Genomic DNA, 285,729 nt, shown 5'->3' on the forward strand with positions numbered 1-285,729 from the left:
GAGTGAGTGAGTGAGTGAGTGAGTGAATAAACTTTATTGTAGGTCCGGCGAGGACGCGAACCCGTCGCGCACCCGGCTAGTCCCACGTCGGGACCGGCAGGTCTAGCCCACCGGCCCGGTCGCGGGCACGCCGGACGGCCAGGATTTGCTTTTCCAGAGCGGGGCTACGCAAGCAGTCGGGGTCGGAGTGTTTTCTTCCGGACTTGTATATTACCGTGACGTCATATTCTTGCAGTCTGAGGCTCCACCGCGCCAGCCGTCCGGAAGGGTCCTTTAAGTTAGCTAGCCAACACAATGCGTGATGGTCGCTGACGACTTTGAATGGCCTGCTATAGAGGTAAGGGCGGAATTTAGCTGTAGCCCAAATGATGGCGAGGCATTCCTTTTCAGTCGTAGAATAATTGCTTTCCGCTTTTGACAGCGACCGGCTAGCATACGATTTCACCCGTTCAAGTCCTTCTTTCCTCTGGACTAGGGCGGCACGGAGGCCTAGGCTACTGGCGTCAGTGTGGATTTCGGTATCGGCGTTCTCGTCGAAGAGTGCAAGTACCGGCGACGACTGCACGCGTCGTTTAAGTTCTTGAAATGTCTTGGCCTGCGCCGTTTCCCACTTGAACTCGACATCACATTTGGTTAGATGTGTTAGCGGCTCCGCGATGCGTGAAAAGTCCTTGACAAAGCGCCTATAGTAGGCACACATGCCAAGGAATCTGCGCACTGCCTTCTTGTCGGTTGGCTGCGGGAACTTTGCGATGGCGGCTGTCTTCTGTGGGTCGGGGCGTACTCCTGATTTGCTGATGACGTGGCCTAGAAACAAAAGCTCATCGTAAGCGAAGCGGCACTTTTCCGGCTTCAGAGAAAGCCCTGATGACTTGATGGCCTCTAACACTGTCGCAAGCCGCCTATAAGGTGATCGTCGAAATTTCCGGCGAAGACAACGACGTCATTCAAGTAAACAAGACACGTCTGCCACTTCAATCCTGCTAACACCGTGTCCATGACGCGCTGAAACGTTGCAGGCGCCGAGCACAGTCCGAATGGCATGACCTTGAACTCGTAGAGGCCGTCTCGCGTGATGAAGGCGGTCTTTTCGCGATCTCTCTCATCCACTTCTATGTGCCAGTAGCCAAACTTGAGGTCCTTCGAAGAGAAGTATTTAGCGTTGCAGAGCCGATCCAATGTGTCGTCTATTCGTGGAAGGGGGTACACATCCTTCTTCGTGATCTTGTTCAGTCGACGATAATCGACGCAAAAGCGTAGGGTTCCGTCCTTTTTCTTCACCAGGACTACAGGGGAGGCCCACGGGCTTTTCGACGGCTGGATAATGTCGTCGCGCAGCATTTCATTTCGTCGACTTGTTGCCTAATAGCTTCACGTTCTCGCGTCGGAACTCGGTAAGGGCTCTGGCGGAGTGGTCGAGAGCACTCTTCGGTTATTATGCGCTGCTTTGCAACTGGTGTTTGTCGAATCCTCGATGACGTCGAAAAGCAGTCTTTGTATCGTCGGAGAAGACTTCTGATCTGTTGCTGCTTACACATAGGAAGACTTGGATTCACGTCGGTGTCTGGTTCGGGGACTATACTCATCGGGGTAGATGCGGCTGAATCCGAGAGGACAAAGGCATTGCTGGTTTCCACAATTTCCTCGATGTATGCGATTGTCGTGCCCTTGTTGATGTGCTTGAACTGTTGGCTGAAGTTGGTTAGCATAACTTCCACTTGCCCTCCGTGGAGTCGAGCGATTCCTCTTGCGACGCAAATTTCACGGTCGAGCAGTAGATGTTGGCCGCCCTCGATGAGGCCTTCTACGTCAGCGGGTGTTTCGGTGCCGACGGAAATAATAATGCTGGAGCGCGGCGGGATGCTCACTTGATCTTCGAGCACACTCAAGGCGTGGTGACTACGACAGCTCTCCTGCGGTATCGCTTGATCTTGCGACAGCGTTATCGATTTCGACTTCAGGTCGATGACTGCGCCATGTTGATTCAGGAAGTCCATGCCGAGAATGACGTCTCGTGAACAATGTTGGAGAATAACGAAGGTGGCAGGGCAAGTGCGGTCATGAACGGTAATTCTTGCCGTGCAGATCCCAGTCGGCGTAATAAGGTGTCCTCCAGCGGTCCGAATTTGAGGGCCTTCCCATGCAGTCTTAACTTTCCTCAACTGGTCGGCGATGGGTCCACTCATGACGGAGTAATCGGCTCCTGTGTCTACTAAGGCGGTGACTGCGTGGCCATCGAGAAGCACGTCGGGGTCGGTGGTTCTTTGTCGTGCGTTGCAGTTGGGTCTTGGCGTCGGATCACGGCTGCGTCGTGTTCAACTGAAGTTGGAACGTCGCGTCGTCAAGTCGTCTTTCGTCGGTCTAGTCTTGGCTTCCTGATTTCGTCGGGACGGTGGCGTGTCGTTATTATGTCATCTAGATGGTCTCTTCGTCGTCTTCGTCGCCGGCGGAGGATCTTCGTCAGTTCGACGAACAGCAACCGCACCTCCATCGGTTGCTGCTTTTAGTTTTCCGGATATGGGCTGACGGACCGGCCCCGGATTGGGCCAGTGTATGGTCGGCGCTGCGGCGACAGGTAGCGGCCTGGTGACGGCGAGCGGGGAGGTCGGCGTAGCGAAATAGACGTCTCATTTCTTCCGTAAAGATGGCAACGTTCTCGTTTGGTAGCTGCACTCGGGCGTACAGCATAGCTTCGGCCCTTTCCTTGCGCACGACGCTTGTAAAGGTGCGCAGGAAGCCGTTACGGAACAGGTCCCACGCTGTCAAGGTCGACTCCCTGTTCTCAAACCACGTTCTACCGGCGTCTTCTAAGGCGAAGTAGACATGCCGCAGCTTGTCGTCGGCATCCCAGTAGTTGAATGTCGCAATTCGTTCGTAGGTCTCCAGCCAGGATTCCGGGTCTTCAGTCGCTGCTCCGTGGAAGGTCGGTGGGTCCCGAGGTTGTTGTAGGATAACGGGGGACGCTGGGGCAGCCATTGGGGTTGCCTTGACCACGATCTTCTTTGTCGTCTCAGGTAGAAGTCCGTGCTCTGTGGGCAGTCCTTGCAGTCTGCGGCTAGCACGCTAGTCTTGGGCGATGTTGATTTTGTCCTCGGGCTTCGGGCTTGGATCGCGGCTTCGCGGGGGCGTTCGGTACATGAACGCACAAGCACCTCCACCAGATGTCACGTGGTGGTGACGTTCAAAAACACAGCAGCAATACTATGAAAGACAAAACTAACTTTTATTGGGTGAACCTGTGCCCACAAAACAGGCTACACTTAAAGCACAACGATAGCGGCGAACACGGTCGGCGATCGTCGAAAATCTGATCAGCGGGTGAAGCGCGTCGGCTTTTATACAGCAGTCGTCGAACGTTCCAGACTCATCGTTCGGACCCGCGTGCCTTCCACAAAGTTCTACACCATTCGCGTCACGCGGTGAAATCAGATAACACAAGGTTCGGCGACAACAGACAGCCGGGTACAAGCATCGATGACTTTCCAGAAACTTCGGATACATGCAGGCGCGTCCCGCGCTGTGCGATTACATTTGTTAGGCGGCGAAACGTGGTCGCCCGGTAAAGATAAGTACACGTGTCAATACATATATATATATATATATATATATATATATATGTATGTATGTATACACGCGCCATTCCATGCGACATCAAATGGGTAATTTACATTGCATGGAACGCAATTGCAACAAATGAAAGTACATGGGGTCCCACAAGAAATCGTGCGCTTGTCAAGCGTGTCAAAGCCCACAAGTGCGAAGTTTCCGGGAAGGATGTGTGGTTTTCGCACATTTATGGCTCATTAAGTATGGCTCATTAAGCCCCAAATGAAGGAGCAACACAGAAGAGCATAACAGAAAACAGCTTAGAACTGAGCAATCTTAACTGGAAAAAGGCGGAAGTAATTGTTCCAAAATGCACGTCCGCGGGGATAGACGAAATTTCAATCAAGTTAATTAATGAACTTGGCCCAAGAAGCAAGGAAACGCTGATAAAAGCATTGGAGGCAGTCACGACAAATAAGCAAATTCCGCACAGCTGGAAACAGAGTATACTCTGTTTCCAGCAAATTCATTTTATAAAATGAATTTGATTTATAAAGGGAAAGGTGATAAGAAGAATATAAAATCCTTCCGACCAATTACGATAACATCAGTTATATATAGGCTGGCGATGCAGGCGGTGAAATTAAAGATGCAGTCATGGGTAGAAAGTAATAGAATACTCGGAGAAGTTCAGAACGTGTTCAGAAGTGGTAGGCGCTTAGATGAAAAAATTATGGAGTTTTACGTGCCAAAACCACTTTCTGATTATGAGGCACGCCGTAGTGGAGGACTCCGGAAATTTCGACTACCTGGGGTTCTTTAACGTGCACCTAAATCTATATATATATAAGTACACGGGTGTTTTCGCATTTCGCCCAGGCGCTTAGATGATAGCCTGTTCGTGCTTGCCCAGTGCATAGAAATAGCTAGGGCGGAAAATAGACCTCAGTATTTAGCCTTCCTGGACATAAGTGGTGCATACGACAACGTGAACAGGGAACTCCTGTGGAACATATTAAAAGCTGAAGGTATCGGTCATGAGGTGATTGAATTTCTACAGGAAATATATCGAGAAAGTATTGTTGAAATAACATGGGAAGGAATTAAGAGTACGACAACTGTCGAGATTCACAAAGGATTAAGCAAGGTTCTTCTCTATCACCGCTGCTGTTCATGCTTTATATGATAAGCATGGAAAGAAGGTTACAACGAAGCAATCTAGGGTATAATCTGTCGTATCAGATTAGGCGAAAAGATTGTTGAGCAACGACTACCGGGTTTAATGTATGCGGACGATATTGTACTGTTAGCAGATAGCCAGGAAGATTTGCAAACCTTGGGTAATTACTGTGGAGACGAAGGAGACAGGTTAGGTTTCAGTTTTAGTGCAGCTAAGTCCGGTGGGATGTTTTTCAACCATACAACTGATCAGGAGCTTACAATACAAGGCCATGAAATACCCCGAGTGGCTGAATACAAATATCTCGGGGTATGGATAAACAAAGGGCAGATGTACACGGAAAACCACGAACAGTCTCTCATAGTAAAAGGGCGAAGAGATGCCGGGATAATAAAACATAGGGCATTGTGGGGGTACAACAGGTATGAGGTACTGAGAGGTATTTGGAAGGGAGTAATGGTGCCGGGACTTACTTTCGGGAATGCGGTCCTGTGTTTAAGGGCAGAGGATCAGTCGAGACTAGAAGTAAATCAGAGAGCTGTGGGAAGGTTAGCACTAGGTGCCCAGGGGAAAACCACAAAAGAAGCAAAACAGGGAGATATGGGCTGGGCATCGTTCGAAGCACGGGAAGCTCAGAGTAAAATCCTATACGAAAAACGTCTGAGGAAATTGGACGATAACAGCTGGGCAGCTAAGGTATTTAAATACCTAAACAGAAAGAGCGTTGACTCACAAAGGCGGAAAAGAACTAGGAAGCTAACCAGTTAGTATGCCAGACACGATGACGAAGAAAGACAAAGCATTAATCGACGTCCTTGGTGCGGAGGCAGGCCAACTCTCGCCCACATTACGTGGGATTGCCAGAACAGGCCACCCAATATTAATACACCAAAAATAGCCGGCAAACTTTCCGGAAGGGAGCAGTGGGAGACTTGGCTCGCCAGCGAGGATTGGGAGATGCAACTAGCGCTCCTCGACCAAGCACGGCGGACGGCTCAAGCCAGTGGGGCCCTGGACTAGGGGCTCCACCCACTCGCTTTCTGCGTTTTTCTTTTTTCTTTTAAATAAACGTTTTGATATATAAACGACAGGTTAAACACCCGGAAGGCAAAACTCGGATAAATTCAATGGAAAAGAAGCATAGTGTGGAGCTATATCGATACTGGAAACAGGAGATCAGGAAGGAAGCGTTTTATGATAACTCAAGAGGCAGTGCCCTGCTCTTTTAAGCTAGATCAGGATGTCTTAGAACGCGGAGCTATAAAAGGAAATTTGACGAAGAAGAAGACACATGTACTGTGTGTGGTAAATATGTAGAAACAATGGAACACCTCATACTAAAATGTGATGGTATCAAGCCTGATGTCGATGCGGCCACAGTCACCCTTCCTGAGGCCCTAGGGTTCAGAGATAACAATAGTCATGTAAATAAATATGCGGTGTAAATTAGCAAAAGGCGATTGGAGGATTGGTGGCTCAAAAGCAGAGAGGTGACATAAGGTTAAAAGGGTAGGAAGACGTATTTAAAGAAAATCGAGAAATTCAATAACACACAACACGGATAAAAATGAAAATAATAGTCAAAATAAAAATCTGAGCATGGTGGCAACTGTCATCACCCCGTTTCAAAGGGGACGCTCCTACCTTCCATCCATCCATCCATTCGCAGCATCCCTGGTCAATGCAAGAGACCCATTGGTACCCTGAGTTACTAAGCAAGGCAATATCATCAGCGAATCGTAAGTTACTAAAGTATTCTCCATTAACTCTTATCCCCAATTCATCCCAATCCAGGTCTCTGAATGCCTCCTGTAAACACGCAGTGAATAGCATTGGAAAGATCGGGGGGGGGGGGGTCGCATCGGTGGCGCAGCCTCGAACCAAACGCGTTGGGAGATGCTCAGCTCTGCCCTCGAAGACCAACTCTGGGCCGCCAATTAAGCGGGCCGAGGAAGCCGCCAGAGCTCAAGGGCTCATCGCCGACGCCCAGGCGGGGATGTATCGCCCAATCCCCGAATGACTCAAAGGACCTTTTCTCCTTCTTTGTTGCAAAAAAAAAAAACGGAAGAAAGAAGAAACATTCTAAATACACATGACGCCCTGCAGGGCCTTTGTTTGTACTTTCTTCGTGTTCAAGTTTAGCGCGTGGTTATCATCGTGACGTAGCATTCTCGACAGGAAAGTAGCGAGCGCAGCGTTTTTAAGGAAGTAAACGCAACAAAGAGGGATGACGGTTATCGTTGTGAGACAAGATCAGCCCCAGAGAGTGCAAACTTTTTTAAGAGTCTAGTCTGAAGTCCCTCAATTTCTCAAAAGTAGCGCCATTCTTAGATCTTTCCGACACCCCCGCTCACCCTGGCGCCCCAACCTCCTCCGCTCCGCCATTGGCCAATCTGTGTCACGTGGAAGCAGGGGCCGCGCTTTTCTAAATTTTTCTTTCCAGCGCGGAACAGGCATTGCGCTTTTGTGTATTTTTTGCTTTCCAGCGCGCGCCGACCTTCATTGTTGGGCCTGCGCGACGAAAGTACGGCAGGCGGACTGCCGGAGTGCGTTAGCGTAATAGAATGTGTAGGGCCGAGAGCTTAATTGCGATACCCTGCTGCTGCGCCTTCGGTTGCCGCAACAGACACAGCGAGGGCAAAAAGCCTTTTGCTTTGCCATCCGGCGGGCACAACGCAAAAAGAAGTGTGGATTCGCAGGATCAGGCGGGCTGACTTCGAAGAAGTGGCAAAGAACGCACGGCTACTCACAACCTCTTATTTCGAGCCTAGTTCACGCCTTACGCTTCGAAAAAGTGTGTGCTCATGCTCTGCGTGGTTTAAACCGCGTTGTTTGACTTTTTTTTTCGAATGTGCTCTCCTTGTTTCATGTAGTTTCGTCTTGCGATGAAATGCACGCATCTGCAGCTGGCCTGTGACATAAGAGCGACTTTATTCAGGGTGTGTTTTGAGCTCCACCAGAAGTTAACACATTCTCGATGCTTTTGCAAGGCTCAATATGACTTACCATGCAGTCTTTTCGCTTCGAATGTACGCCCGCATGTATTGATTTGGTTTGAGGTGATTAAAGTTTTTAACGTTCCGAAGCGACTAAAGCTAGGGGTCAAGTCGTAGTGGATGGCTCGGGATAACTTTATCTAGCTCGCCTGGGGATGTTTAACGTGCACTTTGATCGTAGAGTCGTACGTGGGCGGGTAAATTCCTTGTTGGCGTTTCACAATACTCGCGCGGGCGCGCTAGCGCTGCTTTAGAAGTTCGCGCCTCGGCGCGATTGCATTTCTTCAATAAATTTTTTTTTACTAGTTGTAACACCTTGTCATTATTTCGTATTATTGACGGCGCTTCCAGGACACCAAAGCGGCAACGGGAACACCAAAGCTAGAACCGGGCTGGATGGGGCCCGCCGAAGCCTGTGCATGCCAAGGATGTATAAGATTGCGGACAGTCAATTTTGTATGCGAACACTCCCTGCGACGCCTGCATTATTGTAATGTCACGTGCTCTTCGAGGCCTCCGTTAGCCATTACATGTGCCCTCCTGGAGCAGTACTTGTAAAAAAAAACAATATGTCGTCACGATTACCAAAGCCTCCCGCAATGGAAAAAAAGGCCCTGTTGCCTCGCATTGCTGACCGCACACAGCCTTTCCGCCTGTGTGCGGTCAGCAATCTCTCACGCGCCGGCCGAACAAAAGTATCCTGCAGGTACGTAAATGAACCTACGAAACCACGTAACTTTCATGCTATCAACACCTGAAACTTTGGTAATTACGCGCGTGTTTGAATACACCGCGTGCATGCGTCGTGTTTCAGCAACACGAACTCTCAACGTCGCGCGCTTTACGCCTTAAATACGCCTTGAATAATGGTCCTTTTCTCTATTTCTTCCGCAATTCCACCAAGAAATTCTAAAGGCCAGTTACCGACTGACGAAGAAAGATCTAGATTGAAAAAACTGCTCCGCAGGGCTCGAACGAACTTTTCTGCGGATTTCCTCCCGCAGCGTGTTAGCCGTTGTCTGCTACGGCAGGCCCACCACCGGCGGCGCCACCATCGAGGCCGCGCCGAGCGGAGGAGGAGGGAAGTGAATGGTGCTACTTTGGGAGATCAAGGGGCTTTAGTCTAGCCAAGGGGTAGTGTCTTCGTATTTGTCTGTAGTCTCCACCAGAAGACCGCTTTTTTTTTCTTAGAAAACCGATGCCACGTGTTAAAACGAAAAGTCTTAGGTTTTAAAACCGAAACCTGTACGCGCCGCATAGACGCGTCGCAAAGAACCAATCGGCATCGTCGCTTCGCAACATGCACGCGCACGGACGCACGCGCTTCGACCGAGCCTGGGCCAACGCATTCCGCGCCGCAATAGCCCTGCTGGTGTTCGAACGCCACTTCAGAGCTGTGTCCACTGTGTCCACCATCGAGGAGCGTTAATATCTTGGTAAGCTGCTCTTTTATTTCACACGACTGTCGTACTGGTAGTTCTGAACTTAGTGTCACACATTACTTCCCCCCTTTTCTTTGGCTTCTGGATTGGATTGGCGCGGCTCGCTACGTGCTTGCGCGCGCTTTTCCGAGCGCAGATTGGTGTGCGCCTGGTTGCTGCACTAGGCTGTTATGCGATCGCTTTTTCGAGCGCAGATTGATGTGAGCCTGGTTTGTGCACTAGGCTTTTGCACGATCGCCTGCTTTTTGCACTGGGCTTTCAAAAGGCGAAGTGAGCGTAAAGAACAACTTCCGCGCTTACTGCGGAAGTGCAGCGCCGCGGGCCTACCGTGTATGGAAGCGCGCAGCAATGCCGGGAAACATTCATACAAAAGCAAAGGGTCAGAAAAGTGCGCTTTATTTTCCATTACTATGTCACAGTGGGTAGCGCCGTGCGATCGCTTCAAATAAACGCAGAAACGAGTCCTTGCAGCGCATGTGCCCATTAATCGATGCCCACCATAGCCATATCAGGTGCGACTCGAGAAGCTGTGGAGTCACCCTGTAGCCGGCGGAGTCGAGGTAGCGCTTCACCTTCTGCCAGTAGCTTTCGATTTTCTGGGTGTGAGCGCCCGTGATTGGGTCTACAAAGTTCATGCTGTGGTTAACAGCCTCCCATTGCAAATTCAGTCTTGCTCCGTTAGCCCCCACCAAGTTCGGGATGCAGTTGTATGGGGCCCATTCATCACTGTGGATGGTGGTTCCCGGTTCAACGTTGGCTGCAATAATGGGGCCTAGCGTCGCCGCGTCTCGTCGGTCGACCTTGAATAGTCGGAGCTCCCCGGTGGTCACGCAGATCATGCCGAATACCCATGGTCCACGATCTGCAATGCCGCCGTAATTTTGGCGGCTCGGCGGAACGTTGTCGCCCGTCATCAGGCGGCCTCGATTGTATTTTCGCTTGCCGCGAAGGAGGCATTCATCAATTTGCACAATCCTCCCGGGGCCACCGAGTGGGGGTCGCGCCAGCAGCTCGTCCCGCACGACCTCACGAGCGTAGTTCCTCCAGTCGGCGATGACATGGTCCGACAGATTAAGCAAGTCGCCGGTCATCTCCTTCATGAGCCACGTGCCTATGTTTTTGCTCACGCAGTACATGAGCCAAATCACTTGCCGCCTGCAGTAAGCGACGCTCACTTCGCCTTCTGAAAGCCCAGTGCAAAAAGCAGGCGATCGTGCAAAAGCCTAGTGCAGAAACCAGGCTCACATCAATCTGCGCTCGAAAAAGCGATCGCATAACAGCCTAGTGCAGAAACCAGGCGCACACCAATCTGCGCTCGGAAAAGCGCGCGCAAGCACGTAGCGAGCCGCGCCAATCCAATCCAGAAGCCAAAGAAAAGGGGGGAAGTAATGTGTGACACTAAGTTCAGAACTACCGTCGTACTTACAATGGTGCAACTCTCCTCCGCTCCATGAAATTCATCTAGGAAGTTCTGGTATTACCGCGAAACTTGATTTTATGGAAGCAATGGCAGTTTTGATGATGTGTTCCTTCCGTGTTCTATCGCCGGTGCCACGCTGAAGTATCGTCCAGGTGATCGCCCTTGCCTTATATTTACATATCTAGGTGGCGTCATTCAGTGAGTATAACTGTTCGCGAATCTCCTCGGGAATGCGTGGTTTCGTGGCGTCTCTGACGTCGTGGTCTTAGTGTGCGTGCGCTGTCCATGCACGCGCACTTTGTTAACGCGTAAACTGTCTGCGAGACGTTTTAGTCGCTATTGGACGTCGCATCAGTGCTCGGAAGTGTTTTATGAGGCATTGCAAGAAGCCTAGCTGGCACTAAATCGTCACCGCGTTTTGAAAAAAAAAAAATATCCCAACATTACCTGGATAGCTTTGCACTGGAACGCGTTTCTAAAGATGGCGTACGCGCTTTTGAGCACGATCTCAAGAGCTTCTTTCTCTATTCTCCCGACCCTTTTGCGTATGCGAGAAAAAAAATATGGAGCCTCAGACAGCGTATTTTCTTTCTTGATGCTGGATTGTGCGCCATCGCGATCGAGCACGATCGGTATTCCATATCTGTCTCGATATGTCCTCCTCGCAAACTCGAGCCATTGCTATCGAGAAATTCGAACGCGCTCGAAAGTGCCGCATATGTGACTGGGGTGGAATTTAAACAGGCGCAACACTTATCGAATGTATGTGTCTGTTACGCGTCTCTACAGCCGTGGTTAACTGCCGACGATATATCAAACTCAAGGAAGCAGGAAAATATTAACAGATAGTAAGTAGTTGAGGAGTGCCGAAAGCGCCAGTGCCAATTAATTCGCGCGCGCAGTTTTTTCTTTTCTTTATTTTTTTTATTGCGATAGTCGTTCGCCTTTCAAAAGCAAGAGCGCACTTTATCGTTGTCGTCTTCTGGCGTTACCAGTCACTTAAAATTTAGATGCATACCTTCTGGGGAAATAAAAAAACAAATGCCATCGGGGCCACCTAAGCACTTATGATGGGGATGTGAATGTGAAAGCATTCATGTCCAATTGAACGCCGCTTAGCGGTCTGTCAAGTTAAGAACTCCTTGCGGTCAAGCAACCGCATTGAGTCGCTTGGCCAACGCCTCCTAGCTTGCCCGACTGCCATAAAGTGTAATAGGGACGCTTGGCGAGTTTTGATTTGGCCTTATAGACCGAGGGCATGCTGAGGCGCAGTTAGAACGCAGGTGATTCGCAACTTTCACAGACGGTGGCACCGTCGTGCAGCAGTGGCGTCGACGTAAAGAACTTGCCGTCGACGTAAAGAACTTGGATCGCGCAACAGCAGGAAGATTTTTTTTTCTCGAGACGGCGGCCTATTCAAGCGGTCCAAGTAAGAATTTGCAGGAAGCACCACATCGTATAAGGGGTCATGGTACCAGTTCAAAGCGGTCGAATTAATAGAATAGCAAGTAGAAAGCACGGTCACTTGTCTTTATAACACCGTCGCGGTAAAACTGAAACCACAGCTCGTGTGGTTTGCTTCGAAGCTGCGAAGTTTGCGTGCAAAGGCCTTCTACAGTCACGGACGTTGACATGCACACAAGATGACCAGCGTTTAGGACTTCTCGCCTTCCAGTAGGCTTCGAATGCTGCGTTCTGCTCGCCCGATGTGAGCCATTACGCAGGCTGACGACTGCTGGCATGTAAATTGAGGAGACATTTGAACTCGACTACGCGAAACATGTCACTGAGCAAGACGACCGTAGCACTTCACCGACTGCTCTAGTTCTTAATCTTTCGGACAGCCATATTGGATTTAAGATGGTGCCCCCTATAGGCCGTGAAAGCTGCGAATAGGCTGCACGGCGAATGAACACGCAGATAACAAAGGCTTCCGAAAGCGAGAGTGACGTGATGTCGCGGCGGTGCCCTCTCACCTGACGCAACACCTGGCGCGCTAATGCGCCAGCAGGTGTTCTCTTGCCCGCTCTGCTCCGCGGAGGTGCGCTCGTGATGTGGTGTCTTAGCCGACAGAAATCTAGGTGCCGTTTTAACGCCACATCGCGTTAAAGGGGGCCCGTGTCACAAAAAATTGGCGTGCAATTGACCTTTGGTGCACTTTCTTCAGACATATCCCAATTTGTAGCAGAAGTTTATGAGTGTCGTCTCGCCAAATTTGCCATCACGTCCTTCGTGCGTGGGCGTTTTGTATTTCCCTTCTCTTTGGCTCCCGTTTGTGTGTATATGGCTGTGTGTTAAATGGATTTATTTATCATTGCAGTGCCCTAAGTACCTATAGTGAGAGAAAAATGACCATATTTACTTGATTATAACGAGCCTTCGATTGTGATGTGCACCTTAAGTTTTCAGACTGACGCTGAATATGCATTGTGCTCTTGATCGTTATGGGCACACAGATTTTCATATGCTAAAGAAAGCACAAACTGTAATACCCTTATATTGTTCTCTCACAATACATTTTCATGGTAAGAGAGAATTATTGTGATTTGTTTCCACTCAAGAAAATAAATTTTATTTCATCTTTGCCACAGGCACCTTTTGTCAAGGCTGTTTGAAGTGGGCTTAAAACTGTTTGAGGTAAGATTTGAGATTTGGACATTACGGATTGCAGTTTTTGTTTGTGCTAGATTTGAACGCACACCTTCTTGCTACTTTTTCTGAAAAAAGTGTGCTTTAAGATGAAGTAAATATAGGGTACTTTGGACAGATCGAATGCTGGTGAACTTTTTATGATGTATGTTGAATTCCTGGTACAGACTACCAGGTACATGTTTTTTATGATGTACAGAATTTTTACTCATCAACTGTGGCAGATACTGTAATTCTATACCTTGAGATAGACTACTTAGAAAAATTACTTTCTCTGAAAAATTACTTGCACGAGAAATCAGAATGAATGATCAGTTAAGCAAACTTCACTAATTAGGTTTTCATCTAATTACTTCAGGACACGTATTTCAATTTAGGAATTGTAGCTAGTGAGTGTTTGCAAAGCGTATCCACTAGGAACAAATTTTTGACCAGTGTCGAGATATAAATTTCCCAAAATATGCAACGAAATACATGAGTGTCCCATTTATTTTTGTGCTTCGATGCATAAGTGGCATTTTCTTCGAGGTAAGTGGGACAGCAGTGCATTTTTACTGCAAGTGCGATGGCGTATCTAAACCAGTGCCACATCCACAGAATTATTTCACAGCGAATATGCCTCGCAATCGCGCTACCATTTGTAAATTGCAATTTGCCGTAATCTAATTCGCTCAAAACTAGTGACGGTTTTTAATTGGTCATTTATGCATCTCAGTGTTTCGTGCAAGTAATGTTCACCTCAAGTAAACGCAGCTCAATAACTAGAAGTATGCTTTTTCCACAGGTGGTTTCTAAAAATTTTGTCTAATTTAAAAATGTGGCATCCTGTATATTTACCCATTGCGAGAAGTACCATACACATACATTTTTTTTTGCTCCTTTTCAAGCCGGCAATAATCTCAAACATTTTTGGCATTTTCATTGTTTATTAGGTTTTTGTACTGTCTCTGTATTGATTTCCCTTTTTTTTTTTTACAATGTTGCCACTATCTTAACTTGCCTTTCCATTTCATTGCAGTGCATTTTTTTTTGTAGTCACGAGACACCTGAGGTATTCACAGAAAATTGAGGAAGTTGCTATGTCTCCGGCATTTTCATTCCACCTTTGGCCCTCCTTTAATATTACAATAAATTACGGCTACTACGCTCTGCATTTTGCTTTCAATTGTTTTCAGACTTGTAATGATAAGAAGAAATGAATGAAAAATCTGTTCATAGCACTATAATTGGCCTTCTGAAAGTTTATAAGTGGTATTTTATTGCTTTATTCGATAATTTCTGGCCACGTAGCAAGAGGATGGTGCTAGATTTCCTTCAACATATGACAAATCATTAGTTAACTATGTACTTTTCTGATGCAACCAGTTCAATACATGCGCCTAATGCAGGAGAAAAGAAAAAAAACTAGAGCGTAGGAATGATGAGACACAAAGATCAATCGACCAGTCATCCAAGTTTATTTGGCACAGGATTGTCATCATCCATCCTATCTAACTATCCATCCTAGCTGTCGCCAAATGCAGCTTGGCTTCTAGGTGTATGGGGCAGTTACAAGGGTTCCTTTGCATGGTCACAAAAATAAGGGGAGGAAGGGGGTCACATGCTGCTGACGCATTTATCGGTCAGCCTGGTATACAATTGTTGCGAGTCACACAGTGACTGTGTCCCCAAAAGCTGGATGAGCAGCGCATCTGTCATTGTTTCTGCTTTTACTCTGCGCTTCTCCAAATACGACACGGTGAGCATGGGCCGGTCATCTGCTGTAGCTTGTCCCGGAACACACCGCACCCTTCTCTCCTCTATTAGTTCCTCTATTATCATATAGCGCTTTTGATGAGGTGATCAATTGCTGCTTTGATCTCCACACCCGCCTGTAAATGAGTGAGATCACTTGGCCACATTCCCTCATTTTCGTATGGGAAGGAACTGTTGTAAACACAGTCTATGCCAAGAAGCAGTGTTCCATTTAGCTTGCACTTTAAGTTAATTGCATTGAAAGTTTGTGTAATTTATGCTTTCTTTTAAATCTGAGAAATTTATGCCTCATAAACTACAATTGTGGCCACTAACTACTAATAAGGCAAAAAAAAAAGAAATAAACAAGAAATACGAGATAAGCTCTTGCAGTACCTCTTTAAGGCTCAGCGACCATGAATAAATTCTTCTGACTGTGATAACTACAGCTGAAAGTAATGAAACTTTTAAGGAATATACTGCCTAGTTGATCATCTCGATGCATATTGTTTTTTGTTGGCATTGGTTGCATGATTGTAAACAATTCTTCCTGCTGCAGTGCACACCTGAAACCTCCTGCCAGCTGCTAAGTCCGCGCAGGATGATGACACTGCTGGGCAGTATGTTGGAGCATCTCAACGATGCCATGAGAGCCGACAAAGGCGTGCCTTTCTCCAGGCTCCAAGGCATCCTATCACAACTTCCACCATCAATCCGGGGCCGGTTCGGTGCAAGAACCGAAACCATACGGTTGGTGGCGAGACATTTTCCCAGCAAGATTGTTGTCGGTTCAGGCAACAGAGTTTACACATCCACACGACCTCTCGCATCTACCAGAAACAGTGGAGCAAAGAGCCGCAGTCCGGCTGACAAGAAACAACTCAACATGACTGATGGACCCATTGAGCTCTGTAATGTCACAGGCGCCATCTCAAAGTTGTTAAAGCTTTATGGTTTTGTCGATTTGGTACATCCACTTCGAGCTAGTGTTTCTTTTGACAAGATATTATTCAAGAAAAATAGGCACCATGACCTAACAAAGTTGGGGCTCAAGCTAGGCAATGTAGTCATATTAGATGCAGTAAAATGTCCACCAAGCCACAGAGCTAAGTATCAGGCCACTCATATAGAACTTCAAAGAAAAATGGCACATACGAGCAGCCCCGCAACGAACCAGGCAGCGTACCAACCAGGTAGTGACGGCATCGGAAGTGGACTTCCTGGCTCAATCCAAGCCGTCAATCCAAGCCCCGCATATATATTATTCGGTGAAGACAATATAGAGTGTTCCTACTTTTCTATTGACAACATTGACAAGTCCCTGCTTCAGCCAGAAAAGAGTTTGAATGACTTGTTTAGCGTCGGGGACAAGGTTCTCTTTGATGCCCAACGAAATCCAAAGCCGACTATCTACGCCAAGTGGTGGGCCACCAGTGTCAACAAAGCGCAAAGTGCTCAACTTTCCCAGGCCAACGACAGCGGAGACGAAGCTTTTCTATCCGACAACGATATTGCTGAGCATCTGCTTGACCCAAAGGAGTTCTCTGCACGAAGGAAACAGTCAATCCAAGCCACGCATTTATATTATTCGATGAAGACATTATAGAGTGTTCCTACTTTTCTATTGATAACATTGACAAGTCCCTGCTTCAGCCAGTAAAGAATTTGAATGACTTATTTAGCGTCGGGGACAATGTTCTCTTTGATGCCCAACCAAATCCTAAGCCAACTAGCTACGGCAAGTGGTTGGCCACCAATGTCAACAAAGCGCAAAGTGCTCATCTTTCCCAGGCCAACGTCTGCGGAGACGAAGCTTTTCTATCCGATAATGATATCGCTGAGCTTCTGCTTGATCCAAAGGAGTTCTCTGCACGAAAGAAACTGTCCGGCATCAAAGGCTCATTCTTCCTAAACTCCAAGATTAGGGGTCTTGTATCCACTTGTGAACCCATTGTCATGGTCCCAGTTCCAGACGCAGTGACGTATTGCAACAGAAGGAAGATCAGGACATTCAGCGAGCTGTTGAAAGACAGTGCTGTCCTAGAAGATTTAGATGCCTTTATAGACGCCATCGAAGCAAAACATGACATATGGTTAGCGACGCTCATGTGGAATGGTGAACTTCCCGTGCACTTCCAGCGGAGACGAAGCTTTTCTATCCCCAACCCAATCAGAAATCACCTCATAGCCCCTACACAATTCTCTCCGCAATGCCGCTTCCGCGCAGAGCCCGGGTCCCTCAGGCACATTGTAGGGGGTTGCAGACCGGCACCATTAAATCCTCCGAACCCTTACCCCACTGACGAGCTTTGTGAGAGAGCCTTGGCCAGCTCCGACCTCGAGAATAGGCAACGGCTCATTGCGAGGTCCCATGACGCGGCCTGAGCTCAAGGCATTCTGGAATGAGGACGCCTCTCCACAGCTGCATTGACCCATTGAAAATGTTCATTCTCTCTCTCTCTCTTTTTATCCGAAAACGACATCGCTGAGCTTCTGCTTGACCCAAAGGAGTTGTCTGCACGAAGGAAACTGTCCGGTATGAAAAGCTCATTCTTCCCAAACTCCAAGATTACGGGTCTTGTATCCACTGTTCAACCCAATGTCATGGTCCTAGTTCCAGACACAGTGACGTATTGCAACAGAAGGAAGATCAGGACATTCAGCGAGTGGCTGAAAGACAGCGCCGTCCTAGAAGATTTAGATGCCTTCATAGACACCATCGAAGCAGAACACGAGATATGGTTAGCGATGCTCATGTGGAATGGTGAACGTCCCGAGCACGTCCCTGCACTTCGCATTCTCAGAGAAAATGACATCATTCGGGTTGACTACATCGTCGGTATGGTTGGAGGGAGGGTGGAGGTTTGCAGCCGCCTTGTGCAGCACGGTGAAAGGCCTTCAAACGCGCACCAAATGAGTCCCTCAGAGTTTGGCCTGCTGCTGAAGGCCAGGGCGGTGCAGCAAGACATCCCTGCAGCACCTGGCAAGCTCTGCGCACTAGCGTAAGTTTTGGAAAGGTTTAATGTTTTGTTCAAACTGCGTTTCTGTCGCCATTTTAAGTTTTCCAGAGTGCACCTAGTCTACTTGCACGAACCTCGACTGAATTCTTGGCACAACACAGCACATTTCATACATAGCAGGTGAATGCGATGAAGGCTAGAGTGAGTTCTCACTGCTCTATTTGCAACTAAAACATAGTGCATCACATATTAAAAAAAATGTATGGTATCTATTAATTGAATGTAACATTAGGCCTCATGCAACATGGGAGGCATCATAAATCGGGACCTCTTTAGCACCGTACTAATGAAGTGGCACGTTTCTGATACCAGTGGCCACAGCCCAAAGCTTTTGCTTAAGCTTGAAACCAGACGTAGTATGATGCATGCTGGAAGCACAAGGGTGCTCTAATAACCTTATGGCCACATGTTGTAGTGATGTGAAATAGGTTATTCCATAGAAAGCATCGCAAAGTAAAAGGTAACTAGTAAAACAAACTGAGTGAAATTCCTATAGCTGGACTACTTGCATGGCAACCTCAGCGTTGCCTGCTCACTGTGAACACAGCATAGTGAACACTAGCATTTCCTCTCTGTCATTAGCATCTGACATGAAAATGCCTAGAGTTGTCTCCACAGGTTGTACCTTGGCCCTTCACACCATGTATAGACAGGTTACATGACTGAATGAACTGCAGTCATCAGAGAGCTTTAGCTGTGTTGGATAATATGGCCTGTGGGGCAGTTCCTCTGGTATGGGTGCCTTAGTACAGGCCGAACGTTTTGGTGTCTTTTTTTAATCTATGTAAACATCCTTGACCGAAATCGTTCTGGGAAATCTGAATCTGTCAGTGAATATGTTCGCTGTTTCTTAAATGAGCTGTGAATCTGAGAGACAGGACCCATTTGAGTTAGACAATGGGCAAGACAGAAATATCTCAATCCAAGTTTGAAAATGAGAGTCTTAATGTTGGGATGACAATTCAGCTTCTTTCTCTAACGCCGAATCGGCCTCGAGGTATCGTCACATTGATTTTTGAAACATGGATAGAGGCTTTGCTTGTGTGGTGTCACGTTTTCGCAGACCCACCTTTCCCTCTTTTTATTAACATTTGATATCGATCAGCACAGCAGGCCCACAAGGCATAGAATTAATTAAATGAAATCATAAAGTTGCACCTTTACATACATATCTGACTACACAACCACAAGCAGCTATCTTCAATGCATATTTTTTTATTTGGGGCATGGCTGTGCACGGTGAACAACAGTCTCACGGCAGTGGACAAGGAGGGCCAAGCAGTGCTCCAAGCTGCAACTTTCCCGACGTCCAGAAATCGGGAAATAGCAGTCTGCCTCGAGAACTCGGTTGCTGCAAATGGCTGTCGGCAGATTCGCTTGGAAAGATAATGGCTGTCAAGTAAGATGGTGTGCTTGGCGTATGTTGCGACTTGTTAGATACCGTGGTGGTACATCAAAAGTATGTATGCTATCTGGGGCTTCATAATTATACAGCACAAAATAATATGAAGGGATGAAAAGAAGCGACAGGACTTTGGGCTGGCTATCGGCTGATTCTTTATTGGAACAAGCATTTTATAGAGATGCCAAGCTTCTTCTCGTACATGCTCATCATAATAACACGCTATCTTGCCACTGTCTAACAAACATGCCTCCATCGATATAAAATGCTCTTTCCAATAAAGAAACATCAGTTGATAATCAGTGCATAGTCCTGTTGCTTCGAGTCTTGCCTTCACCTTCGTATTTTGCACTTTATTAACTATGAATCGATACCAATTATTCCATTCACTAATAATTGTCACTTATCTTGTCCCCAAGCAATAATCCTCATCCATCTTACATGCATTTCCTCTCGTTAAACACTGTGCTTACTATCCTTTCAAGAATGCTATCACTTGTTAATAGGTGCTTGACGTTTGTGATCTGAAAGTCAGGGGCACACATTAAGAATAGCCAAGCAAGGTAGCTGGTGTTTATTGGTTTGGGAGAAGATAAGCCTCAAAAAGCGCTGACTTCGAGAGTGCATGCACTGTTCCACATTTTTTTGGCAGAATTGGAATTATTGTTGAATTCGTTATAAAATTACAAGTTACTACAGTAACATACAGACAGTGTAAGATTGATTGTGAATAATATGAACGGCTTTTATTTTGGATATCCTCATGAGCCCCCTTGTAGTTTGTAATGCACATTACCTCGAATACTTCTCAAAATTAGCTCGGAAGAGGTTATGTGGAATATTCATCCAGGATATAAAGTCTGATGCTTGCGGAACTGTGTGAAAGTGGTTTAATTCATTTGTGCCATCAGCTTTCCTAAGAATTGGGACTAACTTTACCTAGACCATTGCATGGGTACAGATGATAAAAAGCGCCCGTGAAGAATGTTTCGGTTACTGCAAGTTGACGAGAGAAGCCACGATGTTATATGTACGTCTGTGTTTAAGCAGAGACAAAGCAGCTTTTACGACAATAACTCGAGTCGACGGTTACTTTCTCGATGTGCATGGAGATGGAACCCCCTATGCATACCCCGTCACAGGGTCTTTAAGGAATAAAAATGAAATGAAATGATGCCCTCAGCGACTAACTGTGGTAATTAAGCTAAAAAAAAAAGGGTTTTTCACGTTGGTAACATGGCAAGTCAGTAATAAGAACCAAACTTGTAAAACAATTAAACAGCTGAGTTGTCTTTTGATCTGAGGAACTTATGGTGTCAATGGCAAAGGAGCGTACCTCTTTGGCTGTCCTCATGCAGTCGCTAATATTTTTTTATGTTGCGTTTCAGTAACCTTCCCGTCACTACCTTCGGGTCCTGCCACCAGCAATGTAAGTGATATAGGACAGGTCACTTGTGACCTCTGGGCACACTATGTTATTGTACAACATACAGATGGTTTGTAAAACAGGCAGGGGGTGACAGTCAGTACACCAAAATGGGATAAGAGTGTACACTGGAATTTTGACATGTTGGAGATTGCGATGCTAGAAAAACAGTGACAGCATGCAAAATATGGATAACAATTCTGAAAACTAGCGTGCATGATTCCTGAAGTAACATGTGAGAAGAAGGACATTGACATGAAAAAACGTGAATTTAGTTTATGTTGTAGTGCATACTGATGAAAAAAAAATTATTTGAAATAAGGAGGAACAAAAATAAGTGTTCAGTTGTGTTTCTTTATGTTTGTGTTGCTGTTCTTATGCTTGCGTGAGATTCATGAAACCTCACCAACTACCCTAGTTTCAAGTGTCGCTGAAAGTTGACATGGTGTGAGACAATAATGAATGTTTAAAAATGTTTGTTTTGGCACTAAAAAGAATCTAATGGTTAAGAGTGATTACTACCGATTGATTTACTACAAGGCTTTTATGATGCAGCTATTAATTATTTCACAATTGGTTATTATTAATGAAAAAGAAAGTAGAATTTAATTTTCTTGTTATCAGCACAAATTGAAATGGGAAGACCCTGATCACTATGTGTGTTATACATCGCTGCATATAGCTGTAGCCGATCTTTAAGCATGTATGTGCACTTTAAAACACGAGAAAAGTCATTGGTTCTAATAGACTCTTTTGAACCTTGTTTCGGAACATTGCTCCTATTTTTATCGAATATCATTCTTCCCGAGTGTTAGGTACGGTTATTTCAACCGCACAGCAAGATTTGCGTGCTCAAATTGTGTTGGGATGCTATGGTCTAAGCCACGCATGAAAGACACGTGTTCCCTTTTCATCTGCTTTCTGAAGGGGGAGGCTGAGAGCCATGTATGACCACTTGCCGCTATGCTCATACTTTGCTATGGTGTAATAGATGCTAAACAATGAGACAATATTGACATGAGCAATATTGGTAAGAGCAATATTACCGGACCTGTGATATTTTCATACTGTTTCGCATATTTCGTATTGTAACTATGAGAACCATGTTTGGACCGTGCTACAACTATTTTTGGGAGGGGAGGAAGGTTTCTTAAAGCGTGTTTAGACTCTCATTGGTCAGTACCTTAAGCCACGATGGGTACCTAGTGCAGATCGATATGCAGTACATAGGTACAAAACCGTAGTACGTAGTTACAAATGTCACATCCTGCTATGCCAGTGGTTCGGCAGAAAAGTGAACCTCAGTAGTACAGCATGCCAGCATAGCAGAGGTGCGCTGGACTGGTGGGACCACGGAAAGGAGCATCGCAGAGAAAACGTGAACATACACATCTGTCTTCAAAGAAAATGTGCACATCCAATCCCGTGTTTGAACCTAAATGTTGCAAAGCTTGTTCAAGTTGGCGAAGTAGCAGCGGTAGTGAATGACACATGCACAGCCTCAATGCCTGTTGGCTCTTTGCGTCAAAGCATACGTTGATGTGGAGTGCAGCGGTGGCGTAGAGGTAGAACACCCGCCTCGCGTGCAAGAGGTCCGTGGTTCGAATATTGGTGCCAGCAATTTTCCACCGAATTAAAAAAAAAAATCCGCGTGTTGATGAAATTGCACAAACAGGCCTGGAGTGTGGCCTGATCCCGGGGACCAGAACCGGTAACGCACTCCCTCACCAGAGCAGGATTGGCCATCCTGGTGCAGTACTTGGCCACAACCTCCCATATGAACACAACAATCAAACCCCGGCCCTCAGTCCCCAGCAGCTGTGAAGCAACTAACCATGGCGGCGGTCAGACCTGCGACGCAGCAGAGGGTGCTAAGAATCACTGGCTCCGGACAGGCCGCCATTGGAATATGAACCTGGCAACGTGTTTAACGCTAGAACGTTATCTAGTGAGGCGAGTCTAGCAGTGCTATTGGAGGAATTAGAGGGCAGTAAATGGGATATAATAGCGGAGAGAAGAGAACTAGGAGTCGGATTCCTGATTAATAAGAATATAGCTGGTAACATACAGGAATTCTATAGCATTAACGAGAGGGTGGCAGGTCTTGTTGTGAAACTTAATAAGAAGTACAAAATGAAGATTGTACAGGTCTACGCCCCTATATCCAGTCATGATGACCAGGAAGTCGAAAGCTTCTATGAAGACGTGGAATCGGCGATGGGTAGAGTGAAAACTAAATACACTATACCAATGGGCGACTTTAATGCTAAGGTAGGCAAGAAGCAGGCTGGAGACAAGGCAGTGGGGGAATATCGCATAGGCACTAGGAATAGCAGGGGAGAGTTATTACTAGAGTTTTCGGAACAGAACACTATGAGGATAATGAATACCTTCTTCCGCAAGCGGGATAGCCGAAAGTGGACGTGGAGGACCCCGAACGGCGAGACTAGAAATGAAATAGACCTCATACTCTGCGCTAACCGAGGCATCATACAAGATGTGGACGTGCTCAGCAAGGTGCGCTGCAGTGACCACAGGATGATAAGAACTCGAACTAGCCTAGACCTGAGGAGGGAACGGAAGAAACTGGTACATAAGAAGCCGATTAATGAGTTAGCGGTAAGAGGGAAAGTAGAGTATATTGGAGGTTGGAATGCGCAACATTTTGACGAGACACACAGAAGAGACACACACCACAGAGCACTACTTGCAACTATCGTTTTATTCCCTTGTCAGTGGAATAAATACAGGAAGATACTCAGGGGGGAGGGCGGTAGCGACAAAAAAACAAACAAAAAACAAAAATAGTTTTGACAAATATTGCCAGCTACCAATGCCAAGCCGGCTTTGTCATGTGGTCATTTTTGCTGCACTCGACATCACAAAAAAAACCCCGGATATGAAATTTCCGATTAGCGCTTGAGGAAATCTAATGTAAATCTAAATCTAATCTATTACTGTCTGTGGCACAATGTTTGTTCAAGGAAATCGGAAGCAGGGCACCGTTATCTGGGAAGGAGCCTTGCGGTCCAAGCACACGACAAAAAATAGTGGTGATGCCGTACATTCATTCGATCGCGCACCGAGTAAAGAAAATTGGTAAAAGATGCGAGGTAAAAGTGGTGTTTTCAGCACCGGAGAAATTGCTAAACATGTGTGCAAAGGTTAACCCAGGTGTCACACAGAAACGAGGTTGTGAAACACAACATAGAAAGAAGTTCGTCGACTGCACTGAGGGAGTAGTATATTCCATTCCACTTCAGTGCGGCAGAAAGTACATCGGACGATGTTTAAACGAAAGATTAAAGGAACATGATTATAACGTTTCAAGAACTGTCGCCGGACACCTTGGGATACATTGTAGAGATTGCGGATATCGGCCATTATTCAAGAATTGTAAGATTGTGAGCAAAGATGGCAGCCAAATAACGCGGGAGATAATCGAAGCCGCTGAGATTGCGCGTTTGAGTAGTATGTGCGTGAGCATGCCCTCAGTATTCCTTAATACAAAGGAATTAGATTTCCTCAAGCGCTAATCGGAAATTTCGTATCCGGGGTTTTTTTTTGTGATGTCGAGTGCAGCAAAATGATCACATGACAAAGCCGGCTTGGCATTGCTAGATGGCAATATTTGTCAAAACTATTTTTGTTTTTTTGTCGCTGCCGCCCTCCCCCCTGAGTATCTTCCTGTATTTATTCCACTGACAAGGGAATAAAACGATAGTTGCCAGTAGCGCTCTGTGGTGTGTGTCTCTTCTGTGTGTCTCGTCAAAATGTTGCGCATTCCAGCCTCCAATATGCTATACCAACACGCCCAGTCGTCAACCTTGGAAAGTAGAGGAATTCCAGATCAAGCTACAGAACAGGTATTCGGCTTTAACTCAGAAAAAGGACCTTAGTGTTGAAGCAATGAACGACAATCTTGTGGGCATCATTAAGGAGTGTGCAATGTTAGTGGGTGGTAACTCCGTTAGGCAAGATACCAGCAAACTATCGCAGGAGACGAAAGATCTGATCAAGAAACGCCAATGTATAAAAGCCTCTAACCCTACAGCTAGAATAGAACTGGCAGAACTTTCGAAGTTAATCAACAAGCGTAAGACAGCTGACATAAGGAAGTATAATATGGATAGAATACAACATGCTCTCAGGAACAGAGGAAGCCTTAAAACAGTGAAGAAGAAACTAGTAATTGGCAACAATCAGATGTATGCGTTAAGAGACAAAGCCGGCAATATCATTACTAATATGGATGAGATAGTTCAAGTGGCTGAGGAGTTCTATAGAGATTTATACAGTACCAGTGGCACCCACGTCGATAATGGAAGAGAAAATAGTCTAGAGGAATTCGAAATCGCAAAGGTAACGCCGGAAGAAGTAAAGAAAGCCTTGGGAGATATGCAAAGGGGGAAGGCAGCTGGGGAGGATCAGGTAACAGCAGATTTGTTGAAGGATGGTGGACAGATTGTTCTAGAGAAACTGGCCGCCTTGTATACGCAATGCCTCAAGTCCTCGAGCGTACCGGAATCTTGGAAGAACGCTAACATAATCCTAATCCATAAGAAAGGGGACGCCAAAGACTTGAAAAATTATAGACCGATCAGCTTATTGTCCGTTGCCTACAAACTATTTACTAAGGTAATCGCAAATAGAATCAGGAACACCTTAGACTTCTGTCAAGCAAAGGACCAGGCAGGATTCCGTAAAGGCTACTCAACAATAGATCATATTCACACTATCAATCAGGTTATAGAGAAATGTGCGGAATATAACCAACCCTTATATATAGCTTTCATTGATTACGAGAAAGCGTTTGATTCGGTCAAAACCTCAGCAGTCATGGAGGCATTATGGAATCGGGGTGTAGACGTGCCGTATGTAAAAATACCGGAAGATATATATAGCAGCTCCACAGCCACCGTAGTCCTCCATAAAGCAAGCAACAAAATTCCAATAAAGAAAGGCATCAGGCAGGGAGATACGATATCTCCAATGCTATTCACAGCATGTTTGCAGGAGGTATTCAGAGGCCTGGAGTGGGAAGAAATGGGGATAAAAGTTAATGGAGAATACCTTAGTAACTTGCGATTCGCTGATGATATTGCCTTGCTTAGTAACTCAGGGGACCAATTGCAATGCATGCTCACTGACCTGGAGAGGCAAAGCAGAAGAGTGGGTCTAAAAACTAATCTGCAGAAAACTAAAGTAATGTTTAATAGTCTCGGAAGAGAACAGCAATTTACCATAGGCAGCGAGGCACTGAAAGTCGTAAGGGAATACATCTACTTAGGGCAGGTATTGACGGCGGATCCGGATCATGAGACGGAAATAATCAGAAGAATAAGAATGGGCTTGGACGCGTTTGGCAGGCATTCTCAGATCATGAACAGCAGGTTGCCATTATCCCTCAAGAGAAAAGTATATAATAGCTGTGTCTTACCAGTACTCACATACGGGGCAGAAACCTGGAGGCTTACGAAACGGGTTCTACTCAACTTGAGGACGACGCAACGAGCTATGGAAAGAAGAATGATAGGTGTAACGTTAAGGGAAAAGAAAAGAGCAGATTGGGTGAGGGAACAAACTCGAGGTAATGACATCTTAGTTGAAATCAAGAAAAAGAAATGGGCATGAGCAGGGCATGTAATGAGGAGGGAAGATAACCGATGGACATTAAGGGTTACGGACTGGATCCCAAGGGAACGGAAGCATAGCAGGGGCGGCAGAAAGTTAGGTGGGCGGATGAGATTAAGAAGTTTGCAGGGACAGCATGGCCACAATTAGTACATGACTGGGGTTGTTGGAGGAGTATGGGAGAGGCCTTTGCCCTGCAGTGGGCGTAACCAGGCTGATGATGATGATACGTTGATGAGGGTTGCATGCACGGAGGAAAGTGACAAATGTGTAAATTCATTTAAGGCTTCTACGCCCCTTGCGTCACTGTGGCACTTGTCCATTCTGGGGGATTGGTGAAGAATGAGCAACACACCCCATGGCACATATCCAGTGACCCAAGTTGTCTACTTGTCAAGAAAGCACCTGCAGTGTGGAAGAAAGAGGCATATAAAGCTGCCATTTAAAGCTGATTGTTTTTCTTCATGGTTAGTCTTGTTTCATGGTTCCCGTTCCATGTGTGCCAAAATGCAAACGCATGTTTTGCAGGCTACCATAAACGGGAAATCCACTGCAGCTGCCCCCCCCCCTCCCCCCCCTGGAGCCTACAGTCTGCATCTTCTCGGGCGGAAAGGAGTAATGCAAGTCCTTGACTCTTCCGCCATGGTGGAAGCCATGGAGGGGCAGACTATCTGGGAGGTGACGGTCACTGTGGACAGCTTCTACAGGGATGGCAGGACGGTCTTGAGCGAACTCAACCTGGAATCATGCGAAATAGTTCGATGTAGTCAAATTCGATATATAAAATCATGTAAAAAACGCTGTGGTGTCGTCAACATAGTCTAAACGATCCACAAGCAATAGGCCAGTGCCTTCTATTGTGCCGTAGTAGCGGCGCAGAAGGGCCAAATTAAGCAGCTACAGCCTCATTTGAAGTTGGGAGCGCGGCAAAATGAACGCTTGCGGGATCAACCTCGGCAGTGTCTTCATTTGGCCACTTCTTCCACTACAATCTCTACATCCCAAGTGACCTTCTGCTTCTTGCAAAGGAACACTGGGACTGTTTTGTATTCAGTTTCGTTATTCATTAGAGTTCTTTATTCCCCAGGGAGCGCTTCTGTTCTTCGTTACATATATAGTTGTATATATTGAATAAACGGTATTTTACATCGGGACGGCTGGAGCCCGACTTAGACCTTCGAAAGTACCACATTGGCGATGAGGATGTCGTGAACGTACCCCCAGTCCCGCTGCACCATCCGGATCCGCCCACCATGAGTTTCACCGGGCTTGCTCCGCCACCGTTTTTCATTCCGACACCCGGGCGTTCGTCATTGCCATGGGAGCAGTGGGAGCAGATGTTCAACGTGTACTTGCTGGCATCCGGAGCCACCGCATTCAAGCGGGAGCAACGCAAGGCTATTCTTTTGCATTATTTGGGGCAGAGGGCCAGCTTATTCATCAGACCCTACATGCAGGGACCAGCGCCGCAGCACCGGCAGCGCCAAGTGCCGCAGCACTCGCCGATGACAAGTCTGTCGTGGCCCCTCCTGACGAATACGACTCTGCACTCGCCGCATTGCAGCACCAGTTTTCGACGTCGTGCAACGTTATCGTCGAGCGTCATCGCTTTCACCGCCACACCCAAAACACAGGCGAGCCCATTCATGACTTTGTTGCCGCTCTGCAGGTGCTAGAGTCACATTGTTCGTTTGCCTCGCAAGATGATGCTCTGCGGGATCCTTTCGTTGCCGGCCTAGCTTCCAATCGCATACGTGAGTGGTTCCTGCTCGAGAGTTCGACACTTTCATTTGAGAATTTATTTCGAGTTGCACTTCAGTTTGAGCAGGCGGCTAAAGAGGTAAAGGAACTTTGGTCTTCGGTCAAGGCAATTTTATTGCGGCAGCGTCTTAAACCATCGTCGCATTTTTTGCAAAAAAAGCAATTCACAGCCGGCAGCCACCTTTCAGCAGAATTTAACGAGGAGTGTGGGCGGCTCACGTGCGCCGCATCGAAACCGCTCCCTGAACGGAACCGAGAACAGAGTAGCCGCTCCAGTTCGCCACATTGTTTCCGATGCGGCTTGCGGGACCACATCGGCCGCAGTGCCCAGCCCCTGACAAGACTTGTTCGTTTTGTGGTCGCAACGGCCGCTTTCAAAGGTTATGCAACCACAAACGAACTAAAATGCAAGGCCGAGTTAGTGAAGTTTAATTTCATGAAGATGTTTCGTCATCTAGTAGTGCTGAGCAAGTTGTGACTGTGCAACGTTCCACACGTAGCGGAATTCATGTTCAAGTGCAAGTTGCGAATGTCACCTTGACATTCCTTGTCGATTCAGGGTCGTCTGTTTCACTCATGTTGGAGCAAGAATTCAGTCTACATTTTCAGAGCGTTCCGCTCCTGCCTTCTCCGCATGTTACTCTGTTTGACTACTCTCAACGGCCGATTTCCGTGCTAGGTTGTTTCCAGGCAGACGTTCGGTTTAAAGGTCGCACAGCTTCTCTACGTTTTTATGTTGTTCACCGAGGAACTTGTCTGATTGGTCTTGACGGCATTAAAACCTTGAATCTTTGCATTGAGGGTTCTGCTCTCAAGTGCTTATACACGTCCATTGCTCCGCTGCCGACTATCGTTGACTCGCTATCCTGTTCCGTTTCCACACCGTCAAGCGCGCAGCCCCGTGACAAAGATCTTCCGCCAGCCTTAGCACATGAGTTCAGTTCACTTTTCAGTCCCGAGTATGGTCTTGCTAAGGGGTTCACGCATCGCATCAAGACGCAGCAAGGCATGCAGCCTGTAACTTTGAAGTTTCGTCGACTGCCATATTCTCTCCGGTCACCAGTATCAAATGAGGTTCAGAGGTTGCTGAGCCTTGACATCATTGAACGCATCGATGCTTCTGAATGAGTGTCCCCCATTGTTGTTGTTAACAAGAAACATGGTAGCATCAGGATATGTGCAGACCTTCGAGAGCCGAACTAAGCTATTGTTCCAGACAGTTTCCCGTTGCCCCCCATGGAGGAGCTGCTTCACACTTTCGTAGGCGCTACACACTTCTCAAAACTTGACTTCCTCTTACCATGGGGTTCTCTTGCACCCTGACAGCAGGGATCTGACAGCTTTCATCATTCATGATGGCCTTTTCCGTTCTTTAAAATGGAAAATTTTGGTTTTGGTTGGTTTCCGCCCCAGTGGCATTTAAGAAGATGATGGCGACAATCCTTGACCGCTGCCCTGGTGTGTTTCTACATTGATGATGTCATCATTTTTGGTAAGACCTCAGAAGAACACCTTTCAAACTTGAAGACCGTGCTGCAAAAGATCAAGAACGCAGGTCTGAAACTGAACAGCAAATGCCTCTTCAATGTCCTAGAACTTGCATTTCTAGGCCACAAGGTCACCGCACGTTGTATTTCGCCACATCCAGAGAAGGTAGACTCCATAGTTAAGACGTCTGCCAACTGATGTTGGTACCCTTCGTTCATTCCTGGGTCTCGTAGAATATTACTCCAAGTTTGTTCCACACTTGGCACAAGTGGTCGAGCCTATGAGAGTCTTACTTCGTAAAAATGAGCCGTTCGTCTGGTTAGCTGAAGCAGATGGCAGTTTCAGGAGGGTCAAGGAAATGCTTTCGTCGAATACGGTCCTTCCATATGTTTGATCCGCCACTTCCAGTTATTGTCTCAACCGACGCGTCCGACAGTGGGCTGCCGGGAGCAGCCCTGCAGCAACAAAGTGGCCAGGAGCTCTGCACAGTCACTTTTGCATATCGTACACTGTCGCCTGTGGAGAGAAAATATTCAGTCTATGTACAAGAAGCTCTTGCATGTATTTGGGCATGTGAGCGATGGCACACGTACCTTTGGGGTCGCCATTTCACAATTCGAACAGACCACCAGGCACTGGTGTCTTTGCTGTCGTCACAAGGACATGGAAGACGCCCACTGCGAATCGCACGCTGGAGTGCACGATTGCTTTGCTACAATTTCACTGTTAAATACTGCAAGGGGTCCACAAACACTGCAGTAGGTGCACTTTCTCGGCTGCCAGCACCTGCCTCGGAGGCAGAGATTGTTAAGGAGGAACAAATTGTCTCGTTCATTGAGCCAGCCTGCGTGACAAAGGAGAAGTTGAGGCAGGCCGCCCTCGACGACAGTTGCCTGGAAACCATCAAGTCATTCGTGCTGAGTTCCTGGCCGCCAAAGAAGTCCATACCAGAAGAGGGGAAACATTCTACCCCATTCGCGCACTAGATCATCGCGCACTAGACACATTCGGGTTTCACGCACACGAAGGTGCGACTGCGTGAGCGGTTCTGGCGGCCACAAATGGATAAGCAAGTGGAAATGGCAGTAAAAAACTGCCACATTTAACTGGAGGCAGATAAGTCCGTCAACACACCACCAGCACCGTTGCAACCTGTTGAATGGCCTGAGCGACCGTGGCACAGGCTTGGCCTAGACATCGTTGGTCTTTTGGAGCATGCAGCTCACAACTGATTTCCTGTAACGTTTGTTGACTACCATTCTAAATGGCCAGAGGTATATTTTTGCAGCGAAGTGTCCATGAGCACCGTGAAAGACGTTTTAACAAGTGTTTTTGCCCGTGAAGGCTACCCGAAAAGATCGTTTGTGACAATAGAGCTCAGTTCGCTTCGCGTGATTTCATCACTTTTTTGCAAAACAGAAGCATCAGTTTTTCACATTCTTCGGTCTACTACACCCAAGCTAATGGGCAAATAGAATGTTTCAATCGCACATTGAAAAACTTCATTCAAGTCTCCCTCCTCGAAAAACGACCACTCCGGCAAGCTGCGACAGAGTACCTTGCCATTTACCGCTGTACTCCGCACTCCACCACCGGGGTCGCCCCAGCTCTTCTGGTGCCTGATAGAATGCCCCGAACCAGGCTGGATGTCGTGGGTTTCTCAGCTCCAGCATTTGCGGAAGACCCAGCCAAGGAGTTGGCGCGACTACGTCCAAGTTTTCGGCGTCAACAGCAGAGCAACAAGCACTACATGGACAAAAGGAGAGCCGCCAAGAAGACGTAAATAGCTGTAGGCGACGTTGTCCGTGTCAAAAAGCCGTCCGTTCGTATCAAGGGAGACTGTGCCTTTTCTTCACCAACTAGGGTAATCAAGAGGTGGGGAGCAGCCTCTTTCCGACATGGAGACAGCCGTACATGGAATGCCTCCAAGCTTTCCAGGGTTCCGAAGAGGGCCACCTGGGAACCAGGCCAGCCTGTCTCTCTCCAGCCTCTGTCCCCTGGTGTGCTACAGCCGCTTTCCCCCAGGATGGAGGCACGGTCTCCTGGCATACTCTAGCAGCAGTCTACGAGCCCGTCGCCATCATCGCCACTGCAACGTCGAAAGCGGTCGACCCAAGAGAGCCGGCCACTGGCCTGGCTCCAAGACTACTAGACCAACTAGTTGGCCGTCTGACGTATATACATACCCTGTAAATATGTGTAAGTAAGTACAGTGTGCATGCCTTGGGGTTTCCTTATTAATACTTACTAACAACTAATCACTAAAAATTAGGGGGGGAGTATGTTGTATTCAGTTTCATTATTCATTTCAATTCTTTATTTGCCAAGGGGCACTTCTGTTCTTCGTTATATATATATGGTTGTATATGCTGAATGAACGGCTTTTTACATTGGGACGCCTGCAGCCTGACTTCAACCATCGAAAATACCACAGACTGCTTACCCCAAACGTCAGTGTTGCCATAGCCACCGTGCTCCAGAAGCTCTTGCTGCTGCTCTAGGCCTCTGAAAAGTCAGCTAAGTTTTTTCTTCCCATGCCTTTCTCTCAGCACATCATGTTCACAATACAAGCTGACTTTGGAGCATTGGACATTGGACATTTGGACATTGAGAGTTTTGTATTGGGTCTGTGATTGCGAGTGTGAACCGGCAACAGACACACTCAAGCAATCGCGGCACGAGTTTACGCAGTCTTCACCATGCCATCGAAAAGCACAGGAACACGGATGCTTCACTACTCGTTCCTATCTGCTCCCGGCGAGCTGACTGGAGGCGCAAAGAGGGATGGCGCACTGACATGGCTGCATTTCCGACTTCAAAAACGTGACTTCAGGGCCTCTCCTATTTTGCTTGTTTCTTCCATGGGTTCATGCATAGAAATCTGGAACCGCAAGAGTGCCGCCATGGTGCTACGTTGAGGTTGCCAGCTCTCGAGACAATTGCTAGACTTGGCAATAGTGAACAAGGGTGGTTGCTTGAGTTAATTCATGGTAAAAACGACGTACAGCCTGAAGGACGAAGGCTGAGAGTGACGACAAACATTGATTATTTCTCTCCACCTGCTGGTTTCCGCAGAACTCTTACGTCAAACACTTGCCTTTGCTTCGTGTTGTCGACAAATTCGCCTTCGCCCTGCCATCTGCTAGCCGCCTGGTTAGCTCAGATGGTAGAGTGGCTGCCCCGGAAAGGTTGTGGTCCCGGTTTGAGTCCCGGACCAGGAGAAATTTTCTTCAACTCTGAGGCTTTTCTATCGAGGAACCTGTATGGGTTTCCTTTGTAGCAATTGCTATGAACGGGTGGATGCCCGATTTTCCCTTTATTGATTAATTGATTGATTCTTTATCTGTTTATCACATATACATGTAATGGGAGGCGAAGGGAAAAGCCATTCAAGGATGGCTTGAGGGAGTCCTTCGCCCCCACGCTGGCAAAGACAACAGCAGAGGCACACACGTCCTGATCACGTGGTCGTACACTTTTACAAAACCATCATATTAAGCACAACATTGCCATAAACCTTGACAAAACCATAAAATTAAACACATTAGTTACTGTCCTACGTAGGGCATCATGCCTTAACATACTTTACTTCACCTCAGCATCGAATGACTGCACATTTCATAATAATGTACGCTTAGTAATAGTGACATTGAAACAATATAATTAAATAGCAATCGTAAACAGCTCTAGTGGTCAATGTTAGGCTCGAAAGAATGTGTACAAGTCAGATAATGTTGCTTCACGATGTCGATTTGTTTTTTATTAAACGCATTCAGTAGACGTGGAAGTTTGTTTTGGAGCATTTGCCGACCATAGCCAGTGGGACAATATGGAACATTACATATTTCTGTTGTTCTAGTGGCATATGATGCTTCCTTCAAATAGAGATTCATCAAACCCATGAAGATAGAATTATGACAGTCATAGTTAAGGCGATATTCACGCAACAATTTATGCTCATATGTGTCTTGTACTCTAAATATTTTAAATTTTTTAAAGAGCTCCTTTTCTCCACCTGCTGGTTTCCGCAGAACTCTTACGTCAAACACTTGCCTTTGCTTCGTGTTGTCGACAAATTCGCCTTCGCCCTGCCAACTGCTAGCCGCCTGGTTAGCTCAGATGGTAGGGCAGCTGCCCCGGAAAGGCGGTGGTCCCGGGTTCAAGTCCCGGACCAGGACGAATTTTTCTTCAACTCTGAAGCTTTTCTTTCGAGGAACCCGTACGGGTTTCCTTTGTAGCAGTTGCTATGAACGGGTGGATGTCCGATTTTCCCTTTGTTCAGGATGTTATATTGCATGCATTTGGTATGTTTGTTCGTGCCACATCTACTCCTATGCCCCGCCCCCACACGCACACCCACCCGTCTTTATCTTTTCTATATGTGTACATGGATTAACCAGTTGAAGTTGTCAACTTGGCAATCAAAAATAACCGTCTTAAGCATTACCATAATAAACAATTCCACAATGAGATTGTTTACTGTTATTTGTTATTGTGAGACTAAGAACTGTGCATAAAAGCTCATTTTGTGTTTGTCAGAGAAGCATAGGCCTTTTGCAGAAGTGGATATCGCAAGCTTAATCCAGTGTGCTTTACAGAGACAAGGCAGCTGCTACAACTTGAACTGTGGCATTGAGGGCCACACAACACAAACATAAAGGTGAAAAACATAGAGGGAAGCTTGAAAATACGCTCAGTAGTGGTGCAAGGTAACATTGTATGTGCACACTAAATATTAAAAAAAGCAATGCATTAGTGTCCCATTTTCCTTCACGTTTATTACCAACTGCAAATTTATTGAAGTTTATTATCAGTATATGTCAGTTAATGACATCTTAGTTGAAATCAAGAAAAAGAAATGGGCATGGGCAGGACATGTAATGAGGAGGGAAGATATCCGATGGTCATTAAGGGTTACGGACTGGATTCCAAGGGAAGGGAAGCGTAGCAGGGGGCGGCAGAAAGTTAGGTGGGCGGATGAGATTAAGAAGTTTGCAGGGACGGCATGGCCACAATTAGTACATGACCGGGGTTGTTGGAGAAATATGGGAGAGGCCTTTGCCCTGCAGTGGGCGTAACCAGGCTGATGATGATGATGATATGTACAACCAGGAATCTGCCGACACACCCGCAGTCAAGGTGGCTGTTCGAGGTGTGCTGGCTGCCTAAGCGTAAGGAAAAGAACTTGCATGAATGTCAACACCAGTGCCATTGCTACTTGCCTCTGACCTGCACATTCCTCTGCGGCATCTTTGTTGGTGGAGTTTGTGCAGGTGCGCTGACATGGGGAGGTGTAGGAGTCGTCTGAGAGAAAGAGTATCGTTTACATGGAGAAGTGACTGTTTTCATTGCCTCTGGCTTTCCCTCAAATGCTTCCTTGGTGACTTGGGTGACACACCTGCAGTCAAGGCGGCTGTTCGAAGTCTGCTGGCTGCCTAAACCTAAGAAAAAGAAAGAAATTGGTTTAATGTCAATACGAGTGCCATATCATCTTTCCTATTACGTGCTTGTCATTTTAAGTTATATCGAAAAAATAACACCCAGGTATTTGAAGTCATTAACGAGGGACAGGTAACTACCATTAGCACTTTTAAAATATGTAGCATTGTCTTTTTGTTACGAAAGGTCATTGCGACTATTTTAGTTAAATTAATTTTAATTTGTCCCATATGTGGCAGATTAAAATTTTACTTCATTCGCAGAGGAATGAAAAAAACATTATTTACTTGTGTTGATCATTAGCGTTGGTGGCATTGCAGTATAGCACGCAGTCATCAGAGTATAGACACAACTTGACAGCTCTGTTACTGATAGCAGTTACTGCATCGTTAATGTAGATTACAAATAACAGAGGTGCAAGCACCGACCCATGAGGCACACCTGATGCGACTGTGACTGATGAAGACTGCATGCAATTAAAAGTGACAAATTGAGATCCCAATTGTAAGTAGTCGGTGATCCAGTCTAGTCATTCAGTCCCACTGAATATTGCATGACAGCAGTTTACACAAAATTTTTATGGCAGTCCAAATCAAATGCTTTCAAATAATCAATAAAACTGTCGTCCATTTGATCGCAGTTATTCAGTGCAGAAGCTGTTGTGCGTAAATTGAAAAGCTGCGTGACAATGGAAAAACCGTTTTGATAGCCATGCTGGTTTTCGGAAAGGAGAGTGACAGGTTAAATGCTTAAATGTGCTTATGAATGATCAGTTCAAGGAGCTTGCAGGAAGCGCAAATGAGGGAAATTGCTCTGTAATTGGCTATTAGTTCTTCGCCAGATTTAAATGCTGGGATGTCGCAAGTAATTTCCCAAGCTTGGGGAATGGTTGATATTGTCCAGCGATTTGTTTAAAATTACTGTAAGATACAGGGCATTCCATTCTCTTTAAGAACATATTAGGTATGGCATCTGGTCCTACGCTCTTGGTCAATATTTAGCAATTTATTATGAACCTCAGCGTAAGGTAATTCAAGATAGGGCAACCTCGTGTATGGAAGTATAAGTGTAGTGAGGGTAGGAACCATCATCTTGATGAAAGACAATGAAAATATTTCAGCTATGGTGATTAGATTAGTTTAAATCTGATTGCTGATTATGAATGCTACAGAGTCATAGGAAGAGGGTAGTATTGCTTTTGAAAATGTTGATGAGTTTTCTTTCATGAAGTTCGTTAATACATTGTTGTAAAAGTTTTTAGCTTCTGTCGTTTTTGTCTTTCGTTGACACTTGAGCGAGGAAAGGAGTGAATCGCGATTTTCCCAGCAAAGCCTGTTGCACTTGAGGATGCGTTTAATGCATGATGTGAGGTGGTATATGTCACGTGCATACCATGGGGACGTCGGGTAGTGTTAAACATTTTTGACGAATGAACTGCAGCATACAGGTATACATACTATTATAAAACTGTTCTAACAAAGTATCAACATTGCAGGTTTCACTGCTTGCCACGAATCTGCCAAAGGAGGATTCTAACAGCTGAACAACACCACAATCATTAGCATGGTTGAAGTCATAATTAAGTTAAATTTCAGGCTACAGGGTTTGCAGATCATGTTAATTTGTTCCAAGGCACCCTTGTAATCTGATAAATTGTTAACTATGTCATACTCGAAACCGTACCGTAGTAGTTGTTGATGAATAAAAACAAGGTCAAGAAAAGAGTTTACAGTTGGATGTTCAACCACCTGTGTTAAATCAGATGAAACAGCCATATCAATCAAAGAAAAATAAACAGCCTTTAACGACCTGTTGAAGTTAACAAGGCCCAGTCAATACAAGGCGTATTGAAATCACCTGTAGTTATAAATTATAATTATAAAATCTGTTTCTGGCTATGAATTTCGTAATATGGCAAAATAAATTTTCAGAACCAGGCAGTCCATAAACAGTGCCCACTACTGTGGCAATACCAGAAACCTTTATCCGGCGCCAAACAGACTCCGAAGTCTGACTTTCTCGGAGTACTAAAAATTCGATGCCTTCTTTAATAAAGAAAGCTACGCCCCCACCTTTTCCAAGTTTCCTGTTGCTCCTTGCGACCGAATAAGCTGGATAAAAAATTTCGGAATCCGATATGGAGTTGTTTAGCCATGTTTTAGTCACGCAGAAAACTGACAGATTGTGACATTTTACTAGCCAATTGAAATTGTTAAATAAGCTTTGAGCATTTATGTTCAAAAGTGCTCGTTTCTGTTCATTATCGAGTCACTCTGTGTACCTAGAAACTGTGGCGCGAGAAGCCTGAACATTTGTTTTGCAAACATTGTCCCATGTGTAGCGAACGCTGTTGACTATCGGGGATTCGTGCTTCAATCTGGATTTGGCTGCTTGTTTACGAATAGCAACCGAGTGATCCCACAAATTCTTGCGGATTTGCCATACATGTGCAGAAAATTCTTCACTAATATATGTAGCGTTCCTAACTAGAACGGCAGTAGAAAAGACAATGTCAGTGAGACGAGTGTCATCCACCTTTTTATTCTACTTTCTTTGTCCTCACTTGTCCCCTAGCCCAGCTCTTTATCTTCTTTCGTGCATCCAGTGCAGACCGCTTCACTCTTCCAGACTTCTCGATTACAGCTCCTCGGGTAATGCTTGAATATGTTTCCAATAGAGGCGCACTCTATTTGACCCGAGGCTCCAGTGTACCAGACATTCTTTAATATTCCATGCTGGGATTCAGTCCTTATCACTTGAAATGGTTTGCACAATTTTGAACTCGAAGCTACAACGCCTTTCCTTACAAGGACATAGTATCCAGGTTCTATGTCCGGTATCTCACTACTGTACCTGTTATCAAAGTTTCTCTTCATGCGGTGCTTGTAGACCTCCTGTTCTTTGACAGTTTTCCTCACTTCAGCGAGTTCAAGGTTCTCTAGGAGGCCTAGCTCACGATCTGCAGGAAGTATGGGCGCTGCACCCGAAGTGGCAAAATGAGGACTGCAGCCTAAATCAGTGGTGTACGATCTGTTGTGATGTTTCACAGCGGCCTCAAGACAGTACTTCCAGATACCGGCAAAGTCTGGATACATCTTCAGATACTGTTTGACGTCTTGTATGGCACGTTCTGCTAGGCCGTTCACTGTCGGGCGGTATGGAGAAGAATACTTGATCATTATCCCGTGCTCCTGTGCCCACTTTCAAACTTTGCATTCCGGAAAGCCGGCCTGTTGTCGTAGACTAGTGTCTTTGTGTGTTAAAACATTCAGCCTTGAGGAGATCTATTACGCCGTTTGCGTCGTCTTTGCCAGGTTTAGCCGCAATCGTCCTTGTGCACTCATCTATGGAGGGCAAAAAAGCTTGCGTTCGCTTGACTCCTTCCCCTTTGTTTTTGAGCTCCGCGAAGTCCAAACGAATTACTTCGAATGGGACGCTTGAATAATCGGGTTTTATCATACCATCTCTTGATTGATTGAATTTAACTTTGTTCACCTGGCAGAGATGGCATGTGCGGATGTAATGGCTGATGTACTTTTTCATGCCCGGCCATGTGAATCTCATGAGCAATTTCTTATATCTGCGCCAGAAGGCATCATGTCTGCCCGAGCCAGGAGTGTCGTGGTACCGTGAAGAATGCTTGGAACCAGAGTTGGTGGTACGTGATACTTCTCATTGATAAACTGGAGCTCTTCTGTACCATCCCACAGCTTAGTATAATTAATATCCTCTGGATTCTTGCTTGATTTGTGTAAAAGTAATCTTGATAGTGTGTCACCGTCGGTGAGGAGCGGGCCAGGATGGTGCGAAATCGCGAATTCAAATTGTGTCCGATGGTTCACCCATTTAGCAATGCAACCTCTTGGCTGGGCCATGCTCAGAAGTTGAGTCAGTGCTTGATGGTCTGTTAAAAGTATGAATTTAGCACCTTCCAGGTATGTACGAAAGTATTTCACAGCTTTTAAGACGGCCAAAGCTTCCTTTTTTGTGGTAGAGTAATTGATTTCAGTGGGTTTCAGAGTATAGCTATAATACCCTACAACATAGTATTTAGTTTGATCAACTTCTTTTGAGGGTTTCTGGTATAGAACTGCACCGGTAGCATAATGTGATGCATCTGTGTTCAGCTCGAAAGGCAGAGAAAAACCTGGTATTTGTAAGATGGGGTCCGACGATATTAGTTTTACAAGCTCACAATAGACGGTTTCGTACTTCTCGTCGCATTGAAAAGGGACGTCTTCCTTAGTTAAACATCTGAGGCGCTGTGTTCTCTGTGCATAGGCTTTGATAAACGCCCTGAAGTTGCTTCTGGAATGCCCATTGCAGGAAGGCAGCGAAATGCAACAGGAAATGGATGCGAAACGAGCACAACAAGCAAACAAAGACCACCTTTTCGAAACGTGGCAGGCTAAGCTCACCCTCGGGGACCTGGAACACCAATGGCAGCTCGTCGCCAAGGCAAAGGGGGCAGTTAAAGCCAGAGGGTTATTAGACTAAGGAGCTTTCCTACCTCAGGGTGACAGCGGGCCTTGCTCGGGACACTGTTTCAGGCAATAAACCTTTTTCTCTCTCTCTCTCATGCAATTTCTGTATCACACATTGTCACCCCACTTTCAAATTCATGTTACCCAGGTTGTCCAAATCCACAATTTCTGCATAAGATGATGGTGCCATACGAAAGTAGAGTGCGTAAAAAGAGTTACGTTCACTTCGTGATAATGGTGGTATGTAAAATTGAAACAACATGCAAATGAAAGTTCGCACATGTACATGACGAGCACAGTCATGTATGTTTTTTCGTTTCTGAGAGAGAGTGAGTGAAAGAACTTTATTTCGGTTCAGAGATGACGCAGGGAAGACCTCGGGCCTTCTATTCTACTTAGTGTAGTTATTGTGATGTCATACCAACTAGCCTCATACCTCATTCTTCACTTTGTTAAATTTACTGCCTGAATCAGTGGTTCACTGCCCTCCATTAGAGCAAGCCAGAAGGGCAACAGGAAAAGAATGAGGTAGTGAGCAAGCTGAATTGGAAGTGGGAAGGTTTGACTATGAGCACTTCAAAAAAGCTGCAGGCAGCCAGAATTGGCCTGAGGCATACTGGGTAACCATATCAAGCATTTTCCCGACGAGGAGCACTACAACGTCTTCCATTCACCTGGAGATGCAACAGGTAACGGTAATTTGTAAAGCGTCCTTGTCTAAGAAATGACTGGAAAGCCAGCTGATGGCAACACCACTACTAAGTTGCATGTGTGCTTGCACAGGAAAAGCTGTGTAAATGTTCATGGCTGTTTCAATAAATCAGTTGTAAGTCCGGTGACTGTTTGTGTGTGTGCCTTCTTCTGGTCCTGCGTGTTGGTTTTCGCTGGTTTTATTTCACTTTAAACATGAACCAACTGGCCCAGCAATTCACGCTTAGTTCACGTATTCACGTATAGTTTTTTATTTGTTTTGTGTCGTCGAAACGTTTGCCTTTTAATTCCAGTGTGTCTTTCTGACGACCTTCTGTAGCCTGCAGGTGCTTTATCGCAGCTAAGGCTAGTCTCTACAGCAATGTGCAAAGACACGCACACACTATGTCCCCTCCTGTTTACGAAACTTCACACCATCTACAAGATGTAAACACAACACAGCGACATGCTAGCTGCTCTTCATCAGTGACTGAGGGAAAAAGGTTACCTTCATGAGGTCATGCCGTCTATTCTCCATGCTGACTGACGAGGGGTCAATTTCATCTCCTGGAAAGCTGCTTGGAGAACTAGTGGTTAGGACAGATACAACACCCGGTGTATTCATGGCCTGGCAGCGCCTGTCCACAGTATGTCCATTAGATATCATTGCAGTCACTGTGGTGTGACATCGTTTCATACTGTGATCATGACTTTTTCTGGCAACTGACCGATTCTAGTGAAGATCTTGAAAAATCCTTAATGGCTTCGTGCAGGGTAGTGTATAGGCAGTACTAGGAGCTTCAGTGCAGCCAAGCTGCTGAAGGTGAACAAAGACTGGGTAGATATCTAGGTTGACAACCAAGTACTTCAAGTCGGTGCTGAAATGATTCACTGTCTTTGAATGCTGGTCGGATGCACTCATCAGTGATTGATAGACACTTGCCAGGGTATATACGACAACTTTGGTACTTGTGGGTTCCACCGCAGGTTAATTGTTCACTTGAGTTATCGAACAGATGCTTGGGGCGAACATCAATTGCCATTCCCATTGTCCATCTTGAAAGTGACTGTTGCAGAGAGCTTCCAGCGCAGATGTCCGTGCAAATGTTGACACACTAGCTGCCAACTCTGAGTTGGCTGAGGAAGAGACTGTCTTGTTCTAACGTTGAGACATATGTCACACACACCTGATGCAATGGTGCATATCTGTTCTGCTGGCACAAGGATGAAAAATGCCCAAACTTTTTGCACTGTTGACGGTTGATGCCATATGCAGGACAGTTGCATGTAGCATTCACAGTACCGCACTTCGAAAATGGTGAAGTACATGGCTCCTGCGATTAGCTGCGTTGCTCAGCCGTGTTGTATTGATTGCTCTGCCATGTTGAATTTCTGAGGCAGATTAGGTTGCTATGACAGGCTTTGTGGCCATGCAGTTGTTACTATGTTGATAACCACAGTTGTAGTTGTCTCTTAGATTACACAGGTTAATTGCATCCATCACTTGAGGAGGTTCTGTCACCTGCAGGTCCTGAACATGCTTCTTCAAGATCTCGATAGCTCTTCAAGTAGCAACAATATATTCCAATGCCAAGTTCTGCTCACTGAACAAGCATTCACAAAGTGCTGAATCCAGTATGCTAATAAGTCTTTCACCAATGAGGCCACCATAGAGGCAGTCCATGATGCTGATAAGTTGCTGCATGAGCCTTGGAATCGCAGCTCAGACACAAACTCATTGACACACTGCCCCCCCCCCCCCATCCCATTCCATTATGAAGTGGAAGAGGGTGGGCGCTTTCATCACATTCTTGTAGAACATTTACTGTGCATCAGTGTTGTTCAAAATATATGCCACTGTAAGAGTGCGAAGCTTCTCTGCACTATTTGGCAACTTTAGGTAGGTCCTTTGTGCTTGTGGGACCAAAGACAGGAAAAAGAGCAACTTTGCATGCCACATTGGGTTTGGACTTACACTCGCACTGTCCTCCATAGATGAGGTAGGAAGGTCGCCATTGCCCCCATGCGGTCACTGTGTTGCCACTTGGTTTGAAAGGCAGTGGCAGCTGGAGAAAACATTGGAAGCATTGGAAAGATCGGGGGTAAGGGGGGGGGGGGGGGGTCGCATCGGTGGCGCAGCCTCGAACCAAACGCGTTGGGAGATGCCCAGCTCTGCCCTCGAAGACCAACTCTGGTCCGCCAAGCGGGCCGAGGAAGCCGCCAGAGCTCAAGGACTCATCGCCGGCGCCTAGGCGGGGATGTATCGCCCATTACCCGAATGACTCGACGGACCTTTTCTCCTTCTTCGTTGCAAAAAAAAAAGAAGAAAAGAAAAGAAGGAAGAGGGAAACGTTCTAAATACATATGACGCCCTGCAGGGTCTTTGTTTGTACTTTTTTCGTGTTTGTTCAAGTTTAGCGCCTGGTTAACATAGTGACGTGGAATTCTCGACAGGAAAGTAGCGAGCGTAGCGTTTTCAAGGAAGTAAACGCAAGAAAAGATGACGGTTATCGTTTTGAGACAATATTACCCCCAGAGAGTGCAAACTTTTTTAAGAGTCTAGTCAAGTGTTAGTGTCTTCGTATTTGTCTGTAGTCTCCGCCAGAAGACCGCTTTTTTTTTTCGTCTTCAAAAACCCATGGCACTTGTTAAAACGAAAAGTCTTAGGTTTCAAAACCGAAACCTGTACGCGCCGCAAAGAACCAATCGGCATCGTCGCTTCGCAACATGCACGCGCACGGACGCACGCGCTTCGACCGAGCCTGGGCCCACGCATTCAGTGCTGCAATAACCCTATTGGTGTTCGAACGCCGTTTTCGAGCTGTGTCCACCATCGAGGAGCGTTCATATCTTCGTAAGCTGCTCTTTTATTTCACACGACTGTCGTACTTACAATGGTGCAGCTCTCCTCCGCTCCATGAAATTCATCTAGGAAGTTCTGCTATTAACCGCGAAACTTGATTTTATGGAAGCAATGGCAGTTTTGATGATGTGTTCCTTGCGTGTTCCATCGCCGGTGCCACGCTGAAGTATCGTCCAGGTGATCGCCCTTGCCTTATATTTACATATCTAGATGGCGTCATTCAGTGAGTATAACTGTTCGCGAATCTCCTCGGGAATGCGTGGTTTCGTGGCGTCTCTGACGCCGTGGTCTTAGTGTGCGTGCGCTGTCTGTGCACGCGCTCTTTCTTAAGGCGTAAACTGTCTGCGAGACGTCTTAGTCGCTATTGGACGTCGCATCAATGCTCGGAAGTGTTTTATTAGGCATTCCAAGACGCCTAGCTGGCACAAATCGTCACCGCGACTTGAAAAAAGAAAAAAAAAAGATCCCAACATTACCTGGATAGTTTTGCACTGGAACGCGTTTCTAAATATGGCGTACGCGCTTTTGAGAACGATCTCGAGAGCTTCTTTCTCTATTCGCCCGACCCTTTTGCGTATGCGAGAAAAAAATATGGAGCCTCAGACAGTGTATTTTCTTTCTTGATGCTGGATTGTCGATCGCCATTCCATATATCAGTCTCGATATGTCCTCTGCGCAAACTCGAGCCATTGCTATCGAGAAATTCGAACGCGCTCGAAAGTGCCTCGTATGTGACTGGGGTGGAATTTAAACAGACGCAACACTTCTAGAATGTATGTAACTGTTGCGCGTCTCTACAACCGTGGTTAACTGCCGACGATATATCACTCAAGGAAGCAGGAAAATATTAACAGATAGTAATTAGTTTAGGCGTGCCCAAAGCGCCAATGCCTATTAATTCGCGCGCGCATTGTTTTCTTTTGTTTGTTTTTTATTGCGATAGTCGATCGCCTTTCAAAAGCAAATGCGCACTTTATCGTTGTCGTCTTCTGGCGTTACCAGTCACTTAAAATTTAGATGCATACCTTCTGGGGAAATAAAAAAACAAATGCCATCGGGGCCACCTAAGCACTTATGACGGGGATGTGAATGTGAAAGCATTCATGTCCAATTGAACGCCGCTTAGCGGTCTGTCAAGTTAAGAACTCCTTGCGGTCAAGCAACCGCATTGAGTCGCTTGGGCAACGCCTCCTAGCTTGCCCGACTGCCATAAAGTGTAATAGGGACGCTTGGCGAGTTTTGATTTGGCCTTATAGACCGAGGGCATGCCGAGGCGTAGTTAGAACGCAGGCGATTCCCAACTTTCACTTACGGTGGCACCGTCGTGCGGCCAGAAACAAACGATAGATTATACTCACCGCCGGCTGCCGCCTGTTCGCGTAACGTATTGGTGTTGTCTACACTTTTCCTTCACTTTTGGTTGATGCTTTAACGTGTTCAAAGCTCCCGTGGGATCCTGAAGGACACTTGCCATACTCGGAATGAGCAAACATAGAAGTAACCGTATTTGCTGCATGCCGCAATGCAAAAGTTGTGTCGTAGGTGATGGGAGCCTTTACTCATTCCCACTGGCTGCGTCCATGAGGAATAAATTGATTATTAAGCTGCAAATCGGCAAAACAATCACAGAAGTGATGAAGGTTTGCAGTGCGCACTTCATGCCGGAGGACTTTTTTTGGAATACGACAGATGAGTGACGATTCCAAGCACTTGAAATCACCAATAGACGCACCTCTATAAAGACGCAGGCATGGCACTATATTATGTGCAGGGAAAGAAATAATGGGCGATCTTAAATGTGTTGTACGATGATGGATGCTTGCATTCTTGCCTCTCATGCCTTTGCGGCTACGTTGGAGTGCAAACACTCTCCGTGAAGCCTTGTATCTGCTTCAATATTTCTTGTTCTCGCTCATGCGTTCGTGCTCTGCAACGCTGGCTTGACTTTCCACCATTTTCGAACAGAGAGATGAGTTTCTCATTTGTGCATTGAAGCAAAGTGACGCAGGCGTAGAGGGACCTGGAACTCGTACTTGTTGTCGTTTTGAACTTCAATGCCCGGCTGCAACGTGTGCACCAGCGCGCATGGCTGCATTCATGAGGTAACAAATCCTAGTCCAGCAAACGTTAAACTACTGTGCAGTGTTTGAGTAGCGAACCCTCAACTGATTTGCGTGTATATTATTTGATAAAGTTAACTGGAAGAATGAAGCAGGCATTGCTGCGGACCAGTGAATATCGGCTATGTATCGCTTGATCTGTCAATAGGCAAGGCGCGGTAGGACTGACGCAGGTTGTAAAACTACCGCAAGACTGTCGATTGCACAGCACGCATAAAGCGCAATAACTGAATTACAAGGGTGAATGGTTATCGTATTAGCTCACAAAAGCGGTCAGATATGGGTTTTTGTTTGCTTCTTGTGTTCAACATCCAGCTTTGTGAACACAGGCAGGGATAACTAGACAAAAAATTTTTGCTCACAAAGCGCTGCTTTGAGGCTGCTTTTCATGCCGTCGAGGTAAACAACTTGGATCACGCAACACCGGGAGGATTTTTTTTCTTGACACGGCGGCCTATTCAAGCGGTCCAAGTAACAATTTGCAGAGAGCATGAGATATATATATATGGTCATAGTACCCGTTCAAAGCGGTCGAATTAATAGAATAGCAAAGAGAAAGCACGGTCACTTGTCTTTATAACACCGTCGCGGTAAAACTGAAACCACAGCTTGTGTGGTTTGCTTCAAAGCCGCGAAGTTTGCATGCAAAGGCCTTCAACAGTCACGGACGTTGACGGGCACGCTTTTATGCCGCACCACACAAGATGACCAGCGTTTAGGACTTCTCGCCTTCAAGTAGGCTTCGAATGCTGCGTTCTGCTCGCCCCATGTGAGCCATTACGCAGGCTGGCGACTGCAGGCATGTGAACTGAGGAGGCATTTGAACTCGACTACGCGAAACATGTAACTGAGCAAGACGACCGCAGGAATGCACCGACTGCTCTAGTTCTTAATCTTTCGGACACCCATGTTGCATTTAAGGTGGTGCCCCCTATAGGCCGTGAAAGTTGCGAATTGCCTGCACGGGGAATGAAGACGCAGATAACAAAGGCTTCCGAGAGTGAGGGTGACGTGATGTCGCGCCGGTGCCCTCTCCCCTCACGCAACACCCGGCGCGCTAATGCGCCAGCAGGTGTTCCCTTGCCCGCTGTGCTCTGCCGAGGTGCGCTCGTGATGTGGTGTCTTAGCTAATAAAAATTTAGGTGCCGTTTTAATGCGATATCGCTTTAAAGGCCCCGTGTCGCAAGAAATTCAGCGGTGGCGTCGGACGTTGCTTCGAGAAAAATCATTACATACCACAACCAAAATAATTCTATTATGCGTAACCTCAAACACAAGCCCCGTTTCCAGCGTTTCTATTACTCATAGAGCGGGGCGGCCCGCCTGGTTTACTTGCAACAATACCATCCAGATGGCACTTCCCTCCACGCATCTGCAAAAAAGCTGTGGTTGCTGGGAAGCGCGACAAGCAGTCGGGGATCTTTGAATCTTATTGCGTTCCACTCTTTAAGCTGAACCTGAAGCGCACTCCAAATGTTTTCGCTTGTCCAGCTGACAGACGCCGGCTTTTACACTCAATGGGTCATTTAAGGCTTTCGATTCAAAAAGAAAACAGTCATGTATGCATGCATAATATAGTAGGGCAACTATAATTGGAACTCGAATGACTTCTGTAAAATTATCTTGCCTAATCCCCATTGGATTCAGTTAGGATCATAGCAAGTACCTGGTTGAGATGTATTTGTTTGTTAAGTTATTTAGATATAGTTTCCCCGTGTGAAAGCTTCCAACTTCCTGCAGTTGACCTGTGGTGCACTTTCTTCAGACACACCCCAATTCGTAGCAGAAGTTTGTGTGTGTCGTCTTGCCTAATTTGCCATCACGTCCTTCCTGCATGATCGTTTTGTATTTCTCCTCTCGGTGGCTCCCGTATGTGGGTATAGGGCTGTGTGGTAAATGGATTTGTTTACTGTGAATTTGCGTCGATCATCGCAGTGCCCTAAGTATCTACTGTCGAGAGAAAAATTACCATATTTACTTGATTGTAACAAGCCTTCAATTATGATGTGCACCTTGTTTCAGACTGACACTGATTATGCATTGTGCTCTTGATCGTAATGGGCACACATATTTTCATATACTAAAAAAAGCACAAACTGTAATACCCTTATCTTGTTCCCTCACAATATATTTTCATGGTAAGAGAGAATTATAGTGATTTGTTTGCACTAAAAAAAAAATTATTTCATCTTTGCCACAAGGCACCTTTTGTCAAGGCTGTTTGAGGTGGGCTTAACACTATTTGAGGTAAGATTTGAGATTTGGACATTATGCATTGCAGTTTTTTTTTGTGCTAGATTGGAATGCACACCTGCTTGCTAAATTTTCTGAAAAAAGTGTGCTTTAAAATGAAGTAAATAGGGTATTTTGGACAGAACGAATGCTCTTGAACTTTTTATGCTGTACATTGAATTCCTGGTACAGACTACCGGGTATATGTTTTTTATGATTTACAGACTTTTTACTAATCGACCGCGGAAGATAACGTAATTCTATTCCTTGAGGTAGACTACTTAGAGAAATTACTTTCTCTGAAAAATTACTTGCACGAGAAACCAAAGAGTGATCAGTTAAGCAAATGTCAATAATTAGGTTTTTATCTAATTACTTCAGGACACGTATTTCAATTTACGAATTGTAGCTAGTGAGTTTCCAAAGCGTATCCACTAGGAACAAATTTTCGACCAGTGTCAAGATATAAATTCCCCAAAATATGCAACAAAACACATGAGCGTCCCATTCATTTTTGTGCTTCAATGCATAAATGGCATTTTCTTCGAAGTAGGTGGGACAGCAGTGCATTTTTACTGCAAGTGCGATGGCACATGTATCTAAACCAGTGCCATATCCTCATAATTATTTCCTAAGAATTATGCCTTGCAATTGCGGTACCATTCGTAAATTGCTATTTGCCGTAATGTAATTCAAAACTAGTGACTGTTTTTATTTGGTCATTTATGCACCTGAGTGTTTTGTGCAAGTAATGTTCACCTCAAGTAAGGCAGCTCAATAATTAGAAGTATGCTGTTGCCACAGGTGGTTTCTAAAAAGTTTGTCTAATTCAAAAATGTGGCATCCTGTATACTTACCCATTGCGAAAAGTACCATACACATACATTTTTCTCTGTTTCTTTTCAAGCTGGCAATAATCTCAAACATTTTTGGCATTTTCATTGTTTATTACGTTTTTGTACTGTCTCTGTAGTTATTTCCCTTTTTTTTTTTACAATATTGCTACTATCTTAACTTGCCTTTCCATTTCATTGCACTGCATTTCTTTTTTTTGTAGTCACGAGACACCTGAGGTATTCACAGAAAAGTGAGGAAGTTGCTATGTCTCCGGCATTTTCATTCCACCTTTGGCCCTCTTTTAATAATGCAATAAATTGCGGCTACTACGCTCTGCATTTTGCTTTCAATTGTTTTCCACTTGTACCACCGATAAGCAGTGTTCCATTTAGCTTGCACTTTAAGTTAATTGCATTAAAGGTTTGTGTAAATTACGCTTGATTTTAAATGTGAGAAATTTATGCCTCATATACTACAATTGTGGCCACTAACTACTAATAAGGCAAAAAAAAAAGAAATAAACAACAAGAAATACGAGATAAGCTCTTGCAGTACGTCTTCAAGGCTCAGCGACCATGAATAAATTATTCTGACTGTGATAACTACAGCTGAAGGTAATGAAACTTTTAAGCAATATACTGCCTAGTTGATCATCTCGATGCATATTCTTTTTTCTTGGCATTGGTTGCATGATTGTAAACAATTCTTCCTGCTGCAGTGCACACCTGAAACCTCCTGCCAGGTGCTAAATCCACGCAGGATGATGACACTGCTGGGCAACACGTTGGAGCATCTCAACGATGCCATGAGAGCCGACAAAGGCGTGCCTTTCTCCAGGCTCCAAGGCATCCTATCACAACTTCCACCATCAATCTGGGGCCGGTTCGGTGCAAGAACTGAAACCATAGGGTTGGTGGCGAGACATTTTCCCAGCAAGATTGTTGTCAGTTCAGACAACAGATTTTACACATCCACACGACCTCTCGCATCTACCAGAAACAGTGGAGCAAAGAGCCGCAGTCCGGCTGACAAGAAACACCTCAGCATGACTGACGCACCCTTTGAGCTCTGTAATGTCACTGGCACTGTCTCAAAGTTGTTGATGCTTTATGGTTTTGTGGATTTAATGCGTCCACTTCAAGCTAGTGTTTCTTTTGACAAGGTGTTCTTCAAGAAAAATAGGCACCATGACCTAACAAAGTTGGGGCTCAAGCTAGGCAATGTAATCATATTAGATGCAGTAAAATGTCCACCAAGCCACAGAGCTAAGTATCAGGCCACTCATATAGAACTTCAAAGAAAAATGGCACATACGAGCAGCCCCGCAACGAACCAGGCAGCGTACCAACCAGGTAGTGACGGCATCGGAAGTGGACTTCCTGGCTCAATCCAAGCCGTCAATCCAAGCCCCGCATATATATTATTCGGTGAAGACAATATAGAGTGTTCCTACTTTTCTATTGACAACATTGACAAGTCCCTGCTTCAGCCAGAAAAGAGTTTGAATGACTTGTTTAGCGTCGGGGACAAGGTTCTCTTTGATGCCCAACCTCCGAACCCTTACCCCACTGATGAGCTTTGTGAGAGAGCCTTGGCCAGCTCCGACCTCGAGAATCGGCAACGGTTGATTGCGAGGTCCCATGACGCGGCCTGAGCAAAAGGCATTCTGGAATGAGGATGCCTCTCCAAAGCTGCATTCACCCGTTAAAAACGTTCATTCTCTCTCTCTTTCTTTTTCCGACAACGACATCACTGAGCTTCTGCTTCACCCAAAGGAGTTCTCTGCACGAAGGAAACTGTCCGGTATCAAAGGCTCATTCTTCCCAAACTCCAAGATTACGGGTCTTGTATCCACTGTTCAACCTAATGTCATGGTCCTAGTTCCAGACACAGTGACGTATTGCAACAGAAGGAAGATCAGGACATTCAGCGAGTGGTTGAAAGACAGCTTCGTCCTAGAAGATTTAGATGCCTTTATAGACACCATCGAAGCTGAACAGGACATATGGTTAGCGATGCTCATGTGGAATGGTTGACGTCCCGAGCACGTCCCTGCACTTCGAATTCTCAGAGAAAATGACATCATTCGGATTGACTACATTGTCGGTATGGTTGGAGGGAGGGTGGAGGTGTGCAGCCGCCTTGTGCAGCACGGCGAAAGGCCTTCAAACGCGCACCAAATGCGTCCCTCAGAGTTTGGCCTGCTGCTGAAGGCAGGGGCGGCGCAGCGAGACATCCCTGCAGCACCTGGCAAGCTCTGCACACTAGCGTAAGTTTTGGAAAGGTTTAATGTTTTGTTCAAACTGCGTTTCTGTCGCCATTTTAAGTTTTCCAGAGTGAACCTAGTCTACTTGCACAAACCTCGACTGAATTCTTGGCACAACACAGCACATTTTACACATAGCAGGTGAATGCTATGAAGGCTAGAGTGAGTTGTCTCACTGCTCTATTTGCGACTAAAACATGGTGCGTCACATATAAAAGAAAATGTACGGTATCTATTAATTGTATGTAACATTAGGCCTCATGCAACATGGGAGGCATCATAGATCGGAACCTCTTTAGCACCGTACTAATGAAGTGGCACGTTTCTCATACCAGTGGCCGCAGCTCCTCTGGTGTGGGTGCCTTAATACAAGCCTAACGTTTTGGTGTCTTTTTTTAATGTATGTAAACATCCTTGACCGAAATCGGTCTGGGAAATCTGAATCTGTCGGTGAATATGTTCGCTGTTTCTTAAATGAGCTGTGAATCTGAGAGACAGGACCCATTGTGAGTGAGACAATTGGCAAGACAGAAGTATCTCAATGCAAGTTTGAAAATGAGAGTCTTAATGTTGGGATGGCAATTCAGCTTCTTTCTCTAAGGCTGAATCGGACTCGAGGTATCGTCACATTGATTTTTGAAACATGGATAGAGGCTTTGCTTGTGTGGTGTCACCTTTCTGCAAACCCACCTTTCCCTCTTTTTATTAACATCTGATATCGATCAGCACAGCAGGCCCACCAGGTGTAGAATTAATTAAATGAAATCAATAAAGTTGCACCTTTACATACATATCTGACTACACAACCACAAGCAGCTATCTTCAACGCATATTTTTTTATTTGGGGCATGGCTGTGCACGGTGAACAACAGTCTCACGGCAGTGGACAAGGAGGGCCAAGCAGTGCTCCAAGCTGCAACTTTCCCGACGTCCAGAAATCGGGAACTAACAGTCTGCCTCCAGAACCCGGTTGCTCCAAATGGCCGTCGTCAGATTCGCTTGGAAAGATACTGGCTGTCAAGTAAGATGGTGTGCTTGGCATATGTTGTGACTTGTTAGATACCGTGGTGGTACATAAAAAATATGTATGCTATCTGGGCCTTCATAATTATTACAGCCCAAATACGAAGATGAAGGGAAGAAAAGAAGCGACAGGACTTTGCGCTGGCTATCGGCTGATTCTTTATTGGAAGAAGCATTTTATAGAGATGCTAAGCTTCTTCTCAGACATGCTCACCATAAACGCTATCATGCCACTATCTAACAAACATGCCTCCATCGATATAAAATGCTCTTTCCAATAAAGAAACATCAGTTGATAATCAGTGCATAGTCCTGTTGCTTCGAGTCTTCCCTTCACCTTCGTATTTTGCACTTTAATAACTATGAATCGATACCAATTATTCCATTCACTAATAATTGTCACTTATCTTGTCTCCAAGCAATAATCCTCATCCATCTTACATGCATTTCCTCTCGTTAAACACTGTGCTTACTATCCTTTCAAGAATGCTATTGCTTGTTAATAGGCGCTTGACGTTTGTCATCTGAAAGTAAAGGGCACACCTTAAAAATAGCCAAGCAAGGTAGCTGGTGTTTATTGGTTTGGGAGAAGATAAGCCTCAAAAAGCGCTGACTTCGAGAGTGCATGCACTGTTCCACATTTTTTTTGCAGAATTGGAATTATTGTTGAATTCGTTATAAAATTACAAGGTACTACAGTAACATACAGACAGTGTAGGATTGATTGTGAATAATATGAATGGCTTGATTTTGGATATCCTGACGAGCCCCCTTGTAGTTTATGAGGCACATGACCTCGAATACTTCTCAAAATTAGCTTGGAAGAGGTTATGTCGAATATTCATCCCGGATATAAAGTCTGATTCTTGCGGAACTGTGTGAAAGGGGGTTAAGTCATTTGTGCCATCAGCTTTCCTAAGAATTGGGACTAACTTTACCTAGACCATTGCATGGGTACAGATGATAAAAAGCGCCCGTGAAGAATGTTTCGGTTACTGCAAGTTGACGAGAGAAGCCGCGATGTTATATGTATGTCTGTGTTTAAGCAGAGACAAAGCAGCTTTTACGACAATAACTCGAGTCGACGGTTACTTTCTCCATGTGCATGGAGATGGAACCCCCTATGCATACGCCGTCACAGGGTCTTTAAGGAATAAAAATGAAATGAAATCATGCCCTCAGCAACTAAGTGTGGTAATTAAACTAAAAAAGAAAAATCGTTTTTTTATGTTGGTAACATAGCAAGTCAGTAATAAGATCCGAACTTGTAAAGCAATTAAACAGCTGTCTTTTGATCTGAGGAAGTTATGGTGTCCATGGCAAAGGAGCGTACCTCTTTGGCTGTCCTCATGCAGTCACTAATATTTCTTTATGTTGCGTTTCAGTAACCGTCCCGTCACTACCTTCGGGTCCTGCCACCAGCAATGTAAGTGATATAGGACAGGTCACTTGTTACCTCTGGGCACACTATGTTATTTTACAACATACAGATGGTTTGTAAAACAGGCAGGGGGGCACAGTCAGTACACCAAAATGGAATAAGAGTGTACACTGGAATTTTGATATGTTGCAGATTGCGATGCTAGAAAGGCACATTGACAGCATGCAAAATATGGATAACAATTCTGAAAACTAGCGTGCATGATTCCTGAAGTAACGTGTGAGAACAAGGACATGCACACGAAAAAACATGAATTTAGCTTATGTTGTAGTGCATACTGATGAAAAAAATTATTTGAAATAAGGAAATTGTGTTGAAATTGTGTTGGGAAGCTATGGTCTAAGCCCCGCTTGAAAGACACATGTTCCCATTTCATCTGCTTTCCGAAGGGGGAGGCTGAGAGCCATGTATGACCACTTGCCACTATGCTCATACTTTGCTATGGTGTAATAGATGATAAACAATGAGACAATATTGACATGAGCAATATTGTTAAAAGCAATATTACCTGGCGTGTGATATTTTCATACTGTTTCGCATATTTCATATTGTAAGTGTGAGAACCATATTTGGACCGTGCTTCGACTACTTTTGGGAGGGGAGGAAGGGTTCTTAAAGCGTGTTTAGACTCTCATTGGTCAGTACCTTAAGTCACGACTACTGCCTAGTGCAGATCAATATGCAGTACATAGGTACAAAACCATAGTACGTAGTTACAACTCTCACATCCTGCTATGCTAGTGGTTCGGCAGAACAGTCAACCTCATTAGTACAGCATGCCAGCATAGCAGAGGTGAGGTGGACTGGCGGGACCTGGGAAGGGAGCGCCACAGAGAAAACGTGAACATACACATCTGTCTTCAAAGAAAATTTGCACATCCAATCCAGTGTTTGAACCTAAATGTCGCAAAGCTTGTTCAAGTTGGCGATGTAGCAGCGGTAGTGAATGGTACATGCACAGCCTCAATGCCTGTAGCTGTTGACTTTTTGCGTCAAAGCATACGTTGAGAGGGTTGCATGCACGGAGGAATATGACAGATGCGTAAATGCATTTAAGGCTTCTACGCCCCTTGTGTCACTGTGGCACATGTCCGTTCTGGGGGATTGGCGAAGAATGGGCAACACACCCCATGGCACATATCCAGTGACCCAAGTTGTCTACTTGGCAAGAAAGCACCTGCAGTGTCGAAGAAAGAGGCAAAGAAAGCTGCCATTTAACACTGATTGTTTTTCGTCATAGTTAGTCTTGTTTCATGGTTCCTGCACCATGCATGCCAAAATGAAACACGTGTTTTGGAGGCTGCCATAAACGGGAAATCCACTGCAGCTGCCCCCCCCCCCCCCCCCCCCGGAGCCTACAGTGTGCATCTTCTCGGGCAGAAAGGAGTAATTCAAGTCTGACTCTTCGCCCTGGTGGAAGCCAGGGAGGGGCAGACTATCTGGGAGGTGACGGTCACTGTGGACAGCTTCTACAGGGATGGCAGGACGGTCTTGAGCGAAGTCAACCCGGAATCTTGCGAAATAGTTTGATGTAGTCAAATTCGATATATAACATCATGTAAAAAACACGTAAAGGGCTTGTACAAGTCAATCGATGGACTTCATACAAAGTATCTATTTCTTTGGCTGTAAGTACTTCAGCAGTGTAGCCTGCCGCTTGTTGGCAGCTTCGTACTTAACCGTGGTGTCATCAACATAGTCTAAATGATCCACAAGCAATAGGCCGGTGCCTTCTATTGTGCCGTAGTAGCGGCGCAGAAGGGCCAAATTAAGCAGCTACAGCCTCAGCTGAAGTTGGGAGCGGGGGAAATGAACGCTTGCGGGATCAACCTCGACAGTGTCTTCGTTTGGCCGCTACTTCCACTGCAACCTCTACATTCGAAGTGACCTTCTGTTTCTCGCGAAGGAACACTGGGACTGTTTTGTATTCACTTTCGTTATTCATTAGAGTTTTATTCCCCAGGGAGCGCTTCTGTTCTTCGTTATATATATAGTTGTATATGTTGAATAAACGGCATTTTACATTGGGTCGGCTGGAGCCTGACTTTGACCTTCGAAAGTACCACATTGGCCATGAGGATGTCGTGAACATACCCCCAGTCCCACTGCACCATCCGGATCCGCCCACCATGCATTTCACCGGGCTTGCTCCGCCACCGTTTTTCATTCCGACACCCGGGCGCTCGTCATTGCCATGGGAGCAGTGGGAGCAGACGTTCAACGTGTACTTGCTGGCATCCGGAGCCGCCGCATTCAAGCGGGGGCAACGCAAGGCTATTCTTTTGCATTGTTTGGGGGCAGAGGGCCAGCTTATTTATCAGACGCTACATGCAGGGACCAGCGCCGCAGCACCAGCAGCACTCGCCGATGACAAGTCTGTCGTGGCCCCTCCTGACGAATACGACTCTGCACCCGCCGCATTGCAGCACCAGTTTTCGATGTCGTGCAACGTTATCGTCGAGCGTCATCGCTTTCACCGCCGCACCCAAAACACAGGCGAACCCGTTCATGACTTTGTTGCCGCTCTGCAGGTGCTAGAGTCACATTGTTTCGTTTGCCTCGCAAGATGATGCTCTGCGGGATCCTTTCGTTGCCGGCCTAGCTTCCAATCGCGTACGTGAGCGGTTACTGCTCGAAGGTTCCACACTTTCATTCGAGAATTCATTTTGAATTGCACTTCAGTTTGAGCAGGCAGCTGAAGAGCTAAAGGAACTTTATGCTTCGGTCAAGGCAATTTCATTGCGGCAGCGTCGTCAACCATCTTCACATTTTTCGCAAGAAGAGAAATTCACAGCCGGCAGCCACCTTTCAGTAGAATTTGTGGGCGGCTCACGTGCGCCGCATTAGAACCGCCCCTGAACCTGGAACAGAGTAGGCACTCCGGTTCGCCACATTGTTTCCTATGCGGCTTGCGGGACCCCATCAGCCGCAGTGCCCATCGCCTGACAAGACTTGTTCCTTTTGTGGTCGCAAGGGCCACTTTCAAAGGGTATGCAACCGCAAACTAACCCAAATGCAAGGCCGAGTTAGTGATGTTTAATTCCATGAAGATGTTTCGTCACGTATGAGTGCTGAGCACGTTTTGACTGTGCAACGTTCCACGCGTAGCGTAATTCATGTTCAAGTGCAAGTTGCGATTGTCACCTTGACATTCCTTGTCGATTCAGGGTCGTCTGTTTCAATCATGTCGGAGCAAGAATTCAGTCAATATTTTCAGAGTGTTCCGTTCCTGCCTGCTCCGCATGTTACTCTGTTTGACTACTCTGTTTGACTAACAGCCGATTTCCGTGCTAGGTTGCTTCCAGGCAGACGTTCAGTTTAAAGGTCTCACAGCGTCGCTGCGTTTTTATGTCGTTCACCGAGGAACTTGTCTGATCGGTCTTGACGGCATTAAAGCCTTGAATCCTCGCATTGAGGGTTCTGCTCTCAAGTGCTTACACACGTTCGTTGCTCCGCTGCCGACTATCGTTGACTGGCTATCCTGTTCCATTTCCACACCGTCAAGCGCGCAGTCCCGTGACAAAGATCTTCCGCCAGCCTTAGCACATGAGTTCAGTGCACTTTTCAGTCCCGAGTTTGGTCTTGCTAAGGGGTTCACGCATCGCATCAAGCCGCAGCAAGGCGTGCAGCCTGCAACTTTGAAGCTTGGTCGTCTGCCATATTCTCTCCGGTCACCAGTATCAAATGAGGTTGAGGTTGCTGAGCCTTGACATCATGGAACGCATCGATGCTTCTGAATGGGTGTCCCCCATTGTTGTTGTTAACAAGAAAGATGGTAGCATCAGGATATGTGTAGACCTTCGAGAGCCGAACTAAGCTATTGTTCCACACAGTTTCCCGTTGCCCCACACGGAGGAGCTGCTTCACGCTTTGGTAGGCGCTACACACTTCTCAAAACTTGACTTGACTTCCTCTTACCATGAGGTTCTCTTGCACCCTGACAGCAGGGATCTGACAGCTTTCATCATTCATGACGGCCTTTTCCGTTTTTTAAAACGGAAAAGTTGCACGTTGTATTTCGTCACATCCAGAGAAGGTAGACTCCATAGTTAAGACACCAGTGCCAACTGATGTTGGCACCCTTCGTTCATTCCTGGGTCACGTAGAATATTACTCCAAGTTTGTTCCATACTTGGCACAAGTGGTCGAGCCTATGAGAGTCTTACTTTATAAAAATGAGCCGTTCGTCTGGTCAGCCGAAGCAGACGTCAGTTTCAGGAGGGTCAAGGAAATGCTTTCGTCGAGTACAATCCTTCCATATGTTTGATCCGCCACTTCCAGTTATTGTGTCGACCGACGCGTCCGAACTGTGGGCTGGGAGCAGTCTTGCAGCAACTAAGTGGCCAAGAGCTCTGCACAGTCACTTTCGCAGATCGTACATTGTCGCCTGCGGAGAGAAAATATTCAGTCGGCATACAAGAAGCTCTTGCATGTATTTGGGCATGTGAGCGATCGCACACGTACCTTTGGGGTCACCATTTCACAATTCAAACAGACCACCAGGCACTGGTGTCCTTGCTGTCGTCACAAGGACATGGAAGACGCCCACTGCGAATCGCACGCTGGAGTGCACGACTGCTTTGCTACAATTTCACTGTTAAATACTGCAAGGGGTCCACAAACACTGCAGTAGGTGCACTTTCTCGGCTGCCAGCACCTGCCTCGGAGGCAGAGATTGTTAAGGAGGAACAAATTGTCTCGTTCATTGAGCCAGCCTGCGTGACAAAGGAGAAGTTGAGGCAGGCCGCCCTCGACGACAGTTGCCTGGAAACCATCAAGTCATTCGTGCTGAGTTCCTGGCCGCCAAAGAAGTCCATACCAGAAGAGGGGAAACATTCTACCCCATTCGCGCACTAGATCATCGCGCACTAGACACATTCGGGTTTCACGCACACGAAGGTGCGACTGCGTGAGCGGTTCTGGCGGCCACAAATGGATAAGCAAGTGGAAATGGCAGTAAAAAACTGCCACATTTAACTGGAGGCAGATAAGTCCGTCAACACACCACCAGCACCGTTGCAACCTGTTGAATGGCCTGAGCGACCGTGGCACAGGCTTGGCCTAGACATTGTTGGTCTTTTGGAGCATGCAGCTCACAACTGATTTCCTGTAACGTTTGTTGACTACCATTCTAAATGGCCAGAGGTATATTTTTGCAGCGAAGTGTCCATGAGCACCGTGAAAGACGTTTTAACAAGTGTTTTTGCCCGTGAAGGCTACCCGGAAGAGATCGTTTGTGACAATGGACCTCAGTTCGCTTAGCGTGATTTCATCACTTTTTTGCAAAACAGAAGCATCAGTCTTTCACATTCTTCGGTGTACTACCACCAAGCCAATGGGCAAATAGAATGTTTCAATCGCACATTGAAAAACTTCATTCAAGTTGCACTCTTCGAAAGACGACCACTCCAGCAAGCTGCCACAGAATACCTTGCCATTTACCGCAGTACTTCGCACGCTACCTCCGGGGTCGCCCCAACTGTTCTGGTGCATGGTGGAATGCCCCGAACCAGGCTGGATGTCGTGGGTTTCTCAGCTCCAGCATTTGCGGAAGACCCAGCCAAGGAGTTGGCGTGACTTCGTCAAAGGGTTTGGCGTCAACAGCAGAGCAGCAAGCACTACATGGACAAAAGGAGAGCCGCCAAGAAGACGAAGATAGCCGTAGGCTACTTTGTCCGTTTCAAAAAGCCATCTGTTCGTTTCAAGGGAGACTGCGCCTTTTCTTCACCAACTAAGGTGATCAAGAGGAGGGGAGCAGCCTCTTTCTGACATGGAAACGGCCGTACATGGAATGCCTCCAAGCTTTCCAGGGTTCCGGAGAGGGCCACCTGGGAACCAGGCCAGCCTGCCACGCCGCAGCCGCGGTCTCCTGATGCACTGCAGCCTGCTGTGCTACAGCCGCCTTCCCCCAGGATGGAGGCACGGTCTCCTGGCATACTGCAGCAGCAGTCTACGAGCCCGTCGCCATCGTCGCCAGTGCGACGTCCAAAGCGGCCGACCCAAGGGTGCCAGCCACTGGCCTGGCTCCAACACTACCAGACCAACTAATTGGCCGTCTGACGTTGTATGCATACTCTGTAAATATGTGTAAATAGGTACAGTGTGCATGCCTTGGGGTTTCCCTACTAATACTTACTAAGAACTAATCACAAAAATAAGGGGGGGAGTATGTTATATTCAGTTTCGTTATTCATTTCAGTTCTTTATTTGCCAGGGGGCGCTTCTGTTCTTCGTTATATATATATGGTTGTATATGTTGAACAGACGGCTTTTTACATCGGGACGGCTGCAGCCTGACTTCAACCTCCGAAAATACCACAGACTGCTTACCCCAAACGTGAGTGTTGCCATAGCCACCGTGCTCCTGAAGCGCGTGCTGCTGCTCTAGGCCTCTGAAAAGTGAGCCAAGTTTTTTCTTCCCATGCCTTTGTCTCAGCACATCATGTTCGCAATACAAGCATACATTGGACATTTGGACATTCACAGTTTTGTTTTGGTCTGTGTGTGTGAACCGGCAACAGAGACACTCAAGCAATCACAGCACGACTTTACGCAGTCTTCAACATGCAACAGAAAAACACAGGAACACGGCTGCTTCACTACTCGTTTTTATCTGCTCCCGGCGAGCTGATTGGAGGCACAAAGAGGGATGGCACACTGACATGGCTGCATTTACGACTTCAAAAACACGACTTCAGGGCCTCTCCTATTTTGTTAGTTTCCTCCATGGGTTCATGCATAGAAATCTGGAACCGCAAGAGTGCCGCCATGTTGCTACGTTGAGGTTGCCAGCTCCCAAGACGATTGCTAGACTTGGCAATAGTGAACAAGGGTGGTTGCTTGGGTTAATTCATTTAAAAATGACGTACAGCCTGAAGAACGAGGGCTGAGAGTGACAACAAACATTCATTACTTCTCTCCACCTGCGGGTTTCCGCAGAACTATTACATCAAACACTTGCCTTTGCTTTGTGTTGTCGACAAATTCGCCTTCGCCCTGCCATCTGCTAGCCGCCTGGTTAGCTCAGATGGTAGAGCGGCTGCACCGGAAAGGCGGTGGTTCCGGGTTCGAGTCCCGGACCAGGACGAATTTTTCTTCAACTCTCAGGCTTTTCTTTCAAGGAAACCGTGTGGGTTTCCTTTGTAGCAATTGCTACGAACAGATGGATGTCCGATTTTCACTTTGTTCAGGATGTTATATTGCATGCATTTGGTACGTTTGTTCGCGTCGCATCTACTCCTAACCCCCCCCCCCCCCTCCCCATGCTCACACCCACCCTTCTTTTTCTTTTCTATATGTGTGCATATAATCCTTTCCCATGACGGATTAACCAGTTGAAGTTGTCAACTTGTCAATAAAAAATAACTGTCATAAGCATTACCGCAATAAACAACTCCAAAATGAAATTGTTTACTGTTATTTGTTATTGTAGGAATGAGAACTGTGCATAAAACCTAATTTTGTGTTTGTCAGAGAAGCATAGGCCTTTTGCAGAAGTGGATATCGCAAGCTTAATCCAGTGTGCAATACACAGACAAGGCAGCTGCTACAACATGAGCTGTAACATTGAGGGCCACACAACACAAACATAAAGGCGAGAAACATGGAGGGAAGCTTCAAAATACGCTCTGTAGTGGTGCAAAGTAACATTGTATGTGCACACTAAATATTCAAAAAAAGCAATGCATTAGTGTCCCATTTGCCTTCACGTTTATTACCAAGTGCAAGTTTATTTAAGTTTATTATCAGCATATGTACAACCAGGAATCTGCCGACATGCCCGCAGTCAAGGTGGCTGTTCGAGGTGTGCTGGCTGCCTAAGCGTAAGGAAAAGAAGTTCCATGAATGTCAACACCAGTGCCATTGCTACTTGCCTCTGACCTGCAAATTCCTCTGCGGCATCTATGTTGGTGGAGTTTGTGCAGGTGCGCTGGCGTGGTGAGGTGCAGGAGTCATCTGAGAGAAAGAGTATCGTTTATGTGGAGAAGTGACTGTTTTCATTGCCTCTGGCTTTCCCTCAAATGTTTCCGTGGCGACTTGGGTGACACACCTGCAGTCAAGGCGGCTGTTCTAAGTGTGCTGGCTACCTAAACCTAAGAAAAAGAATGAAATTGGTTTAATGTCAATACGAGTGCCATTGCTTCTTTCCTATTACGTGCATGTCATTTGAAGTTATGTGGAAAAAATAACACCCAGGTATTTGAAGTCATTAACGTGGGACAGGTAACTACCATTAGCACTTTAAAAATGTAGCGGTGGCTTTTTGTTACGAAAGGTCATTGCGACTATTTTAGTTAAATTAATTTTAATTTGTCACATATGTGGCAAATTAAAATGTTACTTTATTTGCAGAGCAATGAAAAAACATTATTTAATTGTGTTGATCGTTAGCGTTGGTAACATTGCACTATAGCACGCAGTCATCGGAGTATAGACACAGCTCGACGGCTGTGTTACTGATAACAGTTACTACATCGTTAATGTGCATTACAAATAACAGAGGTCCAGGCACCGAACCATGAGGCACACCTGATGTGACTGTGACTGATGAAGACTGCATGCAATTAAAAGTGACAAAGTGAGATCTTAATTGTAAGTAGTCGGTCATCCAGTCTAGTCATTCAGTCCCACTGAATATTGCATGAAAGCAGTTTACACAAAATTTTTATGGCAGTCCAAGTCAAATGCTTTCAAATAATCAATAAAAATGTCGTCCATTTGATCGCAGTTATTCAGTGTAGAAGCTGTTGTGCGTAAATTGAAAAGCTGCGTGACAATGGAAAAACCGTTTTGATAGCCATGCTGGTTTTCGGAAAGGAGAGTGACAGGTTAAATGCTTTTAAATGTGCTTATGAATGATCTGTTCAAGGAGCTTGCAGCAAGCGCAAATGAGAGAAATTGCTCTGTAATTGACTATTAGTTCATCGCCAGATTTAAATGCTGGGATGTCGCAAGTAATTTCCCAAGCTTGGGGAATGGTTGACATGTCCAGCGATTTGTTTAAAATTACTGTAAGATACAGGGCATTCCATTCTCTTTAAGAACATATTAGGTATGGCATCTGGTCCCACGCTCTTAGTCATGTCAATATTTAGCAATAGATTATGAACCTCAGCGTAAGGTAATTCGAGATAGGGCTACCTCGTTTATGGAACTATAAATGAAGTGAGGGTAGGAACCATCATCTTGATGAGACAGAATGAAAATAGCTCAGCTATGGTGATTAGATTAGTTTAAATCTGATTGCTGATTATGAATGCTACAGAGTCATGGGAAGAGGGAAGTATTGCTTTTGAAAATGTTGATGAGTTTTCTTTCATGAAGTTCGTTAATACATTGTTGTAAAACTTTTTAGCTTCTGTCGTTTTTGTCTTTCGTTGACACTTGAGCGAGGGAAGGAGTGAATCACAATTTTCCCAGCAAAGCCTGTTGCACTTGAGGATGCGTTTAATGCGTGATGTGAGGTGGTATATGTCACGTGCATACCATGGGGACGTCGGGTAGTGTTAAACATTTTTGACGAATGAACTGCAGCATACAGGTATACATACTATTATAAAACTGTTCTAACAAAGTATCAACATTGCAGGTTTCACTGCTTGCCACGAATCTGCCAAAGGAGGATTCTAACAGCTGAACAACACCACGATCATTAGCATGGTTGAAGTCATAATTAAGTTAAATTTCAGGCTACAGGGTTTGCAGATCATGTTAATTTGTTCCAAGGCACCCTTGTAATCTGATAAATTGTTAACTATGTCATACTCGAAACCGTACCGTAGTAGTTGTTGATGAATAAAAACAAGGTCAAGAAAAGAGTTTACAGTTGGATGTTCAACCACCTGTGTTTAATCAGATGAAACAGCCATATCAATCAAAGAAAAATAAACGGCCTCTAACGACCTGTTGAAGTTAACAAGGCCCAGTCAATACAAGGCGTATTGAAATCACCTGTAGTTATAAATTATAATTATAAAATCTGTTTCTGGCTATGAATTTCGTAACATGGCAAAATAAATTTCAGAACCAGGCAGTCCATAAACAGTGCCCAATACTGTGGCAATACCAGAAACCTTTATCCGGCGCCAAACAGACTCCGAAGTCTGACTTTCTCGGAGTACTAAAAATTCGATGCCTTTTTTATTAAAGAAAGCTATGCCCCCACCTTTTCCAAATTTCCTGTTGCTCTTTGAGACCGAATAAGCTGGATAAAAAAATTTCGGAATCCGATATGGAGTTGTTTAGCCATGTTTTAGTCACGCAGATAACTGACAGATTGTGACATTTTACTAGCCGATTGAAATTGTTTAATTAGCTTCGAGCATTTATGTTCAAAAGTGCTCGTTTCTGTTCGATATCGAGTCACTCTGTGTACCTAGAAACTGTGGCACGAGGAGCCTGAACATTTGTTTTGCAAACATTCTCCCATGTGTAGCGAACGCTGTTGACTATCGGGGATTCGTGCTTCAATCTGGATTTGGCTGCTTGGTTACGAATAGCAACCGAGTGATCTCACAAATCCTTGCGGATTTGCCATACATGTGCAGAAAATTCTTCACTAATATATGTAGCGTTCCTAACTAGAACGGCAGTAGAAAAGACAATGTCAGTGAGATGGGTGTTGTCCGCCTTTTTATTCTTTCTTTGTCCTCACTTGTCCCCTAGCCCAGCTCTTTATCTTCTTTCGTGCATCCAGTGCAGACCGCTTCACTCTTCCGGACTTCTCGATTACAGCTCCTGGGGTGATGCTTGAATATGTTTCCAATAGAGGCGCACTCTATTTGACCCGAGGCTCCAGTGAACCAGACATTCTTTAATATTCCATGCTGGGATTCAGTCCTTATCACTTGAAATGGTTTGCACAATTTTGAACTCGAAGCTACAACTCCTTTCCTTACAAGCACATAGTCTCCAGGTTGTATGTCCGGCATCTCACTACTGTACCTGTTATCAAAGTTTCTCTTCATGCGGTGCTTGTAGACCTCCTGTTCTTTGACAGTTTTCCTCACTTCAGCGAGTTCAAGGTTCTCTAGGAGGCCTAGCTCACGATCTGCAGGAAGTATGGGCACTGTACCCGAAGTGGCAAAATGAGGACTACAGCCTAAACCAGTGGTGTACGATCTGTTGTGATGTTTCACAGCGGCCTCAAGACAGTACTTCCAGATACCTGCAAAGTCTGGATACATCTTCAGATACTGTTTGACGTCTTGTATGGCACGTTCTGCTAGGCCGTTCACTGTCGGGTGGTATGGAGAAGAATACTTGATCATTATCCCGTGCTCCTGTGCCCACTTTCAAACTTTGCATTCCGGAAAGCCGGCCTGTTGTCGTAGACTAGTGCCTTTGTGTGTTAAAACATTCAGCCTTGAGGAGATCTATTACGCCGTTTGCGTCGTCTTTGCCAGGTTTAGCCGCAATCGTCCTTGTGCACTCATCTATGGAGGGCAAAATAGCTTGCGTTCGCTTGACTCGTTCCCCTTTAATTTTGAGTTCCGCGAAGTCGAAACGAATTACTTCGAATGGGACGCTTGAATAATCGGGTTTTATCATACCATCTCTCGATAGGTTGAATTTAACTTTGTTCAACTGGCAGAGGTGGCATGTGCGGATGTAATGGCTGATGTACTTTTTCATGCCCGGCCATGTGAATCTCATGAGCAATTTCTTATAAGTGCGCCAGAAGGCATCATGTCCACCCGATCCAGGAGTGTCGTGGTACCGTGAAGAATGCTTGGAACCATAGTTGGTGGTACGTGATACTTCTCATTGATAAACTGGAGCTCTTCTGTACCATCCCACAGCTTAGTACAATTAATTGCCTCTGGATTCTTGCTTGATTTGTGTACAAGTAATCTTGATAGTGTGTCACCGTCGGTGAGGAGCGGGCCAGGACGATGCGAAATCGCGAAATCAAATTGTGTCCGATGGTTCACCCATTTAGCAATGCGACCTCTTGGCTGGGCCATGCTCAGAAGTTGAGTCAGTGCTTGATGGTCTGTTAAAAGTATGAATTTAGCACCTTCCAGGTATGTACGAAAGTATTGCACAGCTTTTAAGACGGCCATAGCTTCCTTTATTGTGGTAGAGTAATTGATTTCAGTGGGTTTCAGAGTATAGCTATAGTACCCTGCAACGTAGTATTTAGTTTGATCAGCTTCTTTTGAGGGTTTCTGGTATAGAACTGCACCAGTAGCTTAATGTGATGCATCTGTGTTAAGCTCGAAAGGCAGAGAAAAACCTGGTATTTGTAAGATGGGGTCCGACGATATTAGTTTTACAAGCTCACAATAGACAGTTTCATACTTCTCGTCGCATTGAAAAGGGACGTCTTTCTGAGTTAAACATCTGAGGCGTTGTGTTCTCTGTGCATAGTCTTTGATAAACGCCCTGAAGTTGCTCCTGGAATGCCCATTGCAGGAAGGCAGCGAAATGCAAGAGGAAATGGATGCGAAACGAGCACAACAAGCAAACAACGACCACCTTTTCGAAACGTGGCAGGCTAAGCTCACCCTCGGGGACCTGGAACACCAATGGCAGCTCGTCGCCAAGGCAAAGGGGGCAGTTAAAGCCAGAGGGTTATTAGACTAAGGAGCTTTCCTACCTCAGGGTGACAGCGGGCCTGGCTCGGGACACTGTTTCAGGCAATAAACCTTTTTCTCTCTCTCTCTTTCTCATGCAATTTCTGTATCACACATTGTCACCCCACTTTCAAATTAATGTTACCCAGGTTGTCCAAATCTACAATTTCTGCATAAGATGATGGTGCCATACGAAAGTAGAGTGCGTAGAAAGAGTTACGTTCACTTTGTGATAATGGTGCTATGTAAAATTGAAACATGCAAATAAAAGATCGCACATGTACATGACGAGCACAGTCATGCATGTTTTTTCGTTTCTAAGAGAGAGTGAGTGAAAGAACTTTATTTCGGTCCAGAGATGACGCAGGGAAGACCTCGGGCCTTCTATTCTACTTATTGTAGTTATTGTGATGTCATACCAACTAGCCTCATACCTCATTCTTCACTTTGTTAAATTTACTGCCTGAATCAGTGGTTCAGTGCCCTCCATTAGAGCAAGCCAGAAGGGCAACAGGAAAAGAATGAGAGGTAGTGAGCAAGCTGAATTGGAAGTGGGAAGGTTTGACTATGAGCACTTCAAAAAAGCTGCAGGCAGCCAGAATTGGCCTGAGGGATACTGGGCAACCATATCAAGCATTTTCGCGACAAGGAACACTAGAACGTCTTCCATTCACCTGGAGATGCAACAGGTAACGGTAATTTGTAAAGCGTGCTAGTCTAAGAAATGACTGGAAAGCCAGCTGATGGCAACACCACTGCCAAGTTGCATGTGAGCTTGCACAGGAAAAGCGGTGTTTAAATGTACATGGCTGTTTCAATAAATGAGTTGTAAGTCCGGTGACTATTTGTGCGTCTGCCTTCTGGTCTTGCGTGTTGGTTTTCGCTGGTTTTATTTCACTTTAAACATGAACCAACTGGCCCAGCAATTCAAGCTTTTGATTTGCCTCTGTCCGTGTATGTCTCTGCATGGAGTCGTATAGTTTTCCATTTGTTTTGTGTTGTCGAAACGTTTGCCTTGTAATTCCAGTGTGTCTTTCTGACGACCTTCTGTAGCCTGCAGGTGCTTTATTGCAGCTAAGGCTAGTCTCTACAGCAATGTGCAAAGACACACACACACTAGGTCTCCTCCTGTTTACGAAACTTCACACCATCTACAAGATGTAAACACAACACAGCGACATGTTAGCTGCTCTTCATCATTGACTGAGGGAAAAAGGTTACCTTCATGAGGTCATGCCGTCTATTCTCCATGCTGACTCACGAGGGGTCAATTTCATCTCCTGGAAAGCTGCTTGGAGAACTAGTGGTTAGGACAAATACAACACCCAGTGTATTCATGGCCTGGCAGCTCCTGTCCACAGTATGTCCATTAGATATCATTGCAGTCACTGTGGTGTGACATCGTTTCATACTGTGATCGTGACTTTTTCTGGCAACTGACCGATTCTAGTGAAGATCTTGAAAAATCCTTAATGGCTTCTTGCAGGGTAGTGTATAGGCAGTACTAGGAGCTTCAGTGCAGCCAAGCTGCTGAAGGTGAACAAAGACTGGGTAGATATCTAGGTTGACAACCAAGTACTTCAAGTCGGTGCTGAAATGATTCACTGTCTTTGGTGGTCGGATGCACTCATCAGTGATTGATAGACACTTGCCAGGGTATATACGAGAACTTTGGTACTTGTGGGTTCCACCGCAGGTTAATTGTTCACTTGAGTTATCGAACAGATGTTTGGGGCGAACATCAATTGCATTCCCATGGTCCATCTTGAAAGTGACTGTTGCAGAGAGCTTCCAGCGCAGATGTCCATGCAAATATAGACACACTAGCTGCCAACTCTGAGTTGGCTGAGGAAGAGACTGTTTTGTTCTAACGTTGAGACATATGTCACACACACCTGATGCAATCGTGCATATCTGTTCTGCTGGCACAAGGATGAAAAATGCCCAAACTTTTTGCACTGTTGACGGTTGATGCCATATGCAGGACAGTTGCATGTAGCATTCACGGTACCGCACTTCGAAAATGGTGAAGTACATGGCTGCTGCGATTAGCTGCGTTGCTCAGCCGTGTTGTATTGATTGCTCTGCCATGTTGAATTTCTGAGGCAGATTAGGTTGCTATGACAGGCTTTGTGGCCATGCAGTTGTTACTATGCTGATAACCACAGTTGTAGTTGTCTTTTAGATTACAAAGGGTAATTGCATCCATCACTTGAGGAGGTTCTGTCACCTGCAGGTCCTGAACATGCTTCTTCAAGATCTCGACAGCTCTGCAAGTAGCAACAATATATTCCAATGCCAAGTTCTGCCCACTGAACAAGCATTCACAAAGTGCTGAATCCAGTATGTCTTTCACCAATGAGGCCACCATAGAGGCAGTCCATGATGCTGATAAAGTTGCTGCATGAGCCTTGGAATCTCAGCTCAGCCACAAACTCATTGACACACTGCCCCCCCACCCCATACCATTATGAAGTGAAAGAGGGTGGGCGCTTTCATCACATTCTTGTAGAACATTTACTGTGCATCAGTGTTCAAAATATATGCCACTGTCAGAGTGAGAAGCTTCTCTGCACTATTTGGCAACTTTAGGTTGGTCCTTTGTGCTTGTGGGACCAAAGACAGGAAAAAGGAGAACAACTTTGCATGCCACATTGGGTTTGGACTTATACTCGCATGGTCCTTCATAGATGAGGTAGGAAGGTCGCCATTGCCCCCATGCGGTCACTGTGTTGCCATTTGGTTTGAAAGGCAGTGGGAGCTGGAGAAAATCTCCTACCATGCTGTGGCTGACGCGTTATGCTGTCGCTTTGGGGGACTGTTTCACTCCTTGTAGCGGGTGCCAGATAGACGGAGACGATCCAAGAGCACGTACCGCACTGTTTTATTTCAATGACAGCGAACTATATATATAGGCTGCTTGCCTATGACGTAACATAAAAATAAGACCCAAATTAGAATATGCATCCCCCATATGGAGCCCACATCAAGCATATCTAATCACCGCATTGGAAGCTGTGCAGAATCGTGCTGCCCGATTCATTCATTCCTCATACTCGTATGACGTCAGTGTTTCATCCTTGAAAGCTACATCCGGACTGCCACCCCTCTCTTTTTGTCGTCTCATTGCTAGCCTCACCCTTTATCACAAATTCTTTTATTCTCCTCTCAATCAAGCACCGTATATCGCCGCCGCTTCACGCATATCTCACCGCACCAGTCATCCCCTTCAAGTTGCCCGCCCACTATCACGTACTACTACGTTTTCAGCTTCATTATTTCTTCGAGCAGCCACGGACTGGAACGGCCTACCCCATGACATCGTCGCCATCGCTTCAACACCTGCTTTTCAAGAACACGTAACAGATCACCTTCAATGTTAAATCACCATCGCTGTTTGTTTTCCTACAAATGTAACCCCACCCCTTATCTAACACCCCCTGAAATGGGGGCCTTTAAGGAATAAAACTGAACTGAACTGAACTGAATTAATCATGTTTGACACGTGTGGCACAGCACTTCACATCACTCCTGATGCCACGTTATGTATATTACTGAGCAAAGCAAGGTGAAGAGTGAATAGATATAGTTGTCCATTGTGTCTAGGTGCCTTTGTTGTCACATGCTATGCCCAGAGTACATCGTCATGCACTTAATTCTTGGGAGAGTGGGATTGTGGTAAGAGGAGATCGGCATTAAATCACGGGAAACGGGACTCTGCGCATTTCACCACCTCTCTCCTTTTCGGTTGAAGAGTTGTAGTCTGATTTTCGGGGTTGAGTTGCCTAATTACTACTTCGAGTCATTTTAAACTTGTCCTTGTGGGCTGTGGCAACAGAGATCCCTAGAAAATCGCTTATTTACGTTCCCGCTTTAAAATTATTTCATTAGATCTTCTGAAATGCCCTCTACATTTATTCCGACATTCCCAATTAAATGTCGCCAAGATTTATAAAAATAATAGTAATGGACTACATTACGCAAAGGCAATCGCTGTGCATTGGTGAGCGTCGTTCATGCTCGTCATGAATATTTTAAAAATTTTGCAAAATGAAGTTACGTTTGTTATCTTGTAATGATGTTACCTCATCGACAATGTCTTAATGGCAGGAATTACCAATCATCATCATCATCATCAGCCTGGTTACGCCCACTGCAGGGCAAAGGCCTCTCCCATACTTCTGCAACAACCCCGGTCATGTACTAATTGTGGCCATGCCGTCCCTGCAAACTTCTTTATCTCATCCGCCCACCTAACTTTCTTCCGCCCCCTGCTACGCTTCCCTTCCCTTGGAATCCAGTCCGTAACCCTTAGTGACGATCGGTTATCTTCCCTCCTCATTACATGTCCTGCCCATGCCCATTTGTTTTTCTTGATTTCAACTAAGATGTCATTAACTTGCGTTTGTTCCCTCACCCAATCTGCCCTTTTCTTATCCCGTTACACCTATCATTCTTCTTTCCATGGCTCGTTGCGTCGTCCTCAATTTGAGTAGAACCCTTTTCGTAAGCCTCCAGGTTTCTGCCCCGTAGGTGAGTACTGGTAAGACACAGGTATTATACACTTTTTTCTTGAGGGATAGTGGCAACCTGCTGTTCATGATCTGAGAATGCCTGCCAAACGCACCCCAGCCCATTCTTATTCTTCTGATTATTTCCGTCTCATGATCCGGATCTGCCGTCACTACCTGCCCTAAGTAGATGTATTCCCTTACGACTTCCAGTGCCTCGCTGCCTATCGGAAATTGCTGTTCTCTACCGAGACTGTTAAACATTACTTTAGTTTTCTGCAGATTAATTTTTAGACCCACTCTTCTGCTTTGCCTCTCCAGGTCATTGAGCATGCATTGCAATTGGTCCCCTGAGTTACTAAGCAAGGCAATGTCATCAGCTAATCGCAAGTTACTAAGGTATTCTCCATTAACTTTTATCCCGGCATTAACTTTTATCGATGGCAGTGTTTAAAGCAGCCTATCGCTCTTGTGGGGTCCTTTCTTCGGACGAAAAGAAAAGAAAGCCCGCGAAATTTCAGAAATATCACGTGACAACGGCTCCACGCGCCATAGAGTTACATTATCAGGTATTTCTTTGTATGCGGAACGCACACATACACATTTTCACTAATTAACTAATATATGCAAAATCAATTTTTAATTACTATCTTGGGGCGCATGTTTTTATTGAAAAATTGAATCCGGGGAGTATAGTGGAAGCCATGTCTGCTTAGGATGTAATTAAAATTTGGCTAATTTAAATAATTTTTGAAAAAACAACGATTACATAGCTTGCATAAACGCACTCTTTGGAATGGCCGCCATTCGCTTAAATTTACGCATAGAGCCCGCGCTCTCCGTTATTTATTTCTTTACAACTTGCCGAAATCAACAATAACTATCGAAGTTGGCCGTACTTAGCATGGAAGCATCGTAACAAAGGGAAAACATGAGGCATTAGTGACAATAACCCAACAAATTATTAATAACCATTCATTGTAATTGACAAATGTGACTTGAACTGGCTAAAAATACAGGAGCGTTAATGTACTATAATTAAATTTTAATATATAAATGATGCACACTTCCTAATAGAATTTCTCATTGACAGTCTGTTTAGTCGAAACAAGTTCTCTGTGTACAAATTCAAAAACACCGATCAAAAAAAAAAGAAAGAAAACGATGATCATCGTCGTCACACGTGCGCGCTTGCTGTATATATATAGTCATTCATAAGAAGCCAACGAACACTGACACCAAGGTCAACATGGGGGAAATTACTTGTGCTACATGCGAAGGTTTCGGGTTCGGTTCCCACCTGCGGCACGTAGTTTTTTCATCCACTTTAATTTCAATTAATTTATCATTTCTTCATTTCATTTATTACGCACAAGTAATTTCCCCTATGTTGTCCTTGGTGTCAGTGTCACTGTCTCCGTTATGTTTGCTTTGTGAGATTATACCGCGTGAAGCTTCGCGAGTAAGTCGACGTCACTCGCCACAGCGAAGCACCCGATTGCGTTGACGGCATCGCTGCCACTATGGGCTCCGCGCTGTCGCACGGGCCACATGCCGTAGCGGCGACAAGACCTGTACCGAGGAGGGCAAGCATCCGCACCACTCTGCCGCGTCGCCTAGCGCCCTTTCGTCGGACGATGAGGACGGGGGCACCTGGCGTGCACTGCCGTACGCTCTCGCCTGCCGCAAGATGAGAGCCAGGTCGCTGCCGTTGCCCACGCTTCTCGGCATGCCGCGGGATTCATGGCGCACCCTCGGCTGGGAGCCGTCGTCGGGCGCCGTGCACAGTTGGCGTGCGGTGCAGGCTTGTCGGAGGCGTCGCCGTAAACTGCGGCACCTTTCGCGCATCCCTTGTGAAAGCACGTCGTCCGTGGGGTATCCAAATCCCGTGTCCGGGCGATTCGTACGCGAAATACGTCTACGAGGGGTCTCACTCGGATACCCAATTAAAGGTACCTAATTAAGGATACGCCCGTGGATGCCCCACCTGAATCACTTTTGCGCGCATAAACATGGGGCGCCGCGGGATATTCCAGTTTCTACGCGAGAGAATGCCTTTTCCGATGCGTTCGAATGCGCACCAACTTATCGCGTCTCGGTGCTCACGTGCTATACTGTATGCGTACGTCATCCGACAACATTGACCTTACGGTTTTCGCTTACGCGAATGGCACTACAGGCACTTCGCGGAGAGTCGAGGATCAGGGCTCCCAGTAGTGGCACGCGGAACTTATGCTTGCGCGTGCGCGCACCAGGCACGTATCGGGCCTTGCCGAGTGGCTTCTGAGCGCGCCCAAAGTTGGCGTGTGCCCCCTCCACACAAAAGCACCCGAACCGAACTTGAATTCTGCACGTGCGGAGTGCCGTTGACGCTGTACAGGGTGTCCCTTGTCATGCACCGGGTCATGTGCGTGGTGTTTCAGCGAACGCTTTCAAGAATCCTTAAAAGTTGCCTGTGGCAGATATCACAATCCTAGTTCATGAGCCGGTCTACTCGAAGCGGCGGACAACACTTGCACAAAAGATTGAGAGGCAAAATCGAATAATTAATGAAAATTTCACGAATGAAATTTTCTTATAATTACATTGTTGCCCAAATTGCAATTTACAAATTCTAGCCGTGGAGTTCGCAAGGCAGATCCAGTTGGAACAAATTTTCAAGGTGACACCAGTTTCGAGATATAAATTCCCGATCTTTGCGGAGAAATGCATTGGCGTTCCCGTTCCAGCCTGGTTGTCTATGTACACTTCAATTACCCCTTGCTTGGTTGCCAACTTTGTTAAACTTTTTCTTTCTTTCTTTCTTTCTTTCTTTATCGATACTGTCCGCCCTTTATTTAGGGCCATTACAGAAGTGGAGAAAAAATAGTAAAACAAGCAATGTCAACACATCTGATTCAGGCAGGGCGTACAATACTTCTGAATACAACGTGCAAAAAAGAAATTGCATTGCATATACATTGTAATAGAGCAAGCAGAAAAAACCAATCAATGTACCTTGAGGCATGTAAAGTAGGAACAACATACACCGATAATAACAAAATCATTAGATCAGATGATTCAGAAAGTCAGATAATTACCGCACCGCGAATAAATAATGGCATGCAAATTACTCAGAAAATTATTTCAAGAGGCAGACTTAACTACGAAATAGGGAAGCATGTTCCACTCTTTTATCGTTCTGGGAAAGAAGCTATATTTAAATGTGTCATTACTGGTTACAGGAGGGGAAATATACATGCTGTGGCGATGTCTAGAAGATTCATTAGTATAAATTTCAAGATAGTTCGTCCTATTAATTTTTATTTCATTATGGATAATAAGGAACAGGAACTTCAGTTTATCACACTTTGTCCTTAATTCTAAATTAGAAAGATTTGCAAGCTGACATAGTTTTGAAAGGGAGTGAAGTCGACCATATTTGTTGAAGATGAACCGAGAAGCTGAATCCTTTCCAGTTTCTTATGGTTTTTCTCTGTAAGGATCCCAGACAATTTTCGCGTACTCAATGATTGGTCTGACCAGTGTTCTGCAGGCCAAGTTTTTTACTTCAGAGGTTTATCAATGTAAATTTCGCTCTAGGCTCTAAAGCGCATTATTCGCCTTCTTACTTACTTCCTCGACGTGCCTATTCCAGCTTAAGTCCACTTCTAAATAATAATCCCAAATATTTGTGCTCCTCTACCTTTTTAAGCTTGTTGCCACGTATACTATAAGGAAATTGCAGGATCTTCCTTTTTCTTCTAATAGACATGCTTACTGATTTAGTTGGGTTTATAACCATTTGCCAGTCAGAACACCATTTCATAATGCTATCAAGGTTGCATTGCAATTTAATTTGGTCACTGGAAGTTTGTATATCATTATAAACAAAGTCGGCTGCGAATAGTCCTATTGAAAGAGAAATATGGTGTGTCAGGTCGTTAATGAAAATAAGAAATAGAAGAGGTCCTAGAACACTTCCCTCAGGTACTCCAGATATCACCGGTTGAAGACTGGACCTATGCTCGTTTACTTGAACGTACAGCTGACGGCACTGTAATTACGAGGTAAACCACTTTGTGAGGTTAGGATTCTTAAACACAGTATTAATTTTGCACAAAAGTTCGGAGTGGGAAACTTTATCGAATGCTTTGGCAAAATCCAAATAAGTGAGGTCCATCTGTCCACGGGAATTTATCGTTTGTGAAGTGTCATGAACCAATTCAACTATTTCAGAGATCGTAAATAGTCCTTTACGGAATCCATGCTGCACTGGGGGTAACAAGTTATACATTTCAAGGTATTTTGACAAGTGTTTGGATATGATATGTTCCAGAAGTTTAGATCATGTACTTGTGAGGGAAATTGGTCGGTGTATGCTAATGTCTGAAGTGTTCCCGGTTTTATGAACTGGTACTATTCTCGCCAGTTTCCATGCGGTAGGGAAAGAACCATTCAATACTGAGGAATGAAATATATTTTTAAGGAACTTAGACACCCATTCAGCATACCTCACTAAGAATTCATTTGGAATATCGTCTGGTCCAGGGCTCTTTTTAGTGTTTATATTGAGCAAATGGTTTAGAACACCTTTCTCAGTTATCTCAATATTCGAAATGGGAGGGCGGCCAGAGGATTCGCATACGCTAGGGACTCCATCATCATCCTTTGTATAAACCGACGAAAAGTATAGATTAAATTGATCAGCCCTTTCAGCGTCATTAATTTTGGGATTAGAACAGTACTGCTTATTGTGCAGATTTACATATCGCCGAAACTTAGCCAGTGCTTCTGAGAGGAAGTTCTTCAATGTTACATTGTAAGATTGGTCTTTCGCCTCCTTAATTAGCCGCTTCAATTCCTGCCTCATTTTTCGAATTGAAGTTTCGTCATCTGTATACTTATTTTGAGAGCATGCTTCCCGTTTTCTTTTGATTTCCCTTTTCCCTGAATGTTTTTTCGGTTCATCCACGGATTTTTCTTTCCGCATTTTTTTTTCTCCTTAGGAACAAATTTATCCATGCAATGAGTTACTGCACTGTAGAAGAAATTCCACAAATCATCAATGCCCACATCCGATTGATACAAGTAGATAAGTGCATCAGAGGAGCTTTCGAGATAGTCTAAGACACTCACATCATCTGCGGATTGAAAATTCCAAACTCTTTTCTATGGGCTACCCTATGAGGGAGATTGAGACATACTGCAAGTAGCTATTGGAATATTGTGGTCTGATATTCCGTCCTCTGCATGGCAATCCGTCAAAAGCCCTACCAACCCATGGGACACTAAAGTAAGATCCAAAATAGTAAGTATTACCACACAGTCTGGTGGGTTCTCCTGCAATTTGCTCTAAATCATAAAAGAACGCCAAGTCCAAAAGAAGCTCGCAACTAGCCACGTCGACCTCCCCGGGTGAGTATGAGCTCCAATTCATTCCCGGTAAGTTGAAGTCGCCCAGAAGAATGATATCGTCTCCTTCTCGAAAATTTCTTTCCATACATTCCCGTAGGCTGTTCATTCCATCAGGTGAAGTATCTGGGGCCCTATATACACCTCCAATGTAAACTGTTCGATCAGCAAGCTTAGTTTTAATCCATACAGCTTCGATACTATCCGATTGTTGAAGGGTAGTATACAATATGCTTTGCTTAACTAATATGGCTACTCCTCCACCTCTTCCTCCTCGACCCCTTCTAAATGCTTTGTAACCAATTGGCACAACTTCGGCGCCTCTGATAATGCTATGTAACCATGTCTCCGTTATAACAATAACGTCAGGTTCATGTTCCAAGACCACAACTTCCAATGCATCGGTTTCGTTTATTATGCGCCGCGCATTTATGTTTATAATCTTAAAGCCATCCTGTTTACCTTGTTGGAGTCAATTGCCAGTTTCAATTACCCTCGAAATTTGGTACCTCAACTTTCTATCCTCATCGCATCCATACAATATATCATTCATTTTCAGTTTATCAAGGACCAGTTTGGCCCTACGACCTTCTTTTATTTCCTCGGCACATGAGTCCCACAGTTTCTTCCTAATTTTCACTACACGTTTGGAGAAATCTTCGCTAATGATTGTCTCTGTATCTTTAAGCTTGGTACAATTGCTCAAAAATCCTTACTTTCTCCCTGAAGTCCGCTAGTCGAAAGATAATTGGGCGCTTTCTACAAGGTGTTTTCTTTCCGAGCCTGTGAATTCTTTCAGTGGGTGAGAAAATGTTCCAAAAGCCAGGGGAACTCATGCTTCAAAGTGTTGTTTTCACTGGCTTTACTTAACGAAAAATAACAAAAACATAGACGTTTCGCCACCTATGCGGGTGGCATCGTCAGTACACAATGGCAACAAATGAGAAATACATCCTATTTACCTATGAAACTGCCGTAAACATCCGGCAGGGGGCCACGGTTAGAATTGCATGAAGATTGATTACGACGGATGAACCATGATTCTGCGAACTTTCTTGGGCCCCATCGGTGTTCCCGTGCTAGTGTGGTTACATTGTAAAAATCGAACATGTGTCCCTTTGATAAACAATGATCAACCAATTCCATCTTGGCACGTGTAGCATGGGTGGCGTCCGTAGCATCTCTTAAATGTTCCTTGATTGGAGTGCGACGTCGCCGCCCCGTCTCGCCAATGTAGCTGGCACCACAGTCCGAGCAGTCGACCTTGTAGACACCACTTTGTTCGTCCGGAGGTGTGCGGTCCTTTGGCTTCGGGAACACGTTTCCCAATGTGTAGGAGGGTTTGAACACAGTTCGAACACCCAAAGGCCGTAAAGCCCTGCGCACTGCTTCTGATACACCGCGGACATACGGAATGCACACAAAGGAAGCTGGCCTTTCAGCCTTGCTCTCGCGGGGTTTTCGCATGCGGCGCTGCGTATCATTGACGAAGTGCTCAGGGTAACTCCGTTTATGCAAAAAGCGGCAACATTCGGTAATTCTTGCTCCCTCAAAGTTTGCGTTGACGAGAGCACATGGCAACGAGACAGGAGCGTATGCACCACGGCATGTTTGTGTTCTATAGGGTGGTGAGAGTCAAAACTCGGCACACTCCCGCTATCGCAAGATTTGCGATACACGGCTGTCTCCACCGAACCTCCGTCGCTCCGTCGTACCAGCACGTCTAGAAAGGCTAGGCTGCCACTATTCTCCGTCTCGCATGTAAATTGAATGGCATGATGGATGGCATTAAGCGCCTCATGCATGGCATGCAGGTTTTTCTTTTCGACAATCACAAAGGGGTCATCTACATAGCGACAGTACATTTTGACATGGAAGGGCAAGGACGTTATCACAGCCGTTTCCACGTGTTGCATTAACAGATCAGCCACGATTACAGAAACAGGACTACCCATCGGGACGCCTTCTATCTGGTGATATATGGTACCGGCAAACGAGAAATATGTTTGCTTCAAGCAGAACCTAAGCAGAATCATGATGTCGTCAACAGTCGGGGAAGTACGGCTTTCTGACGTACAGTCATCCTGCAGGCGTTTCTCAATAATATCCGTAGCCAATGCTGTCGGCCCATTCGTGAACAAGGACACGACATCGTAGGATAGCTTACTTGCACCTTCAGAGTGTCTCTAAACACTTCTTCAGTGACTTTCTCCATCAGTGCTACTTCATTCTCCTGCGCGCCTTCTTGCATGCCTCCAATTCATAAATTATTTCTTCTAGAACTGTTGTCCAAATCGGCCACCTGTCTAACAAGGCTCGTCGCGCTTTCATCCCACCTGTCAAGAAGCGCTTCAACGTTTGTAAGCCTGAGCTGAGTATCGTTAAAGCTTTGTAGTTTCTGTTCAATTGCAAGTCGATTTTGCATTTCAAGCATTCTCGTTTCAGAGCTAGCCTGATTTGTCTGAACCTCAGTGAGTTTCGACAGGATCTCTTTCTGGTTCGGGATTTCATTTGCAAACATCGCTTCCGTTACCGGTCCAGAATTTTCTTCTACATCGCCCGACAACTTAAGCAGCAAAACCACTAATGATATACACTCCGAAAAGTTGCATGATAAAGTGTGTGGGCACGGCAACACTATAAAAGACAAAGGTCGTCACTACGGAAGCAGTATTTTGTCTGACTATCCTGCACAAGGAGCGGTATGTTGGGTGACATAGTCACGGCTGTGTTGCCGTGCCCACTGAAGCTGTCCCTCGGCGAGCTCCAATTTATAGGCAGCAGCAGGTCCTTGTTGGGGGCGGATACCGTGGTCATTGTGATCGACAAAGACGCGCTGAAGGCGGCTTCCACGTGTGGCGTCGGCAGCAGTGCCGTGCAGCTTTCCGTGAACGATGTAGCGTAATCGCTGTCCGGGTTCATGCGCGTCGATGCGATAATGCTGCAGCGAAGCTCCGAGCATCCACCGCCCGACAGGGATGTCATCCCGTTGAAGGCATTGCACGCATGCAAGACCTGCACAAAGAGCGGTATGTCGGGTGACACGTTTGGGTGGGCACGGCTGTGTTGCCGTGCTTATTCAGAAAGCCATTCCTCATTCGTGTCCGCGCTTTTGATGTGCGGCGATATTTGTGCACTTTAGCCGCCCATTTCTTCTCATCCGTGTTCCCGAGTCTTTTTTCAAAACTACTTTGCTCTGCTCTTCTACGACTTCAAAAGAAGCCCAACCCATGTCGCCCTACGTTGCTCCTCTTGTTGCTTCACCGTGGACCCCTATAACGCCAAACGGTCCACGTATGTTCGGTTAACATCCAAACCCGACAAGATGTCTGATTTTAAGCACAGAATCGCATTTTCGAACGTTAGCGCTGGTGCCATTACTACGTTTCCAAGTTCCTGGCATCACTTCTCATTTATTGTAGCCTCAAAGTGCTCTATCTTTCATTATTGCTGCATTCCGCTTTCTCATCATCCTCAAGTTATCTTGGTGGTTGTTCGAGTATATGTCTTCCCTTTGTTTATGTCTATAAGCTTGACTGTGTCTTGCTGTTGAACTGATAACACGTCATTACTCGACTTTTGATTAAAGATAATAATTCCCGATTTCTCGGCTCAAATTAAGGCCTACGTTTGAATCTCAAGTCTCTGTGAATCGCTTGCATTGTCCGCTGTAGTCGAAAAAATACATGTCGCGCAGAGGGCAATGTCGTCCGGTGGTGATACAAGAAAACAATCAATGCATGACGTCACCGAACGCTCGTAATTGATGCAAGCGCACACGGTGTCGCGTGCGCTTTCACCACTTAGAGTATTCCAATGCGCGCCTCTCTCGCCTCTCTCGCTGCGGACGGCGCCAACAGCGCGAAACCGAGCACAGAGCAATAACAAAAGCTAGCGCTGTACAGAATTGATTCACTCTCAGAGTACCATTACTTAATTCCTTGCTGTGGTTTCGTACTTCGCTGTGCCACGGACGGCCAAAGCAACCATGGAAGAGCACGCTGCTGAACAACTGCTCGATGCCCATCTTTTAGAGAGTTTTCGATGGTGAATCTCTGAGACTTCTTAAAAAAAAAAAAGAAAAGAAAAGTACTACTCCGGAGAATTCGTCTGCACCTTAACAACCTCATAACCGTGTTAACTAGACGATGATCCTACAACAACTCGTCGAGCAGCCGAAACAACAAGCGCACAAAGCGTGCCGTGCGCATCGCGCCGCCCAGCGGAAGCGTGAAATCTGAGAATAGCGCGCGAGGAGTGCTTGTGGGCTCAGACGTTCTTGTGGCTTTCTTTACTACTCTTTCGCTGTCTTCATTGCCCGAAATTTCAGAACAGTTTCAGAACAGAACAGTAATTCGAAACGGCCCAAGCGTCTCAACGCTCTGGCTAGCACGCCAGAAATTCATAAGGGCGTTCCGTGCCGATTGCTGATGCATGTGTCCGTTGCGTGATGATCTCAGTGTCGGGCCTCTGTGCTAGAGGCCCCGTGTTCGAATCCTGCCGTCGTGCAGCATTAATAATGTCTATTTAATTATTTATCGCGCGTTATCTTGTTGAAAATTACGAGATTACAAAGTCACGAGGCCGCTTAAAGCCAGAAGGCTATGCACTGCCCATTATCCCCGTGCTGAGTTAACCGCCTCGCCCGCAGCTCCCGTAGACGCTAACGCTGGCGTTCCCGCTGGTAAACTCGACGGCGCGGCCCAGTAACAGGCAACCAGCCGCTGAGATTGTTTGATGGCGCTGCTGTCCCATGCGCACTGTAGGGTGCCTCGAAGGTCCTCCTCGCCAGATGGGAAGAGGTGCGCATGGTGCGTAGTCGCATGGTTCGTTGAAAATAATAGTTAGTGTGTTGAAAATAATAATTTCGGCTCTAGTCTGTGTATTTGACCCCCAGGCAGAATATCTGCCCGCACCAACCACCCCATTCGCCCTTACGTCGTACACAGGGGCGTAGCCAGGGGGGGGGCTTATGGGGCTTCAGCCCCCCCCGAAATTTTTTCGTGCTGTCCATGCACCGCTGACCGAAGCGACCCCCGGCGCTGGAAATCACTCTGAATTTGGTCTAGAGTGTCTTTTTGACGCTCGAAAAGACATTTAACCGCGAAGATTGCGAACTCGGGCTGGATTTCGTGGAAACGCCCATACACCGGCAGTCACATAACGCGAAGCAGTTTCATCCGAGCACAAAGTTTCAAGGGCGCTTTGATGGTGGGCGGGCTCGCCGCGGTATCTCACTGAAGCCACGGAATCTATGGAGCAAATGGATATGAATTGCGAAACTTTATGGGTATAAATCTCATAAGCCCTTGATGTGAAACGTGCATTGACATTTCCGAAGTTGTGCTTTAAATTTTCAATTGCGGAACTTTGTGGGTTTAATGTTGTTATAAACATCTGACGCCAAAGGTCCATTGACTTTTCTAAAGTCTTACATCGGAACATACAACGAGACAAGCCAAATCAACACACTAGCAGACGAGTTGACAAAGCACGCAGCAAGGTCCAATGAGACGATGTGTTGGGGTGGTTCATTTGTGCCGTCATGTCACATAAAAAAATATCAACACTTTTTTAACCTACGCCAGAACATCTATGTCAAGACACTAAAGCCAGCCAAAGTAACTGCGTTCTTACTTATTTTTTCTAATTTGACTTTTTCTCGCCGAGGACACATTGAGCCTCTTCAATTTTTTTTGTATTCAATTCAATTCAATTTTGTATTAAATTTTGTACTCTTCAATTTTCGCATTTGTATATCCCATTGTATCTTTGCATTTCTAATGTATGAGGGCGAGTCAACTGAAAGTGCGCCTACCCTAACCGCGCAATAATGGTTCGGTTCATTATCTGCGAGGCGTGCGCGTAGGAGAACGACATGTCTCATTTACAAAAGTGACACGCAGGTGTGAAGATAAATGTTCTTTAATGCTCTCATAAACTGGGTTGAATATGGTTGCGTCACATAATGGACACTTCAAAAGTTGAACAGCTCGGTGTCGCGAAGTTTTTGACAGCTAAAGGTGTTTCCAAAACAGAAATTAATCGCCGTATGGCTGCCGTTTACGTTGAACACGGCATTTCATTGACCACTGTGAAACGTTGGAGCAAACGGTTTAAAGGACGTTGTAAACACATTCCAAGACCGGGCCAAAACCGTCGTGCATTCAGCCCCCACACAATTTCAAAGGTTCATGAGCTGATGAAACAAGAACGGACGATAAGCATCGATGAACTGGCAGACCGTCTGAACATCAGTCATGGTTCGGTTCACGCCATAATTCATGAGCTTCTCGGTTATCGGCTCTTTGGTGCGCAATGGATCCCCAAGATTTTGATCCATCGAGAGAAGACGGAGAAGTTTCGCGCTGCCTTGACTCATCTGATCGGGTATCACAATGAGGATGACGACTTCTTGTTTCCAATTGTGATCGGGGACGAACCTTGGTGCCACTACTACGAGCCTGAAACATGACGGCAAAGCTTACAGTGGAAACATTCGAATTTACCACGCCCAAAGAACGCAAAGGCCATCATTTCCGCTGGAAAGGTGTTGTTGACTTTTTCGGTCGTCAGGGTCCATTACTGATAGAATTTGCTAAATCTTGAGAGGCTATCAATTGTTTCCGATATTGTGAAACGCCAGAACGGCAGTGTGTCGCAATCAAGAACGAACAACGTGGAAAATTGACGAATGGGGTCATCTTGTTCCACAACAATGCCTGTCCCCACGTCGTTTATGTGGTCAATACAAAACTGGCAAAGTGGGAAACGCTGCAGCATCCGCCATACAGCTCAGACCTGTCACCTTGCGACTTCTACATTTTGGGGCAACCGAAAAAACAGCTCAAGGGAACCAGATACAGACTTTTTGAAACACCAACTAAGGAGTTTTATAAGATGGGAATCACGCGACTCGTTAGTCAGTGGGACAAATGTCTAAATTCTCATGAAGACTACTTTTAAATAAAGTACCCCGTTGTTGGATCACGTTCATTTGACTTGCCCTCGTATATCTTGCAGAATTCCTGCTTTTTATGCATGCCCTCTGTTGCGACTATGATTTCGGTGCAATTACTCACGATACACGACCAGTGACAGCTGCTTCTGCGTAATACATTAAAACAAATTACAGCGTCATTGAGATTTTTCACTGGCCATTCCATATATACAAGAATGTAAGCACGGTTTTTGAATGTCAAAGTTTCATTAACATATTTGTCCCCAACTTGTTCAGTTCATTGCCTTTTAATTTTTCATATCAGTGGCATGCACTGCTTTCCTGGTTTCGAACTGATATAGTTCTAAAGTTCGTGTGATATTTTCCTTACTTAAATAGACAAAAATATGGAAGCATTGATATCAGTTATTTTGGGCAAAATTTTTGGCACATACGAGTACATTCTTTTATGAAAAAATACATATTTTATTGTTTTGACTGTGCGTAGCGTTCAAGAATTCGTTTTCAGCATCTTTGGCAATGACAATGCAGTTATTATTCATGGATTTGTTCCCTTGACAAATTGTTTAAGAGGAAGCTTTAGCTCGGGCCCAATCCAACGCGGCCTATTCAAATACTTGTAAAACGCAGAAACGCTTTTCTTAGATAATCCTGCTAATCGCTATTATTGAAATTCGTTGCATTTGAGAGAGAAAGTTAAATCCTAGTTCTGTTGGAAACACAACTTCGATTTAGGGCCTGAATTTTGTTTAAAATATTTTGAAAAATTCGAAAGTTTAAAAAAATAGAAGCACGACGTTTACAAACTAATAGCTATGCATGAAGAACAGACATTGTGGTTGTGTAAACGGCATCTATTATAACAGTCAAAGCGTACAAGTTTGCGATGTCAATTTGTATCTTACGTGAATTGGTTGCGTTGTGTACAAGGGTTCTGCACAAGCCGTATTTCCACAATACTACATTTTTTTTAGATTCATGTGTAACATATCCATTTTGTCCGCTGTAGATGTACTATTAGATGCAATTCACAGAATTGTGATATCGTTTTTCATTGTTGAGTCACGGAGTTTTAAACTTGATAATATCGTTTTCTGGAAATTTTCGATTTGGCCAATCTTTAATAAATAATTGACCATCTAAATGAAAAATTCGAAACCAGTAGTCACTCGAATTAAACTGTTTCTTTTAAATGGAACAAACCTCCTCAAATTTGGTGAAGTGGTTGCAGGGTAAAACGAATTCCCTTTCTACATGTATTTAAATAGGAGCACCCGAGCTGAAGCTTCCTCGAACAAAATTTCTGGCTACGCCACTGGCCCCATATATATATATATATATATATATATATATATATATATATATATATATATATATATATATATATATATATATATGGGGCCAGTGGCGTAGCCCCCCCCGAACAAAATTTCTGGCTACGCCACTGGTCGTACACACACCTAGAGTTGACCTCCTTAAGTACACGGTCCTCCCAAAAACCACGCTTCAATTTAATAAACTTGATCCGCACGTGTTTTACGACACCAGTTCAGCTGAGACTTTTAAAAGAACGCTGGAATCGTGCTTCCTGTAAGGCAATGTGCTCTTCTTCTGTGTTTTTTTTTCTTTCCCACTCTCTAACAGCCCGAGAAGGGCTTACAGCATTGTAAATAAGTAAAATAAATGTCTTCGTATTTCCCGAACTCTCTGTATTTGCAGGAAAAGTTTAACACGCGATGCGCACGTGGCTGGAAATATTTTATTGCGGCAGCAAATAAGTGGACACTTCTTGCGAATTTCTGCCGTCGCCTTGGGCGTCGACGTTAGCGTGATGTGGCTTCGATAAGCTGAACAGATGCTATGCTATTCAAGTGCCAAAGTTGCTGTGACCAGGTTTTATGAACGTGACAGATGTACTCGTCGGAATTTTGGCAATCGCAAAGCGCAAAGAACAGCAATAAATTGATTTCATTCACAGTGTAGACCTTTTATCCTGCACCATTAAGTGATGCCAAACAATATTTCGGCCCGCAGTGTCAAAGTAAGGTAATTTCGTTGTCACCGGCGCCATTGCTCTTTTCGTATCCCACACGTCACTGGGCACCGACTAATGCGGATAGTTTCCCGTCGGTCTCATCCAGTTTCATCTCGTGCAGCGTCGAGGTGAGACGCCTGCAAGGCTACTGGCGGCCGGCGCTCGTGACGCTTGTGGGCTGCCAGGGCGCTTTTCCTTGTGGCCAGAATTTACCTTGCGTGCTTCATCGAGCCGTGTCCCACCCGCGTATATTTACAACACCGTATACGAGGAGTTCACGCTCCGACGGTAAACCTTGTTATCACTTTCAATGATTCGCTCTTCGGGCAAAACTCCCAAGTTTCTTTTTTCTTTTTGGTGTCTGGCGTTTCTTTACAGTCCATTAATTCACATTTGACAACTGGAAAAACAATTACAACTCCAGTTGGTCGAAATGAATCCGGTCGCCACTATGGCGTGCCTCGATCGTAATCATATTGTGGTTTTGGCACGTAATACCAAGGAATATAAATGAAATCTGGTACATGTACACGTGGTATACATGAAAAGTCATTACAAAAAAGTATGATGACGATAAGACATAGCAACAAAATATATTTAAAGGAGTGTACAACTAAAATGGAAAAGCGGATAGAAGCAAACCCGGGACATTTTCTTTGATGCTCTTTTCTGCACTCGCCTTGGAAACATTACTTAGACAATTTTAAAAGAGGCTGTTGAATCATAATTTGTTGCAGCAAGGTAAAAAAGGTTTTTCATATATTACATTTTCTACATTTCATCAGCAAAAGCAGTTGAAATATAAATCGTTCATATTCTAACGTCGACACGCAGACGTAGTCGCCACGTACAATATCACTATATAATCAACCTGTCCCGCACCATACTTCATGCCATTCCAGATAAAAGGTTTCTGCATCTTTAATGAAATAAAGATAGAGAATACGCCTAAAATGCCACCCAGTGGCACAAAAATACCGCACCCAAAAACGATACCTCAGGAATAGGAGTCTGAAAAGGCCAGGAAAAGGAAAAAAATTTACATGTTCTTGTGCAAAAACAGCAAGTTGTCCAGACTGCCCGGCTTCAAGCAGGTCCTCCTCTCTTGAAGTACGTACCCAGCTGCACTAAAATTTCGTTCGGTACTGGCGCTCGTGGATGGGATGCAAAGCACTGTTTTTTTTTTTGCAAGGATTGAAAGACGTCGGTATTTTCTACACTGGGCTTCCCACCATTCGAGCAGTTTCTCAATGTGCCCACATGAGTCACTGTCCCGAAGGTAACTGTCATGCTCGCCGTCGGCTGACTGATTTTCCGCAGCATCGTGCCACTCCTTAAATTCGTCAAGGAACGTACGCATCGCTGGGGGTCCATTATCCAGTTGGCCTGTGCTCGTTTCTCCTTGTGGAAAACGCAGATGTACTTCAATCAACAATTAGAAAAACAGCTTTCTGGCGCTCAATACGTGCCACATACAAGTGTTTTTCCGAGCGTGAAGCAAGCTCGCGAATACACACAAAATTGCTCGTGACTGGCCGCTCGAGGCACATTGCGTGTATTCGCGGGTGAGCATGTATTTACCTTGATCGTGCGATTTTGACCTATGACGTCATTTAATTTTCGAATATATACATATATATATATATTGTGAGCATTATTCATACGCTTCATATTCTCACCTGTACATACTCATCATCACCGTTTTGGGGCCTGGTGGTGGGGCTCTGTCTCGGGAGAATAAAGAAGAGACTGGCTGCCTAAACCTCGTCTCACAAGTGGTGGAGTGTGCTGTCCGGTCCCTTCGCCCTCTCGCTCCCGGTCTCTCTCCAGCTTCACCTACGCTACATCCCTGGAGCTCCGCTCGGGTCGCCGCCTCTACCAACTGCACTCGACCATGTCGCAAGACCAGCAGACCAGTACCACGACATCCACCTTGCCGACTCCTGCGGGAACCCCTTCTTGGACAGTCACCACCCCTCAGAAGGATCCACCGGTATTTGCTGGGCTTCCAGGTGACGACGTTGAAGACTGGTTGGAGCTATACGAGCGCGTGAGTGACTTTAATCACTGGAACGAATCAGCAAAACTTGCTCACGTCGCCTTCTACCTAACCGGAGTTGCGAAAACATGGTTTTACAATCATGAGCTCGATTTGGTCAACTGGAGCATCTTTAAACACCAGCTACGCCAGATTTTCGCGAACTCGTCTGTCCGCTCCGATATCGCTAAGAAGAAGCTTGCTGAGCGTGTACAGCACTCAGGCGAGTCCTACACTTCGTACATAGAGGACGTCCTCGCCCTCTGCCGCCGCGTGAACACCTCGATGGCAGAGAGTGACCGTGTACGCCACCTGCTCAAGGGTATTGGGACTGCGGCATTCAATGCTCTTGTCGTGCTGAATCCCACTACCGTCGCCGACATCATCAGTACGTGTCAGCGTCTCGATGACCTTCATATGCTCCGCTTACACCCTGACACATCTGATTTCAAGGCGTCCAACGACAGCGAGCTACGTGCTTTGATTCGCTCCATCATCCGCGAAGAACTGCACGCCGAAGCTTCGTCAAACCCTCCTGAGGTCCATCTGACGCCTCCTGGTGGCGGCCTACGCCATATTGTGAGGGAAGAGCTAGCTGCCGTGACCTGCCCGCAAATCACGCGCCCGCAACCTATCCATACGCCAACGTACGCTCAGGTTGCCTCTATAGCGCCACCCCCCCAGCAGCCACCACAACAAGCACCTACACCGCACATGTCCCTGAATCCTATCACTGCAAGACCATCGCCTGTTCCGTCTTATAACGCATGGAGCCCACCTCGACCGGTTTGTTACTACTGCGGCATCCGTGGCCACATTTCCAGGTTTTGCCGACGCCGTCAGCAAGATGAAAGACGTGGCTATGACGGCTTTGAAAGGGATCAGTTTTCTGGCCCTGTACCACGACGTTGGCGTTCTGACTACGCTTATTATCCACCACGTTCCCCATCTCCACAGGACTTCAACCCTGCCAGTTCATCGCGTTTCCCACGTCGTCGCTCTCCATCACCGATGCGGCGCTCTTCTTCCCCTCTACGACCGGCTACTTCGTCCTCCGATCACCGCCCGGAAAACTAAATGGTGCAGCTTCAGGAGGGAAAGCTGCATCTTTTCGACAACGTGAAACGCCTCCGGAGCGCCCGTCAAATGTACTTTTGGTGTTTGTTGAAGGTGTCCGAATCGAAGCCTTGGTTGACACAGGTGCATCGCTGTCCGTTATTAGTGCTGACTTGTGTTCTCGATTGCGAAAAGTGAAGACACCGTATAATGGGCCTCCCCTTCGTTGTGCTAATGCAGTTCTTGTTCAGCCCTCCAGTGTTTGCACTGCGCGCGTTTTCATTGATGGCATCCTCCACCACATTCAGTTCGTCGTGCTGTCTTCGTGCACTTACGCGATGATTTTGGGATGGGACTTCCTGTCCTCCGCCTCAGCCTTAATCTCTTGCCGTCAGCGAACTATTCATATGACAGACACTGACTCTTCGTCCTCTGTCAATGATCACAGCCTGCGTTTTGTCACGTCTACCGACTGTTTCATTCCCGCGGGCACTGAGCATATTCTGACGCTGACTTCCGACACTATTATTAATGGTGATGTGTTCCTTGCACCGAGTGGTTACTGCATTTCTGGTGGGCTTAGCCTTTCTCCTAGCCTAGTACGGTTTCAGGACGGTAGAGCCTCAGTCGCTGTTCATAACCCTACTTCTTCGCCAGTTGTGCTCTCCCAGGGCTCTACTGTGACATGCTTTACTGACACCGAACCTCTTTCGCTGGTACCGCTTCACACCGAATCACCACCTTTGTCTACCACAACTGATTACCACACTGCTGCCGCTGCTTTAACGGCCGCGATAAATCCTGATTTGACCACTGCGCAGAAAGAAGACCTTCTGGCACTCCTGCACAAACACAGAGCCTTATTTGACGTCCACTCCAAGCTCCTGGGGCGCACTTCCGTCGCAGTACATCGCATCGAAACCGAAGGCAGTTCGGTTGTACGCCGCCGCCCGTATCGCGTGTCTTCCGCAGAACGGAAAATCATTGCGGATAACGTTGATGACATGCTCCAAAAAGACATCATTCGGCCATCCTCCAGTTCTTGGTCGTCTCCTGTCGTGCTGGTTCGCAAGAAAGACGGCTCCGTACGATTCTGCGTCGATTATCGAGCCCTTAATAAGATCACGCGCAAAGACGTATATCCGATGCCAAGAATTGACGATGCCATTGACTCCCTCCAGGGTGCAGAATATTTCTCTAGTTTAGACCTCCGATCCGGATACTGGCAAATCCCCATGCACGAAGCGGACAAGGACAAGACAGCCTTTGCAACGCCAGATGGACTTTACGAGTTCAACGTAATGCCATTCGGTTTATGTAATGCCCCTGCAACATTTGAACGCATGATCGATACAGTTTTACGTGGCCTTAAGTGGAAGACCTGTCTGTGCTATTTAGATGACATCGTTATTTTTTCTACAACTTTTAGTCAGCACCTTCAGCGCTTGGACGAAGTTTTCACTTGCATTTCCAACGCTGGACTTCAACTCAACACAAAGAAATGCCATTTTGCCAGAAAGAACATCAAAGTATTGGGCCATCTTATCAGCAAAGATGGCGTTCGACCAGATCCCGAAAAGGTTGCTGCCGTGCATCGCTTCCCTCGCCCTGAAAATCAACAGCAATTAAGAAGTTTCTTAGGCCTGGCATCCTACTTCCGCCGCTTCATCAGTCATTTTGCAGCCATGGCGTCGCCGCTACACAAGTTGCTTACGTCGGGCACTGCTTTCCCTTGGACAGATGAATGCGAACTTTCTTTCCAAGCCCTCAAGCAGGCATTAACCAGCGACCCTGTCCTCTGTCACTTCGATGAGAACGCACCAACTTGCTTGCACACCGACGCTAGTGGCCATGGGATCGGTGCTGTACTTTTACAGCGTGATACCACCTCGCGAGAGAGAGTTGTTGCCTATGCCAGTCGCGCACTAACACCTGCCGAAATGAATTACTCGATCACAGAACAGGAATGTCTCGCAGTAGTTTGGGCGATCCAAAAATTTCGACCATATCTTTACGGACGCCATTTCACGGTCATAACCGACCACCACGCCTTATGCTGGTTGTCGTCAATCAAAAATTTGTCCGGACGACTTGGTCGCTGGGTGGTACGCTTACAAGAGTACGACTTTGACGTTGTCTACAAGTCTGGGAAAAAGCATCAAGATGCCGACGCTCTCTCTCGCTGCCCGCTGCCATTATTAGCTTCGAGTACTTCTCTCCATTGCTCGCCCCTTGATGATGAGACTAAGTCGTCACTCCCGTTATTACCGTTACTACCTCTCTCGGTTACTGACACGTTATCTTCCAATCGCCTCACTCACCTCGCCTCGTGTCAACGTTCTGACCCCTACTGCGACAGCATCATCCAACGCCTGTGCGGAACTACATATGCACCAAATGCCAGATTACGTCGACAACTGCGACTTTTTAAGCTTGACAACGATGTGCTGTACCGCTACATATACAACGCCGACGGACACAGCTGGGTACCTATTCTTCCACGCTCGATGCGCACGCAAGTCCTTGAAGCCTTGCACGACGACCCATCTGCTGGCCATTTGGGATTCCACAAAACATACCACCGCGTTAGGAGCCGTTTCTTTTGGCCAGGCATGTCTACCTTTGTGGCCAAGTACGTCGCTTCTTGCGTTCAGTGTCAACGGCGGAAACGACCGACTTCGCCTCCTGCTGGGCTTTTACAGCCCATCCCATGTCCCGAGACACCGTTTGCTATCGTTGGGATAGACCTAGTCGGCCCTCTGCCCATAACGCCAGCGGGTCATCGATGGGTCGTGACAGCTGTTGACCAGCTCACACGTTACGCAGAGACCGCTCCTCTACGCTCTAGTTCAGCCTCCGACGTCGCCACCTTCTTTCTAGATGCCATTGTGCTGCGCCATGGTGCCCCTCGTGTACTGTTAAGCGACCGCGGCAAGACTTTCATGTCAACAATGCTCGCAGAAGTACTCGGAGCTTGTGGCACAATTCATAAGACGACATCCGCATATCACCCACAAACAAATGGCTTAACCGAGCGATTTCATCGCACACTAATAGATATGATATCCATGTATATCGGGCCAAACCACGACAATTGGGACAAACTTTTACCTTTCGTGACTTTTGCTCACAACACCGCTATCCAACGAACTACGGGATACTCACCTTTCTACCTAGTTTTCGGCCGTTCACCGACATTCACCATCGACGCCGCTTTCTTCAATGCTCCAACTAACACCTCAGACAGTACACCCGAACAGTTCGTTTCGAGACTGGAGGAATGCCGTCAACGTGCTCGCTTCAACACAGAAGTCAGCCAGCAAGATCGCAAGCAACGTTACGACATCTCTCGTCGCGACGTCTCCTTTCGTCCCGGAGAGGAAGTGCTTCTTTGGACGCCCATTCGTGCACCCAGTTTGTGCGAGAAGTTTGAATCCCGCTTTCTTGGACCCTATATTATTAACGAACAAACATCCCCCGTGAACTATCGCGTTACTCCCGTAGACGTTTCTTCCGACCATCGTTGTCGCGGTTCGGAGATCGTTCACGTTTCGCGCCTAAAACGATTCGTTCGGCGTTCCCCTCCTAGCTAAGTCGCGGCCTGGCTGGCCGCTTGCGCGTGCGGGGAAATTAGTGTGAGCATTATTCATACGCTTCATATTCTCACCTGTACATACTCATCATCACCGTTTTGGGGCCTGGTGGTGGGGCTCTGTCTCGGGAGAATAAAGAAGAGACTGGCTGCCTAAACCTCGTCTCACAATATATATATATATATATATATATATATATATGCATGCGAATGCATGAGCAGACAGCATAAACGCACCAGTAAGAATAGATACCCTTCACAGTAGCGCTAAAATGATGTAATGGTATCCAGAGTGGTAACAGTGCAATCGGAAAAGCGGTAACGTGGAAATTCTTTGAAGAGCGGGTTTTCGTATTATTTTGCCCTCCGGAAAACGCTTCAGATGGCCCGGCCCCGGGCTTTCGGGTCGGCCCGGGCCCGTGCAGTGCTCTACGCTGGGGTGTAAGAGTTGGGGTCGGGCATGAAATAAATGGTAGCTAGCCCATGCCGTCGTTCGACTCATCCACGCTGAGGACGTTGTTGAAGGGAGGGACTTGTTCTCATCGAGAACGGGCAATATGGGATTTATTTACAATATCTACATGAAGGGTGGAGAACGTTACATTCCATCAGTCTAGCATAACTGAAAGAGAATGCACACCGAACAGTCGACAACGGCTGCTTAAAAGCACTCTGTTCTCCCTAGATCTCTAGGTGAGGGAAAACTGCCGTTCAACCTAGACCAATGGGAGCGTCCAAAGTCATCGTAGTCGACCCGCATTTGAAAGGGAGGGTTCGCACACTCGCTTCCGCACTTTGGTTTTACTGAACACACCGAGGTGAGATGGTTCTCGTAGACAGGATTGGACCCAAGCAGGCGCCTCTTGATCCCATAGCTGACCTTGCAGTCAGTAGCCGGCGCGTCTGTCCATTGACTGACGACTTATTCTGGGGCCCGTCAGAAAGCACCGCCAAACATCTTTTTCCAGGAGTTCTCTCGTTCCAAGCAAACCGTGAAGGCGACAGCGAATCAACTAACAATGCTCGGCCCGCCGAACGCGGCTAGACGTGCCGGCGCCGTTGGGCTGTTGAGGTCACGCATTGTTGTCTTTACAAAGCGAGTCGTCGCGGCGGCCTGGGAAGGGTTCTGGGGTCGCTTCTCCGAAGATCGCAAGGCCCCGCAGGCCGTTCGTAACAGCTCCTCTATGGCCCGGAAAATCTTGACTGGCCAGTGCTGATAACCGCTGGGCAGGAAGAGAATGACTGATGGCAAGGGGGGATGCCTTGGCTTGCAGCCACCAGCTTTCAAATGATGACACCGCCCCAAAACATCCAAGGACAGGCAATTGCAAAGCGAACCTCTCAACACGGCTTTGCGCCGAGATGACGTATCTTGGATCTCACTTTAAACCCGATAGGCTTCAAAGAAAACATAAGTGCAGAAACAAAAAATGCTGCATTTCGCTACGCCAATTTTTTGAAGCAATTTCGTGCTGAGAAATTGAGCAATCATGGGTGGAGTCCTGCTAAAGGAGAAGGGATCTTTTTGGCTTAACAAAATTTACTATAACGACCATAAAATTTAGGCGGGATCCTTAAACAGAATTCAAATTAGCCTGCTCAAACCATCCGCATTGTTTTGCAACTTTCCCTTATATCTAATGGAGAAATTGTATTCTTGGAGAGTGAGGCTGCATCTGAGCAATCGGCCATTTTTGTGTGACATTTGATTGAGCCTCGTCATAGGATAGTGGTCGGTCTCGAAGATGAACCTAGCTCCGTACAAGTAACACGACAACTTCTGGGCTGCCCAAACTAAACAAGCACATTCCTTCTCTCAAGCGCTGTAGGCTTCCTCTCTTACAGTTAGTTTAAGGCTGGCATAGAGGACAGGATGTTCCTCATTATCGTCGCCGACCTGACTAAGCACCACGCCCATGCCTCTCTGAATTCCTTTGTGTAGACTGGCGCGCGAAGCACAGGACAAGAAACCAATAGCGTTTTCAAACCTTAGAAAGCGTTCTATTTGTTCTTATCCCAGTGCACGTTAGTCGGTGCTCCGTTTCGGAGGGCGTACGTTAAAGGACTTGCCATTTGCGAATAATTCGGAATGTACCGTTGACAGTACCTCCACAAGTCCCAAAAATGAACTAATGTCTGTTTTCGGGCGCGGCTGAGAAAAATCGCCAATCGTAGCTAGTTTCAGCTCGGCCGGCCGTCTCGTTCCCTGACCGACAGCATGGCGCAGACATGTAGCCTGCGGACAGCCAAACCTACACTTTTCCGCCTTCATCGTTAAGCCGGCTTAGGAATCCGTGAGAACATCTGTTTGAGGTGCGATACGTGCTGTTCCCAGCTGTCCGAAAAAAATTGCTACATCATCGAGATATGGCAAGGCGAACTCCTGTATGTCTTTTAGGACAATATCCATTAACTCAGAGAAGCTAAACGGCGCGTTCTTCAGCCCAAAGCTGTGGGCTTCTCTCACCCGTGCTCGCCCCATGCTGGATCGCAATGCCTGGTCATTCGCGTGTACGGTCACGCGAACGGTGGCGCGTTCGAAGGCGGCCACGTGAGACGGTCTCGCAGAAGCATGGGTCGGCGCACGCGCGGCGCGGCACGTCCGCACTGCTTGCTGTCCCGAACAAAAGAGGAAGCGCCTTGTCTTTCGGCGCCCAAGTCGGCACCCAAGCGCCTTGTCTTTCGGCACCCGAGTGTTGCGCCTCAACCACTCCGATCGCCGCGGGTGCCAGGCCACGCGGCGAAGCCGAATTACAGGATACCCGCCGTGCGGGAAAACAACATATCAGGGGACGCGTGAGAGTCGCGCATCCCCACAAAGCTGAGGGCGAGACGGTGAAAAGTGCCTACAAGTGAAATAAATGCGGCATAGCGGCTGGCACTTTCTGAAAGGGGAACTTGCCAGTATCCCAGCACGAGATCTATAGTTGAGATGTATTTAGCATCGCGAACTCTCGATTCGTTCCTCAATGTTGGATATTGGATACAGCTGATCCCTAGTAATGGCATTTAACTTCCTGTAATCAATTCACCGACGAGGGTCCTTGTAAGGGGTTTTTACAAGTAATTGCGGTGACGTGTAGTCACTCTCAGCGGGCTCAATAAGTCCCACCTCTAGCATGCGCTGTATCTCTGCCTCCATAATTTCTCTCTGTCGTAGAGACACCCTGTAAGCCTTTGATCTTACGGGTTCGGTTGATGTCAACTCTATTTCATGCGTTATTAGTTCGGTTCTACCTTGCAGATCACTGAATCTGTCGAGATATTCCCCTAACATCCCTTTTAGCTCATTTAGTGTCTCGGGTCTAAGAGCGTGTGAGCTTACGGAACGTTTTACTACTTCTTCTAGGCTGATTTCAGAGTTGGAGGTCGCCTTATACTCGTTAAACTTGGTACTAGTGTCATCCTGCTCTTTGAGGGTACAGTTAACGACTCCGCTCCGCTCTACGTACGGCTTCATCAAATTGCAGTGGTATATCCTCACCTCCTTCCTGCGACCGGGCAGTTTCAGAGCATAGTTAGTATCTGATAGCTTGTGCAAAATTTTAGCGGGCCCGTCCCAGTGAACTTCAAGTTTGTTCTTTCTTAAAGGTTTGAGTTTCATTACCTGGGTCTCCGGCGTTAAACGTACGACCTGAAGTTTGCTTCTGTGCATGGCCCAGCGGACTCGGGCCTGATCGCCAACCTCTGCGCAGTGAGGCACCGTCACTTCCGTCAGCGGCAGCGCCGTCTACTTCTCAGCCTATATATACGCAACACGCCCAGATCATCGACACTAGCGCCAGCAGTTGCTAGCGTGGGAGCCTCTGGCATGCCTGCTAATAAGCATCTGCTATTCTCTACACAGCTTGGCTTTGGTTTTCATTTTTTCCTAACTCTTGCACATCGCAATTGCTGCCACTATTACAGTTTTTGTCTCGGTGCTTTGTATCCATCATGCCCTCAAATGGTGAACTCGCGAAGCGTCTTGATGGGCTAGAAAGTGTTCTGCAGGGAAAACTGGCTACGGTGGCTCAACAAGTTCTGGCGAGCGTTAAATCGAAGATGGCCACTGAACCAGAAACGTTTGTTGGTAACTTCAAGAAAGACTTGGAGGAATTGCAGGGGAGCCTGGCTTACTGAAATGAAACTGTTGAGGAACTGAAGTCTGAGAATGAGAAACTGAAGTTTACGAACTTGGCACTTACAACTAGAAACGCAGCCTTGGAACAGAAAGTAAGTGCAATACTCACGCAAAAATAATGTTGAACTAAAGGGTGTACCCTGCGCTCAAGGCGAAGACTGTGTGGCGATTCTTCAGGCTGTTGGAAGTAAAATTGACTGCCCGGTATCGAGGAACGACATCGAAATTGCCCATCGAGTGCCATCTGTCTCAAGCACGAAAACTTTAATCGCAAGGTTCACCTCGAGGGCAAAGAAAGCAGAATTCGTAGGCAAGGCGCGTAAGGCGCGTCTACAGACTCGCGACATAGACTTTCATGGAACTGAGTCTAAGCCGATTTACGTCAACGACCATCTGACACAGGAAAACAAAAAGATATTTTTGAAAGCTCTATCTTTGAAAAAAGAAAATCACTGGCAGTTCCTATGGACTGACGGCTGCTTAATCAAGGCAAGGAAGAACACTGACAGCAGGGTTTTTCGAATTCGAAACGAGGCAGATCTCGCGATTTTCACTAATCATGCGTAATAGCACTTCGCTTCTTCCAACATGGCTTACGTTGAATCAAACGAACTGGCATCGTTGTTGTCAAATCCCAGCTGCTCAGCTATCCATTTCAATGGAAGAAGTCTGAAAAAAAAAACACTATGATGAGTTTCACCTGCTGTTATCATCGATCAATATTTCGTTTTCACTGGTTTGTGCAACAGAGACATGGTTAAGCGATAGCGATAAGAATTTGTTTTCATTTCCATCATACACTTCGGAATATTGTCATCGCGTGTCATCCAATCACGGCGGTTCCGCAATCTTTATTTAAGAACATATAGAGTATACACGCCGGCTAGATTTAAATCTTAGTATGCCCGATTGCGAAACAGTATGGTTTGAAATCAATAATTCATGTTTCAAGACCGGTGAAAAAAGCACTGTATTTGGCTGCATCTGCCGATCACCGAGCTCTAGTATAAACACGCTTTGCTGCGCTCTAGATGAAATTTTGCGCACTGTTTGGAATGAAAACAAGAACATGGTTATCCTGGGAGACATAAACATCAATCTTCTGGATGAGGACTGCGCTTACAGCAGAGGATACATTAACATCTGTCATGGATACGGTATCGAGTCGTTGTTACAACTACCCACTAGGTGCGTCTCTAACTCGACTACTCTCATCGATCATGCACTAACAAACCTGCTTTATCCCCCTAAGGCTTTTATCGTACGAAGCAACATAACCGACCACTTTCCAATTGTATTCTGTTTTCCACGTCTTAATCACGCCATGGAAACTCTGTACACTAAACCTAGGTTTGACAAAGAACATCTCATAGAGCTAGTTAACAGTTCAGATTGGTCACGCGTAACATCATTAAATGACGCTGAAGCCTCTTATACTGAGGTATCTGGCCCAATTAAAGCTTGTATATCCTCAGCAACAACAATAGTTAAGTGCCGTAAACATTTTGCCTCCCCTTCATACCCTTGGCTTACACCAGGATTGTTGAAGAGCATGCACAAGGAAGAAAATCTGTATCGTAAATGCAAAAAATAGACCATTTACCCAATCTCTTAAGCTTCGGTACAAGAAGTTTTGCACCTTACTGACATATCTACTTAAACAAGCAAAGAAAACTTACTATGAAAATGTAATAAATAAACCGGGAACGATTCCCGGAAACAATGGCAGATACTTAGTGCGTTTCTGAATAAGAATCCTACTAGGAATAGAATAACGAAAATTCAAGAAAAATACTGCACACTTACAAACCCTGAACATATTGCATGCACATTCAGCAACTTTTTTGGTACTGTGCCTGATATCCCTGGGGGTAATGACACTCACATGCCACGCTTGACACAACAATCATTTTATCTCTTCCCAACTACACCCAGTGAAGTTCCCGCAACAATTATGAATTTTACAAATTGCAGTCCTGGTTTAGATTTCATATGCTCGTATCATATCAAAGAAATTGTTGACAGCATATGTGAATCTTGCAGTCACGTTGTCAATTTAATCTTTAAAACTGCCGTATTTCCTAGTGACTTGAAAAGGTCAAAAATAATTGCTGTGTACAAAAAAAGGAGACGTCACCTTACTAGCCAACTACAGGCCCATATCCATCTTGCCGTGTTTCAGTAAAGTAATAGAAAAAACTATTATCACAGCGCCTATCTAATTACTTGGACAAGTTCCAATTAATAACACAAAGACAGTTTGGTTTTCGTGCTGCATATTCTACTAACCTAGCTTTAATCACCCTCAGTGACAAGATCAAAGCGGAAATTGGGGGCAGATTCGTAAGATCTTTATTTATCGATTACTCGAAAGCATTCGATTCCATTAATCACAACATTCTCTTACTAAACTCAGCGCATATGGCATAACAGGTACATCTTTGGAACTACAGCGAAGCTATTTATACGACAGACAGCAACAGGTTTGCATTTCAGGAGTGCTGTCTGACACAAAAATAATTAACACGGGCGTTCCACAGGGGTCCATACTCGGTCCCCTTTTATTTCTAATATTCTTTAATGATTTCTCAAACTGCCTAACTTCTATAGAATGTATTTTGTACGCAGACGACACCACTATTTACGCCTCACATAACGACATCTTTACGCTAACTGAGCTTTTAAATGATGGAATAAATAATGTCAGTAGTTGGTGCAAAAAAAATTGCTTATTAACTATCAGAAAACAAAGTTTGTGGTGTTTAGTTCACACAGTAAACCTCGACATAACCTGAAACCACTATACATAGCTTCTGAGCCAATATTACCATCTAATGAGTGCTCATTTTTAGGTGTTCAATTAGACTCCTTTCTAAAGTTTAATTTGCATGTCGGCTTCATAAAAAAGAAAGCTGCCTATGGTATCAGGGTGCTTTTAAAGGCCAGACAGTACTTTCAAAAGCACACTCTCTTGACATTGTATTATGCCTTCATTTATAGCCATTTAAATTACTGTATCAGTTCTTGGGGTCTTTACATATCGCTGTCATATAGCTCCCTTGCAGCACATCCAAAATAACGCTGTCCTTGTCATCGCTTCAGCTCCTTATAACGCTCATGTTACCCCCATCTTCACTGAGTTGAGTATCCTCACAATAAATAAAATTATCTGGTACAACCACAGCATCGTTATTTACCGCCTTCTTAAAAACCCACAATTACATTATATAATTGGCAGGAATAGTCTTGCTAATCCTAACACTACCTGGTTCTCTTTACAAAATAACCTTTTACTTCCAAAATCACGCAGCAACTATGGGAAACCAACGATTGGTTTTGCTAGTGTGAAAATGTGGAATAATTTACCTGCTCACGTGAAATCCTCACCAACATTATCGTCATACCAACGTTCACTGAGAGCTTATATTAATACCCTGTAAACTGCATCTATTCTTTGAAGTATGCTTATGTTGCTTATCATGTAATTTCTTTTATGTTGTGATGTGCCGCCATAGGTTTTATTACTTTAACACTGTAGACATTGTGTAATCCATTCTTTGTTTATAACCGCAACTGACGCCTTGTTATTTATATATTATTATGTAGCTATAAGAACAAGATGTCCCGCTGAAGTTTATAACTGTGGGTCCTCTTTCTGTATAACTTCTGCATATATGTACCACTAATGAATGAAGCAATAAAACTTTAAACTTGTAAACTTGAAGCCTCGCATTCTAGTCGGAATAGAGCTTGGCGTTCTTTTGAGCTACTCCCATGTTCTTTTCGACTAGTTTTCGGGTTGCACTTAGCCGTTCCAGTAGATTTAGCGCGTATTCTACCCCTGTTGGACTCTCTCCTTTTTCCTCCCACATCTCTCTTAACATTCTCAGTGGAGAACGGAGTCTTCTCCCATAGTCTGGTTCTGCTGGCGAGGGCCCTGTAGCGTCATGAGGAACCGTTCGAAAAGCATACAAAGTGGTCGGAAGACAATTCTGCCACTCCTCCTTGATCTCGTAACAGAGCGCCCGCAAAACTCGCTTTAGCACTGAATGCCACCTCTCTACGCTATTTCACTGAGGGTGATAGACGGAACTGTGTATCAACTTTACCCCGCACTTTTGTAAGAATGTGTAAGTCAGTGCGCTGGTGAACACTGACCCTTGATCCGCCTGAATTGCGGCTGCAAACCCAACTCTTACAAATGCTGTCAAAAGCCCGTCGACAACTTTGCTGGAACTGAGCTCTTTCAGAGGGATTGCTTCTGGAAACTTTGTAGCCGGACACAGCATGGTAAACAAGTACCGGTAACCCGACTTTGTCTTTGGTAGAGGCCCTGCCGTGTCTATCACAAGTGGTCTGAAAGGCTCTGTTATTAAGAGCACTACCTTTAGTGGAGCTTTCCATGTTTCTCCTGGTTTACCCGAGCGCTGGCAGGCGTCGCATGATCTTACAAAATTTTCTACGTCTTTGAAACAGCCAGGCCAGTAGTATTTCATAAGCAATCTTTCCTTTGATTTGTTTATGCCTAGGTGGCCAGACCACCCATTTCCATGACAAAGACTCAAAAGGTCCTTCCTGTACTTAGTAGGTACGACCAACTGATCTAAAATCCTACTCTTTCGGTCTCTGTAGTGCCGATACAACAGTCCTCCTCTCTCAGTTGTATTGTCACGTTGCGCCTATTAATGCCTTCTTTAGCTGTGTGATGCAAGTTAGCTAAGCTGTCGTAATTCTTTTGCTCGGCCGCCAGTGACTCTCTGTCCACACGTAAGAGCCGATCAAAGTTCTTTGAGGCCGGCGACAGTATCGACCTTGTCTCGCTTGCGAGCGCGTCACTTGGCTCTCCCTGCATGCAGGCGTGAAGTTTGACACCTTAGTGATATACTCTCATTGAGCTGGTCAGCTGGCAGGACTTCCTCAACCGATTTTTCGTCCCTCGAGCCTAGCTCGGCTTCGGTTACTGAGGTTACCTCTTTTGCTACTTCCGCTGGAGTAGCTTTTGCATATTCAGCCGAAAGCGACGCGATTTTTCGAGCTTAGCCTCACGTCAACGCCTGTACTACGCTCCCTCCCAGTTTAAGCCCTGTTGGGATCCCACCGATGGCACCAGTGCTGGCACCCGTTATTGCAGTCGCACCGCTGGCACGAGTTGTTGCAAATGGGTCGCAAGCCCCAAGGGTAGCGTTGGCCTAGCGGCCTGGGGCACCACTGGAAGCATCCGAAGGTCTTGGCAAAGCATGAGTCGACTGCTAACAGAACAACTTGTTTATTCTAGCATCGCAAAAGAGCAGCCGGTCAGGTCGACCGAAGTGGAGAGACGGGAGAACACGCTACTCAACAGAAGAAATCGGAGCCTCTCTCCTGGCGTTCGGGGGCAGCTGCTCTTATACTCTCGGAGTTGAGGGCAAGAGGGAAGGTCACGGGACTAGGTCACGTGACGGTGGGGCACAGACACGCTGAGAGACACGTTGGGACAAGGAGGTGACGCATCAGCCGGGCCGGCGCCGGTCAGACCTCCTCGCTTCACACTGGGAGAGCTCCTCTCCCCGGCTGCCGCGCTTTGACAAGCGTGGGCACACACACACACACGCACACACGAAGACACGTGGCACTGAAACATGCCGGGACGCGCTCGGCGGGGATGCGTCGCGGCCGCTCCGAACGGGCCAAAATGTCCGCCGCTTTGAACGAAGCCCCGGCGTCCGTTGAATCCGCGCCGGCTATACCGCGCGTCGTAGGCGAAACGTAACAGACCGCCCCGCCGGGGGAAGGAGATCCCGATGGTCAGGGGACTGCATCCGCTGTCCGGAGGGATGTCGCTCGATGATGCTCATAACCGAAGTCGGTCGTCCCTCGGCGTTTCTTGAGCGCAGCGCACCGAGAAGGCCTCGTTCTCACGTTCAGGTTCACACAGGACACTGCAAGGTGACTTCGGGAGAGTTGTCATTTTTCTCTCGTTCCCAGCAAGCGTTAGAACTACGCCGAAACTCAGCCGCTCAGTCAGCAAGCACGGCACAACCCTCACTAAGCCATGCCAGGCTCTTTCCCCTTTTATACTACTACCTAGTTCCTTACAGTAGTCTAGCAGCACTCAGAACGCGTCCACAAATCGGAAAATTGCACTAGAAAGCACATCATCACTTTGAAACACTACACAAAAGCAATATGTTAAATATCCTGCCTCAGGAAGAAAAACATCAATAACAAACAATTTTGAGGCTGATTCCCACGTTAGGGGCTTCGACTTAAGCCATCGGCGTTACCGTTGAGACTCCCCTTTTTGTAACGCACCTCAAAGGAATATTGTTGCAAAGCGAGGCTCCAGCGCAGGAAGCGGCCATTTTTGGGAGAGATGGTCTGCAGCCATTGGAGACGGCAGTGATCCGTCTCAATGATAAACCTCGAGCCGGCTAGGTAGCATGACAATTTCTGAACGGCCCACACGAGACACCCACACTCTTTCTCGGTGGCGCTGTACGCCTGCTCACGACTGGTCAGCTTACGACTAGCATACAGGACGGGGTGTTCTACTCCATTTTCCCGTTGGCACAGTACAACGCCCATGCCTCGCTCACTAGCATCGCACTGAACAACGAACCCTTTTGTGTAGTCTGGCGATCGTAGCACAGGCTGGCTTGTTAGGGCGCTCTTTAGGGCGCTAAAAGCTCTTTCCTTTGTCTCGTCCCAGACGACTGTTTGGGGCTCTGTCTTTCTTAGAGCATCCGTCAGGGGAGCCGCGATATCAGAGTACCTGGAGATGTACCTCTGATAGTAGCCGGCGACACCTAAGAACGACCGAATATCGGTCTTCGTGCGCGGTTGCGGGAAGTCTCGCACAGCGGCCACCTTTATTTCAGAGGGGCGGCGACGACCCCGACCAATCACGTGACCGAGGTAGACAACCTCGGCCTGCACTAACTGGCACTTGGAAGCCTTGACTGTCAAGCCCGCTTCGCGCAGGCGAGTTAGCACTGCCCACAGGTGTGTGATATGCTCAGACCAGGATGCGGAGAATATCGCTACGTCGTCTAAATACGGTAAAGCGAATTCTTCCTGTCCCCGCAACACTTTGTCCATGAGGCGTGAAAAGCAGTATGGCGCGTTCTTCAAACCAAAACTCAAGACTTTAGGACGGAATTTTCCCATTGGTGAAGTGAACGCCGCATACCTACTAGCCTCTTCTGTAAGTGAAACCTGCCAATAACCCCTGACAAGATCTAGGGTGGAAATAAACTGAGCGCTACTAACTTTCTCAAGGCGCTCCTCGATGTTAGGGATCGGATAAATTTGATCCTTAGTTATGGAATTTAGCCTGCGGTAGTCGACGCAAGGACGAGGTTCCTTGCCCGGTACCTCAACTAAAATCAAAGGGGAGGTATAATCACTCTCACCCGCCTCAATAACACCGAGCTGTAGCATCTTCTTTACCTCAGCCTCCATAATATCGTGCTGGCGGGGTGACACCCGGTATGCCTTGGATTGTACTGGCTCTGGGGAAGTAAGTTCTATATCATGAGTAAGGACAGAAGTCCTACCAGGCCTCTCAGAGAACTGACCTTGAAACTCTTGTAAGAGCTGGTGTAGTTCGGTTTTCTGCTCAGGCGACAGCGGTGCTTTACTGATTAAGTCACTAATGACTTGATCGGTGTCTTCCCTGTTCGTCACTGAGCCTAGTCCCGGAAGCTCGACCGGAAGCTCTTCGGGAACGTTTACCATCATACACACCACTGCTTCCCGTTGCTTGTAGGGTTTGAGCAGATTACAGTGGTAAACTTGCTGTGCTTTCCGTTTTCCTGGCAGACTCACCACGTAGTTAACGTCCGACAGTTTTTGAACAATCTGTGCTGGGCCCTCCCACTGCACGTCGAGTTTGTTTTTTAGCGATGTGCGCAATATCATGACGTCATCGCCCACCTCAAAACGACGGGCCCTGGCTGTCCGATCATAATAAACCTTGGCCCTCTGCTGGGCCTTTGCCATTGCTTCACCTGACAACTCCTGTGCCCTTCTTAAGCGTTCGAGGAGCTTAAGCACGTACTCCACCACGACTGGGTCGTCGCCCCTGCCTTCCCACGATTCTCGAAGCATGCGAAGCGGAGACCGCAGAGAGCGACCGTACACTAGCTCAGCTGGCGAAAACCCCGTAGCCGCATGCGGCGCGGTCCGTAATGCAAACATAACCCCAGGCAGACACAGCTCCCAGTCAGTTTGGTGTTCAAAACACAATGCTCTCAACACGCGCTTCATGACGGAGTGGAGCTTCTCAACGGAATTCGACTGGGGGTGGTGCACTGAGCTGTGTGGCAGCTTTACCCCGCACCTTTCGAGAAAGGCTGTCGTCAAAGCGCTAGTAAACACTGTGCCCTGATCTGATTGGATTTCCGCAGGAAAACCAACTCGCGCAAATATGGACAGTAGTGCATTGACTATCTCAACTGAGCTGAGTTCTTTAAGCGGCACTGCTTCAGGGAACTTTGTCGCTGGGCAGATCACAGTCAAAATGTGTCTGTACCCCGTGGCTGTTACCGGCAGAGGTCCTACTGTATCAATAACGAGCCGTCTAAAAGGCTCCGTAATGATAGGTACCAACTTCAACGGCGCCCTCGATTTGTCCCCTGGTTTGCCCACCCGCTGACAGGTGTCACATGTCTTCACAAAGTGGTCTGCGTCCCGAAAACACCCTGGCCAATAGTACTCTTGCAAGAGACGGTCCTTAGTTTTCTTAACTCCTAGGTGTCCGGACCACGAACCCCCATGCGACAAGCGCAACAGATCCTGACGATAGCATCGAGGCACGATCAGCTGATCGAACTCCACTCCCCTGCGGTCTAGATACTTCCGGTACAGGACCCCACCTCTTTCCACAAAGCGAGCATTTTTCTTGGCGATACCTTCCTTGACAATGCAGCGTATGTTTTCTAGGCTGCCATCCTTCTTTTGCTCGGCTATCAAAGCCGACCGGCTGACTTTTAGCAACCTATTAAGTCCGTCTGACGTAGGCGCGATGAGCAAATCTGCAGATAGCTCTTCTAACTTTCCCGCATCGGGAATTTCCTCTCCAGTATCTGGTGCCTTTAACGCTACAGGCTCAATTTTATTCAGTTCGGGCGTGCTCTGAATATCAGCTTTCTGCGCCTCTGACCCTTTCTCATCGTTCGACAACGTCGGCCCCGCAACTACCGCCTTTGCAGCGAGCTCCCGAACCTTCGATCTGGTTAAGGCCTGAACGCTAGCCTCACCAAACAAAAGCCCCTTCTCGCGCAGGAGGTGATCGGACCTGTTCGAAAATAGGTACGGGTACTGGGGGGGGGGTAGCATAGATGACACTGCGGCCTCCGTCTCAAGCGCTCCGAAAGGTCCTTCAATAAGCACTTTTGCTACGGGCAGACACACGCTATGAGCTTCCACGGCTTGCTTGATCCATGCGCACTCGCCCGTGAACATATCGGGTTCTACGTAAGAGGGGTGAACTACATCCATCGTAGCTGCGGAATCGCGAAGCACTCGGCACTCTTTCCCGTTCACGAGGAGGTCTCGCATGTAAGGCTCGAGAAGCTCCATGTTCTCGTCAGTGCTGCATAATGACAAAAACACGACTTTTGTTTTTGTTTCTGGACAGTGCGCCGAAAAGTGACCCGGCTTCTGACACGTATAACAAACGCGCGCTTGCCTCGTCTCGAACCGCTTTCTGCGTTCGGCTTCGGTTGCCGCCGTCTCCTTACGTTCGGTCGGACTGCTTTTACTCGCATCCGCACTACGTGTGTCCCCCTTTGCTCTCATGGGCGTGAACTTCGGCCTCTCAAACTTGGAGCCAAATTCACCCTTTTGACCGTCCTTAGCTCCGCGAGCCCGACGCGTCACAAACTCTTCGGCTAGCTCAGCGGCTCTAGCCACCGTACTAACGTCTGGCCTATCCAGGACCCAGTACCGCACGTTCTCAGGTAACCGACTATAAAACTGTTCCAGCCCGAAACACTGCAGAACTTTCTCATGGTCACCAAACGCTTTCTCTTCTTTGAGCCACTCCTGCATGTTTGACATAAGCCTGTAGGCAAACTCTGTATATGACTCACTTTTGCCTTTCTAATTTTCTCGAAACTTCCGACGGAACGCCTCCGCTGACAGCCTGTACTTTTTTAGCAGACTCGATTTCACTTTGTCGAAATCCTCTGCCTCCTCTCTCTCCAAGCGAGCGACTACGTCGGCCGCCTCGCTGGGTAACAAAGTGAGCAAGCGCTGTGGCCACGTTTCCCGGGAGAACCCCTGCTTCTCGCACGTTCGCTCAAAGTTAACCAGGAACAAACCAATGTCCTCTCCAAGCTTAAACGGCCGCATCAGGTCAGTCATTTGGAACAATACTCGTTCTCCTGCACTGTGTGCCTGACTTCCATTACGAGCGTGTTCCATCTCTAACTCGAGACGCTTCATTTCCAAAGCGTGTTGACGGTCGCGCTCTCTTTCTTTCTCTTGCTGCTGTCGTTCTATCTGTTCTTTACGTTCACGCTCATCTTTCTCTTTTTGTTCTTTTCGTTCACGCTCATCTTTCTCTTTCTGTTTTTTAAGTTCGCGCTCCTGTCTTTTTGCCCTCTCCTCAATGGTCTCAAGGCATTCCGACAGCTCGTCATCCTCAGCTTCTAACTCAAGAATAGCCCTCAGCAGTTCTGGTTTTCTGAGTTTGTCTGAGACATCCAGACCCAACTCTCTTGCAAGCTCCAGCAATTTCGGTTTGCGCAACGACTTCAAATCCATGGCTGCTCTGAATGCTGCTTTCTCTACTGCCTACTATTGTCTTGCCGCAAACTAACCCGGCAGCAACGACAACGACAATTACCAGCTCTGTTTCTGACACCAACAAAAGCCTGGCAAAACTCAGAAGAAGAAAGTCCCGCACTCACCAAACCTCGCAGCCAAGAATTCAGCGCAGTCGTTCCGCTGCAGGCAACCAGTCATCACACAGGGCTCGTTGCACTGCTCCCGGATGGTCGTTGTGCTGCTCAGCATACAGTCAACCGCATATCTTCGCTGCTGGCCTCCGTTGTCGCGATTTCACCGCTGGCAACCAGCTGTTGGGATCCCACCGATGGCACCGGTTGTTGGAACCTCAGTGCTGACACCCGTTATTGCAGTCGCACCGCTGGCACGAGTTGTTGCAAATGGGTCGCAAGCCCCAAGGGTAGCGTTGGTCTAGCGGCCTGGGGCACCACTGGAAGCATCCGAAGGTCTTGGCAAAGCATGAGTCGACTGCTAACAGAACAACTTGTTTGTTCTAGCATCGTAAAAGAGCGGCCGGTCAGGTCGACCGAAGTGGAGAGACGGGAGAGCACGCTACTCAACAGAAGAAATCGGAGCCTCTCTCCTGGCGTCCGGGGGCAGCTGCTCTTATACTCTCGGAGTTGAGGGCAAGAGGGAAGGTCACGGGACTAGGTCACGTGACGGTGGGGCACAGACACGCTGAGAGACACGTTGGGACAAGGTGGTGACGCATCAGCCGGGCCGGCGCCGGTCAGACCTCCTCGCTTCACACTGGGAGAGCTCCTCTCCCCGGCTGCCGCGCTTTGACAAGCGTGGGCACACACACACACACACGCACACACGAAGACACGTGGCACTGAAACATGCCGGGACGCGCTCGGCGGGGATGCGTCGCGGCCGCTCCGAACGGGCCAAAATGTCCGCCGCTTTGAACGAAGCCCCGGCGTCCGTTGAATCCGCGCCGGCTATACCGCGCGTCGTAGGCGAAACGTAACAGCCCTTTGTCACGCAGTAAATGATCCGTCCGATTCGAAAAAAATGTAAGGGTACTACTGCAGCGACGAGAATTTGGAAACTGCAGCCTCGGTCACAAGCTGCCCGAACGGTCCACTGATTTTGAGTTTGGCCATAGGTAGACACACGCTGTGTTCTTCTACAACCTGTTTGATTCATGCTACTTCTCCCGTGAAGTCATCCACCGTCACTTAAGAGGGATGGACAATGTCCATAGTGGCGGCACTCTCTCGCAGCACCCGGCATGGTTTGCCATTAACTTGTAGGTCGTGAAGATATGGGCTCAAAAGTTTCATATTCTCGTCTTTTTCATCCACGTAGGCGACAACTACGCTAGGCTTCCGGCAGTTTACAGCGATATGTCCGAGTTTGTGGCACTTATAGCAGCGGATAGGTCTAAAGGGCTTCTTTTCTGCTCTTTTTGTATGGTTTCCCCGTTTGATTTCTCCTCGCTCTTTTCTGAGGGCCTTTCCTGCATGTGTACAGGCTCCGGTCGTCTAATCTGTGAACCCTTTATGAACGGAAATGGTTTCCACGGTCCATTTCGACCGTCCCAATTTCCGTCCTCGGCGTTCAGCGAAAGGTACGCGTTGCATTCTCTTCGGCTAATTCAGCCGCCCTTTCCACAGTGTTTACATTTCCTCTGTCTTGCACTGACAGCTTCACAGATTGGGGTTGCTTTTGTAAAACTGATCTAGACACATGCATTCAATAATCATGTCTCTGCTCTCGTACGCTTCCGCACTTTTCAACCACTCGACTAGGTTTGCCTTTAAGCCATATGCAAACTCCGGATATCCTTCGCTGTCCTTCTACCCCGTGCTTCTAAACCTTTGCCGAAACGCTTCGGCTGAAAGGCGGTACTTCTTCAAAAGACTAGCCTTAACCTTCGCCTAATGATCTGCATCTTGCGCATTGAGTCTGGCGATTAGCTCCGCAGCCTCACAGGGCAACATAGACAAGAACAGCTGCGGCCATGTACTCGTACGGAAGATCATCTTCTCGCAAGTGCTTTCAAAATTTCCTAGGAACAAGTTTATATTGTTCCCTACCTCAAATGGCTTTAACAGCCTGTCCATGCGGTATGATTCTGCCTCACTTGATCGTCCCAGAGCCCCTTCACTTCCTTGAGACAACTCCAAACGTTTGCTTTCAAGTTCAAGTTGCATTTTTTTAGCTCGATCGCGATCGTTCTCGCGTTCCTCTCTGTCCCGTTCTTATCTCTCTCTCTGTCCCGTTTCTCTATTTTCCTATGAAGTTATAACAAAATTTCAATGTTCTACTCCCTGTCCTGTTATGAAACCAGCTGCAATATTTCCGATTTTAGCATTTCCCTGCGTACCTCCAGACCCAGCTCCTCACCAACAATCAACAATTCGTCTCTAAGCAGTGTCCTTAACTACATGATTGCTGCTGTACTGCTTTGGTCCTGCTCGCTAAATGTACCCAGGTAAACACAACCTAGCTAACAATCAACAATCCAGCTTCCCTACTGTTCTAAACTGAACAACCACAAAATGAAGCCTAGAGAGCCAGAGCAAGAACGAAGCACTCACCACAGACACAGCCACACGTCGCTGCCAGCCAATTGTAAGGGTTGGGGTTGGGCATGAAATAAATGGTAGCTAGCCCATGCCGTCGTTCGACTCATCCACGCTGAGGACGTTGTTGAAGGGAGGGACTTGTTCTCATCGAGAACGAGCAATATGGGATTTATTTACAATATGTACATGAAGTGTGGAGAACGTTACATTTGATATGTCTAGCATGACTGAACGAGAATGCACACCAAACAGCCGACAACGGCTGCTTAAGAACACTTTGTCCTCCCTAGATCTTTAGGTGAGGGAAAACTGCCTTTCAACCTTCGACCAATGGGAGCTACCGAAGACATCGTAGTCAACCCGCCTTTAAGGTGGAGGGTTCACACGCTCACTTCCGCACTTTGGTTTCACTGAACACACCGATGTGAGAGGGTTCTCGTAGACAAAGGATATGACCCAAGCAGGCGCCTCCTGATCCCAGAGCTGACGCAGCAGTCAGTTGCCGCCGCGTCTGTCCATTGACTGTGACACTTCTGGCGCCCGTGAGAAAGCACCGCAAAACATCCTTTTCCAGGAGCTCTTTCGCTCCAAGCAAGCGGTGAAGGCGACAGCGAATCCACTAACAATACTGGGCCCGCTCAACGTGGCTAGACATGCCGGCGCCGTTGTGCTGTTGAGGTGACGCATTGTTGTCTTTACAAAGCGAGTTGTCGCAGCGGGCTGGGAAGGGTTTGGGGGTCGCTTCTCCGAAGATCGTTAGCCCCCTGAGGCCGATCGTAACAGGGAGACCTTCGGGCAAGTGCCCGCAGAGGAAGTGCATATTCGCACTGGCGTAGGGGGTGTTTCAGTCTGGGATTGACGAATGAGTAGAGCCTATTCCCGGGTGAGCGCTTTGCTGAGCTTGGGGAACTTGCGTGTAGCCTCAAGGTCTGCCGTAGAAGCAGGGGAACTGATCGTATCGCCTGGTCTGGTCGCGGAATGTCACACATGGTTGAAAACCTCGCAGACAAGCTATTGAGCTCTTTCATTTCACGGCGATCCCGTCATTACAAGGTTTCCAGACGATTCCTAGAGAACCCTGTGCGTGCCTTTGCATAACTGGAGATACGGCTAGGGACATCGTTCTGCACCGACTGCACCAATTCCCTGCACGCCGCCATATAGTCGGTAAATATAATTCTTGGAGGGGCTGAGTTGGAAGGGGGCATGTGTTTGTTTGCGACGGCTGTGAGCTCCGCTAAGGTGGGATCTGTATCTGGGAGTATTCCTCCGTCTGTCCACTTTAGGGGTCTTCATTCACGACTCTTATGTCAGAGCCCTGGGTCCCAACGCTAGCATCGGCGTGAAGGAGTATCTTACTGTATACTTCTTGAAGTAGGCAACCCGTGGGCGTCGTCTCTCCTTCTCTCTTTCGGGATTCATATGGTGTCGCAGTGTTACTATGAGAAAGAGTGGAGTTGTTTCGGGGGCGCGCATTCAGAGTAGGCCAAGCTGATGGTTGACAGCCGATGCGGCGCACGAATTGTAGGCCTTTTCGTGTGTGCTGTAGGCAAAGTCCTTTTTCAACGATGATGAATATTTGCTAGTTTAACCGCGGTGTTATAGCATCCCCTGTCAAGGAGGTAAACGGAATGCCGAAGGGTCAACTTTGTCGCCTTCCGGATGAGGGCATCAATTCTAATAATATCTTGCTGCTGAAGGTTAATATATGGCAGGGGGTGGTTTCCAGTGGATATGCATTAGACATTATGGCGGTTGCTAGACCGGTGTGTAAAAAAAAAATTGCAGATTAACCCACGCGCCTATAATGATCAGACACGTACCCAGTATTTTCTTTTTTTTGGGGGGGGGGGCAACCCAAGGTAAGATTTAAATGGAAATTAGGGGAGGGGGTTACCTTTACTAGCACAAATGTGAATAATACCCACCGTTCGTCACAAAGACGCGTAAGCACGCAAAACAGAAATGAAATGAGGTGTATCTCACAGGTACGCCTGTGGGATACACCTCTCCTTCACTTGGCAAACAAGAAACCACATCAAATGGACTCGCGCAGGAAAGAAGCGCAGGAAGAACACTCTCAAGAACAAGTAAACAAGCGAAAGTCTAAAATAAAGATTTCTAGTGGCGTTTTATTAATTATCTCTGGAGAATTTGGAGAAATATATATTTACAGGACAATCACAGTTCATTTGGATTCCTCGTTTACTCCTCTACCAAGTGCCAAAACCGACTCTTATTGTTATTTGGGAAGTTGCGTAACGATGCGTGGCCGCCAGTCCCGTACAACCGCGAAGAGCGCAGGACGCGTAGGTTCTAGACGTACTGCGCCCACCGCGGAAGGTTAGAACACCCACATAATCACGGCTGAGAAGTGGCTACGTCAGGCGGCTCGACTGATAACGGTAGAAGCCAGGGCCGGATTAAGAAAAACCGGGGCCCTGGTCTAATTCGCATGCAGGCCCCATTTCACTATACTGTCCACCTCCCCCCTGTAGCCTGATACGCTACTGGAAATATGCATGCTTCATTTCAATTCCACCAAATTAAAAAGAAGGAAGTGCGATCAACGGGGCTATTATTATTGTTATTATTATAAGGAAAGCAACAATACTTGCTCGAAATTTGTGCTGTTGTAAACAGCAACACATATGTTCACTTTGTGATTAATCTGCATTCTGTTTTCAGCAAAAGCTAGGCTTTAAGGGAAAGATTAGTGCACTCAAGACGAACAAGAACGTAGAAAAGACAGCACAGCTCAGATGTCGATCCTTCTGAAGCTAGGCTTTGTTTGCATCACTAAGTTTAATCCCGTGAGGAGATGCATGGTTGTATCCAAAACATTCTTTATTAAAATGCATGCATCAGGCTGCAGTAATCGTTATACACGTTACTCTATAAATATGCAATAGATATATACAATAATTAAGGCAATGCAAACACCATAAAGTACACTAGAATACAGATGAAAATTGCCAACTGTAATTACAAAACATTATTTGAAAATATTTTCGTTAAAGGCAAGACAAGCAAGGACGACGCCTTATAAACGTGGCACTATCAAAAACAACGAAAATACATTTCTTTATAAGCACGCTAAATATCACAAGAAGAACAAACAAGAGACGAACAACGATGATTTGCATATATTCAATTACACTGCTCAGCGTTTCATTGGTAACATGGAGGCTGGGAGGCGACACAACGAACTTTTTGGAACTATTCATGTATAGCGCAAACAGTCCTCTTTTAAAATGGCATCTTCCGCGCCTCCGCTTTGGCGAAATCAGATATAGTCTGTTCGCGGGGGAGGTCACTTTCCATGGACATGATACCAAGCGAATTCACTTTGTCGTCAAGGAGGCTCGAACGAAGGCGATTTTTTATTAGCGACAACGTGGAAAACGATCGTTCGGTCTGACAGTTTGCCACGGGTATGCTTAAGTACATTGGCAAAGCAATAGACATGTTCGGAAACACATCAGTAAGCTTTCTTTCGTGTAGCAACTTCATTATTCCCAGGGCACTCGTGTCCTGGCACACAGAGTTGTGCAGAAAGTTCGCAAACTGAACGATTTCAGCGAAAAATGCTGGCTCCAAATCATTTTTTCTAGGTTTTCACCAACTTCTCAGCCTGCTGTGCCAGAGACGCCTCGCTCCCAGCTTCTGTCAGCAATTTTAAGAATCCGAAGCTTTCGCAGAGTTCAGTGTAGGCAGCCTTTCGCACTCGCAAAGCAGAGCCTAGAGTGTCAAGTACAACATTGTAGGTCTCTAAGATAAACTTTCTTCTACCTTGTGGCGCACTATCGCTTTTTCCGTCCGGGTGTGTACTGAAAACGATGCGTTTGCCCTCATCGTGATAACATTGATTAGTACTTAGCGTGCATGCTCTCTCTTCGAAGGTATCAAAGAGAAGTCGCAAAGAATTAACAAAGCCTTCGAAAGAGCTCAGCAGGTCTACAGCAGTTGAAATGTCTAGGCCTCGTTTCTGAAATGCTATGATCGTTTAGTCAAAGCGCTCCAAAATTTCACTCCAGAAAATCGTCATGAATGCAGTCTCTAGTTTTGTCATTTTCTTGAAAAGAGAGTGCGCTTCGTTCCTAGTGTCACCGTTTTCTTCCTCGTTTTTTGATATAGCTTCAAGGCAACAAAAGACTGCATTGAAATTTCTCAGAATGGCCTTACGTGATTCAGCGTGTCTTGACCACCTAGTCTAAGAGAGACTATTCAAGCAAGCTGCTGGCCAGTTCCGCCCACGCTATCCAAAAGATACCCCATTGTTTAGGCGAGGCAGCAAAGAACACATGTAGTCTCTGAATTACAGTGAAAATGTTGACTGTCTCAAGGCAACTGTCAACGCTACACGCGCCAACTAAGTTCAGTGAATGACCAGCACACGGGACGTAGACTGCCAATTCGGTCAGGTGTTTGATTTGAGCTTGCAGTCCCTTGTATTTTCCTGACATATTACTCGCATTATCATAAGCTTGGCCCCTACAATCAACGAGATGCCATTGGTCGTCAAGAGGGACATCACGGTATCGAAAAGATACAAGCCGGTGTGCTATTCAATTGGAACAAATCCAAGAAAGCGTTCGTACACTTTCCCATGTAAATAGTGTCGTAAAACAACTGACAGCTGATCAACGTGAGTAAGGTCTGGAGTCGAATCAACAATAAAGAGAAGTATTTTGCGCGTTTCACTTCGTCAACGAGACGTTCCTTGACAGCCTTTGCCATGTGCTCGATAAATTCATCACAAATGGTTTTTGACAGATGTGATGGTTGACCTTTTCCTTTGTTCCCGTAGCGTTTAATGTGCTCCTCTAGAAAGGGATCAAACTTGGCAATGGCCTCAAGCACTCCCATATAATTGCCATTTCTCGGTGAACCAAAAATTTCACTGTCCCTAAACGCTCGGTTACTCTCAGCTATAAGCTTAACTACAACGATTATGCGCTTCTACACCTCTGTCCAGTAAGCGGTCTCAGTGACAAGATGCTTAACCAACTCCTTGTCAATTGTGCTGCTCGGGTTAGAACGGGCGAGCCATGCTGCCACATAGTTCCGGTGCTCAACGCTATTTTCATGTGCGCAAACCTTTTCTTCTGCTATTTTCCCATCAGAAAAGCCGTGCGTGGTGAAAGCACTGGGGTTGCTTGAAATCGAAAATAGTTTGCACATGAAACAGTAAACGGAACCTTTGGACTGCGAGTACATTAACCAGTGTCACTCGTACGCCTCCCCATTTACAGCCTTTCGCACGAGAAGATGAGGTAACATATAGCGTTACTGAGTTTTGTATTGCCTTTCGGAAGACGGAAAATTTTCTGCCCGATTTTTAAAATACAAGGGCCCTTTCGCAAGGCATGTATACACTCCGAAAGCTCTCAGTAATAACGCCCCGCCACTTAGCAGGGTCACATCGGAGAATCTCGCAACGTACCTCTTGCTACGGGGGTGTCTATACTTCTCTGCTGCCGCAACGAGAAGCCGTCTCATTCATCTGCTCGAGGCACACTTTGCGGGTGGGAACATGATTATTTGGAGCGAAACTGACAGGAAACAAGTGAGTCGGTTCTTGGAGTGTTGTTTCCTGGCGCTCGTCAGTAGAAGGAGGCTCATCGGGGAGGTTTGGCACTTGTTGATCATCAGTAATAGAAATCGGGCGTGGCGCACCGGACACCTCGAGCTCTGTGGCAGGGGCCCGGCCGAGTAGCATAGACGTTGCTGACTCAGGAACAGGAGAGGGCTCGGTTAGCGTCGGTTGCTCAGAAATATGGACAACCGAGGTTGGCACCGTTTTCATAGGATCCAGACAACCAAGATGAGTCAAACCTTGCATCTTGCCAAAAAACCGTGATGATGGAGTTGCCAAGTCCTCCGCAGAAGCACAGTCGGTACTACAGGGAGTTTGACACGGACTATGGGTAGAGCTATCATTCAGTAGGTACTTTGTCATCTTTGCTAGCTTCTTTTCACGCTCTTGTCTTTCTAACTTCGCCTTTGTTTAGACGCACCACTTTGATGTTTGACCGAGCATTTTCGCCTGAATGGATGGTAATTGTTCACCGGGCACTTCGTCAGTCTGACGGGACCGCAGGTGTCCAACGGTGGCCGTCCCGATGATTGGCGCACGCTGCCTGGATGGTCCGTGGCTGTTCGAGAGTGGTGCGTCCCCCGGGAGCTCTTCAGCGGGCGGGCTTATGCAAGCTTAACCGGCGGCTCGGGGCTGAATCGCAGCCCGCGATCAACTTCCTTTTATAGACGCGCGCCGCGTTTATCACTAGCGCCAAAGCGGGCGTTCACATACGCATAGTGTTCCTTGTACAAATTCCCTCCTTCTCCGTACAAACTAACTCCTTCTACCGTTCCGGTCTCGTCTTCCTATTGGCTAGGAGCAATCGTCTGTTCTGGTAAGTTCGCGATTTTTCTTCCGCCCCGTCGACGACGAGCACGAGAACGAAGGGGAGAGGGCGACTCCTAGCGCGGGCGAAGTTACGCGCCCTCCGTCGCCTCTGAGTCATCTTTTTCTACTTCTTTCTGGAAAGTCCGGCGGCCAGTCATACTAACTTTTCCCGTCGAGCGCGCGCGAGGGTACCCAGCCACTAGGCATGAATGAGCCCTGGAGACAGGCCTTTGTGTCCAGCTCTCCAACTTCCCCCTTCACTCTTCCACAACCCTAGCGCGAACAGTGAGCATTCCATGTCCCACGGCACGCGGAAAAAAGCACGTGTGACGTCTTATTTTCTTTCCTGCCTAGACTCTGCCATCAGGCTCATCATCATCTGCTATCGGACTCATCCGCCCCCGCCCAATTTACCATCACGGTCACATCACAAGAAAAGTCGAATGGGCGGCACTGTTGGGTACTGAAGCACATCCTTGCTATGAGAAGGACAGCGGCGGAACTATATGAGAGGTGGAGGGTGGCGTGATGGTGACGAGGGGCAAGGGAGATTTGGGTACTCATCCCACATTACATGTTTTAGGTGTTTCCCCCTTGCCCCTCCTGTCCAGAAAGCACTGGACAGACGGACTGACAGGAAACCACGAAAACTTCCAAGCAAACGCACCTCGCTTCGTAAGAAAGAGGGCCCCGACGGGGTGGCGGCGGATTCCTGTTTTTGCAGCTCGACAAGCGTTCCCCAAATGATCAGGCTTAACGCATGCTGTTACATTAGGTGGAGGGCTCCGTCTGCTTGTTCTGGTTTTCTCGCTTCATACATGTCGCTCAAAGTTCCGTTTCCCATGGTTCGCTGTACAAAGCAGGTTAGAATAAATGGGCCCCCTTCTGCTACTGTCCGAGGTGAGGCCCTGGGCTGCAACCCCCTTTAGCCTCCCCCCTTGCTCCAGCGCTGGTAGAAGCGTCATTCAATACACACGGAATTGTTCTCCAGTTCCGGCGGCGTTTTCTCTACTTCCTTTTTAAATAAAAATGTATTGATCTGTAAATATTTTCACAAGTAACGTTAAATTTGGTAATTTTTGCTTTTTCTTCCTGTTTGACTATTGCCTTGGCTCTCTCCCTTAGTAGATCGCTTAATTTCTCAAGTCCTTGCGACTGTTGTTTCCAGCCTGCCAATGTTGCACGGAAAGTGCTGTACAATTAAGGAAAAACCGGACGAGGTAACGGGTGGCAGTCATATTCCTTGCGGGTTTAACAGTTTTTGCAGGGTTTGACGATGGTTGCTGTTTCGCATGATTTTAATTTCCACCTTATCTAACCCATATCGCGGGTATATGGTTCTGAGGAGCTGCCAACGTCACACCGAGCCGTCACCCAAGGAAATAATGAAGCAAAAGGAAAAGTTAAACGCAACTGGCGTGTTCTCCTGCCGCAACTCGTTCCACGAGCATACAGACCAGCTGATCTACGAACCGAATCCCTTTTCTGGTCCCAGGATCAGTCTAAACAAAGAAGGTTGAACTAACGAAGCAACAGCGATGCGCGTGACCGTTGAATAGATGGTGACAACTGAACTCATCTCGAGTTATTCGCGCGGGCACTGAATCGATGAGAAAACTGGCCTTCGCACCCTTGGAGATGCGATAACCACCGCTATCCAAAAGGAGTGAAAGAGGCAGCAAAATGTTGATCGCTGAAATAGCTGTCAAGTCTCAAGATTGAATTGGCAACGCTTTAGGAATGTGTGTGAGGAGGGGTGGCGTGGGCGGGAAGCCCTCCCCCCGCCCCCTTATTACGTCTTTGATAATCATACACATTGTATAATTAAGTGGGCTAATTTTCCACCGAAATTATCGAGGTTTCTCTTCTCCCTGCAGGAAGAGGTGTGGCGCGCAGACCTATTAACAGAATTTCGACCTATTGCGTCTTGAAGTCCGCTCCCAATTAAGTAGCCAAGCACGTTTATTTTAATGTCATTTTGTGTGCACCTTCTTCGGTCACCTATAGTAGGATACAACTTAAAAAAGCAGTAGTTAGCAACCAAGGCACACGGTCCGCGTGGGGTTGTTACTCCGATAGCCGATCACAGAAGCAAATAAAATCGTCATGCGACCATTTCAAAATGGCGTCGTACTTGATACCTCCGGAGCGTCTGCCGTTCTTAAAGAGTCTTTTCGTCGGCAGAAGCGATGAGGTGTGCAACAGACACGGACAAAGTGTAGGGAGTCTGAGCATTTCACTCTTCAAAAGTGCGCGATATATCGTTCATTTCACTGCTGACACCGTTTTACTCGTAAATCATCACTACCAACTCAAGTGAAACGTGACAATAAATAGTTGCAGCGAAGCAAGCGTTTTATTTCAGTTCAATAAACAAGTTGATTTCACCGTTAGGCTATAATAGACGAATGAGAACGTACAAAGTTACGCGCTTATAATTTTATTTTTGTGGTTACCGCCTTATTTAGGTAACAGGGAAAGTCTGAAGTACAAACTATTTGCAGCCTCGCGGAGGAACAGTGGCTGGCGGTAATCAGGGCGTCGGCGGGGCTTCACTGCAGACTTGAGTTGTATCCGACTCAGAGGCCGTGTACTTGCTGTTTCCGCGATGCGCGACTAGCTGCTTCTCCTTCTGCTTAAATTTGATGGCTATAGGTGATGTCCAAAGTTTTATATGTTTATGACGTGTTTCGGGCTCTTAAAATCGCTTCCGCCGCCTTCAAACCGAAAAAGCATAGCCTTTAAGATGTACATTTTCATTCCAGAGGACGCCAGGGAGACGTGGATTTGGGCGTGGATTTGGAGACAAACCGGCAGCTTCAAGAAACAGCGGCGGATGACTCAATTTGTGAGTCCTATAGCCTACGCACGTATGGTCTAGCATTTATGGTCTCAAACCCCCAGGCGAGCGTGTGGGACGTGGCCGCCCAGGTACCTCTTTCCAAGTCATCAGTCTGGAGGATTAGAAATGGCGGCCTTTAACCCGTACCACCTTAAGCAACACCAATGCTTAGAAAATGGGCACCTGTAGAATCGTCAAGATTTCTCGAATTGGGTTCTCACCAAAGCCGATGAATCACCGGACTTTTTAAACAATCATATGCCCGCAGATGAAGCCAATTTTCGCAGAAACGCGTAGATAAATTTGCGTAATGCACATCATTGGGGTGACTCTAATCTACACAGGGTAAAGCGCAATCGGCACCAGTACCAGCGGTCTGTCCCATCTTGATCACACACTTATTGGTGAGCGTTACGTGAATAAAATCCATGAAAGGGTGGTGGATGAGGTTCTCAGCAAAGTCCCGCTGTCACGTCTTCCACTTCCGTGGTAGCACCAAGATATGGCACCCGCACACAGCAGCAGCCGAGCACAAAACTGGCGGGATGCGACTTTTCGTGCGTAATAGATTGGAAGGCACGGGCCTGGAAATTGGCCGGCTACGTCACCGGACCTCTCTACACTCGATTTCTTTCTTTGGGGTTATGTGAAAGATCGTGCTTGCACGATCCAGACGGACGTCAGATTAGTTCAAGACAAGGATAACGGATGTCCGCCGCATAATTCCGGTGGGGGTCATCAAGAAAGCCTCTGAAGATGTGATAAAATGGACACTGTACTGCGTAGCTGCAAAAGGAGACCTATTCGAACACGTCACATAGGCTAGTGTTCAACGGAGGTTACGAATTCATAGATAATAAGGGCACACTGAAAGCTGATGACATTTTTTTTTTTTGCAGACATCCTGATTGTCAATTCAGCTCATTTAGACGTGGTATATTTACTGTCATGAACGCATCGGTTTTGCCTTTTCTCAACACGTTGGTCGCTTCCCGGTCTGTTTATTTCGCTTTTATTTTTTGAGACTAACCTGTTTTTCCAGCACGTGTTCACTTTCATGACAAATAAAACGCTCACTTTAATTTGGCTTTGGTCCGAAGCAAGATTATTGCGCGAATTATGCCTTCGCGCGCACTCTTTCGATGCGGCGCCAGCAAAGCCGCGGAATTTTGAAGCAATTTCTGCCTATTCCATTGCTTTTCGCATTTCGTGCGTGGTCAGAGCGGCGCTTCGGCCGCGTTATCAAGGGGCATTTGTTATCAGCGTGATCAGACGGCCTTGACAGGCACGAGACGTTCATTTGAGGTATCGCCAGTCGTTTGTACGCAGGCGCGAGTAAGAGCGGGCGCGAGAGGGAAAATCTGTGGGCTTTTGCTCTTTGAATACATTACTCTGCCTATAGGCACTGCGGAGGACGTTTCTGTGCGCGTGTTGTGTGCGTTTGTCCCCTAGATATGCCGGCGTTGCGGAGTGCGGTCGAGTTTAGGCTCCTCCGCTGGCTGCCCGTGCGGTGAGGCAGCAGCCATATGGTGATCACTCTGTCTGAAGGGGCGAGGTTGTGACGCGGTGTTGTATAAGTCGTGGGTCGCTGTCTTCGTCGCGACGATAGATTGGATTTTTTACAAGCACTGCTCCAGGAGGGGCATGTGACCGGGAAACGGAGGCCTCAGGAGAGCACCTGTTATAATAAAGCGGGCGGCGCAGGATCTCCGGGGCACCCAAGGGGTAGCGGGAGGCCAAACCGAACTGGTCCTTGGGTTGGCGCTCGCCGAGGTCTGCGCATGCCAGGGGTGTATAAGATCGGCTGCCCGATATCGCGGACAGCCATTTTTTATGCGAACACCCCCTGGCACGCTGCGGCCTCCGCGGCCCCAACCCAAGGGCCGCCCTGCCTAATTTCCAGCTTTGGTATCCCCGTTGCCGCTTTGGTGTCCTGGAGGCGCCGCCAATATTGCGAAATAATGACACGTTGTCACAATTATAAAACACGATTGAATAAATATAATTACGTCCAGCCGCCAATTTGTGACGCTAAGTACAGCACTACCGCGCCACGCGACTTCTGCAACGCCAGCGAGAAGGTACGTCAGACAGACTGTCTCGCGGCTGCGGCGCTGGTACTGAGTCAGTCGTCGTCACCGGCGACCTTTAAGCTACTTGCGTTCAACCGCGATTGCTAAGGACTTCTAGATTTTCTACCTATGCCGCCTGGCTCTACTACGGTCGCTACTGCTCCCACAGAAACATCTGTGATGTTATTCGCAAGGTACATCGCCGTAAGGCGCGAGAAAGCTATGATCCGCCACGACTGACTTAGCACGAGTGCAGCAGGGGCGAGAGAGTCTGTCTGACACAGCGGTCGCCAAATCGGGCGTCGGTGCCTACTGCTTCACCATTTTACCGCGCCGGCAGCCAGCGTCGGAGCGTAAACAAACTCTGCCCCACTCCGCAATGCCGGAACTCCTAGGGACGAACGCCTACAACACGCGCTAAGAAACCTCCTCCGTAGTGCCTAGGCAGAGTCATATATTCAAGGAGCAGAAGCGCCCAGATTTTCTCTCTCGCGCCCGCTCTTACTCGCGCCTGCGCACAAACGACTGGCGATCCCTCGAATGAACGTCTCGTCACAGGGCTGACAATGGTGGAGGAGCGAAGAGAGCAAGGCTCGCGCCGTGCGCGAAAGATGGCGCCAGGAGTGCGCGCAGCTAGAGCAGTGCGCTGGTTCCAGCTACAGAGCTGGTTACGGCGAGGGACAACGGTGAGGCACAGCGGCGACGGCCACACGAAATGCAGGAACGGGCGCAAAAAATGCTGCCCTCTAAAAAAAAAAAGAAAATTTAAAACAGTCTATATGTGCCCTGAAAGGAACAATGTTTAGTGCATGGGTTTGTGAGGTTGCACATGCACTAGGAGATATAAAAGAAAGGGTGCCTGAATGCCGATGAAGTGTGAATTATCTGTAAAGAATCATGATTTGTTCCCGTGTGCGCCTATGTTTCAAAGTGTGCAGTGATAAGATTTGAGCATGTGATGAAGGTGAAAATCGGCGATCATAGCGACCGTAGATGAATCCGATTTCTTTTTTCTGAACTGATTCCAAAAGGTAAATGTCACATGCGCAGTGAGGGGACCAAACAGTTGAAGTGTATTCCAGTATCAGGCGAACTAGTGATTTGTAAGCAGCTCCAGATGTGGGAGCAAGTTTAGCACTATAAGTAAATCCAGTGCAGGTGGTCAAAACAAGGTCAAGCACGGTAGCTTTTCACAAAGTACATCAGTTTGGCTATGTTTTAATTTGCACTAAATTGAATTCAGAACATACATTCAAGAAGGAAGTGCATTCACATGATAAAACGGATAGAATGAGGAAACAAGAAATACACTGCATCTTTATTACTGAACTGAAACGTTGCGCAGGATGTAGAGGTGTTGGATTGCGTAAAGGGCAGTGATCATAGTTAGGTGTAGGGTTGTCCTCGATTGGTAGAAAGAAGGGAAAAATATGAAAACAGGCCGACCTGGTAGGAGCTAAGACAACAAGAAAATTCAGGCCAGTGCTAAATAAATATCAGCCTTCAGAACAGGAGTATGTTAACACAGAGATAAAGAATATCAGACCCTAACGAAAATAATTTCAGAGGCATCTTCTGAAGTTGGGGGTAAGGCACAAAGTCATGGAACGGGTACGGTCTTGCAAGCAACAGAGGACCTCAGAAATGACAGTACAAATCTTTAATACCAGTAATCACACTAAACTGACTGAATTGTCAAAACTAGTAAGATGGAAAAGAATTAGTCACTTTAAATTAAGTTTACAATATTTGTCAGATTGAGAAAGTACTAAAAAACTGAAGCATAAATTCATCAACATTTGACATTGGCTTGAATGAGGTCTACCATATTGCCTCCTTTACTAGATGCCTGCAGCATGGCTCGAGCTCTCAGAGCAATGGGCCTGCCCTCAGTTGTGTGAACAAGCATCGTGTGGTGGCGTTCGCCACCGACACTATACGGTGCAAAAGACCGAATTTTAGAACGCAGATAATCAAGCAAGCTGCAAGACAGGCGAAACAGTCAGCATGGCGCGATGTTTCGCTTACCCAACGCGACGAACTGCAGCTATCCAGCGCCTCAGGAAAGCACCTGTTATAATGAGGCAGGCGGCGCAGGCGTCGGTGGGTCACGAGCCAACGCAGGGTGTTTACGTAGTCGGTACCGCGGTGAAATCGCGGTCGTCACAATCCTTCGGGTGCACATTTTAAATGCCGATTGTCTGGTTCTAGAATAGCTGTCGCCTCTAATGCCTGCAAACGTACGCTGAGCTATGATTAAGGTTAATGGTCTTTGAGATTCGCGTGCGAGCCTGATGAAGATTTCGGAAGCCACACGACCGAAATGCCCAGTGGTTCCGCCTGTCACACGTGGCGCTCGCGGCTAACACTGTCGTCATCATCATCAGCCTGGCTACTCGTACTGCACGTGCACATCATAATTGGATTTCTCCGCTCTTTGTACGCATGCGCGAGGAGCAGTGGCTGCGAGGGAGAAATGTGGGGACTTTCGGTTTTTGAGGTTTCTCTTCGCCTAGGTACTACGGGGAAGAAAGTTGTTACCTCCGTTTGTCCCTATCGAGTTGGCAGACAGACTGCGTGGCCGGCAAGGCGAAGATGCCGTGTTCGAGGTGAGTTCGTTGCTATTTTGTTGCGACGGTAGCATATTACATTTTTATAGTCGCAGGGGGATACGTTTGGAAGTGAGGTGTCTTCTCAGATCACTTTAGTGGCAAAGCATTACAGTGTGCCCATGCATTGTTCATTAGTGTCTATGAGCAAGGTCAGCATACCGCACACTTCAGGAGATTCGCGGGAACGGAAACAGTTTATGAATTCGACTGTCGTGCCGATGCGAGTTTGTTGCTCCTTTTTTTTATGGCGGTAGCAAAATAAATTCTGATAGTCGCAGGGGGATACGTTTGGACGTGAGGCGCTTTCTCGGATGACTTTAATGGCAATTGAAGCATTACTTCATGCCGATGCATTGTTCTTTAGTTTCGTTGAGCACACCACACACTTCAGGGGAATCGCGGGAACGGAAACAGTTTATGAATTCAACTGCCGGGCCGATGCATTAGTTCTTAATGTAACTGAGCATACAACACACTTGGAGATTCGTACTTGGGAATGGAAAATTTTGTACTCTGTATGTGAAAGTACTAAGACTTGCGTCGCAATGCAATCTGAGCCGTAGATCGTTGTGAGAGCTGTACAGCCACACTGCCAAAACACTGCGCCCTGCTAATGAATACGGAACAATTAAATGCATGCTAAAGAACAATGGTCGTCATGCTTCATAGGAGTAGACCCTTGTGAAAGCTGTACAGTAACACTGATATTGGCTACGTGGTGCAGATTCGTAGCGATCCTTAAGTGCTTGTGCGCAAGCACGACCACTTGAGGGCAACGTGAGGGCAGCTGTGTTGCCCTCAAGGAGGCGAGACGGGCTGGGGTACGTAGATGAAGGGAAGCTGCATCCTATTCTAGCTGCATTTAAATTCTAAGCAGCACTAAATGCGTCCGTTATTCGACATCGTGTCTGCCGAAAGGGCAGGAGGTACAGTTCGTACAAGAAAAAAAAAAGACACGAAGAAATGTGGTTGACGCTTGTCTAACGCTATTAGGTTCTAAACCCGCACGAGATTACGAAGCGAGCGTTCTAATATAACGTCATCAAATCAGCTAGGCCCAAGCAGCATTTCGCCGGAGCTGCCCTCAGTTCATATTTCCCGTATATTGCTAGTTAGTTAACCCGTGGTCTGCCTAATGATTAAGTTTAGGAGCTACGCGCTAAACAAAGAGAAAGAAAAGGAAAAAGAAGACCAAGAAAATATGCACGAAGACAGTGGCCCTTTCATTCTTTTTTTCGCAGTACGATGCTTTTTTTTTTTTTGCTAACGGACTACTTATCTTTCACCTCTCTTCTAGAAACAGGACACAGTTCATGTTCCGAGCCCAAACATTCCACTTCCACAGCCCAAGCAGGAACCAGGGGTAAATTTATGTACTCGCATTTTGCCTTTAGCATAGAAATGATTCAGTGCGGGCTTTTGTGATGTCTAGACTATTGCTTCACGTGATGCTCAACTGCCCAGATGTGGCTCGTTTCATGGGCGTAGGAAATAACGTAAGCTCTGTTCTGAAATGATCCGTAAAAGTAATAGTGGCCTCGTAGGCTTGCAATCCTATCGCAATGCAGGGTGTTGAACTTTTGCATCACCTTTCCTACTCGTCTAGTCGGCTGCCGTCGACAGGCCTCAGCATCTCGTTAAACACGTTTAACAATAAAAAACGACTGTAATTCGCAGAAACGAGGAGAGAAAATACAGAAAGTGAACGCACTGAGCGAAATATGTGTCCAAAATACTTTGACGCTATACAATACGCAATAAACTGAAGATTCCTGCCTCTGAGTAAACAGAATGAGGCCTCAATTCGCCCACGTAGATTGATAGGAAGCGCACTATAAAAGAATGAATGCCAAGGCACAAACCTTTGTAAGGTCACTGGTGAGAGCGTACCGAAAGCTCATATGACGTGCCATAATAATGTTTACACGGGGCAGCAGTTTAAAAAATACTAACCTGTAGTTTCCCTTATACCATCAGCTCGTAGCATGCTGAGAGTTACCATGCATATATCTCTGTGAACACCTATAGTTAACTGGTATGCTGCATCCCTTCGCGGGTGGAGTTATACCGGGCAACGTTGTTCTTGTTGCCAACGCCTCTGTGCAGTGTGGTAGGATGTGTGGAAAAAAAAAGTTGTTGAACAGAGCCCGGTTGGCCAACTGCATGCGGTGACACATGTTGGCCTGCTGTTCTGAAATACACAGCTCCAGTGCTGATCGTAAAGGTCTCACTACATAGCCGTGAGATTTCTGACTGAGAAGCCAGTCTACCAGCATTGTTTGTTCTCAGCGGTGTCCGATTGACTTTGCAGACGCGCGTGAACATGGAAGGCGGCGGCACCGCCGGTGGGGGCCACAAAGTGTCCGGCACAGTGGAGTATGACACGCACCGCAGCGACATTGGTGCCACCGTGACGGGACGGGGCCGCATTCGGGTCACGTGGGTGGGAGGGGCCAGGTTGGCATCCGCATCGCCATCCCCATCGGCGTCGCCACTGAAACGTGACCGACAGGCGATGAGGACCGGATATGATCGAGAAAAGCACTGTCCTCATGCTATTTAATAAACCCGGCCTAATTATATTGTCATTCTCATAGGTTACCCTGTGATTTCTGACTTGATCTTAACATTTGTTCCAACCTGGTTGATAAGCCGGGTCGGTGGAACTGGGGTTAGGGCAACAGCAACTACTGCGAGTTCCAGCGAAGCATTAAAGAAACCCAATAATGGTCCATACATGCTTTCGCTGACCCGGATATCCAGCTTTTCTGGACACGTATCAACTAGCGCCCCAAGTGGCCCCGGCATGAAGCGAGCGCGTTTTTAATGGAACGAGCGGGTTTTTCGCGAATAACAAAAGCTGCAGGTCGAATATTGAAAAAGGCAGGTGACAGACATGTTCTGGAAGACAATCCACACGAGCCAAATACAGTGATCACGCTGTGGCAGGCTAGAATTTTGTTCCCACAGCGGTTAAAGATTCAGCAATGGAAGGCTATGGAAACGACGAAAATTCGTACTCGATTTTCGAGACCAAAACGATACCGGTGATAAAACTACGGCGTCTATCGTAAAAATCGATGTGCGTATGTAGCCCGGAGACTCAGCTTTTGACTGATGCCTATTACGACTCTCTACACATGGTGTGCCACTGTTCCCAAAAGCGATTTTTGAAACACAGTCGTGGTATCTATAAACACCCGAGCGTATCACTTGCCGAATCGTTGGAAGCCATGGCCGAGTCGTTTAATCACTTGCACCGATCGTTCCGCGTCATGCTGTCAGCGGCTCGATGCCGTCCTACGTGGTGCTTTGTTTTCTTTAACGCCACGTAGAACTGAGTTCGACAGTTTCCCATTAGATGGCCGAAACACAAAACTCAAGATTTGGTTTCAGTTTTGTTTTCTCCAGGAAGGCTCTTTAAATACTATAGTTTCTATTTTTACTTCCTAAAACGCAGCACTGGGTTGCTCATTTGCTAAGTCATCGCTTTTATTATCAGATTTTATTCCCTGGACAACATAACAACAAGCATGCACATGTCCTTGTGATACGCTAAAAAAAATACTAACCTGACTTGTAGCATGGACATACTCAGGAATTCAGGACATTGCACCTTCACCATCCCGTGGAACTTCTCGGCAATGCACATGCGTAACTGAACGGGCAAAAATTTAGAACATTTTATTTTAATATGTCGGACGAGTTTACTTAATATGTCGACAAGTTTCAACTGTCTGCGCCAAGAGGGTAGTCCTTTGTGTTCCGGTGCGCAGTGACGGCCACCAGCATGGATGCAACAAGAACAAGAAGTGCGTTTATTCAGGGATGCTTACAGGTATATATAGCTTTGGCTGACTGTCCGATAACAGACACGTGCTTCGTTGATTAGTCTAATCGGAAGGGGCCATTCCAGGAGCGCCTGCGCGACCTGACGATACACTTTGTAACAACATATGCATTTATGGCACTTTGTCAGAACCTTCGTGGTGCGTTAAAGCAGTGTTTTGGTCAGGGATGGGCGGTTATGTCACATGGCTGGAGCAAATGGTTTTGCGCCCTCTCAGCAGAGGGCACATTGACTCGAAGAAGCGCGAAATTTAAACCGTACGGCAATTTATTACAGCTATAGTTTTGAACGGCAATTGCAGAGCGAGTGTCATTCAGTCTGTTTGCACGCGCATGTTTTTGTGAGGCAACACGGAAAGAGAGAGAGCGTATATGGGCGTGCACACCTTGAGCGTGCGTGCGTGTGAACTTCTATTTGCGTGAGCGCGCGTGTTTATGTCTCAGTATTTGAATATGCGTGCGCACGAGTTCGTGTATGCGTGTGCGAGCATACGCGTGTTTGTGTGTGCGTGCGGTTCCGTGTGCGTGCTTGCGTACATTTTTGTGCGCGTGTGCATGCATGGGCGAGTGTAAATGTGAATGCGACGGGCGAGCATTTGTCCGCGTGCGTGCGTGTGTGTGTGTGCGTGCGTGTGTGTGTGTATGTGTGTGTGTGTATGTATGTGTGTGTGTTTGTGTGTGTCTGTGTGTGTGTTTTTTTTGTGTGTGTGTGTGCGTGTGCGTGTGTGCGTGTGTGTGTGTGTTTGTGTGTTTGTGTGTGTATGTGTGTGTTTGTGCGTGTGTGTGTTTGTGTGTGTGTTTGTGTGTGTGTGTGTGTTTGTGTGTGTGTTTGTGTGCGTGTGTGTGTGTGCGTGTGTGCGTGTTTGTGTGTGTATGTGTGTGTGCGTGTTTGTGTGTGTGTGCGTGTGTTTGTGCGTGTGTGTGTGTTTGTGTGTGTGTTTGTGTGCGTGTGTGTGTTTGTGTGCGTGTGTGTGTGTGTTTGTGTGTGTGTATGTGTGTGTGTTTGTGTGTGTGTTTGTGTGTGTGTGTTTGTGTGTGTGTGTGCGTGTGTGTTTGTGTGTGTGTGTGTTTGTGTGCGTGTGTGTGTGTTTGTGTGTGTGTGTTTGTGTGTGTGTGCGTGTGTGTGCGTGCGTGTGTGTGTGTGCGTGTATGTGTGTGTTTGTGTGTGTGTGTGTTTGTGTGTATGTGTGTGTGTGTTTGTGTGTGTGTGCGTGTGTGTGTGCGTGTGTGTGTGCGTGTGTGTGTGTGCGTGTGTGTGTGTTTGTGTGTGCGTGTGTGTGTGCGTGTGTGTGTGTATGTGTGTGTTTGTGTGTGTGTGTGTGTGTGTGTGCGCGCGCGCGAACGAGCGAGCTAGCGAGCATTTCCCCGCTGACACCTGCTCTTGTGGATGAATGGGATACATGGGTTTATATAAACCCATACTTAAATCTACGAGACAAGAATGAATGACGTTGCATTTCTAGCATAATCTCTTTCTAACAGCGAAATCAATGCAAAAGAAAAGAGAAAGCGCAGTTCCTTTCCACTCTGTGAAGAAGTATGACCAGCGAAGCTGTGTATGTGTGTATGTAGGAAGCTTTAGCTCAGGTGCTCCTATCTAAAAACTTGTAAAAGGAAAGTTATTTTTTCTCGGCAACCACAGCACCAAATTTGACGAGGTCTGTTGCATTTAAAAGAAAAACTTAACATCTAGTGTCTGTTTTTTCCGATATTTAATTTAGGGCGTCCATATTTGATTAAAAATTGGCAAAAATAAAAATTTTAGGGCAATGGAACTGTCAAGTTTACAACTATGCCTTTCGGCAATGAAAAATAATATCAAAATCATCTGCATTGCATCTAACAATACATCTAAAGCGGACACAACTGATGTATTTCACATTAATCTAAAAAATTTAGTAATATGGAAATAGAGCTTTTGCAGAACCCTTGTACACAACGTAACGAAATCACGTAAGATATAAATTGACATATCCAGTTTGTCCGCTTTGAATGATCTAATGGATGCCGTTTACAGAACCACGATAGCTGTTCTTGATGCAGAGCTATTAATTTGTAAACTTCGTGCGTCTAATTTCCTCGCACTTTCGAATATTTGACATTTCTTTCAACAAAATTTAGGCCCTAAATAGAAATTCCGCTTGCAACTATCACTAGAATTTAGCTTTCTCTCTGAAATGCAACAAATTTCATTAAAATTGGTCCAGGGGTTATCCCAGAAAAGCGTTTCTGCGTTTTACATGTATTTGAATAGGTCGCGTCGGAGTCAATTGGGCGCGAGCTAAAGCTACCTCTAAACGGCTTCGCTGTAAAAAGAAAAAAAAGAAAGGAAAAAAATCGCAGTTAATATTGCCGCTCCAGATTTCGTCACGACGGCACCGTCACCTTCGGCACAGCTCCGTGAGCAGCTACCAAACTGTTCACTTTCGTTATCTTCCCTCGGCGGCAGCGCATTGTCTTGATGCGAGCGACGCGCTAAGCTTGTACCATTATTGCGTCATGCATCGCTTCTGCAACTAAGCAACCTTTCGGCGGCACACGTTTGCTGCTATATTGACACTAAAACTTTGAACTGCTTGCCTTCGAAAAAACAGCTTGAATAAAGATGGAAAGCGGTCTGGCCACATGGAGCATGCTCACGGTGCCATCTATTGATGGCAACATCACAAAAGGCTAGGTCCGGTTAGGTTGACTTTACAGGTATGTAATAATAATATTTGGGGTTTTATGTGCCAAAACCACTTTCTGATTATGAGGCACGCCGTAGTGGAGGACTCCGGAAATTTTGACCACCTGGGGTTCTTTAACGTGCACCTAAATCTAAGCACACGGGTGTTTTCGCATTTCGCCCCCATCGAAATGCGGCCGCCGTGGCCGGGATTCGATCCCGCGACCTCGTGCTCAGCAGTCCAACACCATAGCCACTGAGCAACCACGGCAGGTCATGTGGTGGTTCGAAACCAAGGACAGATTTACCAGTTATGCCGAAGTAACCAAGTGTTACCGCTCAGCTCGACGGACAATGCCGCCTCCCCACCCGGCACTCAGTCGGGGGGAGGCCGTAATCCTAAGGCAGATACAGACCGCGTCACTCATCGCCCCCGCAATGCTGCACGTGCTTCACCCAGAGCTCTATCCGAGTGGGCTGTGCGGTGTTTGTGCAGCGGGTCCGGCGGACCAATGGCATATCATGTGGGACTGTGCAAGGTTCCCGACGGCAGCTACCTCCAGGACTTACCCGCCCGAACTTCAAGGTGCACTGCAGAATGCAGACACGGACACATTACTATGGGCCGTCCAGCAGGCCCGGGGTGCGCTCGAAAAGCACAAGCCTCATGACCCACTACAAACGGGCCCAACTGGGCTAGTGCAGAGTAGGGTATAACCCCGGGCCGACGCTTGGCCAGCGTCACGACGCGTTAAACCGTCGTTTGCCGGCACTTTATTAAAGTTATCCCTATCCTATGTTTACCCGCCGTGGTTGCTCAGTGGCTATGGTGTTGGGCTGCTGAGCACGAGGTCGCGGGATCGAATCCCGGCCACGGCGGCCGCATTTCGATGGGGGCGAAATGCGAAAACACCCGTGTGCTTAGATTTAGGTGCACGTTAAAGAACCCCAGGTGGTCAAAATTTCCGGAGTCCTCCACTACGGCGTGCCTCATAATCAGAAAGTGGTTTTGGCACGTAAAACCCCAAATATTATTATTATCCCATGTTTGCCTTGCAGCGTGAATGCAGTGGTTCATGCGCAACCAGGCTGATGTGAGTACGCGCGCGTTGAGTGGAACACGCACATGAACACGCATGAAGAGTTGGTTACTTTCAGCACACATTGTCACATCCTGGCGTGTGATGCAGTTACACTAAGACATGTAGTGAAAGGAGTGTCGCAAGGTAATCGTGGTGTTATTGTGCAGTTACGTTAGCAGTGATCATCACATGAAGCCGCAGCTTCACCCGAAAGGCGAAGCATCAACTGCGACAGCAAATTAGTGGACAGCTATGCTAAATAAGGATAGTAGTTTTATTGGCCGTATGAAGTTGTAAACATAGGCATACGAAGTAAATTAACCAGCATAGTGCCACGTGCGCACAAGCAATCATAGAGACATCTCACCCGATGACCTCGCAAAGAAGCTGTCAAAACGCTGGAGCGAGTAAGCGCGGCAACAGTAGCGAGCCAATTGACCTTCGTGCATCTGTCGCTTCAACGCGAACGAAACGTTGTAAGCGAAGCGCATGCGGAGCCACCGGCACTACGCGCCCTCTGCAAACATCGCAGATCGCTTTGAAGATGAGGCCCGCGCGGGCGTGCAGTGGTCACGTCGCAGATCACTTTGAAGATACGGCGGCCGCACGGCCGTGCCATAAGCACGCCCCCCCCCCCCCCCCCCCCCCCCTCGCTCGCCGCGCCCTCGTGCCTCGCGCCCGAAAGGAGAGGTCGCGCTTCCGGGGCCGGCCTTCCTCGCTCGCGCACTGGCAACTGAGCCATATTGAGCCGCGTTCGCCGGCCCACCCTTGCGCGCTTTCACTCGCACACACAGCATATACTGCGCGCGGCGACAATTTTATCGGTCTTGGAATTTATGCCGAGCTTCACGGCGACGTCGACGGCAGAAATGCGCCGAGTGTCCATATAACTGCTACCGTAATAAAAAGAAAAAAAAAGAGAGGGGCACAGACTTTGTGATTCGCCCTCGTATCAGGCTTCGTCTGAAACAAAACATACAACTGGCATGTTATCAGCCAGTGGCGGGTTTATGTTTCCGGGTCCGGAGAAGAGAGGCCCGCAAAGTGTAAAGAAAAAAAAATATCATGTGACTGTGCAGGTTGTAGCGGCGAGGGCTACGACATCTTCTTTCGCTTAAGCGAAAGAGCAACCATTCTTACAGACTAGCAAACCGCCAGCATGAACAACCAAAAATGAAGAAACTACATGCAAGCTATACACATACTAGCGAACATCAAGAAACTACTCGAAATATACATCGTGTGGACCCCGGGACACGAATCCCTGGCATGGAATAAGAGGAATGACGTCGAGGCTCCCCTGCCGAACAGACTATGGAGCTTCAAGGGGAGTACGGTAGCGCGATTAAAAGACGGGACAAAAGAAGACACATAGGGACACATACAGCGCTAACTTAGCGCTGTGTGTTTCCCTATGTGTCTTCTTTTGTCCCGTCTTTTAATCGCGCTACCATACTCCCCTTGAAGATGCATTACTAACAAGCCCACATTGCAACCCTCGTGAGACTATGGAAAAAGGAAGGCGTTCGATCCCAACAAATGCGCAGGTATACTACAGTATTACAGAACAGACTAAACCGGTAGAACCTATATCCCGCGCACTCCAGAGTCTGCTGGAAACAACGCCTAACTTTCGGTAGACTACAAACAAAGTCGTACGCACAGGACACGTTATACCATATATATAGGCCTCCGCCACACAATGTCCATACACATGCGAATTCTGGTACATCCCCAAAGTTCTACGCCGCACCGTGTGGGAGTGCGGAGACGTGGACCAGCCACTCGCGAACGCACGACACAACCTGAGAGCAGTGAGAGGCGCAGAAATTCGTTGTTGTAAAGTTTATTCATCATGATCATGTGACTGCGCACCTACCTACACCAAAAGGCACCGCCGTAGAAGAGGCTCACTTTAAGGTGATCACGAGAGCTACAAGAAGGTGTTGCTACTTGGCGCAAGAAATCGCTGCTCGCGCACCCCTGCTATGGTTGTACTTAGTTTGACCTAATCTCAGAAACTCTAGGCCGTAAAAAATTATCTAGACTCCCCCCCACTACATGCTCATTGTTGCTTCAGGGGTAGAACACCCACGAAAGAATTCTTCTTTATCAGCTGACATTAAACTTTCATTACTTTCAGTTTTATGACTCCATCTACAACTTATATAACAGTTCCAGTAGCTTGATTCTCTCTCACATATTATTCAGCTTAGTCATGAAATGCACCACAAATCATTAATGCATGTTTGCGCCAACGGTAGCTTACTAGTACGTGTCACGAAGACGAAGAAGTCCGTACTGTTGCGAATATGGCGACGAGTGACGCCAACAACAATATGCCGGCCCATTTCCAACACGACCAGAGCCCTTCAAGAGCCCGTGATACGGATACGAGGCCGCCATCTCAAGTCAACAGCGATGACCCACCGACCATCTCGATCCCGAGTGCGCCCGTTCCCATAATCCGCGTTCCTACTCGTCCACCGTCCAGTCATTATGTCTGGCCGCCCCCCGCTTATAGTGATGAAATTCACCAGGTCACCATCGGGTCCCCGCCGAAACCGCTCGAGTACTACACTCCGCGAGTGGCGGGGAACGGCCAACCCTCAGGTAACCGCATCACTCGCGGCGCACATGTGGGTGCCTTTGAGTCGACGCGAGATCACCAGCCCCTCCTGATGACGGACGCGTACACCGTGCCGCTTCAGGACGCCGGCGTGAACCCGCTGCAGTATTGCATGATTGGCGTCCTCTTCACTGGTCTGTTCGTCGCCGCAGCTCTGGTGGTAATCGACTCTCCCGGAGGACGCCTCTCCCCGCACAGTCTACAGCCCGGAGGGGAGCGTCGTCGACCAGTGCACCATTCGCTGCCGAGGCCGGTTTACGACATTCGGGATGTCGAGGACAGGGACGCCCTGATGGACCTTCCTGGAGCCGATGCGCAACACTCCCTCGGAGTCCAGGCTTCGGCGGGTAATGGACCCTTCCAGAGACCCGGTAGCCCGGTGACCACGACGACCGTTGCCAACGACGATGACGCTCTGGACGCCGAGCCATTCGACATGACGGCACCGAAGAGACACGTGAGCACGTAAATGCGCTTTCGACTCTAGATCACAGTGCACCGTTGCAAACTGGCCCGCGGCCGCGAGCTGTTAACGATGCCATTTTCGATGCTACTCCATTTCACGCGCATCGTCAGTGGTCAGAGCAGGGGCGGCGGCAGAGTGTGTGTGTGGGGGGGGGGGGGGGGGGGGGGTGGGGGGGCATGCGGCGGCCACCCCGCAAAAAAATTTCCGCTTGCCGCCCCCCTCCACCCCCTTTCCGCCCTCCGTAGGAGCGCGCAAGGTAGGTGGTATGAAACAAAATGTCAATTTTGATGGCTATAATTTCGAGGCAGGTGTATAATTTCGAGGCAGGAACGTTTGTGATATAATAGGTGCTTGAAATACAACGCGAACTGCCGCAATGAGATAAAAATGGTTCCAAGAGTTCTAAATAGTTTTAAAAATGGGCTACATTTCTTCGTTGTTCGGTCTGCTATATAGCGTGAACCGCAAGTTCGCGCCTCAGATGTAACAGCCATGGCCACAAAATCGCAAGTGGGGTCAAACGAGTTGAGAGGTCATGACCCTTCTAAGCCACAACTTTTCTCACAGAAAACCGTCGGGGCAACGCTGCCTATACTCTCAAAAATACCCGGTAAGCCACCCACCCTGGCAGTACGCCACTACATATTCTGCCATCCGCTCCGCCTGACGGTAATGACACGCGTGCCCAATGCCGACGCACTTGGAAGTGTTGCGGCTCCAAGTGGCTTTGGGCCAGGAATCTACCAAGCCCATCGACGAGTACATCCGGTAGTAGGAATGAATGAAAAATTATGCAGATCCCACGCACTGTGGGAATCGATGTACGCGAATCCTTCTGTGCTGTTTGCTTTGATTGATGATAATTAGTGGTGATGTTGACGATGAATGTTTCATTTCTTCAACGTTCAGTCCAACGCGAGAGTGCTCAGTTGACGTTAAACGTTACCTAGCGTGTACCCTTGCTCTTTGTCTGCGTAGTACGCAAAACGCAATGGAGAGGTATTTGCTCATTGTTGTGCACCTAATATTATGATGTCTGAAAGGGTTAAGCATATTCTCATTGCCTCACATAGCACATCATATCGTGGCAGAACTATTAAACGTCAATTTAATTACGGTGTTTTTTTATTCCGCCCCCGTCGAAATGCGGCTTAATTCCGCGGTCGGGATCAAATCCACTACCTCGATGTGACATTGCCGCAAAGCTACCGCGGCGGGCACTGAAATGTTGATTTGACGTGTCGACGTTTCCGTGGCGTTGCCTAGACGCTGCTGTGTGCTTTAATTAATGTGGCTCTCTTCCTGCACGCCCAAAGTTTTCCGCTTGACATATTTGCATGGTCTTTATTTTTCAGAAGTAGCAAGGCCGTATCTTACCGTACCTTGAACTTAAATTTATCCCATTTCCCCGCAACTGCTATTGCGTTTATAGTAGTAGCGCTTCGTTGCCTTCTCATGTCATCTTTTCTCTATCCCCCCTCTCTTCACGTTGTATGGTAACTGCGAGCGAAGCGTTGCAAGGCTGTTATTCACTCGTTTGGAGACTGCGTCTGTTCTACCCTATCTCTGCTTCCCCTCCCTCCTCCTCTCAACCATTCTATCTAGCTAGCCTCTGGCCTTGCACATTAGAAAGGTAAGCGCGCTGCAGTTTCTGCAATCCTTTGCGAGGGGTCACGGATAATTACAGCTGTCAAGGGGCTAAAGTGGCGACGTCCACGGTGCTGCAGAGGGTATGTGCACATTCGACGTGGTGCAAAGTCCAAGCGAGTTTCTCGCGTTGACTTCTCTGCCGCGCTACTGTCATGTATACACGCGCTATGAACTCCACGCCGTTCCGCCGAACTCCGCCTTCGGTGGTATGAAATATGTGATCATGTAGCAACCTGGGAATCCAAGGTCTGCGCTGTTCTTCGGTAGCCGTCAACTTGGGCCACTTTCATCCAATAGTTCAGCTTGTAATTTTCAGGTGGAGGGCCTTTTCCTGACCCGTCAACGGTCGGCGTCAAAGCTGCATTGACTTCTGGATATGCGGGTGATGAATGGGGTGGGTTGCCTCAGGTAAACGTCTAAGAAATGTTGTTCGTATTGAGATGTAACAGGAGCTTCAGCAGTGAGTGATGACAGCGCCGCAGCTACGATCGCCCCTGGGCGTACCATTCGCGCTGCGGCGCAGCCGTTCCGCTCAATACACTGGCCCCTTCCAGTCTTCTAGTTCACTGCAGCAGTGGCACCAACCACTTCAGCCAGTTCGTTTGCTCACTCGCAAGCAGTACTCGTGTCGCGGGAGGAAACGCCGGCCCATCTCGCCACCGGAAGAGCCTCCAACGTGTGGTCGACGCCACAGGACCTTTGGGTGGCCTGAGGATATCGCTGAAAAGGTCCATTGCCGACTTTTCTTCGAATGCAAGCAAGCAGGCCAAGCAACAATGCGTCCACACCGATCTTTCTGTTTCCAACACTGGGTGATTCGGAGACGCTCCATGAACATGAAAATTAGCAGCGCTACGTTTTGATTCCACTTGAAGAGACTGTGAAGAGCATCACTTCTGACGACGCTTCTACGTCCTCGTCGGTGCAAATGAACAGTGAGTGCGACGAGCTTTCCGCATCGCGTGCAGCAAGACATGAACCTGGTTCCGCCACCAAATTCACCGCCTGGAATGTGGATGTCGACCATGCAGGCCAGTTGGACATTTCGAAATTTAAGACCGATTCACCCACACAGCCAATACTGAACCCACTTCCATCTAAGAAGTACGGCATCATTCGATACAAGACCAGATAGTCGAAATTCTCAGTCACAGCACATTAACATATATAATGGAAGAGATGAAAAGCTCCGAGTGCTTTGCACTTACTCTGGATGAAACCAAAGACTTAAGCATGACGGAACAATTATCAGTTGTAGTAAGGTACTACGCAAGTGGGGCTGTCATTGAATGGTTTCTTGGATTCCGCAACGCTGAGCGCTTGGATGCAAAGTCACTCCTGGGCTACGTAAGGGAAACCTTAAATCGCTGCGGCATAGATACTCAGCTGTGCATTGCTCAAACATATGATGGTGCGAGTGTCATGAGCGGTACCTCAAGGGGTATCCAGGTGCTGTTCAGGCAGGAAGTGCCGCAGGCAGTGTACTTCCACTGCATGGACTACCGGCGCAAGCTATTCATCGTGGATGTCTGCAAGGTGATAAAACCTGTGATGTATTTTTTTTTCTCTTTTCGAATGCCTCTGTGTTTGCCTGAGTAGATCTGCAATCTCACTCTCTCTACGTAGATGTGCTGAAAAGGTTTCATTTGCCAGTGATAGAGCTCCAGCGTCTCAGCGATACAATATGAGCCTGCCGGATAGCGGCTTACACAGTGGCAATGAAAATCTTTGCTTTTATCTTTGTATGCTTCGCCGAAGTCATCGCCACAAACCCCAGACGTGTCACAGAAGCTAGGGGTCTGCTTGAGCAAATGAACTTCTCGTTTGTCTTCCATTATGCCTATTTACCAAGGTACTGAGCCGCCTTAAGGTTCTTTCGCATCTATTGCAAAGTATAGAGACTTAAATATTAGTCAGGCATGCCTCATGGAACGCATATTCAGTGACAAGTTCATTGACAAGGCATTGTCTGTGGTGTCCCAAAGAGAAAAGCAGAGAATGGCCTTCCGCTGCATTTAGAACCGTATGTATTGAGCGATGGACGGCCCTTGAAGAAGAGTCTCCAGATTCACAGGAAATATTCAGTCAAAGTTTTTCTAGCCGTTTTCGACTACCTGATTGCGGAGCTAACTAGGCGCTTCACGGAGAATAATGATATTCTCTACGGAGTTGGCGCCCTCCACCCCCGAAGCGAGAATATCATGGGCATCTCGTTACTGAAGCCTTTCGCCGAGCACTATGCATGCGACATAGAAAGCGTAGAAGCTGAGTGCAAGCTGATATTAAAACTTCAGCGCATCGAAGCCGAAAGGAAGTGCAAGACAGAGACACTGCTGCAATTGGTCACTGTCTTGGAAGAATATAAACTAGCCTTCCATGAACTGCACAAGCTATGAGTTATCGCCGTGACGTTACCGGCATCGTCATCATCTTGCGAGCGCACGTTTTCGTGGCTTCGTAAATTCAAGACATATCTTCACAGCAAAATGGCGAATACCCATCTGTGCGACCGAGCTGTGCTTGCGGTCGAGCGATCTCTTGCCAATAACATAGATCTTCAGCGTGTTGTCGACATGTTTGATGCTGCGCACAGTAATCGACGTATACCTCTGCACTAGTATGCCAGTATTATGATAACCCGTCGTATGTTTGCGGCGCTTTCGGGGGCAAATAGTGCGCCATGGGCGTAGGACCGACCCCTATATCGTTATAGGAACACCCGCTTTACCATCAAATAATTCCCAGCTGTGTTTTATCGTATATTGTCACAGCGCAGACATTGACATCTGTGGTTGGGATGAAAACCTTTCTCTGTTCCTGTCTCATCGCTTTGAAAAAGACTCCATATAGGGTGCGCTGTCCTAGCCCACGTCGGTGGCCTTGCTATGTAGTGAACATTGTATAGTCTGATAGCTATTATTTGTTCTTGTGAAGCTTCTTCTACTGTATGCCCAAATCTGACATTGACTGAAATGCCTACTGCGTGCTCTATTTTTACAGATCTCTCCTTTTTTATTTGTTTTTGTTATTTCCCCTTTTTCCATATACCTTGTTATTTTTTCCCATTTCCAGCGTTTGGAATCACCAGTCGGCGCCACAAAAGTGTATTATATATATATATATATATATATATATATATATATATATATATATATATATATATATATATATACATATATATATATATAGTCTAGCGTGTCATTAACAAAGATGGAATTGATATGCACTTTGGTTAAACGTGTTAGTTGTCTCTCCTGTTGTGAAATATACTCTTTTGCAGCTATATTGCGATCTAGTTAACTTCTGTTATTTTGTTGCTGCTAGCTAGTACTGTCTTTTTTTTTCTTTATTTAATAGTGTTTTTTTATGTATGTGCTTTATCATGTGGTTTATAAATGTTTATTTTCTTAGCAGAAGCACTGCTGTGTAGATATTGTTACGGTCAGGGGTGTATTTACAGAATATTTACAATAATTATATCAGCTGACAAGATGGTAGCCAGCGCGCGAAGCCCAGAACATCTTCTTCCGACGACGGTTAAAACATCTTCTTCGTCAGCGTGTCCCATGACCCCCGACGGCTGGAGCACCGGCTGTTGCTCCTGGGTCGCAAGCCCCAAGGGTAGCGTTGGCCTGGCGGCCTGCGGCGCAGCTGGAAGCATCCGAAGGTCCTGGCAAAGCATGAGTGGACTGCTAACAGAACAACTTCTTTATTCTAGCATCGCAAAAAAGCGGCCGGTCAGGTCGACCGAAGTGGAGAGACGGGAGAGCTCGTTACTCGACGGAAGAAATCGGAGCCTCTCTTGGCATCCGGGGGCAGCTGCTTTTATACTCTCGGAGTCGAGGGCAAGATGGAACAGCTCGGGATGGGGCGCACGTGACGGCGCCGCACGGACACGTTGATACGAGTAGTGGCGCATCCGCCGGGCCGGCGCCGGTCAGACCTCCTCCCTTCACAGTTGGGGAGCTCCTCTCCCGGGCTGCCGCGCTTTGACAAGCGTGGGCACCAACATACACACACACACAAACACACGCACACACGAAGACACGTGGCATTGAAACATGCCTGGACGCGCTTGGTGGGGAGGTGTTGCGGCAGCGCTGAACGGGCCAAAATGTCCGCCGCTTTGAACGAAGCCCCGGCGTCCGTTGCATCCGCGCCGGCTATACCGCGCGTCGTAGGCGAAACGTAACAGACCGCCCCGCCGGGAGAAGGAGATCCCGATGGTCAGGGGACTGCATCCGCTGTCCGGAGGGATGTCGCTCGACGATGCTCATAACCGAAGTCGGTCGTCCTTCGGCGTTTCTTGAGCGCAGCGCACAGAGAAGGCCTCGTTCTCACGTTCAGGTTCACACAGGACACTGCAAAGTGACTTCGGGAGAGTTGCCATTTTTGTTCTCGTTCCCAGCAAGCGTTAGAACTACGCCGAAACTCGACCGCTTAGTCAGCAAGCACGACACAACCCTCACTAAGCCATGCCAGGCTCTTTCCCCTTTTATACTACTGCCTAGTTCCTTACAGTAGTCGAGCAGCACTCAAAACGCGTCCACAAATTGGAAAATTGCACTACAAAGCACGTCATGACTTTGAAACACTAAACAAACGCAATATGTTAAATATCCTGCCTCAGGAAGAAAAACATCAGTAACAAACCACTTTGAAGCTGATTCCTACGTTAGGGGCCTCGACTTAAGCCATCGGCGTTACCGTTGAGACTCCCCTTTTTGTAATGCACCTCAAAGGAATATTGTTGCAAAGCGAGGCTCCAGTGCAGGAGGCGGCCATTTGTGGAAGAGATGGTCTGCAGCCATTGGAGAGGGCAGTTATTTGTCTCGAAGCCTGCGAAGCGGAGATCGCAGTGAGCGACCGTACATCAGCTCAGCTGGCGAAAACCCCGTAGCCGCATGCGGCGCGGTCCTTAATGCAAACATCACCCCATGGCAGACACAGCTCCCAGTCAGTTTGTTGTTCAAACCACAATGCTCTCAACACGCGCTTCATGACGGAGTGGAGCTTCTCAACGGAATTCGACTGTGGGTGGTACACTGACCTGTGTAACAGCTTTACCCCGCACCTTTCGAGAAAGGCTATCGTCAAAGCGCTAGTAAACACTGGGCCATGATCTGACTGGATTTCCGCAGGAAAACCAACTCGCGCAAATATGGACAGTAGTGCATTGATTATCTCAACTGAGCTGAGTTCTTTAAGCGGCACTGCTTCAGGGAACTTTGTGGCTGGGCAGATCACAGTCAAAATGTGTCTGTACCCCGTGGTTGTTACCGGCAGAGGTCCCACTGTATCAATAACGAGCCGTCTAAAAGGCTCCGTAATGATAGGTACCAACTTCAACGGCGCCCTGGATTGGTGCCCTGGTTTGCCCACCCGCTGACAGGTGTCACATGTCCTCACAAAGTGTTCTGCGTCACGAAAACACCCTGGCCAATAGTACTCTTGCAAGAGACGGTCCTTAGTCTTCTTAACTCCTAGGTGTCCGGACCACGAACCTCCATGCGACAAGCGCAACAGATCCTGACGGTAGCACTGAGGCACGATCAGCTGATCGAATTCCACTCCCCTGCGGTCTAGATACTTCGGGTACAGGACCCCACTTCTTTCCACAAAACGAGCATTTCTCTTGGTGATACCTTCCTTGACATTGCAGCGCATGTTTTCTAGGCTGCCATCCTTTTTTTGCTCGGCTATCAAAACCGACCGGCTAACTTATAGCAATCTATTAAGTCCATCTGACGTAGGCGCGATGAGCAAATCTGCAGATAGCTCTTCTAACTTTCCCGTGTCGGGCATTTCCTCTCCAGTATCTGGTGCCTTCAACGCTACAGGCTCAATTTTATTCAGTTCGGACGTGCTCTGAATATCAGCTTGCTGCGCCCCCGACCCTTTCTCATTGTTCGACAACGTCGGCCCCGCAACTACCGCCTTTGCAGCGAGCTCCCGAACTCTCGATCTGGTTAAGGCCTGAACGCTAGCCTCACCAAACAAAATCCCCTTCTCGCGCAGAAGGTAATCGGACCTGTTCGAAAATAAGTACGGGTACTGGGGGGGGGGGGGCAGCATAGATGACACTGTGGCCTCAGTGTCAAGCGCTCCGAAAGGTCCTTCAATAAGCACTTTTGCTACGGGCAGACACACGCTATGAGCTTCCACGGCTTGCTTGATCCATGCGCACTCGCGCGTGAACATATCGGGTTCTACGTAAGAGGGGTGAACTACATCCATTGTAGCTGCGGAATCACGAAGCACTCGGCACTCTTTCCCGTTCACGAGGAGGTCTCGCATGTAAGGCTCGAGAAGCTTCATGTTCTCATCAGTGCTGCATAATGACAAAAACACGACTTTTGTTTTTGTTTCCGGACACTGCGCTGAAAAGTGACCGGCTTCTGGCACGTATAACACACGCGCGCTTGCCTCGTCTCGAACCGCTTTCTGCGTTCGGCTTCGGCTGCCACCGTCTCCTTACGTTTGGGCGGACTGCTTTCACTTGCATCCGCACTACGTGTGTCCCACCTTGCTCTCATGGGCGTGAACTTCGGCCTCTCAAACTTGGAGCCAAATTCACCCTTTTGACCGTCCTTAGCTCCGCGAGGACGGTCAAAAGGGTGAATCCTTAGCTCCGCGAGTATTGTTCAAAATGACTGACCTGATGCGGCCGTTTAAGCTTGAAGATGACGTTGGTTTGTTCCTGGTTAACTTTGAGCGAACGTGCGAGAAGCAGGGGTTCTTTCGGGAAACGTGGCCACAGCGCTTGCTCACTTTGTTACCCGGTGAGGCGGCCGACGTAGTCGCTCGCTTGAAGAGAGAGGAGGCAGAGGATTTCGATCAAGTGAAATCGAGTCTGCTAAAAAAGTACAGGCTGTCAGCGGAGCCGTTCCGTCGGAAGTTGCGGGAAAATGAGAAAGGCAGAAGTGAGTCATATACAAAGTTTGCCTACAGGCTTATGTCAAACATGCAGGAGTGGCTCAAAGAAGAGACAGCGTTTGGTGACCACCAGAAAGCTCTGCAGTGTTTCGGGCTGGAACAGTTTTATAGTCGGTTACCTGAGAACGTTCGGTACTGGGTCTTGGATAGGCCAGACGTTAGTACGGTGGCTAAAGCCGCCGAGCTAGCTGAGGAGCTTGTGACGCGTCGGGCTCGCGGAGCTAAGGACGGTCAAAAGGGTGAATTTGGCTCCAAGTTTGAGAGGCCGAAGTTCACGCCCGTGAGAGCAAGGGGGGACACACGTAGTGCGGATGCGAGTGAAAGCAGTCCGACCGAACGTAAGGAGACGGCGGTAGCCGAAGCCGAACGCAGAAAGCGGTTCGAGACGAGGCAAGCGTGCGCATGTTACACGTGCCAGAAGCCGAGTCACTTTTCGGCGCAGTGTGTCCGGAAACAAAAACAAAAGTCGTGTTCTTGTCATTATGCAGCACTGACGAGAACATGAAGCTACTCGAGCCTTACATGCGAGACCTCCTCGTGAACGGGAAAGAGTGCCGAGTGCTTCGTGATTCCGCAGCTACAATGGATGTAGTTCACCCCTCCTACGTAGAATCCGATATGTTCACGGGCGAGTGCGCATGGATCAAGCAAGCCGTGGAAGCTCATAGCGCGTCTGCCCGTAGCAAAAGTGCTTATTGAAGGACGTTTCGGAGCACTTGAGACGGAGGCCGCACTGTCATCTATGCTGCGCCCCCCCCCCCCCCCGCCCCCCAGTACCCGTACCTATTTTCGAACAGGTCCGATCACCTCCTGCGTGAGAAGGGGCTTTTGTTTGGTGAGGCTAGCGTTCAGGCCTTAACTAGATCGAGAGTTTGGGAGCTCGCTGCAAATGTGGTAGTTGCGGGACCGACCTTGTCATACAATGAGAAAGGGTCGGAGGCGCAGCAAGCTGATATTCAGAGCACGTCCGAACTGAATAAAATTGAGCCTGCAGCGTTGAAGGCACCAGATACTGGAGAGGAAATGCCCGACACGGGAAAGTTAGAAGAGCTATCTGCAGATTTGCTCATCGCGCCTACGTCAGATGCACTTAATAGGTTGCTAAAAGTCAGCCGGTCGGCTTTGATAGCCGAGCCAAAAAAGGATGGCAGCCTAGAAAACATGCGCTGCCATGTCAAGGAAGGTATGGCCAAGAAAAATGCTCGTTTTGTGGAAAGAAGTGGGGTCCTGTACCGGAAGTATCTAGACCGCAGGGGAGTGGAGTTCGATCAGCTGACCGTGCCTCAGTGCTACAGTCAGGATCTGTTGCGCTTGTCGCATGGGGGTTCGTGGTCCGGACATTTAGGAGTTAAGAAGACTAAAGACCGTCTCTTGCAAGAGTACTATTGGCCAGGGTGTTTTCGTGACGCAGAACACTTTGTGAGGACATGTGACACCTGTCAGTGGGTTGGCAAACCAGTGGACAAATCGAGGGCGCCGTTGAAGTTGGTACCTTTCATTACGGAGCCTTTTAGATGGCTCGTTATTGATACAGTGGGACCTCTGCCGGTAACAACCACGGGGTAGACACATTTTGACTGTGATCTACCCAGCGACAAAGTTCCCTGAGGCAGTGCCCGCTTAAAGAACTCAGCTCAGTTGAGATAGTCAATGCACTACTGTCCATATTTGCGCGAGTTGGTTTTCCTGCGGAAATACAGTCAGATCAGGGCACAGTGTTTACTAGCGCTTTGACGACAGCCTTTCTCGAAAGGTGTGGGGTAAAGCTGTTACACAGCTCAGTGTACCACCCACAGTGGAATTCCGTTGAGAAGCTCCACTCCGTCATGAAGCGCGTGTTGAGAGCATTGTGTTTTGAACAACAAACTGACTGGGAGCTGTGTCTGCCGGGGGTGATGTTTGCATTAAGGACCGCGCCGCACGCGGCTACGGGGTTTTTGCCAGCTGAGCTGGTGTACGGTCGCTCGCGTCGGTCTCCGCTTCGATGCTTCGAGACTCGTGGGAAGGCAGGGGCGACGACCGAGTCGTGGTGGAGTACGTGCTTAGGCTCCTGGAACGCTTAAGAGGGGCACAGGAGTTGTCAGGTGCAGAAATGGCAAAGGCCCAGCAGAGGGCCAAGGTTTATTATGATCGGACAGCCAGGGCCCGTCGTTTTGAGGTGGGCGATGAGGTAATGATATTGCGCACATCGCTAAAAAACAAACTCGACTCTCAGTGGGAGGGCCCAGCACGGGTTGTTCAAAAACTGTCGGACGTTAACTACGTGGTGAATCTGCCAGGAAAGCGGAATGCACAGCAAGTTTACCACTGTAATCTGCTCAAACCCTATAGACAACGGGAAGCAGTGGTGTGTATGATGGTAAACGTTCCCGAAGAGCTTCCGGTCGAGCTTCCGGGACTAGGCTCAGTGACGAACAGGGAAGACACCGATCAAGTCATTAGTGACTTAATCAGTAAAGCACCGCTGTCGTCTGAGCAGAAAACCGAAATAGAACAGCTCTTACAAGAGTTTCAAGGTCAGTTCTCTGAGAGGCCTGGTAGGACTTCTGTCCTTACTCATGAAATAGAACTTACCTCCCCAGAGCCAGTACGATCCAAGGCGTACCGGGTGTCACCACGCCAGCGCGATATTATGGAGGCTGAGGTAAAGAAAATGCTATAGCTCGGTGTTATTGAGGCGGGTGAGAGTGATTATACTTCCCCTTTGATTTTAGCTGAGGTACCGGATAAGGAACCTCGTCCTTGCGTCGACTACCGCAGGCTTAATTCCATTACTAAGGATCAAAGTTATCCGATCCCAAACATCGAGGAGCGCCTTGAGAAAGTTAGTAGCGCTCAGTTTATTTCCACCCTAGATCTTATCAGGGGTTATTGGCAGGTTTCACTTACAGAAGAGGCTAGTAGGTATGCGGCGTTCACTTCACCAATGGGAAAATTCCGTCCTAAAGTCTTGAGTTTTGGTTTGAAGAACGCGCCATACTGCTTTTCACGCCTCATGGACAAAGTGTTGCGGGGACAGGAAGAATTCGCTTTACCGTATTTAGACGACGTAGCGATATTCTCCGCATCCTGGTCTGAGCATATCACACACCTGTGGGCAGTGCTAACTCGCCTGCGCGAAGCGGGCTTGACAGTCAAGGCTTCCAAGTGCCAGTTAGTGCAGGCCGAGGTTGTCTACCTCGGTCACGTGATTGGGCGGGGTCGTCGCCGCCCCTCTGAAATAAAGGTGGCCGCTGTGCGAGACTTCCCGCAACCGCGCACGAAGACCGATATTCGGTCGTTCTTAGGTGTCGCCGGCTACTATCAGAGGTACATCCCCAGGTACTCTGATATATCGCGGCTCCCCTGACGGATGCTCTAAGAAAAACAGAGCCCCAAACAGTCCTCTGGGACTAGACAAGGGAAAGAGCTTTTCGCGCCCTAAAGAGCGCCCTAACAAGCCAGCCTGTGCTACGATCGCCAGACTACACAAAAGGGTTCGTTGTTGTTACGACTTTGCACCGCTGCCACCCCTATTACGACTTTGAGGTGGTCCCGTAGTGCTCGTCACCCGTTTCGTGACAGAGCGTTGGTAGCGAAGACTCCGAGTCAGGCGTCTGTGAGAATAACGAAAGGGACTTTATACATTATATACAGGTCATTATACAGGACAAGATCGGGTAGGCACTGGGGCCGAGAGCTCACAGCAAACGCGACTGTTCCCGCACGGCGACGTCCGACGAAAACGCGTGACACATCTCACTCCACTCGAGAGCGGCACTCTTCTCCCGGTGGGTCGGCGAATCCGGTTTTCCAGGCGGCGCGTCCGGCCTTATAATGCCCCGAGAAACCATTGTCACTCAAACGGCCCAATACAAAGCCAGCACTTGACGGTCGTCCGAGAGGTCCAACCAGCGACCGCGCTGGCCCCCCGGTTCAAAGTTGGCGGGTGCGGTGACCTCCAGGCAAAGGGAGGTACGGCGCCGGGCTGTCTGGCACTTGGTTGCACGTTTGGACGTGTCGCTCGCCGATGCTTCTCCGCAGGACACCGCTGCCTGACGGCTCAGCATCTTGACTTGTCAAGAGAGAATTAGGGCGCTGTGCCCAAAGGGCGTTCGCAGGATAAATTCTGCATCTTGTAGATTCGGAATCCGGGCTTGTGCTAATGACACAACAATATGTTGCTGAGGGAAGAAACAAGACGCAAAGCGAAATGTATTTACACTATGTGCAGTAATTTACAGTAACTGACAAAGACAAATCCAGAACACGCTAGTCACTGAAGCGTCTTCTTCAGCCGCAAGCTCGCGCTCATCATCGATCAGTGTTGTGTAGAGCAGTGTAACAATATATTTGTTGGTGGGATTTTTGTAAAACAGCTTGAGAAGGAAGAGAGCAAAGAAAGGGAGAAGGCAGGGATGCTAATCAGAAGCGCGCCTGGTTGGCTAAAAATCACGAAATGCTTACTTGTGGAATTCTATAAAGCTTAGATTAAATAACTTAGTAGATGCTACTGCCGTGTGTACCGGAAACTTTCAAAGCGCTACGTTGCAATGTGTCTTACAGAGGTCCTGTTTTTCTCTAATTACTCCTAATATAAAGCTGAAATATTATCAAGATATAACTTGACAAACTAAAAAACGCGCAGGCTTTGTGCGACCTTACAGAACCCACCGAATTTTCAGTGAAGGTGACACTGCCGAACATTGAAAAAAGGAATTTCATTCCATCTAATACAAACACACACTTAAAAGTTGGCGTGCATGTGATTCATGCTTGACTCGGATTTCCTCCACATTAAAAGTCAGTGTCACGTCTCGTTCTGCAAAGGCGCCCATAAATAACCAAAACGAACTAAACTTTGCACGCGTATCTGACGTCCCCTGCGCCATTTCTAAAAAAGTATGGTGTAGTTGCCTAGTTCAAATGACGAAGGACAATGGGGACACCCACTATGTGCGTCGTATTACGTATGACGAGAGGGAAAAGAAGCAGTGTTCACTAACTATCTGCAGAGCTCATAATCAAGCCAGAAAATGCTCAGTTGTTCCAACAGTGAAGGAACTGGTAATTTTTTTCTTTATACTGGTGCCATCAGCGTTTACCAATTGTACCGCTACCGAATCAGTGCGCGATTTAAACTTGCAATTAATCAATATTTAAAGTATCTGTTATTAGTTTCTTGTTTGGAAAACAAAGGAGCATGGCTCTAACAAGAGTAAAGGCAAAAGGTGGTAAGTGCTAACCACAGGTTTAAATTCCGAAGTCTTTTGAATTCTTATGAACCCTTCTATTATCATTTGTTTAACGGCGACTCAAGCAGGTTAGGCTTGAATTTTGTATGCGCGACACCACATGCAGTGGGATTAGGTAACAATTATACAGCGTTCAGCTGTTCACTGATGATTGTGTTATATAGAGAGAGATGAAAGAATGGCCAATGTAATATTAGAGTCCTCTCTGACCTTGACGCCCTAATTAATTGGTGTAATAGATGGCTTATGGAAATAAACACTAAGCAATGTAAATATATGCACGTGTCACGGATTACGTGAGATTTATTCTTTATTCATACGTGAATCCCAGCACCATTAAGGCATTATTGCGTGTGGCAAACATCAACATTGCTGCGGTACACAGCACCGCAGGAAGACAATTCGAAGCAACAATAGTTCTCAGAAAAAAGGAACATTCAAAGTGATCAGACCTGGAAATGTAGGGTCTAAGTCGAAGTGAATGGACTTTATGCGAGGAAACATATTTTGGGGCCTTCTGATGAGCGTGCTTACATATAATTATGGAAGGTCGAATAAAACAGCTTCAGTCATAACCTGCTTCATCGCTCAAGGAAAGGGATAACACTAAGTTATTTTTTCATAGCTGTAATACTTACAAAGCGGCCGTATTTCCCCAGGACATACCTTGCCGCGACGGATTAGATTTTTCTAATGCATTAATATGCACACCGCAAATTATATCCCACACAAGGGAAGCTTATACTACAAAACTGGTAAAACACATGTTTTATGCGCTGCTTCTCACACCCAGAAATTCTAGACACATTCTGTGGTCCTTCACAACAATGCACAAGCGTAACTGAATGGGCAAAATAAAAAAAATATATATATATTTCAAAATATCGGCCGAGGATCAGCAAGTTTCAACTGACAACCCGCAGAAGGTAGCCCCTTCTAACTACGTATGCGTTTATGGCATTCAATCGAAACATTGGTGGTGCATTAAAGCAGTGTTTTGGTCAGGGATCGGCGAAGTCACGCTTCACTTCATGAGCAAATTGTTTTGAACCATCCCCGCAGAGGGAAAATTAGGACTATTTTTTTTACCTTCACTTCGTGCAGATTTCTGTAGACGACTAGAGTGCTGGACAGGGGTTATGACTTCGTGCCCTGCACTTGGCTCACTGGGCTGTAGCCAATCACAGCAGACTGCGCGTCGTCTTCTGCATCAGCAGACGAAAAGCACCCGACTTCGCACTTACGTATTTCAGTGTGTGTGTGTGGGGGGGGGGGGGGAGGTGTGTGTGTGTGTTTGTGCGTGCGTGCGTGTGCGTGTGTGTGTGTGTGGAGTGAGCTCTTGAAGGACACATTTCAGTGTGGTGAACGTGGTTTGAATCGCTGATCCGGGACCTCAACGACGTGCGACGCAATGCCTACGGCATTTCTTTCGCATTTAACACTAAATTATCATAAAAATGTCCCCCCCCCCCCCCATGTGTAAGGTGGCCAACCGGGCACGTCCATGGTTAACCTCCCTGCCTTTCCTCTTCCATTCTCCGTCCTTTTCTCTATGATATGTTTCCTTTTGTCGGTGACCCGCCTCATCTCACCTAGATAGAAGTACGAAGTGAAAGAATCCTAGCTAGGCTGTCGCAGGCAGGTCTTTTCGGATTCGTGATACGTCAGTTTCAAATCCAAATTTACTATCTAAACCTAAATGACAGCGATATAGGCGAAGTGAGTTACGGTAGCTCGTGGGGTTGGGTTAAAGTCGCTGTTCACATAGAACTTTCGTCTTTTGCGTGGTTGTGCACCAAAGTGGAAGGCAAGAGGGTAACGCGCCTTCCCAAAATATGAAACATTCAGAATAACCATTTGTTCGGCGGTTGGAGATATGTCAAGGGCCCACAGTAGGAACCACCGTCAAGTCGGTATTAACTTGCATTGGGGCAACTCAGATGAAAGGTTTTCCGACAGATAGAGAGAGGGAGAGAACTAGAAGAGAGTAAAGGGCAGGGAGGTTAACCATACGCACGTACAGCTTGCTACCCTACACGGGGAGAAGGGGTACGGGGATGAAAACAGAGAGAGAGGAGACAGGGATAAACAAATTTCGCACACATTTGAAGGATCGCACAGAGCCTACAAGCGGTCGCCAAGACCTGTCGGCTTGAGGCTCTGCAACAACGACTTCCTGGCTTTCGGTGACAGCGACGCGTACGGTCGTGGTCCAAGGATCTGCATTTGCAAAAACGGTCTCGAGTCCCGTCGCTTCAATGCTGTCCGGAGAGCTTCACGCTCGACGTCGTACTGAGGACATAGACATGAGAAGTGATCAATCATTTCTATAGTTAACTACAAGAATCCACATGGGCGTATCCCCTATTCTTATGCGGAACGAGTAGGCCTTTGTAAGTGCCACCCTTAGCCAGATAGGCTTCTAATTATCATAAGGATAATTTTATTGAAACGTTCTTTACTGCCATCAGGTGAATACTGATCAATAAGTATTTAAGTTTTCTTTATTCTTGAGACTTCCTGTTAGTGTCCGGGTTGCTGTCTTCTACAACCTCCTAGATAAAACGCCCAATTGTGAATAGTAAATTATTCCGCTAAAAGCGTTAATGCACGTGCAGCAAAAGTCCTAGTTTCATTTCGCAGTAGTCACTCATTGAAAATGTTGCACGTTTATACTATCACGTTGTAGTGATGTGAAGAAAGAGGCAGTTCCGAAAGGGTGTCTCGAATCCAACTCATTATTGGGCGAGCTTGCGTTGAAGAAAAAAACACTCAAAGCACAACGATGGCTGCGCGCAAAGTCGTCCTTCGTCGGAATCTTATCTAGGGATCAAGACATCGGTTTATTAGACTTGAATGCTCGTACATTGCAGGGCAATCGCAGTCGATCTAATGTGATCGAGAATGTACACCAGTATGCGCTTCTCGCGCGCAATCTGATTAGATAACGCGTTTTCGCTATCGAGTCGGTAACAACATTCAGGATATTTGAAATACATGCAGGGGCGTCTTGAGCCAAGCTATAACTTTGGCACGGTGGTTAGACGCTTAGGAAAGCTCACCCCAAAAAAATAAGAAAATAATTTACAGTTGCTTTAAGTATTAGCTGAAACATATAGCACCTTGCAGAAGAGGCCCCCAAGACTGCACAGAAGTGTTAACACATCAACACTTCAAGAGATAAATGCTCCCAGGTCACTGGGAGTGTTTATCGACGTTGTAACAAACGACAGTCGTAACAATGTAACAATCGATACTGTAACAAACCAGTTTATACACAGCTGTCTAATGAGGGGATTATTTATTTTCTGGTATGCATATGCGTATTAAATTCTCTATGGTCTGAAGTATCGGTGGTAAGTTCAGACTCCCTATGGTTAAACCATGAGTTATCGTGTATCTCTGAGCTACACAAGTTTATAAATAAATATACCTTGCTTACACAGACCAAACCATCCATAGCATTTTCTTTTTCTCTAAAGGCTTCCGCCTCTCGTGCCTTTGTTTTTGCAGCAATATCAATGCGTTTAGAAAAAGAAAAAATAAGACGGCTTTCAAAAATGGGTTTTGACTAACAGAGTTGTGCAATGTGGCTTAGGCAGTGACTAACCTTCATCGATTAATGTTACTGTAGACGAGCTCATTGAAATATGGACGAATCCCAATATACGCATACTACGACAATGGTTCCCTGCATGGAGCGCAAGCTGAGATCGTGATATTCATCGCTCCCCAATGCGGTGAGCGCTATATAAGAAGTGCGATTACTACAAGTGTGCAAACAGAAGTGCAGTAATTTCCGCGACAATGCCTGCAACTTCGAAGCGCGCTTATATACGAGGATGAAACAGAAAGTATTTGTCCCTATTTTCGATTCGCCAAAATAAGGTACATACAGCTAATTACAAATATAACGCACTATTCTACGTACCTTACACTGTTGTTCCACATAGTGCCCACACCGGTTCAGACATTTGTTCCATCTCAGTGCGAAGCAGTGAGAGGCCAGCAAATTTCTTGTCTCGCGGCAGCAATAACTGAAGTCATAGTTGGGTTGTAATTTTGTTCTGGTGCTTAGTTTTTTTCAGAAACCGCAAGAAGGGCAGAAAAAGTAACGGCGCCTTGTACATTATAGTGATTCTTGCATGAAAGCTGGGCAAACACGATCTATAGCTGACAGTGTTCTTCATAGGTATACCAAGGCTCCCTTCCTCGTCTAAAGCTGCAACATGGTTCGCTACTACATGTAATACGCGCTGCAATAACTATTCCCAGCATTTCCATTGGCTCTGTCTGTGTGTGTGTGTGTGTGTGTGTGTGTGTGTGTGTGCGTGTGTGCGCGCGCGCGCGTGTGTGTGTGTGTGTGTGTGTGTGTGTGTGTGTGTGTGTGTGTGTGTGTGTGTGTGTGTGTGTGTGTGTGTGTGTGTGTCCGTACTTCGATGTTGTCGCCATTGTCGCCGCAAAAATTTGCTTTGGCGGCGGTGTTGCAGCCCTCGTTCATACCTCAAGCCGTATTACGGTTGGCGTGTAACACCCCGGGCAAAAAGGATGCTCAAACACTGCGCCTCATGGAAACGGAGGGTGGATTCGTAGTTTACTATGGTTGTCTCGACAGGATGCCGGTCTGGTGGACACCCCGCAGTGTTCACAGGCCCCTTCGTGCGTGTGCGTGAAAACCCGTTCCGCGAACTGTTAAACTCTAGGGGAGAACGCTTTCCGCGAACCAGACAGGACCCCCGGGCTACCGCCAGCAGAGGCACGCTCGGGAAGACGTCAACCGGGAGAATGGATCAGCCGCCCATCCACAACCAGACGTCCTTTTCGTGAACCAACGACGCGCGAAAGAGAAGGGATCAGCTGCCTATGATCCCCAGGACCCGCGGGTTGCCACCAGCATAGGCAAGCTCGGTAAAACATTGTCCTGGGATTGTGGGTGCCGCCGCCAAGCACCGTGGGACTCAGTGCATGTCACGTGACGTTGACGTGAGCAAGATCCCGCCTACAATTTTAGTGGGCCTCTTTAAAGGGCCCCGCGATGTACTTTTTCATTCATTCTCTTCTTCTCACCTTTTACCAAGCATTGAATAAACCGTGCAAATTTCGCACTAGAAGTTGTGTCGTCCCTGCCTGATCGCCATGGTCCACCGGACTCCTGCAGCCTGCCGACAACGCCACGTTACGCAATAGTAACGCCGGTCGAGGTTGAAGAACCCGGAGTCGCAACAATTCTCGGCAGCGGTGGAGTACGCTACCCTGGAGGACGCAACAGCCGATGGAAATGCTGCGGAGTTATTGCAACCGCGTATATTTATTTTTATTTTATTTTATTTAGAAAACACCTTACAGGCCCTGTCGGGCATTGAGTAAGAGGGGCAATGTAACAAAGAACTGTTAAGTGCAATGGAAACAACTCAAAAATAAACCTAAGACAACTGTACAGTGGCTGAACTAAGAAACAAAACAAAGCACAGCATGATCAAGCATAGCAGATGTATAAAAGGAAGGAGATTATGTAAAAAGCGCGCACAGGCGTTCACGAAATATTTTACGATCAGTTATCGTGACGTTATCATCGGGAAGACCATTCCAGTGGGATATGGCACGAGGTACAGCAGATAAATTGAAAGCAGTGGTTTTACCGAAAATGCGCTTGAAGCTAAAATGATTATGTAATCTTGAGGACGTACGGATGGGGGTTTCGAGGGCTAATATGCATGGGTTATCGGAATGAACATATTTATGAAATAGACAGAGCAAAGCAATCTTGCGGCGGATGTCTAGGGGCTGTAAAGAAATATTCAGCTTGATCTGCATTATACTTGACTTTCGATCAAAATTCCGAGTTATATATCGGGCAGCTCTGTTCTGGATGCGTTCCAGCATGGTTATTAAATATTCTTGGTGTGGTGACCATACAGCGGATGCAAATTCTAATTGCGGGCGTACGAATGTCAGGTATGCTAATTTACGCACGTGAGCAGATGAATTTTTCAAGTTGCGCCTCAGAAAGCCAAGGGTTTTAGATGCAGTTGCGCAAATTGTAGTGATATGCGGAGACCAGGAAAGGTTACTAGTGAGGTTTACACCAAGGTATTTGTAAGTAGTGGTACGTGACAGGTTCGTGTTATTTATGGTGTATGTGAATATGGAGCTAGTGCGCTTGCGTGAGAACGATATATTATTACATTTGGAAGGGTTAAGAGACATTTTCCATATATTACACCAGTCGGTAATACTACATATATATTATATATATATATATATATATATATATATATATATATATATATATTGTCACGGGTATAAAACCATTTACGCGATGTATTTACAAGGCGTGCATCAACAGCAGCTGAGAATCCCGAGAGGCTGTTGCCACATCATCGTCTTTACTGTCGACGATACTGTCCTCTTTTCCCTCCGTAACACGACCCCCGGCAGACAAAGCACCGTCCCGGTGCTTCAGACGGGGCCGTCGGTAAGAGCCCAGTAATGCTTAAGCCGAGACAAGTGTACGATGTCAGGTGATGTGGAACCGGATGGCATGACGGAGGTCACGGGGATTATCTCGTGACATTGGTCACTTGATGTAGAACGCGGTAAGGGCCTTTGTAGCACGGTAGGAGTTCCTCGGAGAGCCCCACTCGGCGGCAAGGGTATCAAAGTAGCAAGAGACAGCCTGGTGAAAAATGTGTCACGACGGCGGCGATTGGGTAAGCGTGCCGTTGAGATTCCTGCGGTGCCAACAAGCGAATACGGGCAAACTGGCCCGCAAGGTCAGCGTGGGCGATGGCGTCGCGGGCATACTCGGTCCTAAAATTTGGTGTCAAGGGGAGCCAAGTGGCCAATCGTAATACAGGGTCACGACCGAAGAGTAAGTAAAAGGGGGAATACCCAGCAATATCGCGGCGGGATGAATTATAGAGAACGTGACATAAGGGACCGCCAGATCGCAGTCCTTGTGGTCGGGTGAAATGTATATCGATAACATGTCAGTAATGGTCCGATTAAATCATTCAGTAAGACCGTTGGTCTGGGGATGATAGGAGGTAGCCAGTTTGTGCTTGGCAGAACATGAGTGTAGTATATCGGCGATGACTTGGGAGAGGAAAGTGCGGCTGCGGTCAGTAAGGAGCTGTCGCGGCGCGCCATATACTAAAATGATATCCCGGAGTAGGAAATCTGCGACGTCGGCTGCGCAGCTCGTGGGAAGTGCCCGAGTGATGGCATAGTGCGTCGCGTAATCAGTAGCAACAGCAGTCCACCTGTTGCGCCGGAGCTGGACTCGGAGAAAGGGCCAAGGAGATCCAAACTCATGTGAAAGAACGGTTCAGGTGGAATGTCGACCGGCTGTAAGTATCCGGCAGGAAGCGTTGCTGGCTTTTTGCGATATTGACAGGGCTCGCAAGCAGCTACATAGCGCCATACGGGGCGTGCGAGGCCGGGCCTTACGCTCGCACTTACGCGATCGTAAGTGCGAGCAAACCTAAGGTGTCCGGCAGTTGGGGCGTCATGAAGCTCCTGACGCACGGTAGGGCGAAGGTGTTGAACGACAAAGAGAAGGGGAGGACCGTCACTATGAAAACTGAGTCGGTACAGTATCCCGTCGTTGAGGATGAACCACCGTAACGATGGATCTGTAGGAGCAGATTCCATTTGTTCAATGAGGGTCCTCAAAGTAGCGTCATGGCGTTGCTCGTTGGCCATATCCAAAAGCTGGGAAATGGAAAAGACACTTGGGCAAGCGTCCATGTCGGCGTTGGCGGGCGTGTGTACAGTGTAACGGGACAAGCAGTCGGCATCCTTGTGCAGGCGACCAGACCTATACACCATCGAATAGGAATGTTCTTGTAGCTGCAAGGCCCATAGTCCAAGCCTCCCTGTGGGATCTTTTACGGACGAAAGCCAACAGAGGGCGTGGTGATCCGTTAGAATAGAAAAGTGCCTGCCGTATAGATAGGGTCGGAATTTCGCTACTGCCCACAAAACGGCCAAACATTCGCGCTCGGCAATAGAGTAGTTCCGCTCCGCAGGTGACAAAAGACGGCTAGCGTACGCGATGACACGTTTATGGTCATGTTGAACTTGTGCCAAGACAGCAATGATTCCGTGCCCACTGGCATCGGTACGCACCTCTGTAGGGCCTGAAGTAGCGAAGTGTCCTAGAATCGGTGGGGTGGTGAGCATCGTGATAAGGCGAGAAAAGGCAGCGGCCTGAGAGGATCCCCATGAAAACAGTACACTTTTCTTCAAAAGATCTGTGAGAGGGTGTGCTATGGTGGCAAAATATTTAACAAAGCAGCGGAAGTAAGAGCAAAGGGTCACAAAACTTTGGACATCTTTTCCGGGCAGTGGAACAAGGAACTCTTTCATGGCGCGAATTTTGTCTGGGTCCGGTTGGATGCCAGTCGTATTGACGACATGTCCAAGAACAGTAATCTCACGGTGGCCGAAGTTGCATTTCTTGGAGTTGAGCTGTAGACCGGCCTTGCGAAAAACGGCAAGTACAATTGAAAGGGGCTCAATGTGTGTGCTTTATGAAGGCGAGAACACAACATCATCTAGGTAGCAGAGACATGTCGACATGAATCCTTGGAATAATGAGTCCATCATACGCTCAAAGGTATCCGGAGCGTTGTATAGCCCAAAACGCCTAACTTTGAAGTAGTAAAGACCGTGAGGCGTTATAAAGGCAGTCTTTTCACGATCTAGGTCATCGACAGCGATTTGCCAATATCCGAACCGTAGGTCGATTGACGAAAAATACTGCGCCCCGTAAGGCAATGAAGGGCGTCATCGATATGAGGTAGTGGGTAGACGTCCTTCGTGATGTGGTTGAAGTGGCGGTAATCGACGCAGAACCTCCATGCGCCGTCTTTCTTTTTGACCAGCACGACAGGTATTGCCCCGAGACTTGAAGATGGATCAATGATGTCTTTCGCTAGCATCTTGTTTACTTCCGTTTTGATGACGTGACGCTCCGGAGCTGAAACTCGGTGGGGTCGCCGATGGATAGGTGGGTTATCGCCTGTATGTATACCATGTTTGACAAGTGACGTCTGGCCTAAGGGTCGGTTGTTCAGGTCGCATATAACCTTGTCGGAAAGCAATAGACTGCAGAGCTGTTTGGCCTCCGCAGGAGGGAGGTTCAGGGCGATCATTTTCCTAATGTCGTTGTCAGTACATTTGGCAGACCGGAAAGGCTCACAGGGAGCGTCGACGGCAAGTCTCAACGCAACTAACTTCTAAAGAAGTGATTGTAGCCAGGGTGATATCTTTAGGCAGAATCTGCTTAGCGAGCCCAAAATTCACCACAGGAAAGTACGTGCGATTGTCTATGACCCTCAGTATTGTATGCGCGTCAGTAACGCTGTGGGTGAAAACAATGGCAGTTATGGGAGCGCAGATGTAAACACCATCGGCAACTTGCGCAGAAGGCGACATTTCGATGTATGCGAAGACCTGTGGCGGAACGTGAACAAAATCAGTCGGTCTTAGGCGAATTTCGTGTGGTGTCGGAGTAACGCCCAGTAGAGGCAGGTCAAGACGCACATTACTTGAGGAAAATTCGATGAGCCCTGAATGGGCGGAGAGGAAGTCTATGCCTAGTATGAAGTCAAGGGGGCATTGGTCAAGCACAGTGAAAAGAATGACAGTATGGCAGCCGGAAATGCTCACATGTGCAGCACACATTCCGAGTACGGTCACCGTGCTACCGTTAGCGATTCGTAGGAACCGAGTAATGGCAGGCGTAACAATTTTCTTTAAATGGCGATGTAGGCGGCTGGTCATAATCGATATGTGTGCTCCGGCATCCATGAGTGTTGTGACGGGTGTGTCATCAACTTGGACGTCAAGAAGGTTATGTCTCATAAACAGCATTAAAGGAGGATTTTGCGGGGAGTCCGACATTGCAGCACCACCTCGAGGTGCCACATTGCCTAGTTTTCCTGCTGGGACGGTCTTGGGTAGGTCGGCGAGCGGTGAAGCTGACGCAGACCTGGCTGGCGACGTTGAGGCGAGGGCGAGCGAGCATAGTGGCGAGTCGAGGTAGTGGCGTCGGAAGCTTCGCAGAAGTGACAGGCTGAAGAACTTCGGGGCGAACTTCCAAAAAGTGTTTCGAGGAGGGGACGGCCAACGGCTCTGGCAGTGACGGGAAACGTAACCGATTCGGCAGCATCAGAAACAGATCGTCAGGTGTACACCACTCCGATGGATTCCTGGTAGTGTAGGGATAACGGACACTGAGGTGGACTGCGATAGGACCGAGGCATAGGAGCAGGGCGGGTGTCAGGGCGACTCAAGGAGCAGGCGCTGGGAATACCCATATTAGCGATTTTCTGGTGAACCAAGGACTGGATCAGCAATATCGTCTCAGCAGTGTTGTTCCAACAAGTCTGTTGAGGCGAGGCAGTAAACGCTGTCTCGAGTTTGCGGCGTACAATTCGGGTCACATTTTCGCTTGGTGGTGGCGAGCTAGATTGATCGGTGGGGTCAGTACAGGAAGAGGTCGCTGCAGTATTTGGAAGCCGTGTAAACTGATTGTATATACCGCGACTCTTCGCCTGCTTGAAACGGCGGCATTCCTTCATGATGGGGCCGACATCGATAAGTTTCTGAAGACCAGAAGGTTGACTGCGTCGTCCGCAATGCCTTTGACTGTGTACAGTCCAATCTTGTCCGCCTCTGGCATGGACGTGTTAGTTTTATGACAGAGGGCTAGGACGTCCTGAATGTAAAAGACCTACGACTCAGTAGCAGTTTGGGCACGCGTGGCGAGTTGTTGCTTGTCGGCTAGTTGTCGACCGGTCGGATTGCCAAAAACGTCGGCTGGTTCGCTACGTCCAAGCTGGTTAGCTCTTCCTCGTGTGCGTAAAACCACGTTCGCGGTGTTCCGTCGAAGTAGAACACGCCATTCGCCAGCATTATAGTCGGATCCCACCTGCTCACCTTGCTGACGGGCTCATATATCTTCAACCATTCTGCTACGTCAACACCATCGAGGCCGGTGAACTTGCCGGGGTCTTGCGGCTGAAGTAGAGCAATGTACTGGGCATGCGTAGTCGGCACTGCAGCTGCAGACGCGGTGCCTTCCACTGGAAGCATGGCCCCAGGCTGGGTGAGACTTCCGCTACGGAGCTTTCTGGCGAAGACGCGTACCCCGCACGTCCACCAAAACGGCACGGGCCTAAAACTATTTACACGATGTATTTACAAAGACTAGATAAACAGCAGGTGAGAATCCCGAGAGGGTGTTGCCACTTCGTCGTCTTTATATATATATATATATATATATATATATATATATATATATATATATATATATATATATATATATTGTAGAGGACATTGCGACGCAAGCAGTATGATGCCACCCCTCTTGCAAGGAGCCTCGGCACGCTGTTGGTTCGTCCTTCGAGGTAATCAATAAGCGGCAGCAATTCAATGTCATCCCGTTGCTGGCGTGAAAGATCGGCAGTATCCACGAGTCCCAGAATAACCGTGTCGTCATCGTCTTGTGCTGCCGGCTCAACAGGAGACCGAGAAAGGCAGTCGGCGTCTGCGTGCCGTTTTCCCGACTTGTATGTAACAACAATGTCGAACTCTTGGAGTCGAAGACTCGAGCGTGCGAGCCGGCCGGAAGGATCTTTCAAATTAATGAGCCAACAGAGGGAATGGTGATCACTAACGACGGTGAAAGACCGACCATACAAATACGGACGAAATTTCAGAACTGCCCATATCACTGCGAGGCATTCTTTTTCAGTGGTGGAGCAGTTAGTTTCGGCTCGGGATAGTGTCCTACTGGAGTAAGCAATCACTTTTTCGCTGTTGCCCTGCCATTTTACTAGCACCGCCCCTAGACCGACATTACTAGCCTCTGTGTGCAATATCGTCGGGGCTTCCTCATCGAAGTGCGCTAATACGGGAGGCGATTGCATGCGTTGCCGGAGCTCGTGGAATGCCCGCTGCTGGTCTTCGCCCCAAGTAAAAAGCATATCTTCTCGGATGAGCTGTGTTAACGGCCATGCGATACGCGAGAAATTCGCAATAAATCGCCGGTAATATGCACAGAGTCCCAAAAAACGTCGCACGGCTTTTTTGTCTGATGGAATCGGAAAATTAGCGACGGCGGCAATTTTATCCGGATCAGGTCGGACTCCTTGGCTACTGACGACGTGATCGAGGAACTGGAGCTCATGAAAACCAAAATGGCACTTCTCAGGCTTCAAAGTGAGACTGGCAGAGCGTATCGCTTCAAAAACAGTTTTCAGCCTTCGTAAGTGTTAGTCGAACGTTGCGGAAAAGATAATCACGTCATCCAAGTACACCAGGCATGTTTGCCATTTGAGTCCGGAGAGCAGAGTGTCCATTAGACGCTGAAATGTTGCTGGCGCCGAACACAAACCGAAAGGAAGTACGTGAAATTCATAAAGTCCGTCAGGCGTCATAAAGGCTGTTTTCTCACGGTCTCTCTCATCCACTTCGATCTGCCAATAACCCCTTTTCAAGTCCATTGAGGAAAGGTAGTACGCGTTTCGCAACCTATCCAAGGAATCATCAATACGTGGCAGTGAATAAACGTCCTTCTTTGTGACCTGATTGAGCTTCCGATAGTCGACGCAGAAGCGCAGGCTACCGTCCTTCTTCTTCACTAAAACTACAGGTGATGCCCAAGGACTATTAGATGGTCGAATAACGCCATCTTCCAGCATCGTCTTCACTTGTTTTGTATTGCTTCGCGTTCCTTTGGGGCCACACGATAAGGGTTTTGTCGGATGGGTCTGGCGTCGACATCAGTAATGATGCGGTGTTTGGTAAGTGGCGTTTGACCAACTTTTGACGCAGAGGAGAAACAGCCCTGGTACTGATTGATGAGCTCAAGAAGACGGTTCCGCTCAACGGCCGTTAACGTCGGGTTAATGTCTACAATAGGCGCAGCTGTGTGTATTGTAGAAGCCGACTCCTGCGCTAAGTGGCAGTCTTGTATTTCTGTCACTTCGTCGAAATAGGCGACAGCAGTGCCTCTAACGATGTGTCGGCGCTCCTTACTAAAATTCGTCAGCAAGAGTTCGGCGCTTCCGTCGATTACATTGATAAGTGCTCTGGCAATGGAGACACCGCAATTCAGTGCTAGCGCACTGATGTGTTCAGCTACTCCAGCCCCATTTTGCAGGCTGTCACAGCGCACCTGTACGAGAGAGCAACTCCGCGGCAAAAGTATGACGTCGTCCGCGGCAATACGTAAGCGAGGTTGTTGTGGCTACTCATGGGTGACATTATCCGAACTCGTGGCAAATGTGACGCTTCTGTCACAGATGTTAATCACGGCGCCGTACTCCCGTAGGAAATCCATGCCCAATATAAGTTCTTTACAACTCTCAGTAAGGATGACGAGGGTGAAGACGAAGGTTGAACCGGCGATTAAGAGTCGGGCCGTGCATTTCCCGACAGGTGTCGTCAACTGACCTCCGGCGGTTCTTATGTTGGGCCCGTGCCATGGTGTCTTCACCTTCCTTAGTTCGTCAGCGACCTGTAAGCTTAGGATTGAAAAATGGGAGCCAGTGTCAACCAGAGCGGCTATTTCGTGGCTTTCAATGCATACGATGAGCTCGGCGCTGACGATGTCAGTTACGTCTTTCGTTCTTCTATCCGTCGCATTCGTCGTTGTGCTGGGCGTCTTTTTCGTCAATGTAGTCTTCACGTCGTCGTTCGTCGATAACGGGGGATGTGGAGCAGTTCGAGTATTGGCAACCTCACCCCCGGAGGTTGCTGCGGCTAGTTTCCCCGTCGAGGGCTAGGCGATCTGCCCCTAGTGACGTCGGCAAAACTGCGACGATTCGGCGAATTGTAGCGCGCCGGAGATGGAGAAGGAGAACGTGGTCGGGGCATCGTCGTATTTTGTGGCTGACTGTTCACAGGAGCGTCGTATTAAGCGTGTCGACCGTCGTACGGAGAATAAGCATAGTTGGCAGGAAAGCTTCGGTGTTGAGCGGCGCGATAATTGTTCCATTTGTGGCAAACTCTATAGACGTGTCCAGCTTCACCACAATGGTAGCACACTGGTCGACGGTCGACGGTGCGCCACAAATCGGTTTTCCGACGCTGATAGTTCGGCGGTAACTCTCCATGGAGCCAAGGAGTGGCGTGCGCATGTCGAAAATACGGCGTTGTCTGTGCTGGCATGATCGGCGGGGTCGGTAGAGTCGACGAGGGTGATGATGTCGGCTCTGTTTGTGGCGTAGGTGGTGTTGTAGTTATGGGTGTCAACGGCGTTGAAGTTGCGTTGAGTGGACGGCGAACAGCCTCCGCATAAGCTAGGCGCCGCGAAACGTTCCCACAGTCTGGCGCTGAAAAAGCTTGCCGGACTTCCTCCCGGACTACATCAGCAACAAAAGATAACGCTGGCGTCGGTTCCGTAGGCGCAACCACAAAGCCGAGCTGCCGAAGCTCTTCTCGCACCACCTCTCGGACAACTTCACGCAGAGACATGTCGTTATTCGCAGCCAGTACGGAAGTGTTCGCCGCCGAGTTCCTCATGTCATGCTGGCGGTATCGTTGCTGCAGGGCCCGTTCAATGGCTGTAGCCTCTTTTGTGAACTGTGCCACTGTTGTCGGTGGATTTCTCACTAAGCCGGCAAACAGTTGCTTCTTTACTCCTCGCAGGAGATATCGCAGCTTTCTTTCCTCTGGCATGTCTGGGTCTGCCCTACGGAAAAGACGGGCCATGTCTTCCGAGAACATAGCAACACTCTCATTGGGCTTTTGAACGCGGATTTCAAGGAGACGCTGCGCGTTTTCCCTCCTGTCGATGCTTGAAAAGGTATCCAGCAGCTGTGCGCGGAAGTCGTCTCCGTGGCGAAGCTCCTCTCCCGGTTTACGTACCACGTACGAGCATTGTCCTTCAAATAGAAATAGACACTCGCGAGTTTGTCCGCCGAGCTGGTCTTATGGTTATACTGGGCGACGCGCTCGAACTGGTCTAGCCAATCTTGGACGTCTACAAAGGCTTCACCATGAAAGCTCTCCGGGACCATAGGATTCTGTAGTGTTACTTGCGAGGGAGCTGCGGTGGCCATGTTATTTGTAGGAGGCAAATGATTTCTCGAAGTTTCTTGCAGGGGACTGGACTTGGGCGCTAAGCCTAGCAGGCGACGACTGAACCGGTGGACCGGTGTTTCGATGCGCGATGGTGATTCCGGGCTCGATCGTCGACTCCGCGAAGGGGTGCCAAGCATGAAGAATACCCCGCACCTCCACCAGTGTAACGACGTGGGATCGACGAGTATGCGTAGCAGCACCGCCAAGAAACGCACTTTATCAGTCGTCCAAGGGAACAACAACAACGTCTTCTTCGTTTCCCCCGCTTCACCTAAAAACCCGCGCTACTTCAGCGTCGTCCCCACTGGCGCATACCCGCTGCATTATGGTCCTGCCAAATATAGTTGTGTCAATATGTAATGAAGAAGAGTACTACGTACGTTCAATAAGCACAGTATGTTTGACGTTCCGGCTGGTGGACCAGCCTTTGTCTAAGTGGCCAGGCGGGGCCAGCGTGGTTTCCTCAGCCATAACTATATGCGTGTGACCCATACTGTAGATTTTAGTGACCATTTCAAACACATGACTTTTTGTTCTCAGCGACGGGATCCCACGAGCAGTATATACGAAGTACGCATGAACCTCACAGTGGGAAGCGTAAACGTTTACGTGTGGGGAAAATCGTGAACGAGATTCAGCTACCGCGATTACCTGTTTTTTTTTCTCTCTCACAGCAGAGTCGCAGAATGTATGATAGACAATAAGACAGAAATTAGCCATAAAGGGACAAGGGCACCAAAAGAGCATACAGATTCGGAGAACGCACTCTGGTTGTGAGGGTTAAGGTAGCTTGTGCGCACAATGTTGCATTATCGTTATAAATTCAGTGTCTCCTTCGCACACCCTAATCTCGTAAGCAGGGAACCGCATGGGCAGACAGCTTCGCCATCCGAATTTTTGAAGTTCTACATGTTCCTTAAGAGGAAGCTTTAGCTCGGGGCCAACTCCAATGCCGCCGATTCATATACATGTAAAACTAAGAAATGCTTTTAGGAGACAACTCAGCAACCGATTTTTGTTAAATTTGTTGCATTTCGGATATAAAGGTAATTTGTAGTGACGGTAAGAAGCAGAATTTTAATTTCCTCTGTGGAATCTTTTACAAAGGTTGCCAAAATTTGTAAGTTTAAAAAATACAGGAGCATAAAGTTTACATAGTGTTCGCTAAAGCTACAGCAAGAACAGAGGAAGAGGCGAACGGAGTGTGCTTGTCTTTGCAGTGGCTCGGTGTCGGTGCGGCCCCTTTTCATCAATTCATCTTTGAATAAACGCACCCCATCGTAATAGTTTTGGTGGAGATGCGGGGTAAAACAACGGCGCCCCCGACGAATGACGACGAATCGCCCGCAGAAGCGCAATCCGTAGAGCTTCGCCGAAGTCGCCGAATTGCTGGTCTGGCACCACAAATGGCTTGCGACGGCGACAACCCGCCACCTTCTTCCAGCTGCCCATGGCAGCCCTACATCGAACCACGAACCTTTGCCGGAAAAGCCGGGGAAGATGTGGATGGATGGCTCAGCTTTTACCAACGCGCATGTCGGTTCAATGGCTGGAATGCCACCGCCCAGCTTAACAACGTTGCCTTCTTCCTCAAGGGAACCGCGATTGTGTGGCTTGAAACCCACAAAGAAAGCATGACGACGTGGGAAACGTTCGTAGACGAAATCAGGAAGTGCTTCGGAGATCCGGCAGCTAAAAAGAAGCGTGCAGAGCAAACCCTAATGCAGCGAGCCCAAATTCCCGGCGAAACCTGCACGACATACATCGAGGAAGTGCTGAAGTTGTGCAAGGCCCTGCACCCTCAGTTGACAGAAGAGGACAAAGTTCGTAATTTTTTTTTAAAGGGATTGCTGAGGGCGTGTACCAGTTCCTCAACGGAAAAAGTCTGGACTTCGTAAGTGGTGTCATTCGGCACTGCCGCAGATTTGAAGCCATGAAAGCTCGGCGTATCACACCGAAGTTTGACCGCCTGGCCAACGTACGTCGCCAGCGTTGACGTTGTCCCAGCTCCATCCAACCTTGCGTTAGTTATTCGGGAAGTGGTGCGCGAAGAAATTGACCTACGTGAGGCGGCTTCCCTCTCGACTTCGCGGGCTCGAGAGCATTTTTCTCACTGCGACTTCCGTGAGACGTCCATCAACGCCGCCTCCGTAGTCGCCTGCAGCTTCGCTCCTCGTTCAAGAGCGCCAAACCCTACTATGAACGCGCGTCCCAGTGATCAGTTCCACGATGGCTACTCACCCAGACCACCTGCAGTTTCTCAAGAGTGAGATGGCCGTGCCAGTTATCCTGCTACTGACAATTTCGGTGCGTGCTGTGAGTGCCCCATCTGCTTCCTGTGTGGTATTTGCGGTCATGTCGCCAGAGTTTGTCCTCATCGCCATCGCACGTCACAACCGTCCCATGAGCGCCCGCGCACTTTTTATCGACGTAGCTATTGGCACAGAGACGGCACACGCTGGCCTTCTGACTCCGATAGCAGGACAAACCACCAGGCAAATTACCATAGCGACTCACCAGCTTGTGTGCGGAGCTTGACACCGCTGCCCTCACGCCATTGAAGCTCCGCGACGACGTCTCACGTCGCCGCCGCCGGGAAACTAGGCGGCGCACCCATGGAGTTGAGGTCGCCAGTCATCAACTACACGCCCCTATGCCTCCGCCAGTCACCCTAGTCATAACAAGATTCGTGTTTTAGTGGACAATGTTGCTACGTTGGCGTTAGTGGACACAGGAGCGAGTGTCTCCGTTATCTGCCTGGATTTCAAAAACCGACTAGGCCGCAAAGTGATGTTTCGCTGGGCTAACGCTCATTCATTTCGTGCTGTGAGTGGAGAGTTGCTCCGACCTGTTGGAGTGTGCGCCGCGAACGTCTATTTCTCTGATAACGTGTATCAAGCCAAATTTGCAGTGCTTGCTCAATCCACTCACAACGTAATTGTGAGTGGATAATGCCAAAACCACTTTCTGACTATGAGGCACGCCGTAGTGAAGGACTCCGGAAATTTCGATCACCTGGGGTTCTTTAACGTGCACCTAAATCTAAGTACACGGGTGTTTTCGCATTTCGCCCCCATCGAAATGCGGCCGCCGTGGCCGGGATTCGATCCCGCGACCTCGTGCTCAGCAGCCCAACACCATAGCCACTGAGCGACCACGGCGGGTTTGTGAATGAACCTTATAGCCTTTCTTTGTACTGCCTCTAATTTTGTTATGTTAGTCGTTGTATGAGGAAACTAGACTGTGTTTGCATATTCGAGAACCGGCCTAACGAACGTTGTGTAAGCCAGTAGCTTCGTTGATGTCGTAAAGAGCGCAAGGCTTCTTTTGAGGAAGAATAGTTTGCGTAATGCTGCGGTGATATTCGAAATATGCTTCTCCCACCTAAGGTCTGAGGTTAATGTAACTCCCTGGTATTTATGTTGTTCAACTTTAGTTAGTGGTATGCCGTTAACCTCACATGTAAAGTTAGATGGTCTTGTTTTCCTTGTTACGGTCATGGCCACAGACTTTTTTACGTTAAGTGACATCTGCCAATTAGAGCACCAAATAGCTAGTGTTGAGGGATATATTAAGTGCGGTGTGGTCGCTATAATTAGTGATTTCGCTATAAATTACGCTGTCGTCGGCGAACAGTTTTATATTACAACCGATGTTATCTGCGATGTCATTAATATAGATTAGGAAGAGTAATGGCCCAAGAACTGAGCCTTGGGGAACTCCGGAAGTAACGGCGACAATGTTAGATTGCATTTTTTTTCGTAGATTACAAATTGTGAATGATTGGCTAGAAATTCTTTTATCCAGGCTGAAAGGAGCCCTTTTCCAATAACACTTTCAACTTTAGCGATTAATTTGTTATGGCATACACAATCAAATGCCTTAGATCAACCAAAATCATGTCAGTCTGGCCTCGGTGATTGACAGTAAATGTAAGATCGTGGACTAGTTCTGTTGGGTTACTGTTAATAAACCCCGGCGAAAGCCATGTTGGTAGGGAGACAAGAAGCTAATGCTCTCTAGAAAAAAAAACGTTATGTGCTTTAAGATTATGTGCTCTAGAAGCTTACAGGATGTCCTAGTTAATGAAATGGGTCTAAAATATGAAATTTCTGCTGTGTCGCCTGATTGATGTATAGGTATTTGCAATTTTTCAGTAATTCGGTAGTTGTGAAGTCGTGAATGATTTACGAAAACTTATGCCAAGGTATCTATTGCACCATTACGCATGCCTTTTCAGAAAGTCGTTAGGTATGTTGTCAGGACCGCTGCCTTTTTTAGGGGCAAGATTAAGCAGAAGATTAAGTATGCCAGCGTCCATAATGTCTAATTTGTCAATGCTTACACCTTGCCTGGTTAGAATGGGGGTAATAACGTTATTATCTGTAGTAAATACTGATTGAAAGAAAATGTTATATGCGTTGGCTTTCGCAGTTTCTTCCTCTGGGCGTAAGTGGGACGCTTCTCTATCATTGGCGCGAAAGTGCCTCCAGAATTTTCCGGGATTATTAGTTAGAAAGCTCGGTAACGTTACATTAAAATAATATTCTTTTGCACGTTTCGCTGTAAACTTGAATTCTGCGATGTCATTAGGCAGTTTCGTCACCCTGGATTCATCTCCTCCTTTAATTTTTATTGTTCTACGCAATCTTTTCAGACGGCGCTTTGCCTGAATTACTTCTCGGGTTATCCAAGGATTATTTTTTGGTGGTCGCTTGGCTTTAGTAGGCAGGTAGTTCGTGACGCAGTAGAGGACGATAGATTTGAACATAAGCCAAAGGGAATTTACGTCAACAGAGGCATTGGAACCCATTTGGAAAAAAGGCTGGAACTCGTGATCAAGGTATGTTAGTATGCTCTTGTCATCAACATTTAGCAAGTCGGTTACTATGGACACAGGAAAGTGTGCAGTAATACCAACAAGTGGTAACACACATACTGGTACGTCATGATCTGATATGCCACGAATTACGTCAGTTCGTACATGGTTAATATCGAAATGATGGCTGATAAGTATTAGGTCAATAATGCTTTGAGTAGTTACCAACGAACGCGTTGGATGTGAAACAACCTGATGAAGATTGAAGGTTAACATGAGATCAAATAGTGCATCCGAGGCTGCTGACGAGTAGTGCATGTCATTCCAATTAATGTCAGAAAGATTAAAATCACCTATAAGGGCGATGCGTGAACCATGGGCGTGACGTTTCATGTAGTCGTGAATGGCACTGATACACTCGTCACCCGAGTTCGGGCTCCGATGAACACACCCTAAGACAACGTTTCTACATTCGCAAAGCAATTTACAAAATACTGCCTCGGCGTCTTTTATCTCAGGCAGAACGGAAAAAGCAAACATTTTTTTAATAATGCCACTCCGCCACCACGTGTGGGACGGTCTTTTCGGATAACGGAATAATTTGGCGGCGCGAACTCTTGATCAAGAATGTCGGACATGAGCCACGTTTCTGTTATAGCTGCTACATCAGGCTCATAATCAATTACCAAGTTTTCAAGTGCCTGGGGTTCCTTGACGACGCTTCTAGCATTTACTGTGAAAAGAGCTGGTTCGCGGATTTTGCACCTCGGCGGGTTTCAACTCGGCTTTTGTCTTTTCCGGTGATGTTCGCTGCTTTGCCGGCACGGCGATTTTCTGACCCCCTTTCTGAATCGTTTTTTTTTTTTTCAAGCGGCACTTTGTCATCCTGCTCGTTGCTCCAAACATATGGACGATTGTTAATGTGTAGTTTGTCGAAAACAAGAGAAACATTTTCATTCTTTTGCCGGTTTACCTTCGCGCTGTTCCACGCTGTTCCAATATGATCTTCTGATATCCCGCACGCGTTTTGAAAAGTTTTCTGCAATAGATACTTGAGTGTCCTTAAGTTTGTACCCCCTTTTCAGTATTGTACACTTATCTCTTGAATCTAGTAATTTGAAGATTACAGGCCGTATCTTGTTAGGTTCTGCCCTCCGTATTAGATGTACGCGTTCGATATTTAACATTATGCGGCTAATGGCGCCCACCTCCTCTTAGTGGTCCCTAAGAATTGAGAACCCACGTGCTCCGCTATGCACGACGACTCGACCGCTGGGCACCTAGGTTTCACCGGAATCTACCACCGGATTCAGGGCCGATTCTACTGGACTAGTATGCGACGGGATATAGAAAAGTATGTGGCCAGTTTTAACAAGTGCCAGCAATTCAAGCGCCCTAATACTGCTCCGGTCGGACTCCTTCACTCTGTGGCGCCACCATCATCTTCTTTTGAAATGGTTGGAGTGGACCTTCTTGGCCCATACCCGCGCTCAACAAATGCCAATCGTTGGATTATAGTCTGCGTCGACCATCTGACGCGTTATGATGAAACCGCAGCGATGCCAACGGCCACGGCTCTTGACGTTTCGAGCTTCCTCCTGTCCTCCGTTATACTGCGTCATGGACCCCCTCGTGTTAGTGTGAGCAATCGTGGTCGCCAGTTCGTGGCCGACGTAGTCGAAAAGCTGTTGCTTCTCTGTGCTTGCCAGTTTCGCCAACGTTGGCATCCCAGGACCACTTTAAAATCAGCTACGATTCACGCTATAACAATGTGTCGTACGACAAAGGGGACATAGTATAGCTTTGGACACCACAAGCACGGCCTGTGCCAGAAGTTTCTGGCCCGTTACAACGGGCCTTTCGTCATCACCAATCGCCTATAGGTGATGTGGCCTATCCGATTGCTCGTCTCATTTCTAATGGCTACCGGTCTGAGAAAACGCAGCTTGTCCACCTCACCCGCCTGAAACGCTGTCATCCCCGTGACTACGAGTGGACGTAAGTTACTCGTCCAGCGGGCTTCGTCTGTGAGGGGAGGATTGTTGCGCTAAAGCTACAGGAAGAAAGGAGGAAGAGGAAAACGAAGTGCGCTTGTCTGGGCTGCGGCTCGGTGTCGGCGCGGCCCCTTTTCATCAATTAATCTTTATATATACGCACCCCATCGTAACAATATGTATAACGTCTCACCAGAAACATATCGCAGTGCTGCGAACTGCATCCGCTAGAGCAACTAAAGCCGGCAAATGTTTTATATGAATACCCCTCCCCAACTCACAATCTGAGCAACACTATAGGGACGGGGGCAGCATAAGCCGATACGGAACCTGTGTAATAGCCCCTGTTCCCATGCAGGAACTCCGTGCACTGTGCATTGGGTGCATGTTAAACAACCCCAGCTGGTCAAAACTAACCCGGAGTACCCCACTACGGCTTGCTTCATATGACATGTAAAACCCCAGAATTCAACACTGAGTTTGTGACGGCGAGTTCAACGGTACGAGCCGCGTGTACGTTATTAGTTTCTTTTTTCTTGAATTAATGCTTCTTTTGTTTTAATAATTGTTCTTTTTGCACATTTTACGTTGCAGGCGCTGTAATTTATTTTTGTTCAAAGTGTATGGGTCAGCGGGCGTCGTTCACCGACAACCCTGACTTTGGGACTACGCTATCGTGTATCACAGGGTCCACGTTTAGGTGGTCGGATGGTTAAGTTACGTGAGGCGAGGCTAAGCGTTAGGTGGAGTTAGGTTGGATTAGGTAAGGTGTTAAGTTTGGTGAGTGCCCACCACTTTATTAACTACGCTATTATGACGGCGCCGCTCATTTTAGCAACTCCACAATCATGACGGGCCCCGCTCCCAGTAGTTACGCGTATATAATGTTGCGCCGTACGTGATTTTGTTACAACGTTAACGGGGGGTTTCGCAAAAGTGCTGCTCACGTATGAAGGGTACATTTCAGAGCGATGTATAATACATCAATTGTGTTTGGCTTAAATGTCTTATTAGGTCCGTGGCTATGGTGTTGGGCTGCTGAGCACGAGGTCGCGGGATCGAATCCCGGCCACGGCGGCCGCATTTCGATGGGGGCGAAATGCGAAAACACCCGTGTACTTAGATTTAGGTGCACGTTAAAGAACCCCAGGTGGTCAAAATTTCCGGAGTCCCCCACTACGGCGTGCCTCATAATCAGAAAGTGGTTTTGGCACGTAAAACCCCATATATTATTATTACTTATTAGGTCCAGTTTAGAGAAATGTGATATCATTTTTCATCATTGCTGAGTTGCGCAGCTGTAAACTTGATAGTGTCGTCTTTTTAAACACTGATATTTTTAACAATTTTGATTTTAAAAAGTCGACCTGCCGCAAGCGATTTGATTCGCGTAATTGTGAGCTTGAGGCCAACGCGCCTTTCGTCCTACACTTAGTTCGCATTATACCTAAAAGTACATTTTACAACGCCAGCTCTTAAGAGCTCATTCAGTCTTTGCCACGTCCTCCACCAGTTACTTTAGTCGGATGAACCTTAAAGGTTTCCTTAATTTGGTGACATCTCTCTCCCTCCAGTACCACAGGTCATGCTTATTAACGTACTTACAAAGAATACTTTCAGGTAGTAGTGTCAAAGCATCGAGGAGAAAGTTTGCATTCTCTGAGCAAACTTGAGCATAAATACCAGCGAGCTCAAGTCGGGATTTTTGTGACCACTGGCACTCGCTATCTCGGTCGTCGAATATCGAAATCGCGTTCCTTGTTAGCCAGTCCTCGTGGTATACGGGCTCATAGCTCCGAAATTGGAACGCAACGCTCAGGCGAAAGAAGGCCGCGTTGAGATCTCATGCGCAGAAGTCTGAAAAAAAAAATGCAGCCCTCTCAACATTTATCGGACAAGAACACTATGCTGTAGGGGTTGAAGGACGGGCTTCGGGATGAAAACCACAACTTGGGAGGATTTATTCTACATTATGTACAGAGAGGTGAGAGTCATTTAACAGTCGTACAGTCATTACGGGCCGGCAGCAACTCGGACGCTGCGGCCCGCGGCAAGAAGTTCGAGAGAGGTGAATCAGGGAATCAGGGAATGTCCCAGAATGCGGAAGGCTTCTTATAAACCCTTCGAGCACTGTAAGTCACGTCATGTTCGACCAATGGGAGAGTCCGCTCAGATGACGCCACTTTCAGCCAATGGTTGGCGCCCTTATCGCGTTGTCACACCCGGCGGCTCTCTGCGGTCTTGCCTCGCAGTGGTGCAATGCGTTTCTTCAAGGAGGAGAAGGAGGGGGGGCGCTCATGCTCCATTGTACGAGGCCCCCTTCTAATCCCGGCGGCGCACGACCTGGGGGCCGCAAACTTGTTTGCACCTGTCTGGTGCTCCTCTGGAATGTGCTTTCCTGCTTCTGCATTCCTCAGTTAGCTGTGCTGCGTTTCGAAGTGGTTTGGGGAACTCGAAGTAATCGCAGGAAACAGCTCCATATCTAACAGCTCGTCCTCGCCCCGATTGTTCTGAATGGCCGGTGAACTCAATTCGCTGGCCAGGAGGAACGCTGAAAGAAGCTGCAGGGTACTGGGGTCGAGCCTCGTTTGACAACCCTCGGGATCCTGGGCCCTGTAGAACATACGTCAAACAAACCAAACAACACAGCGCTGCACCACGCGTAAGCGCAGGCTCTTCACCCCTGACTCGCCAGGCTATTACTGAGTCAAAATCAACCCTGATCTTTTAGTTCCCCAATTTTGACAAAGCAGTTCCAACCACCCTTCCAAACAGCTATCCATTTCTCCTCGATTGCCGACAAGACCAGAGTACTATTGTTGTTGCAAAACAAAAGGGTCGTCGACGATGCAAACAACAAATGAAAACAGCCGAACATAATTTGAGTGGCCTAACTACACGAGCAGCATGTTTCCAATCTATCGCAGTGGCGTACTTATCGCACGTAATGGTGCCACTGAACAATCTGGTCAACATCACAAGTACGTAATCACAAGCGCACTAGCCTTGTGGTCACTAAACAAAACGCGTACTTGCGTTGTAGGCAAACTTTTCACTTACGCTTACTCACGTTTCTTCCCTGAAAGTCCTACAGGACACGTGACATAAACGAACAATTAAACTTGCGGGACTTACACACTCCGCAGAACTCTTAAAATAATGCGTCTTTTAATAACTCGTTCCACGCGTACTTATCAGAGAAGTCAGAATACGGCTGCCCTCCACACACACTAGCAACCCAGTCATAAAGTCTGGTTCCTTCCGTCCACACAGGGCACGCGCTAATGGAACTAAGAACGCTTCTCCGTGCAAATCATGCACTCACTGAAAATCTACGCGCTTAACCTTAGAAAATTCAACACTTAAAAAGAAAGAAGGTTAAATAAAACACACGCGCGTTACGATAGGCCTCTCAACAGTAACCTTGACCCTCAGGTTACTCACACACACAAAAAAAAGCCTATCTACTTATTAATGAGCATCTCGCGAGACTACATGTTTACTTAAAACACATCTTTCAAATCTCGAGCTTCTCAAACGAAAACACAAACAAAGCTCATACCTTTACATTTTGAAAGAAAACCTAGTCTCAAATCGCGAAATTTTCCGACGCTCAAAAATAAAAACAACACACTTCATTTCTACGGAAGGGCTCTTGGCCTCCCGTTTCAAACGTTTTTGACTGACTCATACTTTGAGTCTAACTCGAGGTGGGCGTGGTCTGAAAGCTACTCTGGCTGCCGGGGAACAACAAAAGGGCTGACTAACTATCAGCACTCCCAAGACGTTACGGTCTCCTGCCAATTTGCGTCCTCGCGCCCCACTTTCTTCACAAACTCGATTGACCGCGTCGCTACTCCCCACCTGGTCTCGTCCTGCCACCTTGCGTTTCTTCGAACTGCACGCTGAGCTATGAAAAGAACTACGGAACGACGAGGAGATTAACTGCCTCGTGCCCTTTGTCCGCGTCCGTGCAGAACATTCTTCGCGGTCCCCCTTTGACCGGTGGCTCGAACGTTCTGGATGCGTCAACATCGTCCTAGACGACCGCACCTTCTTCCTCGCGCCCTGCCCTTTTGGGTTTCTCGCCATTTTTGGCGGCGCTACATTAATTACCGACTTTCGGTCTTTACCGCGCTTCTTTTTACGGCGTTTTCTCTTTGCACTCGCCTTCATGTCGCCTTCTCGTGCCTCGTGCTGGCCGGTACACATTTCGTCGGCCCGGATCGGTCTCTTACCCGCACAGTCTGAGTGATTTACATTTAAATCTACTCTCACTTTGCCTCGACTGGCGGACAGCCCAACCGACTCTGGAACAATGCAGCAGGCTTTACTCGAGTTAGACAACTCGCACTCTTGCGAACTGCCCTCTACTACATTGCCCAGCTCACGCTGTGCATCGGCACACAGCCCGTCGGTATCGATCGCTGTCTCACGCGCACAGTCCGAATGATTAACAACTGAATCATCCCTATCTAGGCCACCTAGACTGGCGGAGAGCCGCACCGATCCCTGAACAATGCAGTTGTTCTCTCGTGGACTACGGAGCTCGCCATCCCGAGAACTACTCTCAATTGCATCGCTCAGTTCGCACTTCACTTCTGCACGCAGATCTGACCTGACATGGGTGCTCGCGTCTGTCGGGTCAGCAGTACCCTTTTCTTCGCTAGCAACCTCACTAACATTACCAGCGACGCACACGCGCGGTAACTGTGCCAATTTGTTCGCAGCTGGCCTAGCTGTCTCTACAGTCATCTGTTGGCACAGCACCTCGTCGCTCTCCTTGCGGCCTTTAACGGTCTCTGTTGCCACTAAGGCATCGTTAGCAGCTAGCCTTTTCCCTTTTCCGATGAATCTGCAGCCAATCTCACAGGCACTACTCTTTTCGTCGGCTTCTGGCGAAAATCTGCTAGATGCTTCCTCATTCTTTCGCTCTGTACTATCTACAGAATTCTCAGACAGCCGTTGTCTCTGCGCCATTAACTGATCACAATACTGTATCTCTTTGATCAGTGCTGCCTTCTCTCTCTCATATTTTTGCTCACGCTCAAGCTTACGTTGATTCTCACGGTCGTGAAGCTCACACCTAAGAGCAAATTCTTGAAGCTCCTGCTTCCGTTCATTCTCGCGTTCTTCACGCTGACGCTCACTCCTAAGCTCACGACGCTCTCGCAAACGTACACGACGCTCTCGCTCCCGTGGCTCCTGTATCACTTCCCAAGCAAGCTCAATGCTTTTCTCATCATTGCCACTATCTTCAATCGCCTTTATGATAGCTGGCGTTTTCATCCGTTCGTCCGCCTCAACTCCCAAATCGTCGCACACCAACAGCAAGTCTAACCTCGTCAACCTTCTAAGATCCATGGCAGCTGCCCCGACAGGTGGTTAAACTGTTTTCCTTAATTAATTTGTGCAAATACACAGTGCATCAAACTCCCGATTCCCAGAACTATCAAAATTGAACACACAACCTTTGAGTCTGGCGAATCATAAGGAAAAAAACCACGCGCTCACTTACGGTTGCAGCACCCTGCCATCCGGTTCATTCGTCCGCTGTTCCCGGTTCCTCCGGACTCCCTGGGTCGAAGGCTCGCTCCTTCTTCGCTACTCCCAGTTTCTTCGGACCTCTTTCGACGAAGGCTCTCTCTTCTTCGCTCTTCCCGGTTCCTTAGGATCTCTCTCGACGAAGGTTTATCCGTAGCGCTGCCACCAGCTGATGCATTCGGAGGCGATCCCACCGCTGCCACCAGATGTAGGGGTTGAAGGACGGGCTTCGGGATGAAAACCACAACTTGGGAGGATTTATTCTACATTATGTACAGAGAGGTGAGAGTCATTTAACAGTCGTACAGTCATTACGGGCCGGCAGCAACTCGGACGCTGCGGCCCGCGGCAAGAAGTTCGAGAGAGGTGAATCAGGGAATCAGGGAATGTCCCAGAATGCGGAAGGCTTCTTATAAACCCTTCGAGCGCTGTAAGTCACGTCATGTTCGACCAATGGGAGAGTCCGCTCAGATGACGCCACTTTCAGCCAATGGTTGGCGCCCTTATCGCGTTGTCACACCCGGCGGCTCTCTGCGGTCTTGCCTCGCAGTGGTGCAATGCGTTTCTTCAAGGAGGAGAAGGAGGGGGGGGCGCTCATGCTCCATTGTACGAGGCCCCCTTCTAATCCCGGCGGCGCACGACCTGGGGGCCGCAAACTTGTTTGCACCTGTCTGGTGCTCCTCTGGAATGTGCTTTCCTGCTTCTGCATTCCTCAGTTAGCTGTGCTGCGTTTCGAAGTGGTTTGGGGAACTCGAAGTAATCGCAGGAAACAGCTCCATATCTAACAATGCACACCTGGGACGTCCAGTGAAGCTGAACACACCAAGGAGCCCAAGCGGCTGCATCGTTTCCTGTGCACAAGTAACAGTGGCCATTTCTGCAATACGAAACAACGTTACAGGTTGACATGGAATGCGGGACAGTTTTGCCTTCAAAGTCCAAAAACATACAGGGAGAAAACAATGCGGACGTAAAGGCGTCCTTTCGCACTGTATATCCCCAATTCAGTTTTTTTCTTTCAACAATTGGCACTAGAAACAAACTGAAAGAGTAGTTTAGTGCGAGAGAACACACTACTGAAGGCTCTTCCCACTATGCCCATTAGGGTGGGAATTTGTGCGCCTAAGCCCACAAATTTCAACCTGGGATATAGAAATCGGCCTGAGACTAACGTTGAATGTTTTCAGCTCACATGCAAGTAACCACTCTTAAACGCTTTCCCAAATGTTCTTCTTCGGCGAAAAAACATAAAGTATACACGTGAAATCGAAAAATCCGCAATTAATCGATTTCCGAAAAGAAAAGAAAACCTATCCTTATACAGGCCAAAAACAGTGCACCCTCACCTATATTCCTCTGGATGCATGTCTATTCGTAATTTTCCGTATACGATCGGCTGATATATTTTAGCGACTACGTCCGTTGTATACGTCCATGCTTGTATGTGCATCCTCGTTATCCCCAGACACTGTATGCACGTCCCCCTCTTCGCAGCTGAGGCAAGACTGCAGCCGTTACTACTACACGTACTGCATGCGACCGACGACGGGCATGTTTCACTACGACCCGGAAGAGCTGGTTTGTGTCCCGACCGCGGCGCTTGGCACCCAGCTTTGCAACCGCGGCACTAACCGGTTCAGCAGCTGGGAGCACTGCCGCGCGGGGTGCCTGCAGCCGGACCACGTTTCGGACATGTGCTTCGAGAACGCGCTTTTCATGCCATGCTCCAAGTGAGTCTTGGCGCGGGCAAAGTGGCGCGTCACGTCCACTGTATAATGCCGTTTAGAAGGCTAACGTGTGCTTGTACTACAGGCCTAAACATGCTTGCGAAACGCTATCACCCTTCTGGTCAAAACACAAAGGTAAAGGATCGTGATTGGTCCTAGAAGCCTCCAAGCAGAGTTCTCCAATGGTGCCACGCGCCCAGAAAAGTCTGCTAGAGCACCGCAGTAATAAAGCTCTAGATTCCTGAGCAGTTTTATCATTTCTATGAAGGTCTCGCTGAAATGATAAAGCTGCTAAGAAACCTAGAGCGCTATTAGCACATGTGATCAAAACCCGAAGATGTACCTGAACAGATGTTTTCTTTAGATATCAATCAAATTTGAATTCATAAGCGCGTTTTTTTTTCGAGAGTATCTATATTTTAACGGCGGTACTCATTCCGTTAGGCAGCACCTAACGGAGGCCCACTTAGAGAGGGCGCTAGGTATCGCGCACGGCGTCTCGCATTTCGGGGCACGAGTTTCCAAACACCGCTTCGAACTCCGGGCATGGTCTGTACATTATCAGTGCACTGAGGTAATTCGCTTACGTGACAGCACTGATCGACAATATGAAACAGCTTCGACGTGGCGTCGTCTACTGAAGAAGTTACGAAAAATGCCAAAAGAGTGCCCCCTCCCCCCCCCCCCCCCCCCAAAAAAAAGAAAGGCTCTGGTTAGAAATTCCATTTATTGGGTTTCGCCCAAAGCATAAGAACGTCAGCTTTTCCTACGATGACGCGAAAGTCAGGAGACTCGCACACTGTTTACCACCACTGTTCGCCAGCCAGCTGATTTGTGGCACAAATAATAGATGGCGCGCAAACTTGTTACAAGGCTCAGCGTGAGATTTTGTGGCAGATGGATGTGTTTATCTAGGTTTCTGTGGTGGCGACGAAATCATGTTTTTTTTTGCATGGTTGGAGCTTGCTTCTGTTTTTGATTTGCTGACTTTTTCTTTTTGCATTTAAATAATAATTGGGTAGTTTTCTTTTATTTTCTCTTTTTTCGTGTGTGCAGGTGTTTCATGCATATTTGGTTTTGCACGATAGTCAGAGCGTCCTTTCGCGCCACGTGCAATAGGGTGGGACGTTAAGTATTTATAGCCTTTAAATTGTAGCTTGGAAGTGGCGAGACTAATAGCTATTAGTGGTTTTACTGTGTGTGCTTTGGTATCGGGAATATTGCTTTGGTAGGAGAGCGAGAGCGTGGCCGCGTGGTTGAACACGTGCGAACACGTGTCATATATACCTTAGATCTGTGGGGCATTGATTGCTTTTAAAACGTAGGTGAGAATTACTTTGCAAATTTTAAGGATTTAGATTGTGTGCGGATCGGTATTTGCTAGAAGGCACGTGGTCTGAAAGCTTCGGTATTTGCGTTAGAAAAAGCCGTGCAATACATGACAAGGAAGCCGGGAAAGCGTGCAGTGTGCGGGGGCCCCCTCAAGGCAGACGAGGGGACGGATGAGAATGGAGAGAGAATCGAGTCAATCGGCAGACATTGTGACGTCGATGCCAGGCTGAGTGGCGCTGTGTAACAACGATGCTCTCGGACGTGCATGCACATCGCTCAAGCGAGTGCGACACGAGTCGCGTGCCCTTCGACACCACTGGCGTGCCGTGCTGACGTGCGTGGATCGTGCGTGTAAAAGCACTTACTATTCCCACCATCTCCAAGCTTGGATTTTTTGTGTTCGCTGACTGACGAGCCTACCGGCAGCAGCCATACGCGCCCGAGCGTTGTGTATGTCATAAGCACGCCACGTGTGGATTGTGTGTAGTACGTGCGCCGCATGCGAATTGTGTGCGGGTGCCTTGTTTTTGTGCAAACTGGGATACATATCGCAAGAATGACACAGGGACAACCAGGAACGCGGGACGAGCGCTAGCTTTCAACAAATTATTTATTGAAACTGGTAAGTATATATATACTCATTGGGACGCCACTCCAACAGACACACTGAAGGGAAGGAGGAAAAGCAGTCATGGGACTACTATGCCCAAAAATTCAAGCTCTTTCATGGATAAAATAATAGACGGCGTGCTAACGCGCAATCGTCACCTGCTCTGGCTATCTCAGCTGCTTCGACAATTTCCCTCGTAATCTTATTCCTGTGACGATAGACAACAACAGTTTTAAGAGAGGTGATCATGGTGCCTTCGCGTCACATTTTCTACAATGGGCAGCCAGATGCCCATCTATTGCGATGCTCTCCACTTTGTTACTATGCTCCGCCAGACGCACGTTTAGACATCTGCCCGTCTGGCCCACGTAGCACGTCCCACACGAAAGTGGAATCGTATACACCACGTTGCGAGTGCATGTAACAAAAGGATCCTTGTGTGCGGTAGCGCAACCAGGCTTTCGTTTCCTCATGGGACAGCTCAACACGCTCAAGCTCAAGAGTTTGTTAGGTGCTGTAAAAACAACGTTTGCACCAGAACGTTGCCCATCCTTTTTTAGGTTGTGGGAAACCTTATGAAAGTAGGGAATCACAGCCACCTTTCATTTGTCCCTTCCTTCTTTCCTCTTTCTTTCGCCATCCGCTCTCTGCTCATCTCTCATGCGTGAAGTTAGCTTCCTTCGACGATGCAGGCTTTCAGCAACCGAGATAATGATATGTCTCAGATAATTCGCTGCTTCCAGGCGAGCCACTTGCTTACTAAGGCCTTCATTCAGCAAATGAGCACATGACTTAGAGAATTTCAGACCGAGGCGCAGAATGCGGCGAACGTCCTCAGGAACGTCGGCGTCACTTGTAGTGTGGAGCCTGTCCTCACTAGGCGTGACCTTGCGGGAAGCCAAGGGACGAAGGGCGTCCAGAACCCGAAAATTCGCCGTTCAGCCTCGGAAGGATCCCGCTGAGCTTCTGACTTGTGTACGTGATGTGGCTAAGATGGCACTAGTGGAGGAACGTGAGTCCTGTGTTTCTCACGTAGTCAATGTGCTCTCTTGTGACGGACATGAGCGCACGGGTGAGCGGATTGATTGAGTGGCGGCTGCACTTCGGGATTGCAGGCTATGTGTCCTGCCTGCGGACAAGGAAGGGGGTTTCTTAGTGCTTTCGCAGGGTGATTTCCGTGATAAAGCCTATGCTGCGGTATGTGCTGTCTTTAATCCTATTCGGCGCGTTTCGCTGAAGAAAGTAAAGTTGCGAGCTAAGCAGATGTGTAAAGATCTTAATTTGGCGAACGTTAAGAAAATCAGTGGCACTGACGGTGACTGCCTAGAAATGTTTGTCACCGCCAAGACCCGTAAGCATGATTGTCCTTTTCGTGTCATTGTTTCTGAATCCGGGACGTGGAAGAAGTGCGTCGCAGAAGTCTTGCAAAATAACCTGAGACTCCTCAACGTGGCGGATCCGTTCCTTACCAAAGATTCTTCAGCCGTGATCAACTTTTTAAATGAAGCTGACGGCGAGTGTTTAACTGCATTCTCTGTCGACATAAAATATTTGTTTTATTCTTTGTCACATGAGGGTTTGCTTTCCAGTGTTGAGGCGGCAATAGATGAGCATGGCGCTGTCCTTTCTTCTAACGCTTGTGGTGTTAGTGGGGCAAGGTTTTTAGAGCTTTTATCATTTTATTTGAGGTCCACTTTTGTTGAATTCGACAATAACATTTACCTGCAAAAGCAGAGTATTTGCATAGGCTCATGCATAGCGCCCATATTAAGTGACCTGTTTTTAGCTCGATGTGACAAAGCTCTTTCTGTGCGGTTGGGCGACTTGGGCGTTGTAAAGGTTTTTAGATATGTAGATTTTTTGGTATTTCTGGATCGATCACTACTTGATCCGGCTGCCAGTTCTCATGTAGATTGCTGTTTTGACTGTTCAAACCCTGCTGTTGACAGTATTGCCTCATTCAATGAGTATTATAGGCCACTTACGTTCACCGCTGAACTTCCTGCGCAGGGCAATATCAGGTTTTTAGACTTGCGTTTGTATTTCAAAGCTGAACACGTGTGTTGGGTATATGAGCCCAGAGCTGATAAGCCGCCCTTGAGGTACAGTTCTGCACACTCAAAACTCATAAAAAGGAAGTATCATACGTTCTTTCTTGTCATGCGCTCTTTCTAAATCATGTGCTCACTTGCTGGATGAAGGAAGGCCTTAGTAAGCAGGTGGCTCGTCTGGAAGCAGCCAACTATCCAAGACATATCATTATCTCGGTTGCTGAAGGCCTACATGGTCGAAGGAAGCTAACTTCATGCATGAGCGATGAGCAGAGAGCGGATGGCGAAAGAGAGACAAGAAGGTAGGGACAAACGAAAGGTGGCTGCAATTCCCTACTTTCATAAGGTTTCCCACAACCTAAAAAAGGTTGGGCAACGTTCTGGTGTAAACGTTGTTTTTACAGCACCTAACAAACTCTTGAGGTTGAGTGTATTGAGCTGTCCCATGAGGAAACGAAAGCCTGATTGCGCTACCACGCACAAGGATCCTTTTTTTACATGCACTCGCAACGTGGTGTATAAGATTCCACTTTCGTGTGGGAAGTACTACGTGGACCAGATGGGCAGATGTTTAAACGTGCGTCTGGCGGCGCATAGTAATAAAGTGGAGAGCACCGCAATAGATGGGCATCTGGCTACCCATTGTAGGAAATGTAACGTGAAGGCACCATGCTTCCCTCTCTTAAAACAAGCTGTTGTTGTCTATCACCACAGGAATAAGATTACGAGGGAAATTGTCGAAGCAGCTGAGATAGCCAGAGCAGGTGACGATTGCGCTAGCACGCCGTCTATTCTTTCATCAAAGAAAGAGCTTGAATTTTTGGGCACAGTAATCACATGACTGGTTTTCCTCCTTCCGTTATATGTGTCTGTTGCAGTGGAGTCCCAATGAGTATATATATGCTCACCAGCTGCAATAAATCAATTGTGGAAGTTAGCGCTCCTCCCGTGTTCTTGCTTGTTCCTGTTTCATTCTTGCGCTATGTATCCCAGTTTGTATGTATCCCACCAACACGGCCAAACTTCTTCCTTGTTTTTGTGCTCGGCGGGGGCGTGTAGTGTGCGAGTTAACCTGTTCTTGTTTATCTAGGTGTGAACGTGCTGAGCGGGTATTTCGTGTGACGCGAGTGGCACGTGTGCTACAACAGCCGAACGCTTTTGTCCCACTGAACACACATTGGTCTATTAGCCGTCTACAAGCCGTCTTGGCAAGATCACCAAGATGCCTTGAATATTCTTATAAACGTTTACAAGACATCTTCAAGACGTCTTGGCAAGATATTTAAGACTTCTTGAAAACGCCTTACCAAAACTTCGTCGGATGTCATAAAACGTCTTGTAGCCATCGTGAAGAGCGTCTAATGCACCGCCAAATAAGGGATATAAGACGTTTTACCAGACATCTTGTAGCCGTTTTGAAAACGGCTACAAAAGTTCTTGTAGCGACCGTGACTTGAAAAGATTACGTCCCAGTGAACATAAACCGAAATTTCTATTCGTTCTATGGAATATTGTTGAGGCTTGCCACACCACAGGCCACGCGTTCTCAAGCTCACGCCACCCTTCCCTATGTCCCTTGAGTGAGCGAGGCCTTGGCACATGTTATGAAAACCCATGAAGTCGATGTAGCCCATGTTTCGGCCCACAAGTTGCAGCATGAACTGGTAGATGTGAAGATGCAAAAGGAACATTGCCTACCGTTGTACACAGAATACCTTGCGCAAATCGGTAGAAACTTCACAATGGCGAAAGCAGTAATTTTGAAAGTGCTGAAGCAACCAATGTATGATATCAAAGAGAAGAATCAGAAATGAGTCCTAAGTGATAAATAATGTCTTTTCCAATGCCCTTGGAGCGAGTGGCAGTCTGAATATGCCATTGACCGAGACAAGGCTTCCATAATTCTCAAGAAAACTGGATATGAAGGCACTATCTGAATCTCCTGCTGTTCTGTAAACAAGACTTCCGTACAGAAGCCTATACGTTTAATTCTTATTAATGTCATTTGATCGGCGTTTCTTTCTTTCTTGTAACATGAACTCCAGAATCAAGAGAACGTATAAACCAGATGAAGCACTGAAGTGAATTTTAGTACCCTGTTGCAAGGTATGCAGCTATTGTGAATAAAAAATTAAAGACATAAAAAATCTACTTGTTATACATTCTTGTAGCTTAAATTAGTGGACAAGTAAATCTGTCAGAAACCAAGTGCAGCAGCAAAAAGAAGAATAATGACATTGCTACCTCAAAATATGGTTCTGGAGTCATTCGTTCCAAAACTTGCAGTTAGTACTAGTGAAGACACAAAAATACATATGTCGCACATACAGGACACACTTATCAATTTATTTATTTAGAGGCTCGAACAACATAAAATTATAGGGTTTTACGTGCCAAAACCACTTTCTGATTTTGAGGTACGCCGTAGTGGAGGACTCCGGAAATTTCGGCCACCTGCGGTTCTTTAACGTGCACCTAAATCTAAGTACACGGATGTTTTCGCATTTCGCCCCCATCGAAATGCGGCCGCCGTGGCCGGAATTCGATCCCGCGACCTTGTGCTCAGCAGCCTAACACCATAGCCACTGAGCAACCACGGCGGGTGCAAACAACATAAGTACACAAAACAGGACTTTCCATCCATGTGTTCTCTGAAGTCCAACTTCATTATCGAGGCCGCAAAGACGTATTTACATTCTCCTGGCATCCTCGCCTGAATGGTAAGCTCAACCTACTTAGCGATATGTTTAGCTTACCGGTAACAGCACATTCAATTTAATTGAGACTAAACGTAGACATGCGCAATGGGCCAGTCATATTACTGCTTCAAACCGTTACGTTATTAAGCTGCTTTCTATGTGCACTAGTGGGAATGGCTAAGAGCTTTGTAGCTGATTTTGTATCAGTCAACAATAATTTTGAATGGTTGTCGGCCGGACACTATTCATGCCCATCAAAAATGGTTTCAGAGTACCGGCGTGCACCATTGCTATTGTTCTCGATGAAGATAATCGACGCACGCGACCACTCACGAACAAATTACAACCAGCCGCGGCTACACTGAGTCAACTAACGCACTGGAAAATGGAAAATACTGCGCGTCCGGAGCCGTAAAGCGAGCCACACATAGGCACAAAAAAATTCACGGCAGTACAATCACGTGGAATGCTAATAGCCAAGAGAGCAATTTTACTTTTGTCCTAAAGTCGTTCAGTTATTAGAATGGCCGAGCTACAAGTCCCCTACTTTATGAGCACGCGCGGATATACGGAACACAGCAAAGCAGCTGATAACAAGCTAGGACGTTTGTTTGCTGAGTGCACGACTACACAGCTGCCCTGCCGAACGCGCGAAGTGCACGTTGTCGGTTGAGGATGACCTCTTTCACCAAGGCCACGTCACCCGTACGAATGCTTGACACACCACCAACACATAATGTACCGAGCACGCATTAGTAGGCCCGACAGAATTTCATCGTTAACTACGCACAACCCGCTATGGCACACGGGGCTTAATGCGGAGCGATCATATGCGCGACATGGAGGTTCCTTCCTCCATGATGCGCGAGCACGTACTGGCACGTGGTACTGGATTAGATTAGCTCAGTGACTATTAAGCTAATGTAGCCTTATGAATGGCGGATGTCACAGCACTCTTCACATTAGATGGTAGCGACCGCCACGTAGCGCCGACGACAACTCATCTTCGTCGTGGCCTCAGAGATTGCGCGACGTGGCTCATCCTGGAGCAGCTTTAACGGAATGTAGCAGATTTGAGCAATTGTAGCAGCAATCCCACCACTTCATGTGCGTTGTCATTCTACATGTAATTTTTTTAAACTGAACCAAACGTTTAAATATTGTCTGTGGCAGGAAGCACAATCATAATCCTGGCACTGAAGTAGTCGAAGAGGCGGCCGATCATTCTTACGAGAAATCAAATTCCTTATTTTTATCATTGAAGTATAAACCACATGGAAGCGATCTTGAGCTCGACAGAGACAGGCGACGCGATAGAGACGGCTGTCGCGTTCGCTTGTGGCCTACAAGTCGAACCCCACGCAAGCGAAGATTTTGAGCGACTTCTCGTTGTTGCCGGTATGAAGGCAGCAAATACGCGCCGAAACTGGTGTGACGCGTGTTTTATTAATTTAAGTTGAAGTATTTTACTGCAAAGAGGAGCATAAAATATTTCTGAAGGTCTTGCAGTAGGTTATTATCCTTGCACGTATAAAAATTCAATCGTTCGCTCGTTACGTGCGACAATCAGTATTACTTGAGTGTTGTACATCCAGCTCTGGCTTCGCGCTATTGGCTATACAGTCGCTTATAGCACTACCGGGTAACGAGCGACGAATTCTAGATTTCCAGAACCAAGCGATCGACTGAGAAGACCGAGCGATCTGTTCAAGCGACGGCCCGTTTCGTCGCTCGAAGCCGTCACTCGTCGCCGTCGCGCACAAAATCACTCTTATGGGTTTTAGCCTTGACATAATTACGTTAATTAACGTTTTATTAATTAGTTTACTGCACATATATAACCTACGAATATAGATAGTGAGTATGCGAGGTATATCGACTTGGAACGAATTCTGAGGATGGCACTGGTTTCAAGATATGCGCTGTCAAACTTCGAGTAATAATGCACTGTTTTGCTTAATTTTTAAGGAAACACTGTTTCATGCACTGAAGCACAAATTACTTGGAAAGCTGATGCATTTCGTTGGACACTTTAAAATTTCTCTCCAATTATCTCGAAAAATTTAGAATTGTGCTATCTGCCACAGGCAAATATTATACATTTGGTGCAGTTAAAAATATAAGATCATGTATAGACCATTTTTTCGTAGGCGCCGCCATATTGTGAACGCAGTGGCGCCGCCTATGAGCAGCGCCATACTGGCTTGGGTGAAAGCGGTCTTTTGCATGGCAGGTATACGCTCGGCGGTAGGCTCTGGCGTTTGTTTTCGCGGTCGTGCGGTCTATTTAGTATGACGTGCATTTTCTAAGTGGTAAATGGTTCTGTGAGAAGTGCTGAAGTGGTTAAGGCTTCATGGGCCGGAATTTCTGCTGGCGTTGAGGTGGACGGAACACGCAGCGCGATGTGTGCGCGCATATTTGAGCCTACAATCAGCCTCAGAGATCAATTGTGTATTTCTGAATGTTCCAATCACTAATGTGACCTTATTTCAGTATTATCCTCTATTTCTAAGCTGCGGTTTAGGATCCATGAAACATACGCGACGATCGTAACAGCGTGTGGGTACCGTTCTGCTACGATAGGAGCTGTACTGTTATACTTTGATGAGCGTTCAAACTGTTCGCTGCAGGTTGCATTGTGTGACTACTTGGTTGGATGGATGAGGTTTCCACCCATGAATATAATAGATTTGGTGAGTGATAGCAGCATACCTTACAGTTTGAATTAAGCTTCTCCAGCAAAGCGACCGTTTACGAACTGCGCGAGCGTCCTAAGATAGTAGGTGCTGGATTATAGATAACTTTGTTCTATATAGCACATGGTCCAAGCATACGGCATCAGCGGTTATATATTTATAAACGTTGTGCGGCGTTAGCCCGTTTTCTCTTGCTTTTCTAGAGAAAGAGGATGATAACCGAATTTCTTTTTTCGGTTGTGTTCGTTCAGTTCTCTACGACGGACTCACACGTATTACGGAAATTTTGCGTTCAAGAATAGCCATCGCTTTCTTTTTATGCGAACCCTCTCATATATTATGGCTGTATACAGGCCAATAAGGCAATGCTGAAGCACACAGCTTATATATATATATCGTGCTGGCTAACCAACTGCAGTGATCGCTGTGTTGAGCAGCGCCATGGGCCTCATGCAGAAAGGCTAGCGTAGACATATGGTAATTTCAAGCATACTAGACTTGAAATACGTGAGAACGATGCCAGTGTATCACAAATATTTGATAGCGCCTGCCGCTCAGATGTTTCGTGGTTGCCTTAAGGGTTGGCCGGGCACGAGTATGTGCTGTTATGTTTTATGTTTTACTCCCTATGCCAATCGATCAGACAGTGAGCTGATTTACCATTTATTGCTGATAATACAGAGACGCCGCTTTTCTTTGTTGAATTAAAATCGATATAAGCAAAATAGTAAACAACACATACAGGCACCGCGACTGATAATGCGCGCACACCGCGGCTGATTTTGCGCGTCACATTTTTGCGCCCCCAAGACATATTTCTGCCTACAGTAGTTACCGATGCACCGAACGGCTTCCCTGACGACCTTATCTGAACGAAAATGGCGTAAATTTCACAAAGTAAGATCTAAAACATCTCGAAATCGTTCCGCAGCACGCGACAGCATTACTTTCAAGCAGCGCCGCGCCGGATCGCCCAAGCCAGAGAGGAGGAAAGGCTCTCCGGGCGCCCTATCCTCCTCGCCCGATGAAACGGTCTATATAGACCGTTTTTTCGTAGGCGCCGCCATATTGTGAACGCCATATTTTGAACGCCTATGAGCAGCGCCATACTGGCTTGGGTGAAAGCGTTCTTTTGCATGGCAGGTATACGCTCGGCGGCAGGTTCTGGCGTTTGTTTTCGCGGTCGTGCGGTCTGTTTAGTATGACGTGCGTCTTCTACGTGGTAAACGGTTCTGTGAGACGTACTGAAGTGGTTTAAGGCGTCAAGGCCGAAATTTCTGCTGAGCGTTGAGGTGGACGGAACACGCAGCGCGATGTGTAAGCGCATATTTGAGCCTATATACAATCAGCCTCGGAGATCAATTGTGTATTTCTGAATGTTCCAATCACTAATGTGATCTTATTGCAGTATTATCCTCTATTTCTAAGCTGCGGTTTAGGAGCCATGAACCATACGCGACGATCGTAACAGCGTGAGTAGCGTTCTGCTACGATAGGAGCTGTGCTGTTTGACAAGCGTTCAAACTGTTCGCTGCAGGTTACATTGCGTGACTACTTGGTTGGATGGATGAGGTTTCCACCCATGAATAAAATAGTTTTGGGTAGTAATAGCAGCATACCTTATAGTCCGAATTAAGCTTCTCCAGCAAAGCGACCATTTACGAACTGCGCGAGCGTCCTAAGCAGTAGCTGGATTACAGATATCTCTGTTCTATATAGCGCATGGTCCAAGCATACGGCATCAACGGTTATATATTTATCAACGTTGTGCGGCGTTAGCCCGTTTTCTCTTGCTTTTTAGAGAAAGAGGATGATAACCGCATTTTTTTTCGGTTGTGTTCGTTAAGTTCTCTACGACGCACTCACACGTATTATGGAAATTTTGCGCTCAAGAATAGCCATCGCATTCTTTTTATGCGAACCCTCTCATATATGGCTGTATACAGGCCAAAAAGGCAATGCCCTATCACGCAGCTTATATAAGTATCGTGCTGGCTCACCAACCGCAGTGATCGCTGTGTTGAGCAGCGCCATCGGCCTCATGCAGCAAGGCTAGCGTAGACATATGGTAATTTCAAGCATACTAGACTTGAAATGCGTGAGAACGATGCCAGTGTATCACAAATATTTGATAGCGCCTGCCGCTCAGATGTTTCGTGGTTGCCTTAGGTTGGCCGTGCACGAGCATGCGCTCTTATGTTTTATGTTTTACTCCCTATGCCAATCGATCAGACAGTGAGCTGATTTACCATCTAATGCTGGTAATACAGAGACGCCGGTTTTGATTAGTGAATTAAAATCGATATAAGCAAAATAGTAAACAACACATACACGCACCGCGACTTATAACGCGCGTACACCGCGGCTGATTATGCGCGTCACATTTTTGTGCGCCCAAGACATATTTCTGCCTACAGTGTAGTTATTGATGCCCCGAAAGGCTTCCCTGGCGACCTTATATGAACGGACATGGCGTAAATTGCACAAAGTAAGACCTAAAACATCTCGAAATCGTTCCGCAGCACGCGACAGCAATACTTTCAAGCAGCGCCGCGCCGGTTCGCCCAAGCCAGAGAGGAGGAAAGGGTGCCCGCGCGCCCTATCGTCCTCGCCCGATGAAACGGTCTATAGACATTAGTAAGAGGCGACTGCAGGATTGGTGGAAGAAAAGTATGGAAACGACAAAACACGGAGACGTACAAAAGCACAGTTCGCAATAGGGGATCAGAAAATTTGGGCGCGGTAGTTCAGAGTGTTTTTTTTTCTTTTTTCATTGTTTAACCTAGGTAGGATATTAGGCAGTATAGACATTTCCAACGATAACCTCAAACCAGCGACTCGGGAGCCGGCACTTGTCTCCTGGCAACGAGAGTAGTAGGCCTCTGGGCTGTTGCACGGGCGAATTACTAGGTTAGGTGCTGTATAGCGTGTGTGATACGGGCGCTGTATTGGGATTATTAGTGAATTTTGGAATGTCGTTTAAGAACAGTTTTTCAACAGGGCATCACTGCGCTGTTTACGGTTGTAGCAACAATCAAAAGAAGAGGAATGCTGCAAGAAAACAGCTGTGCGGCACGCACGACGTGGTGCAGGAGGAGTGCGGCTGCAACATTTATTTGTTACATAGGTTTCCAGCTGATGCGGATTTAAAGAGACAGTGGATCGCAGCACTGAATAGAAAAGATTTCGTCCCTTCGTCATCGTCACGCGTGTGTTCTATGCATTTTGTTGACGGTAAGCGCAGCGATCAAAACCCCGTGCCTATGCTTCGCCTCGGATACGAGAGAAAGGTAAAGCCTGTTGATATGGGTGCCAAAACGTCTCCTGATACAAAATTATTCGTTACAGGTGCTTAAAGGACGACGACGTCTAGTGAAGTACGACAGTGAACAGCCAAAGAAAAAGGTATAACGAGACTTCTTATCGACCGAAACGTCAGTAATTGGTGGCGCTTTTTCAGAGGACTGCCGAGAACCTACCACCGACCTCGCTGGCATGCAGTCTCCATCTCGACACGGGGGATACCGATTTTCTGGAAGACGCTTCCGGGGAAAAGGTTCAATACTTTTCTTTTTTTTCTGTTCCACGAGAGCTGTGCAATGCCCGAAACACCGTAATTGCGCGAGGTAACGTTTTCTTATCGCGCGCTTACAGGATGACGCCTCCAGCGAAGGTCTGCGTCTGCTCTGTGCTGCCGTTTCTATTAAGGTATGCATCCTCGAAGTTCAAGAGAACACATCGCTCTTAAGAGGGAAAGCTGCGTTCGTGCTAGTGACTAGCGCAGAGCTTCTGCGAATAAACCAACGTATGGGTTAGCGTTTTAAGAGAACGATCTCTTCGCTACGTTGCACTGCGTTCGCGCGTTTACAACTGTATTTCCTATCCAAAGAGCTAGCTGTGACACGGAGGCGGCGACTAAAAAGCTGCCGCTCACCCAACCGTGCCGATGGCTGATAAGATAATTGCGCAGTTGTAGTTATCGCGCAGGTACTGCGGGCGTACACTGCACTTAGGTGCGTACGACACAGCAGGCTTCGCTGGCGACGAGGTTTCACTCACAAATCACTGCCCTCACCACTGCTGTTCAGCGCTTCGATATATTATTTAGCATTATCAGGGACCTTCCCTGTCCTTTGGATGTTTGCGTGTCTTACTTTTATTGCACGCACGCACGCACGCACGCACGCACGCACGCACGCACACACACACACACACACACACACACACACACACACACACACACACACACACACACACACACACACACACACACACACAAAGTGTGTATGTCACGTCTAAACATACTTGTTTCAGGAACAAGATGAAAATGCTGCAATCGCTGCTGCCAAGGCCATCGTACAGCTTTATCCCATAAAGGTGGGCACACGTGTGCGTATTTAGCACTAAATGTGCTATATTTGCAACTGCAGCACCACGTTCAAGTGGAAGCACTGCAATTAAAAGCACTCTTTTCGTTTTACTACAGAATCATGAGGCAGTTCACGCTGCTCCTTCTGGGGAGCAGGACGCCAGCAGGGAGCAGCAAGACACAGGCGGTAATTCTGGGGAGCAGGACACTGGCAGTGAGCAGCAAGACTTGCAGCACACAGGTGGTGAACAGCAGGAATGGAATGCAAGTCGAAATGCTGCAGCAATGGTATGTCTATGTAATTATTTATTCAAGTACCCTCAAGGCTGCGAAGAGCTACAGGGAGTAGTGGGAGTTTGTAAAACAGTAGAAAAGTAAAGAAAAGCAGATAAACAGTGTTTATTTATTTTTGATACCCTGAAGATACATAATTGTACATTGCAGAGGGGCGGGGCGAGAATACATTCCAAGAGTAAAAAATACAGGATTAGTTCTAGGAATTCACAGAAAAGTAACGAAGCAGGTGCACTTTATTACAAAATTTCTACAATTGCACATTTGAAAAATGCAGGGGCTGCAATGTAGGCAGGTCATTCCAGTCGATGCTGGTCCCAAAGACCAGTGCCGACCGCAATCACCTGCCATATGCAATCTTTATAGCCTTCAGCAAAATTAACACATCTGCCTTCGTAGAACGGTCAGTACACTACACATAACAGCGTCAGGAGGTCAGGCATGTAAGCAACTGTGGTTAGAAAGCATTCTGAAAATGCATGATAATGATTACTTGTGGCAAGATGTATGTTTACATTGTAGGAATGGCAAAACTAAATTGGAAGCGCAGGCATATATTCTTTCAAAATGTGAGCAAGGGCCACAATAGGCTGATCAGTTAGGTGCTTTTTTTTTTTGCATACCATGGATGTTTTAAAGTAGTCATTGCTGTTGATTTGTGTGCGTGAGTGGTTGCGAAACAAAACAATTTACACAGACTCTGAAGCTGTTGCTTCATACAATCCACATTTCAGAGTGTTGTTTGGTTTGGTGATGCTAACAGCAATGTGCCCACTGGGAGGGAGTGCACAGGCTGTGCTATCTGCATTTCTCAGTCTTTGTGCGAGTTGTGATTGTGATGCCAGCATGTGACTGTCCACCGAGCTTAAGCTTGCACTCTGTGTTTCCTTTAAGAATAGTTAACCTTGTAGCTGTGTCCATTGTTCTAAGGGAACACACAAGTGCACGGCCAGCAGTTTTGAGAGTGCTTCAGCTCTGGTAGGCTCAAGCAGTGCCTAAGTACTGTATAGGCACAAAGTACGGAGCTAGGGAAGCCTGTTTCATAAGCTGCAAGCACACACTGCCAAGCTTTCTACGGCGGTAAATTCAATGCTGGCACAAAAATGTATTGCTTCTTCTACACACGGGCCAAGCTGCACTTCTAGGCATAAGCAAACAGCACATGCAGATTTTGCTGTGCCAGGAACAAGCTTTTGCACCTTGCCTTCTACGCCAGGTGCAAAACAAGCATGCTTGCGTACAAATGTGAAGTGTCTATAATCTGCAGATGCATAATAGTGTGATATCCAGAGAGTAAAATCTGCATCGTAGCAAAACCTATTTTATGGTGACAAATATCTTTATATATTAGAGTTGATGCTTACTTATTTCATTTATTTGTTGATACTGTGAATCCCATCACGGATTGTAACAGGAAGGGCTGTACGTGATACACAGGAACATGGTATAAGGTGTTACATACTAAATCTTATACAATAAAGACTTTGGGCATTTAACAATTTGATTACATTATTATACAAGAGAATAACAAGAACGAAGAGGATATGACAACAATAATTATAGTTCAGAAACCAGTTACAGGGTCAGTATTGAGGTAGTAAAAGTCACGCAACAATCAAGGTTACAATAATGCCAACAATATATTGCATCATTGCCGTAATTATATTCAAGCACAAACACCGTTAAAATAACAAGGCAACAAGGAACTACGTAAATAATGAAAAGAATTATTGCTGCAATACGTATAGTTGATCCGTAATCAGGGTACCAAACGTATCTAAGGATGAGCTGTCAGTGTTAAGATTATTCCATTCGCTTGTCGCCCTTGGAAAAAATGAGTATTTGAAAATATCAGTGCGGAATGAAAATTCGCTTAATGTGTGTGTGAGTTTATGACGAGTTAATCTATTTGAGGACGTTGATATGTATTTCATAATTGGCAGTTTGAGTTGATTGTGTATTAACGGATACATGATTTTTAGTATAGCCAGCTTGGCTCTGTTATCCATGGTTAGAAGTTCTCCCCATTTCAGCAATGCTGTTGTTGAGTCTGTGATGGAATGTTTATTATATATGTATCTCAGCTCTTTTCGCTGTACCCCTTCAAGTTTTTTAATCATCTTGTTAGTAAACGGGAACCAAACGGTGTTGGCGTACTCTAGAACCGGTCTTATAAGTGTTTTATATGCGAGTAACTGTTTCAGATGGTGCTAGTTTAAGGCGTCTGTTAATGAAGTATAGCAGTCTTATTGCGGTTGATGTGATATTGTTAATGTGAGAATCGCACCTGAAGTCAGATGTTAGTGTCACGCCAAGGTACTTAAGCTCATGAACAGATGCAAGAGGAATGTTGTTCAGGGTGTACTGGAAGGCTGATGTGCTTTTTTTCTGGTTATAGATAATAGAACGGACTTTTTTAGATTGATATCCATCTGCCAGTACTTACTTATGTGGTTCATACTAACCGTGTACTCAACATAATAAGCCTGCGGGGCTCTGAATGCTTATGTACTTTTGCCCACAGGTGCAAATGTGCGACCGATGGACACAGTGGGAGGACAATTCACATGAAGACCACACATATGTCCAGCACCTCCCCATTGGGTTCAATGGAAAATCATTTTCTAAATCGCTATCAAGTGACGACATCTTATTTTACACTGGTATATCCCAGACCGTGTTTGAGAGGCTCGTAAGAGCAGTTTCAATCCTGGCAAAGAAGCCAAGTGTTCTAACACGTTCTGACCAGTCACTACTGTGCCTCATGAGGCTTCGCCTTGGGCTGTTGTATGGACACCTCGCACGAATTTTTCAAATCTCTGTGTCAAGTGTTAGCAACCACGTGGCATACATACTCGCCCTGCTGTGCAAGATAATGAAGAAGGTTGTAATCTGGCTGCCAAAATCCTACATTCAAAACAGCATGCCAGATTCCTTCATTGAAAACAAGCATGACGACACCACATGCATTCTTGACTGCACAGAGGTGTTTTTGCAGCGCCCCAAAAAGCTAATGGCCAGGGCACAAACATTCAGCAGCTACAAGGCACACAACACCGTGAAGTTTCTTGTAGCAATTGCCCCAAATGGGTTTATAATGGTTGTGTCCAAAGCTTATGGAGGGCGTGCCTCGGACAAATTCATTACCAACAGCAGTGGCATCAGCGACTACCTGGTACATGGCGATGTTGTGATGGCAGACAGGGGTTTCGCCCTCACAGATGAAATGCAACTACAAGGCGTTCGATTGAACACACCGGCATTTACGAAAGGTATGGGGCTCTTATTTATCATTGTTGTTGTGCTGTTAATTAGAGCTCTAGTGCTTTGCTGGGTGGAATGAAGGGGTGTTAGTAAAAGTGCAAAGCATTGCGGTTTAAGGTGGGGCCTAACAAAGATGGCGCAGAAAGCTAGGGGCATGTTTGCTTTGCTTCAGGGTCCTTTATCGTCTGAGGCTGCAAGTACTGTACCTTATTATGATAAGCTGACCTGCCATTTTTTCAGAACTCTTGACGTGAATGGTTACAGCTTTAATACTATACATATGCATGTGTTTACTAGAATTGCACGAAGCAGCTGCAGCCTTAGTGCACAAGGAAACTGAAGCTTACCTATGTATTATAATGTGTGTCGCTTTTTTAAAGACAGCATTTTAAAGATGAGCTTAGGGTTTTGTAGAAAGGAGCAGTGAAAGTAGACTTCGAAGCTAGGCTACATGTGCTACCTTGAAGGAAAGATGGACTGTTTACTTATTACTTTAGAGACAATGAATAAAGGGAAAATCAGACATCCACCCGTTCATAGCATTTGCTATAAAGGAAACCCATACAGGTTCCTCGAAAGAAAAGCCTCATAGGTGAAAAAAAATTCGTCCCGGACCAGGACGAATTTTTCTTCAACTATGAGGCATTTCTTTCGAGGAACCCGTATGGGTTTCCTTTGTAGCAATTGCTACGAACAGGTGGATGCCTGATTTTCCCTTTATTCATTACTTCTCTCCACCTTGTGGGTTTCCGCAGAACTACTACATCAAATACTTTAGAGACACTATGCGGAGAGAAGGAAATAATAGTAGGTCTTCCTCATGCTTCTGAGTCTGTGGGCCCCTTTCTGCAAGATCACTCTTGCATAAAAATGAGCGCATGTATAAAACTATCATACACTGATTATAAAAAAAATTGAGAACACTGATCCTTGGGCATGTTGCATAAGTGCTAACTTCTGCATTACAATTTCAGGAAAACCACAACTGAGTGACAAAGAGGTGACGAGCACAAGACGCATTGCATCTGTTCGAATTCATGTCGAGCGTGCAATAAACAGGATTAAGACTTACAGGATCTTTAAGCAAGCACTTCCCATACGGTCAAAGAAAAGCATTAGCAACATGGTATTTGTATGTGCAGGACTCTGCAACATGAAGTCCGAATTGATCAAGAAGCCAAGTGCTTAGGAAAATAAACAGACTTGCTTGTATTGGTTTTATGTTATACCTTTGCATCCTATTCTTGTACTCTGCGGTGCAGCTAAAGTGTTGAATGAGATAGAAGAGCACAGTGGAAGTGGATTGCAAATCTGCATGGCTGTGTCATTTGCAACATTTCCTATGCCCCATGCTCTTTTTCAAGTACTCCAGTGCAGTACTAAAAGGTACTTACACTCATATTTATTTATTTGGCATGGTTTTAAATTTGACAAATTGTTGAGTACTCATTAGGTATATCTAGGCTTCCATCACTGTGCATGTCTACCATGCGTGGAAGCAATTCAGCAAAGTAAAATTTCTTTAGCCGTGGCATATTTTTGGCTATGTAGGCAGGATCAAAAGGGACATTAATGAGCACATCACTTTGAGCGCTCCATACATAAAAAAAGCAAAGTGGCTTCTCAGTGCACAGCAGCTGAAGTTGCACCTGACTGTAGTAGCCATTTGGCCCATTTTCAGCTAGGAACAATGTCCCGTCCTGGCGTAGCCTGACATCATACTTTCCTTGGCCAATTAACTGTGTGATGTCATGCACATATGGGCATTTTATTTCAACAATGACATTTGGATTGTCAATGATGCCATCAGGGCTAGCCGAAAGCCACGGAAGATTTTGGTGTACTGACGTACCGACTTCTCTAACTAAAAAACCTGTTTTTTTCGAGAATTGAGCGCGGGCAACTGCCTCCATTTGTTTTCCATGTTTTGTTGCTGCATTGCCAGAGAACACTGGGCAAAGCATTCTTGTTGCAGCTTTTTTTCCTGCCGTTGTTTCCTTTTTTGGCACTTTGGCCACATTTGACGCAGTGAGGCGCAGTCTGCGAGAAACCATCCACAGCTCAGAAGACTGGTTGGCAGTCTTCAAGCTAAGAGTAGCAGCAGCTGCTGTAGATAAAGCTACGTACTTATCATAAAACGCACAGCACAATGCACAGCCATTCGGAGCATTGTCCCCTGTGTGGTCACCATGCGTGTTGTCCACAAGAATATCCGCTGCAAGATGCTGTTGCCGTGGAGGCGCATTTAGTGTTTCGTACAGGAGTGTACCTGCATGAAAACAGTGAAAGATAATGGTACTACGTAACCAACCAACATCATCCCGTCAATACCACTACAATAACTAGTGAGTTAGGCAAATGTGCCATGCTGTGCAGATTAACAAGTAGCAATACAAAGGCATGACAAATTTTTAGGTTATTTGATTTTATCAAGGATATCGCACAACAGCGTTGAAAGTTTTTTGCAGAGCCACAGCTTCCACATGTACAAATTTGATTTTCCAGTGAGGTACGCTACTATAAGGTAGTGGTTGTTTGAACAGCTTTATGCTTCATTTCCAAGTTATTGCTGCCCTTGAAAGACAGAAATTGTAGCTGCACTTGTCCATGCAGTGCACTCAATTACAAGATGACCATTTCAAATTATATATTCCAGTCATCACAGAAGGGCCATTAAACTCGTCTATCCAAAATAGTGTTCTCAGCAAAACAGAAACGTTGTATGACACAGCACACAACACATATTCAATACCTCTTTTGCTTTAACAAAACTTCTGGAGCACTGAGATAGCAAGTTTCCTCCTCTGCATCAAAAATGTAATCCCCGCTTAGTACAAGCTATCTTATGATGAAGGCGGTAAATTGCAGACGCATTGCAGTGCTTCATCTAGACACTGGGTTTTTATCGCTGCTTGCGGAACAAAAAACATTTCAGCTATCCACATTCTCTCATCATAGTCGCGTTTACAATAAACACCTGCAATTACAAAATGTCAATACTTTTATGGTAAGTACGAGTATAAGCGCACAGCAAGCTCCTAATAATTTATAAACAGATTAATACTTTCATATCACTGCTGATTGCATAATTTGGCTGAAGGCACAATTTTTTTTCCATGCCTATCCTATATAAAACCAAAGTGCTGCCATTCATGTACTCATTAAATTCCCACTAGTAGTGCATCATATGACAGTAGTGTAGCATCTGAAATACGTACCAGGAATGGTGAAAAGGTCAGGAAATGGCGACTCTTCATGCAGCTTTCGTATGTCTTCTTCTGTTGGTGGCACGAACGTTGGCCTTGAACACCCCGCAGGCTGAGGATCTACAGTGCCTTGCTCCAGATGAAAGTCTATATCTTCAAGCACAGCAGGTTGAACATTTCGCTTTGTGCCCGAGTTCCAGGCTGCTGTTTGGTCAGTGCACGTCTTGGTTGTCAACCCTTGACAAACTGCCATATCAATTTTCCATAAAATGGCTCCAACGTGGCTGCAGACTTTACCACGGCCAGCCATACATGTGCAGCCAGCTGTGATTACCTCCCCACTTTTTTTTGCACAAACCCATGCAGTACGGGGAGTGCCACTGAGAGCTTGCGATGGAGACACTTCCCCTTTCACATAGCTGAGCTCCAGGTCAATGCAGTGGACGAACAGTTTTCCAACCCATCCACTCTGGAAATAGTTGTACGACTCCAGTGATCTGTAACTCTTTACAGCCTGCAGGTCGCATGCCTTGGAATTCAATAGATAAAAAATGATATCCGGGGCTCTCACTGCAGGCCACTCTCGCATGTCGTCTAGCCATCTCTTCACCAGGTCAGGATGGTCATAACTGCGGCCATCTAGAAATAAAGCCAGAACAACAAAATGAAGCTTAAGATAGGTTTGCCGGTGTTCTTAGATGGATAACGATTTGCATTCATTAATTGCACATGACAACTGGTGAAAAATGATGAAGGCAATAACAGCAACGACAGGCTACAACTATGTCATAAATCATGACTTACTGCTTGCAACTCTAATGCTGTCGCACGGGCGCTTTGAACGGCGATTTTATTCTATCCAGATCGACACATTCACGATCCATCTATCGCGTTTGAGCCTCTCGATCACGATTGTAGGCTGTCGCCTATCCCCCCCCCCCCCTCTAATTAAGCTGCGAGCTCAACCAACGCGATCCGGATCGTTGCACCGTACGGCAGCAATTCGACGCCGGCAAGAGAGAAAAATCTAACGGCAGATCTCGGTCTCATGCTGGAGCAGATCGCTGCGAGTCAAAAGCGAGCTTTCGTTCATTAGCTTCAATAAACCACCGATTTTGAATGCCTCCGAAAACATGCGAAGCACGACGTCGTAACGGAAGAACTGATCTCGTAAAACAGAGCGAGCGCTCGCCTTGGAATTAAGGCGCTATTGCAGTTCAAGATTTACCAGAGCCAGCGGAAAACTTCTGCACCACCGGCCGGCTATACAGCGTTGAAGTAGCGGCATTTGGCTATCTGCCCTGGCGCAATGTTGAATTTGCAAGGAGACCTAGTGCGAGCATGCCATTTCATCGTGCTCGCTTGGAGAATTGTCAATACGACGCTGTCGTGAACATCAAAGCGGTGAAATAAATCGGGAACATAGTGAGTGGTCTTACCTCCCAAGTCAACGGGTTCCTTAGACGCACCAGCGCAAGGCGTGCCCGACTGTGCAGATGACGGCGCCATCCGGAGCGTGAGCACGCACGTAGAGCGCGCACGGTACGTGCACCCACACCAGAACACGCGAAACACTGGCGATGCTAGCCTTTGTGTCAGTGATCTAGGCCCAGGAGATGTACAAATTAATCAAGCCAACGTTTCCGCAAGGCTTACATAGAACGAAAACGAGAGGTATTAGACACACGTTACGTTGAGTGTGCGCGGCTGGACCGAAAGCCTGGAGAGCCAACAGCCCAAGATGGCGTCGCCGTCAGACGTCGCTAGCGGCGCAGTATGGCGGAGCCCAAGCGGGCTTCGGTGGAAAGGTGTATAGTAGCTAGAGCTTGGTGGCGCAACCCACCGACCCGTTCCAAAGGGGATGCTCATAATATCCATCCATCCATCCATCCATCCATCCATCCATCCATCCATCCATCCATCCATCCATCCATCCATCCATCCATATCCATCCATATCCATCCATCCATCCATCCATCCATCCATCCATCCATCCATCCGTCCGTCCGTCCGTCCGTCCGTCCATCCATCCATCCATCCATCCATCCATCCATCCATCCATCCATCCATCCATCCATCCATCCATCCATCCATCCATCCATCCATCCATCCATCCATCCATCCATCCGTCTAAAGTCCCTTAAACTTTAAGGGGCTTTAGAAAGGTCCGCTCCGCTACGCTAAACGTACAACTAAAACGTGAAAATTGCCCGCCGCTCCGCTGTGGCTTAGCGGGGCAGCTCGGAGCGGAGCGTACCGTAAGGACGCTCAGCTAAGACACTCTATTGAAGGGTTTCTACTTGCCATGGAAGAAAAAGGCAAGAAAGTAAGAAATACGTATGGTAGTTACTAACGTCCATCGTTTACAATAACATGTGAAATTCGAAAGAATAAAACGGCCATCAATCTGTGCTCTCTTATGTAGCAAATCTTGGCTCAATGTTTTGACCACTCTCAAGTACTTGGGAACTTTTATGTCAGCTCGAACGTGCTTTGTTCCAGCACTGCCGACGATTTATCACCAACCGATAGCTTAACTATTCCTTGTGTGATCTAAATCTCAACCCAAAATGAGCATTACGATTATTTGTACGGAAACACTGTAGGCGCCTGGCTCCCATGTATACCTGGCGAGAAACCGATGACCCAAGTGATGAAGGCTGAAGAAGAAAGCTCCGCTTTAAAACATGCAGAAGCCACTGCTTCGCGCACACCGCTGTGTGTTGCAGGAGAAGGAAGACGTGAATACAAATGAATGTGAGCGCGTGTGTACAACCGTAGAACGAGGGGGGAGGGGCAGCACAAGACTCCAGCAGCCTGTGCAAGCACAGACTGGAAGCACATCATCAATGGCGCGAGCTGAGCCACTCTATAAAGTGCTTGGCGCTGGGGCGGGAATATCTATGCTTCATGGCGTGGTTATGGCGATGATTCTTTATTTGGTCCCACGTGAGAGCGTATAAATGGGCGTTTTGAGCGCCACCCACACAATGGGTACCATACAATGCTAAGCTGATCCGCTGACCGCCTTCAAACATTTCCATTGCGCACACCGGTGCTAGGTTGGTGACGGCCTTCACCAACAGCCCTAACTTAGGCGCATCTGGACCGCCGGCCACACGGTCGGTAACATAACACGTTCGGGCAGGCCTTGGCCTATTATCCACACACTCAAACTATTCAAGGACATTCAACTATTCAAGACATTCAAGGAACAAGAACGTCGAAGTGAAGGGAATTCCAGTTGCAAATAACGAGAACCTCGTGAACGTGCTTGGAAAAGTAGGTGAAGCGCTGGGTGAGCCTATAAATGAGCAGAACATTCAGGTTTGCCATCGTGTTCCTGTGCGGAACAGTGGGACGGATGGAACAGATGGGTCGAATCAGAACATTGTTGTTGTCTTTAACCGGCGGTCGAAACGGGACGCAGTTGTTGAAAAAGCACGAAAGACGAGGTTCACTACAACTGAGCTAGGATTTGCCACTGAGCAACCCGTGTTTGTTAATGAGCACCTGGCCCCTCAACTAAAGAAGCTACTTGGAATGACTGTGGCGAAGAAAAAGGAAATGAAATGGCGCTATGCGTGGGTGAGGGGAGGCAAAATTTTTGCTCGTAAGACGGAAAGTTCCCGTATGCTACGTGTAACATGTGAAGCCGACTTGGAAAAAATGATGTAGTTCTTTCCTACTTATTGGCGCGTTCATTGTCGTACTTTTTGTTCGGATGGTTATGCCACGTGACGTTGTCCGCCCATGTGGCGGTGCCTATATCTCATTCTTGCATTGCAATACGCAATCAGCTAGGCACAAACATGACGAACTAATGATGTTTCTTGCTGAGTTTGGTTTCAAATTTGACGTCATCATGTTCACAGAAACGTGGTACGAATCTGAAGGGGAAGTACTTTACCTGCCTGGTTTTCGAACTTTTTTTCGAAATCGATCACATCGCCGTGGTGGGGGTGTTTTGCAACTTGTATCCGAGCACATGCCATGCAGCTTACTCACCGAATTCTCGATAGAAACGCCAGATTATGAAGCCTTATCCTTACAGTATCAGAAATCTGTATTTGTTGTGCTGTACCGCCCACCGAATGGTAAACTGGACGCATTTCTTTCTTTTCTAGAGAGCGTGCTCAGTTTTGTGTCATTAAATAGGCTGCACATTACAATTGGGGGTGACTGTAACATTAACCTATTGCAAAATACATATCAGTCACGAGAATTGCAGGTAATTTTGGATTCATTTGGTTGCAAAAACGTTATAAATGAGCCAACACGCATCAGCCACTCTTCTGAAAGTCTTCTGGATTTATTCGTAACTAACTGCATTGAAGACACGATACAATCGGGTGTTGTCTCAGCAGCCGTGAGTGACCACTTACCTATTTATATCTTTTGTAAACACGGTGAAATTATGAAAAAAAGTGTGAATCATTCTGAGTCATTCATTGTTCAAGAAATAAATCCGAGAACATTAAACAACTTTAGGGAAGAAATCCAAAAAATAATTTGGAACCCTGTCTTTGAATGTGTAGACGCTCACAAAGCCTACAACATTCTCATTTCTATCCTTACTGAAGCCTACAGAACCTGCTTTAGATTCAAAATGGTAAAGAAATCCAATAAGATACGTAAGCCCTGGCTCACAGATGAATGTCTCAATAGAGAGTTTCAGTTTAGGGGACGCAAGCGGCTTGCGCACGCAAGAGCTAGGGGCCACGCTACTGCGCATGCGCAGACCCTTACGTCATGGTCTGCGCATGCGCAGTAGCGTCGCCCCTAGTTCTTGCGTACGCAAGCCGCTTGCGTCCCCTAAACTAAAACTCTCTAATATGTTAAGAAAAAAATATGCGTTGTATTCCGTATTTCTGCAAACAAAAAATCGTGCAGACTTTCTTGTCATAAAAAACACAGAAACCTGGTGACAAAGTTTTTAAGGAATGCTAAAAACAGCTATTTTGAAAACCTCTTGGGGAAACCGGGCGCTCGTGGTAATGAAATCTGGCGCGAAATGAACAAACTATTACAAAGGGGAAGCCGCCAAAATGAAGGACTTGAAATAATAATTGATAATGAAGCATTTAAAGGGCAAAAAATTTGGCGAACAAGTTTAATGAATATTTCACAAATCTGGTTGATAGCGTCCATGATGACACTGCCACGAGCTTCCTGGACATGCAGATTACGAACAGTGCTTTTTTTGAGCCGGTATCTCCGGAGGAAATATTCTTAGTATTTTCATCACTAAAAAACAGTAAAGCGCGTGATATAGATGGACTTCAAATAGGACCTATTAAGTTTGTACTCGATCTCCTGGTATCAGTTTTCACCCATCTGTTTAATACTTGTTTGTCTACAGGTGTTTTTCCAGACAAAATGAAGCTCGCAAAGGTTTCGGTGTTGTATAAGTCTGGAGACAGAAACGATTTATCCAATTACAGACCAGTGGCAATATTACCTGTTATTTTGAAAGGTCTGGAAAAAGTTATTTGTAATAGAGTGACAACGTTTTGTAATAGGTTTTCGATTATAACGTCTCAGCAATACGGTTTTCGAAAGCAGGTGTCAACCGAACTGGCTCTATTGTCGCAAAAAGAGTACATACTTAATGGATTTGAGGAAAGGAAGTTAACCCTTGGCATATTTGTCGATTTTTCGAAAGCGTTCGGCAGGATTAATCATACCACTTTATTATGCAAATTAACACAATATGGGTTTCGTGGAATACCTTTAGAATTACTAAAATCATATCTCGAACAAAGAAAACAGTGCATCGCTATTTCAGGCAGATATTCATCTTTGATTCCTGTGAAGGCTTTGGTTCCGCAGGGCAGTATACTGGGACCGATCTTATTCAATCTTTATGTTAATGATTTAATAAGCATTAGTGATCAAGCATATTTTGTTATCTATGCAGATGATACCAGCATTTTCTTTCAGTCCAAGGATATTAAGGAACTCACAAGATTAGCAAATACTACCCTTGACAGATTGTTTCAATGGAGCACAGTAAATTCTTTAAAAATAAACGCAGTGAAAACCAAATGTATTTTATTTGCGCCGGTGCAAAAGCAAATAAATCGTTGCTTGGATATCTATTTTGACAATTCTAAAATCGAGCTTGCAAAACAGGTTAAAACACTAGGAGTCATTTTTCACAAAAATTTAACTTGGGACGCTCATGTTGACCTTGTAGCTAAAAATTTGGCGAGGGCATGTGGAATGATTTGCAGATGCGACAGGTGATTCCACCGAAACTCAAGCTTCTTCTATATAATGCCTTATTCCTCCCGCATATAAACTACTGTAACCTTGTTTGGGGGACAACATCTCAAACAAACATTTACAAATTACTTGTAATACAGAAAAAAGTTATTCGCCATATCGCAAATGCCCCATACGATTCCCATACGCGGGATTTGTTTCAGTCACTTAATGTCCTTTCTGTCAAGCATGCATACATATTTAACCTGTTCTTAAAATACCAGAGCAGCTTAAGACGCACAAATGAGCATTTTCTTCGAATGAGCTGCCTCAAAAAATCATTGCAGCTGCCGTACAGCGTAAGGCAAAGAGAAATATGGGATTTGCCATTTTCCCGAACCAATAATGGTTTTAACAGGTTACAATATCGTGTACCATTCCTGCTAAATAGCCTTGACAAGAGGCATATAGACCCGAGGACCATCACTAGAAATCAATGGAAAGAATTTTTAATGGCAAACGACGGTCTTCAACCTTAAAAAAAAGAAAGAAAGGGGAAAAAGGAGAAGGGAAAAATGTAATGTAAACGTTTTCTGTTATATTGCAGGTCACTTGTTTTCGTATTACCTTTGTATGATTCTTTATTGTCTGTACGACCTGAGTGAAAATGGTCTAAATTGGACCAGAAATGCGTTTTTTTCCTTCCATTTCCTTTATATGTTTTCAGACATGTGGCCTGTACGTGGGATGCTATTGTATGTGAATACATTTGTCATACATTCCTTTTCCTGCATATGTTTTCAGACATGTTGGCCTGTACGTGGGATGCTATTGTACGCGACTACATTTGTCTTGTTTTTTTTTCTGTGAGATGCAACACATATATGTAAACAATATGTATTTACAATGAGTGTAAAACCTTCTCGCTGCCAGTCAAACAGGGGCAAGGGCCTCGTCAAGCTGCTTGTAGCAGCTTTTTTGCTCTTGTCCTAGCACTCTTTTTTTTTCATCCGCGGAAGAATGCTGAATAAAGATTTGATTTGATTTGATTTGAAGACACCCAACAACATGACGCACGCCCCGACATAGACATCACAATACACAGCACCAACATCGTAATGCATGAATAAAAAATAAGACTTAACTGCAGCATTTTGGGACATTATTCGCAGAAGGATTTTATGCTAGAATTGTTTGCAAGAGTGTCAAAGATTGATGGTGAGGGAATTCGCACTCTCCGAACAGGAGGGGATGGGGGGACAACAAACCCTCCCGACAAACCTCACAAACCACCCCGCGTGCGGTTAGTGAGGGTTCGACTGCTGACCGGCGATAAGGTCCACGCCTGATCGACCGTGAACCAGAGGCATGAGACAGGAGGCGACGTACGATACACACATTCAATTTAATAAAATAAAATCATGCGCGAGACATAATGAAAGAAAAAGAACATACAACTTCCAGTAGTGAGTCCTAGCTCGCGGAAGGCGTGCGGGTCACACAACACACGCCCTGACGCCACTCGCGCGACACTAAGCCCACCACGTGGGAACCATTAACACTCGCGAAATAACGAACTATCCGCGACACAAATGAAAAATATACGCGACAATAAATACGGCAAACACTACACTAACAGAACATACAAAAATTAACACGCGATGGATAAACAAATGAAAGATTGAACGCGATTAGAAAAGAGAGTCCGGCGGAAAGTTGTGAGAGCGGCCTGGAACACGAGGCTTATCTGGGGCGTGCTTGCCGAGATCCCGATCTGAAGAGCGTCGGGCTGCTGGTACCTCGCTGCCGAAGATCCTGACGGACTTGCACCGTCTGTCGGTCGAACGGCGAAGACTTCGGCCTGGAGGTTTCAGCCTGCCGACCACATCTTCAGCTGTCTCCCGGTGCACGACCCCGCTCCTTCGTCCTCCAAGCTGCTCTGCCGCTCGCCGAGCCGCCTCGTCCCTCCGCCGCGCTCAGGCGACACACGTGACCAAACAGGTCGTGCGAGCTCGGGACAATGGGAAGCTCCCTTCCCCATCGCCGTTCAAGCGGCGTTGCTGTTGCTGCGGCAATGGCGGCTATCTTGAGAGGGGCGCGGGCATGCACTCTGTGACAAAGAGAAAATCGCAGCCAGTCCTTATGGTGCTGGACATTATTATTCGCGAAGGCGGCCGGCCAATGGCAAACGGCAGCAATAAGTTCTGTGAACACATTGAATGTTGCGCCGTGTTATTGTACTATGCTGCCGGATATGGACTATGGTGTATGCCGAACAACAGTTCGGATGCATGGCTGCCCAATGTAATTGAGATTTACCGAAACGTCACTGAAAAAAACTCTAGCCGTCGATCTTACGAGGCAACATTCGTGCCTGTTTACGTAGACTGCGTAGGGTCTCGTATTGCACTCTTCTACAATGCAGGGCAAGAAGTGGGTGGTGCATCGCATTATAGGACTAACGGCATGAATGCATAAATAAAAAAAAGTGCTGGAAGGACCCTGAATGGAAATACTTCATTTCAGCAATGATTCGTAGTAAACATACCATTAGTGTCACGCGGCGAGAATTTTTCACATTTGATAACTGACTGTGTGGGAGTAGAGACGTTATTGCGCCTGTGTTTCGTCACCATACGAACAGTAATAAAATTTGTCTCTTTGCATTTACGGTGCCTCGGGGTTCAGGGAATTTCGACGCTTTCGGGACTCAATATCGTGCAGATCCCATGACTGCTGGCACCGTTCTAAGCGAAGCATTGGCGAAGCAGCCGGCAAGAGGAAACGCCGCGTATCGACAAAAGACGCGCAGCGGATTCGACGAACGCGACCCGAAACGTCAGCCAAGGCGGCGGAAAAAACGCGGCACAGCGCCACCATCAATAATGAAGAGAGAGAGAGAGAGAGGAAGCTGCTCTTCAATTATTCCTGATTAATATAAACAATTAAATTCATAAAATTACACGCTGTTTTTCGTTCCCATAAACCCCTTATAGAACACAGAAAACCAAGATAGCGCTAAATATTGGATGATGTGCTGTAATAAATATTCATGCGGGTGCATTTCACGTAGGCCCCGGCACGTCGACGAATACGTGACCACCTTCCCACGGCTAGACCTGGTTCTTAGCGCTGCGGAAGCGAGGGTATCATATTGTTTGTGTCGGCATCGGCGGCGTTGTCCCTGAAACCAACTCCGCAGCTGGGGTTGACTCACTATCGGCGTCAGCGGCATCAGTCAGTCGCTGCTATCTCTTCCCTCCTCCCTTTATCGTGTTGTCCGCTTGCTGCGCGCGCTTCGGCCCCCATCGTTTGCCGCTGGGTGTACACGCCGCCCCCCTCCCCCCTCTTCCTGCGAGTTTCCGGTTGTCAAAGCGCCGGCTCGAACTTAATTCCTTTCTTCGCTCCTCCTCCAATGCAACCCCTGTGCGGTGGCAATCAGAGAGCCAGATCGGTGGCGGCGGATCTGTATATGTGCACCGCCCGAGCCGAAATTGCCGCTGCCGTTCGCCACTGCGAAATTATCTGCCAGTTCTTTCTGAGCCATGAGCGAGACGACCGATGGAAGTCCTCCGTCTGCTGCTGCTGCTGCTGCTGCTGCTAAACGAGCTGCCAGAGCAGAGGCCCAGCGCCGTCGCCGTCAGAATCCAGAGGTGCGTGCCGCCGAAGCAGAAGCTTACCGTCCCCGCCGTCGAGATGATCCAGGAGTACGCGTCGCCGAAGCAGAGGCTAAGCGCCGCCGACGAGAAGACCCTGCCGTTCGCGCCGCCGAAGCGGAGGCTCATCGCCGCCGTCGAGAGCAACCAGCAGTAAGCGAGGCTGAAGCAGAAGCTCATCGCCGCCGCCGAGAAGACCCTGCAGTTCGCGCCGCCGAAGCGGAGGCTCATCGCCGCCGTCGAGAGCAACCAGCAGTAAGCGAGGCTGAAGCAGAAGCTCATCGCCGCCGCCGAGAAGACCCTGCCGTTCGCACCGCCGAAGCGGAGGCTCATCGCCGCCGTCGAGAGCAACCAGCAGTAAGCGAGGCTGAAGCAGAAGCTCATCGCCGTCGCAGAGAAGACTCTACCGTTCGCGCGGCCGAGGCCGAGGCCAAACGCAAACAAAGGCTCGCAAACAGTCAGGGTGCAACAAATGCTTTCCGGCGACAGTTTACAGACATTGCTGATGTCTGTAAACCGACGGTAATGCAAATCAAATGAGGAATGTCACCTTTCCGACGTAACGTTTCCGACATTACCGACGGTAAAGCTTCCTTCATGACTGTCAAGAACTGTTAGTGGAGTCTTTGTTAAAGGAATACGTGTGAAAAATAAAAGAAAAATTCTGTGATAGCGCATACATGTGTTGCTCGATTTCTTTGCCTCAATCTATCGAAAAGGTGAAACAGCTTATTTGCTGCGCTCAAATTTCGCATTAGGAAGTAACGTAATCGTCGGTAATTTTTTCGGCCCTTCCATCGGTCGATAAAATTTTTTTTTAAAGTGAGGCCCATTCGACGAGACAGCAGTAGCACCCAGCAGCGGCCACGGTCAGGAAAGTTTAGGAGATTTCGTAAGGAAAGCTTCGCATTAAAATGAAATGTATACACAAATTACTATCACCTCTGTCTCAAGCGCTGCCTGTGAATATGGGTACGGAACTCAATGGGTAAGCTGCGCCACACGGGCTACTGGAAACAACACTAGCGGAGGATAGAAAAAGAGACACGCGAAACAAAACACCCTTCATTCATCATGTTTCCAGCAACCTGCGTAGCTCAACTTACTCGGATATACATCGAAGACTGCAACTATAGCCCCAAGTGCACGCCTTGTACGAAACGCTCGTTGTCGCAGGCAAGACGTGGCCGCCTCGTTCTGGTACTTCAACGGTACCGGCTGCACCAAGTGGACTTTCCCTCACGGGAGGTGTCCCGCCAGTCAGCCCGGCGTCTACAGGACACTCGGCGAGTGCTCCCTCCAGTGCGTGGAGGACGGCGGGCCGTCGGAGGCCGACTCCCCCCGCTGCGGAGTTCCGGCGCCCGGGGAGTGCGGCCTGGAGCACCTGCGGTACCCTTACTTCGCGGACATGCAAGCAGAAGGGAGCGCCCGCTGTGTCAACGCGTCTCACGCGACGCTCCTCGACCGGCGTTGCCTCGTCGGAAACAACCAGTTCGAATCGGTGAAGGCCTGCCAGCGGGCGTGCCAGGGCTGAAGGGCGTCCGTCGCAGCACCGCGCGGAACATTTCTTTTTTTTTGGGGGGGGGGGGGGGGGACGGAGTGCCACTCAGTCTGCACTGTAATTAAAAGGTGTTTGACAAATCATGACCGGAGTTGCCTTCGAATGAAGCAAAGTTTAGCCTGACTAGGGCCCCGAATTCGCAATATATTACTGCGGAGCGGACACGTCCTGTGCTACCGGGGCTTAGCGGAGAGACGAAAACTAGGAGTCGGATTCCTTATTAATAAGGATATAGCTGGTAATATACAGGAATTCTATAGCATTAACGAGAGGGTGGCAGGTCTTGTTGTGAAACTTAAGAGGTACAAATTGAAGGTCGTACAGGTCTACGCCCCTACATCCACTCATGATGACCAGGAAGTCGAAAGCTTCTATGAAGACGTGGAATCGGCGATGGGTAAAGTCAAAACAAAATACACTATACTGATGGGCGACTTCAATGCCAAGGTAGGCAAGAAGCAGGCTGTAGACAAGTCAGTGGGGGAATATGGCATAGGCTCTAGGAATAGCAGGGGAGAGTTATTAGTAGAGTTTGCGGAACAGAATAATATGCGGATAATGAATACCTTCTTCCGCAAGCGGGATAGCTGAAAGTGCACGTGGAGGAGCCCGAATGGCGAGACTAGAAATGAAATAGACTTCATACTCTGCGCTAACCCTGGCATCATACAAGATGTGGACGTGCTCGGCAAGGTGCGCTGCAGTGACCACAGAATGGTAAGAACTCGAATTAACCTAGACCTGAGGAGGGAACGAAAGAAACTGGTACATAAGAACCCAATCAATGAGTTAGCGGTAAGAGGCAAACTAAAGAAATTCCGGAGGAAGCTACAGAACAGGTATTCGGCATTAACTCAGGAAGAGGATCTTAGTGTTGAAGCAATGAACCACAATCTTATGGGCATCATTGCGGAGTGTGCAATAGAAGTCGGTGGTAACTCCGTTAGACAGGATACCAGTAAGCTATCGCAGGAGACGAAAGATCTGATCAAGAAACGCCAATGTATGAAGGCATCTAACCCTACAGCTAGAACAGAACTGGCAGAACTTTCTAAATCAACAAGCGCAAGACAGCTGACATAAGGAACTATAGTATGGATAGAATTGAACATGCTCTCAGGAATGCAGGAAGCCTAAAAGCAGTGAAGAAGAAACTAGGAATAGGCATCGGATCGGATCGAAAAACATTTATTGGGCTCTAGAAAAGAGATCATCGCGGCTTCAGACGGCCTCTTCCATCTTCTGATGGATTTTTCTGCCCGCAATCACAGGGTTGGTACCCTAGTCCAAGGCTCCACTGAGTATGGCCAACCCGCGAGCTCGCTCTACTAGGCGCTTTTGGCCGTTAACTTAAAGCTTACGCTGGAAAGCATACTCTCCCACTGTTCCGCACTCGGGTTTTTAATTTTGTAGATAGTTGGGGACTCAATATTTTGACAGGCCCATGATATGTGGTACAGATCTGGTTTCTCTCCACACCATGGGCGCATAGCCTCATATTGTGTAGGGAAAATTTTATTCAGAAGGTTTAGATTCGGGAAAGTACCCGTCTGCAGTTGTCGCCATGCAACAGCATCCTCTCTGCTTAGATCCTTATCCGGGGTCGGGTGCTTCAGTCTGACCCCTTTATAATAATTTAGCATATCTGAGTAGCCCATGGGTATTGACTCGGGTTCCTCAAGGCTGGATGTGTCGGACGCCCGGTTGGTATGCCCTCGAGCTATCCTATCCGCCTCTTGGTTCCCTGTTATGCCAGTGTGCCCTGGTACCCAGATTATGGTATGCTGAACTTTAATTGTTTCCCGGGTCGCATGAGCAGAGTATGTGGCGTGCTCTGCGCCCAGTTCTGCCGTTTTTATAATTACGGCATGCTGCTTGAGAGTCTGTTATTATTGTTAGGGACCTGCCAGATCGATAGCCCTCCAGTGCTGCCAGAGCCACAGCTGCCTCTTCGGCCTCGACTATCGTGCAGTCCTGTAGTGATGCGCTGGTGATCTCCTTGAGGTCCGAATTAACCACCGACGCCACTGCTCTGCTATTGTGTCTTCCGTCTTTGACGAACGTTGCCGCATCCGTATACCTTGTGTTGTCCTTGTTCGCCAAGGTTCTCTGCACGTACTCCGCTCTTGCTTCTCTACGCGCCTTGTGCAGGTTCCGGTTCATATTCTTGGGTATCGGTGCAACTCGCAGTGTACTGCGATACTTGTCTGGAATGGCCTCGGTACGCTCGATCTCTTGAATCATGTTGCCGCCGCCATATCTTCGCAGGAGCACCCTTCCCGTGGGGGTCTGCATCAACCTACGTGCCTGAGAGCATAGTAGTGCTTCTCTTAGTTCACTGAAGGTATTGTGCAGTCCCAGGGCCAGCAGTTTCTCGGTCGATGTGCGCTGCGGCAGGTGAAGCGCAGTTTTGTACGCCTTTCGCAGTATGGCTTCCGCTTGTTCTTCTTCTTGCTTGATGCATTTGTGGTAGGGAAGGCTATACACCATTCTGCTAACCACGAGGCTCGTGACTAGCCTAAGTGTGTCACTCTCCTTCATACCGTGTCTCTTGCTAGATACTCTGTTGATCATACGGGCTACCTGCATGGTGGCAGTCTTCAGCAGTGTCAGAGTATGATTGCACCGTTGATTGGATTGAAGCCACATCCCCAGGATCCGAATGGTGGTCTTCTCCGGAATGCGTTGTCCCGCGAGGTATACGTTGAGGCTGAGACGGACAGCAACAATCGGCCTGGGAGGAACAGGCCAGAATCAGATGTGTACGTTAAGAGACAAAGCCGGCAATACAATTACTAATATGAATGAGGTAGTTCAAGTGGCTGAGGAGTTCTACAGAGATTTATACAGTACTGGTAGCACCCACGACGATAATGTGAGTGAGAATAGTCTAGAGGAATTCGAAATCCCAAAGGTAACGCCGGAAGAAGTAAAGAACGCCTTGGGAGCTATGCAAAGGGGGAAGGCAGCTGGGGAGGATCAGGTAACAGGAGATTTGTCGATGGATGATGGGCACATTGTTCTAGAAAAACTGGCCACCCTGTATACACGATGTCTCATCACCTCGAGCGTACCGGAATCTTGGAAGAACGCTAACACAATCCTAATCCATAAGAAAGGGGACGCCAAAGACTTGAAAAATTATAGACCGATCAGCTTACTGTCCGTTGCCTACAAAGTATTTACTAAGGTAATCGCAAATAGAATCAGGAACACCATTTACTTCTGTCAACCAAAGGACCAGGAAGGATTCCGTAATGCCTACTCAACAATAGACCATATTCACACTATCAATCAGGTGATAGAGAAATGTGCTGAATATAACTAACGCTTATATATAGCTTTCATTGATTACGAAAAAGCGTTTGATTCGGTCGAAACCTCAGCAGTCATGAAGGCACTACAGAATCAGGATGTAGTCGAGCCATATGTAAAAATACAGAAAGATATCTATAGCGGCTCCACAGCCACCGTAGATCTCCATAAAGAATGTAGCAAAATCCCAATAAAGAAAGGCGTCAGGCAGGGAGATACGATATCTCCAATGCTATTCACAGCATGTTTACAGGAGGTATTCAGAGACCTGGAGTGGGAAGAATTGGGGATAAGAGTTAATGGAGAATACCTTAGTAACTTGAGATTCGCTGATGATATTGCCTTGCTTAGTAACTCAGGGGACCAATTGCAATGCATGCTCACTGACCTGGAGAGGCAAAGCAGAAGAGTGGGTGTAAAAATTAATCTGCAGAAAACTAATGTTTAACAGTCTCGAAAGAGAACAGCAGTTTACGATAGGCAGCGAGGCACGGGAAGTGGTAAGGGAATACATCTACTTAGGGCAGGTAGTGACCACGGATCCGGATCATGATACTGAAATAATCAGAAGAGTAAGAATGGGCTGGGGTGCGTTTGGCAGGCAATCTCATATCATGAACAGCAGGTTGCCACTATCCCTCAAGAGAAAAGTATATAACAGCTGTGTCTTACCAGTACTCACGTATGGGGCAGAACCCTGGAGGCTTACGAAAAGGGTTCTGCTTTAATTGAGGACGACGCAATGAGCTATGGAAAGAACAATGATGGGTGTAACGTTAAGGGATAAGAACAGAGCAGATTGGGTGAGGGAACAAACGCGGGTAAATGACACCTTAGTTGAAATCAAGAAAAAGAAATGGACATGGGCAGGACATGTAATAAGGAGGGAAAATAACCGATAATCATTAAGGTTTACGGACTGGATTCCAAGGGAAGGGAAGCGTATACCAGGAGGCGGCAGAAAGTTAGGTGGGCGGATGAGATTAAGAAGTTTGCAGGGACAACATGGCCACAATTAGTACATGACCGGGGTAGTTGAAGAAGTATGGGAGAGGCCTTTCCCCTGCAGTGGGCGTAACCAGGCTGATGATGACTGCGGAGCGCGAAAATGTTTTTATTTCAGTAGTTCGCAAAATTGCCGGTTTCTGTCTGTGGTAATTCCCGCCTCCATGTCCATCTACGCGGGAAGTGTGAGGCTGACTAGACCGACTTTTCAGTTTTAATGTGATTCATTACACCTGAAGCCTGTGTCGCAACATAATTACTCGTCGTTGTCGCATTACGCACAAGAATAGCGACAATGTGAAAGTGTTCGCGTTTTATTCTCACCACATATGGGATGCACGCTACAGTGCCAAGGAGTGCCAACGCGTCGATGACGTCTAACATTTCCTGCAGCCCGAAAAACGTTGGAAGAGGTAGGCGATTGCGACAGCTGCCAGTTTGTTGGCAGCAGTCAAGTCACTTTAGTTAACACCTTCGCTGTGTGGTTGTGCTGGTAATCATAGGCATCAAATTCCAATTCCAAAACAAAAGTATCCAACGCCAACAATTCACGCCTCACATCACTGCATGCCACGATAGAAAGGATTTCATCTCGTGTTGACTCGGCCACTTCTGCACTTGCCTCAGTGCGTGATAGCCAAGACGACCTAGAAAAAGGTCTCGCCGGAATAACTTGATTTTTTTCGGCCTTCCCGACACCGCGAAGGAGACATGCGCTGAATCAGAAGAAAAGATTACGTCCTTATGTACAAAGAAATTAAATGTGTCACTCGAACTAAAATCTATGGAGAGAGCAATAGGATAGGGCGGTACTTTGAGCACAAGACAAGACCATTAATAGTAAAATTTATATCCTTTAAGGAAAGATAACGTGACCTTGAGGCCGCCTCGAGGCTGAAGGGAACAGAATTTGGCATTAGTGAATACTACTAAAAGAACGTTTGTTTTGAGCGCAAGAAGTTGCTTCAGTTTGCTAAATCACGTGGCAGTGATTTAACTTATCTTCAATAAGCTAAAAATAGGTAAAAATACCTACAAGTATAATGCTGGTTCTGATGACGTAATCGAGTTAGACGGGTAGCCATCACAGTTCGCTACATCTCGGAAGACAGCTTACAACCTGCATTTCATTGTAGTGAATTGTCGAAGTCTAAAAAACAAACAAAAAATGAGTCTGAATCTCTTTTGGAATCGACAAAACCACATGTAGTCATTGGCACAGAGTCATGGCTAGATAGTTCAGTCTACAACGGCGAACTATTTCCGTCAGACTACACTGTGTACAGAAAAGACCGCAACAGCCACGGTGGTGGTTTCTTTGCTTTGATCCACAGCAGTCTCAGCAGCACTCCCATCAACGTAGAAAGCGGCCTTTGTGAAACGGTCTGGTGTAGGGTGATGCTCGTAAACGGCCACTCTGTAGCATTCGGATCGTTCTACACGCCCCCAAACTGCAGGTCACCGGAGCCTTTCTTTCATATGAATGACATCATGCTCTCGTTAAACAGGACATATATTATTCTTGGTGGCGACTTTAACTTTCGCCATATTAAATGGGAAAACTTTCAAAACAATTCCTCGTCTCTTATTTCCACAGCATTTTGCGAGCTGATAAAAGCCAACTCTCTGTTCCAGTTCGTTGAGCGCTCAACAAGGTTAGAATCAGCTAATGAAAGCATAATTGATCTGTTTTTCTGTAATGATCGAGATCTTGTGTCCAGCATCACCGTAATTCCCGGTATAAGCGACCATGAAGTCATTACTGCAAAATTAACGTATACTGCTATGCGCCGAAAAAGCCCACCGCCACGGAAGGTGTTCTTTTATAATAAAGAAGATTACTCATCCCTATCTCTGGACCTTGACATTTTTCTACCTGAATTTCGTCGACCAACCTCAAACATCGACGTTAATTCTGCCTGGTGTTTGTTTAAAGCTAAGCTATTGTCATTAGTTCAAGTTTACGTCCCATCACGCATCGTGTCTTCCCGACGGCAAACTAATAAGCCGTGGATGAACCACAACCTTCGATCAATTCAACCTTCACAGAAAGCACCGTTTATATCGCAAATATTGCGCATGCCCGGATTCCAACACGTATCTTAAGATGAAAGCCCTAAGTAAGACTATAAACAAAGAAATGAGGAAAGCTGAGGCTATCTACCTAGGCACATTAGGTGACAAAATAAAATCTAATCCGAAATATCTCTGGAAGTATGTCAAAAGTAAAAGGAACAATAAAGTAGCTGTGCCTGATACTATAGATGACGTAAATTATGGTGATGACGTAACCAGCAAAACTGAGCACTTTAATCACTACTTCCAATCATCATTTTCCGGCACTGCTGCTATTGTGAAAGGCTTACCAATTCCTACCGACTTAGAACAATGAAAAACATAGAAATAACAGAACAGGGAGTTGCTTCACTGCTCAAGAACGATAAAGTTAGTTCCGCATCTGGTCCTGATCACATTCCAGACTATGTATTAAAGAACTGTGCTGCATCCGTCGCCAGGGACACATACATGAAGAACCCAATTAAGTTACATATCACCACCCAGAACAGATCATCCGCTAAAACTACAAGAGTACAAATGCCGTATCAATCTATATAAGCATTCCTTCTTTCCAAAAACTATACATGATTAGAATAAACTGCCGCCGGAAATTGTCACAGCAACGCCATCTGTGTTTGAAAATTTGTTGTCGAAAACATTTGTATGTTTAGTTCAAAAATGTCTTTTGCTTCGGACCGAATAGGAGAATAACCTTTCCTGTCCACGGTTTTTTGCCTTAATGGCTTGTTGTCATTATTATTATTATTATTATTATTAATATTATTATTATTATTATTATTATTATTATTATTATTATTACGTTGTACTATGTACTAAATTTTATTTATATTGTATTTCATAATAACCTTATCTGTAATATTGTATTAAGTACTGTCTTTTTCAATATCAATATTTTGTTGTATTATGTGTTAGATGTATCCTTTTGTACCATCAATCATCTGTATTTCCATCATTTGTATATTCCTTCCCACTACTCTAATGCCCAACATTGGGCGTTGTAGGTATGTAAGTAAATGAAAGTAAATAAATAGACAGTAGACGTACTGAACATTCTAGACACACAACGTCATGAGGCTGTAAAAATTTGCAACGCCGTAATACACAGCCGAATGAGAGCGGTTAGTTTGTGAATGCCTTCCTTTAATGTGGAAATGTCAACATGCTAGAAACTCGCTCTTGACACAATTTGACACTTGACACCTTAATTTTGGCGGATTTACGGCGTATGGCCCACGTTACACCTTTGATGGACATGTAATCACGCCTTCGAAAAACGTATAATTCGAGCAATTATGCATTTTTAAAACAGGGGGGTTGTAGCAATACCTTTAGTTTGGTAAAAAAGTGGCACCGATGACTGTATTAGAACATTCTTTTCTACTTTCATATTAATTTCAATCGTCCAGACTGTCGAATTACATTACCAACAGTACACGTAAGCGTGCACCATTATTTTGGCAAATGTACCCGGATCACCATCTATTTCTAAAGCCCACTGGCGCTGACCGGTCAGATGATGATGATGATGATGATGATGAATTTGTTTTTATGGTGCAAGGGCCAATTATGACCAAGGAGTGCCAGGCCAGTGTTGATGAGTTTGCAATGGATAGATGAATTACGAGAGGTAGAGTTGACATGACTGTAAAGGGGCCTAAAAGCGATCTCTGTAAAGTGCGTAAAAGTTATATGTAATAAAAAATGGAAGTGGCTAATGAGGAGTTCTAAGGACACGAAAGAGACATTCTGAAAGAATGACGATACACTAAAAGACATCAAGCCAGACGTTTCCAAGAAAGACTACTGCCTTAAGAGAGCCCTTGAAACGCAAGCGCTTGGAGGCATCTGCTGTAGAAAACTATCATCACAGCGACATCCTCTGGAGAGAGGATGCGCTGCTGATTCGCAAGGGCAACAACATGTAAGACAACATCGTTTAAGAAACTTAGGACTGATCTGGTGTCAAAAAACGGTTCTTTACCAAGAAGCATTACAGGATGAAGGGCGATGTGCTGCTGGTATGCTACAGGGTAGTATTCCTTTCTCTCTCTTTCGGCTTCCCGACACTCTAAGAGGACGCGAAAGACGGTGAGCCTTAATTACACCCCATCTACGGCAGGTTGGTGGTTCATTTCCAGTCAGCAGCAAACTGTGTGTGGCATATCTGTGTCCTATTTTGAGACGACAGAATAGCACATCTGTTCGTCGTGCTTTCGTTGCGGAGAGCCAATAACCAAACTGTGGCTTAATCAAGTGAACCTTATTATTTGTTTCAGCATCCCATAAGCGCTGCCAGTGGCTTATGAGTTTCTTCTGGAGAAAAGGCTTTAGATCTAAGGCAGGGATAGCAGCGGTAGGATGAATGGCTTGCGATGCAATTGATGTAGCAATTTGGTCAGCCAGCATATTACCCTCAATGCCCCTATGTCCAGGTACCCAGCATATAATGACTTGCTGCTGAGACATGTACGATGTGAAGATAACGTAATAAAGCTCGGTGAATACAGCGTTACGACGTTTGCGCAGGGGCATTAGGTCTTTTACGACGCTTAGGGAATCCATGTATATAATGGCTTTGCGCAGCTTTGCTTGATTTGTTTAACAGCAGATAGTATTGCATAAGCTTCCGCGATTAAGATACACATTTCCGGATGCTGCACATCGAATTCGGAGAAGCATAGTCTGATTGCAGCATAAAACACGTCTGCATGTGGCTTAGAAGCGCCAATGTAAATCTCTATGCACGAGTTCTTCGACTGAAGTTCCAAGAAATGTATTCGAATATGTGCCTCTGGGGCGTGTTTCGTCACCTCTACGAATGATGTATCGCATTCATGGGTTTCCACTGCCATGGTGTCAATGGCTTAGCTGGGACCATCAGGTTTTGCTCATGAATTGAAACTTGCATTTCCTCAGCAAGCTTTCTTATGCGCAGAGAGACAGGTTCTCCAGCTGCAGGTCGAATATTAAAGAGCATTGCAGATGTCACGTCGTTTATACTTAGATAAGAGGTATTGTCACGGTTTGCGCTCACTTTTAGAAAGTGCATGAAAGTGGAGTACGACCTCTGAAGATGAAACGACCACTCGTTAGCTTCAACGTAGAGGCTCACTACAGGACTTGTCCTGAAGGCACCGGTCGCCAAGCGGATACCTGGGCGATACGCAAGGTCAAGCATCGTCAAGGCGCTTGGACTGGCTGATTGATACACTATGGCCCCATAGTCTAAGCGTGTACGTATGAGACTTTTGTACACGTTCATCAGACACTTCCTGTCGCTGTTCCATGTTGTATGTGATAAGATTTTAAGCACGTTCATTGTTTTTAGAAATTTCTCTTTGAGGTATTTTAAGTGTGGAATGAAGGTCAGTTTCGAATCTAGTATGACGCCTAAAAATTTGTGTTGTTTGACAATTGGTATGTGCTGTTCATGTAGTTCTACACTGGGCTTTGCAATATAAGCCTCTTTTTCGTATGAAAAGGACACAGGAGCTTTTAAGACGATTCAGTTTAAAGCCGTTTTCTTCTGCCCATTTAGACACTTTGTTCAAGCCAAGCTGGACATGTCGCTCACAAATAGCAAGGTTACATGACTTGAAACCTAATTGTACGTCATCTACGTATACAGAATAAAACACGTTCTGCGGTATAGAAACGCAGGTAATTTATTTTGATGATAAAAAGGGTATAGCTTAATACCCCTCCTTGTGGCACCCAAGCTTCTTGTGTAAATGGCCTGGATATAGCATTGCTCACTCTAACACGAAATGTACGGGGTGATAAGTAACTTTCGTTTGCATTAAGCATATTCCCCCGAATGCCCATTTCTGAGAGATGTCGCAAAATCCCATATCTCCAAGTCGGGTCACATTTTTTTTCCATGTCTAAGAAAACAGAAAGAAAGAAGTGCTTATGTATAAAGGCGTCGCGAATGTTTGCTTCAATGCGCCCGCGTTGGTCAGTAGTCAACCCACCCTCTCTGAAGCCGCACTGATAAGGGTCGATCATTTTATTCGATTCAAGGAGATGTAAAAGACGAGGATTTATCATTTTTCTCGGAAGAGTTTGCATATGCAACTTGTGAGTGCTATTGGACGGTAACTTGAAACGTCGGATGGGTCTTTGCCTTGTTTCATGACCGGTAATAGGATAGCTTCTTTCCATGAGGATGCAAGGTATCCCGCAGCCAAAATAGAGTTGAAAAGTGCCAGAACTGTGATCTGTGTGTCGGTATGAAGATTTTTAATCATGTAATGCATGGTTCTAAATCCCTGCGCAGAGCTCATACACACGCTCAACGCAGCTCTAAGCTCGGCAATATTAAAAGGAGAGTTGTATGGTAGATTTAGCATGCATTTACGGTTTACTAGCTTAACCCTTTAAGGCGCCTTGTACACAATTGTGTACATTGTACTTCTGGTGTTTTTTTCGCGTTTAGGACACGCAATTTTCTATTAGGTTGGTTTTAGCACATTCCCAAACTTTAAACTGACAACCATGTGCATTTTGGGCACGATATGTCGCATTTCGGTGAAGATGTTCATATCAAAACAAGAAATGGTGGACGCCGGAGCAGCAAAGAGCGGTGAGTCAAGTTCTTATTTTTTTTAGAGCCACTTTTTCTTATTGTGGCAAGCGAAAAAAATCAGACGCACTTGTGCATCATATGAAGTACCGAGGAGTGATAATTTTATCCTTTCTGAGGAGATGACCGAACGCTAACGCTCGCACGCGCATGTGTACACGATTGTGTACAAAGCGCCGTAGTCGCTGCAGAAATGAAGAACGCTGAGAGTTGCTTTGATTTTCTTTCCAGGTTTTTTGGCCATTCGTCGTTCTTTCTACACTGCAAACAAGTATAAGAAAACCCAAAAGACAGCTGAAAGGCTTTTGGAGCTCATTGCTGATAAATGTTTCAGACGTTGGGGAAAGTGACGAAGAAGAAGCCACGTGCGAAGCGACCGACGCCTGCGTTGCAGCTGCGTTCACCAACCTCACAAAAGAGGAAGACGCTGCTGCAGGGGAAACGCAAGCTGAACAAGTGGACACAGAGTGTTTTTTCCTTTTGTGAACCTGGGTATCTGCAATTCTTGGCTGGACTACCACCATGACAATCAAACGCTGCCTGGAGCTAAACTCCTATATTTCATGAATTTTCGCTTTCTTGCAAGCTGCCGAAGCATTAATTAAATCGGTACTACCCGAGAAAAAGCGTGGAAGGCCTTCTCTTGCAGAGATCCAAGCACCACAACCAAAGATATGGCAAAAAAGCAAGAATATCGCGTCCTTGCACCGGCGCGCACTACGACTCCTTTGACCATTGGTCCGAATCCCGCGACCAGAACGTGCGAATTAGGTGCAAGCTCGAGAAGTGCACATGAGGCACCCGGATATTCTGCATGAAATGCGCCGTGCAACTGTGCCTGACGAAAGAGAGCAATTGCTTCCTCGCCTTCCACAAGTGAATTTTGTGACCACCGAGGCGCTGTGTACACAATTGTGTACGATGTTGCAAATAATAAAGTTTCATAATAACTTTCAAGAATTCAATGGTTTTGTGTTTCTTAGGTCCCAAAAAGAATGTTTATATATAAAAAGATTTTTTTCTATGCATAATTGCAAGTGGCGCCTGAAAGGGTTAAGCTCTGCTATTTGCTTATATTTAAGGAATGATTCTGAGTAATTTATGGAGCTTGATACACGCACGAAGTGTATGCCAAGGGCGTAGGCCTGGTTTTCCAAGGTATTTCCTCGGTCATCGATCAAAGGTAATGGGTTGAACTGCTGCCCTTTTAGCCTTGTCAATCCATTCCATGCTTTAGCCTCCTCGTTATAGGAATTGATGCCTGAGAGACACCTCTCCCAGCTTGCTCTCTTAGCCTGCCGTCTCGTGCGCCGTCCTTGTGACTTGATATGTTTAAATGCAATGTAATTTTCCCCCATTGGATATTGGCGCAGTCTGGCCCATGCCTTATCTTGTCCTTTTCGTGCATCTCTGCAGTTTTATTCCATCAGGGAATACGTTTCTTATATGGCTGACCGTTTGTTTGTGGAATGAACTTTCCGTCGCATCAACAATTAAAGCGGTAAAATATGCTACAGCATAATCTATGCTAAATAGCGCTTAAAATCTTGTGATAAGTAAGTAGATTCCTTAAAACGCTTCCAATCAGTCGATTGAGGTTTCCAGCGAGGTAAATGTGGATGAATGTCGTGTTGTGTTAGTAGGTTCAGAGTTACCGGGAAGTGGTCACTCCCAAACAGATTTTCTATTATATTCCATTCTAAGTAAGAAAAAAGTATGGAAGATCCAAGCGCTAAGCCTATCGAGGAATATGAATTATGCGCAATAATATAGTAGGTGGGTTCTTTCCTATTAACTAGGCACCTACCAGAAGTCACAAGAAAGGATTCGATCAGTCGACCCCTCGAATCAGTCCGGGAAGCTCACCACAGACTGTTTGAGCATAAAAGTCCCCGACAAAAAGAAACGGCTCAGGATGTTCGTTAATAAGTACGTAGAATTCAGTTTTGCTCACGTGATAGTTCGAAGGTATATAGATAGAGCAGACGGCAACCACTTTATTAAAAAGAATTGCTTGCACTGCAACTGCCTTGAGGGACGTCCGAAGGGGCAAGAGTTGGCAAGCAACAGTCTTACTGACAATTATGGCTACACCGCCGGATGAAGTATTAGCCTCGTCACGATGTTTACGAAAAATGGTGTATGACCGCATAAAATTTGTGTAGCTTTTAAGTGTTTTATGAACACGCAGTACCTTCGGATTAAGTTTGTGTAAGAGTTCTGTTATGTCGTCAAGATTGTGGAGGAGACTTCTCACGCTCCATTGCATATTAGTGTATCCATTTTGACAGAGTTTGAGACTGTGTCTTCTGGAAAGGAAAGGTTAGATCACAGGTGCCTTTCCGGGCGCCGTGATGCGTGCTTTCCATTTGGAGCGGTCGCGAGAATCGCGGCGCTGCCAGGTCGCTGGCTGCGCCGTTTGTCTAGGGGCTGTGTCCAGCGCCTGCTGAGAGCCGCTGGACTTCCGCTCACTTGAACGGGTTGTTTTCGGGGTAGGCCTCGCCTCGAAAAGCAGGGCTTTGGAGGCCACCAACCCGGAGGTTGATGGACTCTCCTTCAGAGATGGCGCAGCAGAGCCGGCTGATGTCGCCTGGGGAGCTGGTGGCACTGCCGCGGCCACACTCTTTGTGGTCCAGGCCGATGCCGTAGTCTGCTTCCGCGTTGGCCCCTTACGCGCCGCAACAGCATTCCCTGCGGTATGAAGGAAGGAAATACGCTTTCGCGCTTCCTGAAAGGAAAAGTTCTCCTTCATCTTGAGCGTCATTATTTCTTTTCCCTTTTCCATGAAGGATATGGCCGGGAGTGTACATGGTGGCCACCCTCGCAGTTTGCGCAGTGGTGTGCCTCAGTACAATTATCAGTCGGCAGAATGGTCGTGTGACGCGCCCTTTGCACATGTGGCACGGTCCCGGCAGCTCTGAGAGCCGTGACCAAATCGCTGGCACTTGAAGCAGCGGCGCGGGTTCGGAATGTAGGGTCTAAGGTGGATTTTCATATAGCCTGTTTCAATATATTCTGGTAAAGTGCTTGTGCATAATGTCAAAATTAAGTGTTTAGTGGGGATCTCTTTGCCATCCCGCCTGATCTTTAGTCTTTGAACAATTGTCACGTGCTGTTCCTTCCAGCCTTTAAGCAGCTTGGTTTCACTCAAGTCTAGGAGATCTTGCTCAGTTACGACACCGCGTGTACTGTTCAGAGAACGATGCGGGTTCATCGAGATGGGGGTATTACTAATTTCAACAAGTCCAGATAGTTTCTCGAACTGTTTCTTGTCGTTCACTTCGAGCAACACATAGTCATCATCATCATCATCATCATCATCATCATACCACCATCTTTCACCACCACCACCACCACCACCAGCTTGTTTTATGTCCACTGCAGGGCGAACGCCTCTCCCTGCGATCTCCAATATCCCTGTCCTGCGCCAACTGATTCCAACTAGCGCCCACGAATTTCCTAATTTCATCGCTCCACCTAGTCTTCTCTCGTCCTCGATTGCGTTTTCCTTCTCTTGGTACCTATTCTGTAACCCTAATGGTCCAACGGGTATCTAACCGGTGCATTACATTACAGTCTCTGCCCCATAAGTCAGCACTGGTGTAATGCACTTATTGTACACCTTCCTTTTCAATGATAATGGTAAGCTTCCAGTCAGGAGCTGGCAATGTCTGCCGTATGCGATCGATCCCAGTTTTACTCTTCTGTGAATTTCCTTCTCATGACCAGGGTTCGCTGTGATTAACTGACCTAGGTAAACGTACTCCTTCACAGACTCTAGAGGCCGTCTGGCGATCCTGAACTCTTGTTCCTTTGCCCGGCTATTTATCATTATCTTTGTATTCTGCAAATTAATCTTCAACTCTACTCTTACACTCTCTCTGTTAAGGTCCTCAATCATTTGTTGTAACTCGTCTACACTGTTGCTGCATAGAAAAATGTCATCGGCAAACCAAAGATTGCTTAGATATTTGCCGTCGATCTTTACTCTAAGCCTTCCCAGTTTAATAGCTTGAATACATATTCTAAGCACGCAGTGAATAGCATTGGAGAGGTTGTCTCTCCCTGTCTGACACCTTTCTTTATAGGTATCTTCCTGCTTTTCTTGTGTCGAATTAAGGTAGCTGTAGAACCTCTGTAGATAGTTTCCAAGGTATATACGAAAACGTTCTGTACTTCTTGATGACGTAATGCCGCTATGACTGTTGGTATCCATACTGAATAAAATGCCTTTTCGTAATCTATGAAAGCCATATAGAGAGACTTATTATACTCTGCGGATTTCTTGATAACCTGATTAATGACATGGATGTGAACCATTGTAGAGTATCCCTTCCTAAAGCTAGCCTGTTCCGTTGGTTGACTAAAGTCTAGTGTTGCCGTTATTCTATTGGAGGAGGTTGTTTTGGTAAATATTTTGTATAATACTGGCAGTAAGCTAATGATCCCATAATTTTTCAATTCTTTAACGTCTCCCTTTTTGTGGATTAGTATAATGTTTGCATACTTCCAGTTTTCTGGGGCCCTTGCAGTCGATAGACACTTCGTATAAAGAGCCGCCAGTTTTCCAAGCATTATGTCTCCTCCACCTTTGATTAAATCGAATGTTATTCCATCTTCTCCTGCCACTTTTTCTCGTTCCATGCTTTGCAAGGCCCTTCTGACCTCATCGCTAGTTATAGGAGGAGTTCCTATATCCTGCTCATTACTGTTTCTAATTGAGGTATCCTGACTCCTTTGGGTACTATACCGGTCAGTATAGAATTATTCCGCTGCTTTTACTATATCTTCGAGATTGCTAATAATGCTACCCTGCTTATCTTTCAGTGCATACATCTTGGTTTGTCCTATGCCAAGTTTCTTTCTCACTGATTTCAGGCTGCGTCTATTTTTACGGCTCTTTCAGTCTTTCTCGCGTTATAGTTTAGAATATCACTTATTTTCGTCTTGTTGATCAGTTTTGACAGTCCCGTGAATTCTATTCTATCTCTTTAGTTGGAGACTCTCATTTTTTGTCGTTTCTTTATTAGGTCCTTTGTTACTTGAGAGAGCTTGCCTACTGGTTGCCTTGGTGCCTTACCTCCCACTTCAATTGGTGCCTCTGAAGCCAACTTACTTACGGTTTCATTCATTAGCTCTATGTCATCATTATCTCTCTGTTCTAAGGCTGCATATTTGTTTGCAAGTACGAGCCTGAATTTGTCTGCTTTTACCCTTACTGCCTCTAAGCTGACCTGTTTCTTCTTGACCAATTTTGCTCTTTCTCTCTTCAAATCGAAGTGAATCCTAGCCCTCACTAACATATGATCACTGCACTTTACCCTACCTATCACTTCTACATCATGCACTATGCTGGGATCAGCAGAAAGTATGAAGTCAATTTCGTTTCTTGTTTCACCATTAGGGCTTTTCCAGGTCCACTTTCTGTTGCTATGCTTCCTGAAAAAGGTGTTCATTATTCGAAGTTATTCCTTACTACGAATTCTACCAGCATCTCTCCTCTGGCGTTCCTAGATTCAACGCCGTAGTTGCCAATTGCTTGTTCACCAGCTTCTTTTCTCCCCACTTTTGCATTGAAGTCACCCCTTACTACAGTATACTGAGTTTGCACTTTTGTCATCGCTAATTCAACATCTTCATAAAACTGATTTACTTCCTCATCATCGTGACTAGATGTTGGAGCGTACGCTTGTACTACCTTTAATCTATGCCTCTTATTAAGTTTGATTACGACTACAGCTATCCTGCCATTAATGCTGTATAATTTGTCAATGTTACCCGCTATGTCCTTATGGATTAGGAATCCTATCCCGTATTGCTTATTATCTAGGAGACCTCTATAGCAGGGGACATGTCCGATATTCAGCAATATTGCTGCATTATCGTCGTCGTGTCAAAATCCTCCATTGACGCTGCCAACGAACCCGAACTTACGTGATGTTCACGTCGACGCTGTCCCTTTGACGGCGTTAATAGATACTGGAGCCCAGGTGTCCATAACGAGTTCTAACCTCCGTCGTCGATTAAGGAAAGTTCTCACGCCTCCTACTACTCGAGCCGTACGCGTGGCCGATGGCAGCACTGTTGACGTCACTGGAAGGTGCACTTCCCGTATAAGTATCGCCGACTGCCACGTTCCTGTTCTTTTTACAGTGCTGACCAATTGTCCCCATGACCTAATCCTCAGACTCGACTTTCTTACGGCGCATTCAGCTTTGATCGACAGTTCTGCCGGTACCCTTTGCCTCGAACTTCCTCTACTCGTGCATATTCGTGCCGAACTGCCGAACAACTTTAGTACGACCGCCTTCGTCCGCCTGCCACCTAAAGCCTTGACTTTCGTCGATTTGCTATCATCTTTTCCTGTGCCCGATGGTGGTTGCGTCGCCACACCTGTTCCTGATGTCCTTTTGATGCACAATATCAGTGTGCCCCACTCTGTCGTCACCGTCGCCGATAACCGGACATGCCTCCCCTTTGTCATTTTCGGCCTGACAAAGGAAGTTCGACCCAAAGGCATATCGGTTGCAACGCTCAGTGCTATCGAAGATGACCTCGTCACGACGTTTTCCGTAGACGTCTGCTCAGATTCTTCCCCATGTCCACAGGATGCTATTTGCCCTGACGCAACATTTCGCCTCCTGATTGCTTCGAACCTATTTCCTGAACAAGCAGCAGCTCTGTGTCGCCTTTTGGTTTTCTACCACGACATCTTCGGCCTCAGCAATCGCCGATTGGGCCAGACTTCGAGTGTTAAGCATTACATAAATACTGGTGATGCCAGTCTTATTCATCGCCGGCCATATGGAGTTTCTGCTTTAGAGCGTAAGGTTATTCAAGATGAAGTGAACAAGATGCTTGCCAAAGGCATTGTTGAACGTTCGTCGAGCCCTTGGGCGACGCCCGTGGTGATTGTTAAAAAGAAAGATGGCACATTGCGTTTCTGCGTAGATTATCGTCATCTAAACCGCATTACCAATTGTCTTGTATTACCGACGCCCTCGATTGTCTCCACGGTACCAACTACTTTTCATCAATAGACCTGCGGTCTGGTTATTGGCCGATTTCTGTGGATGAAAAAGACCACGAGAAGACCGCGTTCGTCACTCCTGATGGTCTGTATCAATTCAAGGTTATGCCATCCGGTCTATGCAAAGCCCCAGCAACGTTGGAACGTATGATGGACTCTTTGCTTCAAGTGTTCAAATGGTCAATAACATGCCTCTCGTGCCTAGGCGACGTTCTCGTATTTTCGACTACATTTGAGACACACCTTGAGCGCTTATCAGCTGTTCTTCAAGTCTTCCGCGAGGCTGGGCTCCAACTAAGTGCCTCGAAGTGTCACTTCAGTTGTCGGCCGATTACAGTGCTGGGCCACCTCGTCGACGCTTCCGGTATTCAACCAGACCCGGAGAAAATTCGTCCTGTCCCGTCTTTTGCTGTACCTCAGTCTGTCAAAGACATCTGAAGTATTGTAGTACTCTGCTACTACTTCCGACGCTTCATTAAAGACTTCGAAGCTATTGCCCGACCTCTTACTGATCTTCTGAAGAAGGACGTGCCGTTTATACGGGGCCCCACTCACCAGTTCTTCTAATCTCACTAAGGCTGATGATATCCATGATGACGTCCGATAATTCCTCAAAGAGTCCTGCTAGGCTAGCCTCACTCGAGAGGGTTCGGGTGTTAAACATTGCAAGGGTCAGTTTCCATTGGCGGCCTGTCCGGACCCAGAGGTTCTTAGCACCCTCTGCTGCGTTACAGGTCTGACCGCCGCCCTGGTCAGTTGCTCCGCAGCTGCTGGGTACTGAGGGTCATCGGGTAATTGAGTGAGCCATTTGGGAGGGGGTGGCCGAATACTGCAACAGGAAGGCCATTTCCTGATCTGGCGAGGGAGTGTCTTGCTGAAGCTTTGTGGGCCTGCCTAATTTGGTTGTACCTGAATTAGTATAGCCCCACTCGCTCTCGGCATCTTTCGCCGGTGCCAGGCGTCACTCCAAGCCTGCAGATGTGCACTAGCAACAGATCACCGCTGGCCATATTCGTGACCTTGTAGACGGGACCTAGTTTCTCGGTAAGATACTTTGCGATAACAAGTGGTGATAGAGTTCTTGCAGTTTTATCAGAGTTTTCACAACTTAGGACGTGGTACTTTGGGTAAATTTTTTTGCTAGGCCGAAAAGTTTCATGGAGTCATCGGTGCGCCCTCTCTTGAAAAGAGGGCAATCAGGGAGTTGGGGGAATGATGAAAACGCCATAAAATTATATATCTCGTCGGTAGCTGCGCCAGCCGTGTACCATCGAGCCCAACAAGGGGACACTACGAAGCCCAAAAGCAACGAAGACACCAGCTGTACGTAGCTACCATAACCTAATACAACATACCCAAGGTTGGATAACTACACCGCGTTAACGCTTGCCACCTGAAAATCTGGAAGTGAGAAGAAGTGAAAAGAAGACAGGAAATGTTGAAAGCGAGAGAGAAAGACAAAGATTGAAGAGAATGACAGGAAAAGCCGACTGCCGATTGCCTCCTGGTGGGTCAGTCTGGAGGTGCTGTCTATGTGAAGCAGAGGCCAAAGAGGTGTGTTGCTTCCACCGATTACCTTAAAGGTCCGAACAGCCGTCATCGGCTCAACCCCCAGATCCCCCTTTCGCCAGACGCCGCGCACGGCTTCACGGGGGAGGGTCCAACCCTCATGAGTTCGGGTACGTGGTGTCGCAACGCACCAAACGCCTGCTGACGCACACGCCTCTAAAGGGCTCACCGTTCAGGCTGGTGCCCTTGAAGTAAGATCGTAAAGACACACAGCAAAGCCTCAGTGCATCCCGCGAATACTTGTCTTCCTGCTGTTTGTGATGACATGTTCATAGCGAAATGAGCTCTGCCAGAAGTTGTTCCATAATTAGTGGTAACTGGGATAATTTCGTGTTGGTAACACTGCGCCAACGCAAATATGTTGCTACGAAATACCTTTTTTTTTCTGTTCACTTATTAAGCGCATATTGTGATAACTTTAAGTGGATTTTCTTCACGTCGGAATGGTGCAATTGCTAATTAGTAATTACACATTTGAAAATGTGGTACGTATCAACCAGTGTTCATCACTGTCGATATAACACAATCAATGACGGCATTAATTTTTAGTTTAAGTTTTCTGGCAACAGCAGATTTTTTTAGGGCTGTAAAGGTGATAGTTATACACGCACGTAAAAGCACATTCACATGTGTGACTTGATTTACGTTTCACCTCGGAGGCGCCATGCCCACCTTGTGCGTCATGCCCACAAGCACAGAGCATCTGAACAGCACAGTGGTTCACACGATCATGGAGGCTTGAAGTGATAACCGCAATTAAACAAGATGTCGAGCCGGGTAAGCCGGTTGATGTTCATAATAGTGTTGCGACTCGGGGTTCGAAGACGTGGGATCCTCTTTTCTTGTGTAGGAGTGAGTGAACATGAGGCTGGGTACGATATTCAGGACGTTTGACAAACACGTATATATTTACATATGTGCAAGAAAATGCGAAGTAATACAGAGAAGTTGATTAAGTGGTAGTCGCCGATCACTCCCGCCGTCAGTTGCTCCTTTTATGCCTTGCGTGATCGTTCTTCAGCCACTTCTCCCAATCCGGTGTCAGGAGACCGAGGACATCAGGTCCCACCAATCCGGAGGTAGGTTGCCCTTTCCATAAAAGGGAAACTTGGTCAGACACGCACGCACATCCTGGATACAAACAGAGAAAGGAGGGGAACGTACGTACGCTGACTCCGATCGTATTCTGACAGGTGACGGCCCTGTCATCGCACGGACCGCGTCTCCCGCTTGGACACGCCAATTTGTGCAGCTGACAGGTGACAGCCGTATTATTGCTAATTCCTCAAACCTCTCCTGAATGAGGTATTACCGCGCTAGTCATAAAGCATCAGTGTCGAGAGCCATTTCGGTGTCGCGGGGTGAACAGCCGATCACAACAATAGACAGAACTCGTACCAGTAAACGTGCAAAAATGGAGAACGGGAAAGGGCAGAGAGGACAGCTTTTCTCAGTTTTCTTTTTGTCTGTGCGTGTTAGTGCGCTTCGAGATCTCCTTATTATGATCAACAGCACGTGGTTGAACAAGGAATATCTGAAGCTGTAGCCAAAGTTTCGACAAAGGCAATTACTTTCGTACTGACGAAGGCAAGTCCTCTTGTCGAAACGTTGGCTGCAGCTTCAGGCATTTCCTTGTTCGAGCACTGTTGATCAGAACTGGGCGCTTGTGTGCATGCGTGTCATCAGTGCATTCGAGTTTGAAATGAGTACGCACTGCTTGGTAGAGTCCCCGCTGCGCACAAAAGACGTCGCGGCGTCTTTGTTCGTTGGCCTCGGGCCCGGCCACTTGCTTCAGGCATTCGGTATTCCTGTGGTCGTTCAGTCTGGCAACCTCGTTTGCAGAAAGATATAGAAGCACGCATACAATGTCAACGCGGTTATCTTTCTGTGACATTGAAGGGAGTATGCTTAGAAGTTTTAGAAGTTTAAAATCAGCTCGTACACACTGGAAGTGTGAGCAGTATATTCACGAATCACACTATATTTTGTTTTGTTTCTTTTCCTTTTGCACTCATGCGACATTTAGTTTTCAGCTTCGAAATCTTAATCGCGCTTCAAATAAAAAATAATGATTTGTATTTCTTTAAGGGACACAAAATAGAGATCTTATCTGAGCTTTATTAGTAAACCGCCCTTCCGCAAAACTACAATGTAACAGTTAAAGTGAGAAGACACTGGGTAAACCAGAAAAGATGTAAAAACGAAAGACGCCGCCACCTTGAAGTTCCTGCACCAGCTTGCCTTTACGTCATGAATCTTGATGGCCTTTCCTCGGGCCTATTTTTGGTTTTTATCGAGGAAGCTGGACTACACTGCATTCTAAAATAATCCATGACTTACGTCTGGAAGTTTCAAGAACTTTCGCTGGCCCAGATACGGCTCAAATACGGCTCAATAAGCCAGGCTCAAATACGGAGCCTACATTAAAATCCGTGATATGACAGACTGACGTCCCGCTGCTGCGGTTGTAGTTGGATAATCAAAAATTAGAACTTCACGTTCGTTTTATTATTTATTAATCGCTGCGTCTGCCAATTTACTTAGAATTTTCACGGAGCATTTCTTTAATCTCAAAAATTTAGTGCTTCACTTTAGTGTCCATTTAAGAAGAAGCTTTAGCTCGAGTGCTCCTATCTAAATACATGTAAAAGGAGAATTCGTTTTTCTCGGCAACCACTGCACCAAATTTGACGAGGTTTGTTGCATTTAAAAGAAAAACTTAAAATCTAGTGACTGTTGGTTTCGAATTTTTGAGTTAAGTCGTAAATTTTTATTAAAAATTGGCAAAAATCGAAAATTTTCAAAAAACGAAACTATGAAGTTTACAACTCTGTAACTCAACCACTAAAAATGATAACACAATTCTGTGAATTGCATCTAGTAGTACATCCAAAGCGGACAAAATTGATATGTTACACATGAATATAAAAAAAATTTAATTATAGGGAAATACAACTTTTGCAAAACCGTTGTAACCAACGTAACAAATTCATGTAAGATGTAAAATGACATACTGAATTTGTCCGCTTTGAATGATCTAATGGATGCCGTTTACAGAACCGCGATATCACTTCTTGATGCAGAGCTATGAATTTGTAAACTTTGTGCTTCTATTTTTTTCGAACAGTCAAATATTTGAAAATTGATTTAAGAAAATTCAAGCCCTAAATCGAAATTCCGCTTCCAACAGTCACTAGAATTTAACTTTCTCTTTCAAATGCAACAAATTTCATCAATATCGGTGCAGGGGTTATCTCATAAAAACGTGTTTGCGTTTTACATGTATTTGAATAGGCCGCGTCGGAGTTGGGCCCGAGCTAAAGCTTCCTCGTAAGAGACACCGATGTTTCGGGTTGCAAGCACATGTACATGACAGTAAACGCGAGACTAAGCATGTCAGTAAGGACATAACAACGTAATAAAGTCACAGGCCAAATTCCCGCATGTCATGATGCAACTGATTTTTGGCAGCGTTCCACTGAGGATAGCATAAACCATTTACAATGAAAACAAAGTTTTATTTAAAATGGACGCAGAATAAATGTTTCAATCACTGTGGGACATTTTCTTATAAATTTCGGATCCATTCTTTAAGCACCATATCTATAACAATAGGACTCGTACGATTGATTTTCGTGACCGCCGCCACAAACAGAATATAGAAAAAAACTGATAGATAAAAAATAAAAAAGCAACTCTGGTTCAATAACTTAAAGTAGTGCATTTTAAAAGACTGGTGTACAGGTGACGCGGAAAGTAAACAGGGCATGCGAGCGGTGGCCATACTACATACCGACGTGTTACCGGCGGCACCGCGTACTACACAGCGTACGAAAAATAAACTTGCGGTGACCGTGCGATACCATTTTGACTCCAGCCTCACGGACGGCTGAGTAGAAGAAGTCGTTCTTCTAATGGTTAATGCTAGCGGAACTTTCTCGCGCTTCCAGGAACCATTTATCGGTAGCAAGCAGCTCTTCCCAGGAGCGTTTGCCTTCTGCACGTCACTGCCTGAGTTTTGTTTGGCACGCACGAGGTATGCGAAGATCACTCTTCTCGACAGTCAACGGTCACCGTTGTCTCAGCGTCACTGGGAACATCATGGTGATCGTGACATGGTTCGGTGGCTTCTAAGCGCGATAGGCCCCCCTTCTCCTGTTATATGCGGTATTAACATTATTTAGGTACAAAATAACTGGAAGAAAATGCTTGAAAACGCAGGCGCTATAACATAACGCTATTCAAAACAGTTTCTATTTCGTTTCTGCTATCAGCCCTCCACAATTAGTCAAACATTCTTTGGGCCACCCTCAACTTCGCCTGTCAGTCACGCGACGTAAGGACAACTACGAAAACTCCCCATGTGATATAACGTGCACACACTGATTACGCAGAACCAGACCAAACACAAGAAAAATATATATTCTCGATCTGCCCTTTTTTGCCATTAGTCCTCCGCTATTGGTCAATAGTTTTTGGGCTGCACCCATTTCGCCAGTCTGCCACAGGACGTCAAAAAACTGCGAAAACTCACCACGTCAAATTGAAGTGTACGCATTAAAGGTGCATTAATATACCGAACAAGACCACATTTTTTCGGAGTAGCCGAAGACTGCTTCATTCCGAAATGAATATGAGATGTCTGCCTACTGATCATTCGGACACTGGCTATACTCGGAGCTGGCGGGAACCATGAATTTATTTGCATATAATAAACATTTTCCCGTGACAGCATAACGTTGTCAAGCCCTTTCTGTACGTTTACGACATTGCGCTACCAACTCTTTTTCGCTGAGGATCTGTCTTAGAGGCATTTGTAACCTTCCTTTGCACGCAGTCGCGATTTTCGACCCGACATTGCAAGCTAAGCAAGTTGCAGCGGACCAATGGCAGACGCCGGCAACACCCTCCTCATTCGGTTATCTATCTTCAGTGCGCGGGCTCGGCCCCACCTTTACCCTCGTCACTGCTGCGTGCTCCTTGTCTCTTCTCAGTCAGGTAGATCAGAGAAACGTATCAAAATCGGCAACGCTATTCATTTAGAAGACATGCAGAAGCGACCGCCTGTAAACTAGGAGAGCGCTTGATTGGTTGGTTCAAACAATGCTGCGGGTAACCGCCCGATGCTTGCGTCGGCGGTTATGTAAATGTAATGTAAGAAGTTTGGATTAAAAAACAGGTTGCGATATTTTAACGTTAAAGGGCCCACATTTGTTCTTGAAAAACAAAAGCTCGGGCAGCGACCCCTGCCGCACCTGCAGGGATCAATCGCTTCTGGCAGGCCGCCGATGAATGGTTGCAGTGAGTGAAAATAGCTCCCTTCGGGTCGACCACTGAAATAAATGCTCCTTCTCTTGAGCCGTGGTTGAGGCAGGGGTCAAAAGCAGTCAGTGCAGATTTCGTTGGCGCATGCTCTGTGGTACTTGATGCCGCCGCTAGCGCACGGAGATGTAGTTCGGCTGGTTAAGGCTCACTCACACTATAGGCCAACACGACACCGATTTCGGTCTGCCGACTGTCGGCGACAGGGTTTTTGTTTTTTGTTTTTTGCTTCCTGTCGGCGCCTCTGTCACACTGTACCGACGCCGAGCTCTCCACCGACCGTCAGCAGATTGTCGGCGTCGGTACGGTGGCATAGAGGCGCCGACACGAAGGAAAAAAACGCTGTCGCCGACAGTCGGCAGAACGAAATCGGTGTCGTGTTGGCCTATAGTGTGAGTGAGCCTTTAGGCCACCACTCAGCGTTCTCCGCGTTTACCTCCATGGGCACCTATACCAGGATAATTCTCATATTTAGTGTAGCGATTTCAGCCTGTTGGTACCACGTGTTCAGATTTGCACAGCGCAACTTAAGACGAAGACGAGACACCACACATTGACGTGTTTCGATACGCAATGTGAAAGGTATCTTTAGTTTTCCCCTCGCCAACTTCGGAATATTGCAGAAGCTTTATGTTTGTATTGCTTAATCATATATTACACAGTGACCGAGTTCATGCGCATTGGCTTTGCCCTTTCGATCCAGTGTCGTGCCATCTATATAGCTATTGCTGGGGTAACGTGATAACGCCAGCCAGGGAGTGGTGATAGAGCGTATAAGTGCCGCCTGCTGTTGGTCACCCAGTGTGTCGCCGCGTAGGCGGTTATCTGGTGCGGCCGGTGACGTCACACCGGCCTTGTATATTTGAGTTGCTCAGCGGAGAATAAAGGCCGATTCCTTGTCAGGATGTTCGGTGTCTCGGTTACTTCAATAGCTACGAGGAAGCTGCTTGCGAGATGTATGCTCATGAACTTGTGCTTCGAGTACAAGTTCTGTGATACTTGGCTTTCTGGCCCGTTTCAGCGCACGGCGTTAGCGTTGTGGCATGGGATACAACCTCACACCAGATATGTTGACCACAGGGGCCTGAGTGGTGTTCCGTGTCACTGCAACTGAAAGCCGTAAATATGTCACACGTGGTTTCACTACGTATCTCTCTGTCATTCGTTCAAACGTATTTCGACATAGACCAAAGAAGACCAAGTCCACAAAGGATTTAGAGGTGTGCAGCACAAGTAAATTCATTACTAAATTTGGATTGTCATAGTATAGACCTGTGAAAGAACGAAGAGCTCGCTGTTTCGTCTGAGAACAGAGAGGCTGCATACCGAAAACCAGACCTGAGCTATGGAACAGAACTGTAGGTGGAGACGCCCGTCGCATTTTGCAATTAGTTGCCTATGGCACACCGTATTTACACGAATTTAGGCCGGCTTCGGTTATTTGCCTCACCTCGCCCCCCCCCCCCTCTTTTTAAGAACGTCACAAAATTAAGAAAATAAGTACGTTCCTCGAATGCTAGGTGACCTTGATAAAAGTAAGCGACAATGACCACAAAAAACAAATTACATTTATTACCAATATCCAGCGCCAGCCGCGCACTTGCCCCGGCGCACTGTAGATGAAGTTCCGCTCAACTCGGATCCATTATACCAGTGCCTCACCGAAAGCTAATTTAAAAAAAAAATAATGACTGTAGCCGACCAAGTTATTTATGCTATTTATTTCTTGACATACACGCTATGACATGAATAAAGGGAAAATCAGACATCCACCCGTTCGTAGCAATTGCTACAAAGGAAACCCTTACGGGTTCCTCGAAAGAAAGGCCTCATAGTTGAAGAAAAGTTTGTCCTGGTCCGGGGATCACATGACGTGCACGTGATCTCCTTGATGATATGACACGTCATTCATATTATGTATGCATCTATGTCATATCCCCCCCCCCATGCCTATTTTGATTTACACCTGCATGAACAAACGACCACGATAAAATGGCGTATACCGGTAAAGGGAGCTGTTACAGCTGAAACAATCTGTGGCTGCCGACAGCAATGAATATACAGTGCTATATCTTAGCGCTCACGGTAGCGGTGTGCCATTTTCCAAGCTGCGACGACTTTTAACGAAATCCTCGAATCTAAGCTGACCCAGGAGTTTTGTAAATAATTAAAAAAATCTATTCACCTAGATTCGGATAAATGCTGTAATCTGTTTGTGGCAATTAAGGATTAACCGAGTGTAGGTAATCGTAGTTAAAAAGAAGGGTTATACATAAAAGCCGGTCACAATTCAACGTTGTAACACTTGTAAGGCTTTGACACAGAACTATAAATAAGTGTAAATATATCTCATGGAGCAAGCAGTAAATGCGGGTTGTCTCACCATGGCGTCATTGCCACCGCAGTTTGCACGCCAAGAAAATTGAGAAACTCAAAATTCGGTGGCAGAACTGCGATTGCCTCCGCCAATTACCTCGTCATTTGCTGCCAAACGGATGCTGAGAGAGTTCACCAAGGGCGATATATACCACACTCGGTTAGAACAATTACTTCTGTTCGCCCTGTTAGGATGACACCAGGCTCACCAGCCTTATTGAGCGTTAAACTACATCACAAAAAGGGCTAACTGGTCAGCGAAAGGGTTAAGTTTTGAGGGTTCTAAAGAGATGTCATCGACTCGGCGCTCATGACTGACTCCACCGAATGGTGCGTAGACCATATTTTCATAACTTGCAAGTGTGCTTCTCTGCGCGCCACATTTTCCCAACTACTGGCGGCAGCAGTCACTGTTCAAATAGAGACGAAGTCGAAAGACGAACTTCAGCGCATGCTGGGATTTGTGTAATACGCATGCTCTCATCACGAGAGCCAGGAGCGCATTTTCAGTGAAAAAATACAAGCAAGCTGTTCTTCTTGTGCACGTTGTTCGCAAAAATTACAACGCCACCATTAGCTGGGCAAACTGCCTCGCGAGAGAGCTGGTCTCTATATAACGCTTCGCAGCTATCTGACGGCTCTGTTGAGAAACACCCTGAACTAATGCAGATGAGCGACGACGGCCCGGGAGGAGAAAGGCAAGTTTCTTTATTGCCAAGAACGACTTGTTCTTAACAGACAACGCTATGACGTCACAGGGCCATGCGCAATCTTTAATCGCACCATAGAGTTGGATATCACAAGACGTCACACACAAAGATTGCGCTACGACACACCCCTCAATTATAGCGTCACTGAATACCCACTTTAGGTGGCCGGTTACCAAATTGCAGGTTGTAAGCTGCTATTTCAGTCAACCGTTGGGTCTGTGCTCTACCGATGGACTTGAGTAAGAACGTCATGTTGGGTCGAGGTGCGCCTTAGCCTATTAGTATGCCAGGTGTTGACGTAAAAAAAGAACACACACAAAAGGGCCGTCAACGCCCATTTTGAAATTCAACTACCAGTTCTCAGCGATGGAATAGACAGCGACGGCGCCTGGCACTGCTGTGTATACAATAATAAATAATAATTACTTTTCATTCTAAAGCAAGCTTAAACATAGCTAGCAGCTGCTGTAAAGTTTTTTCTCAAGAAAGAAGAGGAATTTGCAAAATATTATGTCATGAAACATAAGACTTATTACAGACGTAATTGTGGCAGGTGTTTGTGCAAAAAAAAATGGAGGGAAAAAGTATATTGGCCTAGCTATATTTTCTCTGCTATAATGAGTGATCTTTCATACATGCGAGAATATTAAATAGAAAGATAGTAGTCCACCTGAAAGTGGTCCGAAGTTGGAAGGTGAAGGACACGGGTTAAACAGAAAGAGTTTCAGATAAAAAAATTGTCCAAATCCTGCACCATCGCCGGCTCCATCGAACCCAGCACTATTGCCATTTCGTAGCAGTCGCTTTATGAGATGAGCTAACCAGTACGCTTTGCACGAAATAAGGCGAGAACTTGTTTAGTGGTAAACATACAAGAGCCGGGACATTGAATAAGCGAGAAAACTCTGCGGAAATCCGCAAGGTGCACCTCCTCTCGGATTTCAGAATTTATTTGCTCATTGAGATATGGAAAGGGCTCAGAAAGTCCATTTTCTACCAGTATCTATATGTAGGTTATATAGAACGTTTTTTTTTCGTTTTTTTTCGTTTTTTTTCACCTTTTTCTTTTTTAAGCACGCACAATAAAGGACACTCTGTGCCATCACTCACCGATTGCGGAAACGTTTCTTCGCATTTCTGAGTAGTGTTCCTCAGCTTATCATTCACATTTGGGGGGAGGTCTCAAATGCGAAACGCCTTCCTAGTAGTTGCTCATATTAGGCATTCTTTGCACACACGACGTATAGTACAAATTCAAAATTATTTATTTTTATTTATTTCGTACTGGCAGCCTGTTCTAGAAGCCCTAGGCAGGGGGGAATATACATAAAGGGTTTAACAACCTAATAACATGTGAAACACAAGAAAAAAAGAAGAAAAGGTGGAAACAAGCAAAGCGTCATCTTGTTACAATGTAAAAAAGACGAAACAACAATAAAAGGATGAAAAAAAGGAAGATATCAAAGAATTCTGCAATACAGCACATGTTTACACAATGGCTTATACACAAAAAATAAGGGTGCCCTTAAAATGTTATGATCTATATCACATAGTATATGGAATAGGACAGAGATCGTGGGAAACGCTTCGGGTCATATATTAATGAGAGCGTGCACAAAGGACGATAAGGTTGAGTTTTGAAGAACGTTTTCAGGCAGGGCGTTCCAGTCATGTATGGTTCGGAGGAAAAACGACTGCTTAAATAAAGTGGTATGGTGCGAATACTCCTCTAACCTGAATGAATGTGATGAACGCGTTGGGCGCCGGTCACAAGGGGTAATGTACAATTTTTTTATCTAGCTTTACATGCTCCCGATGAATTAAATATAACATTTTGAGCCTCTCGCGATACCGTCTTACCTCTAGGGTTTGCAGGTTCGCCTCCTGTAAAAGAGCGCTAACTGATGTATGACGGCGGTAGGAATTAAAAATAAACCTGACTGATTTCCGCTGTATCATTTCAATAATATTTATGCTTGCTTGAGTGTAAGAGTCCCAGACAGGAGTAGCGTACTCTAACAATGGTCTGATGAAAGTCTTGTGTGCTAATAATTTTATACTACTTGTAGATTTAGCCAAGGTCCTCCTCAGGTATCCGAGCTTCCTCATGGCTTTTTTTTTAAATGTGAGCTACGTGGCTATTCCACATAAGGTCCGACGTAATTACTAAACCGAGGTATTTATATTCTGTAACAGAGGGTAAGTTATGTCCATTATTGCTGTATACAAAGGGTAACGGCTTCTTTTTGTGTGTAATAATGATTGATACTGTTTTTCTTAGGTTAATGCTCATTTACCACTATAAGTACCATGTCGCTATTGCTGATAAAGATGAATTTAGGATCGTCTGATCTGCCTCGCTGTGAATTTTATGATAAAGTACGCAGTCATCTGCAAACAGCCGAATTTTAACTGGTATATTATTCACTATATCATTGATAAAAACTAGCAAGAACAGAGGGCCCAAGACTGATCCCTGTGGGACTCCAGATTGCACATCGGATAAGTCTGATTTCGCATCATCAACAACGGCTGTCTGTCGCCTGCCCGCAGGATACGCCTCAATCCAGTGAAGTAGTTGGTCGTTTTTGAGAATAGGTTTTAACTTTGATAACTTTTGGTGGGACAGACGGTCGAAGGCTCTCTCAAAATCTAAGAATACCATGTCAATTTGGCCTTGACCGTCTAGTGCTGCCGCGATTTCATGCACTGTTTCTAATAGTTGTGTTACGGTGGATTTACCACGACTGAAGCCGTGTTGTCGCGCGTCACAGAGGCCATTAATTTCTATGAAGACTGAGATGTGCTCAAATATTATGTGTTCTATCACTTTTTATGAAGTACAAAGTAGGGAGATAGGACGGTAAGATTGGAGCAATGAACGGTCGCCTGATTTAGGGATGAGAGTTATTTTTGCATGTTTCCAATCACGTGGGATTTCTGCACATAGAAGTGATTTATTATAAATAACGCAAAAATATTTGGTGCACCATTCGGCGTATCTCACCAAAAAAGCATTAGGTATTTCGTCGACGCCTGGCGACTTCTTTATATCAAGATCAAGAAGCAAGGACAGTACACCTGCTTCGTTTACGTCGAGATCACCGATGGATGGAATATCATTTAAAACAGCTATATGCGGTGTCTTTCCATCATCGTTCGTGAACACAGAGCAAAAGTACTTGTTAAGCGCATTTGCAATTTTCAGTTTATCTGTTAGTATGAAACCATCCACACAAATATCTGACACGTGGGTTGTTTTCGGCAATAAGTGCCGCCAGAACTTATCCGGGGATGACAGAAGAAAGTTTTTTAAAACTACATTTTGATAATAGTGTTTAGCTTTCGAAATACCAGTTTTAAGCTATAGAAGCAGGTTGGTTAGCTTTTCAACGTTAGCCTTTGAGGGTCGTGCTTTATGTTGCTTTCTTACTTGCTTTAGTTTTCGCCTAAGTCGTACGAGGTCTCTTGTCATCCACGGATTCGTTTCACATACAACTTTCCGCTTTTTGGGCACAAAAGTGTCGATACAGTTGTGAACAAGATCTTTAAAGAAACACCATAAATTGTCGACGGACACAACTTGAGATTCTGAAAGAGATGCAAATTCGGAAAATTTATTGTCTAAGGCATCAAGTATGTCGACATAACTAGCGCGCGAGAAGTCAGGAATCGAATACTGGTTTTTAAAGGGTTTTAATCTGAAATTTAGCTCTAGTGTGAGACATATCATTCTATGATCTGAAATTCCCGGGAATATGTCGACAATCGGATTACAATTGAGGACTTGGTCGTTTACAAGAAAGAGATCTAATGTGTTTTGCGCGCGAGTCGGTTGTTTTACCAGTTGAGCTAAAGCATGAAAAAGAACGCTGCCAGTTAAAGGCTCAGCTGCTGCACAAAGGGCATCAGGGAAATCAGTTGACCAGTCCACTGACGGGACGTTAAAATGATCAGCATGCAAAACATTCTTGCAATGTATGCCGGTTGTACACAAAAATTCATTCAGAACATCGAAGAATACGTCGCTGTGTGGTGGGCGGTAAAAACCACCAATTATAATATGGAAGTCGTCCAAAAAACACTTTTGCGATGACACATTCAGTGCCGGCAATATCAGGTAACCTTTGTACTTGCAAACAGTGTTGAAACAACAAAGCGACTCCGCCTCCACGGGAATCTCAATCTTTCCTGTATATTTTGTACCCTGGTGGTGCTATCTCGAAGTCCAGGATACCAAAGTGCAACCAAGTTTCAGTTATTATCATTACATGTGGCTTATGCGCCACTGTAATGCTTTGCAAGTGGGAAAGTTTGTTTACGATGCTGCGATCGTTTAGATTAAGGCAACGGAAGCTTTTCTGAGTGCCCGAAGAAGTTCACTGTTTTTTCCTAGGTTTTTTGGTGCGTGCTAAAACGGGAATTCTTTTCATTTCAGAAGCGTCCCAGGTATACATTTCTCCGTTTATAACAATTTTATCATGCACAAGCCTCACTTTTTCGCCGCCTTTTCTGATATTTGCCATGCTTTCCCATAGATGCCTTCTTATTTGCCTAGTTTCTGCAGAAAAGTCTTCTGCAATCGAGATTTCTTTTCCTTTTAGCTTAGAGCAGTTTCTGAGTACTTTAATCTTTTCACGGTGGTCAATTAGTTTGAGCACAACTGGCCTATTTTTGTTTCGCTTCGTTTGTCCGATTCAGTGAATTCTTTCGACTGTTGATACCTTTACACGGAGCATCTTCTCAAATATTTCGGAAACCACAGAATTTGTTAGCGATTGAAACATTTCATCAAGACGTTTCAGTAAACCGAACACGAGAAGGTTATTACGCCGGCTCCTGTCCTCGAGGTCGATCAATTTACTTTGCATGGTATTTATGGTTGTCTCAAGGCTAGAAATCATGGCCGTAAGTTCTGTAAATGTTACTGTGGAATGTTCGACCTTGTATTCGATAGTGTCAAGTCTTGCTTGCATGGATTTTTTTACCATGAACTTATGACCATTTGCCGCAACAGCTCCTCTGTGCTCCGGCCCGGGGTTCGATACTATGTCACCGCATAGAATCCCGATTCTATGTCAGTTCGATTCTATGTCACCGCAATAGTTCGGAAAAGTAATGTGCAGTAAAGCTGTGCATCATTCCTTTAGGCGAGTCTATAATAATGGAAAGTAGAGGACTAGAGAGCCTTCTTTTTGTTATTTTAATTTATCTTGAAATTATTTTGATTTTGCAGGAACGTTGTTTAAAGACAAACACGTTGTTTCTAAGGGCGCAATCGTCCTTCATTGTCAGTTAACAAGTTGGCTACGAGAACACAAAGCACTTCACATGTTACTGAATGGAGAGAGTGGAATCGGAATGCTTGAATATGGTGTGTCATTGCTACCTTCGTGACACGACTCGCATTCTTGATCACACCGCCTTCAAATCTGACCACGATACACACGTACGAGCACGTATCCCTCACAAAACTACGTAAAGTTCCTTCTAGGATGTTGAGTTCTTTCCTTGTGATACATCGGTTTCTCAAAAATAGTGTACATTTAATCTATAATACCTAGAAGCTCTACACGGAGGGTCGGTCTCCAACCGTGACTCAATTGGCCAACTTTACGCTTTACGAGCACTCTCGACGTGCTAGCCCGATTGTTGACTCTGAGTAAAACAAAAGAAGGAGCTATGCTAGAGCTTGAAAGCTGGAGTACTGGTTAATCGTACTGAAGCAAGGGGGAAAAAACGAATCGAAAGATGGATCCTGTGTAGCGCCGTACCTTTTCGTCCCTCGCTAAAATTTTTACATGGCTTTGAAGGAACGACACTAATCGAGGTGCTTCAAACTTACCGCAGATGACATCCAGCGCAGTACGCTCTGGCGGCACACTTGCACCGAGAGCGAGTGTTTTGGCCGGTGGGTCGAGGGACAGCAGCAGGATGACGACCATCGCATCACCGGACGGCTGCCATCGAGAAGACGACATGTCTATGTCTCCTTTTCGTTCCAGATGAACTGTGCTGGAACGCTCTCCGCAGCTCGTCTGACACCGCTGCACGTGCAAAAGTCGGGATACGAGGAAAGCGCACCCGTCGTGCGGTGCCGTAACTTATACGAGCGCCCGCCTCAAAAGGAAGGGCAAAGATCACTAGGCTTCTGTGTGAACAGCTGCAGCGCTCGCGCGCGCAGTGGTTGAGTGATTTGTATATGGCGCAACGCGAGCCCACCATTGCGCTTGGCACTGCGGCAACTCTCTCTTTCGCGCGCGCGCGCGCGCGCGCACACACACACACACACACACACACACACACACACACACACACACACACACACACACACACACACACACACACACACACACCCTCGATCCGCGTCGCACACGGACACTGGAGTAAGTGGGACGACCCGCGTCCGCAAACACTTACTTTCTCCGCAGCCAGCTGATCGACTAGCTGTCTACTGGAGCCGCTCGCCGAAGTTATCATGCTCGATTCTTCTTCTTTTTGGTGGAACAAAGCGAAAACACAACCGTGTTCCGTCAGAAAGTGCGGTGATCTCGAGTACAGAATTGCAAGCTGTCCCTGAAAAGAAGACCGACGGTGCAGCACAGTGTTTCCTGTAGAACTGCTTACGCTTGTACAACAGCGCCGCTTTAGGAAATGTGCGAACCGAGAGCTTCGTCAACAGTTTCTGCTCTATATCTGCATGCTATGGTAACGCCTTCAGAGGAAGCTCGCCCTATAGTTCTCACGCCATATTATATAGCCATCTTCACCCGGGCGCTTCGTGTCCCTCCGGCAATGCTGCGAGCTTTCGGTTCATGAAGAATTTCATGCAGCGTTGAGATTTGCTACATTAAGTATAGTTATGAGCCAGAAATCCTGACACATCTATGACATGACGCTGGAACGCTTCGGCGACGTGAAAGAACGCAAGAACAAAATTCCCACCATTAGTTGAGCTCGTACCAACCACACCAGACTGTGAAATACATGGCACTGAAGCAGCTCACTTATATGTCACATGTACACGCACATATAGAAAGCACCCCCCATACACAGGCGCTGAACTGCAACTACTGCTTTATTGCTCAAAGGCCCGCCTTTTGTAGTGCTCCTTGAGAAGCGCACGTGCTCTGATGACTGCGGCGGGAATAAGACCCAGAGTAAAACACAGACATAAAAAAACGGGCCCTCTGCCACTGTTCCACCGGTGCTTTTCTTTTCATTGATGCATGCGAAACATAAAACTGACGATATTGTAATCTTCGTCATTATATTCGTCTTCGTCATATTATAGCCCTTCGTCAAGAGAAGCTGCAGCAGCTGATGCTGCTGCTACGTGTGCGCAGTTCCGTGTGCGTGTGTGCATGCGTGGGCGCGTGTAAGTGTGGATACGTACGAAGATGTGTCATATCGCTGTGTGTGTGTGTGTGCGTGTGGGCGTGTGTGTGTGTGTGTGTGTGTGTGTGTGTGTGTGTGTGTGTGTGTGTGTGTGTGTGTGTGTGTGTGTGTGTGTGTGTGTGTGTGTGTGTGACTTCTGATTCTTCTTTAACCTTTTTTTGCATGATCTTTCTTCCTCCACTTTTTCTGAATACAGATGTATGCCTACATGTACAGATGCTAATATGTATAGATGTTTAATTTTTGTTTGCATAGGTATTACAGAATCATGTTTAACCAAAACTTCATCGCTCGGCTAGACAATCTCAAGGACGTGCTCCAAACTACTCATTTTCTTTAGCCACCTAAGATCAATTGTTGGACATTTAGTTAACATAGCTTTGTTAAATACACACACAACTTTTCAACTTACTCTGCATATAGTGGTTACCAATCTAAATACTCGAGTAATAAAATGATGTCACCAGTATTTCTGTTGGTTCTATAGTTTTGTTTGGAGCTTTTAAAAGCAGCCGGCATATTGATGGTGCAGTAGGCTTCTCAGAAAACAACTGTGAAAGTATATATATATATATATATATATATATATATATATATATATATATATATATATATATATATATATATATATATATGTATGTATATATGTTGTAAACACAATCTTCTACACTCCCAACATCCCCGTAACTTATTGGTGGAGGTGCGGGGTATACCACTGCTGGAAACGGAACTCCGCAGAGGACGTCGCATCACCGTCCGTGCCATGAATGACGGTGAGCACTCGGGATCAACGTCGTTGCCGCCTCCAACGTCACCGTCGCATGCTACGTAGCTGTCACCTACGGTTGTCGTTGTGCAACCCATGGATCCTGGAACTTTCTGCGGTACTGATGGCGCCGACATTGAAGAGTGGGTGGCCATGTACGAACGCGTGAGTGGAATTAACTGATGGGACCCTACGCTTATGCTAGCTTACCTGTTGTTCTACCTAAGAGGCACGGCAAAGGTGTGGTACGAAAACCACGAAGAGGAGCTAACCAGCTGGGACCAATGCAAAGAGAAATTGACAGGGTTGTTCGGCAAACCAGCCGGCCGTAAAATTGCCGCAAAGCAGGAACTGGCCTCCCGTGCCCTATCCCCCACGGAGTCCTATGTCTCGTACATAGAGGACGTGCTGGCACTTTGTCGTAAAGCCGATCACGACATGACAGAAGCTGAGAAGGTCGGGCACGTGCTTAAGGGCATTGCTGACGACGCGTTTAATATGCTCATGTGCAGGAGCTGCTCTACAGTTGACACAATCATTGAAGAGTGCCGACAATTCAAGCAGGCCAAAAGCCGACTCGTCTTGCAACCATTCGCCAGACTTCCAAATACTGCCGCAACGTCGACGTGTGAAGATCAACCCGCACAGCAGCATGCATCGCCATCAGAGGACGTGGTGCGAATCGTTAGACGTGAATTGACGTGAGCTTTCTGTTCGCGTAGCCCTGCTACGACATTTTCAGTTCCCCTCGTACAAGCCATCGTTCGCCAGGAACTTGAAAACATTGGTTTACAGTATGTGTGTGCTGTCCCCAATACCAGAGCTAACGAACGCCCTTCTACTATTTCCGCTCCACTTCGACGCTTCTCTCCGCGTTATCGCAACCCGACTGAGTGGAGAACTGCGGTCGACCAGCCGATACGTTTCACCTGGGGCCGCATTGGTCATGTCGCCCGATACTGTCGCAACTCGTGGCCCTCAACACCTCGCAAGCCGACCAATCTGAGCCGTTTTCATGGAAATGCCAGCAATGTTTCGCCCAACGCCGAGTCTAACAGTGCCGACAACTCTGTTCGGAACACGTGGTACAGCCGCTCACCATCGCCGCGCGGACACCAGTCTCGTTCACCGCAAACACGTTGCCCATCTTCCCGTTCGCCGCAGCCACGTCGCTTTTCCTCCCCTGTGGCTTTTGCCGCACCCTTCCGGAAAACTAGGAAATGCAGCCCTCGGAGGTGGTGCTGCATTGCCGACTACTGCAGCAAATCTTCGGTCTGTGCCCACAAGAAACATTGTAATTGACGTTAAACTAGACGGCGTACCTGTCCAAGCACTCGTCGACACTGAAGCCCACGTATCTGTGATGAGTGCTAGCCTACGTAGACCTTAAAAAAGGTCCTCACCCCAGCAGCTGCCCGAGTGCTTCGTGTCACTGACGGTGGCGTGCTGGTTGTTCTTGGAATGTGTACTGCGCGCTTAAGTATAGCCGGTCGCCCTACTTCTGTTCTCTTTGCTGTGATCGACAACTGCCCTCACGACGTTATCCTTGGATTGGACTTCTTGTCCACTCATTCCGCTCTCATCGACTGCGCAACCGGCGTTCTTCAGTTCGAACTGCCTGAAGTCTCCGATGCTCCGGGCATCGCCCCACAGCACTTGTGCTCACTTCAAGCTGTGCGTCTGTCACCTGAGGCAGTCACTCATGTCACTTTCACCGCACAGCCACAGATTCCTGACGGTGAATATGCGCTTCGCCCCATCATCAACGTGCTTTTGAACTGGCACGTTGCTGTTCCACATACGCTGGTCACGGTTACTAATAACGACGTCGTTCTACCGCTTCTGAATTTCAGCCTGTGCCCTCAAGTGATTCCGGGCGGCATGTTCTTGGCCAGTGTTTCTAGTGGTTCCGAATTTGATATAGAGAGTCTGAATGCCGAGAGTGGTTTATTGGCACCAATTGCAACTCACAGCTCTAGTTCCCTAACGGCTGACTTCGCGAAAATGATTGCACCTGACCTCACCTCTGCACAGGCCATGGACATACGTCTCCTGCTTGCATCGTACAGTGCCATCTTTGATTTCGGCGACAGGCCTTTAGGCCAAACATCTGTTCAGCACCGTATAAACACTAGGGACACGAATCGTATACGTCGGCGTCCCTATCGTGTATCGCATGCTGAACGTCGAGTCATCCAATCAGAAGCGGACAAAATGCTCCGTAAATGGCTCATCGAGCCATGAGCCAGTCCTTGGGCTTCGCCTGTCGTCCTTGTGAAAAAGAAAGATGGTACCTGGCGTTTTTGCATCGATTATGGCCACTTAAACAAGATCACGCGAAAAGGCGCCTACTAACTACCACTCATCGATGACGCCTTCGACTGCTTGCACGGAGCTAACTACTTTTCGTCCATCGATCTTCGATCCGGCTACTGGCAGATTTGAGTTCATGAAATGGACCGCGAGAAGACGGCCTTCATCACGCCGGATGGTTTATATCAGTTCAAAGTCATGCCATTGGGCCTACACAATGCTCCTGTGACATTTGAACATGTGATGGACTCTCTTCTGCGAGGCTACAAATAGACCACCTGTCTCTGTTACCTTGACGACGTTATTGTTTTTTCTCCCACGTTCAGCAGCCACCTTACTCGACTCGCTGCCATTCTTGCGGTCTTCCGAAAAGCTGGCCTCCAATTGAACTCCTCAAAGTGTCAATTCGGGCACCGTCAGATTACCGTGTTGGGACACCACGTTGACGCATGCGGTGTTCAACCAGATGCGGAAAAAGTTCGCGTCGTAGGCAGTTTCCCTGTGCCACGTTCTGCTTCTGACGCGCGCTGCTTTGTCGGCCTGTGTTCTTACTTTCGCCGTTTCGTCAAAAACTTCGCCGACGTTGCTTGGCCCTTGACAGATCTTCTAAACAAGAATAAGCCATTCTCATGGGGCCTGAAGCAGGCTCACGCTTTCGCCGCTCTTATCGGATTTCTGACCACTCCTCCAATACTTGCCCACTTTGATCCATCTGCACCGACCGAAGTCCACACTGACGCAAGCGGCCATGGCATTGGCGCTGTTCTCGCCAAACAACAGAATGGTACTGAGTGCGTGATAGCTTACGCCAGCCGGCTGCTGTCACCTGCCGAGAGAAATTACTCCATCACCGAGCGGGAGTGCTTGGCTTTAGTTTCGGCTGTCGCCAAGTTCCGGCCATATTTGTACGGCCGCACGTGTTTCGTCGTTACAGACCGCCAGGCACTCTGTTGGCTGTCTTCCCTCCGAGACCCGGCAGGACGGCTTGGCCGCTGGGCTTTGCGGCTCCAAGAATTTCCGTTTGTTGCCAACTATAAGTCTGGACGTCTGCACAAAGACGCTGACTGCCTCTCTCGTCACCCCGTGGATACCGCTGAGCCTGCTGCGCATGACCCGTTGACCTGCGTGATGGCTTTTACTGACATAAACGACATGCGCGCTGAACGACGCGACGAATCCTTACAGTCCATCATCGCCGGAGTGCAATCTGGCAGCACTAACGCCACGTGCCGCATGTTCGTTCTGCACGAAGGCATCCTCTACCATCGCAATATCAACCCTGACGGCCCTGAGGTGCTCCTTGTCCTTCCTCGTCATCTGCGATCCGACGCTCTCGAGCAACTTCACGATCCCCGTAACAATATGAAGATGAGGGTTTTACTGCATATAGTTTGGCTGTCTAATGTTAAGATCTAAAGAAAAAAATACTGTGGTTTTGTGACAATTAATATTTACATACGTACATGACGTGAAATATGAGCTCCGACACAGTTACCCAGGTGGAACAGGCCCGTGGACTACAGGGCTACATTGAACCACAAAATGCTTGTTTGATAAATACCAGTAATCAGAAAGTGTTTAGTTCTTTATTTTTGGTTTGTCAGCGCCGCTGTGCAGTCTTAGGGGCCCATTTTACCACGAGCACTATGTTTCAGCTAATATAAGCCAACTGTACACCATAAAACTGTACATAGTGGTTAGATCTAACCACTGTTCCAGCTATAAGTCAGCTCAAGACGCGCCTGCATGTGTTTCTAATATCGATAATGTTGTCATGAATTCAATAGCGAAAGAGTGTTATCTAATCAGTTTGAAACATCACTTACAGCGCATTCAGGGACAAGGGACCAAAAGAACGACGAAGAACATAAAGGGGCCTAAAAGAGTTTGTGTAAATTGCATAAAATCTACGCGTAATAAAATTATGGCAAGGACTATTCACGTGTACTATGAACACTAAAATGCATTGGTCCCTTGTCCCTGTATGCGCTGTAAGTGATTTTGAAACTATCGAATACCAACTAGTCCATACCCAAACCTTGCTTCAGTATATTGCCTAATCAGATTGGGAGCGTGAAGCGAATACTGTCGTACATTCCCGATCACACGTGAGCGACCCAGTTTGGCTGCAATGTACGGTTGCGGAAAGATTAAAATGGACCACGGCTAAAGGCTGTTTCACATGCTACGACTGTAATGAATGAATAATTGATGTTGAATGGCGCAAGGGCCAAGTATGGCCAAAGAGTACCATGCTAGTGTTAGTGTTTTCGTAATGGACTGATGAGTTCTGTGAAGTTAATGTGACGTCGCTGTAAAGGGGCCTATAAGAGTTGGTGCAAATTGCATGAAATCTACGCGTTATAAAACTATGGCAATGACTAATGACGTGTACTATGAACATTAAAATGCATTGCAAAAGACGGATGCAATATACAAAATATGCGAGATGCTAGAATTGCCTAGAGCACTACTGCCTCGCCAGAACCCTTGAAAGCCAAGGGCATAGAGGCATGTGCTGTACAAAGAAAGCTATCGTAGAGGTATCCTCTGGAAAGAGGATGCGCTACGAAATTAATGGGCTCGTAACGTGTAGCACAACATCTTTCAAAAAATCTAGGGCTGCTTTAGTCTTAAAAAGCGGTTCTTCACCAAGAAACATAGCCGGATTCAGAGGGACGCGATGGCAGTATGCAAAAGGAAAATGATTCCTCCTGTCTCTTTCGGCTTTGCGGCACTCCAGGAAGACGTGGAGGATGGTCAGCCTGTCGCCACATCTACCACCGGTTGGAGGCTCGTTACCGGTCAAGATAAAGTTATGAGTGGCAAATGTGTGTTCTATTCTTAGTCTAGTGAATAGGACATCTGTTCTTCGTGTTTTCGTAGTTGGCTGCCAGAAACCTAACTTAGGCTTAATTAGGTGAAGCTTATTACTCGTTTCTGTTTCCCACAAGCGTTGCCAGTGGCTTCCCAGTTTGTTTCTTAGGAATGGCTTTATGTCTGTGGCAGGAACAGCAGCAGAACCAATACCCTGCGATGCTTTTGATTTGCGGTCTCGTCGGCAAGCTCATTTCCCTCGATTCCTCTATGGCCAGGAACCCAGCATATTGTTACATGTCTATGTGATAAACATATGTTGCATAAGAGTGAGTAGAGTTCATTAAAGACAGGATTTGTATGTTTTTGTAAAGAAATGAGTGCTTTTACAAGACTTAGCGAGTCTGTGAATATGATTGTTCTTTCAAGTTTCAGTTTCTTTATATGTTTTACTGCAGACAGTACTGCAAAGGCTTCTGCCGTGAAGATACTTGTTAAGGGGTTCAACACGTCAGATTCAGAAAAAGAGGGACCAACAGCAGCGTAGGATACGCCAGCATGGAATTTTGACGCGTCTGTGTAGAATTCGGAGCAGGAGTACTTCGATTGAAGCTCACGGAAATTCATAGCAATTTCAAGCTCAGGAGCGTGCTTTGTGACCTCTACAAAGGATACGTCACATTCTATCACCCGCCACTCCCAGGGCGGTCATAACTTAGCTGCAGGCATTAGGCTGTATTCGAGTATGGGGACATCCGTTTCTTCGCTAAGTTCTCTGACACGCAGTGACAAAGAAGTCTCATAGAGGGTCTCTTACGAAAAAGCGTTTCACACGTCAAGTCGTTAACTGTTGTGAAACACGGATGTTCCTTATTAGAGCGCACTTTAAGAAAATAGGTAAAGCTGATGTATGTTCTCTGAAAATGGAGTGACCATTAATCTGACTCTACGTATAGACTTTCGACAGGGCTTGTGCTGAAGGCGTTAGTGGCCAGGCAGATACCCAGATAGTGGACAGGGTCTAACATCTTTAGCGCGCTCGGGTCGGCAGAGTGATAAACCACGGCACCATAGTCCAGTCGTGATCGAACTAGGCTCCTGTAAAGATTCAATAAACTCTTTCTGTCGCAACCCGATGTTGTGTGGGATAGCATCTTAAGTAAGTTCATTGTTTTAAGATATTTTACTTTAACATATTTTATGTGTGGAATGAATGTAAGCCTGGAGTCAAGTGTAACACCTAGGAGTTTGTTTTCCTTGTTCACGGGTATTCGTTGTCCATATATTTCGACAGCGGGATCTGCAGCAAGCCCTTTATTCCTGGTGAGAAGAGCGCAAGAACCTTTGTTGGGGTTCACTTTGAACCCGTGTTCGTCTGCCCACTTGGAAACTTTGTTCAAGCACTGTTGTACTTGTCTCTCACAGACAGTTAGGTTGCAGAATTTGAAACCTACTTGTATGTCGTCTACGTAGATGGAATAAAAAATAGATGGTGGAAATGCTTTACGAAGCGTGTTCATTTTAACGACAAAGAGCGTGCAGCTCAGTACGCCTCCCTGGGGTACCCCAGTTTCCTGTATGAATGCACGTGACAGCACACTACCTATTTTCACCCGGAATGTACGGTTGTGCAGTTAGGTTTCTTTAATGTTTAACATAGTGCCGCGGATGCCCAGCGTCGATAGGTCACGCAAGATTCCGTAGCGCCAAGTTGTATCGTACGCCTTTTCCATGTCAGGAAACACGGATAAGAAGTATTGTTTATGCACGAAGGCGTCACGATTGTTTGCTTCGATGCGCACTAGATGGTCGGCTGTAGATCGTCCTACTCTAAAACAACACTGATATGGATCAAAAAATTTATTTATTTCAAGGAAGTGTTAAAGTCGACAGTTTACCCTTTTTTTTCAAAAGGTTTGCATATACAACTTGTGAGGGCAATTGGACGGTAACTTGTTAATAATGTGAGATCTTTGCCCTGTTTCAGAATTGGAACGACAAGGGCTTCTTTCCATGCGCTAGGGAGGTACCCCGCAGCCTATATAGCGTTAAAAAGTGCTAGCAGGGTAATTTGAGTATCACTGGGAAGGTGTTTAATCATGTCATACATGATCCTATGCAGTCCAGGTGCAGAGCTCTGACATGCAGTCAGGGAGGCTCTCAACTCGGCCATGTTAAAAGGCGCGTTAAAGGGTTCGTTCTGTCTGCATTTGCGGTCGATAGCCTTGTATTCTGCTATTTGTTTGTGTTTTAGGAAAGCCTTGGAATAATGATCAGAACTGGAAACGCACTGGAAGTGTTCGCCAAGAGCGTCAGCTTGGTCTTCCAAGCGGTTCGCTTCACCGTTCACTAGGCACAACGGATGAATTTCTTGTCCATTTAGCCTTTTCAGCCCATCCCATACTTTAGCTTCTTGAGTGTACGAATTTATACTTGAGAGAAACCTCTGCCAGCTTGTCCTCTTTGCCTGTCGTCGAGTCTTTCTTCTCTGCGATTTAACCTGCTTAAATTCTATTAGATTTTCGGCTGTAGGACGTTCACGTAGTTTGCTCCAAGCTTTATTTTGTCTCTTCCGTACCTCTCTACAATCACCACTCCACCAGGGGACCCGTCTTTTGGATGAGGTACCTCTTGTTTGAGGAATAAACTTTTCAGCGGCGTCAGTGATAAAAGCGGTGAAGTGTAAAACAGCATGATCTATAGTAAAATTATCTGTAAAATCCCGTGATACGTGGGTGGATTCCCTAAAACGTTCCCACTCAGCTGAGGCCAGTTTCCAGCGAGGGAAGTGTGGAGGAAAGTCATGTTTGTTTACCAAGTTCAGTGTTACTGGGAAGTGATCACTTCCGAATGGGTTTTTAATTACACACCATTCTAAATCAGGAAAGATGGAAGCGGAGCCGATCGCCAGGTCTATTGATGAGTACGAGTTATGATGTGGATTATAATACGTTGGCTCTTTCTTATTAAAGAGGCATGAACCGGAGGTTAACACGAACTTTTCAATGAGTCGACCCCTCGCGTAGCATCGTGAGTCTCTTCATATCGTGTTATGAGCGTTAAAATCTCCCACGACTATAAAGGCTCGGAAAGCTGGTCAATGAGATTATAAAAGACTGTTTTTTCGAGATGACGGCTCGCGGTATATAAATGGTACATACAGTGACCAACTTATTAAACAGAATAGCCCGAACTGACACTGCCTCAAGTGGTGTCTGAAGGGCGACGTGTCGGCAACTATTGCTACACCGCCGGAGGCATTTGCCTCACCATGGTCTTTTCGGAAGATGGTGTAGTTTCGAAGAAAATTTGTGTTGGTAGGTTTGAGATGTGTCTCTTGAACACACAGCAACTTGGGGTTGTGTTTGTGTATTAGTTCTCTAATGTCGTCGAGGTTATTTAAAGTCCTCGTTCATTTCACTGTAGTGCTTGTGTTTCAATTATAGAAAATGTGCTGTGTGCTGTGTGTTTAAGAGACGAGGATTAGCTCAAGGGTCATTTGGAGGCACCGTGACGGGAGTTTTGTCTTTTTTGGAGTGGTCGACAGATGCTCGCCGCTCCTTAGGCACTGGTGGCGCCATCTGACTGGTCGCTGTGTCCATAGCCTCTTGCGAGGCGTTGGACACGCGCTCTTCCGAGCGCTTTGTTTGACATGAAGGCTTCGGCACATTAGACGAGCCCTTAGAGGCCACCTGCCTGGAGGCGGGTGGCCCCTTCTGCCGGGGTGGCGGAGCAGCGCTAGCTGCAACCGCCGCAGGGGCAGATGGTCTAACTACCGACTCACTGCTTGTGGGTCGGACAGCAGCCGCCGGAAGCCGTTGTGTCGCTGCCCCCTGACGCGTCACATCGGCAAAGGTGTTCTTTGGCAGGAAGGATACCCGCCTGTGTGCCTCCTTGAAAGTTATGCTTTCTTTTACTTTTATCATCGCATTTCGTTCTCTTTTTTCCAGGATAAGCACGACCGCTAGTATGCGGTGCTCCGCTTCACAGTTTGCACAATGGAGAGTGTTCTCGCAAGCTGCAGATGTATGTTCATGGGCACTGCATTTCGCACAGGTTTGATGGCCTTGGCAGTTCTGCGAACTGTGACCAAAACGTTGGCATTTGAAACATCTGAGGGGATTGGGCACGTATGACCTAACACGGAGCTTGATGTACCCAACCTCAATTGGCTCGGGCAGAACACTTGAACCAAATGTGATTATTAGGTGCTTGGTTTGGATTTCTTTACCATCTCGCCTCATCTTAATTCTTCTGACATTTATCACATTTTGCTCACTGAAGCACTCCAGGAGTTCCGCTTCAGTTAGCTCCAACAGATGATCATCTGAAACTACGCCACGGGTGGTGTTCACTGTACAAAGCTACGACTGGAACGACGAAATGCGCATGACGCATTGCGACGCGTGCAGTCGCACGCGTCGCAATGCGATTATTAGAGGGTCCATTTTACATTATTGCGATTTCAACAATCCGACTGGTGCGACGCCCGGGGTTGCTTACTGCCAGGTTTCGTGGTACACGCTGCATATTTTTATCGTAATTAATAAAACGTTTACATTGGGATATTACTGACTTTTCTTGATTAGCAGCAAATAATATGCACGTTTAGTAATTTAAAAACGTGTTAGTTAAGGTTTGTTTTGGAGTGCGCAACGGCGGTTTCTGAAGGTCAGTGCGACATGGCGCATGTAAACAGCTGTTCGCAGGCGGTTCAGCGCTGTGTGTTGTCTCATCTGCCTTCTATGACCGTTTTTCTGCCTGCTCTACAACAATCTACAAGATGACCTATCGACAGGTTGCTATAGGTACCCTCACCGCATGTGCAGTATTCGGAATTCGGCTGCCACGAAGTCGTCGTGTCAGCCCAAGATCCTTGCGCTACCCGTGCTCGGCGTCAGCTTCTGGAGAAATGATGCGTGTATATTGCTCGTGATTGCGTATTTGCGGTGCCTGCTCCTCGCCATATTCTTGCGCCAAATGCAACAACAAGCACCAACCCGAAAGCCTGCGTGTGCCCCTGAACGAAGCCGCAAATGGTCTGAGTGATTACTGGACGTGGAATGAAAATGGTGTTGTGAAATTCAACCTTAGCGCTATCCTGGTTCGTCCATCGCCATGCTTGCGCTGCGAATATATATAAAAGCCGACGCATCAAATGTTTTGAGCAGCTACCATCACTTTTGTAGAAACCTGTACGTTGTAACATGGCATTTTAAAAGACACGCTTCTCGTCCACTTTGTTGTCCCGTGTTTCGCGCTGGTAGTATACTCGGAATTTCTTACAAAAAGACCATATAAATGCGCGCTATCCATAATGAAGGATCGTAGGCCCATGGCAGGCGCACTTGCCGTATGGTTTTTCAGCTTTCTGCTCAGCCTCGCAAACCGCTCATGGTTAGCTTGTTTTGTGGAAATAAATATTAATATATTATTAACGTTATTAGATATTATAGTTCCTTCAGTGTAATTTGTAACAATCACCCAGATTTCTTAAGCTAGTTACGCATTTAACTTGTATTAGATCAACATTGTTACGACATGCTTATGGGAGTCATTTCAAACTAGATTGCTCAGCCAGAGAAAGCACAAATGAAAGTCTCAATGTTTATTCCAGTTTGGTATTCCTAAACAGATTACATTGGCAGAATTTTATGCCTGCTTGTATTTGCTGCAATTCACTGTTCAGAGCTGGAAAAACTTATTCTTTTTCTTGCTCTCGAAAGGCTGCTTCAATGTCGATAGCAAGCTATAATTATTCATTTCGAAAGTGTTAAACAATGACTATATCTCTAAGCTTATCAATGCATTATTGTTTCACGAACACAATTAAGTTTTCTTTCTCCCTCTCATTGACAGACATGGAATGCAACTGTTCACTTTCATAAGTATCAGGATGCAAACATTCTGGAGTTTGTCCTGAGCATTTGCCAGCATCCTATAGTATGCATGTTTGTATCAAGTTCTGGTGTTGTAATCGCAGTGTTCTACGTGTAGTAACCGATGTGGACGCAGCAGCAGCTTTTGCAAGATTTCTTTATTGCACGAAAAACAAGGTTTTATGTAGGCACCGTGCATCGCTTAGTGGCACACGTGCGATGGGTTTAAACACGGAAGACATGCACACAAGATAGCCAACTCAGTGACGTCGCTCTGTTATCACACTACGCATATGTTTATAATGCAACACACGTATTTATTGAACTTTGTTTTCAAATCTACAATGTGGCCATGCAGTAATGACCACATTATTAAGCTAAAAAGAAAGAACTGCAGATTCAGTGTACGTGTTGGAACCTATGTGAAGTGAAGTTTTTGTAAAGTGGTCAATTAAATGCTGTTAATGTAACTGCGATATATACAATTTGTCTTATTTCTAACAATCCAACACGTCATCTTTTGCAAGGTTAGCTTATGCACCGCATAGGCCACAACCTTATTGCCATGTAATTTTTATGCACTACACTGTTTACCAACTATACCGAAATGCAAACGGCAGTTAAAGGGAAGCTGAAGAGTCTGTCGAATTCAATAAGACGCTCATATACGGATGCGGGAACCTTATAAAGCATGTAGGTAAAATTTGGGGGGGGGGGGGGGGGTGTTTCAATTAGGAGCGACGTAATCGTCGGTTGAAATTGCGCTGCAGCTCCGCCCCCCGTTGAGTGAGCAAGCGGAGCGGAGACCAGAAACCGCGGTGTTGTGACGTCAACTCTACTGTTTCGTTCCTTCGCAGCGTCCGCGACCGTGCCTGACCGCGCTTGTTTCTGCGTGCGTGCCATCGTAATCTGCTTCGATCGACCCTGCATTCATCTGTTGGTGCGTTTGCGTGTATGTAGAGTGGTAGTCAACGTGCGTGGTAGGTAGTCAACGTGAGTGGTAATCAACGTGAGTGGTAGTCAACGTGAGTGGTAGTCAACAGATGAAGGTCACTGCACGTACTGCATGAACCGGGAAGCTTTTCACGCGTTTAAACCGTCTTTGTAGATTGCCGACAGCTTTGGACAGCGCACAAATGCCGACGATCGCATCCCCGCTTACGTTCCTCGAGAAGGCATGCAGGAACACAACACTACAGTTGTTTGACCGGAAACGAGCTCACTAGATCGGCGAAAGATCGGCGAGGACACTAGATCGCTTTGCAAAGAACATACTCACCAAAGAGCATTTCCAACACGAGGAGATCCCAAGACTTTGCTTTCGTTCGCGTCGAAAGCACTGCTCGCACCAGCATCGTTTGCTTCTTCGAGAGGCCGGCTCTTCGCAATCGGCTCGTACATGTAGGGAGTAACGCCAAACTCCTCAGAAAAACGCAGTCTCTCAACTTTTCCATTACCGTCTCAGAAAAACAGCACCAAACTACCTGGCACCGCGCTTCATGAGTAGCGGCAGCGGTCGGTTACTTGAGTTGACCTCACGAGGCGCACCGGCCAATCACAGGCGGAAACGAGACGCGCGAGCTGGGCGTGTCCGCTGCTGCACTTTCCGTCGAAATAAAATATATTTGCGCTTTCTATCGCTGAACTTCGATACGATATTCGAATTCGGAGGGTTGAAAACCATTATGTACAGATGTTCACTCATTTTTTTCTGGAAAACCTTTCAGCTTCCCTTTAGTGTAGATGCACACTGCGAGACATCAACACAGTGACGTTTGTTGAGCAAGGAATGGTGCGAGGTGTATGCCGGTGAACGAATGACATGTACTTATGTACTTATTTATTTATATACCTCGCAGGCTGCAAGGTTGGAGTATTAGGTGAGGGGGAATAAAAAGTAGTTACAAAAGGAAGAAGGGCACAACATTAAGAAAAAACCTGCAAGAAACGCAGCACCAATACAATGCACCAATTAGCCCAACGTGTTTTACCGGCACAACATTATACAATACTTAACAAACAATAACCGAAAAATTACTGCCCATGCACCTGCCAGAGAGTCGGCAAATCCACTGACAAGTGGAAGGCACCGATGAAGTTGGTGCCAGTCATATCCGAACCTTTTCGGCGACTAGTAATCAATATTGTAGGCCCTCTGCCAGAATCAACGAACGGTTGTAGATATGTTCTGACCGCCCTGTGTGTCGCGACCAAGTTCCCCGAGGCAGTACCTCTTACGGAGCTAAATTCCTCCGAGGTCGTGGACGCTCTGCTCTCGATGTTCGCACGCGTCGGGTTCCCTTCCGAGATTCAGTGCGCAATGGCAGCGTCTTCACCAGCTGCCTAACTTCTACTTTTTTTTAGAAAAATGCGGCATTAAAGTAGTGCACAATTCCATCCATCTCCCGCAATCTAACCCAGTAGAGCGGATGCACTCGGTGCTGAAGCGAATATTGAGAGCCCTGTGCTTTGAGCGTCACTGTGACTGGGAGGCCTGCATTCCCGCCGCTATGTTCGCCTTGAGATTTGCTCCCCATGAGAGCACAGTCTAGCCCCGCGGAGCTTGTATATGGCCAGAGCCTAAGAACTCCGCTGCGCATGCTGCGAGAGTCTTGGGAAGGCAGTGACGACGACCCAAATGTAGTCTCGTGCGTCCTCGACCTCCTCCAGAGGCTCGGGAAAACCAAGGATATTGTAGAGAACCACATCAAGGCGGTGAAAACCTTGTCAAAGGAATACTACGACAAGTCAGCAAAACAACGCGCCTTCGAATTAGGTAGCCAAGTGATGTTGCTGCGACCGTAGAAAAAAAAAACAAGCTCGAGGTTCATTGGGAGGGGCCCGCAAAGGTTGTAACCAAGCTTTCCGATACCAACTACGAAGTTAAATTAGAGAGACGGCCCAACGAAATTTACCACAGCAACTTGATGAAACCCTACATTCAGCGTCACGCGATTGTAAGCATGACGGTAAATGCTGCCGATGAGGAAGGGGCCGAAATCCTGACAACGGCTGATATGAAGGTATGTGGTCTAGAGCTAATGCTGGAACAGCTGACGTTGGACGCGCGTCTAAGTGCCACCCAAGAGGAGGATTTAAAGGGAATCGTTTCAGAGTTTAGAGAGGTTTTTTCAAACCGTCCCGGAAGGACCACGGTCCTAGAGCACGACATCGAGTTGACATCTGAGCAACCGATCCGCAGTAAACCGTACCGTTGTTCACTCGTGCAGAAAAAAATCATGGCTGAGGAGATTCAGCGCATGCGTAACTTGGGGGTTATAGTACCAAGTGAGAGCGACTGCACATCGCCCTTGATACTAGTCCAGGCTCCAGGAAAAGATCCGAGGCCATGTGTCGATTATCGGCGTCTGAACGCGATAAACCGAGATCAGACATATCCGATACCGAACCTGGAAGAAAGGGCAGAGACGGTGTCGAAGTCAAATTATATATCTACCCTGGACCTCGTGCGAGGCTATTGGCAAGTACCCCTTACGGGACGGGCTAGCCGCTACGCCGCCTTCGTTTCCCCGCTTGGAACATTCCGCCCACTCATGTTGAGCTTCGGCCTCGAGAACGCGCCGTATTGTTTCTCTAGCCTGATGGACAGAGTGCTTCACGGTTTAGGTGAGTTCGCATTGCCGTACCTCGATGATGTTGCCACATTTTCGGACACTTGAAAAGCACACCTAGAGCACTTGCGAGTCGTGTTGAGCAGGTTGAAAGAGGCAGGCCTTACTGCGAAGCCAGCTAGATGTCACCTAGGTTGCGGTGAAGTGACTTAATTGGGCGATGTGGTGGAGCGCGGCCGGCGCGGACCTTCCGACATCAAGGTAGCCACTATTGTGAACTGTCCCCGGCCAAACACGAAGACGGATATAAGGGCCTTTTTAGGTTTAGCTGGATATTACCAACACTATGTGAGAGACTACTTGACCTTACCAGCCTGCTAACTGACGCGCTTCGGAAGTCGGAGCCCGTTAAGGTGATGTGGGACTGAAAATGCGTTCCAAATGCTGAAGCGAGCATGGAGCCATAAGCTGGCTCTGACGGCACCAGACTTTTCGAAAGGTTTCATCATTCAATGTGACGCGAGTGATCGCGGCATGGGAGCGTTGCTGTGCCAGGAAGATGCTAGTGGTCATGAACGACCAATTTTGTATTTAAGTCGCAAACTAAGTTGTAGAGAAGAGGCCTACAGTATACCTATGAGAAAGAGTGCGCCTGCATTGTGTGGGCCGTTCAGAAGCTGGCTTGTTATGCCTCCGGTTCTAAGTTTGTTGTGGAAACGGACCATTGCCCTCTAACTTGGTTAAGTAGCATGTAGTCTAAAAGCGGCCGTTTGCTGAGATGGAGCATGACCCTCAAGCAGCACAGCCTCGTTGTCCGTTTAAGAAGGGAAGGTTTAACGCGAATGCAGGTGCTCTAAGTCGTGCTTTCTAAACCTCGCTTCTTTCAGTGATTTACTCGTTACTTACCTTCTCTGCTTCGCGGCAACCTGTCATGTTCGCAGGGAGATCGGGGGGAAAAATGAATGACCTCATTTGCTTTCTCAGTAGTATGTTTTCGGTCCAAGTGATTTCAAGGGGACCATTCTATTTTTTCATTATTATTGCTGCTTATTAATTGTTCCTGATATTTTGGTGTGTTGTTAATTTGAGAAATAGTTATTTGAGCCTTGTGTACCAGATCGCACACGTGCCTCTTGTTGCGGCAGCAAAAAGGGGGGTAGCAATTTAGTTAGGTTGATTTGGATTATGGCCTTGTCTGGTGTTTGACGGGAGACAGAGGGCACTTGCTCGTGTTGGGTGTTGCCTTTTGACGGTCGGTTTTGCAAGCTGCAGAACGACCAACCAGGACCAGTGGCGAGAAGCAAGGGGCACCGGAACGACCCGAGCTGAGCTGGTCGAGGTGCTTTGGCGACAACGCTGTAAGCAGAGCTCCGGTCCCGGCCAGTGGGACCTGGGCACGTGAAGTTACTTGGCGTCCGGATGCTGCACGTGAACTTGGACGAGCCTGGCGAACGTGCGCGCCTGGCATCCGAGCCACGTGGAGGCAGCTCGTCTTCCCGGCGCCTTATCTGGTGGCGGGTATGCTGTTGCACCAGTACAACCAGCCCGGATTCCGAATCTACAAGATACAGAATTTATCCTGCGACCGACCTATTGACAAACCCGGGGCTGCGCCGAACGGCGCAGCGCCCTAAGGCTCCCTTGACAAGTCAAGATGCTGCGCCGCCAGGCAGCGGCGTCCTGTGGAGGAGCATCGGCAAGCGACATGTCCAAACGTGCTACAAAGGGTTAGACAGCCCGGCGCCGTATTTCCTTTCCCCTGTAGGTCACCGCCCACGGCAAACTTGAAACGGGTGGCCAGCGCGGTCGCTAGTTGGACCTCTCGGACGACCGTCGAGTGCTGGCTTTGTATTGGGCCGCTTGAGTGACAATCGTTTCTCGGGGCTTTATAAGCCCCGACGCCGCCGCCTGGAGAACCGGATCCACCGAACCACCGTGAGCCGAGTGCCGCTTTCGAGTGGAGTGAGATGAGTTACGCGTTCGAGTCTTGCCGGACGTCGCCGTGCCGGAACAGTCGCGTGTGCTGTGAGCTCTCGGCCCCCGTGCCGATCCGATCTTGTCGTGTATAATGACCTGTATATAGCGTATAAAGTCCCTTTCGTTATTCTCACCGACGCCTGACTCGGAGTTTTCGCTACCAGCGCTTTGTCACGAAACGGGTGACGAGCGCTACAGCACCACCTCAAAGTCGCAACAGTGTATTAATAATTGAGATTTTATTTAACCTGCTGAGTAAATGCTGGTCGACAAGCAATAAACCGAATTTACGCAAAAAGCAGAAGCAGAATCTGATGTGTGTCCATACAGATCCCAACAGGAAACGCATCCATCTCTGAAAGTGTATCAGAGGCCATGCTGACGCAAGATTCTCCCAGTGTGTTTGCATCTACAGCTTCCATAATTTCTCTAGCCAGCCGATCTCCACAGAATGCTAGCTTCTTCCTCTACAATGCACTCTCGACATCTGAGCGTGATTCGCTGCCTAGAGAAATTATGGAAGCTATAGATCTAAAAATGCTGGGAGAATTTTGTTAGCATGGCCTCCATTAGAAATGGATGCATTTCAGGAAACACACATTAATTTTTGCTTCTGCTTTTTGTGTTTTTGGTTTATTGTTTGTCAGTCAGCATTTACTCGGCGTGTACATTAAACTTCTGGTTGTTAGATCATTTCAGTTTTCTTGTTCGTCCTATGTGTTCTCTGGTGCCGTTTGCAGCCAGGCTATTCTTTATTTTGTTCAGACTGCAACAAATCTCTTTAATGGCCGTTATGATGCTTCTGTATACCAGTTCTTATAAGAAATGCCTGCCGAAGCCACTTCATCTACTGCGAATAAACCCAGCAGTGCGAGATAGCATGGGCAAATATAGAGAGTGGATCGCGTGCCGTCATTCCAGCGACCTGTCGCGCATGGATAATTCCTAGTCTAGGAGACGAGACGTTGCAGCGATTATTTGCCTACGCGGTAACGTGGTCACGCGACAGAAAAAATAGCTAAGGTTAAGCCCAGGATGCGAAGCATACTAGCCTTTATTTTAGTTGTTGAACCACTGTTTAGCCTGGTGAACTGCTGTTGCTTGGCTATATTTGGCTCGGCTAGACGAAGAAACAACTCATGCGTTACTCTGCTTCGCCTTCAAGAGTGGAACGCGACAGCGTTCCCGTCGACCCGCCAGCGACTACGCGCCCCGCATTGGACGCGGTGAGCGTCGAGCAACGCAGCGCTCGGCGCGGCAACGAAATGTGCGCCTGAGCAAGCGACGCACGCCTGAGCCTTAGAAACAGCTCGTTTCTAAGGCAACACCGCATTCACTAGAGGCGCTTTTGTACCGCTTTGAAGCATCGTACTCGTGGCTCAGTGGTAGCGTCTCCATCTCACACTCCGGAGACCCTGGTTCGATTCCCACCCAGCCCATCTTGAGAGAGTTGAGCGACGCCGCGAGCGACGGCGCGAGTTGGAGCCCCATTTCTCCTCTGTCGTGACGTCACGGTGTCACGTGGTATGGCATGGGGTCAAAGGTCATTGAAGGCGACACCGCCGCGCCTGAGGAGCTGGGTTGAGCTCTCGTAATATGCTTCGCATAAAAAAGAAATGCGTAGGGCCTGCGGCTTTAAGGTGGCAGCCGTCAGTTGCAGCATGAGCTGGGCGCAGAGAACAATCGCACCCCCGACAACCTATTCCGGCAGCGCATCAGCCGTTGCGGCTACAGGGGCGTCATGCCGCGCTCTACGATTAAAAAGCGCTAAGCCGATGCTAAAGCTTTGCCGAGGCTGCGAGCTAAAAGGGACGCGCTTGCGAGAGCAGACGCCTCGACACCAGGCGGCCTTTTCACTAGTTGGCACTGGTCCGCGTTTTTTTAAACCGAAGCCATGCGTCATTTTATTGTGTCCGCGATAGCAAATCGCCTACAAAAATAAAATCGGGTTCTGGTTCGTTCACTGTGCGGCGGCTTGATGGCGTGCGGCCGTCCGCTACTGCGCGAAAGCGCAAAGTGCTGAACCACTGGCGATTCACGGGCCCCTTTGTCCTGACCGTCAGCAGCAGAGCAGCCGAGCGCTGCACTAGAGATTTATCAAGCAAGAGAAGCACCAGCGCGAGAGCGAGGGTGCGGAAGAGAAGTTTGACGTCACTCGGGCTACTCTTGTCGTGAGTGCGCGAAACCCCCTCGCCGCGGGTATTAATGAAAACACCGCGAAACGCGCATGCTTGCCTTCAGATTAAAACAGTGTGGTCATAGCCTAAAGGATATTGCTTGTAATCTAACCACGAGGCATGCTAATTGGTATTGCTTCGTGTTGACGCGTCCGCATGTCCTCTCTCGTTTACTGTTGAGCCGCTATTACGTCGCATGCCTCATTCACACGGCAGGTCTGGGGCAGACTGGAGTCATAAACGACGACAGTGCCTAGAGACCAGGGAAGGCTCATCACAGCCGCCCACGTGTTTTCCCCTTTCTGCCATTGCAGAATGAACGCTTTCTTTCTTTTTTTTCTTTTTTTTTACAGAGAAGCTGTTAGCCTCTATAGTTGGTCGGGATTTTTCGCTCTGGCTCACAAAAGAACAAACACCCCGAACAGCATCTGGAAAAGGAGTTTGTGTTTCAGTTTTCACGTAACAGAATTACGTTCTCTCGCATATTCGAATTACATTCTGAAGCTATCATGTCTGCGGGTGGTGTGTAAGTCGTACTTCATTAATTATTGGACGTATTTTACATCGAGAAATTGAATCATTGAAATATGAACTTGCGCTTTGGGGGGGGGGGGGGGGGGTTGCCTACAAGAACGAGGATGCACGTTGCACTTCCGCACACGTGCGTGCACGCATCACGTACGTCGCTTGTGGCGATGGTGCTAACGTCATTTTGGGCGGTGGTACGTGTCTAACGTCGGCAACAGCTTCGCTGTACATCCACCGTGACAGGGTGGAATGGAGGCAGATTTTCTTTTTCCCGCATCTTCGAGGGTGAGTACAACGCTTCCTCTTTCGTGACTCATCGCAGCCATCCTTGCGTTGTGTTCTGGCCATGTGTTCGTCCCCCGTTCCGAAAAAAAAAAACGTGTATTTTAGTTTATTTATTATTATTTATTTCCTAACACTTTCTTTGGAGCAACATGTCCTTTCCACGTGTTTTTCCCCTTAGCGACACTTCGGGAACGAACGTTTCCTGTAGTCTCGGTCACTCCGATGAAGGCCAGCGCAAAGATAGCAAAATAATGGTATTTTCGTTGTTGTTAAACTTGCGAGTATTCCTTTCATTTCACCGGACTCAGCGTGCACTCTTAATTGACTATATACATAGTCAGTTCAAGGCAAAGTTCTCTACGTCCGGGGCATGGGTAATTTACTATATATATATATATATATATATATATATATATATATATATATATATATATATGTGTGTGTGTGTGTGTGTGTGTGTGTGTGTGTGTGTGTGTATGTGTATGTATGTATGTATGTATGTATGTATGTATGTATGTATGTATGTATGTATGTATGTATGTATGTATGTATGTATGTATGTATGTATGTATGTATGTATGTATGTATGTATGTATGTATAAGAAAGCGAGCGAGACAAAGCGAAGCCATGAATACATATTTTAGGCACTTGCGCGTGTAAAAAAACAAAAAAAATTGAAGGAAAGCAAAACGGGTAAACAGTTCGTGAATTACCCACACGTCAACAGGTGCACATTCAGTCGTGTCCACCAGGGAAGAATGATGTAGCCAGTGGAATGTAGGGAGGGGTGACGGGTTAACAAAGTACATGCGAGGGCGTAGCAGCTACTGCAACCTTGAAGCTATATAGTCAATACCCCCACCTGGTTAGAGGACAGCTGTAGTGTGACCTCCACTGATCCTTGAGTTCAATGAACTGCGTTCCATTGCCCTCTTTGTACAAGTGGTATCATTTGTGTCTGCGGGCGAGCTGTTTTTTATACGAGGTCTATGCGTGTGTGAAGAATAAAAACGAGAAATTATATGACAAGTAGAAGAATGATGTGGAAATATAGATGTCATCTCACGAACGTGCCGCATGATACCGTATATAACCGTCAGGAAATGCATAAGGCAACCAGAAAAATTATTCAATAGTGCACCAAACTTACGCTTTGGTTGCAGAAACAAATACAAAAATAAAAGAGGAAAGTAGGGAACCACGACAGCTAGAAATGTGCGTGCACGCTCTATGACATCATGTCGACCAAAAGGGATAGGGATAAATGCATATCTTATATAGTACTAAGGGGCCGCGAAACTTGTGAGGAGTTAGCAAACTAAGCGGGGTAAAATGAAATGTTTGCCTTCACTTTCATTGATTCCACAAGTCACCGCTTTGAATTTATGAATGAGATACGGCTCTCGAAGCTCCCTTTCGTGGTGGGAACGATACCCAGATTGAATGATTGTTGCGGCTATTTCATCAAATGAGCGGCCCGGAATACGCACGCGTTTTGATAGCGGAAGACTAGGGAGAGTAGCGGCGTGACACTTGTGGTCGTTAAAGCGGTATCTGAACGGTGTTTCAGCTTGTTCAAGGTACTGTAATTTACAAACAGAACGTATTCGAGCAAAATAGGTGCAGGTGTTAGTGTCACTCGCAAAATTACCTTTCATTTTCACGTGAAAGTCGGAGGCAGCGCTTCTGGCAATACATGTTGTCGTTGTGTGTGCACAAACTTTGTCCCGTAGGCGAAAAGTTTTTATTGTTCCGGGGGGGGGGGGGGGGGGGGTGAGTCTCAACCAGCTTTTCGAACCCCACATACATATATAGATATATTTATTGCACTTCAAGAAACTTCGTATGACTTCAAAGAATTGTTCACTGAAGTGACTGCCTTATATGAGAATTCACAAGACCTCTTAGTAATAGGAGGCAGTTCAATTTCACAGCCCGAGTCCTTTTCTACCACCAAGAATATGGCGTCTCTCGGTGACGTAATCTTCCTTCGTGTAATTGTCGTACACTTCGCTATCACTAAAACTGTTTCGCCTGTCCGGCGAAACTGCAGCCTCTCTGTTTCTTTCTATGTTTATTTTTCTGAGGGAAAAACCCGCGAGTGGGCCGTGGAGTACAAACGTGTCTCACATGGTCTCCCGCCTGTCGTGCTTCTCACCCCGGAACCAGGCCAGTGACGAGCCCATGTTTTGCACCGGTGCAACCAGCAAGACGAGAGAAATCGGCGGACACTAGCCACTTTCGGGTGAGTGCTTCTTATCTGCTGAAGATATCAAACGTTATTCCTGACGACCGCCTGCCCGCCCAGTTAAGCCTAACGCCAAAACCAGCTCCCGCAATCTCATCGGCAGCGATACGCTCGCGCAGCGCATCGCGTGATCACGAGCACACGAGCGCTCGCCCACGCCGCGGCGAAGAGCCCCTACGATGAGCCGAGGCGCAGCTGCGGCAAGCGAAATGTCAAAGAATCAGAAAGAAGTTGAAGTAAATGCAATGCAAACAGACCAGACGGAAGAAAACACCGGGGAAGATACCTGGAACTATAACGCAGAAAGCGGCCGAACAATCGAAGCGGAAAGCGCCTAGATCACAAGAAACAAAAAAGGCAAGAAGGGCACCTCGAATGCAATGACGCCGGCAAAAAACCAACCAATGAGCAAACGTCCAATCCAGCACCGTCACAGCAACAACGCAGACCCAGGATGCCGCCCCTGCCAGTTGACAACTTCAAGATCGTCTACCACCCGCAAGCAGGTCTCGACCTTGCCAAATGGAATACCGTTGCAGTCATGCAGGCCATCAGTAGAGCGAATGCACTATCGCAGCAGGACTTCAATGACAAAGTACGCGTACATGAAAGTACAGAGAATCCAAAATTTAGTCATCACAAGCACGGCCGACAAGGAAGACGCCAGGGATGCTGGTCAGCATCAACAGAATACATCTCGGAGGCACTTACTACAATGTGAAAGGCAACATACGAACACCGGACGACGCCTCCTGAAGCGTCATCAATGGCCTCATACCAGGAACAAGCACCGCAGAGCTCATGGCCGGAATCCGATCACCGGCCCGATACACCGTTCTTCGCGCCCGAATAATGAGTCAATCGACCGCGGCAGTCGTATTCTTCGAAGGACCGCACGTTCCCTGCTACACCATCTTCCAGAGCGTAGACTTCCGCTACAAACCATAGCAAGTCAGTGCAGTACTGCCGCACCTGTGGCGACACGGGACACCGCCAAGAGGTCTGTCCGAGACCGATCCCAGATTTTGCTACAAATGCGGCAATACTGGACAACCACAAGACCATGATTGCAAACCGACCTGCAAGCTCCGCGGAGAAGCGCACGAAACTGCAAGTACAGAGTGCAAGAAGAGACTAAAGCCAAGCCCTCCACCCTACAACATGCGGCGACAGCCCCTCAACAGACTACAAGAAAGAGACAACCGCTGGAGCTTTAGCAGTGAAGAGTTCCCGGAGCTAGACACATCGGCCCAGCTCCAGCTCGAGCCGTGTCAGTGCGGGCAGCTCCCCCAGGCGCAGCAGCTCGAACCCAATACTGCGAAGTGCCTCGCGCTCGCGTTCCCGCTTCAAGCGCGCGAGATACGCCGACGCGGTAAGCGGCTCGAGCGCCTCGGGTGGTACGAGCAGCTTGGATGCATCGGCCGAAGCCGCAATCATACGGGTCCTCGAAAACAAACAGCAGAACCAGCAGAGAAAACTGCAGAATCAGCATAGCCAATTGCAAAGCCAGCAAAATCTCACAGACAAGCTACTCCCCAGTCAACAGAAACAGCAAGAGTTCACCGACAAACTCCTTCTAAAATGTAGAGAACAAGAACTCACAGACAAGCTGCATCAAAAATGCCAGGCACTCGAAAACATAAACAGACAGTCGGGAACGACGTTGACCAAGACCGACGTTGAAGCCATAGTAGATGCAAGGTGCCTGATATTTCAAGAAGTCTTCATGAAGAACATTCACGCCACAATGGAGAAAATTGTCCAATCAGCAGTCGAAAAAACAGCCGCAACCTTCGAAAACAAGATCGCCACGTTAATCGTCAAAATCGATGGTATCGTGCAACAGCTCAACAATTTTATCGCACACGTAAAGCACAACTACATCACCAAGGCACAGCTCGACAGTTCGCGCCCCACGACTCGGAAGAAGGCGCGAGCGAACAGCCACAGCGAGTCTCACTCCGTCTCGCCCACTCGCGATCGCTGGCGCAAATTCGCATCCATCGACGATAGCGACCCCTAACCACAAGGCGCAGAACCAGCATCCAACTATACGCATATGGCAATATAACTGTCGATCATACCGCCCTCGACACGCCAACCTGCAAGAATTCGTGAAGCTGAATCAACCCGACGTCATAGCACTACAGGAAACCAACACGCAGAACGTCCGACTGCAAGGATACGCCACATGTGCACAAACCCGACGCACTGCTATACTGATGAGGAAGACTCACACAGCCCAAAAATACGACGTAGAGAACACCCAGACAGAGCACACCTTGATCGAGATTTTACCGGAACGAAAGACGCAGAAAAGCCTATTCGTGGCCAGCGTGTACAGCATGCCTCGCGACCAGCTACCGGACTTCCATCACTTTGTACGAGAAATCAGGAAACCCACGAGTGGACACCAACTCGTCATAGTGGGGGACTTCAACGCCTCGCACAGGGCATGGGGCTATCATACCACCACAAAGAAGTGTGCTAGAGTGCACGACGCTGCCCAGCAACAGAAACTCACCCTCTGGAATGATCTACTCCAAAACACGAGAATTGGAAACAGCGTCTCCAGGGACACAAATCCCGATCTTACTTTTACTGCGGACGTCCCTTGGGCAGAGTCGAGTCGACTCCAGGAAACCTTAGGTAGCGATCGCCATAACCTCCAATTAGATGTAGCACACACCCGCAGACAGACCAAGGCCATAATTGCCTGGCTAACTGAATGGAAATCCTTTAGGGACAAGCTAGATTCCGCAGCAAACATAACTGACATCGACGAGTGGCTCAAAATTGTATTAGACACAGCAGAACGTCACACCAAGATCATACAACTCGATGCTGATACACCCGCGGTCGACGCGCACCTCCTCCATCTCTGGGAGGCCAGAAGTGGCCGCCTGAAGAGATGGAAGCGACAAAAGCCTAACAGAAAGCTAAAGACACGCATCGCCCTCCTTACCAAGCAGGCTCAAGACTATGCGGACCACCTCATCAGGCAGAACTGGCCCGCTTTCTGTGACAAGCTACACGGGACTCTGAGCACGAAGAGGACCTGGCAACTCCTACGCGCGCTCCTGGCCACTGAACCCACCAAAACGAAACAGAACATCTCCACAGTTTTATCCGCAACCACGCCGGATCAGAAGAACACCACTTGCGAGAAATACAAAAGAAACTATGCGGAGACACACCCTCTCCCGGGTCAACTCGCAGCACAAAGAATACTCTGGAAAACCGAATCCAGAACTCGACCGATCCTTTACACAGGCCGAAGTCCACGCAGCCCTATCCAAGCTTACCAGAAATACCAGGCCAGGTAAACAGCGGATCGTTAACAAACACCTACGCAGCCTACCGCAGCATGCCACCGAAGCTCTCCTCCGTTACTACAAAGAGCGTTGGGAGAAAGAACTGCCTGCTGTATTGAAGCACTCGGAGATCACCATGATCCCCAAGGCTAACAAACCTCGCAGCTTGGGGAACCTACGCCCAATCTCCCTCACCTCGTGTGCGGAAAAGCTTTTCGAACATACGGTGCACGACCGCATTACCCAGTACCTGGAAGACAACGGTCACCTACCGGACACCATGTTCGGTTTCAGGCAGCACTTCTCAACGCAGGACGTACTCTTACAACTAAAATAGGCCTCCTAGATCACCTAAAGAATCGAAGGAAATACTCCTTAGTGACAGTAGATGTCAAGAAACCCTTTGATAACGTTAGCTACGATGCGATCCTCAACAACCTCAAAGGCACCGGCTGCGGCACTAGGACCTACGCGTACCTCAGAAACGTTCTGATTGACCGCACGGCAACAGTCAGAATCTGCAACATCCGCAGCGAAAGCTTCCTACTTTCAAAGAGAGGCACCCCGCAAGGGTCAATCATTCCACCGCTACTCTTTAACGTACCTGTGATCAAGCTACCTAACCTCCTCGAGGCCATACCAGATTTGCGTCACGCGATGTATGCTGATGACATCACGCTCTGACCTAGAGCTACGAACACTGGAAAGCAAGAAAGTAGCTTACAAGAAGCCGTAGACACCATCGTAAGCTATCTCCGAAACTGCGGCCTCCGCTGCGCCCCCGAGAAGTCTGAGCGCCTCGTCCTGAAAGCAAGAACGAGAGTCCGGCCATCCAACTGCGATGAGCCCGACCCCAGCGTCACCCTCAATGGGACAACAATCCTGAAAGTCGACACCATGCGAATATTTGGACTCCACATCAACAAGGATGGATCAGGAGCTTCCAGCCTACCGAGACTACAACGCACCCTTTCGCAACTCACACACCTCGTCAAGAGGATCTCAAGCCAAAGAAGCGGGCTCAAGGAGCAAGACACGCTAGGAATAATACAAGCACTGCTCACCAGCCGCATCCCCTACGGTACGCCGTACCTGGCTTTGAAGAACGCTGAAATAGAAAAGCTCATCGTCATGATAAGGAAGGCAATCAAAGTCGCCCTGGGACTCCCCGCCATGGCCTCCACTTCACGTCTTCTTAAGATGGGCGTCCACAACACGTCGCAAGAGCTCGCCGCCGAAGCGCACAAGAACAGCCAACTCGAACGACTCAAAAATCACGTCCACAGGGAGATCAGTACTCTGACACCTGAACTACAGCGAGAGGTACGTCGCAGACACGTGCAAGAAAGAGCGAATCCCACCGGCCAAGTATCCGCATCGGACGCGTACGCTCTCAGCGTCGTAGACTCCCGAGGCTGTGAGTTGGCATCGGCAACCGTCAAGGCACGCCACCCGGAAACGGCTGAAGAAGAGGCAATCGCTCTCGCCACCACAACATGCACAGACGCAGCGGTTATATTCACCGACTCTCAGGCCGCCTTCAGAAACTTCTCGAGGGGCCGCACGTCGGCCGATGCACTCAAGATGCTAAAAAGACGAAACACTCCGCTCCCGTACACCTGCGTAACGTGGGTACCTGGACACGATGGACTAGAGGGGAAAGAGGCGGCCCACGCCGCAGCCCGCGAGCACTTCAACCGGGCTCCCCTCTCCCCACGCGTTCTCCGACCCGCGACAGAAGAGACAGAGGCCGTACTCACCAACTATTCGGCCATATAACAACACTACAGGCTCGAGCGTCGAGTATACCCCCCACCGCACCCTAAACTCGGCAGAGAAGAAAGCCTGATCATCAGACGCCTGCAAACTAACACGTACACTCACGGAGCGATAATGCATCGCCTCTACCCGACGCTCCACGGCTACCTCTGCCCACTATGCAACGTACCCGACACTCTGGCACACTTGCTTCTGGACTGCCCGTGGCAGGAAGGTAGCGAAATACGACCAGAAACGGACGCAGAACGAGCACAAGAACCAAACCACCTATTCGAAACGTGGGAGGCCGAGCTCACCCTCGGGGACCTGGAAGACCATCGACAACTCGTCGCCAGGCCCTCATGGGCCTGGCGACGACTGATACCGACCCTGGCTCGGGTCACGGTTCCGAATAATAAACGTTTCTTTCTCCCTCTCTCTCTGTTTTCTGCGAGTCCGTGCATAAGCGCTCCTGCGCTTGACTCCTGTTGATTATTATTTCGAGTGAATCCGGCCTGGGCCTCATTTCGGTTACTAAGTGAATTATACAGGGTGCCCCAATCATGCACGAAGGCTTAAGAAAAGCGCAGTCGTGTTTCTCAAAGAAAACCTAGTGCATAGTGCTTCCCGTACAGTGGAGTAGACGCCAGTAATTCTTTCGTTCCTGAAATTTAATTCGACAATTGCAATTATATAATTTGGGAACTACAGCGCTAATTATCAAAGTTCCAATGAGGCATTTATAGGCACCCTCAAGCACCCCCAAATGACATTTAACTGCTGTGTTTTCAGCGACGTACTCATAGCGTGCATTTTTTTCCGACTGGCAAACCTCACCAAAATATCAAAATACCACGTGACTGCGCTCCCATCCGCATCATAAAGCAGCGCCCTCAAATAAGCTGACTGAAAGCAACTGCACTGCCTGTCGTAAACCCGAAGGGACAGCGCGTCGCCTTAATTATGGTACGGAAGGAGCACCAACAGCACGTTTCGCAGCTTCTCAGCTATTCCTTCCTCTCTATGTCACACTTATTATCCGTCTCTCAAGGCCGACTGGTCACATTGATAACAAAAGCTGCTTGATTACGCGGCCGAAGCGCCCCTCCGGACCATGGACAAAACGCGAAAAACAACGTAATAGGCAAAGCATGTCTGAAAATTCCGGCTTTCCTTGCACCGCATCGACAGAGTGCGCGCGCAGCTATATGGAGTGTCGCGTCATCGGAGGCCCATTTATCGCACGAAGTGCGCATTCTCGACCGAATGCGCACTGCATAAAAGCATCCACGCTATCTGCAATAAACCATTCTTTGACTTGCGCCTACTGCGTGTGTTGCTGTCACTCGCGCTACTACAGTGGTATATATTTCGCGGCCGAACTTTGCATAGGACCAAAGCCAAATTAATGTGACCGTTTTATATTTCGGGAAAGTGCATACGTGCTGCAAGAGCCGAGGTCCATATGGCATAAAATAAACGCCAAATAAAGAGACCGGGAAGCGGCCCACTTGTTGAGGAAAGGCAAAATCGATGCATTCAAGAAAGTAAATAACCACTTCTAAATGAGCCGAATTGGAAATCGGCACGCCTGCACCAAAAATTAAAAAAAATATAAAGATACATCAGATTTCAGTGTGCCCTTAATATCTATGAATTCGAAGCGGCGTTGAGCACCAGCTGCTGCCTAGACGACGTCTTCGAGTACGTCTCCTTCTGCATTTACGCAGTACGGAGTCCGCTTTATCACATCATCAGTAGTTTTATTGATGACCAACGCTCGAATTCTACTGCAAACATTCGTTGCCCTTGTCTTGGGCTACTTTGGGGTCCGTCTCGATCATGTAAACATTCTTCGCATAATCGCAGAGAAAGAAATCGATTGGAGAGAGGTCAGGTGACCTAGCCGGCCAATTTACAGGCCTGTGGCTTCCTCTCTATTGCGCATGAAAAGTCACATCCAGCCAGTTTCGTGCTCGGCTGCGCCTGGGTGCTCCATCTTGCCGGTGCTACAGAAGTGGAAGTCGTGACAGCAGGACTTCGCTAAAAACTCATCCACCACTCCTTCAATGATTTCGTCCACGTAACGCTGTCTAGTCAGTGCACGATCGAAGAACATGGGACTGATTATAACACCGGCGTAAATTCCGCACCCCACATTGAATGACCACTGCTATGGGGGCCGATTGCGCTTTATCCAGTGTGCATTGTAGTCGCTCCAGAAGTGTGCGTTATGCAAATTTATCTGGGCGTAATGTGAAAGTTGGCTTCATCTGTGCACATGATGTTGCTCAAAAAGTCCAGCGACTCACTGGCTTTTGTGAGGACCTAATTCGAGAAATCTACAGGATTCTACAGGTCCCTATCTTCCGAGCATTGGTGTTAGTTAAAGTGGTACGGGTGAAAGGCCGTCGTTTAGAATCCTCCAAACAGATGACTTGGAAATTGTTACCTGGGCGGCCACGTCGTGCACGCTGAGTCGACGCGTTTGGTCTACCGCCACATTTCCATGACTGATATATATTAGCGGCCTTCCTCCTGTCATTTGCAGCTCCCAAGAAGTATCATTTTTACCTTCTGCTCATTGGAGAAAGACATGGCGACTGGGACGACACAAAACGCACCTTTAAGCATTTGCATTGACGTTGTCGATTCGCTTTAGTGATTATAGGTCTCGTGGCAAAAAAAAAACATCCCTGCACTTTATCTACACTAAGACAACACCTATCACAGCTGGTTCCAACTAACGTCAAACGCGACCTGTTACTTGGCCGAGGCGCGGCAGATAAGGCACTAGCTCGATCTAGATGTTTTACAGCGAAGCTTTATTTGGCTATCCGACTCGACCGCGCGTCTGTGTGTCGCCTGTGCACCTAAAACTCCTCCGGCGCAACCTCATGCGATTGCACGAAAGAAATAAAAGCGAAAGAGAGGCGCGCAATTGGTTGCGCCACAATCACGTCATTGCTCTCCGTCGGAGCCAAGCGGGCGCGCAGCAGTTTCTCTCCGACTCCGAAATGGGCGGGCCACGCGTCATACGTACTCCTGAGGAGCAGCCAGCTTTCGATCAGCAATCCCGCGAGCAGAACCAGGATCGAGCTCGCCTACGCCGTCCCGATGCGGCAGCCCGGGCACAAGGACACGCTCCTACAGCCGAGCGCAAGCTGCAACTGAGTACTGAGGATCCGGCAGCCTACCCAGCCGTCCAATGTACCGTCGGGATTAACGCGGTGATAAATACCGGGGCTGCACGTTTCAGCTTCGCTGGATAACCGTCCGTATGGAGTGCTTGGATGGTGATTGTTTTCTTTGTTTCCTTCGTGGCTTTATGAAGCAGGGTGGGAGCGCAGTCATGTGGTATTCGCCATATTTCGCATAGTTTATCAGTTGGAAAAAAATTTGTACACAACCTGTACGTCACTGAAAATACCACAGTTAGGTGTCCTTTCGCTGAGCCTACAAACGATTCATTGACACTTTGACAGTTATGATAGTACGTATCGAATTAGATAATTACAATTACCTTATCAATTCTTAGTAACGAAAGAACTACTAGCCGGTACTCCACTACACTGGAAACAATATGCACTTGGTTTACTTCGAGTAACGCATTGCTTTATCTTGTTAATCTTGGTGCATAATAGTGTAGGGGTTGAGGGACGGACTTCGGGATGAAAACGAACTTGGGAGGTCTTATTTTACATTATATACAGAGAGGTGAGAGTCAAGTAACAGTCGTACAGTCATTACGCGGGCCGGCAGCAACTCGGACGCTGCGGCCCGCGGCAAGAAGTTCGAGAGAGGTGAATCAGGGAATGCTCCAGAATGCTCTAGTATGTCTGGAATCCTTCTTATAAACCCTTCGAGCACTGGAAGTCGCGTCATGTTCGACCAATGGGAGAGTCCGCTCAGATGACGCCATTTTCGGCCAATGGTTGGCGCCCGTGCCGCGGTGCCACACTAGGCGGAGAGAGTCGCCGCTTGGTCCCCCTTGCTAGTGTTCCTGTATATACAGCATATACAGGAACACTACCCCTTGCTTGATCACCGTCACAAAAGTGAGGTCGGGGCGACGCTGCCAGGCCTTCCCGGTACATCGCAGCCGTCTTGTTTCGGGACCCACTTTCCTTGCAACAATGCCGGGCTTTCCCTTCGTTTTCTGGAAAACTCAAGCATTGAATAGCTCCACCGGCGGCACACGAACTTGTTTGCACGTGAACTTGTTGGCTCGAGCGCTCCTCTGGAATGTGCTGCGATTCGATGTGATCCGGGGGAACTCGAAGTAGGCGCAGGAAACAGCTCCATATCTAACAGCTCGTCCTCGCCCCGGTTGTTCTGAAGGGCCGGTGAACTCAATTCGCTGGCCATGAGGAACGCTGAAAGAACCTGCAGGGTATTGGTGTCGAGCCTCGAATGACGAACTTCGGGATCCTGGGCCCTGGAGAACGGACGTCAAACAAACAAAACAACACAGCGCTGCACCACGTGCAAGTGCAGGCTCTTCACCCCTGACTCGCCAGGCTATTACTGAGTCAAAATCAACCCTGATCTTTTATCTCCCCAATTTTCACAAAGCAGTTCCAACCACCCTTCCAAACAGCTATCCATTTCTCCTCGAATGCCGACAAGACCAGAGTACTATTGTTGTTGCAAAACAAAGGGTCGTTGACGTTGCAAACAACAAATGAAAACAGCCCAACATAATTTAAGTGGCCTAACTACACGAGCAGCATGTTTCCAATCTATCGCAGTGGCGTACTTATCGCACGTATTGGTGCCACTGAACAATCTGGTCAACCTCCCAAGTACGTAATCACAAGTGCACTAGCATTGTGGTCACTAAACAGAACGCGTACTTGCGTTGTAGGCAAACTTTTCATTTACGCTTACTCACGTTTCTTCCCTGCAAGTCCTACAGGACACGTGACTTAAACGAACAATTAAACTTGCGGGATTTACACACACCGCAGGACCCTTAAAATAATGCGTCTTTTAATAACTCGTTCCACGCGTACTTATTAAAGAAGTCAGAATACGGCTGCCCTCAACACACACGAGCAACCCAGTCATAAATCTGCTTCCTTCCGTCCACACAGGACACGCGCTAATAGAACTAAAAACGCTTTTCCGTGCAAATCACGCACTTACTGAAAACCTACGCGCTTATCCTTAGAAAATTCAAAAACACCCAAAAAGAAAGAAGGTTAAATAACACACACGCGCGTTACGATAGGCCTTTCAACAATAACCTTGACCCTCAGGTTACTCACACACACAAAAAAGAAAGCCTATGTACTTATTAATGAACATCTCGCGAGACTACAGGTTTACATAAAACGCATCTTTCAAATCTCGGAGCTTTCTCAATCCAAAACATAAACAAAGCTCAAACCTTACACATTGAAAGAAATCCTAGTCTCAATTCGCGAAAAACTTTCCGATGCTCAAAATAAAAAACAAGACACTTCATTTCTACGGAAGCGCTCTTGGCCTCCCTTTCCAAACGCTTATGTCTGACTCATACTTTGAGTCATACCCAAGGTGGTCGCGGTTTAAAAGCTACTCTCGCTACGGAGAAACAACAAAAGGGCTGACTCACTATCAGCTCCCCCAAGACGTTACGGTCTCCTGCCAATTTGCGTCCCCGCGCCCCGCTTTCAACATGACCTCGACTGACCGTGTCGCTACTCCCCACCTGGTCTCGTCTTGCCACCTTGCGCTTCTTTGTACTGCACGCTGAGCTTCGAAGAGAACGACGGAACGACGAGGAATTCGACTGCCCCGTGCCCTTTGTCCGCGTCCGTGCAGAACAAGATTCTCGGTCCCCCTTTGACCGGTGGCTCGAACTTGTTCGATGCGTCAACATCGTCCGTGACGACTGCACCTGTCTTTTCTCCGCGCCCTGCCCTTCTGGGTCTCTCGCCGTCTTTGGCGGCGCTACATAGTCACCGTCTTTCGGTCTTTACCGCGCCTCTGTTTACGGCGCTTTCTCTTTGCACTCGCCTTCATGTCGCCTTCTCGTGCCTCGTGCTGGCCAGTACACATTTCGTCGGCCCGGATCGGTCTCTTACCCGCAGTCTGAGTGATTCTCACTTAAATCAATACTCTCTCTGCCTCGACTGGCGGACAGCTCAACCGACTCTGGCACAATGCAGCAGGCTTTACTCGAGTTAGACAACTCGCACTCTTGCGAACTGCCCTCTACTACATTGCCCAGCTCACGCTGTGCATCGGCACACAGCCCGTCGGTATCGATCGCTGTCTCACGCGCACAGTCTGAATGATTAATAACTGAACCATCCCTATCTAGGCTATCTAGACTGGCGGAGAGCCGCACCGATCCCTGAACAATGCAGTTGTTCTCTCGTGAACTACGGAGCTCGTCATCCCGAGAACTACTCTCAACTGCATCGTCCAGTTCGCACTTCACTTCTGCACGCAGATCTGGCTCTACATGGGTGCTCGCGTCTGTCGGGTCAGCAGTACCCTTTTCTTCGCTAGCAACTTCGCTAACATTACCAGCGACGCACACGCGTGGTAACTGTGCCAATTTGTTCGCAGCTGGCCTAGCTGTCCCTACAGTCAGCTGTTGGTACAGCACCTCGTCGCTCTCCTTGCGGCCTTTAACGGCCGCTGTTGCCACTAAGGCATCGTTAGCAGCTAGCCTTTTCCCTTCACTTATGAATCTGCAGCCAATCTCACAGGCACTACTGTTCTCGTCGGCTTTTGGCGAAAATCTGCTAGACACTTCCTCATTCTTTCGCTCTGTACTACCTACAGTATTCTCAGACAGCCGTTGTCTCTGTGCCATCAACTGATCACAATACTGTATCTCTTTGATCAGTGCTGCCTTTTCTCTCTCATACTTCTGCTCACGCTCACGTTTACGTTCCTGATACTCACGTTCGCGTGCATTCTCACGTTCGTGACGCTCACACCTAAGAGTAAGTTCTTGAAGCTCATGCTTCCGTTCATTCTCGCGTTCGCTCACTCGCTCACTCGCGTTCGCTCACTTACGCTCACTCTCAAGTTCACGACGCTTACGCACACGTTCACGACGCTCACGCTCCCGTGGCTCCTGTATCACCTCCCAAGCAAGCTCAATGCTTTTGTCATCATTGCCACTATCGTTAATCGCCTTTATGATAGCTGGCGTTTTCATCAGTTCGTCCGCCTCAACTCCCAAATCGTCGCACACCAACAACAAGTCTAACCTCGTCAACCTAGATCCATGGCAGCTGCCCCGACAGGTGGTTAGAACTGTTTTCCTTAATTAATCTGTGCAAACACACAATGCAACAAACTCCCGATTCCCAGAACTATCCAAATGAACGCACAACATTTGAGTCTGGCGAATCAAAAGGAAAAAAACCACGCGCTCACTTACGGTTGCAGCACCCTGCCATCCGGTTCATTTGTCCGCTGTTCCCGGTTCCTCCGGACTCCCTGGGTCGAAGGCTCGCTCTTCTTCACTACTCCCAGCTTCTTCGGACCTCTTTCGACGAAGGCTCTCTCTTCTTCGCTCTTCCCGGTTCCTTAGGATCTCTCTCGACGAAGGTTGATCTGTAGCGCTGCCACCAGCTGTTGCACTCGGAGGCGATCTCACCGCTGCCAACCAGATGTAGGGGTTGAGGGACGGACTTCGGGATGAAAACGAACTTGGGAGGTTTTATTTTACATTATATACAGAGAGGTGAGAGTCAAGTAACAGTCGTACAGTCATTACGGGCCGGCAGCAACTCGGACGCTGCGGCCCGCGGCAAGAAGTTCGAGAGAGGTGAATCAGGGAGTGCTCCAGAATGCTCTGGGATCTCTGGAATCCTTCTTATAAACCCTTCGAGCACTGGAAGTCGCGTCATGTTCGACCAATGGGAGAGTCCGCTCAGATAACGCCATTTTCGGCCAATGGTTGGCGCCCGTGCTGCGGTGCCACACTAGGCGGGGAGAGTCGCCGTTTGGTCCCCCTTGCTTGATCGCCGTCACAAAAGCCAGGTGGGGGCGACGCTGCCAGGCCTTCCCGGTACATCGCAGCCATCTTGTTTCGGGACCCACTATCCTTGCAACAATGCCGGATTACAAAGACGGCGCCGAATAAAACAACACACGGGCAACTCTTCTGCTTGCTGCCAATCCGCACAGTGGTCAACGGCTGTGGTGGGAATGGAACCGGATCATCAACGCCTCCACTGAGTACATGTGGCAGCTGATGCTTCCGAGACTTCGAGCACAGGTACCGAAGAAACCACCAGCTGCTGAAAGTCCTGTGATAACCCTCGGAGACGCTGCCGTCCCAGATTCAGTACGCCGCGTGCTTGCCTACGGGCCGAAGTTCGCCGTACAACCGGAGAAGGTTCCTGCGGAGCTACTTGGAATGGTCAAGCAGGTTTCCAGGCGAGCCTCAACGGAAGAACAGCAAAGGTGCACTTCGGAGGGCGTGGATTGCTCACACGTTGTAAGACATCTGTTCGAAAGATTCCTGTAGCTAGAACAGTGAGTTTTTTGAAAGGACAATCCCTGTCTCTTTTAACCTCCGATAAGGAAGGTGGCTTTGTTGTAATGCCAAAACGCTTGTTTGAATCAAAGGCCTCAGAAGCTCTCTCGGGGGTTTTTAAGAAGTGCGGAGAATTGTCTCTTGGAAAAGTAAAAAGCAACGCCAAAAAGCGGTGTAAGAACCTGAATTTAACGAAACTTGTGACTGCAATAGAGTCGGAGAAAAAGTTGAGCCTTGATGTATTCTTCACGGCAAAAACTCATAAATATATCTGCCCTTTCCGCGTCATAGTCTCAGAAAATGGGTCATGGCAAAAACAGGTCTCCTTGTTTCTCCAGCAAAATTTGAATAGACTACCCATCGACGACCCGTTTCGCGTGAAGAATTCGGAAAGCGTCGCAAAATACATGGCCCAGAATGAGTACAAACTGCTATCCGCCTTCTCTGTTGACATAAAAGATTTGTATTACTCGATACCACAAAATGATTTGATGGAAAGCGTCAATGACTGCATCGATAAATTTGGAGCAATTGCTTTCCAGAATGCCTCTGGCATAGCAGTAGGTTCCTTTTTGGAACTGCTGTCCGTTTACCTGAAGTCCACGCACATAAAATGGAACGACGACGTCTTTCTACAGAAAGAGGGTGTCTGTATAGGTTCGTGCGTAGCCCCTGTTTTAAGCGACATCTCTTTAGCTTCAAAAGACAACCTGTTAAAGCAGTGCATATCGGGGACAAATGTTTTGCAGATCTTTAGATTTGTCGATGACTTTTTAGTGTTCGTAGGTTGTGACAGTCCAGAATTGGAGACCCAGTCATCATTAGTATTGACAGAGTTTAAAACAGCCTTGCATCCTCTAATCCTGACCCATGAGCTTCCGGCTGATAACTGTTTAAGATTTTTAGGTTTAGAGTTAACTTTTTCATTGTGTCATGTGTGCTGGCAGTTCAAGCCAAGGGCTAGCAAACCTCTCCTCTCCTACCATTCAGCTCATTCAAAAGTAATAAAGCGAGGCATCATTCAATCATGTTTAACCAACGCACTTAACAAGTCATGCGTGCATCAGCTGCAAAGCAGTTTTCATTGTCAGGTCAGCCGCCTCAATGGGGCAAGTTATCCTCACCATGTGATCGTATCTGTTGCGGAAAAAATGCTCAAACAGCTCAAGCATCCTAGCGCTGTAAACCAGGGTCGAGCAGGCCCTTCTGAAACCAGGATTGCCATTATTCCATATGTTCACGGCATATCGCACAATCTCAAAAAAGTAGGTACACGATCTGGTGTTCGTGTTGTATTTTCCGCTCCGAAACGTCTTGGGTTGATGTGTGCCAAAGTGAACGCAGGAAATAGGGAAAACAAACAGGTGTGCGCAAAAAAACATGGGCAGAAACATGTCAGATGTCTACAGAAAGTAGTTTATTCGGTCCCCTTGTCGTGTGGTTCAACATATGTAGGCCAAACGGGCAGATGTCTGAATGATAGATTGCATGAGCATAGATATAAGATGGAAAACGAGCTCTCCGGTCATATAAGTGCGCATTGTAAGGCGCACAAGTGCATCCCAGATTTCGATAGAACCAGTGTTCTGTACAGAGCTGACCATCAACTCACAAGGGAGATATTGGAAGCGCTTGAGATAAAAAAGCGCGGTCTTGAATGTATCAGTGAAGCCTCAGTGTCGCTTTCGACAAAGGAACTGGCATATCTTGAGAGTGACTCTTAAAATGTTATTTTGTATCTTCGCTTCCTTGTGCGATGCAGATGACTGCCCTGTTTAGTTCTTGTTGTTTTTTGACAGCAGCTATATATTACTATGTCAAGAAATAAAACACTCAGTTGTTAGTGCGCCTACGTGCTGTCTCGTGTTTCCCTTCTTCGTGTGTTGTTTTATTCGGCGCCGTTTTTGTAATCATGCTTAACCAACTAGCCCACCAACACATGCTCAGCAACAATGCCGGGCTATCCCTTCGTTTTCTGGAAAACTCAAGCATTGAATAGCTCCACCGGCGGCACACGAACTTGTTTGCACGTGAACTTGTTGGCTCGAGCGCTCCTCTGGAATGTGCTGCGATTCGATGTGGTCCGGGGAAACTCGAAGTAGGCGCAGGAAACAGCTCCATATCTAACAATAGTTAATTGGGACAGCCTGTATATATTTATGCCCTCTGCATGAAAGTGACAATGTTTCGATTCCTAATAAATGTCGCAAGTTATTAGAAGTATTTTTAATGAGTCGTTAGCTTTGCTTACTGAAAAGAGAAACAATACTGAGACACGTATCATTCGCGTGCATTTCACACGCCGTTGATAAAAGACTGCCGAAGGGGTCACTAAAGTCTACAGGTTTTCTTTCTTTTCAGGGTCGAAAAAAGCACGGAAAGCATTTTGAAGCGAGATGTACATGGAGGAAAATATTCATTCTTTAGGCATAACCTGTCCATATCTTTAGAAATAATTTGAATTGACTACCTCCATCTATTTAAAAGTATAATAAGTGTTGTCCTGTGTATAGTATATTTAAATATATATTGTGTGTGCGTGGTATTTACAGTACAAATTTAAAACAATGTTGAAGTGAGAAAATACTGATGAGGCAGTCGTCGCAGGTACTTATAATGTGCTTGTTCTCCCCTTGTCAGGATTTGCAGAAATAAAGCAAGGTATGTATTAAAATCTGTGCACATCCAACAATGATGTAGTAAGCTATTAGCCAGAATAACATTTTTATTGAAAAGGTCGAGGCAAGTCAAAAGAAACCTCAACTGCTGTGGATGACAAAATTCTGGCAATAACACGTTAGTTGTGGAGAGGAGGGGAGGTTTCGGTATAGCCGGGGGAGGGGGGCTCAGCCCCCCGTAGTCGGCGCCTACGCCTTACACCATGTTTTATTGCAAGATCGGACACCCGCAGTCTCAGGAATCTTCGTTTTAGATGACGTTAATATGTCATGCAGACTACTAGACTGTCTGGAGACTGCCCGAGGTGGTTCCGGAAAGATGAGGTGAAGGTGATCACTCTGCGCTAGTATGTTAACATGTTTCTTTTTTTTTTAAGGATTCGCGAAACAGTTGGAACTGATGCTGCAGGTTCGTTAGAACAAGGTGAATTTGTATCTGAGTGGATGATTGCATTTTCGCGCAGAACAAATCCTTCCGATTGAGCGCATCGGCTTTTTGGCGGCATCATCAACATTGTGACGTGGGTATTGCTGCTGAATTAAAGCTTCGCGAAGTTGTTCACAGTTTTCATAAACGTCTGACATTTACGAGCAATGATTTTTAAAGCGGAGCGTTTGACTATATGGTGCACTGGTTTTCCAGTGTTTTACGTGGGAACGTTTAAAGTGAAGATAACGATACATGTCAGTTGGTTTTCTGTATAATTTAGTGGTTACTTTGTTGCTTGATAGGGAAACTGCAACGTCAAGAAAATTTTATTTAGAACATACTGCCAATCCGATATGGCATTATTGCAGGAAGGGCACAAGGTCAAGTAATAGGCATATTAAAGTGGTAGTAAAAACATAACAGATCACGAAATTATCTGAAAACATCCCAGCGGAGCGGAGCCCCTGCGCTGCCGGGCCTCGATGGAATGTCATTCACCACTTCGCCCATCAGCATCGCCGGTATTTCGAGGTGAAGGTAGACCTTGACAAAGCAGCTCTTCTCGTTGATCAGCACCTGAAATGTCAAGCACAAGGAGAACGCCATCCCGAGACATGCCAGCGAGTTACATCGTAAAATACCTTGTCAATGAACTTCCCCTCCTCTTGTTAACCATTTTTGCTCCAACAATTCCCGCAGAAGTCATTGTTTCGCAAGAAATATCCAACTCCGAAAAAGCAAGAAAACTGTTCCAATGCTAATTAAATAATTAGATCGGCATTGCTACAACTTCACAAATATGCGTCATTCCTCCTTTACAGAGCCCTGAAACACTTTTCAAAATAAGCATAGTATGGCTTCCGTATTAAAAGACGTCTCAAGAATTTGATGCCGCGTTATCGAACTGATACGTGGCTTTCTTTTGAGATGTTCGTCGAGCAAATCGGAGCTTCTCATATTCCCACCTACCAAAAACATCAGAAGCAAGACCAAACAACGCGAATACGAAAAAATCAGAATTGTAACTAAATCCAGAAACGTGCTGTGCTTCCCGAGGTCGGCAAAATTAGGATCCTAGGCATGGTCATCGAAAAGCATGGAAGAAACGGCGAAACCGTCACCCGTCTCACGGCAAAAGCAGCCAACGCAATTCGAATCCTCAAACGAGTCACTTCACGGAAGGCTGGCATGAGAGAGAAGAGCCTAATTAGGCTCGTCCAATCCTTCATCATCAGCCACGGCGCGTACGTTGCAGCCTACCACAGACGACTGCAACACGAACGTAACAAAACCAACGTGATCATCAGAAGAGCGTACAAGACGGTGCTGGGCTTGTTCAAGTCCACGAGCACGACCCGCTTTTTACAACTCGGGATACACAACACGCTCGAAGAAATAGCCGAAACGCAACGGACCTCTCAGCTGGACCGGCTGTCCATGACCAAAGCCGGGAGGAAGATACTGGACGACCTGGGAATAGGACGCTCGAACGAAGTGGCGATGAAGCTCCCCGTCCCCGAAGAGGTCCGATGCCAGACCAAATCGACCCCATACCGAAGAACATGAATCCCGAGTTCAACAAGGGAAGAAGAGCGGCGAGGGCCAAGGCTCTCATCGGCCAGCCCGCCAACGACGAACACGCGCGGTACGTGGACGCGGCCGAATACCAACGGAACGCCTTCGAAGCGGTCGTCATAGAAGCGTCAACCGGTGCCACGAGTACGGCAGCGAGCGTGAGAAGCGCCAGAGCGGAACAAGCGGAGGAGGTGGCCATCGCCCTGGCCATCGCCTACGCAGACTGCCACATGGTGCTGAGTGACTCCAGACAGGCGGTGCGAAACTTCGCCAAAGGCCAAATCTGCAGGAAGGCCGTGCGCGTACTGCGAGCGGCCAAACTACAAAACAGAAAAGTAAGACTCAAGTGGTTCCCGGCGCATGCGGGCGAGAACCACAATGAAACTGCACACGCAGCGGCGCGAGCGCTAACCAACCGCGTCCCGGCGACAGGCCGTCCGACGTGGTTCGGAACCAAGGACCGCATGACGGACTACAACGAAATCATGAAAGCCTACCGCCTGGCTCGCAGGACTCTCCCACCCCCGCCCCCAGGGCTGAATCGAGCAGAGGTGGTACTACTGAGACAGCTCCAGACCGGATCGCTACCGAGCCCGGGACTGATGCATCGCATGTACCCCGAGACATACCCGACCGATAAGTGCGTAGTCTACCGGAGGGGGATGGCAGATTAAACGCACATCTTGTGGGATTGCGTTAAAAATCCAGAAGAAGCAAAATCAAGAACGATCCCACCGCGGCTCGAGGCAGCGGCGAAGAGCTACCACCAAGACAAACAGCTCTGGGCCGTCAAGCAGGTGCTCGGGGCGCTCGAAATGCAGGGACCGGGTGAGCCGGCAACGGCGAGCGGAGACCCGCGCAGAGTAACGGCGACTTCGTAGATGACGTAGGCCCTCGTCGGGGCGCACGAGCGCCAAACTGTAGGCCCAAATAAAGTTGGCTCTAATCCAATCCAATCAAACACTTCTAGCAAGCTGGAAGCTACATAAGGGAGAATTCAAGGGGAGGGGCAAAGTCCAGTGCAAAAGTTGAGTGTCTCAGCGGCATAAGCGCTTGTCGCAGAATTCCGCGGAAGCGTTACACAGCATGCCGCAGCTCTCTTGCAACCTATACGCAACAGATGCAGCTGCGCGCAGCGGTTGTGCGTTAATTGGCACTGCAAAGATGAAATATGTTTTTTCTGTCTTTCTGCGATTTCATATATATATATATATATATATATATATATATATATATATATATATATATATATATATGCGTGTG

At 47.1% G+C, this 285,729-nt stretch overlaps 6 protein-coding genes, 1 long non-coding RNA gene and 1 pseudogene across 13 annotated transcripts; 6 read left to right on the forward strand and 2 right to left on the reverse strand.

Moving 5' to 3' along the window:
• The first annotated feature begins 10,801 nt into the window (after positions 1–10,801).
• Positions 10,802–17,051, forward strand: LOC139056307 (uncharacterized). The gene is made up of 3 exons (XM_070534457.1): positions 10,802–10,854; positions 13,176–13,221; positions 15,527–17,051. Exon 3 carries the CDS (start codon positions 15,569–15,571, stop codon positions 16,571–16,573), a length of 1,005 nt encoding a protein of 334 aa, XP_070390558.1. The 5' UTR covers positions 10,802–10,854; positions 13,176–13,221; positions 15,527–15,568; the 3' UTR covers positions 16,574–17,051.
• A 1,288-nt stretch (positions 17,052–18,339) lies between these two features.
• Positions 18,340–27,244, forward strand: LOC139056311 (uncharacterized). The gene is made up of 3 exons (XR_011512277.1): positions 18,340–19,386; positions 20,778–20,818; positions 26,978–27,244. It is a non-coding gene; the product is annotated as an uncharacterized lncRNA (long non-coding RNA).
• A 15,780-nt stretch (positions 27,245–43,024) lies between these two features.
• LOC139056313 (uncharacterized) lies at positions 43,025–125,218 on the forward strand. Of its 4 annotated transcripts, none has more exons than XR_011512280.1 (8): positions 43,025–43,165; positions 49,082–50,632; positions 51,502–51,658; positions 53,038–53,078; positions 117,866–117,948; positions 122,531–122,623; positions 123,924–123,989; positions 124,938–125,218. XR_011512280.1 is itself a non-coding variant. In XM_070534470.1 (8 exons), the coding sequence occupies exons 5-8, from the start codon at positions 117,937–117,939 to the stop codon at positions 125,187–125,189; spliced, it is 423 nt and encodes a 140-aa protein (XP_070390571.1). In that variant the 5' UTR covers positions 43,026–43,165; positions 49,082–50,632; positions 51,502–51,650; positions 53,038–53,078; positions 117,866–117,936; the 3' UTR covers positions 125,190–125,218. The 4 variants fall into 4 exon arrangements, 2 of the variants coding, with proteins under 2 accessions (XP_070390570.1, XP_070390571.1); XR_011512279.1 differs by having other exon boundaries at positions 51,502–51,650; XM_070534470.1 differs by having other exon boundaries at positions 43,026–43,165; positions 51,502–51,650.
• Positions 125,219–132,527: 7,309 nt separating this feature from the next.
• Positions 132,528–208,278, forward strand: LOC139056312 (uncharacterized). 2 transcript variants are annotated; one of them, XM_070534468.1, is made up of 4 exons: positions 132,528–132,838; positions 133,007–133,311; positions 176,091–176,326; positions 207,884–208,278. In XM_070534468.1, the coding sequence occupies exons 1-4, from the start codon at positions 132,538–132,540 to the stop codon at positions 208,239–208,241; spliced, it is 1,200 nt and encodes a 399-aa protein (XP_070390569.1). In that variant the 5' UTR covers positions 132,528–132,537; the 3' UTR covers positions 208,242–208,278. The 2 variants fall into 2 exon arrangements, with proteins under 2 accessions (XP_070390569.1, XP_070390568.1); XM_070534467.1 differs by having other exon boundaries at positions 132,528–133,311.
• Positions 136,393–137,588, forward strand: LOC139056462 (uncharacterized; annotated as a pseudogene).
• Positions 190,273–195,022, forward strand: LOC139055621 (uncharacterized). Its single transcript, XM_070533155.1, has 3 exons — positions 190,273–190,368; positions 192,899–193,646; positions 194,613–195,022. Exons 1-3 carry the CDS (start codon positions 190,366–190,368, stop codon positions 194,825–194,827), a joined length of 966 nt encoding a protein of 321 aa, XP_070389256.1. The 5' UTR covers positions 190,273–190,365; the 3' UTR covers positions 194,828–195,022.
• On the reverse strand, positions 194,877–198,353 carry LOC139056463 (uncharacterized). Its single transcript, XM_070534708.1, has 4 exons — positions 198,284–198,353; positions 196,857–197,483; positions 195,766–195,907; positions 194,877–194,889 (listed from the first exon to the last, which is right to left on the reverse strand). Exons 1-4 carry the CDS (start codon positions 198,351–198,353, stop codon positions 194,877–194,879), a joined length of 852 nt encoding a protein of 283 aa, XP_070390809.1.
• On the reverse strand, positions 205,073–242,799 carry LOC139056314 (uncharacterized). Of its 3 annotated transcripts, XM_070534471.1 has the most exons (3): positions 242,680–242,799; positions 242,105–242,306; positions 205,073–205,161 (listed from the first exon to the last, which is right to left on the reverse strand). In XM_070534471.1, exons 1-3 carry the CDS (start codon positions 242,737–242,739, stop codon positions 205,133–205,135), a joined length of 291 nt encoding a protein of 96 aa, XP_070390572.1. In that variant the 5' UTR covers positions 242,740–242,799; the 3' UTR covers positions 205,073–205,132. The 3 variants fall into 3 exon arrangements, 1 of the variants encoding a protein (XP_070390572.1); XR_011512282.1 differs by lacking the exons at positions 205,073–205,161; positions 242,680–242,799 and adding an exon at positions 228,822–228,982 and having other exon boundaries at positions 242,105–242,301; XR_011512281.1 differs by lacking the exons at positions 205,073–205,161; positions 242,105–242,306; positions 242,680–242,799 and adding exons at positions 228,822–228,982; positions 229,566–229,684.
• Positions 242,800–285,729: the final 42,930 nt, after the last annotated feature.

The sequence above is a fragment of the Dermacentor albipictus genome, chromosome 2 (genome assembly GCF_038994185.2).
Source record: "Dermacentor albipictus isolate Rhodes 1998 colony chromosome 2, USDA_Dalb.pri_finalv2, whole genome shotgun sequence".
NCBI classification, from domain to species: domain Eukaryota; kingdom Metazoa; phylum Arthropoda; class Arachnida; order Ixodida; family Ixodidae; genus Dermacentor; species Dermacentor albipictus.

Excerpts from the sequence above, each read along its gene's own strand:
- LOC139056313 (XM_070534469.1), top strand. The coding sequence starts at position 50,472 with ATGGTTGGAGGGAGGGTGGAGGTGTGCAGCCGCCTTGTGCAGCACGGC. Across the intron at positions 51,651-53,037 it reads GGAAAGATACTGGCTGTCAA|TAACCGTCCCGTCACTACCT; the intron begins GTAAGATGGTGT and ends GTTGCGTTTCAG. Across the intron at positions 53,079-65,510 it reads CGGGTCCTGCCACCAGCAAT|GAAGGCAGCGAAATGCAAGA; the intron begins GTAAGTGATATA and ends TGCCCATTGCAG.
- LOC139055621 (XM_070533155.1), top strand. Across the intron at positions 193,647-194,612 it reads CACACCGGCATTTACGAAAG|GAAAACCACAACTGAGTGAC; the intron begins GTATGGGGCTCT and ends TTACAATTTCAG.
- LOC139056312 (XM_070534467.1), top strand. The coding sequence starts at position 132,538 with ATGGCGACGAGTGACGCCAACAACAATATGCCGGCCCATTTCCAACAC. Across the intron at positions 133,312-176,090 it reads TGACGGCACCGAAGAGACAC|CTGAGGCAAGACTGCAGCCG; the intron begins GTGAGCACGTAA and ends CCCTCTTCGCAG. Across the intron at positions 176,327-207,883 it reads CTTTTCATGCCATGCTCCAA|GCAAGACGTGGCCGCCTCGT; the intron begins GTGAGTCTTGGC and ends TCGTTGTCGCAG.
- LOC139056307 (XM_070534457.1), top strand. The coding sequence starts at position 15,569 with ATGATGACACTGCTGGGCAGTATGTTGGAGCATCTCAACGATGCCATG.
- LOC139056314 (XM_070534471.1), bottom strand. The coding sequence starts at position 242,739 with ATGATAACTTCGGCGAGCGGCTCCAGTAGACAGCTAGTCGATCAGCTG. Across the intron at positions 242,307-242,679 it reads ATCAGCTGGCTGCGGAGAAA|CGGTGTCAGACGAGCTGCGG; the intron begins GTAAGTGTTTGC and ends TTGCACGTGCAG. Across the intron at positions 205,162-242,104 it reads TGCGCTGGATGTCATCTGCG|AGTGCATGCCCGCGCCCCTC; the intron begins GTAAGTTTGAAG and ends TCTTTGTCACAG.
- LOC139056463 (XM_070534708.1), bottom strand. The coding sequence starts at position 198,353 with ATGGCGCCGTCATCTGCACAGTCGGGCACGCCTTGCGCTGGTGCGTCT. Across the intron at positions 197,484-198,283 it reads GGAACCCGTTGACTTGGGAG|ATGGCCGCAGTTATGACCAT; the intron begins GTAAGACCACTC and ends CTTTATTTCTAG. Across the intron at positions 195,908-196,856 it reads TGACCTTTTCACCATTCCTG|GTACACTCCTGTACGAAACA; the intron begins GTACGTATTTCA and ends GTTTTCATGCAG.